This window comes from Mauremys mutica, chromosome 20 (assembly GCF_020497125.1).
Source record: "Mauremys mutica isolate MM-2020 ecotype Southern chromosome 20, ASM2049712v1, whole genome shotgun sequence".
NCBI lineage: Eukaryota > Metazoa > Chordata > Testudines > Geoemydidae > Mauremys > Mauremys mutica.
The window spans coordinates 7,846,237-8,134,594 of NC_059091.1; the positions used below are offsets into that span (position 1 = coordinate 7,846,237).

The 288,358-nt window shown below is 45.6% G+C and overlaps 6 protein-coding genes and 1 long non-coding RNA gene across 14 annotated transcripts in view; 5 read left to right on the forward strand and 2 right to left on the reverse strand.

Moving 5' to 3' along the window:
* Positions 1–3,439: 3,439 nt before the first annotated feature.
* HOXC8 (homeobox C8) lies at positions 3,440–7,799 on the forward strand. Its single transcript, XM_044995001.1, has 2 exons — positions 3,440–4,451; positions 6,190–7,799. The coding sequence occupies exons 1-2, from the start codon at positions 4,016–4,018 to the stop codon at positions 6,480–6,482; spliced, it is 729 nt and encodes a 242-aa protein (XP_044850936.1). The 5' UTR covers positions 3,440–4,015; the 3' UTR covers positions 6,483–7,799.
* A 5,081-nt stretch (positions 7,800–12,880) lies between these two features.
* Positions 12,881–146,942, forward strand: LOC123353676 (homeobox protein Hox-B1-like). Of its 6 annotated transcripts, none has more exons than XR_006574556.1 (4): positions 12,881–13,359; positions 41,239–41,270; positions 137,266–137,377; positions 143,462–143,577. XR_006574556.1 is itself a non-coding variant. In XM_044994997.1 (2 exons), exons 1-2 carry the CDS (start codon positions 139,288–139,290, stop codon positions 143,803–143,805), a joined length of 978 nt encoding a protein of 325 aa, XP_044850932.1. In that variant the 5' UTR covers positions 139,047–139,287; the 3' UTR covers positions 143,806–146,942. The 6 variants fall into 6 exon arrangements, 1 of the variants encoding a protein (XP_044850932.1); XR_006574553.1 differs by lacking the exons at positions 137,266–137,377; positions 143,462–143,577 and adding exons at positions 77,614–78,229; positions 79,012–80,039; XR_006574555.1 differs by lacking the exons at positions 12,881–13,359; positions 137,266–137,377; positions 143,462–143,577 and adding exons at positions 34,091–34,128; positions 77,617–78,229; positions 79,012–80,039.
* HOXC6 (homeobox C6) lies at positions 22,024–26,292 on the forward strand. 2 transcript variants are annotated; one of them, XM_044994999.1, is made up of 2 exons: positions 22,024–24,559; positions 25,298–26,292. In XM_044994999.1, exons 1-2 carry the CDS (start codon positions 24,160–24,162, stop codon positions 25,636–25,638), a joined length of 741 nt encoding a protein of 246 aa, XP_044850934.1. In that variant the 5' UTR covers positions 22,024–24,159; the 3' UTR covers positions 25,639–26,292. The 2 variants fall into 2 exon arrangements, with proteins under 2 accessions (XP_044850934.1, XP_044850935.1); XM_044995000.1 differs by having other exon boundaries at positions 25,322–26,292.
* On the forward strand, positions 28,262–31,454 carry HOXC5 (homeobox C5). Its single transcript, XM_044995002.1, has 2 exons — positions 28,262–29,389; positions 30,049–31,454. Exons 1-2 carry the CDS (start codon positions 28,933–28,935, stop codon positions 30,261–30,263), a joined length of 672 nt encoding a protein of 223 aa, XP_044850937.1. The 5' UTR covers positions 28,262–28,932; the 3' UTR covers positions 30,264–31,454.
* Positions 49,802–52,770, forward strand: HOXC4 (homeobox C4). The gene is made up of 2 exons (XM_044994995.1): positions 49,802–51,264; positions 51,736–52,770. Exons 1-2 carry the CDS (start codon positions 50,493–50,495, stop codon positions 52,083–52,085), a joined length of 1,122 nt encoding a protein of 373 aa, XP_044850930.1. The 5' UTR covers positions 49,802–50,492; the 3' UTR covers positions 52,086–52,770.
* On the reverse strand, positions 110,158–139,496 carry LOC123353682. Its single transcript, XR_006574558.1, has 3 exons — positions 138,973–139,496; positions 114,684–114,821; positions 110,158–112,574 (listed from the first exon to the last, which is right to left on the reverse strand). It is a non-coding gene; the product is annotated as an uncharacterized LOC123353682 (long non-coding RNA).
* A 132,758-nt stretch (positions 146,943–279,700) lies between the features above and the next one.
* The window catches only part of SMUG1 (single-strand-selective monofunctional uracil-DNA glycosylase 1), a 19,187-nt gene continuing 10,529 nt past the window's right edge, over positions 279,701–288,358 (reverse strand). For both annotated transcript variants that reach the window (XM_044995607.1, XM_044995608.1), the window contains exon 3: positions 279,701–281,788. In XM_044995607.1, coding sequence (XP_044851542.1) covers positions 281,261–281,788 — 528 coding nt within the window. In that variant the 3' untranslated portion in view covers positions 279,701–281,260. The remainder of the gene's footprint in view (positions 281,789–288,358) is intronic.

Sequence of the window (288,358 nt, forward strand, 5' to 3'; positions counted from 1 at the left end):
GTTGGGTGATAGTGGGGAATACTAACTGAGCAGGCATTGAAATGCTCTGCAACTGGAGACTCTTACCCTTTCGATAAGATAAAGAAAAGATGCAACGTGACTTTAAAAAAAGAGAGAGAGAGAGAGAGAGAAAAGCACATTTTCAAAACCTTGCGGTGAGTATTGCTGGTCATGAATGTAACAATAATACTCAAATGGAGGATCTTCCTTGGGCATATGGTTTGCCTCTCTGTGTATATATTTTCCTGCTTCGTTTAAAAATGGCCCTTTTGTAACGCACACAGAAAAGACAGGATACTACAGCTTTGAAAGCTGTCCATAGGTACATTTCCGCAGGGGGAAAAAAAAGCCAGTTTTACAACTCTGTTTGTGTCACTGCTATGTGTGCTGAATAGAATTGAACAAAACAGGACCACAGAACTGGCTAGACGTCTGGGTTTAATTGTTTTATGGTTTAAATAAGGTGGGTGCTTTTCTCTTTGAAACCGGATTATTGGAATGTTTTGTCTACAAACTACAAACAACAGACCCCCTTGGCTCAGGGGGGAAAAATACCACCCTAAATTAAAACTGATAAAAGCACTGAAGGTTGAAGGAGAGAGATGGTACGCGGCTGCGTTTGTTTGTCAGTGTGTATACACGTTGTGCTTTTTTATGAGTTCCTTAGCAGAAAAAAGAAGAAACAGAAATAATTTGTGCCAAAATACTACCCTCTTTTTTATGAAGAAACAATCACTATCTCGTTACATTGCTAAGGGGTCATATCAAGCTCTCTGGCAAATCAGTAATTCGTGTAATTATTGGTTATAAAAGGCCTTCTGATAAGCTCAGGATACCAATAGCCACTTCACGGTTTAGTCAATCATACCGTTTTCTTTGACTTTTTAAAAATAGATTTAATCTGATTTAGATGCTGAAAAAAACCCGCTTCTTTTCCTTTTTGACAGAGGGATTTTTCTCCCCCTCCCTCTCTCTCTCTCGCTCTAGCGTGGGTAAAGAAAACGCAAGATGGCGCTGTTGTCCAATATTAGAAGTCGTTTGGCCCATTAAGTTACAACGCATCCTATTACACCTTTAGGCCTCTAAAAGGTTGTAAGAAAAACAAATCAAAACAAATATGTATAAATTCCCTCACCTATGACTTTTAAATTAGCTTATAATGTGCATCGGAAAAGCAAACACATTAGAAGCTGTCAAGGTGGTAGCAAAGCTCTGATTCTTAGGTAAAATAGTCTTTCAATAAATAGATTTAAAAAAAATCAGTTAATTATATCTGATGAGACACAGAGCCCCTCAGTCCAGCATCAACTAGTAAATATATAAAATGCTTGTGGCGAAAGCTGTTTTGTTGAAGTCTTTTTCTTTATTAGAGCCAACACAAGTTACACTTTTTCAACAATACGTTTCTGGGGAAAAAAAATGAAGCCGTAAAAAAAATTTTTTTGGTAGTAAGATCAGAACATTAAAAATAACTCGCACCCATGACAAATACAATAACAAAAAATCGAATCCTACAATACAGACAAATGTATAAAGCTACATTCCGAAGCGTGGAGGCACACGCACACACACACAAACCACAAAAACTGTAGACAAAGAACAGCACTTTCCCTGGACCGTAAATGTCAAGATATTTTTAAGAAGATCTGAGAGTTGCACATAACTGATTTAATGAGAGTGTTTTTTGCATGGACCTTGAAGGTAAACATTTATTGTTAAGCCCTCATACGGCTCGATAAATAGTCTGCATTATTTAGTGTATCTTTAGATATCACACAAATGCACATTCGGCTAAAAATGCAGCTAATGTTTCAGTCACATAATTTAATTTCAAGAAGAGACTATCTGAATTCTCAGTCATTAAATATAAATCCACCGCCCTGTATAGAATGTTTAGTTATTGGGTATTTAAAAGTAGGGATTAGGTTGATCATATCCCTGTAAAATGGTTACATTGACTATTAGCTGCTAATTAAGGCGTTTATATCCCCAGGTGCTTATTTCCCCCTTTAAATTGTTTTTTGGGGTTTAATGAGACATAACATTTTCTCATGTAAAATTCGACATGCTAATTCTAACCCTGTTTATAATTATTTTTAATTTGTGGATAATATTTGCTCACCATACACGTATCTTTTCATTTCAGTCATAACCTACGACATGGTCGGAAAATTACTCTCCGTATATCTATATATGTATATTTGGGGAAAAAAATCCAATTTGTGAAGCTTTTTGAAAGAGAAAATACAATCATTTGTTTTATTTGGGGGACACCTAATAGACATAGGAATGGGTTGCTTTGTTTTCTCCCGCCTGAAAAGATATCTACTTAAAAAAAAGAATACACCTAAATGCCAGTCTCGCCAGATATTTTAACTAGTTCATGCCATTAAAATGAAGAATTGGAACCCTGGAAATATCTTCGTAAGTTTGGGTTAAAATGTATTTCACTCTTCCACACTTCAGAACAGTTGGTATTTCTTAGGTCTTTTCTGAAATTAATTAACGTGCATTTTCAGAAAGAACATAGAGGGGAAATTTGAAGCGATCGCTGGAAATATTTGAAGGGAAAACGCTGACAATTAATATCACTCCATAATTTATAGACGTGACTTTGATTTTTTTTTCACTTTTAAAAAGCTGCTGAACAGCACAGGAAGGATTAATTTGCAAACCCTTTTTTCCCTCAAAATTTTAAGAGGAAGACTACTAGCTTATCCTATATTTAATGGTCTGAGTTCCTTAATGCTATCATAAAATGAAGTGTCTCAAGTGAAAGGTTTCAATGAATGGTCATTTATCGAGGGGGAAATAGGTGCTTTAGCAGCATCTGCAAAATTAAAACATGGAAACAACTCTCTGTGATTCAGAAACATGTCGATTTTTAAAGGCAACCCTAACCACACACACACACAGAGACACACACACACAGACACCCATACAAAAAAGAGTTCATACTTTCTGTCCCATTTTTCCTCTCTTCCTTCAAAAGTAGCTTTCTTAAATGCATTGTTTACTTTATTTTCTTGAAATGGTGCTTTCCTGTTATTTTCAGCGGTGGGTTTTCAATGGTTGGTCCAAAAGGAAAAGGAAAAAAAAAATCCCAGACTCTTTATTTATTTATTTATTTATTTTTAAAAATAGGACAACAATAACCAACCAATCAAAGAAATTGTCTCCTATAGGGGCAGCTTCTCTTTTTTTGTTCTGTTTTGTTTGTTCCATTTCGATTTTTCAGCAACAAACAACCACAACAAAAATAGGAGGAAGGGATGCCAGGAGCTGAATAGGGTGCCGACTCATAACCCCACAGACGTAGTGTCGGAAGAGAAGAGGCGAAAACCTCGCTGTAAATACGTAACCAACACTCCGTTGGTTTCCTGTTTGTCTTTAAACCCCCATCAAAATATCGCCACGAAAATAATATTTCTATTGACACCGAATGGGTCTGGCTGGCGTTTCTTTTACCTGTTGAGGTTACCTAAATTGACCTCGCTGGCGCATGTATTTGCTGAGATAAGTGAAGAGGCTCGCTTGCAAAAAAGCACCTAAGGATATTAATGCGCACCTTTCATAACCCTCCTTCATTCATTAGATATGTTTTTTCCCCCTTCCCCTCTGAAGGCTGGTTTTTCCACGTACCCTTCACCCCCTTCAAGACCCCCCAAATCCTTGTCATTTTCTTTCTAGCCTGTCTTGGTGTAGAAGAGTGATGAGTACAAATCGCGTGTGAAAGCGCCACACCATCGGGATTTTGAGGAATTTGCCTATGGTGTTAAAGGGAAGGAGCAACTTACAGACAAACTGAGAAAGAGCTCTACCTACCGACAGATACAAGAGAAGTCAAGAGCATTAAGAGGCATAAAGCAGCCGTATACACACTCAGGCACTATGAAACGTCTTTGAGAGCTCATTAAAAAAAAAAAAGCCACTAAACTCAGGACTTTATACAGTCCAGGGAGAGCCTAGCACTAATCTCTTAGAATTAAAGACTTTTTTTTTTCATGCGAAAGTCATGAGTTCCTACTTTGTAAATCCTCTTTTTTCCAAGTACAAAGGCGGTGAATCGCTGGAACCAACTTACTACGACTGCAGATTTCCACAAAGTGTAAGCAGGAGCCATGCTCTGGTTTATGGTCCGGGCGCTACCGCTCCCAGCTTCCAACACCCTTCACACCATGTCCAAGAGTTTTTCCACCATGGAACCTCCAGCATCTCTAACTCTGGATACCAGCAAAACCCATGCGCCTTGGCGTGTCACGGAGACGCGTCTAAATTCTATGGATATGAAGCTCTACCAAGGCAGTCGCTTTATGGTGCCCAGCAAGAGGCGACCGTTGTACAATATCCTGACTGTAAATCGTCTTCCAACAGTAACTCTAGCGAGGGACAAGGCCATTTAAATCAAAATTCGTCTCCCAGTCTCATGTTCCCATGGATGAGACCACACGGTTAGGACATTTTTTTCTCTCCTCCTTTAACTGTTTTTCTTTTACTTTATATCTTTATCTATCTATATCTATATATGAAAAAAGATAGACATAGCTGTACAGTCTGAAAGAAATGAGCAGTTTTGTAATAATATTTCTTCTTCCTAGGAAGTCCTTTGAAAGCAAACAAGCCAGCAGTTACTAGAGAGACAGCAAGGTGATACTGTGCAAAGGTTTTAAATCACAATAAAGTAAAACTTGTTTTTTATTGCTTGCCTTGAGGATAGGCAATAAGATACAGCTCCCACGAGGTTATTTGCATGTTGATAATACACTGCTCTTTAAAATGTCATATAGCCTTTCTTAACCGCTTGGAGACTTAGGCTAAAATGTAGGAACTTGCATAAGGGAATTATTCATACTTTACATATGTATGTTTATATATATATGTAAAACATTAGACATATATATGTATATATGTAAAGTATTACTCTCTATCTATATCTATCTATACCCCTCTCTCTCTTTCTATATCTATATCTATATCTATATAAAAGTTAAACTTAAAGGAGAACTTAGTTCAGAGCTGGGTGGGGTGGAGGGAACATTCTACTGTCCTGGACAGGAAAAGATAAAGGGAGAAAGGAAAATGGACCTAACGGAACTTTGTTTGATGAAGTAAACTGCAACCATTCCTCATTTGCACAGAATCCTAAATACTTCAAAGTACAAGTTTCTCTCCCCGAGCCATTGTGTATAATGCTTGTTAATTCAAAACATATGAAGGTTAGACTATCGAGTGCTAATTTTAAAGGACAATCTAAGCAATAAAGTTTCCCCCAGCCCCCAAGAAGACCCACTTGCCTTGTAAATGCTTTCAGGCTTTGGCCCAGAAAAGGCTTAAATTAGGCATAAAGTGGGAAAACGTTATTTATCAAAGCTTTGATTTACAGGTAACCACATGTCATAATTTCGAGCTGTAAGATATTTTAGCAAATCTATGATTTTTTTTTCTCACCGAATAGGCACTATGCAGAAGGGAGTGTAAGGAGTCAGATTCAGATACATAAGCCCTTGTTCTGTTGTTGTTGTTGTTGTTGTAAATGTCTGTTTATGTAACTGTTTTCAGTACACTTCCTGTGTATGTATATACATATGTACATATCTCTATATGTGTATACACACACACCCACACACACCCACACACTCACACATTGATCATACAAACACACAAGGGAGAGAGGTAGCTTATCCAACAAAAATGCAGGTCCTCAGGGCTCAAAAATATTAGGAAGCTGTGAACATATATTTAGTGAGCTACATTTGCAAAAGGAAACCACAGTTAGACATTTTGCAGAAGAGGAGTGGGCTGGGAGAGGTTGGATTAGTAATAATAATATTTTTTAAAAACACAACTTGTTTCATTTGATTTAACACCACAGCTAAAATCCATCAAATATTAGGAAGCTGGGAGTATATATTTTGTGAATTACATTTGCAAAGGGAAGCAAGAGGTGGATATGTTGCAGAAGAAGGGTCTGGGGTGGGAGGGAGCATGATTAGGGTGCATTATTATTATTATTATTATTTATTAATAATAATAAAATAAATAGCTTGTTTTATTTCGGTTTAATACCACGAGGGGCTGCAGGCATAGAGAAGGGAAGACCACCAGTGTCTCTAGGAAAGATCAGGCAAGGAGTTAAAAAAAAAAAGCACGAGGAGAGAGCTAACAAGTTATGTTGTTTGTGTTCTATAGCTCCCGGAAGGCGCAGTGGCAGGCAGACTTACAGCCGGTATCAGACCCTGGAGCTAGAAAAAGAGTTCCTCTTCAACCCTTATTTGACACGGAAGCGGCGGATTGAGGTCTCTCACGCCCTGGGACTGACGGAGAGGCAAGTGAAGATATGGTTCCAGAACAGGAGAATGAAATGGAAAAAGGAAAACAACAAAGACAAGCTCCCGGGGGCCAGGGACGAAGAGAAAACCGAGGAAGAAGGGAATGAAGAAGAGGAAAAAGAAGAGGAGGAAAAAGAAGAAAGCAAGGACTGATTTCTCAGCTCCTTGAAGTCTCGTTTTATGGCAGATGATAAATCGAGATGTTTACGACGGTCATTTGCTTTTATAGAGTATAGAATGGAGAGCCTCACACAGCAGTAACTACCTGTCAAACAGTTGTAGCCTTTTTTATTGTCATAGAACAACTTCCCCTACTTTTTTTTCTATATATATATATATCTATATCTATAGCTGCATTTTTTGGTTTCATAAATATATAGTTGGCTTTACGACAACAGCAGGAGGGGGGAAAAAACCAACACAAACCAATCATTGAAGCAAATGCCACATCTCCAAACAGTAGATTTCCCCCCATACTCCCACTCCTATCTATCTAGATAGAGATATATAGATAGATATATAAATGTATGCATCTTATGTATTTGTTTTAATAGGTTTGAATAGTATTTCTTCTCCACCTTGGTTTTCCCCATTCATGATCCAAGGGGGAGTATGATATTGCTTTCTGCTAGTCTTAGCTTATTTTTAATATCTATATATCTATATATCTTCAGTGCTAATACCCAGTTATCATTTAACTTTTAGCTGCCTGTCTGAATTGGAAGATTGGTGGGTGACTATAGGTGACACCACACATATTAGCTATATATGAATATATCTGTATGTAGATCATACCTATACGCCTATGTCTCGGTAGGCCAGAACATGAAGGCTAAGAGCCTAACATTTCATGATTTATATAGGCACTGTTTACCATTTCACTGTGTGTGAGCACTCGAAATTCTTAATATACTACCTAAAGGGAAACCTGCAATAATAATCAAATCTATTATCAACAAGGGGCTTACAGATCCTAAATTTTACTTGGTCGGAATTTATTAAAGGAAAAGAGCGAGCGAGCTGCGTTTTGCCCTGATGCAAGCTACTAAGTAGCATAAAATAAAATGATAATAATAAAAAAACCTTGTTATGTACTTTTCACTACCTATAGAAGGAGTCATGCTTTCAAAGTATTTGTAATGCGGTTTTGTTGTATTTGTTGCTGCTTATTTTCTTGGAAAAAAAAAATCCCAACAACTGAAACTGCCTAGTTGAGAACGCACAGTATTGTATTATTTTATTGTGCTTATAAAGTAGCGTAGAACTAAATTGCACTGAATGTATAGTTATCTATTTGTCTTGACTTATCTGTTAATGCAACATGCTCGAAAAAAAGTCATTTGTTTTATGTAAAAGCATAGTTCTGCGTGTTCAAACTCTGAATGTAGCAATTTCTGCCAGAAGCCAATTTCTGGACACCGTGGATTTGTATTGTATACGTGAGACATTACGTAAATAAATAAATAATAATAATAAAAAAAGATTTTAAAAGGGCTGAGTTGCGTAAATTGTTATGCATTTATTTAAAACCACACACACACACACACACACACACACTCACACACACACACACACACACACACACACACAGAGTTAGGAGATGCCAATGAGTCCCAAGTATTATTTCATACATTCAAGTTACTGGTCCCCATGCTCGCACAGTTCAAAACCAAGAGCCATCTTTAAGTTGCAAGGAAATCAGGATGTCTGACTCTTGGCACAACTACAATAAATGTGGGTAATTAGACATGGTGAATAAGCCGAGGGGGGTGGGGGGGATAAAACCTGGTATTATCATTACCAATGCAGTATTGTTTACTGATATGTAGTCTTAGGGTTTTTTTTTTAAACTCCATTTTCAAGTTGCAAGCTTCCAGAAATATTCATTGTTAAAATTCTTCTCTTGGTATGAAACATGCCTACGCATGTCCACATTATCCTATAGTTCTTCCTTGGGGTGGATGGGGGTGGGGGAGGAGGAGAGAGAGAACAATGTATTAAAAGTAAATATCTTTATTTTACTTTCCTCAGTGGGAACTTCTACTGAAAGGTCTCAAAAGTGTAACATTCTGGTCTTCCATAGCTCTAAAGTGCAGCAAATCCTACACTCTTTCTTTCTTTGCTCAAAATGAGGTTACAATAACCCAGAAGATTCAGAATTTTTCATGTCATACGTATGTGCAATTTGCTACTTGCAAGCGATCGTTATAAAGCGATTGAGAGATTGGAAAGAGATTACGTATACATTAAAATGTGCTTTAACTACGTTGTAGAGATATTCACAAGCCATACTTGGACAATATGAGAATATAGTTAACATAACCCTTATAAGCATCTTACGAAGAAAATTGTCATGAAAGCAATGAATAGCTTTTTCAGATGCAAAATCAGAAATTCTTTTTATGAATAAATAAATAAATCCCAGTTATCTCTCTTGCACCTGAAGATGTCTAAGTGACACGACACTGAATCTCTTCCAATAAAACCTGAATGTGATGACTTCAGTTCTTCCCTTTGTAAAATAGGAATATCATAAATATGCCCCCCCACACCCCGTCATTTTGTTAAACCATGTATGCTGATCTCGAAAATGTTTCTTTTTTTTTCTTGTCTGCTGATAAATGGACTACATCATATAGGCGTAGTGGGTATAAAAGTGACGGGTTGTTTACAACGATAGTATAGATAAGAAAGCACAAGATTCCTAAGATACATCCTGATGTCCTGAACTATGTCTGGAGAAAAGACTGGGGTTTGGGACATTCTTAACCCAAAACACCAAGCTTAAAGGATTTAAATGCCTCAAATAATTGAAAATGTTGGACACTGCTCAGGAAGAGTATACCACGAGGAAGAACTAGTTTATAACATTAAATCTATACTGATATGTATAGCCAATACACCCCCACAACCCCACAATTCCCACACACCCCCAGACATAATGCATGTGCCTATGCAATATGACTATGTATAAGTGTAATTCTCGATTTCTAGTGCCGTTTATGTGTGTGTGCATATATAAATGCTCAACACACACACACACACAAGGCATAGGCATATGGAATATGAATGTGTGTCTGGTTCATTCTAGAAACCTAGTGCAGATTGTATGTCGTCCATGTATTCACGTTCAAAACACAAACACAAACAATGCACATGCATATGGAACATGGATGGGTGTATGTCTCATTCTAAAATTCTAATGCAGCTTGTATGTGTGCCTATTATTCATGTTCAAAACACAAACACAAAATATACGTGCATATACCATAAGAATGTGTCTGTGTATAATTCTAGAATTCTAGTGCAGGTTTGGGGGGAGGTAGAATAGGATTTTCTAGCTAGCTAGCTGTCTATCTAGCTATCTATCGAATTCTATCGAATTCTCAGTATACACTTCCTCCACTCCCGACTTCTAGAATTATACACAAGCACACGCACACTTTTATGTTAATGCACATTCTAGAGTGGACATAATATGTTCGTGAACCCATTTTCTCCATTAAAGTACTAAAAATAATATGGATCACTATAGACTTTTCCCTTTCGAATGTAGACACTTAAGGTAAACTGCTTTATTAGGCATAAAATAGACTGGTTTATTTTAACAGAGGTATAATCTTCAGGGTTATTCATCTGCCATTTACAACACCGTAGTTTTCTTCCGCTTGCTTCAGTAGAATGGATCTATGCTCCTCACACCTTCTATAGCAATGTTAAGGAGCCTTTGCAGATAGCAGCTTGTGCTATTACTAAACTTTTTTTTAAGGTCTTGACGAACTCATACTGTTCTTACAGAGGTTCAAAGAAGAATGATAACCTACCAAAGTGTTCTGTTTAAAATTTTAAAAAAGCTGTATGCGCAGTCTATCCATCATATTTAAATCCACATCTCTAAGTAGTTTTATATGAACGAATACCATATAGCGACACTCATCTATCAAAGGGTTAGGAGTTAAATTATTGAAACTACAAGTGAAGCAGTAACTTTTGGGGTAAATGTTTATGCTGTCTAGTCAACACAACAGAGTCGCATCTTCAGTTGACATCCGGTTATTTTTGTAATCACTCCACCATTTCAAGAGAAAAAGAGAAAAGACCATTTTATGGGGTAAAGTAATTTGAAAGAAGATACGCTGTTCACAAAGTGGCTTATTCAGAAACGATCATTGCTTCAGTATTACTGAAATTAGACTCATCTACCCGCCTGAAGTGAGAAATATCCTATTTCACGCTTTTTATTAGCCAATCAAATTTCCTTCGGATCTCCATTTGTGATTTGTGAAAAATGTAATTCCTTAAAAAACTGAGCTTGAGCATATTGCTCATTTTCCCTTAATTTATTATTCTAATCATAGCAGCAGCTACATGACAATGCAGCCATTAGGCTAAAAAATTCGTTTAGATTTTATACTCGAAATGGGCAAAGATTATATTTTAGAGGCAACGAATTTCTCGGGCATTTATTTTATTTTATTTGATATTTTTTGCACTACATGCAGATAGGCAGGAGGATGGGTTGAAAAAAAAGACGAGGATGAACACGGAAAGTTTGAAAAACAAAACTTGGAAAGAAATGAATCCTTCCACATTTTCTAGCTGCTATATTTCCCCCCCACACACACACACACTCCTTCCTAAATTTGATCCTCCTTTTACCTTTTCCAAGGAGTGTGAGGAGGGGGAATGATTTCGCGAATATTTAATTCAAGGAAAGAAGCGAGAGGCTATTTTCCCAGACAAGGTTGTTGGATAAAGGGAATGAGAATTAAATACTGAAGTCATGGGCCCTAATGTTTCAAGGGCGAGGGGAAACGTGTCGGACAGGTTACCCTCTGCCTTGCAGGGATAAAATTTCCTGTTCACTGTATGGATTCTATTCTCTGGTCTACTCGTCGGAAAATGAGGAGTCCATTGTGTTCTTAGAGCTGTTGTGGTGGTTGCTTCCCCCTCGTAACTTTTAACTACCTGTTATAAAATTTATTGGTGGTTTGTAAAGTGAATAAAGTAATTTCCCTTCCATCCGGTTGTATTACAACCTTTGTGTTGTTCGGATAGACAGACAGACAGACACACTTAGAAAAAAAAACACCAAGCAAACCAGAAGTACCTGCAGAATTGAACTCTGGAAATACGGGAGCATGGTATGAAAATGCATGGCAAATGACTGAATTCGGTTATTGCGACAAAGTTGTATTTTTCCTCCCAAAGCTTTCTGCCACTCCTGGCCCTGAAGCTAGGAGTTGGGATTGTAAAATGTTTCTACAAGGGGAGAGAGTGTAGCATTTAATCTAAACTAGCAGATCTGGTCTTTGCGGTTGTCTATTTGCAGACTTGTGGAGGTCTCCATAGGATCAAAGCAGGCCTGTACCCGACAAAAAAAAATCGCTCTGAGTCCAAATCAATATTTTCAAGTGTTTGCATAGGCCCCAACTAAAAACTCGAAGAAAAATAATATCGCCTGCTATTTAATTCCTGCCCATCCAATCGCTTGATTCAATGAAAGGACCAGAATCTGAAATGTTTCCTTGAGAACTTGTATTAGCTGAGATTTCCAATCACAGGCTGATTAAAAAAAAATCCCTCCATGGAACTGTAAAATTGGATCGGAAGCTGTTAATTTAAAAAAAATCACACCAACATTTAAGGTAAAAAATGTGGGAGTGTATGGGGAAATACCGCATCAGCTGCTCTCAAGTTTTGACTATTATTTGGAGAACTTCACTCGTTTCAAAATCTTAATATCCCAGGACAGGGTATGGAGTTTGGCTCATGCCAAAGAGCAACATTATAATTTAGAAAGCCAAAGGTGGGGTGAAGATAGCAAATTTGTCTTGAGTTTGCCAGGGAAAGTGGACACACCCTTTCCTAAGAATATTGTGTTGCAGAGAGATGTTACTACACGGTTTAATTCGGTTAGCTGGAGGAGCTTGCAGACACAATGGAGTGTTATTTAGCTTTTCCTACATCCTGAAAATTAACACGGTTTTATAATGTTTTTATTTGTAAACCCTCCAGTTCACCCCTTTTCGTTCCTGCCTCTTTAAAGTCCACCCTTCCTCCATGTTGATATCTCTAAGTAGCCCAATTAATTAGCGATAATACAAATAAAAAAAACATTATATTGTGAAGGCCATATCTCCCTGGTCAAACAAAAAAGGCTCCACATTAAGACAGGCACTAATGCTCAGAAATTAAAATCTAGTGCGGGCGCGCGCGCGTGTGTATATACGTATATAAATATATTTATTTATATATACTCAGTATTAATTTGCTTGCTTTAATTCGGAGGAGGGGTGAAGAGAGAAGAAAAAATTACTAATATTAAAAAAAAATAATTGTATAAACATGGCGACAGACGAGAGCATTTGCACTCGTCACAAAAATGCAACGCATTCCTGGTTGTTTGCAGAAAATTTACAGCTAAGCAATAAAAGTTTACGACTGAATCACAAGTTGGATTGGCCACAGGAAGTCATGTGGACTCCATCCATGAACGTGAACTTTTTATTGTGGTTTCTCTTATGACTCTTTCACAGTAGTCCTCCCTTTAACAGTCCAAGCAGTGCCAGGGATAGGATGGTATTTTTCCCCCACCTAATTATTAGCATTATTATTATTTTTTGAAAAAAAATCTAGATTTTTTTCCCCCTCCTTGGGGTTGGAATTGGTGGTTGCTTTGGGCATTTTGGGAATAATGAGTTTACTGCTGCGTCTTGTTGCCGCCTCCTGTTCTCCACCCCTAGGGGCAAAACGCAATACATTGCCTTTGGAGGATGCAATGATGAGGGGCACAAGGAGTTGTAAATACCTTTTTTTTTTAAGAGAAAAAAATAGATGCCTTCCTAAGCTTCCCCCCACCCCCTGTCCAACCAGAGAAGAATTATTTTGCTTTTGTTTTCCATCTTTTTTTTTTTTAAATCTTTCTGTGGAGCTGAGCTGCAGCGTCAGTGGAACAGAAAGAGAGAGAGAGAGAAAGAGAGAGAGAGAGAGAGAGAAAGAGTGGGAGAGGGGGAGACAGGCAACATTGGTAAGTGTTCCCTTATTGGCTAAAATGTGTAACTAATGATCCATAGCAATGGGTGTTAAAGATAATGATGCATCGTTTTGCGAGCGAGGGGTAGGCGAGGGGTGTAGCTTGGATATGATAGAATATGGTCAGGATCGGCAGAAATGTAGTTAATTCGGTGGGGAAAAAAAGGGTTTACGGGTGGTGATGTCACATCGGTGGGGAGCTGGTTTGCTGGAGACAGACAGAGATGCGTGCTGCAGTCTGCCTTTCCATTTACAATGGGGCAGTGTTAACAGGGGTGGTGCTGTGGTGGGGAAGGGGTGGGGGGGGGGGGAGAGACGTACTGAAAGGCCTAAGAAAAGCATCTGATCTACTGGTTAAACTAAAGGAGCCGAAAGGGCTCGGTTGGAACCTGGGGGCGGTGGGGGGGTGGGAAGAGAACAGAGAACCCGGAAGCGACATTTTCCATGGAAATAAAAAATAATCCCAGTCCCGAACTTTTAATAAGAGGCAATCATTGACTATCTAGCGCACATGCGCAGTGTAGGCAGCCAGCCGCATCCAGGAAGCGCCGAAGCAGGCTTTTTAGTGCCATTTTTAATGAGCAATTATGGGTTTGCTTCTATTTGTGTGCATCAGACACGGACTGGCTCGCCCAGCCCCCACGGGTTTCAACAAATGATTGAAATGGAGGGGGAGATGCCGCCTTCCCCCCTCAGAGCTTTTATTTTTTAAGAACTTTTTAAATTTCGAGATCGCCCTTTATTCACAAACTCCGCCTTCTGGTCTAAATAGTCTTTAAACATATGATTACGGTGATTACATTGTATTCTCTCGTCCCAGAAGGAACCATGTCAAATATTTTATTCCACCCTCTGTTTCTGTAGAGTAATAACTTTCTTCTGGGATATTTTCATATTGGTTTTTATGTTGTCATATTGTTATTATTACAACTTTGTTTAAAATGATGCTGATCTTTACATTTTATGCTGTCTTCAATTTCTCTCCTGCCTTCTAATTTCTCGAAATATTTTTTTGTTCAGATACAACATATGTAATTTAAATTACAATCTCTTTCCCTACACTTCCCCCCCCTCTTTCTCCTTCTGTCTCTCTCTCTCTCTTCATTTGTTCACTCGTTCCAGAGAGAACAATATATGTGATGGGTATTGGTTTAATTTAAGAATGTATGTAATGTATTAGCTTAATTTCCTCGAAAGTATATATCTCCTTTCTTTCCTGACATGACAGCCCCTCATGAAAAAAAAGCATCTCTAGATTTGTAGTAGAAATTCCTGTTGGTAAAAGTTACAGTACAAAACAATGTACCTAAATAACAACATGAAGTAAAAGATAAGCCAGACATTGTTGTGACTAAGGGTGGGATGGGGGAGGGGTGACAAAGACAATTCTTGCTTCCTGTCTCGTTATAAATTACTACTGTCCCCCTTCCCCATATTAATACAATATGTGGGAAAAGGCATCTAGAAAGGACTCTGCGTTGAAGTTGATTCGATCGATTCGTAAAACGTGCCACTAGTGAAGTATTTAGCATTTTCTGCCCTTAGATAAATAAATAAATAAATAAATAAATAGCCTCTTCTGTATTTCAGTCTTTCAGGAGACTGCGTAGGGGTTTATTATCTAACGTGATAAGTATTTTGGAAGTTACCAGGGGATGATTCTTAATTTTATTTCTATGTTTCTATGTGTGATATACATTGCAAAATTTAAAAAAATATAACATGTTTATATCCTACTGTCCTTCTAAAATCCATCTATCTATGCCTGCATTTTATTCTGAAAATTATCTTCTTCTTTTGGTCTGTTTAAACACCACCACTCCCGCCACCAAAATACTTTCGCTTTTGGGTAAGTGCAAAGAGGTATTTAAAAAAAAATACATGTTTCACAGAGACAATTTCTGCCGCATACGTTTCGGAGGCATTTTTTAAAATGAGGAATCAATTAGATTATACTGAATTAAGATTATTTTAAAAGTAAGAGATACAATTTTGTCTTCGGTTTGTTCACTGAAAACACGTTCTGTCAGCCCTTGACTGCAATCCGTATAGTCATAAAGACATTTTCTGAGCAAACAATGACTGTTTATTGGAACCAGCTCATTACAGAAATAGTATCTTTTAGGGGTTACAGTCTAAATACATCTGCATTCTTCTCTTGAGTTGTGGTTAATGGGACCAAAAATCTGTTCCCTTTCCTTCGATATATTATTGCAATAGTTGCATTTACTGTTTACAATAACCACTGTCAGCTCTCCTGGAATTGGGTATACAAAACAATTTTTGATGTATTGATTTTCTACTTAGGCTGACGGATTGTCATCGTTCATATACTAGCAATGCTGAGAAACATTTTAGTACGTATAGGAGGAATAATGTAATGATTTATATTCTCTGAGTTTTACAGACTAAAACAGAGGAAATAAATTGCTTCTTTTATCTATAGCATCACTACACAGGAGGGATTATAATAAAATCACCACGTGTTATTGACATATACTTGCAGAAAAATAACAGCTTTTCTACAGCTAGAGCTTGTATAAAAGTGCAGGATTCTACCACATTATTGAAATGTAAATTATGTTGCGGTAAATGTTCATATTTTATTATATTATAAATATATCAAATATGAGCATTTAGGTGCTATAATTAATACGAATATTTGGGACAACATAATTTATATTTTAATAGAAAGACGTCACATTCTTAACTATATGTGTGTATATTTTATCATAATTTTACCTAAGGATAAGATTATGATAAGTCTTATTTTTATATATTTTATTTTATATAATGGTAAATATATATAAAGACAAGATTATGAGCTACATATAAAGATTATGCTAAATGGGTGTGTATGTGTTTGTGTGTATTGTTATGCAACGCTACAATGCTAAAAATACGTTTTTATTATAACATTATAAACATACAAGTATAGTAATACTTGTAAAACAATTTACAAACTTTTGAAAATGGTAGCAATTGGAGGAAGTCAATGTACGACGAATCAATGTAGCCCACACGTTATCCAGAAACAGTATGTGATATAGAAATATATTATAAATTAACATTTGTGTTCAGTGTAAATCCTACCTGCGGTAATGTTAACTTCTATTTTCAATGGGGTTTGTATCTCGGTCATTACTACAGGAATAAATGTTATTTTTCACTATATTTATGTTCGAAATTCTGTCCAGCAAATGCTTTTGAGAAAGAAATACTTGAGGCTAGTCATTTAAGAGCTCTTTGCAGCAGACAAAAGTAAAGCTTTAGTGAATGTTGTGAGATAAAATAATTAGAGAAAAATTATATATATATAATGTAATATATATATTAAAATGCCTAATACCGGAGTATCAAGGAATTCCTGGTCTTATCGGAAGAAAGTTAGATCTCTTGTTACTAGCTCTACTTAAAAAAAAAAAAAAGAATAGAATAGAATCTCTTGCAGATTTCACTTTAATCCTATGAATTTAAGGTTTGATCACAGAAGGCCTTCCTACATTTAAACAGTTCCGAGCTTTGGGAAACAAAGTGATGCTAAACAATGTATCTCTGTAGATGATGTGTCCAGTTTACAGTTAATAAAATACAATAGCGCCAATACGTGTCTAGATAGAAATGTAGATCAATAGATGAAAGCTAATATGATTGCAAGATATATGATAAATATCTTTGTCACAGTTTATGTACAACCCGAGAAAGATCTTTAGACATCTCAGTGCGTATTCAGTTATCAATAGAACCCGGAAGAAAATAGCTGACAAGCAATAAACTCTAAGAGAAAGGTAAAGGGATGTTTAAAGTCATATGAATCTGAGATTACATACAGTGTTTCCAGTTTCTGGTTTTGTTTTTGTCTGTCGCATGTGGACACACCTTTCTGGAAAAGTATAACTAAGAATCTGATTCGGTTTGGTCAGATTTAAGAAGGTTGATTTCCAAGGGGCAAAAACCAACCCAAACCCACTGTATATTTCTAGCGTTGAAATAATATGCGTTTCCTAGATCTGTGTTGTACAATTGCTATTGTTTCCACAGGTAGAGAATTTCTTTCCTCCTTTCATTCTGAGCGAGTGTTTAAATATCTGCACGTTTTGTTTACTTGTTTTGTATACTGCCACCAAGTGACAGAAACTTGCAAACGAGCAATTTTGCAATTTGGTGCCTTTTTGTGGGGGTGGGGAGGTGGGGTGAGGTGGGGAGGAGTGGGCAAAATACCCTTACTTGACTACTTGCAAAATGCTGGACTACAATAAAGGCCGGATTTGCAAGGAAGTTTTAGTACCTTAAAAGAGCCAGCAATGTCTTCTCTCCCCACCTCCCTTGGAATGTCCATAAACGGCCCCCTATTAACGTACCAGGCTGAACAGTACTTCAAAAAGTTTGGCTTCTAAAACCTATTTGAAATTCCTCCGTTGCACTTTATACCCATTCACTAGAAGTTTTCTTTTTTCTTTCTTTTTAAAGCCCCTTTCGTTCCGTGTTACCGTGTTTTAAATCATTCCAATGTACGTGAACTCATAAAAATAGATAAGGCATGTCAACTTGGGAACGATATTTCCCCTCTTGAAAATATGAGTGTATTTAAGCAAATCCTGGAATATTAAATTGTAGCTCGATTAAAGACAATGTAAATGTATAAATTCAACAAAGTGCGTAGAGGTTGTCTCCAAATATATAGTTTAATTCTGCCTAAGTGATCGCCTCTGAAAAAGCATCATTAAGGCAACTAATATTGTTTCCTGAATTATTATTTTTTACTTGCGATCTCAGATTAAATTTCTGCTTTAGAATCTGCGAACAATAAAATACAAAGCTGCCTATAGTTAATGACAACAATTTTTCATTGTTGAGTTATCCTTCCAGAACGCAGTAAAATTGTATTCCTTTTATTTTTAATTTCTATTTAACAATAGATAGTTGTGTATCTATATCTATCTATAGATCTAGATATTCTTAATAATTTTAGCTAGTAACCATTGCCCCCGTCAACTCAGTGACGTCATAAATGCAGCTATCTTAAATGGAAAGAAAGAAAGAAAGAAAGAAAGAAGCCCACCAAAACATGATAGTAGGGGATATTTTCACTCAACCAGACAGAATAACCAAGCTAAACAATAGTTTTCTAAATGCACAGGGGTGTTAGGAGTTTGCAGTGGTACCTGGCTTTAACATGTAAGGCATGACATACATGCGATGCAGTCTGATGCACTCATTCGTCAAACTAAATAGTGGCTGAGAAATACATTTGCCTGGATCAAATGGAATATGAAACAATTGTCCGTACTTTTGTAAAGGAGATTATAAGGGATTTTTTTTTGCAATTACATAATGTAACACTCAATTATTTTACATTTATCAACACGTTGGGGTTTCCCCAGCACTGAGAATGTTTATTCATAAGTGCATTTAATTAGCAAACATTGGACGTAATATTACATTGAAAATTGGATTATATCCATGCATTACTCATCATTACATAGCATGTGAAGGTGCTGAAGCTAACTTTAGCAGCAACATTGTTACTTGGCAATTTAAGACAAAGAGAAGTTCCATTTCTGCGGAGAGGTTTCGATTCTGGTTTCTTTTGTTGGGGTGCGGGACCTCAATAAATCTGGTAAGGAAAAAAAATACATAAATCCACATATTAGAAGTAGTAGTTCAGGCATAATAACCATCTATTTCAGTTGCAATATGAATTCAAATGAATATAAACAAACGCTTAACAATGTTAGAAAGAACTTCAGACCTTGGTAGAAAAAAGGAATAAATTAAATAGTGAAATAGATTAATTTATCTTCTCTCTCTCCCCGCCCCCCCCCCACCACCTCACCCCCGCCATCTCCCAGTTTCCTGTTTATGAGATATGTGTTTTGACAGTTTCCAGAATTCTGTCTTCTTTTTTTCTGGAAATGCGTGCAGTGATTACAGAATGGCGGTTGTAAACTTGAGAAAACTGTGCTCCCACATTACCTTAGAACTATTATTTTTGAGTTTTGGAACTAAAGGTTAAATTTTGCACATGAAACTTTTTGTGTGTGGTGAGGATGAGGCGTCAGGCAGGATTTCTTTCTTTCTTTCTTTCAAAATAACAATACATTTAAACTTATTTCCATCAGCCACGCAACAAAATTAATAAAATGGCTGGTGCATAGCAATGAGTCTTCCTTCTAATTATACCAAACTTGGAATGCACTTTGTGGTAAATATAGTCTTTATAACCTGTCTTTAGAGATATTAGACACACTTGCATACAGGGCTGAAGAAATTGGGTTTATGTAATAATAATAATAATAATAATAATAATAATAATAATATAATATAAAGTCTTCTAGGAAAGAGGTGAAAATGAAAAAAGAGAGAGCTCTATTATGGCTAATTATTGCTCTGTGGGTCTTTGTCAAGAAGATGCCTTGAAGTGGCAAATAAACCTGCCAAATAGCCTACCTCTTTCAAAACTATCTGTCTGCGACATTGAAATAAAGTTTAAACAGTCCATCAAGCGCTGAATAGAAAGTATGCAGTAGAAGGATAGATTTCCTCTTCTATTTTAATCAGAAGCTACCAGACTCTTCGTCCTAGGGTTTAATTACTGCAATATAACTAAGGAAAGAAGCGACTCAAAACAATGCAAAACATTTCATGTTGGGAAATAGTGGCCCATGGCGCACATGTGCCAAGTAATCCTCAAACAGATTTTCTTTTGTATTTCTTTTTTATAAGAGCTATTTGCAATAAAAGCAATATTTGACTAGGAAAGCTCGTGCTATAAAAAAAGGGATAAAAAAATAATTAGAAGGCAAGAACTCACGTGCGCAATACATGCCAAGTTAAAAAAAGCCCGAGATAACATATATGAGGTGAGATCAGCTAAAATCGGGAAGATATTTAATGACATCACGTGTTTACATCTCCCAACTACTAAAATATTCAGCTCAGATATAAATACACACCACCACTCTCTTTATATAGTTTATATTATATATGTGTAAGTGTGTATATATGCGTACTGATACATTCATATTCTACATGTATATATAGGTGTGTATATGTAGAAAGAATTTCCAGTTTGACTCTAAACATTCGTTTTATATAATGTATATATAGTATATATAATGCATATACATACACATATACACATATATAATTAATATATATTCAAAATATAAACTCTTTGTGCTCTCTCTCTCTCTCACACACACACACACACACACACACGTGGGATTCTAATATGTGTGTTGAAAATATAAAAAATTTCTCTCTACTCCCACGTACAGAATGCTAAAAAGTATATTCATACTGCACAGGCACATCCAGTAAACCCTTCTGACCCATGTTAACTTTTGGTGCATGTTAAAAGCACCCAGACACAACCTGTGTTTATGAATAAGCACATTTCTACATCCAGGCAAGGCACTGGCTAACAGAGTGTGATTGCTTTTGACTACAATTGTATTATCAGCCTCAACTGGTCATTCGGACTGTACCAAACAACAAACTCATTTCCTCTTAAAACAAACAAACAGACGTCTGAATTTGCATTCAGGATCTAGGCAGAATAGGAACCGGACAGTAGCATTTTATTAAGGCTATAGGGTGTTGGGTGGGGGGGGACACGGGACGATCTGGGTTTGTTTCCTTTCAGTAATTAGTGGGGATAGGAAACACATGTGTTGGGATTGCATTTTTGAAGCCTTTTTCTAAATCAGTTCATCAATTCGCTAATTATAGCTGGGAGAGAGAAAAAAAAATCTCCCGATACATATTTTTTCTTTTTCCCCCTGTAAACATCAGAGGGGGAGGGGGTAAATGTGTGTGTGTGTGCGTGGGGGGAGATATGGTTTATGAGAAGTGGATGTTATTTCAGATTTCTGTGGGCTTTTTATTTTCTGGGAACAAAGAGCAACTGCTATTAAAGAACTACTCGAGGACTTGCGCATATTTCCACTGCTGTGTAGCAGTTTTAATAAAACATCTGTTCTTGCTTCTGCTGATGAGTTTACATAATTGTTTGCAGACCAATTTAACCAGAAATAGCCCTAGATATTTCCCTGTACATGTTTTCATGGGAGAAAATAATAAATACCTTTTGCTAGTGACATACCTTGATGAAATACTTTCGAGAAATCCCAATACTGGTTAAAATATAAATTGAATACAAATCTAGGGCATTCAAAATGCTAGACAGAGGAGTGCAATCAGTAGAACGTAATCTAATGATGCCTCGTTTACATTTGCAGGAGTTTTTCCTCCCAAGAAATCTGATTTTCAGGAGGGAGAGCATTCTATTTTAAGTTTCTTTACGGCAGCTGTTTACTGTTCACTATAAATCGACCAGACTTTTAAGCATTGCCCTCTGTGTAGAGAAGTAATAAAGCACTTAACTTTCTCCACTCCTAGTCGCACGGTTATCACACAGGTCTTTAGTACAAGAGCCCCGGAGCACCTATACAAAAATTAATCCCTCCAAGCCAAGACTTTCCCCCAAAACTTTAACAAGACTGCTCTTATTATACATGCATCTTTTTAGGTGAAAGAAGCCACATGAATCACACCCCTATAGGATCATATCTGTATATCTTCCAAGGATTCCTGCTACTTTCAATTTACACTCCAAGTACCTTTGGACCATAAGTAATACATAAGGTAAGGCAACATATCAAGAGGAGGCAAAAGATCTCCATTCATGCATGCATGCATTCATTCAGTTTATTGCACATTGCTCCAGTTTCATATCTGGAAGCAAATGCAATCGTTGGTTTCCAAAGTAACCATGGTTTCAAAGGAGATTGTTCCTACAGGACATATACATACATACCTCTATTCACAGTTATAATCTGTCTAACATATATGTTTCTGCAGACACATGCATCTGCATGTGTATGTGGCTGGGTGTGCAATGTGTCAACGCCAGGGGGATAGCATATGTAGCTTTTTTGTTCCGTTTTGTTTTGTTTCCATAAATCCCCACGTATAATGGCTGGAGAAGGGGAGACAAGAAACCAACCTAAACTTCGGGGTTTTTTTTGGAAAATACCAGTAAATCTTCACATTGGGCATAATTCGTATATCTGTACTAGGCTGGTCACAAGTTAAGCACTGTAGAGTGGAAGCCCAACTATGGTCAGCAACAAGGCACATGTGCTAAACAACCTGGTGTGTACTTCCAGCTATTTTCTTTTTTGGTTAGAAACTTTATTTTATTTTCCTAGTGACACTCAAGGGAAGCCGTAATGTTATAGAAGATGAATACACGAGCTTTTTTTTTTTCCAGTTGTAGTCTCGTTTATGGCTTTATTGCCCACCATTGATTACTTTGCTTTGTTACACAGAGGAAAAAGATAATAAAATCCTTTGGCATCCGGGTTCCTGTTATAGCTAGGGGGGGAATATAGCTTTCCCCCTCTTCCTTGTCAACTAAAATATTTTAGGGGAGACATCGCTAAAAAGGGATTAAGTATATTGAGTAATAGCAAGAAAACACCTTCAGATGTTCGAATTTTTACCCTGCAACTTTGAGCCTGCATCTCACCAGACCACTCTACACAAATCCTAAATTTAAAATAAAATGTGTACGTGAAGAAAAAGGCCAAGGGTTTCCTGGCATAATTGAATTTTTAAATAGCCAGCCACGAGAATGATGAATATACCTTGCAATATTTACAGATCAGCAGGTATGTTTTATATTTAAGGAGCAATTTATGGGACTGGATTGAAATTAAAATTAGATTAGCTGCCTTCATTTCAATTAGTCCTAGGTGCAATTCACCAAGAGAAGAGATAATATAATCCTTTTTAATCTAACTAAATATTTGCAAAGGAAGTTTCCTAAATCTGTTGTAAATATCCGAAACCATAAATTTCTGTAAACGTAAACACGAGGTGCTGTCCTCAACCAATACCTCAAAATGTACTTAAATTGCAAATAGGAAAAGTGTGAGTTTTGTTGTGGTTCCTGTTGAAAATGTAAATATATTCTAACAGTACCAACCATTGAAAATTGCAAGGGAAATATTCAGGACAGGACTGTCAAACTGCACTAAAAGAGAACATCTAACTTCCAGACTAACGTGAATTCGGAATGTTGTCTTTTTTACTGCAACTTCCTTCCAAATCCATAGTTCAGGAATGCTCTAAAAGCCACATTATCTGTTGAGCAGTCGCCATGTTTTTTTTTTCTTTTTGCTCCCTTTATGTGATATTTTCTCATAAAGAACACAACCACTTGATTCCATAATATTGACCAACGCTCCATGAGAAAACGAAGAAAGATGGATAATTTATGAATTAATAGTCTGTGGGCACTTGAGATGTATTACTTTGAATTCTGGGCTATTTTGTTATCAGATATCAGGAAACCATAAAAAATTCTCTGCTTCTAAAGCTCAGTGTTAACAAAAAAAAAATAAAAGGGAGCGAGCGAGAGAAAGTTAGATTTGGTTATGAAATTTCAAATTTAATTCAGATGTGTTTTTTCCCTAGGAGTACCCCCCTTCGAAATCTCCCCCCATGCACTTAATATTTTCTCTCCTTCTTCTAAGCCATCTCATATTTAGAATTTTCAAGACTTACTTTCAATGCAGACTTAGTTTCAACTGGGGAATCAACACAAGCAAAAGCAATTTTTCCCTTTCTTGACATCTAGCTTCCTATTGGCTCAAATCAGGTCAGCTGACTTTGTCATTTTGTCTGTCCTGGAGTAGAGCCTTCCCTATAACAATCTAGTTCAGACTACAAACTGGAGACAGAAATAAATATTAAAGAAATCATACACCCAGGTATAGAGGAAGATATGAATTCCTATTTTACAAACCCATCGTTATCTTGCCATCTAACCAGTGGCCAAGATGTGCTACCCAATGTAGCTCTCAATTCAACGGCTTATGACCCCGTCAGGCATTTTTCTACCTATGGAGCAGCCGTTGCTCAAAACCGGATTTACTCTTCTCCTTTTTATTCACCGCAAGATAATGTTGTGTTTAGTTCCAGCCGAGGACCATATGACTATGGATCTAATGCTTTTTACCAAGAAAAAGACATGCTTTCTAGCTGCAGGCAAAATTCTATGGGACACAATACACAGACTTCAATTGCACAGGATTTTACCAGTGACCAAAACAGGAACACTTCGCAAGAACAAAAAACTAGCATTCAAATATATCCATGGATGCAGCGCATGAACTCCCACAGTGGTAAGTTTTACAGCTTAGAGATATAAATTAAATAAACTGAACCATCTTTACGACCATCTCCCTAGCAGAACAGCCTCAGCTACTTTTATGGCCCCATAAAAACAATAATATAGCTCCTTCACAGTTGCCGCTACAGGCCTTTTATTTGTTAAGTTGTTGCAAGCAAATATGGCTTGTTATGCTCTTTCTAATTAAAAGACTTCGAGAATGTAAAATATCTATAATAAAGTGCAGTGAGCTCTGCTTTTGAGTTAAGTACAAAATATTACTTGGGTAAGATAAGTTTTAATGATAGGTGAGTAAGTACATTGTTTATTGGGACGGGGGGGATATGTAAAAAGGATCCCTCCCTGTGACAGATTTCTCCATGGGAATTTATGAAATTTGTGTTGCTAACACAAAAGAGGAAGTGTCTATTTCTAGTAATTAAGGCAACACCTAGTTTTCTTGTCTCCCTCTCTGTCTCTCTCTCTTTAGTTTTTGGGGCGAAATAATTAAAGCAAGACTCTCCAAAGCTTTGCAAGGAGTAGCATGCCTAGATTAGAAACCATTTGTGCTGCAGGGGCTGAGTGTGATAACTTGAATCTGGGTAAACAGGAGCTAAGAACTGGGGAAGGGGGGGGGTTGACAATAGGGATGTAGGATGGAGGGGGTTGAAGGGGAATCGATTTTGTGATTGCAGTGATCAAAATAGATATATCTCCACTAAGGTATATATGTATCACTAATTAGTTTTAGTTTGCTTTGTTTCTGAATCCCTAGGAGTCGGCTATGGAGCGGATCGTAGAAGGGGTCGCCAGATCTATTCCCGCTACCAGACCCTGGAACTGGAAAAGGAATTCCACTTCAATCGCTACTTGACAAGGCGGAGGAGGATTGAGATCGCCAATGCACTTTGCCTAACGGAGCGTCAGATCAAAATCTGGTTCCAGAACAGGAGGATGAAATGGAAAAAAGAAAGTAACTTGAGTTCCACTCTGTCTGGGGGAGGCGGCGCAGGCGCTGGGGCAGCTGCAGATAGCTTGGGTGCAAAGGAAGAGAAGCGAGAAGAGACAGAGGAGGAAAAGCAAAAGGAGTGAAAATTGACGGCTCAGCCCCTCATGCCCCCCCACTCCCCACCCTCACCCCTCTCCACATACACGCTATATTTATCACTGGCACAAGTTATATGTTTGGCTACATTAAAAAAAATTAAGAGCCAAACGTGGACATGAAAGACAGACTCCCCCCCCACACACACTCACCCCCCACTCCCCAATATTCAGTTCATAACTTGCTCCACTATCCCTTTTAGGTTTTGACTATAAACCCTCACTCAGCCCCCATCTTGCCTATTTATCTAACTTTGAACACAGTTTTCTTCCTAAAAAGAAACTGGCTTGCAGGAGGCAGAACACCCTGTAGTGTTGCCTAGTTGTGTTGGGATGATCCTTGTAAGATGGACTCTATGCAGTTGTTTTATTATTATTATCATCATCCAGAAAACGAGTTTCCCACCATGTTGAAAATAATCCCCTGAAATCTCTTTCCACGTAAATATAGCATTTTCAAGAGTAACCTAATTGTATTTAAACAATACCTGGGCTCATCATTGCAAACTGTGACAGTTTATGTGTGAATATTTTTAGCTGTATTTGTGGTATCTGTATTTATATTTATGTTTAGCACTGTAATGTTCAACAGTATAAAGTGAATGGAGGTCTATAGCAGTAGAAAAAAATATCTTGTGTTACACCCTCTCATGTATAAAGATCATGTCCAGAGGACTATTGTTGAGTATTTAATAAAACTGAATATTATTTTTAAAGTTTACAGACTGGCCTCTGAGATTGAATTGGAATCCCTGATGTTGATAACAGCCTGTTAGAAAGTTCACTTATTTTCTGTGTGTTTTTCCTAACAATCAAATTCCTTTATCCTTGCACACACACACACACACACACACACACACACACACACACACACACTCACACACAAACACACACCCCTCCCTCCTCCATACTTCTCTCATTCAAAAGTATTCCAAAAGGGGAAGTCTACATTTTGTTTTGTCTCCTTTATTTAGTCTTGTTACTGGATTGGGCATCACAAATCTGTGCCATACCTCTCGCTTCCTGATTTAAAAAAATGGATTTCCAAAGTTCAAATAGTATTTTTATTGCAATCCTCATCAGGCAAGTCACTGGTCACAGAATGTTTGTTGTTTCTATTCAATAAATAAACAAACACATGCATTTGAAATTGCTGATGAACCCCCACCTTTAAGCAATCACACACCTTCCCAGACTTACTTAAACCATTTTTATAGAAAAGCTGGCACTCAGTAGAGGGTAATTGACAATATCATACTATGAAATAAACAATGCTAGTATTACACTACGGTGTATTGCAGACTTATATAATACGTTTCGAAGGCTTGACCACAACTTATATTTTATATCCTCTGTCGTATACTCAGTACAAAGGCATTTACCAGTGGTACGAACATTCTGTATCTAACACATATGGTGGTACGTTAGGGGCATATCTTTCCTGGAAGCCCCACCATACTCTTAGAGTTTGTCTTAAACAACCAAGATTCGGTCGAATTCGGTTGAAATCAAAAGATCAGGGACGTTTTATAATCCCATGATTTGCTTATTTTCCACCTCCGCTTGTATACGTTACTTAAAACGGCATAAGAAAGGAGAGCAAAATATGCATTTACCAAACAATAGTCTTGCTACACAGTCAAGAAAACAGGAAGGTTAAAAAAAATGAAACAAACTGTTGTTTCCCTGGTCTGCATTTTAATAGAAAAATTAGAAGTGTATATATATGAACTGTCATAACATTTAAAGCAACAAACCTTGAAATAGATTTTAATGGTTGTCATTGTGTGTATATTACAACACGCAAGTATCCTAGTCTTAAGGCAGTCTAGCAAAAGGAATCATATTTTAATGCAATCATTTAACTAAATACCCTTGAAAGGAGATTTGATTTTCAGTAAGCATCAAGCACAGGTCTCCCTACTTCTTCAAGCAGTAAACTGCAGTGGTAAAGGTAATAGAAATTGTAAACTTTCTGTCATTACTGTAGATACATGACAGAAACAGCCCATGCTTAATACTTAAGAGCTTTCTTTTTCACATATACCGAAGATAAGGCATTGTACGTGTTTATTTCATTCACCTAAGCCATGAAATATTTATGGGGAGGTAACTTTATGGGATTCACTGGCACTGAACACATACACTGATATTAACACATAACAACGCACACAGAGATACAACAGAGCTAGAGTGAGTATATATATATATGATGTATGTATATATAATATGCAGCTATACATAGCAGATGTGAATATATATATTCACATCTGCTGTGTATAGCTGCATATTACAGGAGATTTAGATGATAAATCATATGTGCATTCATATGTACAATGTATACATATATGCAATATATACAATATATGTATACAGTATATATTATATATGTAATGTATTGTGTGTAATATATATATATATAACACAGTACATTACATATATTATATAATATATATGCGTGTGTATATATGTATGCACGAACTGATATATTATTCTAACAAAATAAAATATAGCGACTAACAGTTCACACTAACGCGTTTTGTGAATTAGAAATCCTAAAGCGTTTCGGTCTACAGTAAATACACAAACATATCTATAACAATACAGATGTGCATACACACACATATGAACCCCCTTCCCACCCAAACACAGCTATATGCGTGTGTTTCTCTAAAAGTGCATATAAACCATACGTTGCTATTATAGCCACATAATATGTGCGCACAAAGAAAATAAAGAGAGAACATATTCTGGCATGTATCTAAAGATATTTCGCACCACTGGCATTATCCCACACAAAGGCAAGAAAATATGTCCATGTCCGCTTCTGAATCTCTGTCAACATATAATTAGCCAAATCCTCCATTTCTTAAAAGGCAAAATACTTTTATATGTTGGCCACCCTACACCCAAGCCCAATGTATACACCGAGGGGGCATTGGAAGCCGTATTTTATGAAGCGTTGTACCACAAGCCTAGCACCAGGTGACGCTATAGTCTCGTTGTCTTGGTTTTTACTTGGGGCCTTTGGTTTGCTTTGCCAACATATCAGATACGTTTCACAGGCTTCCATCAATAACCTCCTGGGGTCATCAAGCCAAATTTATGACTGGCCAACACAGTCACGTGATTCTATTTAAACATGCCATATTTGGGCAGCGCACATAGAATAAAGAAAGAAGAATCTCCACCTATAAATTCTGCACTTTAGAGAACAAAAAACCCCCTGAACTTCAAAGGGCCACAAATCAAGCCTAATCAAAAGGGTGCAAAAAATCCGACATGAGTTCTTACGTAGCCAATTCGTTCTATAAGCAAAGTCAAAATGCTCCTGCCTATACCATGCAAAGTTATGGGAATTATGGATCTGTGTCTGAGGTTCAGTCATCCAGGTATTGCTACAGTGGGCTGGATCTAAGCATCACATTCCCATCCTCTGGTTCTTCCAACTCTCTGAACGGTTTGGACATGTCTTCAAGCCCTAGAATTAACCCCGACCGACCTTCCTGTACAGTCATGGGTTCTTCAGGGCACTCTCTAGCCAGAGACGACCAGACTCCTCTAAACCCAGGAATTTACAGTCAGAAGGCTGGTAACACGGCGTTGGAGGACAGATCTAAGAGCACTGGCGAGATCAAAGCGGAGCCGGTGCAAACTACACAACAAGGAACGCAACAACTGCAGCAGCAGCAACCACCACAAATATATCCGTGGATGACCAAACTACACATGAGCCATGGTAAACTTTCACTTCTTGATTTTGTTTCACAGGATTTGCCTTGGTTTTATAGGCCATACGGGGCAAATAATAAAAAAAACCTAAGGTCGTAAATTTTACGACTAAGGCATCAATTGCTCGTAAAACTGTCCACTAAAAGGCTTAGAGGCTATATACGCCCAAATTTATGACAGCATAATTGGATCATAGAAACAAAACGTGTATAAAAGGCAATATTCCAATTTTTTGGAGGGGGTTTTAAAAATACACACGTTCTTTTAGGCTTCTCTTTAAAAATATTAAATAAAAAAAACACATTAAAAAGTCATCCCGTCTATATAGACTTGGTTTTTCTCCTTCCACCCTCTCCAGGAGAGAAATCCAGCCCATGAAAATATATTCCCCTCTTTTGCACACTTTCTTAATGTTTAACAGGGAACAGGTTCTCTTCTGGGCAGTCTGCATACGTTTGATCTTTAAAGAAAACCCAAACAAACTTTAATCTGAAGGTGTTTATAACAAGAGAAGCTACATGGTGACCCTGGCCAAACCTTGATGTCCTAGGCAGATACAATTGTCCTGGGCATAGCCAAGGGGACTTATTTATATTCTGTTGTGTTATTATTTATTTTTGAAACATAATTGTTTTGGCTTTTCATGTGGTGTCTTTTATTTTCCAGAAACAGATGGCAAACGTTCCAGAACTAGCTATACTCGCTACCAAACTCTGGAACTAGAAAAAGAATTTCATTTCAACAGATACCTCACACGCCGGAGGCGCATTGAAATTGCCAACAACCTGTGCTTAAACGAAAGGCAAATCAAAATCTGGTTTCAGAACCGGAGAATGAAGTGGAAGAAAGATTCCAAATTGAAAAGCAAAGATTCTCTCTAAGGAGCAGGATGACTCTCTAAAGAGAGAGTCAGCAAATATTTACACGAGTTTTGTTGTAATCTACCTTCAGAAAACTTTTCTTTTTAGGGTGGGGAGGGGGTCGTATTGCTGAATGGACTGTGTTACATACCCTCACAAATCTATCAGACAAAGGAGTTATCTTATTAGTATGCAAAAACCTGCTCTTCGCTTCATGCAGAATTTAGTGTATAGCTCTTTAGATTGTTACTCAATGTTCTAACCTGTACGTTCTGGGGGGCGGGAGGGTCTTTAGTAATAACATTGCTCAAAAATAATCCGCAGAACTAATGGGTTATATTTTATCAATGCTATGATAATAATAGCCACAACAACAATAATAAGCTGCCTAAGGGAGAAAGAAACGCAAAGTAAGTTGTCTAAAGTCACAGAATCTTCCTGAACTGTCTGCTTAACCTTAATAGGAGAAGGGAAAATGCTGATATATTTTACTGTATGTAAATTAACCTCTGTGTCCTGGAGTTCTACGTAAAAGACCTGACATCTCCAGTTTTACTTTCGGAAGTCTAAAAGAGAAATGTTTACCTTGTATGTGGATTGGATATATCCACAGCTTATTTCCTAGATGCACTTGTCCTCAAACATGGCAAAAACTCTGAGACGAGTTGTTTGTGTTTGTTGGTTTGTTTTGTTCGGACTTAGAATTCATTATTTTTTATTATTTGCATATGAAAAGAAAGGAATGGACTATGAAATAATCGGCCTGAGCAATCATCCGAAATATCTGTGCAGAAGAGTAAAGCATGTGGGGGAAATGAATTATCTGGACCTAATATTATTGTGTATTTATTTGTTGCGTAATTAATGTAGATTTGCTAAATGCTAAAAATATATAAAAAGCAAAAATTTGTACATCTTTGTTTAAATGTAGTCCATTTTAATACTTGTTTTCAATAATGTACTCCGTATATTTATTGGTTGCAGTTTCATATGTGAAAGACCATGGAACTTATATTTTGTCATATTAAATAAACACTAAATAATACAAAACTTTGGCGTGCCAGCTGAGTTAACCCCTTTGTGCTGATTTTCCTTCTTAGAGCTGTTTTCAATCCGGCTTCTAGTTTGCTTAAAAATCTCTCTGGAGATAACAGGGGCAGAATGAGGGGTCCATTTCCTTACTATACACTTATGTACCTCGACCCAAAGAAGCTTTGAGTTATGTGTGCTTTTCAGTGAAGGGGGTCTTCTGATTGTAGAGTGCTAGACAGAACCAGCTCTGAACAAAGTGCAGCACTGCTGTTACTTCCAACATACAAATAATATGGCAGCTTTGGCTTCTTCGTCTAAACCAAATGAACTCCTTTTGGAGTCTATATTCATTTCCCCCAACTGACAGATAGCCTCTTCTGCCAGGAATCTAGTTTTCAAAGACTCCCCCAAACGTATAGTTCAGAGAAAATACCCTTCCCAAAACAGCCCAGTTTATACCTCGAAACACTCTTTCAAGAGATTGGGAAGCAACTTAAGAACACTCAGGCACAACTCTCATTGGTTTAAATGGGTGTGTTGCATGAGTTGGGGTCTGTACAGTGATATGTATGTACCGTACCTTTTAGTGGCTATAGGCCCTATCCTATTCCCATTGAAATCAATGGTAAAACTACCATTGACTGAAGTGGGAGCAGAATGAGGCCCATATTCGAATAGAGGTTCAGGGTGAAATTCTGGCTCCACTGAAAACCAATGGCAAAATTGCCATTGATTTCAGTGGGGCCAGGATTTCACCCGCAAGGTTTAAAGTGGAAGTTTAGGGTAGACTTTTTATTTTTAACCTGCTCTTTGTGAAAGTTACTTTGTCTTTAGGATGCCACAAGATCTGAGCACAACATGACATTTTCTTTGGTAATTAACAACTTATACAGAAAAACTCGATACTTTAAAACATGTATTTAGAACTACTGTTTTCCAACCCCGATTATTATTATTATTATAATTATTATTGTTTAACGTGATTGGCCTAATTTAGTATGCTTGACGTTTGTTTTATCTATCTATCTATCTATCTATCTATCTATCTATCTATCTATGCACACACACATGCATACAGACAGACAGATATATATATACACACATATACAAACACATGCATATATACAATTATGTGTGTATGTGTATATATATATATTAGTGTGTGTATACAAACATATATTTGTCTATTACTGTGTATACACACACACTATACGTATAGACAACACACACTACTAAGGTCATCCTTGATGTGTCTTGAGAGCTATTTACAGTAGAAACAAATGCTTGAAGAAGCCAATAGCTCCATAAAACTTTATAGCATTTCCTTTACACATTTCAAACAATGGAACAATTTCCTGAACCTGGAAACAAAAGTTTATTTTAGTGGCAGCCTGGAAGTCTTTAAAGGTACAATTAGTAGAGCGTGCTCGAATGTGGAGTGTCTATATGGCGTTCTTATTAAACATGGAGTTAGGACAGTACCTCTTCCTGTAGTTTTTATTTATTTATTAATTATTAGGCAAGTTACAAATATCAAACAATGCTTTCAGAAAGGTTGTGACATTTAATTTTTACTGTCATTTAACAGTCCATTGAAAATTCCTTTTATTTTTCTGGAAGAACTGTCATTTCCCCGTTCATTACAGTGAAATACTGCTAAGCAAATCAAAACTAGGTTTGTAAATTTCATTCTGCCTGAACCAGTTTTTGCTTAACGCTCTGGCCCTCTGACTATGTGGGCCTTGGGTAATTACAAATAGAATAATAGGGTCTTTTAACTATTCCTTTTAGGTTTTTATTTTCTACCCATGCTGTGTAAATCTATTGAGAAATTGCTCAAGCACAGAAAATCATTTGGCGTATACTGGTGGCTGTTCACTAAGTAGTTCTGTATCTAGTCTTATTCTCCTTTCTCTTAAACACTGTATTTGTTAAATCGTCAACAACATTTCCCCTTCCTCCTTGAGCGGTAAACTGTCAAGAAACAGTTAGACTTGACAGTTAAGGGTTAACAAAATCAGATCCATTTTTGCTATATCTAAGGGAGGAGTGGGTTTTGCTGGTTCTGTTTTGTTGTAGTTGCTTCTTTTTAAAACCCAACACATACAACTCCAAACTTTTTCATTGCCATAGTGCGAAGCAGCAGTGTAGTTATTTATGATTAATTAGGTTAATCCTGACTTTCCGGGGGGAGGGGGCATGAATTTATTTCAACCCCTTTTTTTCTTTAAAGAGTCATGTTCCAGGACTGATTCATTTTTGATTGTTGTTTTTGCTGCTTTCTTGAGAGGTTTTGTTTTTCCTGTCTGCCTCTCAATCCTTTCCCAAAGATCGCTGTAAAACCAAGAAGGAAATAAAAAATGACTTACCTTTCCCCTGTCATCCGTGTCAACCCAGTGTGAACTTAAAATGGCCTCAAAAAAACCCCCACAGACCAAAGTTCCATTTAAAAAAAAAATCTTGCATTATTATTACTATTAACATCGTCATTATTATTGAGCAAAGGGCTTTTAGTTTAACTGAGAACATGAGAACATTAGCAGAAATACTCATGGCTTCTATGTGAATTTAGTAGTTTAAAACTTTTGAAGGTTATTTATGTGGATGGCCCTAAGCAAAAGCCCTGAATGGCTCTCAGAGAACACGTGATGTCATTAAACTAAGTTTTATGGTTTGGGGGAGCTGACAAACCCACAATATATTTACATCATATATAATCTTAACTGTCCACCATCGCAGCTGCTAGAGCTGTTTAATGCTGGGACAGTGGGACAAGGCATTTAGTGTGGATTACGGCGTCTCAGACTGCTGTTAGTGAAGGTACATCTTACCAAATGGATCCCAAGCGATCTCAGTAAGTTAATTCTTCCCCCCTTCTCTCTCGCTTTCTGGGGGAAAAAAATCCATTGCACTCAGTGAGTCTTATTAAAATAGAGCGTTAAACTCTGATGGGCATGGAATTCTGTAGATACTGTGAGGGGGGAGGGCTTTGCTTCTTTTACTATATGACAAACTAGTGTGTATGTCGTTTTAAAGTAATATAGAAGGCGTATAAGGCGAGCAGCAGTGAGGAACCTTATCTAGAAGGAATATCAGACATCCCCCGTCTTTCCCCAGGGCTTGTGGAAATTAGATAAGGCCAGAAAGCTCCATATATTACTGGTTAAGCAGAGACATTTCTCCCCCCACCCCTGTCCTACCCCACTCTAGTTGTAGACAATAAAATACTTGAAGAAAGCGAAAGGTGGAGGATTGGGGGTTTTGATTCTCCTCCTCCCTTTGGTTTTAAAACTCTGATCAGATAGTTTCGGCTCCTGTTTGAGTTGTTGTTGTTGTTGTTGTTTTTAAATCTTTTTTTTTTAAAGGAACACAGTATAGAGTTTGCTTTTTAAAAAAAAAATGTTACTGGGTGGTGAAGTGCATGCGCATTGCTGTTGGGGGAGGTTGAGCTGGAAAGAGATCTGGAAGTCTGACTTCTGTACTCCTTTGATGCTGTTGGCAGGTGTGTAGAGGAAGGCATGAACTCAGAGCTATGCAGGGATTGGACCTAGGCCGAAGAATTTGTAAACTCCCTGTCGCAGATAAGGACTAAGGCTATAGAGACGTGGCATTTTTTCTTCTTCAGAAGAAGAATGATATGATCAGATTACACAAGGTGCCATTAATGCAATCCCTGTTTCTCTCTTTTTGTATTCCCCCCCCCCCCAACCAGGAGATGTTGCTCTTATTCCTCGTGTGTCCTTCGGTTAATGTAACGATATACCTCCAATGGATAGGTTTCAAACTCCAGCAATGCAGTCTCGAAATGGGGCAGGCCAGAGTCCAAACATCTGTTTGAGTGTAGAGAAATAGATTGGTGTTTGGGTGGTTTGCCTTCAATATTGTTTGCAACACACCTAGGCAATGGTAGTGTTGGGAATGTAGGGCCAAGCCTCATATCTGAAATCTAACCACAAAGACTATATTATATGCAAAGTTAGACATGTCATATTCAGTGAATGGCGGGGTGGGGGGGGGGAGAGGAGAATCAGGAAATGTAGCAGTGACTGGTAAATACGTAAGAATCCCTGCCTCGGTTACTGCTTGTGTTGTCTCAACTGTACTTCCAGAGAGCGTCTTGGTTTGTTTACATACCACGTTTCCCCCCCAGTTCATACAATTGGCTACCTAGCACTGAGTTCTCTGGATCTAAGAGTCAAGAGAAGTGTGTAATCCCAGAAATAACTGCTACTCGCCTTGTTTTATTGACGTCCAACTCGCGATCAAACGACCCTCGTGTTAAACAGCGAAGTGAAAAGAGGATTTCTCTAGTTCAAAGGAAAAGGAAGGAGGGGTGTGTGTGTGGGGGGGATCTGTCTGTGAAGGGGAAGGGGGTGTGTGTGTGTGAAGATATAAAATGTTTTGTTGCGCTTAAAACAGAGACGGTGCAAGGTGAAAGTATAGGGCCAGATATCCCAAGAGCTCAGCTCCCGTTTAGATGCCTAAATGTAGGAGCTGGACTTTCAGAAATGTTCAGCATCCGGTAGATCCCTTTGAGAACAATGGAGAATCACACTCACAAACACACACTTAAGAACAATCTGAGGAAAACCCATTATTCTTAATAGTTTCCTGGGAGCTGATCTCTGACCCAAAGAGCCCAATTCTGCATTCTTTGCACCTCGCAAGGAAACCAGTGGAGTTTTTGTGGAGTTGGGGAGAAAAGGAGGATCATTTCCAGTAAGTTTTAGAGTCTTTGTCCTCCAAACTTTCATGAAAAAGGTGTTCCTGGGGAAAATGAGGAGTTCCTCCACGCAAACAGCCTTCATTGTCATTAGTGATTTGAAAATCAGGACACTGTATCCTGGGAGGGTTGTAACCTCTGTCCCTTTACAGGAAAGCAAGCAGAATTGTGACCATAGGCCCCTGTGTATACATAGCCCAGACGCCTTCAAGTGGGTGCTGTTGGTGTTACTTATGGTCTTTATAAGATGCTTCCCAAGCCTTTGGCCTGAAATCCAGGCTCTGATCCCACCCATACAACTCAGCGACAACATCCCACCAGACTTCCAGGAGATTCAGGCCTAAATACTCGTTACCTAGTTATTTATGTCGCGTTTCAATAAACAGCAACACTTGCAGAGTCCCTCAGTAAGGTTCTCAATTAACTGAACGCAATGGAGCCATATTCTGTACCCTCTTCACACCAGAGTAAATGATGAATCTTTCCGGATTTGCAGTGTGCAGTGGCCAGAGCAGAATTCGACATCGTCCGGCTATTTGTACACGCTGTAGACCCGCCTTCAGATAGGTTATTCTTTGTACAGGCATAGGTGAAATCCTGACCCCACTAGAAAAATTCCTTTGACTTGAATGGAGCCAGGTGTGTGCTAAAATAAACCAAAGTGTAGTCCTTTAGTGAGCGGAAGTTCCCATTGAAGTATATGCTAATTTTGCCTGAACAAAGACCCCTGGGTGTAGAGTATTTAAGTTTGTCTATAAGTAGATACTATGTACATACATGCACCTATAAAGTACACCCTTCATGTGTATCCCGCATATAAAGTGTCATACAAGAGATATACACAGTGATATGGTGTCTGTATAGAGAGCCATACATAGTTATTAAATATAGAAGATACATTGGGCCTCATTCACCCTGGGTGTAAATTCATTAACGTCTGGATGTTACAACATGGGACTGATTGTTGTTGCAACCTTCTGGGATGATATACTAATTAATAATTAATAATTAATAAATGATTTGACCAAATTCTCCATTATGGACCAAAGAGCCCTGCACCCACAACTGGGGCCAGATTTTCCAAAATGTCTCCGAAGCCAGCAGCTCCCCAGTGTTCCCCTTACGGCTCTTTTCCCTAAAGAGCTTCTTGTCCAGCCATATGTGTCTACATCTGCCCCTCCCCCTCTTCGCTGTACTACTGGGTGAGTTCCTGGGCCCCTTAATGGTGCCACGAGTTCCTTCTGGTGCGAGATCTCTCTTCCGAGGCAGAAGGTGAGCTGGGTTTGGCCTGCTCTTTGCCACACAACTTGAGCAGTTGCGACACCGAGGAAATGAAAGGTACAGTTGGGGTGCCATCATTTCTAAGTGGGGTGGGGCAGGGGGAGGACCCAGAACACAGACAGGTTTTGCCCACCCGATCCTTAATTTCTTCCTCTCCAAACAACCCAGTAGATTGAGATCACTTCTGCTGTTCACACTGAACCGGGAGTAGCAGCATCGGGTTGGTGTGTCCCTGTTTTAAGTCTCGGCGCGGCGGAGTAGCCTCTTGGAAAGGGGATGGGGTGGGGGAAAGACAAGAAAAGGGACGCCCTGTTAGCAGAAATAAATCGCAACCGCTTCCCGAGCTTCCTTGCCCTTTGCGAAGCAAAATGCAGCCCCGCTGCAAGAGGAGCCCCTAGGCGCGGTAGTTCCTAGTTCCAGGCTCTCTGGGGCTCCGAGGCCCGGGTGGGCGCGTGGGTTCCATGCTGCAAAACGCTGAGTGAATGTGGATACCGGCAGGTGGCTTCGATGCAAATCTCGGCTCCAGCCCGCACGTGGGCTTCCAGAGGGTTTTTCTTGCCTGACCTCCGACTTGTTCCAGGTTTAATAACCATATAACAATGGGGGTGCTGGAGTGAATAGACTGTAGGGCGTTAAGTCTTAAACTAACTCAGGCTTCGTGAAAATGGAGATGCATTTACAAACATCCCCCAATTTCTCCATAGATAAAGGTTATTTTAATATTTAGTGTGGCCAATCCTACTTTGCCTGGGGAACACACCGCCATAACTCTGTGCCTGGACAGAAGCTTTAGCGTTTTGTATCGCAAAGCACATTTCTCTTATGAACGAAGGACCCAAGGTTTCAATGAATTAAGAAGTTTCTTCATAAGGAGACGTGGCACTTTTCAAAAACAGTCATTTTGGTCGTGATAGCAAAGAACAAGCCCTCTGGATTTCTTGACGCTCTTGTCTCTTCCCCAGCTCTGAGTTTCAGGGGGGGGGGGGAAACCTCGCTCCCACAAATAAACTGATACAATTGGTTTTCACCTGGAAATCCTATTCATAAAGACCATTATTTGTTTGTGCTTCAAGAACAAGATTGATCTGGCGCAAGAGTTACTAGTTCATTTCATCTTCTCCAATGGGGAAGTTCTTGCCATCTGAAATCGTCAACTTTTAATTTAGGTTTCTCCAGAGCTAAATATTTCTGAGACGTTATGATAAATGCAACGTTTGTGTGTGGCATCCCTATGACTCTTCTCTGTATTATTGTTTTTTCTTAATGTATATGTGGTTGGCTAACATTTCACCACGAGAAGATGGAAAGTTAGCTTGCAAGATTTGTGTACTTTTATGGCACCCAAAATAGCCCCAAGAACCCACCAGGCATGCGCAAAGTGGAGTCACGTGATCACTGCTCTCCAGGCAAGAGAAGGAGTTTGCACACACCCTAAGAAATATTAAAAAACAAACAAAAAGAATTAAATATCTTTTGATTAGCAGAAGCAAATGTGACATTCAGGCAAGTTTGTAACTATATCAGTCATCTCTCCTCCTCCTCCCAACAGGTGATACAATATTAGCAAGAGCTTGAAATTTTACCTAAGGTTGCACCGTTGTGGGAGGGTTTTTTTTTTATCGGAACATAAATACAGTCCAAGTTCTGCCACAGTATAGAGGATAAATCACAGGGCTCAACTATATTAATCTTTGTGCGTTGTCAGTTGGGATATTTGAGATTCAGAGGCATTCTCCTTAATTTGGAATTAAAATGGAGCTAAAACCTACTTCGCTGAAATTACTTTAGCTGCAAGATATTTACACGTAGCATTTTAAACTACCCCTTTTGGGAAAGGAAAGGATATTACTTTAAAATAACAGCGCTTCCTGGCATTTTAGTACCTTAAAATCGTACATTTCGTATTGGAAACATTTCTGTTAAAAGTGAACAAACTAAACACAGCAACAATAACCAAGAAAACAGAAAACCATGAGTTCGCAACTCCAAAATTGCAGCCACTGCGAGTCAATGTAATTGGGTTACATCCTATTATAACAGTGGGAATATTTCATTATCCCTTGTAAGAAACAACCAACATCTGTGCTCGCCCTAAACAAGACTTGCAATTGAGATAACCTCGTTCCATTTTTTTTAAAGGTAGGGTTATAACTTTCTTAGTCACCCTCAGAAGATTATACACGGAAAGGTTTGCAGTGGGCCGTTGCCAAAGATATGCTATATTCCAAAAGTAAACATTTATTCGGTCCTTTACAGCCACCATATTTGATGTGCCTTGTAAATAGGATGCCAAAGCGGAGAGAGAGTTGGGAGGTTTTACGTTAGGGACAGGATCTGATTATTTCCAGGGAATCCTTTGCAAGGCAAATTTAAGGAAAGACTATGTTCCAAGTGTCCTCTTTTCAATAAAGAATCGAAAGGTGCTTTAGTTTCAATGCTACACCCATAATGTAAAATAACCATTCAATGCATCTAAAAGCACGTTGCCGAGTATTGCCAAGGGTATAAAAAGTAAATATTTGTATTGAGTACAGGCTAGAATGCTCTGAGCTTTGTTATGGGTACTAGAGATTTAAGACGCTGCATGCCTGACACAGGAAGAAAGTTTTGGTGTGACTTGAAATATAGATATATTCTTTCAAGAGGGTCTTTCATTGTCTAACTCTTCCTTCGGTTATATGCTTCATGATTAAATTTTTTAAAAAATCAGTGTTGTAGCTGGTAAATTATTGTCATTTCCTCAGCAGATTTGGCTGCTTTGCTTTTGAGCTTAAATAACATTTTTTAAAAACTGTTTCCATTTCAGGATCAATAAAATAGCGAAATTCAAAATTTTGTTTGTCACCTTCGTACCTTATGAATTTAAAGTTTTTTTTTTAAAAAGGTTAATATTAAACACTCCTGTTTACAAGAAAAGCATTGTGCATATTAATTACCCGTGTGAGCGGAACCATAATGCCTTGGAACATAAGTTTAGTGTGGTGCTGAATCCAGAAAAATGGGCTAGCGAGAGGTGGCATGAAGAAATCAAAATATCCAGCTAAAGAAAGGTGCACTCCGAGGGTGAGATTCACTTTGTTTCAGCTCGCTGCTCTCTGATATTCTCCCAGTGGATTTTAAACATCAGCTCCCCTTTTTCCTCTCTCTTTTAAGAGTCACGGTGCAGAGATCGTCTGCCTATGCAGATTGTACTGATGGATTGATTTTATTGATTTAGTATCTGATTCTAAAAGAGCATTTCTGTCAAATGATATTTTGATCTGGGTTTTCCCGGTCAAGAGTTGAATTCCGAGTTATCGATTTTTTTTTAACTTGCGATTTCCCTTTCTCCTGGCAGATATGAATGTACTTTCCCTTATTACCCCTGCACGAATTGGAGATGCCTATCCGTTCACCATATCACTTCTTCATTTAGAAGGAGGAAGCCTTCCCCAGTGCGAATCCCCCCTCCCACTTTCGCTTCATTGTTCCACTGATCAAGATTGTTGATTACTATTTTTTTAAATTCCATATTTGTTTTCCTAGCCAAAGCAAAACGCGAGAGGATTTGAGGCAACAAGATAGTTTGATAGAAATGAAGACATATCATGTTATTCCCCCCACCCCTTAGAGTCTTTATTCTGTATCCTATTCATTTTCTCCTCTCCCTTAGTAGATATATCTATATAGACATTATATATATATAATCCTCTCTTGGCACTCAACAGATTTCTCTAATTCATGTCTCAACAACAAAATAATCACATGGGAAGAGAGAGCTGCTACTGTTGACCTTTCTATTTATTTCTGTCCGCGGCAGGATTAGAGTTTGCTTGAGTTTAGGTAACATGAACTGGAGTGTAATCTACAAGGAACTGTAGTCAACTTGCAAAGTGAGCATAGCTAGAGTTTATGGATGATCCTGTAGGGCATAGCCTGTATGTATCTTTCTTTAAAAAAATGAAACTTTCTTTTCTGTAGGTTTGGCCATGACAAAATGGAGAGAAACAGCAGTAAGTAATTCTTTCTTTCTTTCTTTCTTTCTTTCTTTCTTTCTTTCTTTCTTTCTTTCTTTCTTTCTTTCTTTCTTTCTTTCTTTCTTTCTTTCTAAAACAAAAACAAAATCAATGTCCTTGTTTTTGAGACTCACAAGCCGTGATTGCATATATTTTGTTTCATCTTTCACAAAAGGGATGGCTGACTAGACTTTTATTACAGGAGGCTTTTTTCCTGTCAGGAAGGGAGGGGGCGGGGGTTGTAAACGCAGGTAGGTGTCCGTTTTGATCTGTCGCTAATCACAGGAAGTGAGGGGGGTCTGTGTCTTTAAGGTTGTAAATTCCACAGATCTGCTTTTACTTACATTCTCAAAGGTACCTCCGAAAAGATTTTTTTTTTAAATAATTTCGTGCTATGGTCTGGAAATTGTTTATTGTGCCCAATATACCTCTGCACTGTTGTCGTTCAAAACAAAACAAAACAAAAATAGTTGTATCTTTTGCCTGGATCCCCAGCCTAATCTGAGGGAAGACATAGTGGAAATATTTGGAGCTGATTTTCTGCTAAGGCAATTAATAAGATCTAAAGACCCATTAGCACTGGAGATGAATGCATCAAGTAGCTTCCTAAAAGGGTCTTCAAACTTCCCTCCCCTTGTTAATAATATTTGCCCTAAACATATTGAATTTATTTTGCTTAAACATAGCCCGAAGAGAGGTCAACTGAGCGTCTCCTATGGGGGAGGACAGCTATCACTATTATTATTATTATTATTATTGTTATTATTATTCTGTTTCGTATATTCCACTAGGTTGATAGGCTTATGTAATTAAAGACAAGCTAGAGGTTGGTTGCTGTCTTTCCCTCCCCTTTTCCTTCTGTTTTATATTGTGTACTTTTGTGGCTGTGATGCATAATATCCAGCAGGAGAAAATCATACTTTACAAAAATGACTAAGATTTGTGAGCTAACTAGGCTTCGCAGTAATAAAAATAGAAACACACACACACAACGTCTTTCCTTGGAACTCCGAGAGCTGAAAGGTTAGGTACGTGCTTCAGTAGGCATATGGGCAGAGTAAGGCTTTGGGTATGCGTGCTTGATTGCTACATCTGATTAAATACATTTAAGCGAGAAATTAACAGATTATCAAAGAGATCCATTCTCGACACCCACCAAAAAAAAATGATCTGAGCCTATGTGTGTATGTAATCCGTGCTGAAGGCTAACTTCTTTCTCTACAGTAGCATTCAGTCAATCCCTCTCTCTCGCTCGCTCGCTCGCTTTTTCTCTCTCTCTCTCTCTCCCCGGTATGGTGAAAAGTGACCTCTTTCCATAAAATAGCATTCAGTCTCTCTCAGTGTGTGTATGTATGTGTGTATACACATTGTGCTGTTTTTATAAGACAACATTCAGTCAACGTACGTTGTAAATGAATGATCTAATAGACAGTCTCCAATTAAAAACAAAAAGCCCCCATTATTTTTCCTTTCCTGACACTTTGGGTCGGAATAAAACATTTGACTGTTGGAGGCGGGGGAGGATCTTTACCTATAGACACAATCTGACACTTTACATCTGTTTCTGCTTTCCTTGGGTACCTGTCTCTGTCGAAATTAATTCCCCATAATACGGTGGAGAACAGAAATATAAAGCTCTAAAAAAATAGTCCAGTCTCAAAGTTGCTGGGTCATGTGTAAGCGAAGAAGTGGAGTATGAACAAACCTATATTTTATGTTAGCTTCCTTCCATGCTGCACTGGCTGATGCACTATCCCTGAACTAATATCTAATTCCTCTTAACTTATTCCAAATGGATGCTTAAAATAAGATATTCGGATCTAGGGAGTCTGTTATTATTAGTATTCGCTGGCATTCTGTTCTGCCCTCATTTCATCCCACCTTCCACTTTTTCACCGAGCCAGCCCCAGCTGCTAAACTCTGGATGGGATCCAAACAATCTGTTGCCTTCACAGCCCCGTTGCAATCTCATGTGGGTGCATTTCTGGTACCCTAGGTGTTCACCTTTCCCTTTCCCCAGGTTTTGGTGTGAAAACCCTTTAGCCTTTCCAGGAATCGAACAATTATTCAATGCATCCGAGGCCAAACTGAACGAGCTTAACCATCTTTTTTTGCAATAAGGCAGCCGATTTCTTATCAGGTTTGAATTGATGCTAGAGGCCTGGTTCTGTATATCATTCTTGAGATTTCTCTTGTCCAACTACGCGGCTCCTTTTGCTTCTGTAGGCTTGACTAATGACTGCTGCAAACGACAATGCCTGCAGAATTCTAATCGCCAGGATGAGTCGGGCAACATTTACACTACTAAATTTATTTTAAAGTATTTTACAGCAATCCAAGTTTAGTTAAGTTCTGCCTGCTGCTCTGGAGGTGCAGCTACCACCCTCGGAATGACTCAAACTAATAAACGTTTTATTAAAAGGTTTTGATGGATTCACCTTTGGGATTAACTAAGATAATAGTTTATTACACAGTGAAAGATTAAACTGAAAGTACCCTAGTGAAAAAAATAAACATTATAGATAACAGAAAACTCCTCTTCAACCATTATAGTCCATTGTTGTCATTCTCCACTGCCCAATGAAAGTGTTTAAAAAAAATATCAAATACCTCATTTGGTAGCTGAAGGCAATTAGAAGGTTTCTCCAGAACTCCATGTGTCCTGTTCGCTCATTAGAATACATATGGTTCCGAGTTTATACTCTGTATATTTGTACAGAGTGCGGGTGATGGACAGAAAATCGAGATAGGTAGGAATATCCAAAGATAGGAATCTTATGCAGAAGCATAAACTAATCACACTAGATCATTTTTCTTCATCAGTCCTAAATAACTAATTCCAGTGCTTTATGGAACTGTTTTCATCACCTAAAACAACATTGATACACACAAACGTGTGTTTCTGTCCCTGTGTGTATATATGTGGGTGTGGGTGTGTATATATGTATGTGTAAAACATATACTCACATGCAGAGATATGAATAGATACACAAATACTTTAAAACAGTTTTAGATGTGGAATATGTAATATTTACACTTCAAAACATAATATATCTGATATATGGTTATAGTATACATATATATGTACAGTACACTGTGTATGTATGTACGTACACACACACACACACACACTGTATATATATATTTGTGTGTGTGTGTGTACGTACATACATACATATATATAGTACCACTACAATGTACTGTACATATATATACAGTGTATATATAATCCGTGTGTGTGTAAATCCTGTACATTTTGAATATAAAAGCTGTATTCATTAAACTGGCTAGGAGAATTGATATCTGTAAGGTTTTAATAACAGCTATTGATTCAAGCACTCACCAGTCTATAACCTATATTGAGGAAATCTTTGTACATCTAATCTAATTAGACACTCTATCACATATATGTATGGTAAGAGCAGTTTGGCCATTTGAAACCCAAGGCAGAAAGGGTGCTCTTTTGTTGCCCTTTGCTTAGAAAGTGTCCAGTGATTACTTCACATTCCCCAGAGAAAGCCAGCACAGAATTGATTTTAAATTGCAAAGGGTGTCAGTACCGACCAGAAGTGCCTGCAACCTGTGCTTCTTATTTCCCCATAGACGCAGCTTCAGAATGAGAATCACCCATCGGAGTTTTCTCTTTGCCATTTACACGCCCAACTGTTCTGTGGCGAATGTCACACGAAGTGTAGCCCCAGTTCAGCTGGATTATTTACTCTTGCGCCAGCTAGGAAGGGAATCCAGCGGAAAGAGAAGGCATTTAGCAGGCCGATCTGAGGGCAGGGAGGCTCTCTCAGCAACACTGAAAATGAAGGCACAGTAGGGTTTATCAGAGTCACCCTAAAGTTAGTTGCGGGTCAGGACAACGTAGCCAACACTTATATTGACCCTTCAACCTCATGAGAGGTTGGTATGACTTTCTATTCCCCTGCACGATTTAAAATAACTAATATTATGCTGTCTCAGTGGCTAAGCCCAAATCCTTTTTTTTTTCCCGGGCATCGGCTTTCAAAGTCCTTCTCAGGAGTTAGGTGCTATCTCAGAGAGAATCAAAACTATAGAAGTGCATTCTCTGTAATTATTAATATTATCACCCTGGGGGAGGATTTCAAGGCTAAATGGGTTAAGCTAGTAAGTGCCACTCAAGAAGAAGCTTTCTAGGATAATACAGAACAAGAGCTGTCTAAAGTTTGTATATATTTCCATAGCATACAATAACATCCACCTAACTTCCACTGAACAGTTCTCTCGGCAACTCCCCCCTCCCCCCCCATCCCCGTAGAAGACCAATGTTTTCTTTACAACTTAACCTATGGTTCAGCAGCATGAGATGAGTCATTACAGGTATTGTTTGTGTAGAAAAAGTCAAGGAGAAACCCTATAGCCTGTATATATGTCACTTAAAAGGATCCTCCATCAACGTTTTTTCTCCGTGCTGTAAAGGATAGAGCCGTCAGACTCAGAAAAGATTGTATTCCGAATTTATTGATTATAACTAAAATACATATTTTCAGCCTTTTAAATAGGGTTGAAGAGGCTAAAGGAGAAAACGGAAGTGATCAGTGGTAGTTATATGGACCATTACAGACAAGCAAATATGGTATAATAAATAAACAAAACTCTACCGATCGCAGGTTTATTAGTTAATTTCAAATCTTTTAAACAGTTATTCTTTAAGGACCATCTCTAACAGGTTTGGTTTGCTAGTTCTCAAAGCTGCAACACATATATTTTCTTTTCGAGCTAAATGAAATCACATGAGAAGTTATAAAGAATTGAGACATAACTCACGTACCCATCTTGGCTACTTTGATCTATTAAAAATATCTCTTAAAAAAAAAGTAAAAGCATGTTTCCTACCAAGCAGGAAGTTATTTTTAGGCTCCGTGTAGGTCAAGTCTTGAAGAGTTAATGAACTGAGGCTATAATAATAATAATAATAATAATAATAATAATAATAATACAGATTAAAATCTCCTCTCAGCTAAAAGGAGTTCTTCGCCAAAACCAGATTTTTAAGGGGGGCTTGGGGAAAGGTGATAGAAAGAAAACCAACAATTTCTCCAGCATAAAAATGAAACATCAAATTAGTTTGCCTCTGGGCTTCATTTTTCCCCTTCTACATTATAACTAGTTATTGAACTAGCTAGAAGATCTAAAGGCCATTTGTGAGGAGACAAATTTCAATGGAGTTCCCCCATCAATAACTCCTTGGCAGTGACCTATTGGATCAAGTCAAACAGTTGAGGTGAAATTCAGGTCACGCTGTCTAACCAATATTAAAATGCGCCCACTTTTTAAAAAGCCACTTTCAACGAGATTTGAAGAAAATTGAATTCCTGGGTGGGGTAGGAAGGGGGGGGGGAATAGAGAAAGAGAGAGAGATTGAGCAAACGGTTTGCATATTTTTTACAAACAAACAACAAGAATTCATCTTTAATATTTTAGAAAGAGGGGGTAAATATTTACATTATTACAGATTCGGAGACTAAAGAGACTAAAAAGAAAAATGTGAAGGCTAGTACTTCTCCTGACATGCTCTGGTTATTAAAATCGTTTTAGGCCGATTCATTACTTTTACTGACAACAGATTTAAGAAAAAATCAATTAAACATTTGCATATTTCTTTGCATAAATTAGACCTGTCTATTTGCATTATGAAGGAACAAAAAGAAAAGGTCTTTTTTGCACTTACTGCTTTCAAGTTGTTAGAAAAATTAAAATTTAATTAATTACATGTCATAGCATATGTCACAGAGAAACCAACTATTTTTTTCTGCAAGAAACTATCTGTCTTCCCCCCCCCAGCACGCACACTAACGTAACTTATTGTATAATAATCACCTTAAAATAAACCCTTAAATGCTTTGAAATAAAACTCTACTCAAAAATTTATTTCCTGCCTATGAATCTCAAGAAGAGATAGTTCATAGTGTGAGGTTTGTTGTTTTATTATTATTATTAAACACTGAATAACAAAACCCCAGTAGATAGGTACTTCATTTTTCTAGGATGCACAGATTGCTAATGGCTCGAGGTACAGGTTACCAAACGGTCAGTATGGTAATAGCTGAGACAATGAATCCGCAGGGACAATAGTCACTTATTTTTCTTCAGTACTGTCAGAAAGGCGCTTTGTACTCAAAAATGTTCTTGAAATGGGTAACCAGATCTATATTTTGCAACCTGATTCCTGGGTAGAGAAGGAAATAAAGACCAGAAATTATTTTTCCGAGGTGCTATATTTCTCTTGGCGTTGTCAGTCCAAAACTGTTTGTCGACATTGTTGGGTTGGCTGGAGAAATTGAGGCGAAAGAGAGAGGGGTGGGAGGGAAGGTTTATAGACAAAAGAGCCAGATTCTTGTACAACTATTCTTCACACGTCCTTGCAGACTTATTTTATGGCGGCAAAAAATCTGCCAAACACTTAAAGCAAAAGCCAGATCTAAAAACTCCACTAAAAAGAAAAGAAAAAGAAAAAATCAGACAAGTGAGGGGGGAAATATATTTGTGCACTGCTTAGATATAATGTGCATGCAACTGAAATAGAAGTGGGGATGAATTTAGATTGACAATGCAGGAGGGCCAGGCGCTTCTTGAAATAAAACCTTTTAAATATATATATATATATATTTGCAATTAAGTCCCAAAGCTATAAGAATAACAAATCATGGAAATAAAATTGCAGTTCTCCCTTGGCCATCTGGAACACTGAGCCAAAGCCTTTTTTAAGCCTTCGAACTGTAGGTCTGTAGCTCATTGATAGAAATTGGTTTGAGTGACCTTCACGCCTGGGATTTTTGAACTCTTTAGTTGTTGTTGTTGTTTATGATAACCACCAAATATGTTCTTAGATAACTACCTGTGGATATATTTTTTTAATGTCTCTCCTCTGTGGCTTACAGAGATTCATCCATTAAAAAGACATGCCTAAGTAAAATTACTTTATTAACTCTACATCTTTATTCAATATCCCCGCAGCCTTGGAAAAAAAGTTTTTTGCATCAATATGAACAATAAATGTCAAAATCCTGTCTGAGTCCAAGGTGCTTGGACAGCATGAGATATAGCTAGTGAAAAGCAATTTATTGGACAGATTTGAATCAATGTTTTGAATACCAGACTACATTTCCATTAATGTCTTTTGCATACTCTAGATTCTTCCCCCACCTTCCTTGCCACTTTTCTTTAGAGAGTTAGAATTCTACTCGCTTATATCAAGAGATGGAACATATCTAACTTTAATAAAGTAGGGCTCATCTTTGTCAAGCCACTGGGTAAGCAATTAGACAGGCCATGGGAAAAAAGCTGCCAATAAAACCAATAAATGCTAGATAATAAAAATAGCAAATGAGTTTCCACATGTAAAACATATATGGGACTGGGTCTTTGTGTGAGGTAGTACACGCAATCACAAATATGCAAAGCAAACCATATCTGTAAACATCTTAAGCAACATGCTGAGTGAGTGGCCTTTGCATGCTCTCCAACTTTCCTTCAGCCAGAGAGCATTATTCTGAAGTGCAATCCTTTCCCTCCCCATCCCTCAAACCTCAACACCACAAGTGCCAAATTATACAGTCGTCTATATGTACCCTGTAGAATCGAATTTGTGTGAATATTTGAGAGTCACAAATTCGTCTCTAGGGGAGTATATGGACGATGCCAGAGCCTTGTAAAGTTCTGCTTTCCTTTGATTCCCTTAATTGCAGCTGTTCTAATTAAATCCTCAAATACTGGTTATGTCATTTTAAAAGGTAGTTATTCAAGTGCAAAACAGCCTCCGCTTCTGCCAGGACAGCGTGGGGGTGGCTTGTTAAAGGTAGACTGGATAATAATGATGATTGGGGATGAGGATCATAATAATAATAAAATCACATTATTACTTTTCATATAAAGAAGAAACAGCAGAAGTCTCAGCCAACAGCACAAAAAGCCCCAACCATTTCATGTGACTGATTTATGGCGCTTTACAACCCCATAAAAAGCTGCAACAACGAGCCAAAAGCCTCCGACACCGCTGGCACGTTTAGTCTAATAAATAAAACATAAACAGTTAACTTTATGTGTCACTTTTATTGTTATCAAGTAAAATATGGCAATGCCCTGCAAGCTATGATTTTCAACTATAATTGTTATCAAGCAGTACAAGGGATTAATCCGACTCCCTCTGCCCCTCTGTTTAGTGCAAGCGATAGATAAAGCCCTTAATTGCAATAACTGCACTCTCCAAAATATTTACATCGATTTCCAGTTTCTGTGCTTGCACAGGGGGTCTATTTGTCCTGACATCTGGGAAAGGGAGCCATTTTTATATATGTTATCTCAACCTTACCTCCCGCCCTCTATTAAAGCAGCTAGTTAAATGGGTCTTTTCAATGGACGTTGCAAGGGAAACCAATTTCTGGCTGGATGTGGAGCTGTGAACCACATTTCTATCTATCTACCTATCTATCTATCATACATGTATGTTTATTTAAATGTATGTATGTATGTATGTTATATGGAGCTTTGGCAGACTGGAAAGGGCAGAGTTCTGAATGACGAAACCAAAGCATAATCACCCTGTAAAAAACCAGTAGGAATAAAAACACACAAGGAGTTTTACAAGTAAAGGATTGTTGTCACTCCAAAAGCATTCCTGCCTTCTGAGTGGGTGGCGAGACTGTGTAACTATGATCGTTAATACACAAATAGATCCTATCAGTTTCCAAGGAAATGAGATAGCTCTTAAGCAAAGGTTGGGAGCATTTAGAGAACTCTAAATTACGGAGCCACGATTTGCATATTCCCTTTTACCTCTCAGGTAACTTGGTTCCTTCCCTCCCCACCCCCCATTCAGTGATGTGTGTTTAACAATATCCCATTTCGGGTGGGGGAAACAATTTTACTAGCAAGGGCACTTCCACTGCCCTATGTTCCTTAGGGGTGCAAAGGGGGGGCAGTTTTGTAACCTAGCATGTCTTTAAAGTGAAAAATTCAACATATTCTGAGCATGTCTTCTCCTGTGCAGGGTAAAGTGATAGTTAATCTTCATAATTAAGACTTGTTCTGTTGTTGATCTGCAAGATCTGGGGGGAAGTTCTACCACGGAGAGATTTCTAAAATCCAGCCTGCGGCGGGGTTGGGGGTATTATGAGGAATATTCCCCACACGTTCCTTCACCCCTTTTACAAAAACCGGTAGGATTTTATTCTTTTATTTTTCCTTACACATATGTCTTTTTCGGCCGGGGGTGGGGGGAAGAAAAGGGGGTCGGTTGATCCTTCTCGCCATCCTGACCCCTTTGCTCCTAGTTCTGAGATCACACAAACAACAACAAACAACAACAACAATGCGCACACACACACACACATACACACACAAATTGGATACATTTTGAAAAAGCTTTTGGTTCCTTATCCGGGGACTAGGCTGGCTGGTGTGATTGGACAAGGGAGTCACATGGTGAAAGTAACTTTACGGGGTCGCCAGCTTGTAGGAGGGCTTTATGGAGCAGAAAAACGACAAAGCGAGAAAAATTATTTTCCACTCCAGAAATTAATGATCATGAGCTCCTATTTGATGGACTCTAACTACATCGATCCGAAATTTCCTCCATGCGAGGAATATTCGCAAAATAATTACATCCCAGACCACAGTCCGGAATATTACAGCCGGACAAGGGAGTCCAGCTTTCAGCATCATCACCAAGAATTGTACCCACCACCAAGACCAAACTACCCAGAGCGCCAATACAGCTGTGCCAATATTCAAGCTCCCGGCAACCCAGCCGCGCACCAAAGGGGACATGGGCAAACTCAAGGAGGCCACCACCTCTCAGAGAAACCGCAGCAGCTCTGTGAGCAGACTGCTCTTTCCAGTTCCTCCACCTCTCCTTCCCCAGCCCCTCCAGCCTGCAACCAGCCAAACCCTGAGCATCTTAACAGCACAGCTTCTAAGCAACCTATAGTCTATCCATGGATGAAAAAAATCCACGTCAGTACTGGTAGGCAACTTTTTTTTCCTCTCCGTCTGCTCTGTCTTCCTTCCTATTTTCACACCATGCTCTCGCTCGCTCTCGTTTTTCTTTTTTTTTTTTTTTTTATTTCCTTCCCTTCCATGAGAGTCTTTGGGTTAGCACAATTGAGCTGGATTTACGACTCGGAATGGGTAATTACACCCACCATAAATTTTATAGCCAAGCTAGTCTGGGCAGCCGTAGCCATGTGGTTCATTCTGTTATGTATGTGTGAAACTCCAAAGCTTTGTAAGGGGTGCATAAATAATTCAGTCTTTTTGAGCCAGGGAAACCCCTTCTTATTAGAATAGAAAGTCTTGGGCTGCCAGAAGTTCTTTATAACCCATTTAGCTGATTACTTTTTCCTGAGCCACTCTGGATTTCCTGTCTCTCTCCCCCTCTCCCTCTCTGTTCTGTCTGCTTCTCTCTCTCTATTCATGCTAATCTTTGCTTTTCCAGTGAATCCCAATTACAATGGAGGCGAGCCCAAACGATCCAGGACTGCGTATACAAGACAGCAGGTCTTGGAGTTGGAAAAGGAGTTTCACTATAACAGGTACCTGACAAGGCGAAGGCGCATCGAAATAGCCCACTCCTTGTGTCTCTCGGAAAGGCAGATCAAAATCTGGTTTCAGAACAGGCGGATGAAATGGAAAAAAGACCACAGGCTGCCCAATACCAAAGTCAGATCCTCGACTCCATCTAATTCATCGGCGGGCACCATTGCTGCTGGTAACGCTGCCCCCAGCGAGGAACTATCACCGGGTACATCTCAGGATCAGCGAGCAGAGGATATCACAAGGTTATAAACAATATCAAACACACACACACAAAATTGACTCTGATTATTTATAGAATCTAATATATATATATATTTTGGTTCTTTTCTTGTAGTTTTCCTGTGCGTATAAAAAACAATGAGGTCTTCTGTAAGACCATAGGCTTTAGATGCATGTAACATAGCATGAAGCCAGGTGACCGAGTACCTGCAGGTTTTTTTACGCCATTTCAGGGTTTTATTTATTTTTAAGGGGTAAGGAAGGGGGGGAGGGAGAGGTCAATGTTCTGTTAGATGAATTTAATGAACAAATAAGAATAATCAAAAAGAAAGAGAATGTAGGTATTTTGCCCTCTGCATTACAAATGCACAATGATCTACCGAGAATAAAATGGAGCATTGAAATTCTTTTGTATAAATGTGAAAAAAGCTAAAAAAAAAAAATCACGATTCAAAAGAAAAAAAATCACACAAACCAGATTGAGCCAGTAATTGGTTTAAATTTTGAGAAGCGGGAAAAAAAGAAAAGGGAAGGATAGTGACATATTAAAAAAAAAGAGCAAGGTTTAAACAAAGTCAGTAGCTAGTTTTTTTGTCGTGGTTATTTGTGTTTTTGGACTGATTTTACATGATCATTGTAAACTTGCAATAAAGAGTTTTAGTGTGTATGTGAAAGTCCCAGTGTTCAATAAACCAGTGAGTGTGAATTAGTTTTACTTTAATGTCTGGTGGCTTATTTTACTATCAACATTCCCCTTGCCCTAAAAAATATAATAATAATCCTGGGATTGTGGCATTAATTCCATGTGCAGGAGTTACTGCTTAAATTAAGTCTAAACAAACATAAAAATAACTCTGTATTCTAGATTTTATGACATCACAACTTGGTCAATGTGTTTCAATCTCAGATTCTCTTAGTCAAACATATACTGAGGGGGGGAAGGGGAGGAATCTTGTTTTGAGAAAGGAACAGTGATGTGTGTTTGGGTTAGAATATCACTCATCTGTCTCTGTTTTCCCCCTATCTAATATAAGGGTTTTCTGATTTTTTCTCTTTCTCTACACTTCTGTTGTTTTGTTGTTGTTGCAAGATTAGGTGAACTGGTTCATTCATAAAAGCCAATAGGTTTCTTCTAATCTTCTTCCAAAGATAGTAAAAGCTTTGGCAAAAAGGTATTCTTGCTCTTGGACTTTGAATAAATTATCCAAACGGAGAGTTACATGGATAGTTTAGCAAGAAATTTGTCCCCACAACTGAAGGTTTGTTTACTTTCCTGGAAGGATGAGATAACTGTAAGGAAGAGATGTGTGCAAATGGGGACGTTATATATAGCTGTTTTGTAGGCCCCAATCTTTTGCAACTTTGCAGCATGTTCCTTTCCAGAACTACTATCCCAGTCTGAAATAACACAGGGGTGCCAGATTTTCAGGTAGGCCTGTTTAAAGCCATTTATTCTTCAAGCATTTAACACTATCCCAATGCCTTGCATTAGGATAGTTGGCCAGGTGATTAGATCTCTTTAACCCACCCCAGAAGAGAGATTATCAAATCTGAATGAAGGGGATTAGGACAGGGGATCTTTCTGTTACCTTTATTTTTATTTTTATTTCATTTGTTTTTAATTTTTGTTGGTTATTGGCTCTCAAAAGCATGTATAGCCTTCCCTTAAACAAATAATGGTCTCAGAACCTATTGTGATAGCTGGTGAGAGAGATCCTGAAAGGGGAACATAGATTATGATTACTATTTATAATAGATCGTGTACATGTAAAGCTCATCAGTTCTTTACACTCCTGCTGAGTGACATTAATATAAGAGTGAGAATGGAGAAAAATGTTGCCATAGTAAATAGACATCAAGTCTATAGTTCTCTTTAAACATTTCCACCTCCAAGCAGAGGAATGTGTTATGAGTTGGTTGTAATTTTTTCTCTCCCTCTGATTCCTTGCCTGTAACAGACCATCTCACACACTTTACCAGTAAAAACAAACAAAAAAAACCATGGCATTTAAATTCTTTTTATATATAATAAAGTGAATTAGCTAGCTAATCTGTAACAAAGCATCCTCCAAAGGGAAAAAAAAAGAGCCTTTACTTGAGGTTAGAGACAGTCTTCGGACACATCCACCATGCATATACATTGTAAAGAAAACAAAGGCTGAAAGTCCTAACCTTGTAATAATGGTGCTGCTACAAAGTTGAACTGGCCAAGCAACGTGTGTGTGTGTTCATCAGTGGAAACCTACATGTGCTAGTTCTGCAGACTAAACTAAGGCTAGTGGGGGTGGGCTGGGTGGAAATATTTCTGTTTAAAGTTTGATCCACTTTTCCCCGCTTCCCTTTTTGCAAAGTGCATCATAACTTGATGAATTATAAGGGGGTGTTCTGAGAGGGCACTGACTCTGAATGCGATGAGACTTTTTTTGTTGTGTGTGTGTTCTCTCTCTGAGTGTCTGAGGAGGAAGCTAAGGAAACATTAATCACATTTTCAACTGTATAGTCTGCATATTCAGTCATTAAAAAAAAGAATCACATTTAGGTATAAGCCTTTGCGTTCTTGTACCTACGTTTCTGTTCCAGTTCTTTGCTCTGAGACTAACTTTACTTTTTCACCTCTTCTCTGCATTATGCTGAGTATTATTTAGCATCTTACTTAGCCTTTAGACTTGGCCATGACACAATTCCTGGCATGGAGGGAGATTATGAATGCATTATATAGCCAGGCAGCAGGGGGAAGGAAAAAAAATTAATGTTCCTAGCTACAAGCAGCCTGCACCATAGTCTCTTTTTAGCCTATTGACGCCTCCATGTTGGGAGCCTGAAAGATACTTTATTGAAGTTCGGGTAAATGGCAAAAATGGGTTCACTGAAAGGACAACTTTTCTATCCCATCAGCTTTATTCTAGCCAGGCAGCCTGACCTCCAAGCCCCCCTGACCCGGGTAGGTCTCGCAACGTGTACCTTCTGTGTCTCTCTACATAGATTTAGCGGCACCACTACTGTTTAGCGTCTTTGTAGATTTTACCATAGTAATGGGGGAGAGATGGGGCAGATTCAATGCGTGTTATCGCATTGTGTTGTCACCAAAATAATCCAAGAGAAAGGAAGAAGGGTGAAGTTACGGCCAAATCTCTCTTCTCACTTCCCGCCTTCCCATGGTTTATTTCCCAACTGGCTACTACCCTATGACCAGATCAAAGTAGCCAACGCCAAGTAAGTAGCTTTGCACTTTAAAAAAAAAACAAGTTTGCAAAGCGATGGTTAAAATCAGGAGGTAAATGCAATCGAGCGAGAAGGGAGACGATTTTTGTGGTAGAGGGGAAACAATAGTTTATTCTGGTTAGGAGTGCAAAATGGTCCAGATATACCATGGCACATACAGATCTGGCACACGGGGCTGCATTACCCCCCACTCCCCATCATCCAGTGTTCGAAGATCAGCTGCTCTTTAATTTCAGTGCACTATGTTCCAGATTTACCTCGGCACATATAGATTTGTCATCATGGGGGGGTATGTTCCCCCTCAAACTGTGTATTTCATTGTTCGGTGATTGGATATTCTCTCTACTTATATTACTGGGCTGTAAAAGTAGCATCAGCAACAAAAAAAATGTTTCTCGAGGATCAAATTAACATCTCAGGTCAGTTTATTTTAATTCATTTTCTTCTAGTCCAATTTGTTTGAAAATGACCCGCTTAATATATTTTTTTGTTTCCCCTCACAGCTAGATTTTTGAGGCTTAAGATTCTAACTTGAGTGAGAAGCAGTTTACAAGGCTTTAACGAGCTATAAAAAAAAGACGTTAGAAAGCCCTTGTACGCAGACCCTTGAAGGGACCTCTGTTAAATGTAGTTCGAGAAGCTGTGAAACTTAGTTTCCTGTATTGCCTGTTAAAAGCCAACAGCTCCAGAGATGTTTGGGGCGATAACTTCCCACAAACAAGGGCCTTCAGGCGTTAAGCTAAGTGCCTTCAGTTTTATGAAAACTTTTCCAGTATATAGATACACATGTTTCCTCCTTTTGCTCTAGGGCCAATCCACAGAAGTGTCATAGTTTAACTTCCAGGCTCTTCAGTTAACATAATATCCCAGGTCTTTATAGCCACTTGCGCCCTTTATCCCTCACATAGTTGGAAAATGTTCCTCTGCCCTGTTAATTGTAATTAAAAGACAAACATTCAGCCAGGCTTAAGTGAATGAGTTACGGGTTTGCAACCATAACTGACAGCACCTCGAACGTGTAACTTACATTTATTGTGGTCTCGTATATCATTACCCAGAGATATAGTTCTATGTACTTCCTAATCTGTCCTTATGATTTATTTTGATGGGCAAGGTACCAAACCAAACATTTTGGGACTTTAGTGAAAGACTAGTATTTCCTTCCAAACAGCCAGCAGCCGTTATGGTAATGGTATTAACAGTTTCTGGCAAATGCCACCCTTTTCGGGTTGTTTGTTTCATTGGCTATAGATTGTCTTCCTATGTGGAAAAGTATTTTCCCAACTCAGCAATAGATAGTTTTGAGTTGAGAGAGAGAGAGAGAGCGAGAGAGAGAGAGGTTGGTTTATTTCTACGTAGGGAGTTAAATATTGCTTTGTAAATTATTCACTTTTCCTAAATTAATTTTTTTTCTATTCCTAAATTTAAGTTTCCATTGCTACATAATCCATCATATGTATTGTATATTTCCCTAAACCATATAATTAATAGATAGATAGATAGATAGATAGATAGATAGATAGAAGGGGTGGGTGGGGATAGATAGATAGATAGATAGATACTTTGCTTTAAAACAAGAAATATTTTTTTAAAAACAATCTTTGTATTAAAATCTTTAGCTGTTTCTGGAGTTCCTTTTTCAGGGATATTTTGATCATTTTATTTTCTTCACTTTTTGTCTGGACTACGGATCTCACAGCTTCTTCTTTCCTCCTCTAAAGGATTTATTTGCTATTGTGGTGCTAAATGTTATACACTGTTCAGTAATATTTTGTCCTTTGTGTAACTCTTTCTGAGGATCAAACAAGCAACCTATAAGTAATTGCGGGGTAGGCAAGGAAAATAACTCTAAATATATAAATTTATAATGCAATGTATAAGTAATGTACATATGTTACTGAGTATGGAGAGAGATCGGTGTTATTAAAATTACTATTTCAAACTTTAGGGCTTTTTCATAAAGTTTAATTCTGATGCGCTCGCTGTGACAGCTGCCACTCACAATCAATTCTGTTTGGGTCTGTTTAGTCACTCATAAATATCTGTGTTATTACTTTTTCAGCTAAACAGTTTCATTTCTCTGGGACTCAGATGTTAACTCCCATCCATCCCCCTCATCCCCCTCTGAATGATTATTTATGCCTCATACTTATTGCTTCTCAGGAAAAGTGAAATTATTAAGGACAATATACCTCTGGAAAAAAATTACCCCAAAGATAGCCAACTTCTCTAGGAAATAGAGCAGAATATTTAACTAAAGTCGAGTTTCAAAGAAAGAGGAGTGCATAATAAATAGTCTCACAAGACCATAAAATACCAATTGTTACACAAGCAAAAGGGTATGCTCCAGCATGGGATAGAAGAATTAATTTGTTACAAGGTATCAAAAATATTTTAAGGTAAATCTTTCCCGATACTTCTCTTTTTAAAGGAAGTATGTTGTTTTAACCAACCCCTTCCCCACACCCAAGCTCACTCCTCCATAGAGTGCTTCCCTCTGCTTACTACTCGTGAACCTCACTGAATCACACCTTCATACATTTATTTTCAATTCATTAAATTATTATCAAGCAGAAACTTTAACAGGCTTAAAGGGCTTTGCAGCTTTTGAGTGCAAGTTTCCCTGGAGTAATAGCCTTGCAAATTAAAAGTTCACACGCAGAATTACATGTAAATGAATATACACCCAACCACATACACACGGAAAATTAAAAGTATATGCACACGCACACACATAAATACATACAGAAAGACATCCACCGGCATATATATGAATAATTAAAAGTAGGTGCTTACATACAAATATACATACACCCACGTGTTTATGCTCATGTGCGCCTTTTACATATACATTCATCTGCACAAAACCTCACACATATAGAAAAAGAATTAAGACACCCACACCCACACAGCCTGGAAGTTGGTTAACCTTCCGAAACGCTGCGAGACCCAAAAAGGAGAAGCAACCTGCTATCAGGGTTGTCCATGAAATTCTGGTTATTTTATTTGCAATGACTAGATACAGTTTGGCTTACTTCTGGGGCGTGCATGCAGCAAAACGTCTCTCTGGCTTCTCTGAAATCCCCCAAAACCAGTTCCCCTGAAGTACCTATAAATATTTAAAGAAGACCCAATAAAGTGTTTACTCGCAGGTTTGCTTTGCATTAGCTAGGTCATGACCCCAAGTTTGGACAGCAGGACAAAGGAGCTTTGACTAGGGTCTTGAAGTCTCGTGTTAGGGAACGGCATAATCCCAAAGTTATTGTTTGAACCAGCAGGTTAATTTACTTGTTTGGCAACAGCTCTGAAGTCTGGATGTATAACTTTATCTGCCCCATGTCTCTAGCCTCATCAAGGGCTACTTAGACTCCTCTCTTATTAAAGTATCTAGATTAGATGATTGTTAGAGGGTTACAATTTACTTCCCATTAGACTCCAATAAGTTTTTTTTAAAAAATGGGTCTAAACTTCATAATAACAAATAACCCCTTCAAAAATGTTGCTAAGGAAAATACCTTCTATACACTTTCCAGACTATGGAGGCCCTGGCAGGTAAAAAATTCGATCCCTCCACGCGCCATGTTTATTTCAATGCGTACATACAGCTATCCTAGTTTGTAGGATACTTTCAATCAATTGGGGGGCGGGGGCGGCTGAGGGGAAACAAACAAAACCCTTAAGTCAGAGGCAAACCCCCATTGACCTCGTGGACTCAAACTCACGTCCTAGGTGTCTCTGGTGCAGAGGATACACCGCACTAACTCATTTTAATTTAACAATTTCTTGGTGTGTGTGTGTGTGGGGGGGGGGGGGGAACAGTCTGGCTTGATCCTTGGACAGTTTCCCAACTGTAAGCATGTAAAATAAAGCCTATGAGACGATGTTAACTGTAGCTGGAGAATGATTTTGCCAGCACCCTGTTTGAAAGAGTGAACTAACCGTATTCTTATTCTTTTTTTTTTTTTTAAAAGCTTTGGTTTAGATTCTTTTCCTTCTTTAAAACCCAAAGAAACAGATGGCAGCGCTGAGTTTAAAGTTGTATAAACTTCACCCCGGTGCTCGAATGCCGTTTGCATGGGCCCCTGTGGGCAGCGAATGTATCAAGTTTGCTCTTGATAACAATATTTATATATGCAGTATACAGAACTGACCCTGGGTGTATATACAGCGAGATAGCTTTGTAAAAGGGGCATGAGCCTGAAATGGGCTACACGTTTTAGGACTTGGTTTTAAAGAGACCTGACTTCTTCGTGGGCATATTTAATAAGGGAAATGGCTTATTTAAAAAAAATGCTGATGATGTGAAGGAAAAAAGGCAAATGAGAAGCGAAACCCCATATTTGTTAAAAAAACAAAACAAAAACCCACACACAAAACCCCCAAACCTCTCAGGTAGTTTATTTCAGATTTTTTATTCTCTCTCTTTTCACAAAACTCGAGCTGCTTTCAGGGGAGAGAAACCTAGGCGGAAAAGTGGGAATAACATTGCTGTATGGGAAGAGAATGACCAGTGATTTGGATAGTAATGGCTTGACGCTACTGAGAGGCTTCTTTCCCTGCACGAGCTGCCTTTTTATGGTGACTGTTTTAATATCAAGTTTACAATATAAATCTTGGGTGGCATAAATCGACCGATACATACAAATGTAGTCGCCCCATGCTGGTCATCCTAACCTTTCCTTTCCTCTCCAAGGGTTTTCGGAGATTTAGAAAATGCTGGACTGGCTTTGCTGTTACTATCCGCGCCACTTGTGAAGAAATACAGTATTGCGAAGTGTTTATACTCCCCGGCGCGAAACATCAAGATCTGTATTTTTTTTAAATCTAAACAGTTCTCCTCTCTATCTGGAAACCATCTTTCTGGGTACGAAGAAACTTTTTTTCCCTAATATGGGTAGAAAAGTCTTAGAACCAGCAGCATAAAGGTTATTGTGAAGATAAACCTCCCATGTGAGTGTGTGCTTGTCAGAGTGTGTTTGTGTGCCTGCATGTCTATATGTCTGCTGTGTGTGTGTGTTTGTGTGTGCATGCCTTTGTGTGACTGTATGTCTGTGTGTGTGTTTTTGTGAGTGCCTCTGGGTGTTTAGGAGTGTTTGTGTGCCTGACTTTGTGTCTATGCTGTGTGCAGATGTCTGTCTCTATGTGGGTGTGTGTTTGGGAGTGTGCATGTGTGCGTGTTTGTATGTCTCTGACTTTGGGTGTGTGCTTGTGTTGGCACGTGTGTGTTCTGCGTTTGGAGAGTGTCACAGAACAGAGCCAAGGTTTGGCCTGACCATTGTAAAGAGGGGATTCCTTGAAAAGACTTCACATGGGTATCTGGCAGAGGCAAGCTGTAAATCCAACTGTTTTATAGCCCTGGCAGCAGATGTTTTAAAGCGCACTTTCCCCCCGTGGATTACTGTTTATCACAGAACTTCTAGGCCTGCAATCTATCGACCTTTTCTTCTCGGGGGTAGTGAGCGGGTTTGTTTGGGTTGTATTTGATTGCTGACCCCTTTATCAATTGGCTTCTTTTAAGATCTTTACCCTAAAACAGCCCCTCTTGGTCCCCGCGGATGGCGATTAACTATGGCAAGGGATTGCCTTCGTCTGTCCCCTGCTTTCCATATTTGCAAATTAAGTGCTCCTGTGATCCGATCAGACCTTCATTACGGGGGGGGAGAGGAGCGTTTTGAGGAGGGGGAAGGGGGTGGGTGCCTAAAGTCACATTAGTCTCCATGGGGCGAGCAAGCCTGGCTGACGTGTTATGAAACAGCTTGAACGTGCTGTGTCTATACCCTCCGTAACCCATCCATCCTCCTTTGGCTAGCCCTCTCTATTGTTGGAGGAGCTGGGATGGACTCCACCCTTGTAAATAGAATCCATGTGGCCAGAAGAATCCGAGGCGTTTTGCCTTGGGGGTTAATGGGGGAAGGTGGTGGATGTCTGATGCCTCTGTCCTGTCAATCCGGGGCTGGTAGGCATGGCAGAGAACCGCCTCTACTGTTCGCTCTTTCAAAGCGTTAGCATATGCCAGGGCTGTTTGGAGGCCAAGGCTCGGAGAGAGCCGAGGATCAGTAGGTTAAATTGTGTGTGTTGTGTGTGTGTGAGTGAGAGAGAGACGTTGTAGAGTAAAATTTAATCCCATTGTTTCTTATCACAAGGTTCCTTTGGAGGAGCTAGAAAAGGCCCCCACCAAGTAACCAACAAACAAAATAGTAACACTGTCCCATCGCGTCTGTGTCCTTGTAGCCTAGGGGGCTCTCCGGCTTAGCTGTATCCATCACCGCTTCTCTTTCATTCTGGTAACTGAGAGCGGTTTTCATAACGACTTGCAAGAGGGTTGTAACGAATGATGAGGGCTCAGCAGAGTCCTCCGGTGAACTGTGGGCAAGTGTCACTCTGCAAGCGGACACCCGCCGCAGCAAACGCGAGGCTCTGCGGTCCGACTGCAGTTCTCCAAGTTTGCGCCAGCCGCACGCGCTTATTATTTTTGGCTAATAAAAGAGCAAGACTGTTAGAAACAAATACCCAATGAATGTAAACAAGACACTCGTGGCCTCAGTCTCCATGACGATTCGAATCCGCAGCATCCAAACACACACCCTGCTCTCTCGGAGAGGTTTATATAGTTGGTGGGAGTGCTAACACCCTACGAGGCATACGGTATTTATCTTGGTTAACCCTGGTGCTGTTATTAACCTTGGTGCGTCCAAGGAATCTGAGGGACCCCCCCGCAATTAATCGACCTGGACAAGAACAGAGTTGGTTTAGATTTCACAGCTGATGTTTCTGCTCAAATACTTGGAAAGGGGTGAAAAAAAAGAAAAACAACAACCCGACCCCATAATAATGATAATAAAAGCTTCAAAATCTAGCTGGGTTTCTTCTATTTAGAAAACAAACACAAGCAACCGGCCCAGTGGTGGTTCAAGAGCAATGTGATTATACGCGTCCTATGAGGACTTTACTCTCATAAAGTTAACTTAAGACGGGCCACTTTCTTCCGAGGGGCAGCCAAGGAAAATGCGAGCCTAGAGAAATCTACGGTGGAATCACTTGAAATTGAAAATCTTCGGAGAAAAGGCGAAATGCCTGGCCATCTATATGGGCTAAAATACGCACAGAGAAGAACAGAAGAGACAATTGTTTTCCTATTAAAAGCTGCTGGATGCTCCAAAAAAAAAAGGGGGGGGCTGCATTCATTTATATGATTCAGTGCTGTTTAAATAATAATGTGGTCTTGGCAAAAAAAAAATGGACCCCATTGCCAATTTTCTCTTCTCACCCAGATAGAGCGAAATGATACTATCTCTGTATTTACAGTTCAATGGCTTGAATACTTAATTTAGTCTATTTTTCGGAACACTCCGTATACCCATAAATCTGCCAGGCTTTCTCTGTTACAATGCCATCAAATAAAGAGGACATTGACTTCCAAAGCAGCTACGGTCCAAATAACTAACAAAGATAATCTATAAAACTGATTTGGAAGGAAAGGGATGAGATGAGTTCCTTAAGTCTAATCACTCCGACACTATAAACAAATGGCTATAACCTTCGGAAATTAAGTTTGCTTTAATAACCTTTCATAAACAGACTTCTGTCTTGGTGGCTGCAGAAATTATCCTGGCTGGGCATTCCATGCCATACATCATACGATGGGGACTGGGGAGAGGTTTCCTGCACTCTGTAATTGTATTGGGGTCTGTTTCTGGGCCGAAAGCTTGGCTTTACTCAGGCAAGTAAAACCATGGAAGCCAAGGTTTTACTCTTCTTGTGAGGAATGTGGAGCAGGATTATCTATCTATACATGTGTGAAAGAAAGAAAGAAAGAAAGAAAGAAAGAAAGAAAGAAAGAAATTTCCCCATTCAGAAACAAGAAATTCCCTGGTATAGTGTGACTGTTTGTGAATAAAGAGTCATAGGTGGCTGTTACCTTACCCCTTTAAGGACATGATCTCAATCTATTGAGCACCAAAAGAGTAGCATGTAGCTTTTCCATGAGCAACTCCCTAGGAATTAGATCCAAGCAGCCAGATCCTGGATTCACCTATGTGCTGAAGTATACCAAACAAAGGGGTGCTTATTTCAAAGGCATGAACATGCATAATGGTCAGATGTTTCCCTTTAGCCCCTGTGTTTTTGTGTATGACTGTGGACGTATTGGAGGGGACTCTCAAAAGCTTGCATTATACAGAATTTAGTCTCTGGAGATAGAAAGAGCCCCTTCGATCTGGGGCCCTAGACAGTGGCTGTTCTGCTTAGGAGATAGCTTCATATTGGTCAGTGGTGATCTGTGAAATGGGTTTTTTTTTTTATTTTAATCCTGCCAGATCTGCCCTAACCCAAAGGTCGGAATTTAAACACGCCTTGAATGAGGGCCAGCTGAAGATGACGCTTGAATGTTGCAACTTCACTGCGGGCATTCTTCCAAAAATAATGTCTTCATCATCTCAGGTTTCAACAAGGCCTCTCTTCTCCCCCACCACACACTTAGATAGGAGAGGGTGGGGGTGGAGGGACTCTTCTCTCTGGAGGAGATGAGCACTGTCTTAGGAAGAGCCAGAGATGCGGTGGCGAGCTCTTCCCCAGTCCGGGGCTTTGTCTGGCTGAATACATTAAACAAGGGCACCCAGAGGTCATGCACTAGTGGAGCGAGCTCCATGTTTCCAAACAAGCCTGTTTCCACTGGTGTCAGAGCTCACTACTTCAGGATGAGGGAGGTGGGACTGAGGCTGCAGTACAGGCCTCTAAATGCAGCAAGGCGGTGGGGCTGCGGGGTGTGTGTGTGTGTGTGTGTGTGTAGATTTTGCCCTTCAGGTTTCAGGCTTGGCATCGAGTGGTAGGTCCTGTATGAAGGCAAATTTGCACTCCTGGCTTAGGCGACGACATCGCCATTGAAGTCAAAGGGAGGTTTCTAGGAATGGCTCAGGTTCAGGTGCTAGAATATTAAATTGAAATGGCTATTGGTATTTTCCTGTTCCATACAGAGCTTGCCTGGATGCTCCCCACCCCACAACCAGATAACTGTGTCCTCTTTGTTGCATGTAGAACCCTCTATTGCAAACTCTTACTGGGCAAAAGGTCATCTATGTACTGCAAAATCAGTGTCTAAATGCTGCTGTGCACACGTGTGGTTGTGTATGGTATGGGGTAGATAGGTGCCTGAGTGTGTTTGTGTATGGTCATGTGTGTGTTTTGGTACTTGTGTATGTTTTGTGCATAGAATATGTATTTGTGTATGGTGCGTACGTGTGTTGGTGTCTGTATGGGTGTTTGTATATGTTATGTATGTAAATTTTTGTGTATATGGTGTTTACGTTTGGTGTATGTCTGAGTGTGCCTGTGAGATATATATGTATATGGGTTTATGTATATATGTGGGGAGGTGTGTGTGTGTAAGAACATAAGAATGGCCATACCGGGTCAGACCAAAGGTCCATCTAGCCCAGTATCCTGTCTTCTGACAGCGGCCAATGCCATGTGCTTCAGAGGGAATGAACAGAAAAGGTAATTATCAAGTGATCCATCCCCTGTCACCCATTCCCAGCTTCTGGCAAATACAGGCTAAGGACACCAATAGCCATCAATGGACCTATCTTCCATGAATTTATCTAGTTCTTTTTTGAATCCTGTTATAGTTGTGGCCTTCACAACATCCTCTGGCAAAGAGTTCCATAGGTTGACTGTGTGTTGCATGAAGAGACACTTCCTTTTTTTGTTTTAAACCTGCTGCCTATTAATTTCATTTGGTGACTCCTAGTTCTTGTGTTATGAGAAGGAGTAAATAACACTTCCTTATTTACTCTCTCCACACCAGTCATGATTTTATAGACCTCTATCAGATCCCCCTTTAGTCGTCTCTTTTCCAAGCTGAAAAGTCCCAGCCTTATTAATCTCTCCTCATATGGGAGCTGTTCCATACCCTTAATCATTTTGTTGCCCTTTTGTGAACCTTTTCCAATTTTGAGATTCTGTTTTGAGATATATATTTGAGAGGTATATTTACTTATAGTCCATGGCTATGGATGTTTGCGCTGCTGTCTGCCAATGTTTTGAGTATGTGTGTGTATTTGTGTTCAATGTGCATGTGTAAACATATGTGTTTGTGTACAGTGTGCGTGTGAGTATGTGAATGTGTGTATTTGCTTATGATATATGTGTGCACGTTTGTGTGTGTGTGTGTTCATGAGTATGTGTGCATGGTGTAGATGTGTGTGTCTTATGGTATGAGTGTGAGAGAGAGAGTGTGTGTGTGTGTGTGTGTGTGTGTGTGTATGGTGTGCGAATGTATTTGTGTGGTGATGAGAGTTTGTGTATGGGTGTGTGTGGTAAGTTTAGGCAGGCAGTGTGGGAAGCAGGTAAAGAATTTTATCTCCATTTCAAGGTAATGTTTATCACTAAAGTTACCGTCTAACTATAAATTTCCATAAAGCTCCATTTCCAACCTACGCCTTTCCTATGGAATTTATGTCAAAAGAACCCTGAAAGCAAAACTACCTGTATGGGCTGACACACTGGCCAGACAGGGTGCGTCAGTTCTCTGTGCATGGGAGAAAAATAATTAACCCAAACCCTAATGAGATTGAACTAAACTGTAAAACTGTAGAAACGTCCAGATTACTGAGGACACCTTTGATCTCTGGGCCCTTTCACTGAAATTTACCATTAACCTCTTTGATGCACTTCTTCAAAGATGTGGAAATTTTGGGGTGAAACCCTGGAGCCATTGAAATCAATGGGAGTATTTTGCCATTGACTTCAATGGAGCCAGAATTCCCCCCACCCTATATTTTGCAGATGTTTGGGACCATTAGATTGAAAAGTACTTATGCAGCGGGTTTGATTAAGGAAAAAAGAAAGGCCACATTCCTCAGCTAATGTAAATCAACATAAATCCAGTGGAGCCATGCTGAGTTCCAGCGACTCCCATTCTGTATGGAAGACTTGGTTGTATAGAATTGGATTTATTTTACTTGAAGTTAAAAAAAATCCAGAATATTTTTGTTATGCGCCCCCCCTTCCGAAATTATTAAATGACCAGGCACCGCTTGTTTGCAGTGTTTTAGCCACGTTGGTCCCAGGATATGAGAGAGACAAGGTGGGGGAGGTAATATATTTTATTGGACCAACTTTTGTTGGTGAAAGAGATAAGCTTCTTCAGGCCCCGTGGAGCAAGACATCAGGCTCCGTGGAGCAAGACTTTCACCAACAGAAGTAGGTCCAGTAAAAGCTATTGCTTCACCCACCTTGTCTCGCTCAAAGCACCATTTGTCCGAGATATGGTATTCACTTCTGGAGGGGGCAGTTGTTTTTAATGTAGTCAGTATTTTCTGGACTCGTTTGGAAATCAGAAGGGAAGAGCAAGTGACTTGATTGAATTCATTGTGTTGAATGATGAAACAAAAGAAATAATCAGACATTTATTATGACTAATATTGTTGCCGGTGTTGTGCCAACAGTTCCAAACAGTTTACAGTCTCAATAACCCTGAGGATAGGAGGGGAAACTGAGGCACAAGGAGGTGGTCTCACCGGGCTGTTTTGCTGAACAGTGACTGCAAGATAGAACCCCAGATTTCTGTGAAAATAATGGCATTGGCCCCCTGGTTCAGCAAAACGCCGAGGCACTTGCTTAAGTCCCATTGATTTCAGTGCATTTAAGCACCTGGTCAGAAATAAGCACCAGCTTAAGTGTTTTACACCTGCTTCAGCGTAAACCCACACTTATGTTCTTTGTTTGATCAGCTCCTTAGAGAGCTAAGGCAGCAGGTAAGTGGCATTGCCTGGGCAAACACATTCCAGCTAGGCATGCCTAAAGCCAAAGTCAGCTCATGCCAAGAAAATATCCAGGATTCTCCTGGAAAGCAGAATACATTTTTAACTTTCATGTGACAGCATTTATTTATACACACACACACACACACACGCACACACACTCACGCCCCGATGCACCTACAGACTGTCTATGGAGCGTGAAAGACATACTAGGAAAATAGAAATACTAGGAGGTCGAGAATGCCTGCACTAGAAAGTTACACACCATAATAACTTAGCAAATGTAGCGTCCCCAGCCAAGCGTTGATCTCTTTAAGAGCTGGAGCCAAGGATGCAGTAAACTTAGATGATAAAAAATTAGTATGTAAAATAACAGAGTGAAATACAATTTCCCTGAATACCACTTTCCTTTCATTACCCTTTGACTGGCTGGGACTTTAAAAGCTGTACCCCAGCCATTTTCTTTAACTGCTTCATGATCCAGACCTAATGAATTTGCTTTGCTACCAATAAATCAGAATCAATGTTTTCTCTTCAATTTTGTATTCCTACTTTCTTGGAGAGAGTCACCAAAGAGTGCGACTGCCACAAGTTAGCAAAGTAACACGCTATTATTAGCAATCCGCAGACTTTATAATGTTACAGTGCACCATGGGTTTTGCAGCTGGAAGGGTTTGCAAATCACAGATTATATTAACTGTTTGCCGTGTCCTGTGAAATGTGGAGCACTGCAAGATTTTAAACTGTGCTGTATATATATGAAGCTGCTAAACAAACAACAGCGATTATTCCCCCCATGGGGACCATAGCAGAGGGGCCGCAGTGCCCTTTGATTAAAAGTAACTTCAGTGGAACAGAATATGGTGATCCTTAGACATTGCTTCCTGACATTTTCCTGCCTCCGTGGAATCTGATCAATACAGTATGTATGATGAGATTCGTGGATTTCCCACATCTGTTTCCATAGCTGTCCTAGAAACGCCATGGATGCTATAGATATGTGTTGGTGGTGGTGGTGTGTGTGTGAGAGAGAGAGAGAGAGAGAGAGATCTACTGGTTATTTCCCCCTCCAAAGACTAAGTGGGAAGGAACATGCAACATACCATATCAGAGAATGGCATTTGTAATTCTCCTTGTGTGTGGAAACCGAATTTGTTGAGTGTGCATTTTCCTTTCTTTTCTCTTCTGCCCCCGCCCCTTTTTTTTCTTTTTTTCCTTCTGTGCCAAAGCTGGTTACTGATGTCTCCTCTCCATGACTTCTTGCTGCTTGGCTCCCATTCAGATCCTGCACTGAAGGCATTTATCATTCTACATCACAAGGTGGCTCCGCGATTTAACTTCAGAGCCAGTTCTCTGGGGAATATTTAGGGCATATGTAGTGTGTTGGGGTGGGGGGACTAGCCACATTTTTATTTGTTATCTTTATGTAAAATACTTGTACAAAAACACCCCATGCCACTGTCTAACATAAACAAATTACTTTTATAGTCCCATGAAAACAACCCCCACAGGATCAGAATTTCCTGGGACACGGGGGGGAGGGGATTAAAACGAAGGTAATGCATCCAAAGAAAATACATTGTGCATTAGCTCAGATCTTTTTTATGGAAACACAACAATAACATTTTGTGACAGAGCAAGTTTGCTGGGAAAATAGGCCCATGAACAAATACAACAAAACTACCGTTTCTTGAATTTAAAAAATGATCTTTAATGAACACAAGCACATAAGAGGGGAGAAAGCCGGTTTCCATCAGCTCCAAAACTTTGATCAGTGGCGAGGGGCTGGGAAGGAGGAGATTTTTTTTTTTGCAGAACGTACGCTTCATTTCTTGCAAAGAATCCCCTCTGAAGAATTAGCAAGCTATGCAATTTTTTTAACCGTCCAAGATCCCAGTTCTCATGCCTATACATCCTTTACAAGGAGCATAACAATGACAAGATCTTTGGTTGTGGTGCAGGAATTTACTTTCCAAGTGCAAGGAACTAGAAGTGAAATTAACCAGGCTTTGAGCTGAGAATTCGGGATCACGTGAGCTGAAAGAGCACAGCCGAGTTCCATAAAGTGGTTTAGGGGAACAGACTCTCGTGCTCTGGTCCAGAGTCGTTCCCCCCCCCCCGCCCCCTCTCCCCCCGTAGTCCAGATCTTGAGAGGAGAGGGGAGACTTCCCTCCTCTGGATGCTCTGAAGCAAGAGACTCTACCTCTCTGGAAGTGTCCGGAGTGTAGAAAAGACTGTGAGGTATTTAAGGCACTCCAGACAATTGCTCATTCTGTAGTGAGTTATTACGCTGCTGAGCCAAAGGTCATTAGAAAGGATAAGGGCAGCCATAAAACCGGCACAACTAGCATGCTTTTCCTACAGAGATTATCATTATTGGCTTATTAATACACGATAATTTTGAATTATACACGGCAATAAATAGGAGAGGGTTGACTCGTGGCTTTAAATATTTTATGAATCTCAAAGCGAGCATTTTAAGCCACACCACGTGCCTCCGAATCATTAGAAGGACTCAACTTTCCTCTCTGGTCCAAGGTTTTTTTTTTTATTTTTTGTTTGCTTTGGTTTTGTTTTCTTCAAATAACAAAATAGAAGTGGTTTAAAGAGCAATCGAATGGAAGTTTGCAACATCTGAAGAGAGAAAGAAGTGCATTTAGGAAGCTCCAAAAGTAGCGTGTTTGGTCTTAAGCGGTTACCACTCCCTGACTGAAATCCTGAAATCAGATATTGTGATGCAAAAGAGGGAAAAAAAGAGAGAGAAATCACTCTATAGTTGCATTCAAAATGCAATTTGCAATACACTCGGTCATTCCAAAACTCGGAGGCGATTTCAGTGCTAAAGCTACCCTTTGATCACCCACTGGCTAGGAGGAACCAGACGAAAATAAATAGATGAGCTGTCCCCTCATTTCTTAACCCCAAGAACAGAAATTGTAGCGTGTGCCAACGCTAATCACATTTTAAAAGAAACACCCCCGTTCTATGATATTTTGCTAAGTTTTTCGATTCAATAATATCAGGGATCAGCTTTCTAATTTATATATTGCTTCCTGACATTTAAGAGCCCTGGTGATGAAATATACGTCCTCAAATGCCTCCCAGCACCATAACTCTGCCAAAACACAAAGTTCATTCAGGGGAAAACCAATAATAAGAACAATAACAGTAAGTAGGAACTTAAACAATATTTTAAATTCAAGCTCACATGCATCAATTCTTCAGTAACCCCCCCTCCCCACCTTTCACTGAAATATATTCACTGAGTAGAAAATAATATCCAGCCTGCCTTTTATGTGACACAAATAAACTTAACGGTCACGAAAATATGTTAGTAAAACTGTACCTAGGCACTCGACAGCGAAGGTAACATTCAGGCACGGATTGGCCTGCAGACATCAAGAAATACAGTGTCTGGCCAACAAAATCTTCAGTATGTTTAATGAATGATATGCTTAAATCACATAATTATAGGGGAAAGCGTATTTTTTAAACAATCTTGATTAAAATAGAATTATTTTTGCACAAATAAATCTGACACGGTTAACATACATATTTCCCCCCTCCCCCATCCTAACCTCATTTCCCCCAACCCAAAGTATTTGCGGCAACATTATTCTTCCAAGAGTAAATCTTCTTCTACAGATGAACAGTATATAGAGGTATCTTTCCTTTAAGTTTGTAATCTTCATTGTACACAACATACACACATACAGCACCCCGGAGCGAATCCTGCCCAGAGTTCATATATTTTAAAAATACACTCAAATAAAAAATTTTACCAGACTTTCTGGCCTTTCCTCTAGAACGCGATCATATACAAATACCTTTAGCACAGCAATCATAAATATTGTCGTCTTTCTAAAACAAGCATTTCCTCTTCTTCCACCATCTTCTTCCAAGCAATAAGCACTCTTTGCGCTGGCACAAGACTAATTTAATCACCAGAGTCGAATCCGAACCTAGGGGAGGAAATAATACAAAATTAGCTTCTTAGCTCAACTCATGGGATGCAGTAGCTTCATTGTTCCTTTGTTCGAGTTTGCATCAGCGCGAGCGGAACATCTCTTCCCCCCAAAACGAAACTTTCTTTTCCCACCCCCCTCTCTTGTGCTTGGGCTCTGAATCCAATCATTCTTCATCATCTTGCTGTAGGAGCTGGAACTCTGCTTAGCTTTGTATAGAGTCTTTTGTGCGTGTGTGTGTGTGTGTGTGTGTGTGTGTGTGTTCAGCCGCTGTCCTCTTGCCTGAGGCGTGGGCAAAGAAATAACACAAACACAGACACAACCCACAACACGAGCATTTTAGGAAAAGTTGCAGACTTGGGAGGAATCTCTCTCCCATAACCTGGGTTTTTAAAAAAGACTCCTTGATGTACTAAGTGATGCAGAGACTAGGGTGTTTTTTTCCCCTTCCTTCCCCCTCCTTGTTTACAGCTACAGAAGGCAAAAGAGTCATAAATCTTAGGGCAGCCTACAGAGACAAGTACATTTGTATGCATCGTTAGAACTAGCTAATACCTAAACCCATTAGCAGACCGTGTAGAGTTCGAGTTTCCGGTGTACATTAACTTACAGTTAAATTCTGGAGGAAAGGGCATTGTGAATTAACATAAACTATATCCATCATATAGTTTGTCATATTAGATTAGTCAACCATGGATTTGTGTGTGTGTGCGTGTTAAACTTTTTTTTTTTTTGAAGCTTTCCAGCGCTGTGTTAATTTCAGACAAGGGGCTGCCTTTTTTGCATAACTGCCATAAATCATATATCAGGATCTTTTTTAAAAAAGTACAAGCACCCCAATTACTGTGCATATTAAACAAGAAATCGCAGTGATGTGGGGGAGAGTGAAATCAAGAAATGTCAATGAGGAGATTGGACCAAGAAAAGAAAGATTATCTATCTATCTATCTATCTATCTATCCCCATACACCCCTTCTATCTATCTATCTATCTATCTATCTATCTATCTATCCTGGGCCAGCCTCTCTCTCTCTCTCTCTCTCTCTCTCTCTCTCTCTCTCTCTCTCTCTCTCTCAACAAGAAAGAAAATCCTTCATTAACAAGAAGGTGAGGTGGGATTCAGAAAAGAAATGGATCCTTTAAGGCAACACACACTGGAACCTAATGGTGGAAAGGGTCAAATTATGAGACCAACACACAAGCAAAACCGTATTTTGTATTTTTATTTTATGTTGGTAAATTCCTTTCACCATTAGTCGGTGGCTTCCATTGCACGCAAGGGACCTTTTTCCAGGAGATCCATTATGGTGCCTATTTCCTTCCAGTAATCAATGCTTTTGTGTCTTCATTCTACTTGCCCTGGCTCCCCATCTTTGCTCGCATGACGCTGGGTTTGTTCCCATATTGATGCTGACACCCCTCCCTTCCACCCCCACTGCACCATCATAATATGCACCACAGACATACTGCCACCCCCAGCTTTGCTTTGAAAAATCCCCTCTCGCTTCGCCTATATTCACAGATTCCCCCCTCCCTCTTTCTTCCTCCCTCTCTCGTCCTCACCGCCCCCCCCCACCCCACCCCCGGGTTTGGGTTGCACATAGATTATCTGAACTTTTGTTGTTCGCTTTTCCTCCTTCGCCCGTGAAAGCGTTAAAGGTAAGGGACTGGCACTCGCGTCCAACAGCAGGCTTTTGTAAGGATGATTTATTGCCTCAATCTTGGTTCACCCAGAGTTCACATGGATTTGCTGCTGCTGAGGGCTAAAAGATGGTCTCCCTTGACAAGTGTGACTATTGGAAATGCCTCTTTTCTCTCCCTCTCTCGCCCTCTCTCTCTGCTGGGCTTCCAAAGTGTAAAATGGTTTATAATTGAGAATGAGTTTTGCTTGTGTGTGTGTGTGTGCGTGCGCGCGCGCTTGCGTGCGTGTGTTATACACCACTATGAATATCATTGCAAAGCCAACACGATCTGCATGGGAAGTCTGCTACCTGTGATCGGGCACAGAACCCAATTTAAAAAAAAATAAGCGCACATATGTTTTTTTTTTAATGGGATCTGCGCCCAATCACAGGCAGCTGACTTCCCATGCAGCTCGTGTTGGCTTTGCAAGGATGTTCAGACAAAAGGCTCTTATTGCTTTTTGATGCACACACACACCCCGTAGAAGTTATGGCCTGGTGTCTGTGGGAGAATGAGATTTCCAAATCTTCTTTGTTGGGGTTGGGGGTGGGGGTGGGGGTTTGAGGAGGAATTGTTACTAATCTGGACTGCGATGGGGGTTAGTGCGGTTAATCTGGGTGTGCTTAGCCCGAGAGCCCTTGCATCTCCTTATTTCAGAGGAATTACTCAGTTACCAACAACAGCACATCCCCTCTTCTTCCTTCTCCCCTCCCCCCTCCCTCGGTTTAAAACAAGTAAAATAATTTATTAAATGCATCGAGGTCTTAAACTCCTGCAGACGCATCAACCATAGATTACACAACGTGACCTGCCTTCCAATGCTCCTGATCCCCCACAGACACCAAAAAAGAAAGGAGGGAACAAAGGGAGACCCAATCCCCTTCTATAAGGCCCCTCTTTCTAACCCCCCCACCCCTTTATATTTGCAGCGGAAACGTTATTTTTTCTATATCGAAATGTGTTTGTACTTTGAATATCCGCCTTCATTTGCCTGTAAAATAACCCTTGTGATAATGCTAATAAGATGCAAATTTTATAGAGCGCTAATCGCTTTTTCTTAATTTATGCTTCAAGGAAATGAGGGGCCTTATCTAAAAACGTTTAAATAGAGCCAGCCAGGTGCATGAGCTGTTTGCTATTTCTAACTATTCCCTTCATCTGTCTCTGTATATCTAGATGAGTATGGGTGCTCGTGTGGTGTGTGTATGCAGAGAAATTACATAGAGTATAGACTATATATATGTATGGTTCTATGTATCTGGATGTACAAGGGTGAATTTGGGTGTGTATATAGTTATACACTACATAGCGACTCTATATAGTATAGGTCATATATATTTATGTCTCTGTATCTAGATATATGTGAGTGATCTTGTGTGATTGTGTTTATTTATAATCATAGACTACATATAAAGAGATTATATATATAACATAGATTATGTATGTGTATGTCTATATATCTAGGTGTGTATGTGTAATTTTGTGTATGCTTTGTGTGTGCATATAATCACAGGCTATATACAGAGGTATGTATGGGGTAGAGACTGTATATATCTCTATATATCCAGATGTATATGCCTGGTTGTATGTATGTGTATAGTCAGAGACTGCAGAGAGGCTATATAGACACTATATATCATATATCTTCATTTTATTAAAAGCCATGTGGAAACTATTTTACGTGGTTGTACCTTTCTAAAACGTTTTTAGTGACTGGCTTAATCTTTCAAAGCTGTGGAAGAATCACTAGAAAGATGATGGAAATATTTTCAATGATATATACATGAATAACCCAGAGTAGGCTAACTTCTGTTTACTCATGCCATCAGTCCTATTCAGGTGAAGTTTTATTCCTGGAAAAAATAATGAAGCATTAACGCGATTTCAATATTTTTAATTTGCCTCACCTAAATCTTTAGCAAAGAGGTTGAATCTGGACTTGCACAGAAATTAATGTTCAGGGTTTATTTTTTAAATATTTGATGCTCAACTTGACTGTCTTCATCTGTTAAATGAATCCCTTACTTTGTCCCAAACCATAATTATATTCACTTCTGATAAATAATTCATGCCCATCTCTTACCTTTGCACTGCCTCGTCTTCAAAACAAGCCCAGATATGATTCTTGAAAAAACAGAGTTAAATGTAATTTAATAGAATCAAAACGGAATGTTTTTTTCTTAAAGTAGACATGTTTGAACCCGGGATTAAAAAAAGGGAACGTTTCTTTAACTATTATCCAGCCTGAGACGGTTTAGTTAAACCCATGGCAGTGCAAACACCAGAAATGCAAATATTCCTAATAATACATTTGTAAGGAATCCATAATGGTGGATACGTTGATGAGTTCCTTAAACTGTATAGCTAGTCTGGAGGTAGATAATTAAATAAACAAATCACAATAAAACGCATTAACTTAGTGTGTTTTAACTGATGGTGTCTGAAGAGAAAGACACAGAGTTGCTAGGTCAAATTCATCGCTGTATAACTCCAGTGACTTCAACAGATTTACACCCCAGGGCTCAAAGACTAAATTTAGCTCAGTGGCCTGTAAATCAGCCGGATTTAAATGAAACTTTAAGCAGCTAATGAAATATACCAGAAGCCGAGGACTCACAATGATATGCTGCAATGTAAATATGTTTTCAATAAACACAGGGTCTGTAAAAATCCGGGATCGTTTAGATAGGACTGGGATGTCTTTTGAATGGGTAATCTGAACTGCGCTCAGTACTCAGGCTATTCTCGCCGCGAATCCACCGCCCCCGCCTTGTCTCACCCCCTTTAAACACCCTCTCGGCTTTCCGCACCGCACACACTTGCCATTTCTAACGGGCCGACCTAGTTGATGTTGATTTAAGTTTTATTTATTTACTGGCGTTGAGGTTTGCCATCAGTTCGGCCGTGGCTCAGTCAAAAACCTAAGGGCTCATTACATCCCTTTCCCTAGCACGCTGGATACCTCGCAGCGCAATTTAAAATTGCGCGCAGGTGAGGGCTCCTAAGGCTTCATTCCCCAAAGGCCTGAGCGCTTTCGACTCCCCCTGACTGCCGTGGGAATTGAAACACGAGATCCTGCGCGGGTTCGAGCCCCGCTTCATCTAGGCCGGTATGTAAACAGGGGCCTGTTTCTGCCGGTGTATGTGAGGGCAGAATTTGGCCGCAGTTTTTACTTTGCGGGGTTTTTTTTTTTCGCGTATGGATTTCTATACAACACTCCCCCCGTATTTAAGATTGGAATCTATCTATCTATCTATCTATATCTATATCTATATCTATAGATAGATATATTCCAATCTTAAATACGGGGGGAGTGTAGATAGATAGATAGATATAGATAGATATAGATATATCTCACTGCTAATGCTGCTTTAGTACCTATATGCAGGCAGTGTCCATATATATATATATATATGCTAAAGCAGCATTAGCAGTGATGCACATCACATGCAAACAAACAGAGCAGGGCGACTTTCGTCTTGAACTTTTGCTGGGTGGAAAGAAGGAAAAGTTACACATCGGATACATTTCCCAGTCCACTTGGTGGTGGCTGGCGTACAAAACAACGACCAGAGTGAGATCGCTTTGTAAACAGGACAGCAATCCCACGTGCACTTTCCACTCAAACTGGGCATTAACATTTTCTCTCTGGGACATGAGAGAGAGAGAGAGAGATCTCTGATCGTTTGGAAGTCTTCCACCATACAAGGGAGAGAAAACCAGATCGTTATCCTGTTCCTTTCTGAAACAAGGGGGAAATTAAACTGGGACCGTTGAAAAGGAATATGACGGGTGTATGTTATGGAAAGTTTGCAGAACAGTGAAGTGTGTGTGAGTGAGAGAGAAGCTAGAACCCGCGTCCTTAGCAGCCCTAATCAACTTGCTTGTAATTGTATGTGGCATTTTAACTACAGCTTCTTCCCCCCGTCAGACAGAGATCGGACACGAAATGTCCGATCAACTTAAAACAAACAAGATTTGTGGGGGATTTCCAGTCATAAATAACCCAACAGTCGGAGTTTACCCTCCGGGCTGGTTTGTTGGTTTAGGGTGGTTGGTCTGTTCTAGGCACACCGGTAACGATGGAAGGGGTCGGTCGCTGGCTGGGGGTACATGTGCTTTAGCTGAGCAGCTCCTCCAAAGTTACTACGAAAGATGCCGCAAGGGCAGAGAAACCATGGCCCCGTTGGAGTCAATGGCCTCTTTAGCGCCAGGACTCTACCCGCGCTGCTGGACCACAACAGGGCATAGCCTGCCCTTTCCGGGACGGGGGCTTGCAGTTGAGGTTAGCACAGGAGGTGTCTTTGAAACGCCTTTAATGAGGCTCTGAGACAACAACGCTTATAATTATAATTATTCCTTGCAGTTGCTAATTTCGATTTATCTTCCAGGGCTCTTTTGTATGCCTGTCATTGCCCGTATAAGCTAATGGTTTTGCCAATAGTCCTTGCTTGTCTCTTCCCAAAGAAAATCGTTTGGTTTTAAACAAGAGCTCCCGACTGCAAAACTCACGGACTTTGCCCGAAAACGTCTGCGGTTAATTTCCATAAACTAGTAAAAATAAAGATGCGATTATGAACACACACATTGCACTGACCAGGGGCCAAGCGTTTCTTCAGCAAACGTTGCTATGTTTACATGAAACAAGCCATTACACCCAGCACGTGCATCAATAGCTTATTTCAAATAAAGACCGACGTTGCAACATGACTGCCTCCATCATGCAATGTAAGCACCGAAGATAATCTGTTGTGTGTTAAACAAGATTTAAGATCTGCTGTCCCCAGGGCAAGGCTATACACACACACACGCACACACAATCATGGAGGTGACCAGAAAGGTGCAAAGCCAGAGGATATCATTGTTTGGATCCTCAAGTTATTTTAAGTTGTTTTTTTTTAATTTAAATTAATTTTATGTTTTTATCAGCAGGTTTGGGTGCTTTATGCACAGGATGGCTGGTGAGAGATGTTCTTGAGTGACGTGGGTATGTTGGTTTAGAACGTTTGCTCTTGAGTTCTAACTCTGGTGGAATCTTCCTCAGAAGAAGCCTTTGGAGATCTGCCCATGGCTAGGATCCACTGAGTCCCTCTCCTGTGTTGAGTTAAAGATATCCAGTCCCCCTCCTTCCCCACCTCACCAACGAGAAGAAACCAGAGATGCAAAAAGCTGCCCAAGACCATAGACTTTTGGAGGCTGTCTTTCCTAAGGTCCCATTACCATGGGGTGTCAGTCAGCAGCCTCTCCCATCTCCAGAGGGACACCAGCCTCGCTACTGCCTGAAGCCAGAAACATCCATGACTTTTTCAACAAGCCAAAGACTTGCCTTGCAGGGCTTCAACAGGGCTCTGGGGCGCAAGGATGATCAGATCTCAGAACCAGCCCCCAAGGTTCCAGTGATCTCCTCCACCATTCCATGTGGCCTCCCAAAAAAGGCAGAAGCTTTCTGGACCAATGACCAATCCTAACCCTGATGATAGCAACAGAGCTCACCCCTAAACAAGGCACAACTCCAAAGCAAAAAAACCCAACCTACTTACAACAGGTATGTTCCATCTGATCCCAATAACACTTTCTTTTTACAATGCGTGCACTGTACAGACAATGGGTTTCTTAGCAACTCCAAATGAGTGGTCACCAGTAGCCCTTTGACAGAATTTTAAACAACTGTATAAATACTCATGACTTACTCCAGAAAATTTTACCCTGCATGGTTGATGTTGTTCTCACAAGGTTATGAAAACAATGCTCAGTGCTAGAAATGATTTTTAATCTAATAATCCTAAATTCTGCATACTTTATTGTCCTAATTTCTTGTGCACTAGCCATTGCATTTTGATGCAACTTTGTTCATTGAGGGACAAAGGAACAGATAGAGAGAAGGATGGATGGAGGAGACGGTAGGATGGATGGATGTGAAATTACCTAGGAAGACATATGAAGAGATATAGAGAAAGAGAGATATTATGTAAAATGACATGGATAGAAAGATAGATGTAAAGTTACCTAGACAGAGAGAGATTAAATTAGAAAGAAAGAAAGAAAGAAAGCCAGCACATATCACAACTCTTGGTAACAGCAGAACACTTTGAAATTGTCTGCACAGGTTCTATCCGAGGTTGTTAAAAATCCAGACTTTTAATTGAATTTGGATATTGTCTGTCCACCAATGGGACATTTCAAATGACTGCAACCAGTTTATCACTTGCAGTTATGTTACTGTCAACTGCTTCAAAGTTCAGATGTTGTGCGGGGTGTGGGATGGGGGGGGTGTGGGCTGCTGCAAGGGCAGGAGCAGATGAGATGGTGTGGCCTTTTATTTTCTAGGTCCCTGCTGAGGGCCGGCACGCTTTATACCAGTGTCCAGCTGGAGAAAGAATTCCATGTTATCAGGTATCCCTGCTGACAGCGGAGTGTCGGATTGGCTCAGCTGCTCAACCTCAAGCTCTGGTTCCAGATCTGAAGGATGAAGGACAACAGGAGGGAGGGAGCTGGGAGCCTGTCCCCTAGCAGAAGCCCCCCAGTGAGCTCCCAAATGGAAGGTGGGTAGGATGTGCCCAGGCGTAAGTCCTACAGCAAGGCCCAAGGAGATGTGTGGGTTGGCAGCCTGTCTCTGACAGCCCTTGTGCAGCTGCCCTGGAAGTTGGGTCCTCCTCTGTCTCTGCAAGGGAAGTGTCATTACGGATCCGCCCAGTCTGCAAAGGAGCCGGAGTGAGAAAATTACCTGGAAAACATGCCTGGGGCCAGCTCACTCTTCAGCTGCAGCTTCTCTATAAACTTGGACCACAGCTGTGCTGCTCAAATTCCCAGTCAGCGCTACCTTGGGGCCCTGCAACCCCCATCTCACCGAAACAGACTTAAACACACATCCTGCACCTCGGGGAAGTCCTCTGGAACCTGCAGTTCTTGTGCATCTCTGAGGGCTCTCTGCCATGGAAACCAAGCTACAGTCCTATGATGTCATTACAAAACAAAACAGAGAAAAACCTCTAAGTGTAACCAACAGTATCCTTTGATTTCCTCACCCCCTCTATTCCCAATTACCTCCTGCGTATTAAACTGTACAGCGAGCTGTGCATAAGGCAGCTAGGAACTGGTGTGTGCATGTGACCCAGCCAATAACAAGGCAAGTTCTGTGTGAGTTTATAACACACTCCGGGTATTTTATTAAAGTTGATTTTACTCAGCTGCTTACCAGTAACTTTGTCAGTTACAAAGGTGTCAATAGCCACCCTTTAAATAGCCTCACAGTCCAATTAAACTTCCCCCAAGAATCATAGAATATCAGGAGATCATCTAGTCCAACCCCTTGCTCAAAGCAGGACTAATCCCCACACAGTTTTTTTTTTTTTTTTTTTAAAAACCCTGTTCCTTTAATGGCCCCCTCAAGGATTGAATTCACAACCCTGACTTTAAGAGGCTAATGCTCAAACCACTGAGCTATCCCTTCCTAGACTAGGACAACATTTTTAGAAAAGCAACTAGTGATTTTATCTACCTCACTTTCTGGGGGGGCGTATCTTAAAAGGAGTCTGATTTTCAGAAAGTGTTGATCCTTCCTCCTCTGCAAATTAGGCCCCTTTAAGGTGCTTCAAATTAGGCACCCAGAGGTTTACTCATGAGGGTGGTTTTTCCCTTTAACCCTGCACATTCCCCCTACCTGGAAATAACGTAGCTGTGGCACTTCCACTGGGCTCTATCATCCTTTCAGCGGGTTATTGTTTGATAAGCAAATGTAGATGTGAACAGGTTTGAACCCACTCAAACTCTGACCCTGCAATAAGTTAGCTTCTCCCTGTAATTTACACATTTGTTTTTTTCTTTTTAAAAACGATCAATTGGCTCTCGGCGTATTTTACTGTATTGTTGTGGTATTCAAAATAAAGAGGCCTTTTAAAAACAGTGCTGGGCGGTTTTCTTGGCTCGGCTGGGTTGGTTTTCTCGAGGAACACTGCTCTGTTGTTCTTAAAATCACTTTGCCATCTTGTAGTTTACTAGGGGTTGGGCTTCACCCTTCTCTCACCCCCATTAATCACTGAGACAGCACTTACTTCAGTAGGCCCCCAGCCCTTTTCATCTCCCAGTTAGTATGCAGCTCCGGAACCCTGCCTGCTTGTGCACTTTCTTATAATGGCCCCTGCCTTCCCTAGAAACTCACCCATTCCTCTGAACGGGAAGGTTCTCCGCTCTGCTTTGCAGGCATTTGTAGAAAGGTACATTTTCATCTGAGATTTTCCAGCAGGGCACCGACAATGTGTTTCCTCTTTTAGCAAGAACAGCAGCGTGTAGATCCACTTTCAGCCCCGTAGAATTCAGGGCAGGAGCTGGACAAGGCGTGGGTCGCTTTTGTAAGTTGAAGTGTAAAGTCTTATTGGAATTGTTTGGCGACCTTGTGATCACACGGGCTCTGCCGTGCCTTAAAACAAAACAGGGTAACAACAACAGAGCCTGCCCAGCTTTACGGCTCCTGAAAACAGGCAGAGGATAACTTTGTGCACAAACATAAAAATGTAAAACACATTGCAGGCCGGTTATTCCCATGGCCTCAGGCAATTATGATAACGCAACTTTCAAGTGTATTTTATTGTATCTCGCCCCCCCCAAGATGAATTACCCAGCAACTAAATCTACATATTGTAATTAACTGATAAATATTTAATAATGGTTAGAACTTTATCCATTTGCTCTTTCCATCAACAAACTTTAGGAGGTAAACAGGCAAATTGAAGAAGACATTTTCTTGCATTAGAAATTTCAAAGCTTGACTCTCTCTGCAATTTTTTTTTTTAAGTAGAAGAGTCTCTGTTTGCAAAGGAAATGTTAATTTAAAGGAACCTGTTAGGAGAAAAAAATAGCTTTGATCTGAAATAACAGCAAGATCTTTGTCAATTGCAGAACAAAGGTTGGGTTGTGCAGAATTCTTTTCTTGCTTAGGAGAAGTGTATTATCTTGTGTGTGTGTGTATGTGCTTGTGTGAATGGGTTTGTGTGTGTAACGTGTCTGTATCTATGAACATGTGTGTATGTGTGGGTATCTATGAGCACAAGTTTATATGAGGATGCCTGTGTGTATGTGTTTGTATATGTGTGCATAAGCATACGTGTCTGTGTGAGCATGTGTGTGTGCAAGTGTGTATGTGGGTGTGTCTATGAGCTTAATCTGGCTTCCACTGAAGCCAAATGCAGAACTCCCATTGACTCCAACGGAAGCAGGAGCAGGCCTTGTGCTTTTAAACCATAAATAAGATTAGCTGGAGTTGCCTGATGCACAGAACTAACGGATTTCAAAATGCCTCATTTGTGGTGTCCCTAAGGAAATGAGCACTTGAAGGCCTTCCTGGAAGTGTGTCTCACCCATGCCACCAACCCAGCCCTGCAGGAAAATGGCTCTGCTATAAGCGAATTACAACCCCATCCCTGGAATTAAATCAAAACTCAAAGCTAACTCAATTGTACCTAGTATGGCAGAAAGGTCAAAAGGGTTTCTTGCTCCATTTACAATAATTAACGCAGACCAGCAACTTCTCCCCTCGCCGACCCACTAATGGGCAAAGCAACACCCGGAAACCGGGTTAGAGAAGGAGTGATGCCACCTCCAGCGCCAGCTTTGAGTCCAGCTTCTTCCACCTTTTTAACAGGAGGAGCCGTAGTAGGTTACAAATTTCTTGATCTTCAGCACTGGGCTAAAGCAGCTTATCGACCGGGGGGATTAATGCGGGGTAAAGGAAGGAGAATGCTCTTGTGAAAGGGTCTGTGTGTATTTGTATGTGTGTAGGAGAAGGGCTTTGTAAGACCATCTTTGTGTATGTGTGTGTAGAGAATAAAGTCCTCGTAAGACCATCTCTGTAGGATAAAGCCCTGGTAGGCTGTCAGTGTCTGTGGGTGTATTTATATTTGTGTATGATAAAGCCCTTGTAAAAGAGTCGGGGGTATTTGTGTGTGTGTGTTTAGATTAAAGCCCTAGGGTGACCAGACAGCAAGTTTGAAAAATCAGAACGGGGGCGGGGGGTAATAGGAGCCTATATAAGAAAAAGCCCCCAACATCGGGACCGTCCCTATAAAATCGGGACATCTGGTCACCCTATAAAGCCCTGTAAGAGAGTCTATGGCTGCTCTACACCCAATTTTTGCACTGAGGTAACTGGATCAGTAATGTATTGATAGGAACTGTGTGTAGACGAACCTGCAGGGTTTTTGTGTGTGTAGAGAGTTATAAAACCCGTATTGAAGACAGCTGGCCGGGGGGGTGCCCTCCCCAGTACTTTAACGTGGTGGTTGTGAGTATTAACGTTAGTTTTAATATTGCAGTAGCCTCTAGGAGTCCTAGTCCTGGATCAGGCCCCCATTGTGTCAGGCACCGTACATGAGAGGCGCCGACTCTATGGGTGCTCCGGGGCTCAAGTGCACATGTCAGCACCCACCAGCCACAGCGGTTCGGCGGGGCCCCAGGGCTGGCTGCCGATCAGCTGTTTGGCGGGCAGGGGGAGAGGGTTGGGGCAGAGGGAAGGGCAGGGGACAGTGGAAAGAGGAAGATGGGTGGATTGGAAAGGGGGGGGGTCTCAGGAGAGGGGGCGGAGGAGGCCGTGAAGAGGCAGAGAGAGGGCGGGGCCTTGGGGAAGAGTGGGGGTGGCGCACCCACTGGGGAAAAACAAAACCCAGCGCCTGTGCTGTACATTATTGATTTGCAACACTCCAGTAGCATCTAGGAAGCTAGTCATGTGCCAGGACTCCATGGCGCTAGGTGCTGGACAGAGAAGAAAAATCTGGTCCCCGCCCCCAAAGACTGTATCTGTCCTTTTCTGCCCAGGCAAATCGGTTCACTCATCACAAACCCCTTCATGATGAAATTTGCTTCCGGCCAGGCATGATATAAACCTTACCCAGAGCTCAGCGATTGAAGAATCTGTAGGGAAAGGCATGAGTTAAAGCAATAGCAGCGATAATGCCTCAGGGACCTCCCCCGTCCATCCCCAATTTCATCACAACATACACCTACTAGCCATCCCCCCCACCACTAAGATTTTTGGCCTCACCTCTTCACTTGCAACTACAGGGGAACTAAGGCCCAGATTCTCCAAGGCATTTAGGTGCCTACCTCTCAAGGGGAGAATCTGGGCCTCAGGCCCTGGCTCAAGTTAAGCTGTCAGCACCTGCTCAAGTCTCCTGGATTTCTGTGGAGTGACTCCCGTTTTTGCTCTGTGCTATCTGACAGCAGGTTTTGTTAATCTGGCAACACGGCGCGAGGCATGTAAATAGAGCTATTTGCTGGATATTATAATTCAAGAGTGGTCAGATTGTTCCTTTGTAAATGCTCTCATGCTACACGCCTGCACAAATGATACAGTCATCCGAGAATGAGCATCACTTAGGATAATATGCAGCGCAAGAGCAGGTCCATTTAGCATGTCGTGAAACCCCCTCGCTTTGTGGAGTGCTGCTGTGGCTCAGAGTTGGGCCGCGGGAGCTGTGCGAATGCTGATAAGAGCAATAAGAAAGAAATAAACAGACAGACAAGCATTTTATAAAGCCTCCTATTTATTAATGTGCGGTCCTCAGTTTCCAGTTAAAGACCTCACTCGGCAGTACTGTGCAGCCACTTCTGGGGAGCAGCCCCATGTGTCCGGCTTGCCACCTGCCAATGCAAGCACCCATAAGCAGAGTGAGGGCCTTGGAGTGGATTTCAATGTAGCATTCTAATTCTACTATTACTGTCATAAATCCATTTGTCAAATGCCCTGGGAGACTCCATGGCCGTCAGCCTTGTAATAGTTTTTATTGCCAGCCTAATCTTTACAGATCGAATTAAGACTGGGGGACTTTATCAGCGGAGCGAGCTAGGTGAAGGGTTATGTGAGTATTTCATTTGTTCTACTATCAAAGGTGCATAGGCCTCTACCCCTGTCTGCCGCCATCAGGGCAAAAAACGCCTATTACTGTGTAATCAAATAGCCTTCAAGAGGCTCGCTCAGTGGGCTGATGTTCTGAATAAAGTAAGATGAATGTGGCATCTTTCCCCCAGTCTGAAGAGCAGGGGCTATAGCCTTGCATCATGATATTAATTCCCTTATTAAATTAAATAACACTAAGGGTTGTGTTGCTTTCATTAAGCATTGTGGGCGAATGAGCTGTCCCTACAGTCGTTCTTTCTCTCTGCACCATCCTTGTAATGCCGCACTAATTAGCAACAGGCTGGCAGAATGTTCTGCTGCCTCCCTCTCCTGATTCTTAATCGCTTTGAGTAATAAATAGACTACTCAGGACATGAGGCGGGGAAGGTGGGTACCATCAGCTAAGAGATGGTTGATAAAAGAAAGAAACTACCGGCCTCGAGTAGCATAGGGTTTGGTTCGGTGCCCAATGAAGCCAGTGGAAGGACTGCCAATGACTTCAGTGGGCATCAGGTCAACCCCGTAGGCCCAATACAGGAAATCGCTTATGAGATCATAGAAACATAGGAATTGTCAGAATGGATCAGAGCCAAGGTCCGTCTAGTCCAGTATCCCATTTCTGAGAGCACCCAGCACTAGATGCCGCAGAGGAAGGTGTAAGATCTCTACTGTAGACAGATGGGTTTCACACATTCTTCATCCTGATCACTAACAGTTAGAGGCTAGTTTACACCCTGAAGCAGGAGGTTCACTATCCCTTCCAACATTTGTTTTCATTAATTATGGTAACTCTGGATATTCTTGCTAGCCATATAAATGTCCAATCCCTTTTCAAACCTTGCTAAATATTTGGCTTCAACAACTTCATGTGGCAGTGAGTTCCACAATCTAATCACACACTGTCAGTTTTTAGTGTCCCCATTTTTAATTTAATCAGATGGCCCCTTGTTCTTGTGCTTTGAGACAGGGAACAGAGAAGCTCCAGATCACCCTTCTCTAGACTGTTCATTATTTTATATACTTTTATCATGTCCCATCTTCTTTGTTTCCTTTTGAGTCCCACTCTTTTCCCTCTTTCTTCATATGAGATTTTTTTCCAGGCTCTGGGACATCCTCTTTGCTCTAAACTCCCTCCAATTCTGCAAGGTCAAATCCAGCGCTATTCAGCAATGCACATAAGTCCCAATTTGGAACAGCATCCCTATTCAAGAAAGATATGTAAGCACATGCTGAACTTTAAGCATGTACTTATGTCTAGGGCTGACTGAACATTTTCCACCAAAACTTCTTTTATGATGGAAAACTGGGTTTCCAACTACATTTTCATGGAAAGTCTCATTTTTCATGATTTTTTTTTGATTTTTCATCAGAAAATAAAAATATTTGTGTGTGTGTGTGTGCGTGTGTGTGTGAAATTCTTCAATTTTCACTAAATATTTTTGGTTTTTAGTTGCTGGAAACTAAAAAAATAAAATAAAATAGCTTTTGTTTTTTCAATCAGATATTGACATTTCCACTGGAAAATTTCAAAGAAAACTGGAAAAAAATGTTTTCACCCACATTTTCTGCAGTGGGGGTGGGGAATCCAGCCAGCTTCAAGGACGTCAATGGAAGGTGTAGATGCTCATCACCACTAAAAATCACGTCACATATGTAGGTGCTCAAACAGGGATAATTTGCTGAGTCTCAAGCACCCAAGTTTGAAAATCTGGGCCTCGGAGTTTGTCCCGATGGGCTAGTTGATAAAGTCAGGTGAGCAGCAACGGGCCCAGTCTTTGCAATGCAGCACTGAAAAGCTTTGGGTGAGATTCTCAAAGCTGGAGCTGGATACTCCCATTAACAAGTCACAAAGCTCTGGAAAAAGCTCAGCCTTTCGTTTATAAATGAAACAGCTGAATGCTATTTGGGTGGGGGCAAAATGTGCGTGTGCTTGGAGGGAGGGCGTGCCAAATTTTGCTCAAGCAATGGCCCATCTGAATTTTCCTCGGTGTTTATTCTTTCCTGTTAATAAGCAGCGGACACTGACAGAAACTCTGCGTCAGGAGCTGCGGTTATCTCTTTATCTGTTGCAAATCAGTCGCTCAGCAGCTTGTCACCGATGCTCCCTTCTTCACGCCAAGGGCGTGTAGGTGAGGAAAGACGAAGCCGACATTCCTGAAGGGGCTGCGGAGGGAGGTGTCTCGGCCCAGGAGCTGTGCAGTACCGCCAGGCAGCACAGGCCTCCTTATGACGGGCTCAGCCCGAAACAGAGCCAAAGAGCTGGGAACCGCAGCCGATGGGGTCCTGCATTCTTCAGCGGTTGCCTTTTGTTCTTAGACCAACTGCACACGCTGTGGGTTTGTTCTCCAAGGAGGCCAGGTCCTGCTCTAACTTACAGCTTGTCTACACGTGAAACTACAGTAGCACACCTGCCCAGCTTTTGCGCTTCAGTGCACACGTTACCTATGCCGACAGGAGGGGTTCTTCTGCTGACGTAAGTAATCCACCTCCCCAAGAGGGTGTGGCGAAGTTGACAGAAGAATTCTTCTGTCAACATAGCGTTGTCTACACAAGGACTTAGGTCAGCTTAACTACACTACTCATGGATGCGGATTTTTTCACATCCCTGAGCAACATAGTTATGCCAGCATAATTTACTAGTGTAGATGAGGCCTTAGACTCAGGTGTACATTCAGAGACCGTGTACTGGCATAGTATTCAAAGGTCAGAAAGGACCTCTGTGGTCACCTAGTCTGACCTCCTTCCCCAAAATAATTCCTGGAACAGATCTGCTAGAAAACCATCCAATCTTGATTTTAAAATAGTCAGTGATGGAGAATCCACCATGACCCTTGGGAAGTTGTCAATTACTCTCACCGCTAAAAATGTGTGCCTTATTTCCAGTCTGAATTTGTCTAGCTTCAATTCTAGCCATTGGATTGTGTTATACGTGTCAGGTCGGAGTGTGGAAACACCACACCTCCTAGTGACACAGCGATGACGGAAAACCCCCAGGGTAGGTGCAGCTAGGCCAACAGAAAAGTGCTTCTGTCAGCATAGCAAACATCATTTGGAGAGATGGCATTTCTCCTTCTTTCCGGTGTATGCTTCATCTGCACTAAGGGGCTTTGCTAGCATGGGCGGTGTAGGGTACATATAGCTTGAGTAACTCCTCTGGAATCAACAGTGTCACACTGGTTATTATTCCAATGTAAAGGGCCTGATTGGACTGTACACAATGGAAGGACTCCCACTGACATCAATAGGTCTGATTCTCCTTTACACTAAGGTCCCTTTACACTAAGGCCCTTGTTAGAGTGGTGTAAAAGTGTTTCAGTGTAAATGAGGATGAGGGTCCAATGAGCTTTGGATGAAGCCTTAAATAACAGCAGAATTTGGCCCAAAAACGTGAGTTCCATTATTGGGTTCTCTGTTGCCGTTCATCTTCCGCAGTCATTTTCACCAGTGCCAACAGAGTGTAAAACACAGCCCTTCTGCTCTGACTTTACACCCATTTTCCACTGGTGTAAATGTTGGCATGGGCCAGGATTGTCAAAGAAGCATCTGACTCTAAATGGGATTTCAGCATCTAATTCTCTGAGGCCCAATTGACAAGCCCAACCAGAAACTGCACAACAATGGTGAATAAGGCCCCACTGATGTCCAGCAGTATTCATGCTGCCCATTGAAGGGAAATAGTCGTCTGATGGTTTCTGGAGCTATTGATCCATGGAAAATTGGCTTTTCAATATGAAATATAAACATGGTCAGCTGCTAATGCTGGTCAGCATGTCCCATAAAGAGAAAGTTAGGGTAATAATAACAATATCTGTCAGCTAGCCCTTTTCATCTGTTGATCTCAAAGGGCTGTATCATTCACCCTGTTTTACAGATGGGGTAACTGAAGTGAGTTGCTAGGGTCATCCCATAGACCATGAGTCTACTGACTTATGAGGAGAGGCTGAGGGAACTGGGATTGTTTAGTCTGCAGAAGAGAAGAATGAGGGGAGATTTGATAGCTGCTTTCAACTATCTGAAAGGGGGTTCTGAAGAGGATGGATCTAGACTGTTCTCAGTGGTACCAGATGACAGAACAAGGAGTAATGGTCTCAAGTTGCAGTGCAGGAGGTTTAGGTTGGATATTAGGAAAAACTTTTTCACTAGGAGAGTGGTGAAGCACCGGAATGGGTTACCTAGGGAAGTGGTGGAATCTCCTTCCTTAGAGGTTTTTAAGGTCAGGCTCGACAAAGCCCTGGCTGGGATGATTTAGTTGGGGATTGGTCCTGCTTTGAGCAAGGGGCTGGACTAGATACCTCCTGAGGTCCCTTCCAACCCTGGTATTCTATGATTCTATGACCAGTGGCAGAGCTGGGCGCAGAACACAATACCAGTTCAATGCCTTATCCACTAGGACACAATACCACACTCTTTTCATATTATAAAAGAAACTTTGACAAACTATTTCTGGATGAGGGTGAAGAAACTTTCATCTCAGTTCCCTGTTGTTCTTGTCCTTGCACCATTTAAAATAGTGAGGAGATTGTGCAAATGCTAGTGAGCATGGGAGTATTTCACACATACTACACACAGGTGTAAATGACTTTGCAAGAGTCAGACCAATGGAAAATGTAATCCGATTTCGCTTAGAACTGGTCTGCAATAATGTTGCACTAGTGTAATGAAAGGTGTGATTTTAAACAAGTGCCACTTTGCATATGGAAACTTCAGTCCGTTTAGTTTTGTTCACAAAACTAAATGGCTATAACTAGTTTGGAACTGATATGATTGTCCACAAAGTGTTTAACTAATTCATTTGTAAAACCAATTTAAGACAAACGGGTGCAACTCCTGTCTATAGACAATCCATTAGTGGAATATTCATTGGTTCCATCTGTGGAACATCATCTTCATAGAAAAACAAGGTGTGTTTTCTACATTGAGTTAGGTCTGGTCTACACTTCAGCATAGCTACATCATTTAGGGGTGTGGTTTTTTTAAACCAAATTAGCTGAGTCAGTATAAACGTTTATATTGGCGTGTTTATGTTTCTCAAGCCTGGTCTACACTGAGAAGTTAGGCTGACAGAGCTATGAAAAATGTCTTGCCCTGTGCAATGTAGTTAGATCACTCTAACACCCACTGGAGACCCAGCTAGATCAACAGAAGAATTATTCCATCAAACTAGCTACCACCTCTCAAAGGAGTGGATTGACTACAGCAATGGAAAAACCCCATCCACTGTAGTGCTTCTAGTATAAACACAGGCTTAGGAACCAGTATTGGTGTAAGCTATACCAGCAGAAGTACTCTAATGCTACTATAAGTGGTGTCTACACTAGGTCCAGGTCTACACTAAAAATCAGCATAGCTGTGCCAGACAAGGGTGTGAAAAAACCACACCCTCTAAGCCAACACAACTATGGCAGCAAAACCCCAGTGTAGATGTAGCTAAGCCAATAGAAATGCACTCTATCAGCATAGCTAATGTTAGTCAGGGAGGTGGTTTTACTACACCAACAGAATAACTCTTATTGGCATAAGCTGTGTGTACACTAGGGGGCTCGCTGGTATAGCTATGCCACCAAAACTTTTCTAGAGTAGACAAGGCCTTAGCTATCCAACAAATCAAAGGTAGATTTTACCTTGGTGTAGCTAGTCCAAGTCAATCCTACACCCCTCCACGTGGGGTTTACTTGGCTTACCTACATCGAGTTCAAAATAACAGGGCCTTGTCTCCTTTAGGATTTTATAGTGAGACAGGTACGTCCATGTACTATCCTTCTTTGCAGTCAAGACATACTCTCCATTGCCAACATGCCACCAGCATGAGTTGTAACAACCCTGGGAGGTCTCCTAGAAGATACTTTGCAGAGAACTCCGTAAAAACATAAAAATGGCCATACTGGGTCAGACCAAAGGTACATCTAGCCCAGTATCCTGTCTACCGACAGTGGCCAATGCCAGGTGCTCCAGAGAGAATGAACCAGAACAGGGAATCACCCAAGTGATCCATCCCCTGTCACCATTCCCAGATTCTGGCAGAGGATAGGGACACCATCCCTTCCCATCCTGGCTAATAGTCAGTGATGGACCTATCCTCCATGAACTTATCTAGTTCTTTTTTGAAGACAAGATTAGATACAATGATTGGGAGAGGAACTGTCCAGTTATACTAAGAGCTGGACGACGCAGGAATTCTCTTCCACAACATCGGTGTGTCTTTGCTGGCCAATGGGCTATCAACATCATCCCCTGATCTCTAGGGAAGCAAAGGTACTTCTTTTCTTAAATGCCTGTATGAAGAATCTCTTTAATTTAGTAGGGAAAGGAATAATAAGAATCAACGGCAGGAAGTCGAAGTCAAACTAATTCAAATGACAAACAAGGCACCAATTTTTACCAGTGAGGGTGATTAACCACTGGAACAAACTCCCAAGGGAAGGGGTGGATTCTCCATTACTTGGTGTCTTCACATCGTGACTAGATGCCTTTCTGGAAGAGATGCTTTGCTCAAACACAAGTTACTGGGGTTATATAGAGGAATAACTAGATGAAATTCTCTGGCCTGTGTGACAGAGGAGATCAGACTGGATGATACTAATGAATGGTCCCTTCTTGCCTTCAACTCTGTTAATCTAGCAAAAGGCAGAGCTCCCCTTCACTGCAGGCTTAAGGATTTAGTTTAGAGGTATAGGGCTGCCCAGAGGATTCAGGGGGCCTGGGGTCTTCGGCGGCGGGGGGCCCTGCTTCGGCGGTAATTCGGTGGCGGGGGGTCCTTCCGTTCTGGGACCCGCCGCCGAAGTGCACCGAAGATCTGCGGCAGGGGGCCCCCATGGCCGAATTACCACTGAAGACCCGGGTCCCGCTTCGGTGGTAATTCCGCCACGGGGGGTCCTTCTGCCCCAGGGTGGAAGGACCCCCCGCCGCCGAATTGCCGACAATGACCTGAAGTGGAAGAAGCTCCAGGGGCCCGGGCCCCACGAGAGTTTTCCGGGGCCCCTGGAGCGAGTGAAGGACCCCGCTCCAGGGGCCCCGAAAAACTCTCGTGGGGGCCCCCCTGGGGCAAATTGCCCCACCAGCCCCCCCTCCCCCCCCGGGCGGTCCTGTAGAGGTAAATACAAGTGCAGACCAAAGCTTGGGGGCCTGACTTGGCTCTCAGTTTCACCAGTGTAATTCCAGAGCAACACACTTTGACACAGAGTTGAGTTTGGCCTTGCCACAACTGGAGGGTTGCCCCATATTCAGCTACCGTTGGCCAACAGCGGCATACATTCAGCAGCACAAGTGTAGCCTGCATTGTAAAAAACTAAATGGATATAACCAACCTGAAACAGCTATGAGTGTCAACAAAGGGGTTCACCAACTCATTTTTTAAACCAGTTTATGTGAAACCGGTACAACTCCTGTCTAGTGTAGTGTAGACAGGGTAAACTGCTATACGCCATGATTTCCACAGGTGCAGTTAACTCCGGTTTCTAGCAGTTGTAAACAGGGGGGCTGGAACAAAGTGTATAGTGGGGATGCTGGGAGCCATTGAACCAAACTGTAAACCCTGTATATGATGGAAACCACTTCATGCCAGGGAGTGCGGCAGCACCCTTAGTTCCAGCACTGATGGCTCTAAACTGCACTGGAGGAAATAGTAACTGCACCTGTCTACACTAGGGGGTTGCATTGGTGTAGCTACGCTAATGGCTGTAATCGGGGCAAATCCCCCAGTATAGAGAAGGCCACACTCCAGATTTACACTAGTGGAACAGAGTAGAATTTGGACCTACACACTCAGAAGAAATTGACCTCACTGCGCCGGGCACCGAACAGGGCTGCCCAGAGGATTCAGGGGGCCTGGGGCAAAGCAAGTTTGGGGACCCCTTCCATAAAAAAAAGTTGCAGTACTATAGAATACTATACCCTGTGCGGCCCGGGTGCCTGAGGCAAATTGCCCCACTTGCCCCCCCCCTCCCCGGGCAGCCCTGGCACCGAAAGGGGGAAATGCCTTCTGCAAATGTATCCCCAAAGTTTCTTTTCTTCCCTTTATTAATCACAGAAGGAAAGGCAGTTCCTTTCCCCTTCAGTAAATATAGCAGAGCCGTTAATTCTGTCTGCAGAGCCCTCAGCTCACTCAACTTTCTCTCTGTTTAGCTCCTGCCAGAAACAATAAATAGATGAGCTCAAATGTTCATTCACCATATCCTAATTCACCAGTCCATCCTTGTTGAACAAAGCACTTAAGCCCATGCATGATGTTAAGCATGTGCTTAAAGTTAAGGGTATGCTTGAGTGCTTTGTTAGATTGCAGTACTGACAACCTCAACCATGCAAAAATTTTGAGAGTGGCTTAAACATGAGATTTATTTTATAATAAATTGGAGGGTTCCTCTGGCTTAGGGCTTTTGAACATTTCGGGGCCTGGTTTTCAAGCTTTTCTCCACAACCAGGAGGGTGGGAAATTTTTCTGTTACAATTAAAGTAGTGATGCTCATATATTCGCCTGACTCCTGGAGCAGGGGCTATTAAAAAACACCCCAAAATATCACAAGACTCGTGAGAAAATCGCAAAAGATTGCAACTGGGGTGGATGCAAGCACATGCTGAAATACTTTGCAGAATTAGGGCACAAATCACTTAAATGGGACCAAGCTTGGGCCCTGTCTCCATAGAAATCCAATGACTTTGCTCTGTACTGATTTTATTGTCAATTGTGTGCATGACTCCCCTTCTGGGTTTGGGTGCCACCACAATACCTCGGACCAGCTCCCACCTCTCCTCCCCATATTTTGCAGATGCAGCTGATTCAAGTGCACTATGAAAAGGACTGGATTTCTGAATTAGATGTGACGCCTTATTGGCATTGTATATAATCCTGAGTTTTCCCCCAAATAAGAGCAAAGTATCAACAGTGCCTTCTGTTTCTAAATGTGCTGCTGCCATTGGCTGATGGACAGTTATTGAAGTAACCCAGCAGTGGGATTTTAAATGGTTATAATATGAACCGCTCTCAAGGTAACCATTACTATCTCTTAAAAACATTTTATTACTAGGGCAAATGTATGTTTTAGCAATGCTCAGATGGCTACTTAATGTCATGTTTATCCCAGGCCAGAAGCTCCTTGAAATAAATGAGAATTTAAGATCCAGTTTCTCTTTTTGTGTAATGGAGCTAAAGTTGTTTAAATCATCGGCTTCCTTATAAATGTTTCACTTTAAAAAGTCGGCCTATTCTTCTCCATTAAAAGTTCATTCATCACAAGTGGGGAAAGGGGAAACTGTGGCAAATATCTTTCGGGAAAGATTGATGGAGATGGAGAATGGTCTCTTTAAATCATGGCTCCACGCAGCGTTAGTCTCTAGTCCTGAGAATGGGGCAGCGTGCCGTCCCGATGCTGCAGAAGCAGATTGAGAAGGAGATTGTGACATCGGATACAACTATCCTGCAAATGAAGGGGTGATCCAAGGTATGCTCATGTTAGCTTTAATCTAGCTATTGCAAGTAACAAGAGCATTGAAGATGTGGTGGCATGGACTTCAGAGCAGGTTAGGTATATACTCAGGGTCCCTGGTGAGCTTATACTGGGGTGGCTAGCCCATGCAGAAGCTGTGCCATCACGTCTACACTACTCTTGTTACCTGCACTAGCTAGATTAAAGCGACTGCAGCTACGCCAAGCCATGCTACAACCACATACATTTCAGTGCAGACATACCCCTAGAGAGTCACACAACCCTAGTACCTGATTCCACCCCTACCTGCTCCAGTCACTATATCCCCTGCCCTGTGCCGAGTGGCAGTGCCCATCCCCTGACACACTGGTACGGCTGCTTCTGCTGGTACATGTGGAGGGCACAACGGGGGGCCTTTTCCCTCCACACCCAGAGGCACAGGAGAGCAGAGTAGTCCCAAAGCAGCTGCTCTCCTCCACCCCGTGCTGCTCCCACACAATGGGTAGCCAGCGTGGGAGATTTTACACCTCCTTACTCTACAGGGTGGCATGTGAGATGGGCCACCCGCCAGACCTACGTTTTCAAAAAAGATCAATTTATTATTTATTTCTTCAAATGTTTAAAATAAAATATAGATCTACTGGACTGTGGCTATCTCGTAGAAGTCACACGTGTATTAAAGTTCCATTTATAAGCAGTACATAAAGGGTTAACCGATGGGTCATAGCTATCTCAATCAATTGTTATACTGCCCAGGCTGTGTATAATTAGGCTTGGCAGAATTTTTTTTTTTAATATAATTTTGACAGATAATGTCAGTGTTTATTTTAAATCATTTTTTCCCAACTTTTATTGACTGAAATTTCAACAGTTGCCGGAAATTGTGAGGGGTGTCAGAAAGTAATTATTGAATGGTAGCACCGATGTAGAGATTCACGAAGTTAAAGCTTTATACCCACTACGGCACGTATATAAAGTCAATATCCTCAAATCAAACCTGAATACATCCTTAATTAGCACTTTTGCCTACCTGTACATTTCGATTATTAACTGTGAACATATTTTTTTCGTCAGTTTGTGTGTGTGTGTGTGTGTGTGTGTTGAAATCAATGTTTACCAACATTTACTGATAAAAATTGAATCCATCCAAGCCTACCGATAATCATGGCTAGTAAAGAGATCTATAGTACCTTCTACTGATGTGTTTATAACCATCAGTAATGCAAACTACTCCAGTCTGTAAATACATGTAATCAAATACTCATAGTCCACTACTGACTGCTGCGCCAGCCAGAGTGACTACAGTTGATGATGTCACACCAGACATCATGTAGTGAAGTTCCCAGATCAGGGTCAATCCTGGGAATCCATGAACCCATTGATTTCAATGGAGCTACAAACATTTACTCCTGCTGCAGATCTGCTCTTGGGGGTGAGATCCTGGCTCCATTGCAGTGAATGGGAAAACGCCCATTGACTAGAGTGGAGCTCAGAATTCAACCCATGTCCTATTGTGCTAGGCACTGTAAAAACATGTAACTAAGAGCTTACAGCCTTATGTAAACCGGTTGTAAATGGAACTTCAGTATAAAATGAAGAGGGAGGATGGTCTCCTGGGTCTGGATTGTGAAAAATGTCATGCTCTGTGCAACAGAGTTAGGTCGACCTAACCCCCACTGTCAATGCAGCCAGGTTGACAGAAGAAATATGATAATAGGGTGCTGTTCAATCTAGCAGAGAAAGGTTTAACATGATCCAATGGCTGGAAGTTGAAGCTAGACAAATTTTGACTGGGTGTAAATTTGTAACAATGACAGTAATTAACCACTGGAACAACTTACCAAGGGTAGTGGTGGATTCTCTGTCACTGATCATTTTAAAATAGGGATTGGATGTTTTTGTAAAAGATCTGCTCTAGGAATTCTTTTGGGGGAAATTCTATGGCCTGTGTTATACAGGAGATCAGGCTAGACGATCACAATAGTCCTGTCTGGCCTTGTAATATTTTAATCTATCTATGAAAAAATCAAATTCGTTAACAAAGCATATACACAGTCATACACACGCACCTTTTAAAGGATTCCCTCCTTCTAGCAACAGCCTTACTGTTTCTTCAGATGGTTCACGGTTGTTTTGTGTTATTTTTTTTGTTACATCTATGTATAAGTACAGGATGCAAAAAACATTCAAGTTGTTGTCTTATGACATGTGCTTTCGTATCAATTAACTTGTGCTTCCTTATGCAAAATAAATTTCATTTATAATAGCTCCACGTAAGATTTTCTTTGTGTGTTTGTGTCCTAACTCTAGGGGGTGGTAGCACTTGCATAGTTAAGGGTGAGATACAGCTGATATTTCTAAGCACCTGCTGATTTAGATTGTCTTCAGCGAACATAAGAACATGGGACTTCCCAGGCAGGACTGTACCTGAGGTCCGTCTAGCTCAGTATCTCACCTCTGACAGTGGTCATCACCAGATGCTGCAGAGAAAGGTGTGAGAACTTGGCAGTAGCATACATGGGATACTCTGTCACTCCCCTGAGGTCTCATCCTGGTCTCTGTGGGTATGTTTACACTGCAGTGTGAACCCAGGGCTAGTAGAATTCGAATTAGCAGATGCGGAGTTTGTTAACCTAGAGCAGCAGTTCTCAAACTGTGGGTCGGGACAGCAGAGTGGGTTGTGACCCCATTTTAATGGGGTTGCTCGGGCTGGCGTTAGACTTGCTGGGACTCAGGGCTGAAGCCAAAATCCAAGTCTCACCACCGGGGGCTGAAGCCCTCAAGCTTTGGCGCCCCCCAGGATGGCAGGGCTCGGGCTTTGGTCTCCCTTCCCGAGGTTATGCAGTAATTTTTGTTGTCAGAAGGGGGTCACGATGCAACGAAGTTTGAGAAACCCTGATCTAGAGCTTGAGCATCTATACTCATTTGTAACCCCAGGCTACGAATTGATGAACCCTGGGTCTCAACCTGGGGCTCCAGTGTCTATATTGCATTACGTGGGCCCAAGTCCAACCACCCAGACCCTAAGGCCACCAAGCGTCCTCCCAAAATGTGGCCTCTCTAGCCTTTTGTTCATGGTGCAGTGTGGGAAAACCTGATTCTCCACCAAACTTGACTGTCCAGAGGACAAAGAAAGTTGGCCCTTGGGATTGTGGGATGCTTTTGGCAGACTCCTGAAGCACAAGTCCAGTGGAGCGGTGTCTACACTACAAAGCAATAGGACTTGAACCCTGGGTCCTGGCTTGACTGAGGCTCAGACCCATCACCCCCATGGGTTCCTGGGACTCTGGTTCTGAGCCCTGATTAGCACAATTTGTGTCTAGATGGAAAGGGAGGGGAGGTTAGACTTGAGCCTGAGTTTGAACCCGGGTTTATATTGCAGTGTAGACATACCCTAAGCATCAGAGATTGGCTAAAACCCCAGAGCAGGAGGCTTAACATTCCTTCCCAAACTTTTATTATAATTAATTATGATAACACCAAGCGAGGACTCTACAAAAAACTGGTCTGTTTGTATCTCGTCCCTATTTTTCATAATGTTTAACAGAAATCATGGCAAAGCCGAGTATAAGCTGTCTTCACTGGCCTTAACCATGCAGAAAAGACATGTTCCTAAAACAGTGAAAGACCCAGAGACAGTGAAAAAGACTGGAGGCAATTATACACCCCTGTGTGAACGCTTCAATATCTTTCATTATATCCGTAAAATTAAAACACATGGAGCGAACATATAAAATTGGCTGGCTAATAACAGAAGTAAAAAGTTGTTAATCAGACACGTGACCCTATAAAATAAAGGGAATAATTGGAAAAGATATCTAATTTATCTATTGAATGCCTCTAACATGCTCTTTATCACTTAGATGGACAGAATATAATTGGTACGGTGAAAGCCATCAATCTTAGGAACTGGGCTTCCTGTACAGGGTACAACTATTACTGTCATATTATGACACCATAATATCAAGATCAATGACATTTTAAATGCACTCCAGTTATGGGCAATTGGTGACAATAAAAACAGTGACAAATTGATGAAACAAGCACCAAATGATCTGGTGTCTAAAATAAACCATAAATAATCTTCTTAAAAAATATGTTCACCGAATTCACAGTCACTGGGGGTTGGGGGTATCTGACTTCCCCAGCTGATCAATTTCCTCCAAGTGTATTTTCGAGGGCTGAATTATCCGATGGACTGCAATTTTCTTGAAGGGGAAATTTTCTGATTTGATTTAAGGGTCATTCCCATGCCACTTAATAATACTATCATTAGCATAATTGTGGCCGTAAGAAGGAATGGTATCATTTAAAAATGAAAGCCTCCAAGTTATTCTCTGGCTGAAAAGTCAACACAATTGCATGGTACACATAAAGCATTTTAGAAAAAATACAACATCCGGATAGCATTTTTTCCTGCTGTGTTATGTCCCTTAAATAATAATAATAATGATACTTAACTCTTGTATGGTGCTGTTCATCTGCAGATCTCAAAACACTTTGCAAAGGAGGTTAGTATCACGACCACAATTTTTACAAATGGCAAAACTGAGGCACAGAGAGAGGAAGTGACTTGCCCCAGGTCAGCCAGCAGGGAAGTGACAGACCTGGGAATAGAACCCAAGTCTCCTGAGTCCTAGCCCGGTGCCTAATTCATTGGACCAAAAGAGCTTGAGGCAGAGATTTTTCAAAGCCACCTATGGAAACCGGACACTCAACTCCATTAGGCAGCATTGAGGAGCTCAGTCTGAGTGATCTGTGGATGAGGAAGCATTGTCTCGTAGTTAGAGTAGGAGACTAATGAATTCTGGGTTCTCTCATGGACTCACTCTGGCAGGGCCGCCCAGAGGGGGGGGCAAGAGGGGCAATTTGCCCCAGGCCCCGGGTCCCGCAGGGGCCCCCATGAGTGTTTTTCGGGGCCCCTGGAGTGGGGTCCTTTACTCACTCCAGGGGGCCCGGAAAACTCTTCCTCTCCCGTCTTCGCCGGCGGAGGGGGGGGGGTGTTCCGCTCCGGGGCGGAAGGACTCCCCGCTGGTGAATTATCACCGAAGCGGGACCCGCCGCTGGGTCTTCGGCAGTAATTCGGCGGCGGGGGGCCCTTCCGTTCCGGGACCCGCCGCCGAAGTGCCCCGAAGACCCGCGGCGGGCCCGCTTCGGCGGTAATTCGGTGGCGGGGGCCCCCCCCCGCGGGTCTTCGGGGCACTTCGGCGGCGGGTCCCGGAACGGAAGGGTCCCCCGCCACCGAATTACTGCTGAAGCGGGGGCCCCCCGCCGTCGAAGACCCTGGGCCCCCGGAATCCTCTGGGCGGCCCTGCACTCTGGAGCAAATCACTTCCCCTCTCTAAGCCTCTCCAGCTGTAAAATCAGAACAATAATATGTGGCTGGCTTACAGGGGTGGGGTTCGTTGTTGGGGCTCCATTGCATGAATTACTGGGGAATGTTCTTTGGCTTGTGTTATGCAGAAGGTCAGACTAGTTCAGTGGTTCTCAACCCGGGGTACGTGTAACCCTGGGGGTACATCAACTCATCTAGATATTTGCCTAGTTTTACAACAGGCTACATAAAAAGTACCAGTGAAGTCAGTTCAGACTAAAATTTCACACAGACAATGACTTGTTTCTACTGCTCTATATACTGTATCAGCAGTTCTCAAACTGTGGGTGAGCTGATTTTAATGGAGAATCCAGGGGCAGCATTAGACTTGATGGGGCCCAGGGTCGCTGGGAGGGGCTGATGCAGAAGCCTGAGTTTTTAAGTGAGGTGAAATGGGGTACGCAAGACAAATCAGACTCTTGAAAGGGGCACAGTCATCTGGCAAGGTTGAGAACCACTGGACTAGATGACCACAATATTCCTTTCTGACCTTAAAAATCTACAGAATCTATGGGATCGGAATGTGACAAATTGAAGGTCTAGTTTTATTTATTTAATTTACTTATTCACTTGGATTTGGACAAGCCACAGTAAAAGAATATCAGAGTGTATAAGATTCTGGGGTCCCTTGCCAGCCCTTGAAAAATATATTAATAAACTGTCCCTTCAATTACCCTGATCAACCACATAACCTAGCAGATATACGCAGGTAAGAGCTAAGGACCTCCTCCTTCACAACTATCCATCCCCACCCAATACCTGTCCCTTCAAGAGCAATGGAGAAAAGGTCAACTTTGCAGCTGGCCCCAAAGGCTAACAAACATAAACCACTTCTAGCCACGAGCTCTCAGAATCTGAAGTCCTCTGAAGTTTCTCGGCCACTTGCATTAACGGCTGAGAGAGGAGAGAAAGCCGTTTATTATAGAAGGCACATAAGCAGCACACAATTTACGAACTTCTGCGAGTGAATAATACTTTACATTCCTCAAGGCCATTTGAACACCGCCTTATTGAATTGGGCTCGGAATAGCTCCCCCCGAAGTGCTTCCGAGCCCCCCTCTTATTCCATCTTCTTGATGAATATGAAATGGGAGTGAAAGTTGGGGATTGTGAAACTTTGACAGTTCCTTTATGATCCCGGAGTGCTTTTCTTCGAGGTGCTAATAGATTTTCTTTGGTACACATATTACGGCAATATAAAAAGGCAGGCTAACTGCTTCATTCTGGCTACTCACAGGCTGGTAATGAGGAAACATTTTCACAGGGAAAGAAAAAAAAAACCCATGACTGTTTCAATGTTTCAGTAAGAAGGACAGCAGTGACTCAGTCATCTGTGAATGAGCGTGGAGGGGCCTGAATTGCTTTTCTTTCAATATGGAGCAGGGACATGAAACTGATACGCTTTATCTTCATAACTTCCCAGCCTAAGACTTTTCTGCAGAGGGAAAAAGGGAGAGATTTTCTTTCCTGCTGTAATTTTAATCAGCAGGCAATGGGACTATAGAATCGCCTGTCACCATTTATAAAATATTGCCTGGTGGAACCTTTGAAAAAGGATTGTCTCGGGGTAACTTGGATTATCTACTCTGCGCACTGAAAGGCCCACATGTCTTATTTATTTAGATGTAAACTCATAAAGAGAGGCCGGTTCAAGGCTCAAAGGTAACATTTTCAAAAGTGTCTATGGGCAAGATTTTCAAAGGTATTTAGGTGCCTAAAGATGCAGCCAGGTGGCTACTGGAATTTTCTAAAGCACTAAAGCAACCTTACTCCCATTGATTTCCATGGGAGTTAGGCACCTAAATACCTTTAAAAATCTGGCCATAGGTGCTTAATCTGTTTAGGTGCTTTTGAAAATCCCACTAGACACCTAGCTGCATCTGTAGGCGAGCAAATACTCCTGAAAACCTGGCCTTAAATCCCTTAATAAACTTAGGGCAAGTCTGCACTACAAAATTAAATCAACCTAAATTACGTTGACATACAGCCACCTCAGTAATGAAATCACTTTTGCATGTCCACACCATGCTCTCTGTGTCGGCGGTATGCATCCTTACCGCGACTGCTTGCACTGATTTAACTGTCACTGTGGGGTATTGTGGGACAGCTTCTGAAAGGCAACAACAGTCGATGTAAGTGTCCACACTGACACTGCAATGACCTAACCCCTTTGACCTAAGTGCTACGCCTCTCGTGCAGCTGGAGTTATTCATTCGGTGTTGTGGGCCAGTTACATCAGTGGGAGCTATGTTTTAGTGTAGACACTTACAGAGTTAGGGTGACATGAACTGCCTTACGTTGACCTAACTCTGCAGTGCAGATCAGGCCTTAATCCCATTCTCAGAAGGAATTTTTAGGCATTTAGGAGCCTAAATCTCCTTGAAAGTTAATGGGATTTAGGCTCCTAAATCCTTAGGCCCTTTTGAAAATGATATCCCAAGTGCCCTAACAAATCATTAGCAATGCATACATACAATGACATCCCAGCAGCACCACAGAGATCAGTGCCACAACAAGGGCGAGGCTGCCTCGGGCGCACAAAGCAGAGGGGTGCAGCTCTACCGCGATCGGCAGCGCTTTGGCGGCAGCTCTACCGCCGCCAATTCTTCGGCGGCAATTCGGCGGCAGGTCCCTGAGTCCCTCATGGAGAGAAGGACCCGCCACTGAATTGCCACTGAAGAATGAATAAAGCGGCAGCGGCAATTCGGTGGTAAGTCCTTCCCTCCAACAGGGACTCAGGGACCCGCCATCGAATTGCTGCTGAAGAGCCTGGAGCCGGCCCTTGCCTCTTGCGCAAAAATTCCTTGTTACAGCTCTGACAGAGATCATCCCAGCAGGATCTCAGCCTCAGACATCCACAGAAATCTCACCTTCCCCTCACCCTCCCCTCACCCATCCATCATCAGTGTCTTTCTGCAATTTTTAAAGTGGTCTGGAAAAGTGTGTGTATGGGAGGGAACAGCTATCCTAATCTGGGATTAGCAGTTTCTGTAAAACAGCGATTTAAAATGAGCCCCTCAGCAACCTGGCTTGATTTTTAATGTTTTGTTTTTGCCAATTCCTCCCCTCTCTCCCTCCCACACCATTTTAGGCACTTTCTTTCTGGACAGAATACTACAACTGACTAAAGACTTCCGGATTTCTCCTGCTGTCTCGAAAACTGCCCATGATGTATCAGGTCTGACCTCGGTAGTACAGCTGGTAAAAAAAATCCATCACAACTTCTTTTCCACTGGAGAACTGGAGGTTTGGCTAAATGAAAATGTCCTCTGAAAGTGTCTCCTTTCCTCGAACAGTTTCGATTTTTCATTGGAAATCCCCAAGCCAAACATTTTTGGCCAAATACTAATTTTTTTTTCAGTTGTCAGAAGTTTTTGGCCAAAAATCGGAAAATATTTTGGCTAACTTTTTTTTTGACGAAAAGCCAACATTTTCTGTGGAACATGCCTCCCTCCCTCTTTTTCAGATGAGCTCTACTGACCAGTATTATAATCTGAGGGTTTAACTATTAGAACAAGCCACCAAAGGAAGGGGTGGATTCATCATTGATTTGAAGGCTTCAGATCAAGACTAAATGGAAGACAGGCTCTAGTCTTGGTGAAATTCTGTGGCTTGCGTTATACAGGGGTCAGGAATAGATTATTATAATCCTCTATACTTGGTCCTGCCTCAGTGCAGGGGGGATGGACTAACTACTCTTAAGATCCCTTCAAGCCCTACATTTGTATGATTCTATGAATCTATAATTGCATTTCATAGGCGCCGAGTTGCCAATTTTAGCAATTTTATGAGCCTTGTAACATTTGGCATTTTTCTAAGGGCTTGTCTACACTTGAAATGCAGGGCTTCCGCAGAGACACTATCTATGCCAACGGAAGGGGTTCTCCCATTGGCATAGGTAATTCACCTCCCTAAGAAGTGGCAGCTACGTTGATGGAAGACCTAGCGCTGTCTACACTGGGGTTAGGTTGACTTAGTGACTATGGATTTTTCCCACCCCTCAGTGGCATAGCTGGGTCAACATAACTTTTTAGTGTAGACCGGTCTAAAAGCCCCAACTCCTAAAGTCAGGTGATTACAAGAGACTCACAGCTTTCATTTAAAAAATAAAGTTTCTAGCCCATTTTTAAGCCAGTCACATGGTTTTTGACCATTTGCGTTTGGCAATACTATAGGTATCAACATCAGGACACTGTTGCATTGAAAACCCATGTCTGCTTCGGTGACTACTCTCAGACTGAAGCCTCTTTCGGCTATTGGGATGTCATTGGATATCTGTATTTATTTTTCCTGCAGGTGTACTTTTAAAAAATCAAACATGATTATTTAAAATCTCCTGCCTACTGTACTCCTTTCTCTGTCTTATTTTCTGTTATTTCACTGTCCTTATTGGTGTTTGCATAATACCACTACTACTACTACTACTAATAATAATAACAACCACAATAATACCTTGCTCTTACTTATTCATCTGTAAATTTCAAAGTGCTTTACAAAGGAGGTCAGTGTTATTATCTCCATTTTACAGATGGGTAAACTGAGGCACAGGGCAAGGACCTGACTAGCCCACGGTTACCCAGCAGGCCACTGAAAGAGCCACTCACTTGCACACATTATTAAGTTGCCATTATTTCCTCTTACAGTTTGATATCCTGTTTCAGATAGAAGCCACAGTTGGAGTCTTCTGAGGCAGATTTAAAATTGTAATCAATGGGAGTTAGGCATGTAGGTGATTTTGAAAATCTCACTAGGTGCCCATCTGTAACTCTAAGCACCTAAATTCCTTTAAAACTCTAGCCCCTAAATACCTTTGAAGTTCAACTGGGAATAGAATTGGTTGAAAATCTTCCAAAGAAAATTTGCATCATTAGAATTACTTTGATTAATTTGTTTTGTTTTCTCTACATTTTTTGTTTTGAAAAATGTTGATGAAAAAAACCTGAAATCTTTCATTTCAAAATAGTGTCCCCCCACCCACATTTTATCAGACTTTTGGATTGTTACCCAACTTTTTCAAGTTGGAAAACATCAAAGAAGTGTGAAAAATGAAGGGTTTCTTACATTATCCCACGTTTTTCACCATTCTTCCTCTTTTTCCAATAGAGAAAAAAAGGTGGATAAAAAATAGAGAAACCCCAAAAAGGAAAGAAAAAAATGAAAAACTGGAATTTTTCATTTGTCATAATCAGGACAAAATGAAACTTTTGTGTTTCATTTCTAAATGTTTCAAAGCAAACACAGACACATAAAAAGATTCATTTCAAAATGTTGTTTCAAAACAAAAAAGTCCACAGAAATCAAAATATGACCCAAAAATTTTAATGCAGAATTTTTCCTATAAAATTTCTTGCGGAATAAATTCTTATATGCAACCAGGTCTGGTTGGGAGTTAAGTGTCTAAATCCCTTGAGAATCCTGGGCAGGAGTTATATTCTAGCTAGTTTAACTATATTAGTCTTATTCATATAAAGGCTTGGAAGGATTCGATTTTTATGTTGATTTCACACAAACCATTTACACACCATTTAAATACATTTCACCATTTACACAAAAAATATTTGCGTCGCCAGTAACCAACAATTACAGATAGGAAAAGTAGGGAAAATTCTGCTTGAGAACTTATTAGAGTTTAATTTAAGGCTAAAATGTTGACCTATGAGGTTGACAGTTTGTATTTTCATGGTTATAAAGCGTTAACTTTGTCATTAAATAAATTGCTGTATGACCCCTTCTAATTTCGTACACCTGTGAACATTTAAAATGATAAAAAAAAATTAAAAAGCTTAAAATCCATAATTTTGCACAATTGTGAAAATTTAAATGGAAAAAATGCTTAAAAATAAACATTGATATTATTCGTAAAAATCATTTAAAAACAATCACAGTCTGCCAAACCTATTTATATAACAATAAATGGTTTTCTCTTTCTTCCTTTCTTCCTTTCTTTCTTATTCTATTTAAAAGTACAGGGGATGCCTCACAAAATAGATTCTGAGCTCTGTTCTCTCCAGTATTCTCAGCTGTTCTTCATTATGGGTCAAAATCTTAAAGTCATGCCTAAGTCATTCCGAATAAAACTTCCACTGACTTTCCATTTCCAGCAGGAATGGGTTATGAGACACGGGGACCTTAAACCTGTCACTGGTCGAGGATTGAATGCTGGCTATCCTGGGCCTGGAGCCAGTCCTATGCGGTGGGAGGATTCCACATTTTGGGGAAGGCAGGAAACATTTTCCTGACAGGTTGGGGGGTGGGGTGGGGGGGAGTTGTTAAAAAATGGCAGCTGTTTGAAACTGCTCAGAGGTTTGGAATGTTCCAAGTAGCCACACTGGAGATGGATTAGTAGACAAAATGCAAGTGAGCAAAGCCTTTAGGATTTATCCGCCAATCACTAGAACTCTCTAAACTGAGTCACTCAAGGGGGATAGCCTGACCTTAAAGACTAACTTCAATGCGGGTTGCAATGGAATAAAATATGGCCCTTTGAGTTGATTTTTCATGATTGCCATGTCATAGCTAGAGCTCCATCTGGCTGTCCATCACAAAAACATCATAGTGGGCCAGAAGATCCTCTATCCTCAGAGCCAGATTTAGGCACAGGCACCAAAGGCCCATGCCTCGGCTCCTGGAGTCTCACAATGAGATCAGAATCTCAGCTTTCCTTGGTGGAAGATAAAAGCAAGTTTCTAGCTTTCAGGGATGCAAAGAAAAGCTTGAAAAAAGAGCAAAATAGAACTTGCTGCCTGCCTGAGTCTGCAGACAGCCTGAAGCAATAGCTCTGTGAAGTGTGGACAGCCCCATTCATCTTAACTCTGAAACCTGCTGCCATCCCAAGGAGGACTGAGGCCACAGCATAGGGGTGGGCTACGGCATGGAGGTGTGATCGTGGGGCCTCATGAGAGATGTGCATAAGGCCTCAGGGAGTATGTATACACTGCAGCTGGGAGAGCCCGGCTATACAGACTCACATTAGCTTAGCTTGAGCTAGTGTGCTAAAAATAGCAGGGTGGCTATTGCAGCTCCAGTGGAGACTTGGGTTCCAGGGGGTTAGGTGAGCTTGAACTGCTGCCAAAGCCGCAATACCCACACTACTATTTTTATGCACTAGCATGAGTCTGTCTACCCGGGTTGGGAGGCACACTCCCAGCTGCAGTTTACGCGTACCAAGATTGTCTTAATCTGGCTTTGCTCAGCAGTTGTAAATCATCATCTTCACTGATGTTAATGGAGCTACACTGATTCACAGCAGCTGGGGATCCGTTGTATCCTCGTTAGCCTACATTAGTGTTACCCCTCTTTTGGGCCATGCTGTTAGCCAAAATTGTGAGTCTTGTGGGTTGTTTCTGTTAGGATGAGAAATTGACAATAGAGTCTGGTATTTCTTTGGTGCAATCTTCTTTAAATCCAATGACTAGCCACACAGTCCTACTTCCCTGAGCACAACAGGAATCCAACAACAGGAGACAGTTTCTTTGCTCAGAATTGCAAGCCTCTTTCTAGCTAGCACTCTGCCCAAAATGCTCTCTCTTTTGGCTTTCTCTCAGAATCATGCTACCAGTGCTTCCCTTTTTGTTTGCTTTTTGGCTTTCCTGCTGTCTTCTCTGTAGACCGCTTCTCTCTCACAGACACACAAAATCCCACCAAACAATACCCAACCCCTGCTTTTGCATTCAGATCCCAGGGGCAACCCCTCACCCCTGAGATCACAGGACTCAACTCCAATAATCCAGCCTTGCTGAGGTGCCTCCTATTGCTTCAATGATCACTAAACAAAGGGGGTATTTAATTGCTCCCTCATTTAGTCTGAATGGAAGGCAGCTATCATGCCCACTGGCTTGTGACTGATGTCCATAGATCAGAGACACTTCCTGGGAGCCGTCCAATTTCCTCCATAACTTTATAGTCCAATCAGTGACAAGGGGAATTGTTGCCAGGCCTTTCATAAAATTTGTTTCTACAGAATGGCATATATTCATCCCCAGTGCTTCCCCATTGAGTTTCATGGAGTTATACACCACAAATGATTCTGGATTTGCTGTTCTGGAGCTGGTGAGGTAGGAAGGAGGGAGTAGGCAACTGACATTTGGATGTTTAGACATTAAAGACAGAGATTTTCAGTGTTGGCTATGGGATTTAGATGCACATCTCCCATGTGCATCTCAATCCCTAATGGCAGCTTTGAAAACTGTAAATGGGGATGATGATGCTGACTGGAGCTGTCAGAGCATTTTCATTAAAACAGTTTTACACTGGAAAATGCTGTTTTGATTAACTTCGCGTAGAGGGAAAAGGAAAATTGTTTTGAAAATGTCAAAATGAATGAAACATTTCAATTTTTCATTTCAAAATGACTTTTTATTTAGAAATGGACTTTGTTGTATATTTAAAAACTCAAAACGGTTGAGGCTGAAATGCAACATTTTAGGTTCATCAAAACGGTTTTATTTATTTATAATTTTTTTTTGAAAATTTGCAGGGTGAAAATTTTTGAAATTCTGACTTTCCCTTCCATTTTTTGGGATTGAAAAAATAATTGAAATTCCGTGGGGCAGAACATCCATTTTACGACAAGCCCGAATACAGACGCTTTTTGCAACATGCTTTGAGAGCTACAGACGAAGAATGTTAGATAAGAGCTGTTATTTGTATAACCACGGGGTCAAACCATTGGAAGCCATCTAAATCAGTGTCTCTCATCTTTTCCCATTCTGCATCAAACACCCCTTTCCATTCCGGGATCACCCCAGGAACCCCTCCCATCTCTCTGAGATCTAGCCCTTCTCCTTCCTTCCTATTTAGCAATATGGGAAGGTCAATGAGGTTGCAAAATTCTCATCTAAATCATTCAGCTATTTCTCCCATGAAAACCCTACATGGAAGAAGAGCACATCAGAGACAAGGTGGGACTGACAGGTTATTTGGGCATTAGCCCAGCTCAATATTTTGAAGGTAGTGGCCCAGAGGGTAAGGGGAGCTGTGCAGTGTATGTTAAGTTTCCAAGGGAAAAAACCTCTGAGCTTCATGAGGAAGGACAATTCTGAAATGGTCCAACCTAGGGTACACTTCCACTGCAGCTGGAGATGTACACATACTGGTTTTGATCAACCCAGAGCACTTAAAAGCGCAGTGTAGCTGTGGCAGAAAAAGCTGGCCACCCGAGTACAATCCTATCCAAGATCCTAGGTATGTACTTCGGCGGATACCTAGGTGTCCATGCCACTGTGGTTCCACTGCTCTTTTTAACATGCTACCTCAAGCAAAGCTAGCACATGTATGTCTGCCTGAGCTGGACATTACGCCACCAGCTGCAGAATACATCTCGCCTTGCAGAACGTTTCGACTGTATCAAAACACTTTTTTCAAGTTTTCTATCAAAATGAACTTTTCCTGAACTCATCACGTTTCCACAAAAACATTTCCCTTTCAACCAATCGGCATTTTCCGATGGATAAATGTTCCGCTGGAAATTTTCCTAATGCGCTAATGACTACAGCCCCTTCTCCACATGAAGATGAGAAGGAGTGGAGAATGGGGGCATTCTTGGTGTCAGGTTGTCTGATGTGGCTTATGACTGTGCGTGCCAACCTCAGGGCAGACTGTCAAGGAGCAGGGCTTAAATCCCATATTGGTTGCATGTTCTGTAATTAGATTTCACCAACCAGCTAACGAGTGTGAATTGCAAAAGCGCTATAACAGTCTAACCTGGTCTATTCTGGTCTATCTTGCCACCCAGGCAACCCTGCCTTTGTGATAGATCGGGGGTTCTCAAACTGGGGGTCGGGACTCCTCAGGGGGTCATGAGGTTATTACATGGGGGGTCGCTAGCTGTCAGCCTCTACCCCAAACCCCTCTTTGCCTCCAGCATTTATAATGGTGTTAAAAATATAAAAAACATGATTTTAATTTATGGGGGGTGGTCACACTCAGAGGCTTGCTATGTGAAAGGGGTCACCAGTACAAAAGTTTGAGAACCACTGTGATAGATGGTCCCTTACTCCAAAAATCGCAGCAATATTCAGGTTACTCCCAGTTGCAAAGGACCAGTCACTTACTGAGAGTCAATTGTACCTCAGATCGCAAACCACAGACAACACTTGTAGCCAATCCTGTAACACTCGCTAAAGATTTATTAACCAAGAAAAAGAAATGAGAGTAATTCACAAAGTTAAAGCAGGTACACATACATACACAAATGAGATACAGTCTTACATTCTAAATGGTAATAGTAGTTGCTATAATCATAGAATATCAGGGTTGGAAGGGACCTCAAGAGGTCATCTAGTCCAACCCCCTGCTCAAAGCAGGACCAATTCCCAACTAAATCATCCCAGCCAGGGTTTTGTCAAGCCTGACCTTAAAAACCTCTAAGGAAGGAGATTCCACCACCTCCCTAGGTAACCCATTCCAGTGCTTCACCACCCTCCTAGTGAAAAAGTTTTTCCTAATATCCAACCTAAATCTCCCCCACTGCAACTTGAGACCGTTACTCCTTGCTCTGTCATCTGATACCACTGAGAACAGTCTAGATCCATCCTCTTTGGAACCCCCTTTCAGGTAGTTGAAAGCAGCTATCAAATCCCCCCTCATTCTTCTCTTCTGCAGACTAAACAATCCCAGTTCCCTCAGCCTCTCCTCATAAATCATGTGCTCCAGCCCCCTAATCGTTTTTGTTGCCCTCCGCTGGACTCTTTCCAATTTTTCCACATCCTTCTTGTAGTGTGGGGCCCAAAACTGGACACAGTCCTCCAGATGAGGCCTCACCAATGCTGAATAGAGGGGAACAATCACGTCCCTCGATCTGCTGGCAATGCTCCTGCTTATACAGCCTAAAATCCCATTAGCCTTCTTGGCAACGAGGACACACTGTTGACTCATATCCAGCTTCTTGTCCACTGTAACCCCTAGCTCCTTTTCTAATATGCAAGCACTGTCTGTCCTTTAGGGCTAACCCAAGCCCTACAGCTAGGGATCCCTTGCTTATGCTTAGAAATCTTCCCCTCTCTGAATTCCAAGCAGCACTGTGGTAATAACTCCTTTGCAGGGATTTTTAGGTCCTTCCCTCAGCATTCAAGCTGTGATGGGATGAGGGCTCGGTCTAGAATCCTCTTCATGGGTGTGCGGGGAGCAATCGACAAAGTCTTTTGTCCACTGATGTTCCATAGTGACTTGGCTGGTGTCTTTAGGCCTTCTTTTGTTGAGGAGAAGAGGACGCCTCTTGTGGTAAACTAACGTTTCACACTTGGTAATGTTTTCCTGACTGTGACAGTTGTAGCAAACACTTTTATAGTTACAGAGCAAACACTTAACTATTATCTTATAACATGAGGTACAGATATTATATGTAAGAGTAATACATGTAGCTTCCCACAAGCATTTCATAAAGTCTAAACACTAAACACATCCTTATAACTCTAATACCTCTTTGAACTATACTAGCACACTGGTGAGCCAGACTGGTTCCCAGCTCTGCATTTGTCAGTGTCCACTGAGGCCCAGGGGCCGTGGCATGAGCTGGCACCTGGTCTACCAGCATCACACTTGGTTCACCCATGCAGTAGCCAGTGAAAACTAAGCATACTGCACTGGGTATAGGGCTAGTGAAGTGTACTTCCTCCCTACACCCATTTAAAAGGCTTGTCTACATGGGGACATCCAGCAGGGAAATTAATCTGAATTAATTAAAGGTGTGAATTTGAAGTGGATTCGTTAACCCGCATTAAGGCCAAGCAACTTGCCACCAGACCTCAGGGCTGGCATCCATTAGCAGGAAATTGTGAACAGTTTCATTCAGAATTAAAGTGGCCGGAATTTCCTTTAATTTAATGCGCTTCCAAAGTGAATCATATTAAACTGAATTAAGCCCACTTTAATTCTGAATGAAGGTGTTCCCATAGGGCAGGTTAACTAATTGACTTCAAATGCCCACCTTTAGGTAAAGCGGATTAACTTTCCTAGATATCCCCTTGTTGACAAGCCCTTAGATCAGGAGTTAACTGGGAACTAGACCGTGATTCTGAGCGTATGTCTCCCCTGGAGCTGAACGGTGTAATTTCCAGCTGGGGGAGACATGCCCAGATTAGCACTGATCAGGGTCATCATAACCCTGGGAGTGGGCGTGCAAGAGAGGCTGGCTGTCTGAATACACGCTTAAGGCCTTGGACAGGATTATTCTTGGAGCAGTTAGCTTCTCCCCCCATTCATGCCGCCTAGCTACGCTCTCTTCTTTTAGCACTAGGTTGCTCAGAGCTTGTGCGGATATGTCTCCTCCAGCTGGAAATCACACCTCCAATGTAGGTATACCCGAGTCCCAGACTGGTTCCCAGCCTTCTCCTAGGGTAATACAGCCACTGGGCTAGCAGAATCCTGGGCCAAGAGGCATTCATGTAGTGATAGAAACCTTCAAAAGGGGCAGGTTGGTCCTGGTTGGCAGAGACTCTTTTGTTGGTTTGATTTGGATTTTAGTTTCTCTGGCAACTCCTCGCTGACATCTGGGATGACCGCCGGTAATGTACGATGCACAGCGAGAGAGAACACCCACTTAATTAAAATACAGGAGATATACTGCCTGGGACGCAGACACTAACAACTTCACGTGCAGCTGCATCTTATTTGAGGCATCTTTCATGCTTGTGATGATAGTAAACGGCTTTAATATTGAAATATGTGCCATTTACTAAACTCAACCCATCCCTGTACAAAAAATAAAACGACTCGTAGCTTGATGAAAGATACACAGAGTAAATACATTAATAGGAGGTAATTGAAAACTCATGGGCAATCTTTAAGCAATCATGCACTTGCATACGTCTGTATGTCTGGGAGCATCTCCTACTCTGTATGACATAGGGCTGCCTGGTACAATTTTACAAATCACAGGCCTGGTGTTTTATGGCGCGAGGTCTCCAACTGTATCAGCAGTGTCATATTTAGATTCTAATTATATTTCGAGATGCTTCAGTGGCTTCTCCTGCCGTGCAGCATCCACAAGGATCTGTTCTCCTCGCTGAACAAAGGGGGAAATTGTACAGAGGATCAAACCAATCTCAATGCACAAAGAAAGAGATTCATGGATTCCAAGGCCAGCAGGGAACATTGTGATCATCTGATCTGACCTCCTGTATAACACAGGCCATAGAACGTCCCCAAAATCATTCCTAGAGCAGATCTTTTAGAGAAACATCCAATGCAGAGACAATGGGGAATCAGGTGTCTGAAGGGAAAAAGATGTTTCATTTAGTTTTCCTTACTGGAACCTGAATATTACTATTATGTGATAATCTTTGGTACCCTAATTGTACAGATGATAAGAATTAAATTTCCCATTGGGTATTTTAGTGATTCCAGCTTCACTCTCCTGGCTTATATTACAACCAGTAACCCTGCAGAAATAGCGTCACACGTGGAAAGAGTTTATTTTCATTCTCTCACTCTATTTCTATCCCTCGTTCAGCAGAGTCTTGGCCATGGGTCTAGGAGTCACTAACTTTAATGCAACTTAAGAATTTGCCTTAGGTCACTGCAGAATCAAGGCCTATGTAACATTTTCAATAGCACCTAAGTGACTTAGGAGCCCAAGTCCCATTTTCAAAAGTGGCTTAGGCATTTGGGGCCCAGAACACCAAGGGTACTGAGGGACCTAACTGCCTTTGATTATTACAGGAGTTAGGCATCAAAATACTACCAGAGCCTTAGGAGCCTAAGTCTCACTGAAAATCATTCAGATTTTGGTGCCTCACAAGCCAGATTTAGAAAGGTATTTAGTCAGCTAAAGATGCAGACAGGCACCAGTGGAGCTAATAGGATTTAGGCGTCTAACCTGCTTAGGCAGTTTTGAAAATTTCACTAGACATCTATGTACATCTGTTAGCACCTTTGAAAATCTGGTCCTAAGTGCCTAAGTCACATTTGAAATTGGGTAACTGGCTTCTAAATCATTAAAGCGCTTTAGAAAATGTAATTGTGTGTGTGTGTGTGTGTGTGTGTGTGTGTGTAAGGCACTTTAGAAAATGTAATACTCTGTGTGTGTGTGTGTGTGTGTGTGTGTGTGTGTGTGTGTGTGTGTGTGTGTGTGTGTGTGGACTACATTACGTTTAGTTTTTTTCCTTCCATCCACTTTTTAAAAACTTTTCTTTTTTCATTAGGAAAACTGTTCCCAGTTACAAGAAGTGACGTTAATAAATAAAATAAATTATTTAGTATTAGTAATTGGTAATTTATTATTATTATTAACAACAACTTGCCTCCAAATGCCCTTCCGTCTAACCTAACTAGTGTGGGGGAAGAGGGACCGTGTGTGTTGTGGGCGTATTTAACTATTGATTTTAAACTTCTCAGGGCTTAAAGATCAATGGCACAATTTGGCCCAGGATTCTTAGAGAAGTCAAGTTCTCCCATATTGATCTTTAAGGATTAGGTAATCCTGTGGGGAACCAGGCATAAATTGAGAGATCACAGGTAATAATGCATTAACAAGCAATGGTGATTGCTCAGAATTCTTATAAGACTTTCCTAGATAAACTACCTACCATAAATACATTGATCCAGCCTTTCTACTTCCCAACACTATGGTTCTGTCTACACTAGATTTGTGTTCTTATGATTTCCCTCCACTAGTTAATACTACATTACAGTAGCACTGAGATCAGGGCCCCATTGTGCTGGAATTTCACAGACACATAACAGGACAGTCCCTGCCCCACAGAAATTTACAATCTAAACAGACAAGTCAGGCAAACAGTGCCAGGGTTGAAATGACTTGCTCAAGGTCACACAGAAGGTCGGGGCAGAGATGGGATTTGAACCCTCAGCTATTGTAAACCAATGTCCTACCTACCAGGCCACACTGCCTTATCAGTGTAGGTCTATGAGAGCACGAGTGTAGATGAGCTGTTGGCACGGTGTCTAAACCTGTTCAGAGCAGGTTTAGGTGACATGGTTGTTGACAGGCAGGTGCCTGACCCTCCGTTTCTGCAGTTTCTGCTGGAGCTGGAAAACTTATTGCAGACAAGGCTCAGGGGGTGCTGCCACTGGAGTTGGTCCAAACATTTCAGAATTTGGTTTTCCAAATCGGCATGAAAACAAATATTTGAAGTTTCCTGCAAACCAGAATTCCCCCCCGCCCCCCCACCAAAATTCAGCTGTGGAAAAAGTTTCTTTGGGAATTTTGAAATTTTATTTTATGAATTTTTTCATTTTTATTTTTTTAATTATTTTTACGTTATGTCATGCTATAATATGACATCATACAATAGTGGAGGGTTTATTTTATTTTAAGAAGATTAAAGCTGGCTGTTACTTAGTACTAACTGAAACCGCTTACCTGCTTTTCTAGATCAAAGTCTCTCCTTTCTCTGTTGGAAATTAAACAGCTTCCAATTTTTTTTTTCCTGTGGGAATTTTCATCAACATTGACACACATTTCAAAATGTTTCGATTGAGACGAAAATGGCAGGTTTGGCTGAAAAAAAAAATCATTGTGATGAAAATGGTCTGACCTGTTGCAGCGGCAATGCCAGCTGTCACATGGGATGATTGGCACGTCGTATTCGGAATGAAGTCGACCTTAACGGTCTAACTCTGTAGGGTGCTGAGCATCAGCTGAGATCTTCTGAGCTGCTTCAGCTTTCACTTCGCACCCCCGCCTCTTGTTGCTGTTGTTGTTGTACTGATTGAAAATTACTAGTCTACTTTTCACTCGGTAGGCCAGATTCTCAGGCTCCTTTTCAACCTCTTAGGTGAAATCCCCCTAAATCTTCTGCTAAGGATGCCACTGGAGTGGGACCCCCAACAGGTGTGAAGACAGCAGAAAGAGCCTGTTCCGATTTCTCCCTTCCACAGCCTTTGGCACAGGAGGCATATAAGGGGTGAGAAGGGAAAGTAGCCGAAGCACAAATTGCTCCAGCAATCCCCAGCTGATGCATGGTCCCTAGGAGACCAAAGGCAGCTGGCTCAGTAAGAGCAGAGCAGCCTCGAGGCTGCTGTAAATTGCTCTGAGGACAGGGATGGAGACAGTCATATGGAGTTCCTATTGGCTCCTCAGAGGTGTCTAAATGCCTTTGAGGATCTGGGCCTACGTACCTAAATCCCACTAAAATTCCCTTTTAAAAAGCCTAGACCCAACTCTAGACCCAGTAGGAACCATTTCTTTTTGCCAAAAAGCGATTTTTGACAGAAAATAGCTTTTGGCCCAAACCAAAAATTTTCATTTTAGTCCACATTTTCCATGTGTTTCAATGACAAGATGTTTAGATGAAAAACAATTAGACAGCATTAGTGTTTTTGATCAAAAACACATTTGGATCACATTTTCAGTATGTTTTCCAAGTTTTAAGTAAAAATTATAAATTTCAGAAAACTGAATATTTTTACCAAAAATGATTTTGACAACTGATTTTTTTCGCTGAAAACCTGAGAAATATTCTGAAGGGGAGGGGGAAGTAAATACATTTATTAAAAAAATTCCCATTAAAAGTATTTAGCAGGTGTCAGCCATCTCTATTAAGCACCCACCCACCCTCACTCACAGAGACATATAATTGGCAGTTTTCAACCAACCCTAATAAACACACACACACACACACACACACAAATTCTTCTCTTGGCTTAGTACTCTGGTCTGTGCTCTGTTTTCTATTATTCGCCTACAAGAGAGAATGAACTCAGAATCACCTAAAACAATTTCAAGGAGTGATTGTTTTCACCCTGCTTAGCTCTTCTCAGCTTTTGAAAGCCATGGGGCAGATTCTCTATAATCCTGCACCTTGTTCATTTATTTATACCAAAGCGAGCAGAGCAGGATTTCCACTGTTTTGCGTCTCCCAGTGCTATTCTTTGTAATCTGAACCTTGCCTAAGGATTCTGTCACCGATCTGGAATTTTAAACTGCCAGTTCATTTCTAAAAGCCCTGGCCGTAAATTTCATCCCCCCCATAAATTAGCACATTCATAAATTGTTATGTAGAAACAGGACATTTTTAGGTGTTACGGTCTCCATGCGGCTTGCTCGTATTTCATTTGGAGGGAATAATTGATGGAAACAGGGAAAGAAACAGGTGAGAAATGTCAACCCACCTAGGGTCAAAGGGCAACTGAAAGCTTACAAATTAAACTTTCACTGGCACATCCATCTTTGGAACAGAACTCGACAGAGTAAAAGGAAAAGAATGAGAGAGACTTGGGCATTTGGGGATTGAAAATGATTTCACTCCAGTTTTAGATCACAATAATTAACTTGGCTTCAGTGGAGCTTAATAGATGCATGGATTTTAAGATCAGAACGGACCATCAGTTCTGACCTCCTGTACCACACAAGCCATAGAATTCCACCCAGTTACTTACCCCTGTCTTCAGCCCAATAACTTGTGTATGATCCAAATAAACTCCTGGTTTACAGCTATGGGTGATCAGAATCAGACCCTGAATCAAATAACCCCCACTTTTGTTTTCCCCATGCCACTCCATGACCCACATCAAGGTCCACATTTTCATAAGAGACTTGCCCCACTACCATTGGAAATGCCTTTTTGGCTGCCTAACTTGAGACCCCCTTTTAAGGGACATCCTTTCTGAAAATCAGGCCCCTTTAAGGTGTCGCAGCCAAAAATGGAGGGACCCAAAATCACTAGATGCACCAATTTCTCAGTGAAAGTCAATGGACGGGAACTCCCATTCAGTAGGAATGCAACAGCTCACTGGAAAACTCCATGCCTAAAATCCCAATCTAACTTCAGAGAGAGAGAGAGATTATCCTCCTTTACACGGCACATCTGGTGAAGGGCTCTCTCAATCTTTCTTGCTGAAGCTGTTCCACTTTGTGTTAAACACGCAATGGGCAAGCAAGAGCACGAGAATGACTCTGTGGTCAGGACACTCATCCGTGAGGTGGGAAATCCCTTCTCCCCGACAGACAGACAAAGGAATTGAACTGGGCTCTCCTACATTCTGTATAATAACCCTAACCACTAGACTAACGGTTACAAGGCTGGTGGCTTCACCCATCCAGCCAATGTATGGGGAGTTAGGTTTGCTCTGCACACGCCTACCAGATCGAGTCCCACAAATGAGATCGGTGGTGGAAGGGCAACTAGAGTGACCAGATGTCACAATTTTATAGGCCAGTCACGATTTTTGTGTCTTTTTCTTATATAGACTCCTATTACCGCCCACCCCCAGTCCCAACTTTTCACACTTGCTGTCTGGTCACCCTAGGGGCAACACCCAGCTTCTCCTGATGTGAGCATCAGGCTGGGGTCTAGGCAAAGGATAAGTGTCTGGGTGCCTGCCTGAGGCACAGTGCGCATGTCCCAAGGCAGAAACTTATGTGCCTTGGGGGCTTTTACAGCAAGAGTTTAGGTGAGTTGAGGTGCCTACAGGGTTAGGTGGCAGCTGAGATGGGGTTTTGTGGATTGAAAATAGCACCTAAACCATGACTCCCACTCTAGTACTTTCTTCACTAGACCACGCTGCCTTCCCAGACAGGCCGTCACTATCAGTTTGGGCTTGAATTGAACCAATGACTGGAACTGAAAGATTTTATATGCCATAAACAATCTTCAGGGACAGCCAGTCCTCAATACATATTAAATTAGCAAAGCGATGCTTAAGTCAATCTTCTCTATATTTAAGGAAAATGCTCCAGCCTTTATTTTGCATCGCCTGAGTTTGCTTGGTTTGGAATTAGAGCCTTCACTTTATTTAAATGCCCTCTTGCATTTCATTTCTTTGTGGTTTCTTTTTATGCAAAACCTCTTGCGTGGTGCAATTTCCTGTCTCTGAGTTCTGTGGCTTCGTTCATCAAATGTATTTCTGCGGGATTGGGATGCATAGTCCAGGACAATCTTTTGCTGTATGTTCAACTGGGGATTCAGCCTCTTGAAGTAACGTTTGACTGATTATTGTAATAGGAAAATGTCACTGTGTTGTGTTTTCCAATAGACCATAGAATGCTGTGTCCTATGAACATCCCAGAATTTCTGCACTGAGGATTTCTTGTCCTGTATTCTAATGGCCTAAAACAAAACAAATTATGTATAGCTTGGTGTCTCTCAGCTAGTCATCTGTATATACTAGACCACTTTATACTGGAAAGAAAAGGGGGTGTGCCTGGTTTTCTTCCTTTTCCCAATTTTCCCGCTTAAAGTCCTGATCTAGCAAAACACTGAATCCTAAACATTAGTAGTACCATTGACTTCAATAGGATTACTCGTGTCAAAATTAAACGCAAGCTTAAGTTCTTTTTGATCTGCACTTGTCAACAAAAATATCATTTCTTGACTGCATCGTATTACAAGGTCTGGCATTTATTTTGGACTCTGGCCTACCTGCCTTCCATATAACCTTGTCATTATCTTACCAGTGGGCTAGAGCAGGACTCCTGGGTTCTCGCTCGGTTCTATCACTGACCTGTTGTGTGACCTAGTGCAAGTCAGTTAACCTCGCTGTAAAATGGGCTATAACTCTAGGTATCTACCTCATTGGGGGGTGGGGGGCAATTCTGAGGCTGGAACAGATTAATTGAAGTTTGGAAAGTGCTTTGAGATCTCATCTTTTTCTCTGATTAGTGTTATTGTTCCAACTCCTGAAGCCTTGACTCTGTTTCGTCTCGGTATTGACTCAAGCAAACTCCCACTGAATTCAAATGGAAGTTTGCCAAAGTAAGCAGTGAAGCAAACCCTTAGTCAGGACCTCAGGAAGTACTTTATGATTATCATGACTGCTATTTAAAGAGGAAGTGTGGGTGAGTAGCTCCCTTCCCCCAGCAGGGAACTGAAAAGATCTGGGTTCTATTCCCAGCTCCTCTAACTTGATGTGTGACCTTTGGCAAGTCCCAATTGTCTATTTAGACTGTTGGCTCTTTGGGGCACAGAATGTCTATGCAGCACTCAGCACACCGGGGCTCTGATCTCAACAGAGACCTGTAACTACTACCACTCTTCAGGTTAATAATTACTATTTGAATTTAGTGCCACAATGTGCATGGCTTTCTACAGAGCGGAAATCAAATATATACTGATGTTATTATTGTTTGGCCTTATAGGTTGCAGAGGTCTGTATATTTCAGTGGGGCCAATGCCAATTGTTCAAATCATGGCTTTGAAATCATGATATAGATTTAAACACACACACACACACTGGGGTCTTTTTATTTTGAGCCTTTGAGCTTGTGTTGCGTTTTTGAGCTTTTCTCTGCAACCACTAGGGCTAGCTATGGCCTTTTAAAATATAAAATCAAATTAAAAAACAATTAAAGCTGGGATTCTGACATATTCACATGAAGTTGAGTCTGGGGGAAAAAAAACACCCACCAAATATTACAAGGCTCTCAATGAAACCCAAAGAGTAGGCAACACCGATTTTATTATTTTTCAATCACATCCTGCAGAGAAGGAGGAAAGTACAAATACGTTTATGCTTTGCCAAGGCACATTCCTCGGAGCTGCTATGAACAATAAAATGCAGAGGGGGCTGTAAAAAAGATATCAGACGTACCTGATGGATCTCAGACTCTCTCATATTTTGTCATTCTAACTTTCGAACACAAAATAAATAAATAAAAAGGCAAATTGACGAAGTGCACCGAAGGGAGGGCAGATTGCAATGGATAGCTTTCGAAACACAAAGGGGATATTATGGCACTATGCAAAATGCATTACGGTGTGCCTTTTGGCCAGCCATACGCTTCATCTTCTTGTATAAATAATGGAAATTTATGGCAATTTCCCCCTCTCTCTGTGCTGTATTTTGTTGAAGGAGGCAGCGGCAAACCTGCCTCTTTGTACATCCTGGGGAACTCCAGGAATAGATACAGAAGGTGATTCAAAGTTTACTGACCTTCCTAAACACAAGAGAACATCGTTAGAGCTGGATCTTTCTTCCTTTGCATTCTTTCTATTTTCAGTGTTCAAAGAAAGAAATAAGAAAAATTCTTTTCCTGGATGTGGAAAACATCCCAGGGTCAATGTCTGGGCTTGTTCTACCAGTGACTTGGTTAAAAGCTACCCCCACCTAAAATAAACAGAAAACACTTTTCAAAAGCTTAGGGAAAGGTGCAAGATTTGGTGCTTGCATTTGCACACAGGATTCTGCTATGGCATTTTCCTAGTGTCTAGGAGAACGTTTTAAAAGGAAAAGGGGTTTGCCTGTAAACCAGAAAAACATGCATATGCAGGATTTACTTCTGAGATGGATTTCCAGCGTTTAATAAATAATAATAATAAATGTATAAAATGTCTCACCTATGTCCCTCCTTGTTCATTATTAATAGAAACGGGCTGAAGCCACAGCTCTTAAATCTGAATCTGGATGTCAAACACAAAGGCCTGCTCTACGCCGGTGGGGGGATCGATCTAAGTTACGCAACTTCAGCTACGTGAGTAACGTAACTGAAGTCGACATACTTAGATCTACTTACCGTGGTGTCTTCACTGCGGTAAGTCGACAGCTGACACACTCTCGTCGACTCTGCCTGCACCTCTCGCCCCGGTGGAGTACCGGAGTCGACAGGAGAATGCTCAGCAGTCGATTTATCACGTCTAGACTAGACGCGATAAATTGATCCCCGCTGGATGGACCGCTGCCCGTCGATTCAGTGGGTAATGTAGACAAGCCCTTCACGCCGTGTGTAGAGTACAGACACTGCATGCCCAGCTAACATAGCTAAACAGGTGGTGAAGGGGGCTTAGGGGAGTAGAGTACAGTAACTCCTCACTTAAAGTCATCCCGGTTAATGTTGTTTCATTGTTACGTTGCTGATCAATTAGGGAACATGCTCGTTTAAAGTTGTGCAATGCTCCCTTATAACGTCGTTTGGCAGCCGCCTGCTTTGTCCACTGCTTGCAGGAAGAGCAACCCATTGCAGCTAGCTGGTGGGGGCTTGGAACCAGGGTGGACCGGCAGCCCCCCATCAGCTCCCCACTCCCCTAAGTTCCCTGTGCTGCAGCTGCCCAGCAGGCTATCAATCGGCAGGTCAGCTGTCCCTCCCTCCACTGCCAGGGCCGGCTCCAGGCCCCAGCACGCCAAGCGCATGCTTGGGGCGGCATGCCGCAGGGGGCGCTCTGCCGGTCGCTGGGAGGGCGGCAGGCGGCTCCGGTGGACCTCCCGCAGGCATGCCTGCGGATGCTCCACCAGAGCCGCGGGACCAGCGGACCCTCCGCAGGCATGCCTGTGGGAGGTCTACCAGAGCTGCAGGACCAGCGACCGCCAGAGTGCCCCCCCGCGGCGTGCCACCGTGCTTGGGGCGGTGAAATTGCTAGAGCCGCCCCTGCCCACTGCCATATGCTGCTCCTGCCCTCTGCCTTGGAGCTGCTCCCAGAGACTCCTGCTTGTTGTGCAGGGGAAAAGGAGGGGCTAATGTCAGGGTGTCCCCTTCCCTCCTGCTCCTGCACCCCACTTACCCCTTCTCCATATAGAGCAGGGAGGGGACACGGACGGAGAGAGACAGAGACAGCTTGGGGCAGCAGCTGCTGTCTCAATTTCCTGATCCACTTAAAAAGACAATGCACTTAAGAGTGGGTCAGCTTACTTAAAGGGTCAGTGTGCATCTCTCTCTCTCTCCCACACACAAGGTGTGTGTCTGTCTCTGTCTGCTATGCTGTCTCCCCTCCCTCATGTTCGTGCTGCCTTGTGTGAGAGGCTACATTAACAACAATGTGTTAACCCTTGAGGGCTCAGCCGAGTGCTAGTTCATCATTTAGCAGTAAGGCATTCCCTGGGAAATATCCCACCCTCTTCCACCGTCTAACTTCACCACCTCAACCAAGCTTCACAATCATCATAGCTGTGAACAGTATTAAATTGTTTGTTTAAAACATATACTGTGTGTATATCTATATAATATATAGTTTTTTGTCTGGTGAAAATTTTTTCCCTGGAACCTAACCCCCCCGATTTACATTAATTCTTATGGGGAAATGGGATTCACTTAACATCGTTTCACTTAAAGATGCATTTTTCAGGAACAAAACTACAACGTTAAGCGAGGAGTTACTGTAGTGTGTTCTACATGCCTGACTCCCCCAGGGTAAGTACTCTACAGGCCCAAGCAGTCCTCGCACACCTACACTGCTGTTTTTATCAGTGTCATGTTCCGCTGCCTCCCCGCTGGGGAGCTTTACCCACTGCAGCCCCACTGCCAGAGCCTTTCCCTGCTGCTTTCCCCACTTCCGGAGCCTTTCATGGTGCTGTGTAGCTACACATGTAGTCCCTGTACTCTACACACGGTCATAAGCGTAGCCCTAGCCTACAGTTCAGAGACCTTTGGGCCTAGGGGTTTGATTTCAACCTATATCTAGATCCTGTGAATAACTCATAGTTTCATCATGTATAAGGCCAGAAGGGACCATTTGATTATCAAATCTGACCTCCTGTATATCGCAGGCCATTAAATATCACCCAGTTACCCCTATATTGAGCCCAATGACTTTAGGTAGACCAAAGCGTTTCAGTCCTCAGGATACTAAACTGGACTATGCCGTAGGCAGAGAACAGGAGGCGTCAATGTGCCACCAATGCTCAATGACCCTGACATGGTAGGGAATTGCTTAGGTCAGACATGCTCAGATGATGCCAGCAGGTGAACCGCACCCCATCCTGCAGAGAAAGATGGAAAAAAACAAATCCAGGGCACTTGCCAATCTGACCTGGGGGAGGGGGGATTCAGTGTCCTCAGTTTCCACTGAGCTCAATAGGGGCTGAGGGTGTTCAGATTCTCATAGGATGTCCTCAAGGATCTGGGGGTTATAGTGGATTGCAAACGGAATATGAGACAACAACATGATGCAAAAAAGACGAGTATCATTCTGAGGTGTATTAACAGGAGGGTCACGTGTAAGACACAGGAGATAATTGTCCCACTCTACTCAAGCTCCCAATGTGACACCATGGCCAAAAGAGCTAATGCGATCCTGGGCTGCATAAACAGGAGAATGCCAAGGAGGAGCAGAGAGGTTATTTGATATCTGTATTTGGAACTGGTGACGTGACTGCTGCTGGAATCCTCTGTCCCCTTCTGAGGACCACAATTCAAGAAGGAGAGGGTTCAGAGAAGAGTGACGAGAATGGTTAAAAGATTAGAAAACCTGCTTTAGGGATAGACTCCAGGAGCTCAATCTATTTAGCTTGAAAAAGTAAAGGTTAAGGGGTGACTTGACCACAGTCTGTAAGTACCTACATGGGGAACAAATATTTAATAATGGGCTCTTCAATCTAGCAGAGAAAGGTCTAACCCCATCCAATGGATGGAAGTTGAAGCTAGCAAATTCAGACTAGAAATAAGGCGTACATTTTTAATTGTGAGAGTAATAAACCATTGAAACAGTTTACCAAGGGTCATGGTGGGTTCTCCATCACCGACCATTTTAAAAACAAGATTGGATGTTTTTCTAAGAGATCTGCTCTAGGAATTTATTTTGGGGAAGTTCTATGGCCTGAGCCATACAGGAGGTCAGACTAGATGATCACAATCATTCCTTCTGGCCTTAAAATCTTTGAATCTGTGACTCTTGTGAGGCTTTGGATGGAGAATTAAGACCAGTTCTGGGCACCACACTTTAAGAAAGATGTGGACAAACTGGAAAGAGTCCAGAGGAGAGCAACAAAAATGCTAAAATGTTTAGAAAACCTGACCTATGAGGCAAAGTTTAAAAAACTGGGCATATTTAGTCTGGAAAAAAGAAGACTGAGGAGGAACCTGATAACAGTCTTTAAATACATTAAGGCCTCTTATAAAGAGGACGGTGATCAATTGTTCTCCATGTCCACTGAAGGTAGGACAAGAAGTAATGGGCTTCATTTGCAGCTATTAGGAAAAACTTTCTAATTATAAGGATGGTGAAGCTCTGGAATAGGCCACCAAGTAAGGTTGTGGAATCTCCACCATCGAAGGTGTTAAAGAACAGGTTGAACAAACACCTGTCAGGGATGGTCTAAGTTTACTTGGCCCTGCCTCAGCTCCAGAGGCTGGACTTAATGAACTCTCGAGGTCCCTTCCAGTCCTACATTTCTATGATTCTGTGATTATTTTGCAGGAGTGATTTGTTAACAGATTGGGCCCCATCGCGGTAAGTGCTGGACAAACATTTCAAGTATTATTATCTCACATAATGTTATCTAAGTTGGAGTTTTTTTTGTAATGTGGCCCACCAGATAAGGCAGTGTGCTAGGACTCAGAAGTCCCAGTGCCTGTCTAATGTGACCTTGGACAAGCCACCTTATTTCTCTGTGCTTTCATTTCCTCATCTGTAAAATTAGGGCTGGCGATACTTAGCTCCCCTGAGATCTACAGATGAAGAGCCCTTTCAAAGGACCCTGTTGTCGCTATTATTTCAATAACTGCACAAAATCTGGAATTTTCATTGTATGGGAAATTCTGAGAGTTTGACATTTAGTTTAGTCCCAAACTAGGATGAAAAGATGAAATCTCAAAATTTGTCAAGAAATGAAATATTCTGGAGGTATTTCCTTTTGACCTTATTGAAATGTTTCATTTCGATAAGGTCAAAATATTTCTTTTTTACTTTTACCATTTCCAGTATTATATTAATAGTAATATATCATAAACATCAAAATAGTAAAGTCAAAATGAAATAATCTGATCACTTTCTACTAAAAATTTCGTCATAATCGAAGCATTCCTGCAAAATGTTTCAATTACATCAACTCAGCATTTTCCCTTGGAAAACTGCTCCGTCAGAAAATTTTCAGCCAGCTGCAGGTATCAGTGCTCAACCTGCCAAAGGCAAAATGTGGAATGCACAGTGTGGCAAAGCCCAGGCACCCAAGAAGTGATTCACGAAAGACTTTGACCACACTGCAGTGCAATTCGCTCTTACTGTAATCTCAGTTTCAGGATTCTTCATTTCTATGGCCTGTGTTAGGCAAGAGGTCAGTCTAGATGCTCACAATGGTCCCATGGGAAATCTATGATGTCAATTTTTTTACCAATAGAAGGGAGATGACATCAGCAGGGAAGATTTATAACCTCAAAGTCAGCTGTGTGCTGCCCCTTTAAATGAAACTTTAGAAAGGCAAGATCCGAGCATTACAACTGACACACCTCCGCACCAATAATTACAGGAATCTGGATACATATTTTGTCACTGTATCAAGGCTAGGAATTTTAAAAGAACCTCAAGGTTTTTTCTATATGGGAAAGTTTTATCCATAAAAACTAAGGTGCATTGGTGATATAGTAAAACCATTGTAAACATTTTATGAACATTCTTGATTCAGTTTAAGAGTGGCTGATATTAAATCCACTGGGGATAGGTTAATGTTAAACTGAAATCAACCACTCCTAAACCAGAAGGGTAGTGTCCATGCAGCGGTCTGCACCAGTTTAACTCAATTAATTAAAAAAAATCAGGAAAATTAAACCAGTAAAATTTTCCCATGTAGACAAGGCCGAAAGGAGTTAGGTGCTGCACTCCCATGGACAAGTACAGCCTAAATATTTTTGTCCTTAATTAAGGCCAAGCTTCTCTGCCACTAGCAATTCCTGATTTTGTTTTGTTTTTTCGAGGCGGGGAAGTGGGGGGAGAGTCAACAGAGGATCCTGTAGCCCTTACACATTGAGCTAGTTCCTCAGCTGTTGGAAATCCGTGTGGCTCCACTGATGCTGATTTATGCTAGCTGAAGAGCTGGGGTAAATTTTCAAAGGCACCTAAAGGATTTAGGAGCCTAAATCATATTTTCAAAAGTGGCTTAGGCACTAAGCCTATGTCTTATTGGTAGTCAGTGAGATGTAGGCTGCTCCTAAGTCACATAGGTACTTGAAAATTTGACCCTCAATCACTTAGGGCAAAATTTTTAGGGGTGCCTAAGTCCCATTTTCAAAAGTGACTTAGAAGCCTAAGTCATTTAGGGCCAGATTTTTTAAGGCATGTAGGCTCTTAAATATGCAGGTCGGTGCCTAAAAACCTTTAATAAGTGCCTTAGGTCTTTTGAAAATTTTACCCCTGGCCTATGAACTCTGCAAGTTTTGCCTACATAAGATATGCAAGATTGGCTCCCAGTCCCACCCACCCCACAAGCTAAAGGCATCCTGGAGGGACTTCAGAGAAGAGAAACAAAAGATGATGAAAGGTCTGCCAAACATGGCCTTGCTAAGCGGGAAGGCTGAGTGAGAGAGCTGGGCTTGTTCAGACTGGCGCAAAGATAACAGAGCAGAGACATGATTGCTGACTGCAAATATGCAGAAGGTTGCCACAAAGAGGACAGCGACCAATTATTCTCATTAGTAAATGGGAAGAGAGCAAGGAGCGGGGCTTATGATGCAGCAGGGAAAAATTAAGCTAAACATTAGGAGAAAGTTTATCACTCTAAGAACAGTTAGGACAATGGAACATGCTGCCAAGAGCGGCTGGGGGGTTGCTTTTACTGGAGATGCTCGCGGCTAGAGACCCATTTGTTGAGGATGGCTTAGGAATAATGAAGTGATTCCTGTCACGATGGGATAAGCTGATCACTAAGGGGTCTTTTTCAACCCCAAATGGCTCAGCAGTTCTCTGTTCATGACTAAGAACTGCTTGCATGACTAAAGACTACAGGAGAGGTAGTGTGGCCTATGGGATAGAGGCACTGAGGTTTGATTCCTAGTTCTGCCTCGCGTATGACTTTGAGCAAATCAATTCTTGTCTCCATTCCCCTTCCCTTGTCTATTTAAACTACACTCTTCAGAGCTGGGACTCTCTCTTATTAGGTAGCCGACTGTCTCTTTGTTCTGTGTTAGCATGCCGGGGTCCTGACCCATGACTGAGGCACCTAAGTTCTACTGTAATACACCTAATAAATACTCCTGGGCTATTTAACAATGTCTAGCATGATGAGGTCCTGCTCCATGACTGGGGCTCCTATGCTACCATAGTATCCCTAATAAATAAAGCACAGCACCTAGAGCAGTGTGTTTCCGGTCCATGACTGCAATACAAATAAATAATAATAGAGCGGCCCTGATCTTAGCTGGGGAGTCTAGCTGTTATCACAGAACATATTAGGGTTGGAAGAGACCTCAGGAGGTCATCTAGTCCAATCCCCTGCTCAAAGCAGGACCAACACCAACTACATCATCCCAGGTTACTGTAATACATGCACAATGAGATCCTACTACTTTCCCTGCTGAAGAACTGAGGTTTGTAATGATGGGGTCTATGGTTTTCCATGCAGCTGGGCAGGGATAGAAATCAGACACAGACCCAAGCCACATCCAAATTCAAATTTCTCCAGTAATGACTTCCACAATTTTCTTTCAGTACAATCTCTATTGCTAACAGCAGGTTTGCATCGAGAGTACGTTGTGCCATTTAGATTGTCTGATACAGCACCAGGAACGATTGGGACTTTCAGGGACAACTGGGGCTGATCAAAAAATTTTCAGCTAAACAGATTTTTAATAAAAAAAACCAGAGTCTTGACTAAATTAATTTTTTTGGGAAAAGTGTTTGCTTTCTGCAGGAAGTTTTTGTTTTTCATCCAAAAAATGAATACACCAAAACTGAAATATTTCAATTTGGAAGTGCCTTGTGGGAAATGTTGTTTGGTTGCCTCAGGACCCCATTTTCCTCTGTGAGCTGGGTTCCTGGCCAAACTATGGCTCTCCTGAATCACCATGTCCAGGGTCTCCCATGATGCACTGCTTCACCTTTCCCAGAGGGGAGACTATGGTGTATCATGGGAGATGTAGTCTGACTAGGGAACTTAACCCCTAGAAGAGAATGAGACACTATTTCAGAACTGAAATATTTCAATTTTCAGCCTAAATATTTTGGCATTTGAAGTTCTGCTGAAAATCAGAATTTTCTACAGGAAAATGAAACGTCAGCAGCTCTACCCACAATAATCTTAGACTTTACATAGGGAGGCAGTGTTTCCTAGTAGATAAGAGTGCTGGGCTAGGGCTCAGAAAACACGGATTCTGTTCCTGTCTCTGCCACTGGCCTGGTGGGTGACCTTGGGCAAGTCACTTTCCCCTCTCTGTGCCTCAGTTTCCCTATATGTAAAATGGGAACAATGATACTGACCTCCTTTATGAACCACTTTGAGAGCTAATGATGCAAAGCGCTGTCTAAGAGGCAGGTATTATTATTATTAGAGAGTCCTTTAAAACACCATAGAGAGGAGCTGAACTCTGCTACAGTACAATGAATGTGCATAGAACGAAACTCCATTTCCAGGAGTAGAATAAAAGTCCCCAAACCATCTCAAGGCATTTGTAATATGTCCATTTCCATCTCGGTCACAGCAACGCCTCTGTTCCGAGGGAAGGGCTTTGCTATAAGACATTTCCACTTTAACTTGCTTTTATTTTCTTCTCACTCTGAACTACTAGCACACCCCAGTGACCATGAAACAGACAACCGGCTGGCTCGAGGCTCATAATATGGGAAACAAAGCAGTTAAGGGGTGGGAAGAAAGTGCTTGCCGAGGGGACTGCAACCAATCTAGACCATGAGAATGGTACCTCTATCTAACATACAGTTCCTAATGAGGACAGGAAGTGCTAACAATGTAAGCGGGAGTAAAGCTGAGATGACAATCCAGCACGCCAATTGGTGATGTTTCTTGCTCTAATCGCCCCCATAAAATGTATTTAAGCAGCCAGGCTGAGACTTTCTGATGTTTTATGTATTTATTATTGTTTCTGGCCTTACAACTCTTCTCTTAAAAGGGCCAGTCTCAGGTGAATGAAGCATATGCAGAGACAGGGAAAGGGGCTGCGGTGGGATTGTTGCATTAATTCATGCTTCCGTCGGGTGTTGTGCTGAAAGTTTCAAGTTGGACTCTAACTGTGCCGCCAAAGGAGAGCAGCTGGGTTTTCAAAGGTGCTAGGAGAGTTAGGGGCACCAATCTAAGCCCATTTAAAATTCCCAGTTGTTTGATTTGTTCACTCTGCTTCTGTGTACTACCCCTTGCTCCGCCCTGTGTCTCTCTTATCCATTTAGATAAGGGGCAGGAATAGGGTGACCAGATGCCCCGATTTTATAGGGACAGTCCCGATTTTTGGGCCTTTTTCTTATATAGGCTCCTATTACCCCCCACCTCCTGTCCCGATTTTTCACATTTGCTGTCTGGTCAACCTAGGCAGGAACTGTCTATTGCTTCATTCAGTGCCTAGCACAATGGTTAGTCCTTAGGCACTAATGCAATAAACACGACTAATAACCTTTCTAGTTTGGCTGCAAGTTATTATTTATACAAATGACTGATTTTCTTTCTTCCTCTCTGAACATATAATACACGTTGACATAGAATGATATACAATACAAAACCCCCACAACAAACCCTACGTTAAAAGAGCATCATTTTGATTGCAAAGTCAAGTGCTCCAAAGTTAGTAAATGTGAATTTTGCGGGACAAAGAAAAGGCTCTTCTGTAACCTGAGGGTTTCGCCTCTGGGAATTTCAAAGCCCTGCTGCAAACCATGGATACATCCTAGCTGAGCTTCTCCGTTATGCAACCTAAATATAGGGGTTGCTATCAGCTTCCCTTATAACGGTATAACTGAAAGGTGGAAGGATGGATACACCTCTCTCTCCCTACAGCAGTCCTATAACTCATATTTAATTAGACCCAGAGCATGATGTCTTTGTATTCGAGGTACCTATCCATGGTAAGGACAACCTGGACAACATGGAAGTGATGCTGGTGGGCGGGTGGGAGAACCCATCTAGAGGAGATGGTGGGTGTAATGTTTGCTCCTTGTAGGCAGGATGTAGTACCTTTTGCTCTTTGCGCAAGAATATGGAAAAAGCCACGTTGTTTTGGAATAAGCTTTGCTAAATATATACAAACGTGTACATATTTTACATGTGGCCTAGCTACTTGTGTGTGGTTGCCGTGATTGGTTTCTGGTGGCTACTAAAACACAGTGAGCACCTCTTGAGGGCTCACAAACTATCTAAAGGATAATAGCCTATTATTACACACTACAGATGGCTCGTCCATCTATCTATTGACCTGTACCACATCACTATGGTGTTTCTAAAGGTGCCTATCACTTTGGCATTTGTCTTTCGTTTCCTCCCCCTGCAGATTTTGGTAGATTCTTGTCATCCTGGCTTACAAAGTTATAGGCTAGATGGGGTGAACTCTCTGGCCTGTGTTATGCAGGAGAGTCAGGCTGGATGATCATAATGATCTCTTCTGCCTCCCTCCTGGACCAACAGCCTAGCAAATTTGGAGCCTTTTAATTCAGTCATTTCTGGGGGGTTGTTCATGTAAGGTGAAAGACTATTTTGTTGCACAATCCTGGAGCTCAGAAATAGCTGAGTAACTTCCCTCAAACTTCCATAATAATTTGCCTCTGGGCTGCGCTGATCCCTGGGAAATTTCTGCCCAAAGAGAAAATGTGTTTCCTCCAAGATGTGAGCATGTGGAAACAGAGGCCTGTGCTGCAAGTATCACCCAAACGAGAGCAGAGTTTGCTACCATGAAAGCTGGAGACCACACAGCAAGCTCTGCCGTCTGCTTGCTTACGTGTGGGTATGCTTAAAGCTTGGGTCAGCGTGAGCCTGAACCTTTTGGTCGTCACGTGCACCAGTACCGATGGAGCACAGAGCAGGCGCAACAGGCCACCAAAGAGCGCAGCCTGGTTGTCATTGACACTGTCTGCACTTGATGTCGTTCCGGCAGTGACTCATAGACTTAAGGTCAGAAGGGACCATTATGATCATCTAGTCTGACCTCCTGCACAATGCAGGCCACAGAATCTCACCCACCCACTCCTGTAACAAATCCTTAACTTATGTCTGAGTTAATGAAGTCCTCAAATCATGGTTTGAGGACTTCAAGGTGCAGACAATCCTCCAGCAAGTGACCCGTGCCCCATGCTGCAGAGGAAGGCAAAAAACCTCCAGAGCCTCTGGCAATCTTCCCTGGAGGAAAATTCCTTCTTGACCCCCAAATATGGCGATCAGTTAAACCCTGAGCATGTGGCCAAGACTCACCAGCCAGCACCCAGGAAAGAATTCTCTGTAGTAACTCAGATCCCACCCCATCTAACAGCCCATCAGTGCACATGGAAATGACACACACACTCACTGGAAGGCCCTTGCCCATGGCCAAAGTGGTGCAAAGTTCTGCACTGTTCTATAAAGGTTCTTAGTCTATAGGAAGACAGGACTGGAAGGGACCACCTGGGTCATCGAGTCCAGTCCCCATTACCAGAGACAACCTTGTCTTAGGACCCTACTCATAAACTTAGCAAGCTCCATCTTAAAACTAGTTAGGTTGTTTGCCCCCCATGACTCCGATGGGGAGGCTGGTCCAGCATCTCCCTCCTCTGATGATTAGAAACCTTCTCCTTTCTAGCCTAAATTTACCCCTGGCCAATTTATTCCCATTTGTTCTGGTGCCAATGCTGTCCTTTAGCTTCAAGAGGGCTTCTTGATCCCTGGCGTTTACCCCTCTGATGTCTTTATAGGTAGCAATGACATCTGCTCACACTCCTTTTTATTTGTATTTATTTATTTATGTATTTTGCTGGGATAACAAAGCCCAGCTCTTTTAGTCTCCTCTTGTAAGATCGGCTCTCCGTTCCCCTAGCAGCCCTTCGTTGCACCTGTCCCGACCTCCAGGCTGAATTCATCTTTCTTGAACATGGTTGACTAGAATTGCACACGGTATTCCAGATGAGGTCTTACTAGATGAGGCTTTGTAGAAGGGCATTAATACTTCCCTAGCTCTATTGGAAATACCTCACCAGATATACTCCAGGATAACATAGCTCAGTGGTTTGAGCACTGGCCTGCTAAACCCAGAGTTGTAAATTCAATCCTTGAGGGAGCCATTTAGGGAACTGGGGTAAAAATCTGTCTGGAAATTGGTCCTGCTTTCAGCAGGGGGTTGGACTAGATGACCTCCTGAGGTCCCTTCCAACCCTGATATTCTTTGATTGTTTCTAACATTTGCCTTTTATTTATTTTATTTTTAACACAGCCACATCCCATTGGTGGCTCACGGTCATTTTATGATCTTGCTCCTAGGCTATTTAACATTTTTAATAACGACCTGGAATAAAATAGAAAATCATCCCTGGCAAAGGTGGCAGATGACACAAAAATTGGGGGAGTGGTAAATAACGAAGAGGACAGGTCACTGAGACAGAGCGATCTGGATCGCTTGGTAAGCTGGGCACAAGCAACCAGGATGTGTTTTAATATGGCTAAATGTAAATGGCTACATCTGGAAACAAAGAATGTAAGTCACATTCGTATGCTGGGGCACTGTATTCTGGGAAGCAATGGCTCTGAAAAAGATTTGAGGGCCGTGGCAGATAATCAGCTGAACATGAGCTCCTAGCGTGATGCTGTAGCCAAAAGTGCTAATGCAATCTGTGGTGCAATCAGGGGAATCAGATAGGAGCAGGAAGGTTATTTTACCTCTATATTTGGGACTGGTACGACCGCTACTGTAATCCTGTGTCCAGTTCTGGTGTACACAATTCAAGAAAGATGTTGATAAATTGGAGAGAGTTCAGAGAAGAACCACGAGAATAATTAAAGGATTAGACAACATGCCTCACAGTGAGAGACTCAAAGGAGCTCAAACTATTTAGCTTAACAAAGAGAAGGTTAAGACGCGACTTGATTACAGTCCGTAAGTAGCTGCGTGAGGAACAAATATTTATTAATGGGCTCATCAATCTAGCAGAGGAGGGTATAGCGCCATCCAGTGGCTGGAAGTTGAAGCTAGACAAATTCCAACAGGAAATAAGGCATAAAGTTTAAACAGTGAGAGTAATTAATTAACCATTGGATCAAAATTAAGATTGGAAGTTTTTCTGAAAGATCTGCACTAGGAAGTTTTTTGGGGAAACTCTATGGCCTGTGCCACACAGGAAATCAGACAAGGTGATCACAATGGTCCCTCCTGGCCTTGGAATCTATGAATTTATGACTGATCATACCATGCTCAGCACCACAGTGTCTGATCACCTCATGGCCTTAGTGTAAGTGGAAGTCAGTTTTACAAACACTTTGCACTCGTGTAAATGGTGAGACATGGTGCAGGGCAATGCCAGATCAGGGCCTATCCCTCTGTCCACCCAGGTTTTCAGATTGGCATCCATTGCTGTTGCATCTGAGAATCTTTATCCATCCATTCATCCCCCTACTCATGCCTGTATCTCACATGTGTGATATATATAACAGAGGAGGCTATAAATAACCTATATTTTGTGTGTTTACACAAAAAGAGAGAGACTCCTACAATTTTTGTCTCCCTGTGCTAACTGTAAGCCATACCTATCCTTCCCAATCTATGCTGCCTCTTATATTGAAGTGGGAAGCTCAATTTACAGCAAAAATTGCATTTAGGGGAAATGACAGAAATCCTGAGTGATACTAAAAGTCTCCAGAAAGGCCAATTTTGTTTGGTGCAAACTCATTTACCCAGTGAGGGGGAAAAAATGAAGAGAACCTTGTCAGTTCCTCATTGCATTTTCCACCAGCCTCCTCTGACACCTCCATGCACCCACTAGACAATCAGAACATCATGTTGGACATTGCATATCTTCCTTCTTCCAATCCACTGGGGGACTGAAGACTTCTTCATGTTCCTCATTCTTCTTTCCGGCAGATCTCAAATTGGATTGTGCTATATACTTGGCGTTGTGGAGGCACCTTAATCAAAATTGAAGATGACATAAAAAACGATGGTTGAGGCACAAAATATGTATGTGTGTGCGCATGTGTATGTGTAGCGTTATGAATCACACCATGCAATGCTCTCTTTCAACTTTTGGACTGTGGCTTTTAAAGTTCTTAGTGTGAGACTTAACAGCCCCTTCTACTATTCCATGCACCATTCCATGCACAATCACTCTTTCTCTCATGCCTCACCTACGCTCCTGTAAAAATCGGCAACACCATCACATGATCCTCCTTCAAGTCCCTCTATAAAACTCACCTCCGCAGTGATGCATATAAAGACCTCACAATAAGGGTAGGCAGCTGGGGTGCTGCAACCACTATCTATTGTGCTGACCGTAATACCTTGGGATCCCCCTCAGTCTCATGTATCCACATGTTATTCCCCATCTTACCCTGGGCTTGTCTACAAAGGGGAAACTGCCCAGAATGGCTGTTTTGGAATAGCTGCCCATGTAAACCCTCTCTTCTGGAATGAAAGTGACTTTTATTCTGAAATAGAGAGTCCACCAGGAGAGGTATCCTGGAATAGATTATTCCATGGTATCCTACTCCGGTCAATTTCCCCCCAAAAAACAAGCTGTTAGGCCCCAATCCTGCAAACACTTCGGCCATGTCTACACCAGGAGGCCTTTCCTAGGCTAGGAATACCAGCATACGATATAGGCAAAGTGCTCCTAGTGGGGACGCAGCTATAACCAACAAGGCTGTGTTTTGTACACCATGAGTGTAACAAGCTCTACCAGAAAAGGCACAGCTTCATTAGGGGGTTCTGTTGGCACCATTATTGCCCTGGGGCCACTCCTCTTCATGCTCCTGACTGACAGAGCTATGTCAGCAGAAGTCTGTAGTGTAGATCCGGCCTGCACTGCCATGAGTAACCCCATTAAAACTACAGTACTCATGGTAGTAAGTTAAATACATGTGAAAGACCTGGTGTATGCTACAGAAGTTGTACCAGGATAACAGCATAGGAGAGGGGTGTGATTTTTTATGGGTATAGTTATACAGATATAAGCCCTTGTGTAGATGCAGTTGGAATCATAGAATATCAGGGTTGGAAGGGACCTCAGGATGTATCTAGTCCAACCCCCTGCTCAAAGCAGGACCAACACCCACTAAATCATCCCAGCCAGGGCTTTGTCAAGCCGGGCCTTAAAAACCTCTAAGGATGGAGATTCCACCACCTCCCTAGGTAACCCATTTATCTCAGTATAAAGCTACCATGATAGCTTATTTTGCCTCCCAAAACAGAATATAGCTTGTTCTGTCCACATTAGGAGGGGACGTGGTCTCTTTAACTCTACAAGCAGCCAAACTTGTACCTTATATCTGCAAACACTTAGGCTTGGGTTATGTCTACACTATGAGCGTTGTGGCACTGTAGTGCCGTAGCGTAGATGCTTCCTACTGTGACGGAATAGGTTTTTCCATCAATGCGGGGAATCCACCTCCCCGAGTGGTGGTAGCTCGCTCAGTGGAAGAATTCTTCCATTGACTTAGCAGCACTTATGTCAGAGGTTAGGTCAGTTTACCAACAGCGCTCAGGGGTGTGAATGTTTTTACACCTCTGAGCGATGTAGCTAGGATCGTCTAAATTTTAAGTGTGAACCACGGCTTAGTCTACACTTCAAACGTATACTGGTGTCATGTATATTGGTCAGAGGTGTGAAAAAAAAACCCAGACTCTCGGTGACATAGATATGCCAACAAACCATCAGTATTGGGCTTCTGTTGATATAGCTAATGTCATTCAGGGCGGCAGTGTGGGAAGAAAACCCTTTTTCTGTTGGTGTACATGGAGGGCTATGCTGGCAGAAGCTCTGTAGTGTAGATAGCCTTGCCCTCATGCTTAACTTCACTGCCATAGATAGTCCCCTTTGAAAGAACCAACCACAGTTAAGCATATGTTTGTAGGTTTGGGATTTTAGATTGCAAACTCTTCGGGGGAGGAGCCATCTTTTTTGTCAACTGTTTGTACAGCACCTAGCACAATGGGAGTCCTGATTTTTACAATGACTTATTAATGAAAACAGGAAATCTCATTAGAATCAGAAATGGAGGGGAAAACACCCACCACACATTTTTACTTTAAAAACAAAGCAGAATCCTACACATCATGCATCATGCACTCCCCCCCAACCCTCCTCTGCAGGGCCTTGACAAGTAACTGTTTTGCCTTGTAAATATTATCTTATATTGTGAATCATCAATAGTCTATGTTAATCCATTGTGGTTTCTTCCCTTCCCCCTCAATCACCACCCAACCCCATATAAAATATTGAGCTTAATATTAAAAAGCATTGCTACATGCGCTCTGTGTTCACAAGGGAAAGGCCCGTTTCCTCTACAGTTTCAGGAGAGATGGCGATTTTAAGCTTCTATTAATTTGGCAGCAAGTTTATATTTCATTGCAAAACTGCCCTTGTTTCTCTGGAAGCCAAGGACAACAGCGAACACCCCCAGCTTCTTAACGGCTGCCATCTTTAATATGTAACTGGCCAGGGATTAAGGTTGCAAAGGAAGGTCCCATTGAAAGTATTGGATAAAGATATTTCTTTCTTTCACAATACACCCCCCACTCCCTGCCATCCCATGTCTTTAGTTAGAGACAAACACAAACCTGGAATGTGGCTGCTCTTGGGATTATTAGAAATGTAAATATCTGGAATTCTCTGAAGAGTTTATGTCGATTGTGGACACTGGAAACTTGCTATTTCACTTTTCCTACACACACGCGCGCACACACACGCAATGAACATACACTGTTTATTTGCATTCGAGAAGGGCGGAGGCTGGAATTCAGGTTTCACTGAGCTTGCTAAACTCATAGTGGCCCGAAAATTTGATCATGATGAGCCACTGCGCAGGTAGATGGCAGATGTGGCTTGGCTCCCAATATAAAGTCCGCTCCTTGAAGAAATGAATGCTGCTACCTATTTGGATTGGCTGTGTCCAAAAAAAACATGGAGACCACATGTGAAATAGAGCAGGTGCATTGGCATGGAGTAGGCCTGGCTGAGTAACTTCTCTGATTCAATTAATACAGCCCTGGAGTGCTTCAGACAGAAGCCCATATAGACTCTTGTTTTATTCACATATACAAAGCCTCTTTCCCCACCTCCCCCTTCCCTTCCTAGGTGCCATCTGCATCCAGATTTCAGTTGACAAACAAGAGGAGAGTGCTGCTGAATGAATTAAAGGGACAGGACCTTGTAAATATTAATCAAAATGCTTTTTTTCTCTGTTTGGCTCTGCAGGAAGTAAGCAGATGGGGAATGGGACGGCCCTTTTACCCAGCTGAAGAGTGGGGATAACGTCCGCCTAATGAATTCCACCAGCAGAACATTTTTACATAAAATCAATAGCTGGGTACGAGGTTTAAATATTTATTAGTCCTTCAAGTGGTCAAAAAATGTCTAAAAGTGGGGGAAATGCACCCAAGTCTTTGCTAGTTTTGTGCAAATGTCCCAGATCTTGTGTACTGAAAGGGGGGTGGCTTAAAGATGGGACAAGGGCCCTCGGAGATTGGGAAAGAAGAATGAATGGAAGGATTGCATTCCATAATTAACAGTTGGAAATAAATTGGCTCACTTAAATTCTACTCAAGTTTCTAGTCATTCAGGTGTTTCACTAATTCACTGATGTCTTGTGTGGTTCTTTCCAACAGATAGTTTTGTAATAAATCATTACACACAGATTTTCCCATTGGGGGAAAAAGTGCATTTCATTTTGCACCCTGCCTTTGGTAAAAAAAAACAACAACCACCCCAAACCCTTGTTTAGAGAATGATTTCTTCAGAGAATTGTCTTCTCCATAACTAATAAGAAAGGCAGAACATGAGTACATTTTCAGCAAAAGTCTTATCTGTTAATTTAATATTAACAAAGTGAAATGAATTATTTTAATGCCAATTAACTTGTAGCTGTCCCTTATTAATAGTAATTTAGATTAATATTTCTTGGAAGCAGGAACATTGGGCTCAGTGTTACGTGCTTGGAATATCAACTGGAGAAGAAAACGCCACTTTGAGTCATGAGTTGAGCTCTTTCCTTTTTTTCCTCTTCATCTGGGCCCTTGTTTTTTCAGTCAAAACTCAAAAAGTACATCTTTTTAACGAGTGACTGTCTCTACAGGTTGCTAGCATAAAAAGACAAGAGGATCATATTAAAAAGGCTTAAAAACTATCCCATAAAAATTAGATTTCATGATTTCTCCAAAGCCTCCAGTTTCAGGGTCATTATATTGATATATAGATAGATAACCACCTTTAGAAGACTGCTAACAATCAAGAAGTGTAACATATTCTCTACATTCCTAGCATCTTCTTATTTCAATTAAAATAGGCCAATAGATCAAAATACAATTAAATTAAAACTATTCTACAGGATCCACCTTCCTATAAGGTCTGGCTGATGAAACTAGAGTATAATTAATAATAAATTTTCTTACCCACTTATTCTTCCAAAGGAGACTTAGCTTGGGAGAGAAGAAAGAAAACCCAGACATCTGAAATTAAATGTTATTGCTGCAGAAGGTGAAGAGGGGGGGATTAACCAAGGCAGTTGACCATGGCTTTAAGAGAAAGAAAGAAAGAAATTTTAGATTGAAAAGTTGCCTTATAGGTATCAGTAAAGCCATTTTGGGATTTCTATTAACTAGTGTCCACCTGATCTATATAGAAAGTTTGTTGCGTTTCATTACAAAACTCTCTCTCTCTCTCTCTCTCTCTCTCTCACACACACACACACACAAAAGCATGTTCATCCATTTTCATTGCAAAAGTAATTTCAAACTTCATCGGCTAAATGAAGATGAAACGGTGTATTATGGTTGGATCCAGGAGAAGGGGGGAGGGAAGAAGGGGAGGGAGGGATGCTCTATTTAAAAAAAAAACCACAACAACCCCACAGCAGGAAGATGCATGCAAGCGAACTTGGGAGTGTGAGAATAAAAAGGGATTTACCTTGAGCATCCCAGCAGATATTCCAGGAGGGTCTGGTGGGGTGGGCTGGGGTTGGGGGTTGGGATGAAGTCATGTCCATTTCTCGCAGCCCAGAGAGAGATCTGCTGGAGAAACTGTTTCCTATCATCCCTCTTGTGTGTTTGCCCAGAGAGAGACTGAAAGTTACAAATTGCTGCCATTAACTCATCAAACAGTCCCTCTCCCAGTGAACCTTGGCCATTGGCCAAGAGCCGGCCACGTGATCCCTCCTGCCAATGTATCGAATTTCAGCTGGCTTTTCCTCGGGCTCCTGGCCGGGGAAGTGCCCCATTTGACATGGTGCAAGGCGGCCCAGGGCGCGGGGCAAGGGGGCTAGCGCGGGCGGGGGCCGGGAGCATGAACTCTCCGCCAGAGCTGGGCTGGGGGGGAGAGAGCCGGGCTGGCTACGCAGGGACCTGCCCCGGGGAGCAGAGACTCCAGCGTTTGCAGCAGGGGCCGCGCAACCTCCGCGGTGCCGGGGAAGATCGCGGCGTGCCGGGAAGGGAGCTCCCAATTGCAGGGCCCCACCCGCCGCATATCCCCTCCCCGCCCGGCCAGGCCCATCCCTTCCCCGCTCCCTCTCGTTATCCCGCTGCTGGTCCCAGGCACCTTTACGCCCCCAGCCAGCCTCCAGGCGCCGCGTTCTCCCCAGGTTATAACTCATCCTGCTGCAGTCCCTACCCCCCCGGCTCTCCTGACCCCGACTTTCCTGGGGGGGGCCTGCCCCCCTCCTCCTCCGCCTACCCAGCTTGCCTTATTGGACCCCGCTCCGGGGGTCGGGGAGTGGATCGGTACCACGCCTGTAGCCAGGACCCCCCCAGCTGTAACTCTCTGGTGGTGCCAGAAGATAGAGGGGACCTCTCTCAGGATGTTTACGGTGACACGAAAACTTTTGAGTGGATGAGAGTCAAAAGGAACCTTCCCAGAACAGGTGAGTCTGAGATAGAGCCCAATGTATTGAACTGGGGGTGGCAGATCGCTTGGAGAGACCAAGTAATGTCACTAGGTAATAAAAGTGCAAGATATTCAGGTGTCTCCACCACCGCCACCTGTCTCTAAGCAGGTCTATTTGCCTTAAATTTTCTCTCCGTCATGATGTTTGTTATGATTACCTCCAAACTACAGTTGTTCTCCCGATCTGATCGTGACTTTCAGAACTTTTTTTTTTCAATTAAAATCGTCTTGTGTCTAAGATTACTGCTTTCTTTTTTAAAACAATCATTCAAGGGGAAACAAACTTTTATTTTTTAGAAAACACGAGTTAAGAGGAAGCTGACAAGTTTGTCTACCATTGGCCAGAATGGTCCCAAAATCAGTGTTTGATCTCATAGATAGATAGCTATAATCGTAAACATATATCAGATATGTATTTGATCTGTAATATATATACATATATAGTTTGAAATACATTTGACCATGGGGATTCGGAATGTGTGTTTTTGAATTGGGTTCTCGTTTCCTTGAAAAATGAACCGTTTTTCAATATTTTAAGATGAAATTAACAGGAATCTGCCTTTTGTCACGTTTTAATTTAGGCGCGACAATAACACCTGTAAAAGTAATTTAGCCCCAGATAAAAGAGATGAGACCGCCTCCTACTTTTGTATAATTTTAGCAGGTTGGTAATTAGCAAGTCTGATTTTTAGTTCTATGCGCTGGGAATTTAGCTTCAAAATTATTCTACAAAAAAAATCTGATCTTGATAACGCTCAGTGCATTGCAAAATTCAAAGGGTAGCAGTTATATTCGTTCAGATTACTCCCCAGAGGAAAGTACATGTATTATCTTTTTCAAACTGAGAGGCGGAAAAACTTTCTCCAAATATTAAGCCTTGTAATGAAACCATTTTCGGAACTCATCGATAAAATCAGGGTCTTAATAGATAATTAAAAGTTTCTTTTTTACTTCCAACTATATCTGGCTCCTTTCATCATAAATATCTTCCTAGAGATTTATCGCTGACATGTTGCTAAATATTGTATAACTTGAGGGATCTTTTTTTTTTTTAATTACAACTTTCTTTAAAATTACCATAGTAGAACCATCTATGCAAACAAATTCGCATTTGCTTCAACCTTTTTCCTGGAAAGTTTATTCCAAGCTTTTGCAAATTTCTGGGTGACTTTTTTTGTTGTTGTTTAAGCTAAATGTTGTTACACAGTATCTCTAACTGGCTGTGAAATGATGTATTTTCTCAAGTGGGAGGGGTGGGAAATGCACATTTCATCCCGGGTTTAACCTTGAAAAAGGCGATCGTTTGGGGTTTCGAAAGGAATTGATATTTTCAAAGGCAATCCAGAGGAACAACCCGAGATTTTAATGTTTTGGTTTTTTTTTAAATAATCAAACCGAGTTCACTGCCTCCAAGGGATTTCCTCCGCCGTTTGAGTTTAAAGTTCTTTTGACGGCAATAGACAGTGTGATTTTCCAGTTTCTTGGAGTCTGAGTGAAGGGGAACAGATTTTCCGCTTTGCAAACAGTGCACCAATTGATGTTTGCTTCTCTCCTGTAACTTTTCTGGTGTGGGTTTGAAGGCGGGTTTCGTGCAGTTCCCTCTGCTGATGATCTGGGTCTATAAACGGCTTCCATCTTCTTCCGAGCACAGGGGAAAAGTTCTTCAAATAACCAAGAAAGCGGCCGCGTGGGGTTAATATTTTTTTTTAAGGACCAGCTAAAAGCTTTCTCTTTGTTTCGTGCCTTGTCTCATTGTTTCACCTTCAAGAGGAGAAGGAGAGGAGTCGGTTAACTGTCATTCACCGAGAGCAAAAATATAACAAGCTGGGGAAAGTTCTTTTTATTTTGCGGATACTGGCCAGATAGATAGATAGATAGATAGATATCAAAGAACAAGGATGCATTTGAACATTTGCAAAACGAAGGAAAAAAGCAAATAAGAGGCAAATGGTTTCAGATGTTTTTAGTGGGTTTCACATACACTGAAAATATTTTTTTTAATGTATGCCCATTTTTTGAGCTAGATACAAAGGCGGCGGGGGGGGGGCTATTCTTTATGCTAAAGTGTGTGTGTGAGAGAGAAGGTGAAAATTAGAAAGACAGAAGGAGACACAAAGGAATGGAAGATTAGAGAGAGGGAGAGAGATTTGTTCTTTGATTCGAAAGTTAAGATGATGCTGACATGTAAACGCCAAAATTTAGACGTCAGACTCAACTCTGCAAAAACAGCTGATCTGCTAAATCTCTGACTCCGCGCTGCGAAAAACAGATGCAGATGATCTCCCAAAGTGCATCGCTTTAATAGCAGGGTTAAGAAAGCAAGCAAGCAAGCTGTAAATGGAGATGCGAACTTCGGCTGCGGCCTGGAGCACGAGACTGTATCCCCTCAGGGAGGGGGGGACCCCAGTGGGGCTCTAACAAGGCCGTTGGCCGCTCCAAGGGAAGAGTTGAAAGTGAAACTTCCTGGGGGTAAGTTATGGCACCAGGGAAGCGAATGGCTTGTAGGGACCGAAGCAGAGAGGGAATCTGCTGCACTCCCCCCCTTTCCCCCCCGTGAAACCTTCCTGATAGGCATTAGTGTCATTGCAAAGTGAAAAGAGCTGTTAAGGGTTATTCCGTCCCCCCGACACACACACGTGTTTCCCTCACTCTGAATGTTTCCGGGGAGAGAGAAACAGACAGACCCGGCCCCTTTCTACCCATCTCTGGCAAGGTTCCCATTATAACCACCTTTCCTTTCCACTTAACCCTTGGGCTCCCGCATCCTGCGCGTGTTCCGCCGCCGCCGGGACCATTGGGTCAGCCGGATGATCGCAACCTGAAAACCCCGTGTGTGAAAACCCCAGAACAGGGCATCGTACCGCAAGATGGGGGCGTAAAGTGCGCAGCTCGGACTCTTTATTCTCCGCGCCTTCCAAAATCCCAGGGCCGCCTGGTGCCTTTCTGGGAACTACAGAGCGCAAAGGACTGAAGCCCGCGAGAGTTTAATCTGTTTGCTACTTGTGTTTTAGATAATGAATCTATACAGAATGAATTGATATAGACACCTACACACGCACAATATTTTATAACACACACATCTATGTACACATATATGCATAATTCATATATATTCCAAAATATACGCGTATTACAATACATGTGCATTCTGCAAAATAATCCTGTATACATACATATCACTATTTTTCACTATCTATATTGCAAGAGGCATGTACATATATACCTATTGCTAAATACGCTCATACTGCAATAGATGTAGTGGAAAAAAGAGGCGCCTGTATCTGATTATTTTGCAGAATAAATGCAATTGGAGTATATTTTGCAACAGGGATCTATGCATATGATAAAGAAAGATAATGGAAAGTATGTGTGTGGGTGTTGGGGGATATTACTCATGAAAAAGGTGTGTTTTATTGGGGGGGTTAAGAAAGAAAGTTGGCTGGAAAGGGAGCCTCCTAGTTACTAACCTCATGTGTTTTAATAACCATCTCCCCCTCCCCCCCCCCTTTGTCTCCAGTGAAATCAGGGGACTGTGGCTTTGCTAGGGAGACAAACGCAGTCTCCCCCAGGACAAACTTCAGCACCAAGCAGCTGACCGAACTGGAGAAAGAATTCCACTTCAACAAGTACCTGACCCGGGCCAGGCGGGTTGAGATCGCCTGTGCCTTGCAGCTCAACGAAACCCAGGTGAAGATCTGGTTCCAGAACCGCAGGATGAAGCAGAAGAAGAGGGAGAGGGCGAGTTTCCCCGAGGGATCAGCTGGCTGCAATGGACCGGAGTCCTCCTCTGACAAATCAGACATCACCTCCCCAGCTACCTCTCCTAGCAGAAGCAACGAGGCTACCACGCCTCCAATCTGACCGAGGTTCTCGCTTTGTTAGTACGTCTGTTCTGATCTTGGGCAGAGAAACAGAAGAGAGACTTTCCCATCAGAAAAGATCCACTCAGCCCCCCGCATTCATCTTGCTGGGGAAGAGAGAAGGGTGCAGTGATCCTGGCAAACTTCGCAATGGACTTGGGGATGAAAGCACACACCAGAAACACGAGCAGAGACTTCCAGTCTCACCCCCATTACCACCACCCAGAGCACAGGTGTCAGCATCGTGCTGTTAAATCGGTGTCCTTCCAACAGATGCAGGTGTATATTAATGAATGCCGTGCTTAAAAAAAAAAGCCACTTTGCCCTCAAAATTCGTAGCGCAGAGGTGAATAGGTCAATTTTTTTCCCCCAGAACATGAACTTTTTACAAAAAATGCAGCCGACAAAAGGTTTTCACACACTCTCGATTCTTTGTGAGTAGTTGTGACTTTTTTTCCCCTAAAAGCTTCAATTAAATTTTTATTCACAATATATGTCTACTTTTTCCACAAAAAGTATCTACAACATCTTTAGTCACAAAAAGATTACGTTCATTTTTGCCACAAAAAGGCTCATTTTTCATGGAAGGGTTCAATGACCTTTTTTTGCTAGAAGTGTTGACAAATTTTATGTTGACACATTATTCCCCTCCAAAAAAGTTTTGACATGTGTTTTATTCACAATGAGTTTTGATGAAAATTTTTTCCACAAAAATTCTTGACAAAGTTGTTTTCGATGAATTATTTTCACGAAAAGTTTCACCCCCTTTTTTTTTTCACCAAATGGTTCGATGACGTGTTTTCCACAAAAAGTTCTGACAACAATGGGGGGGATGATTTTTATATTTTAGCTCTAATTCCAAATGTTCCTATTTCACTGAGCCCTTTTAGAAGGAACTAGAGCCATTATCTCCTGGGAGTAATTATTTTAGAGATATGTAATACAGTTACATACCATTTTGGTGAAACTTCTAGGGAGAATAATGCTCTTCAGAAGTATTTTTAAGACCAGGACATTTTTCCTGAACTCAGCATTCTGGCCACAGACAGCCATTCTGGCCAAGGCTGGTTATCACATTTTCTTGACTGCCATCTCTACTGTTGTGTCCACATATCTAAATGATACCCTAGTGGGTGAGTTAACCTTCCCTCTGGTGTGATACTAAAGGGGCAGCAAAAGCCTGATCTCAAGCCCACTGAAGTCAGCGGAAAGAATCTCGGGGTCTTTAATGGACTTCGGATCTAATCCATCTGAAACAAGTTATATGCAGTATAATCAGTGGGCTGACACAGATATTTGATCAAGCAAATATGATGTTTCCCCCATCTTTTAAATGTGCTTTCCTAGGCCAAATGCACCTTCAGCACAAATGGATAGGAGAGGAAATGTGAGTTCAAAACCAGGCTTAGAAATACAAGAGACATGGTAATTGTGCTATAAATAACCCCCCCAGTCAGTAAAAGCTTAGAAGTGTATTATTTATTTTCACATTTCTGAGGCTCTTCATTAACATTTAAATCTCCTAACAGCTGGGAAGAAACGCACTCTTCATATTAAAAGTGGATTTAATTTATAGCAAGGAGTAGTTGAGTGAAAGCAACAAAGCAAATATGAAAATCAGGGGGGGGTGTCACAGAACTTTGACAGGACAGTGGTGATGGGATGGAGAGACGGGAATGGTTGCCTTTTAAAACCTTAATAAAGGACTAAATGGAGGCCGACATTTTATCAAGAACAATCAATAATAAGTGTTATAATAACCTTAGGTAACGTTAGAGCCACTTATGCTGAGACAAAGTTTGCACACAGTGCCTCGCTTTGGAGAAATAATTGGTTAGTTTTCATCACCGTGTTTTTTTATTAATTATTATTACTATTAATGTTTTACTATCAAAATATATTTGAGAAATGCCTTTTGTGCATGGAGAATACTGGTTTATTTTCACTCAGATCATATATTACAAGAGGCTAACCCAATGAAAGGACTTAGGTGGCTTAAAAGGACATTTGATTAAAAAATATACACGGCATTCTTCAACAGCCACTGGATTTATACCAAATGTTCTGCTAACCAAACTTTCCCTCAGTCTTCCTTGCCACTCATCACTGAAAGGATTAATGGGGTGGTGGTGGGGTTTCAACACCTCTAAATAATATACCCGTCTGTGGAATTTCAGGCAGGACAATCCCCAGAAACTGTTGCCTTTTTAATCTTGAAATTTGCAGTTCACTCCATTTTGCTGGCAAAAAAAGAAAACACACATGAAACAATAGCTAGGAAACCAAATATGCTAATTTGCCACCAACGCTATTATTTTGTCTTTCCCTGTTGCAAAATTCTAATCACACTTTGGAAATGAGCTGTGAGTTGTTCACTAAAGTACTCATGTTGAATTAGGGTTGCTGCTGTGTTTTTTAAATGATTTTTCCTCGCACTGCCATGTAACTAAATTTTTATCTTCTTGCCTGTTTAAAAATTCTCCTAATTTGTTATTTTAAATTACTTCCTGTGGACAGAAAAAGGAAATTCAGACATTTTGGCGAAAACCGCAAAATGTCTAGAATCAACACAGGAAAGAAAGAAAACTTTTAATTTAAAATGTTTGGAGATTGCAAGGTGTCGTTATGACCGCAATCTAAAACTGGCACGTTGTCCTTTAAACCAAAGATGTATAGTGAATCCAGCTAAATTCATGGAACATGAGACTTCTTTTGACACTGGAGAATATTTAAAAGGCATGTGAAAATGAAGGGAGCTATTGCAAAATGTCTACCTCTTATTTGCCGGGACTATCAGAATGTATGCAGTGTTGTTGTAGCAGTGTCGGGCCCAGGTATTAGAGAGACAAGGTGGGTGAAGTAATTTTTTTTTTTTGGAGCAACTGCTGTTGGTGAGAGAGACACGCTTTTGAGCGACAGAGCTCTTCCTCTGCTTGTCTCTCTCGCCAGCAGAAGTTGGTCCAGTAAAAGATATTCCCTGACCCACCTTGTCCCTCAGGACTGTCGGAAGGAAGATATGGATTTATTTATTGATTTATTTATTTTCTTTCAATATGAAGTGGAATGTGTGTCGTGGTGGGGAAATGGACATGTGAAAGGATAACATTAAAATGGTCTTGGTTTGATTCTATTTGTGTTACCTTATTGCTGTTCTTTTTTTTATTTACTATCTATGTTAAGACGGCACCTCGGCTCCCGTGAGTTGGAATCTCTACGTTACGGTGTGACCGGGTGCATTACACACATATTGTAATAGACAGTTCCTGCCCCAAAGTCCTTGCAATATTGCATTGTGAATCTAACTTTCTCCCCTGCCTTGAAAATGGATTGCTCTGGAGCAAATTTGCTCCAAAGAAGCAAAACTCGTACAGCATTTTGGAAAACAAGTGGGGATCTGCAAAGATATCGTTCACATTTCAATAAAAAAATGGATGAAATTTCAAAATTAAAAATATATACACCAATCAGCTTGAAATAAAACCCCTGACCTCTTTTTGCTGTAAGTAAATAGATTGCAAGTGTGAGATATTTCATACCTGCTGTAGGGATAAATCCCTTGAGGCACGGACTGCGGCTTCCAAACTTCCAAATATGCACCACCTTCTTAAAATTGTTATGTGAATTGCTGGTACATCAAGCTTAGGACAGGAGAGGCGAGGAGAGGGATAACTCAGGGGCTTGAGCGTTGGCCTGCTAAACGTAGGGTTGTGAGTTCAATCCTTGAGGGGGCCATTTAGGAAGCTGGGGATTGGTTCTGCTTTGAGCAGGGGGTTGAACTAGATGACCTCCTGAGGTCCCTTCCAACCTGATATTCTATGCAGCACAAATGGTATAGGTACTACAGCTGGGGAACCCCTGGTCTAGACTCATAAATTCCAAGCCCAGAAGGGACCATTATGATCATCTCACCTGATTTCCTGCTCAGCACTCTCCAGAGAATTTCACCGAGTGATTCCTTCACTAAGCCCCATAACGTACATTTGAACCAACAGCTTGTGATTGATTGTCCACAATGTTCAGTCACATGGTTGTAGGTGAGGTCTTTAGGTGTACACAGGAGCGGCGCCAGGGTTTTTGGCACCCTAGGCGCAGGGCCGGCTCTACCCATTTCGCCACCGGTCCCACGGCTCCGGTGGACCTCCTGCAGAGGGTCCGCTGGTCCCAGGGCTCCGATGGACCTGCCGCAGGCGTGCCTGCAGATGCTCCACTGGAGCCGCAGGACCAGCGGACCCTCCGCAGGCACGCCTGTGGGAGGTCCACCGGAGCCGCCTGCCGCCCTCCCGGCAAAATGCCGCCCCCCCCCCAAATCCTGGCGCCCTAGGCAACTGCCTAGGTCACCTAAATGGAAGCGCCGGCCCTGGGTGTACATCACCTCTAACTTCTAGAATCCTAAGGGTACATCTACACTGCAGCTGGAAGTGCTAAAAATGCTAAAAATAGTAGTCTAGTCCGGGATGGCAAGAGCACTGGCACAGGCTAGTCACCAGAGTACCATCCCATCTGAGTCCCTAGGTCCATCCTTAGGAGGCTAGCCCTTGCTGCTGCACCTACACTGCTATTTTTAGTGTGCGGGCTTAATCAAAGCTAGCACATGTACATCTGCCCGAGCTGGAAGTTACAGATCCAGCTTCAGTGTACGTGTAAGCCCATGGCTCATGCTCATGTCTGCATAAAGCAGTGAAGTATTGGCAACCACAAGCCTGCCCACCCCATCACAAAATGGGCTTAAAAATCATGAGATTTAAAGCAATAATAATAAATTTGGGGGATCCCTTTAGTTCCCTTCTTGTTTCTGAGCCTTTTGGTGTCACATTTTCAGGCTTTTTTCCTGCAACCATGAGGCCAGAAACTTGCTATTTTCTAAAAATGATAGCTGAGAGGCTCACACAAATCCCATGATTCCAGGAGCTGGGGCTTTAAGAAAAACATCAAACTCATGATGAAATCACCAGATTTTGGCAACACTGTGCATGGGGTACAAGCAAGTTTGGGGAATCCCTTAATAAGAAGGTCCTTTGCTGAATCAATTTCTTTTGTCTTAGCATTATACACCCCAGACTGTGTCTACTGCATTTGGGCTTGTTAGAACATTTCATATTTTCTCTGTGTTGTACAGGCTTTATTCTAAAATTACAGCTGTCTTACAGAAAATCCATACAGGCCTACTCTTCCTTTCACCTCTGACCTTTTGACCTCTTCCTTGCCTGAGGACAGAGTTGACCCGGTCATTGACTAACCCTGAGTCAATAAGTCTGCCTTCATTAGCATAAAACATGAATCTAGTGGCAGCTTGACAAATTATAACTTCAAGCTAAAGATCTGCCAACTAGCTAACTCCTGTAACGACTATTTATCATTGGAAATGGTAAATCATAGGAATCTAGATGACTCAATTATTTGGGCAGAAAGAAAGAAAGAAAGAATTCTTCTTTGCGACAGGATGGTTAAAGACAAAGCCTTGCCCCAAAACATGAAAATGATCATGAAGCAAGGATGCTGTTCTCCCTCTTCCCAGATCTTTTTCTTTCTTTCTGTCTCTTTCTTTCCTCTGTGTCTGTCTCTTTCTTTTACTCATTCCCTCTTTGTCCTTCCATCTCATTTTTCTTTTTCTTTGTCATCCTCTCTTTGCATATCTCGCCTTCTCTTTGTCTCTTTCATCCTTTTCCGCTTTCTCTTTGTCTCTATTTCTCTTTTTATCTGTCTCTTTCTTTCTTTCTATTCATCATTCTCTCCTCTCCTCTCCTTTCTTTCTTTCCAGCTCCCATCCTCAGACACTCCCATTTTTCCAGCTTTTTCATCCTCCTCCTCACCAAATTTCTCCTTTTCCCCAGCGTGCCGCTTTGCTGATCCACTGCCCTAGCTGAGGAATGGACATAGAAGGGAGCAGAAGCTTTTTCCAGCCGGATTGGGGCCCACAGAGGGTCTAATCCATACCTCCAGGTATGAGCCAAGCTGCCTTTGCCGCTGTTGAAATTGATGTCAGCAGCATTCACTGATGTGGCATCCTGCAGCTCCTCCACGGTCCATGCAATCCTTGGTCACTGAGCTGAGGATAAAGCATTATCACCCATTGCACGCTCCAGAACAAGTCTCTTCTCCGGCTTTGTTCATTTTCCAAAGGGAACTAGAATTTTAACAAAACTGCAGGCTGGAGACAGAGGGGTCCACATAGGAGAACCAGTCTGATTCCTGCTTTGCTTTGTGCCTGGTCCCAGGCCTATTCTCTCTGGCAGGATGGTGTGCAGACAATAGGCCACAATCCTGGCCTAGCTCCTTGCGATGCTACTGACTTCAAGGGGGTTGTGGAAGGTCTAAAACCAGGAGGGAAAGACACACTCACCCAGAGAAGGGGTAAAGAGCAAGAAAGCATCTGACAGAAAAAAGCGTATAAGTGAAAAAGAGAAATCAAAGATCAAATCTTGTGTGGATTAAGCCAGGTTCAATTTCCTGCTCCGTGGGGATCAATTCTATTGTCCCGGGCGCTGGTGTAAATAGACAATAGCCCTCATTGACTCCACTGCAGTTATTCCAGTTTGACACCAGTACAAACCAGAGCAGAGTTTGCCTTCAAAAATTAAGGCTAATCTCGAAGGCTGATTGCAGAATTGTAAAATGCCTGATATTTCTCTCCCTTCTGCTGTTTCGATAAATATGTCCTTTAAACCAGCCTTGAAATAAACACCTGGCCCTAAAATTACCCATTAACTCCAGGGCAAATGGCTTGTCCTGACCTCAGAAACACTGGTTTCCAGTGGTGCACATTTCTCTATCATAACTCTCAATTTGGGGCCAGATTCTCAACAGCCATAGCTCGATTGAAGTCAATGGGGCCAGGTCCCCAGATGGTGTAAATCAATGTAGCTCCATTGGAAACAGATCCCCAGCTGGTGTAAATGGGTGGTAGCTCCACTGGAGTCAAAGGGGACAGATTCCCAGCTGGCAGAAATCAGCAGTAGCTCCATTGCAGTCAATGGAACGACATCGATTTGCACCAGCAAAGAATAAGGTCCTTTATTTCTCAGGCAGTTGTGCTGACAGACACAATCCCCTCCCAAATTCCCGAGCAAGAACATTTCACCCTCTAATTACATTTTATTGTTTCAAATGAAAAGAAAGGAAGGAAGAAAGAAAGAAAAAAGGCAAAGTTAACATGAAACACCACACGAGCACTCATTTAAAAATATACACTGCACTGAGATTTATGACTGAGGATGCTTCCTATAAATCAAGCCAGACTTTCTTTCCTCTGCACTATGCAGAAATGTAAACACCTGCATCTGATTATTTTTAGTTTAAACAGAAAAACAGGTGCAGACACCTCGGTTTTCAAAACAAAGAGAATAAGAAATTTAAATAGATACCCATGTAAGAATAGATGGTTGTGAATGTGTGTGTATGTGCACATGAGCCACTAATTTAAATATTATCAGTGACTATTACCATAAATACTCATATAGACTCAAAAGAAAAATTCTTATGTATATTTCCATTATTTATTATTATTTCTATTACCATAGTGCCTAGGAGCCTATCTATCTACCTAATCATTATAAAATATATAAGCTCAAATTTATCCCTGGTGAAATTCTGTGAAAGTCAAGGAAGTCTGAAGGATTATAGAGAGATAGACAGATGGGTGTGTATGGGGATAGATAGACAGACAGACAGATTTTACCTAAGTGTGCTGTGGGCATTAAAAGTAATTTTGCTATGCTCAGCTCAGGGTTGGTGGTGCTCAGTGCATTGCTGCATCGAGAGACTGGATCGCCATGGTGGTTAAGGAGTAAAAGTGAGACACAAGCTCAATCCCCAACTCTGCCAAAGACTTCCTCTCTGGCCTTGGGCAAATCATTTAATTGCTTCTGTACAACGGGGCTAATAGTATTTTCCTAACCTCACTCTGTGTGTGTGTGTGTAGATTAATATGCTAACGACTGTGAGGTCTCTAGATGTCATGGCAATGGGGCGCCGGATAAGTACCTGCGGGTTTGTCTGCACACCAAGGGCAGAGCCCCTGTAACTCTGCTGCTGTTACTCTGCAGTGTAGGTGCAAACTACAGCAGCGGAAGAGGTTTCCCTGTCGCTTTAGGATTCTTCAAGTGACCTACCTGTGTCTACATCAGTGGGTTAGTTCACCATAGCTGTGCCACTCGGGGGTGTCGATTTTTCACATCAACCTAGTTTTAAATGTTGAGTGGGCCTAGGACAGGGGGAGGGAGCGCTCAGTGGTTTGAGCATTGGCCTGCTAAACCCAGGGTGGTGAGTTCAATCCTTGAGGGGGCCATTTAGGGATCTGGGGCAAAAATCTGTCTCGGGATTGGTCCTGCTTTGAGCAGGGGGTTGGACTAGATGACCTACTGAGGTCCCTTCCAAGCCTGATATTCTATGATTCTAGGATAGATCCATTCATGAGCTCCAGGGCAGCTCCTCCCCCACCTCACATCCACCATGAGTAGGTGTTCAGCAGGGGGCAGGATCCAGGGCAAGGCATGCTCAGGAGAGGGGGCAGGAAGAGGCAGGGTGGGGCCTGGGGCAGAGCAGGGGTCAAGCACCCCCCAGCACATTCAAAAGTCAGCACCTCTGGAGCCACTTCTTTTTTTGGCCTCGCATCATTTCGTTATAAACTTGTGGGTCGAGCCTCTGCTGCTGTTGGCCTCGGAATACAACTGCTCTTCCCCAGCCGAAGGGTCCTTTCGCCCCCTACCCTTCCATCTGCTCACATCCCCCATCTCCATGGAAGAGCCTGAGATAGTCCTCTCCCACGAAGAGGCCATGTAGGTGTTGACTTAGCCCGAATCACCGCAGCATCTGAGCACCTCACACTCATTCGTGGATTTTACCCTCACAACGCCCTCCTAGGTGTCTCGTCCAAGGTCACAGAGGGAGCCCAGCTGATCTGGGAGTTGAAACTAGACGTTCTGAACTCCTGGTCCATGGTCCACACAATGATCTCATGCCTGGCTCAGCTATTCTATTCTGCACAGGGTCTTATACTGTGTTCATCACCGTAGCCTCTGACTTTCACGTCAGGCCCAAGGTCACGCACGACCTCGGCAGCGGAGCCAGGAACCAAGCCGAGATCTCCTCATGCCAGCGCCCTAGCCACCAGCCTTACAGCTCCTAGACGTCTGATCTCCACTGGCTTCCGCGAAACGACTCGTGATTTACACCAGCACAAGGGAGATGAGAATCAGGCCCGAAGTGCCCTCTCCGCGGGAGAGACGCCAAGCAAGTTGGCTTGCGTTCTCATTTTGTCTAAGTGTGTCAGCGGGGGCGGGCGGGGATAGCGAAAGGTCCTTGCTTCAGCGGATTGCGAGGAGGAGATCAATAGAAAGAGACAGATTGGAGACACATTTCTATCACTCTGTATTGCTGGCTCAGCACTCCTGCCAGGCCCAGGGAAGGCAGGTGCAGCCAACAGCCCCCTGCCTTTCCAATTCAAACAGGTTTCTAATCCCTCCACTGGAGGGTAAACAGCATTGAGTCACGCCTGGGATTAACCACACAAATATCTCTAATGTATTCAAATGCACTTCCTCAATACCACATTATAAACAGGGGTTACTAATGAGGAACAGCTAGGGCTATGGGGAATCATAATTACTTCATCCTGGGCTAAAAAGCAAGCGGCTTTTCCCTTTAAAGGATTTTTCTATCTTTCTTCCTTTCTTTCCATGCCAAGATCAGGGAATGGGAACATCTCAAGTAAACTAGGTAGCCAGGGGGTGGGGGTGAAAAAAGATGTTTTTTATTGTAAAAGATGACATTTTTATTGTCTCTCGTATTGTGCCATTTCCTTTTTTTATTATAATCCAGCTCCAGCTTTATTTTAGCTGGTAACAGAAGTGAAATTATTTTCCAAAGAGATCTCTCTTTTTTTTTTTTTTTTGCATAGCTACACTGCCTTTTTAAACACTCTATTAGAAAAATATTGCTTAGCAGCTGGGATGCAGGCGCAGAGAGGGGGATAGGCGTGAATCTGGGATGGGGCGGGAGGCAAGCAATAAAAAAATAAAAGGAACCCATCAAGATTAATTATCTAATTAACTGAAACATAAAAATATATATAGAGAGAAAAAACTGCCTTGCCAAAATTTGGTTGGGAAATTTGACACTCTTAGTTAGGGCTGTTGAAAACTGTGGACAACATTCTCGCTTCATTTGCCCCGGTGTAAATCAGGAGTAACTAGACTATAAACAGTGGGCCTGATTCTGGAGTAAATCTGGATTAATTTCCCAGTGTAAACCAGGAGTAACCCAAGTGGCGTCTGTGCAGCTGGTTCTGATTTCACACCAGCGTAAATCAGGATCAGCTCCATTGCCGTCAGTGGGGTTAATTCCCATATAATTTACACCAGTGTAAATCAAAAGTAACCCCACTGGGGTCAGTAGCACTGACTCGGATCTCACTTGCACCTGTGTAAATCAGCAGTAGCTCCACTGCAGCCAGTAGGACAAATTCCCCTTTTACACCGATGTAAATCAGGAGTAACTCCACTGGAGTTACTCGGCCTGATTGTGCTCTCACACCTATGTAAATCAGGAGTAACTATTGACATCAATTGAGTTATCTGGGCTTCAGTCTCATTTTGCCTCTTTGCACTATTTTGCCAGGAGTAACGGGGTTTTAAAGTGGAAAAATGTAACTAACACTCATTTAAAGGTTGTTTGCAGTGGCGGTGTAGCCGTGTCAGTCCCAGGGCATGAGAGAGACAAGGTGGGTGAGGTAACATCTTTTATTGGATCAATTTCTGTTGGTGAAAGAGACACGCTTTTGAGCTGCACAAGAGTTATTCAGGGCACTTCAAAGCCCCTTTACACGTCCAGAGTCACGCAAAGTGGCCTTCTTGTAAATGTCAATCAGGCGTAAAGTAAGAGGAGAATCTAGCTATGGGGTAGGCAACCTATGGCACGCGTGCCATAGGCGGCACGTGAACTGATTTTCAGTGGCACTCACACTGCCCAGGTCCTGGCCACTGGTCCGGGGCAACTCTGCATTTTAATTTAATTTTAAATGAAGCTTCTTAAACATTTTTAAAACCTTATTTACACTACATACAACAATAGTTGAGTTATATATTATAGACTTATAGAAAGAGACCTTTGAAAAATGTCAAAATGTATGACTGGTACGCGAAACCTTAAATTAGAGTGACTAAATGAAGACTCGGCACAGCACTTCTGAAAGGTGGCCGACCCCTGATCTAGCTCCTCGTTCTAAGGGCCAGATTGTGAACCTCTTGCGAGAACATGGTGATCTTTCCCGAGAAATCCTCGATTTGATTAACTTTCCCCCCTGGTTCCCCCTTTGAGAACTGCCCACCAGCAGATCCTGGGATTCTCCACTGTATTTGTTATTGACGCACTTCGTCAAGTTCCTGCCTGCGTTCGGGACTGTGTGCCAGTAAAATGGGGGTGAGACCTCTGTAGCAAGGGGGCGTGGCCTCCCTCAGAGACTGATGGCCATGCATTTCTACAACATCCCTCTTTTATATGTGTGCCGTGCTCAGTGGCAGATTAATGATTTTGCCGCCGTTAGGCTCTGAAATAATTGCCACCCCCGGCCCCATATAAGCTTGTTTTCGTTTTTTTACAAATTCATTTGAACTAAAATGAATCTAAATATCGTTAAAATAATTGAACATTTACAAGTTTTATTATAAATAAAATTACAAGTACAGCAGACCCTCGCTTGAACGCGCGTCTGTATAGCGCGATTTCGCTTATAGCGCGGGACCGCGCAGGGATCCAAAACCTTAGAACTGCTTAATTTCTTCCTTCCGGTCATATTATTAACGTTTAGGATTCTCACGAGTATGTTTACTAAATGGCGTCGCGCCGTCATTGGTGGTTTCAATACGCGCGATGATTGGTAGAATCACTGATGCCGCGAATACAAAAATGCAGCTATTATAAATTTGCCTCCCCTGCAAATTTGCCGCCCTAGGCCTAGGTTTTGTCGGCCTCGGCGATAATACGCCACTGGCTGTGCGGCTTAAAAGCCATTTTTGATTTGATCAACTCAAGGATGGTGGTGATAAACTCCTTTATGTCGCTTCTATGGGCCGGAAAGGCTTGGTCTGTACTATGAAGTTATGCCAGCCTAGCTATGTCGGCAAGAGGTGTGAAAACCTGCACGCAGCTCACAGCTACGCTGACGAAAACCACAGTGTGGACACAGCTATGCTGACAGAGGTTAATGTCATTTGAGGAGGTGTTTCTATGTTGGCAGAGCTTCTGTCAGCATCCGCTATGTCTGCACTGGAGTGCTATGCTAGCATAAGGTCTGTAGCGTAGTTTTGGCCAAAGCAGCTTCATCTTCCTATGTGGAAACTGGGGTGCTTTGGGGTTCACCCCGACCTGAATGGGGTTCATTTACCACCTGCCTTGCAACTGTGGATGCTAAAATGCTATGTTGTCATGACTCACAGCCCTGACCTCAACAGCCAGCATACAAATATGCAGGTCACCCCCTGGCTTCCACCATCCAGTCGCTCTTTGCAGGGGGACCTCGACAACCCTTCCAGCCCCAGTTGTCTCCTAAAAGAGTCTTTCTGCAGTGCTCAGCCCGCCCCCAGCACTGTAGCACTCACAACACCTTAAAGGAGCGGCGAACTTGTAAGGAGACAGTACACAGCAGCCTGTTACCTTAACTGGGGTTAACACACCCTTCCCATCAATCACAGCACTGACTGGGTTTATAGTAAAAGTAAAACACGTTTATTAACAAAGAGACATAGGATTAGGTGATCCCAAGTAGAAGAAATAGGAGTGGAAATGGTTACAAACAAAAGTGAAAATACGCTACTAAGCCTGAAACTCAACTTAACAAACTCAAGTCTTTTGTTCGATATTTCCTCACTATAGCCCTTCTTCCAGCATGCCTGGCTCGCCCTTATCCAGGATCCAATCACAGAACACAAAGCTTTTGGTTTTCTTTGTCTCAGCAAGTGAAGGGTAACTTCGGGATTCTCTCCCCCTCTCTTTTTAGTCCAATAAACCCTTGAAATGTATTCTTCTGCAGTGTATCCGCAGGTACAGTTCCTTTCCTCTGCTGGGTGTGAACGCCAAACTGTCTGGTGTAGACGCCCTGCTGGCTCCTCCCCAACTGTGCTTTTTTGGCAGTGCAAACGATCTTCCTGCAATCTCCATCACAAATGATTAGGCAACTGTCCCTGGCCACACCTCGCTTGAGGTGTCAGCTCCTTTCCTTTGTCTGGAAAAAGCTGTTCATCAGCTTCCCCATACGTGCCCGGTTTACACAAGCAAGATTTAGTCACGTATTTCCAGCACTTCTATACAATTTGTTGTAGGTTAACAGTCCATACGTCGTGCAAGAACATGGGCGACGACTCCATGGGTGCTCCGGGGCTGGAGCACCCACAGGGAAAAACTAGTGGGTGCTCTGCACTCACCGGCAGCCAAGCTCCCTGCCCCCCCACTCCACCTCCGCCTCCTCCCCTGAGTGTGCCGCGTCCCTGCTCCTCCACCTACCTCCCAGCGCTTGCCGCTGCCAAACAGCTGTAGCAAGTTCCAGGAGGGAAGGGGAGGGGAGCGCACTCAGGGGAGGAGGCAGGGAAAAGGCGGGGCCAGAGCAGGGATTTGGGGAAGGAGTCGGAATAGGGGCAGGACTTTGGGGAAGGGGTTGGAATGGGGGTAGGAGGGAGTGGGGCAGGGGTGGAGTTGGGGCGGGGCTGGGGGTAGAGGGGGGTTGAGCACCCACTGGCCCCAGTAGAAGTCGGCGCCTTTGTGCAAGCATATTAATGATTATGGAGTTATCCATTTCCAATGCCTTTTCGATAAATATCATGACAACAGTGTACGAGGTGCACTGAGTGTGTCAGGCCTGACAAGAGTGGCTGACACAGCTGTGAGCTACCAACAGGCCTCTGTATCCCAGACACTCCATGGTGCAGGGGCTGAAGAGGGTTTGGCCACAGAGCACACTGCACTCCAGCTAGTCTGGTTTCTGGATGGTTCCACGGGCACTGTGGAAACCAAAGCATCAGTTAGAGCAGCCTCTGGGGCTGCTCTGTCTTACACCAGAGGCCAAAGTGGTCTCAGGATCTCAGAGGATTGAAGCCAATGGGCCTGATTTAAGCTGCACTGGCACAATCAGAATCAAAGCCATAATCCTCAGGTCATGGGTAAAGAGTTTGGGGAGAGTATTTGCCACTTGCAATGAATGCCGTGCACGCTAGACACATAAATCACGTGAGGATGGGAACTGTCTATGATTCCTTGACTGTAGGCTGCATGTAACTAACCACACAACGCCACTCTCAAACACTGACTATTGCAACCAAAAATACCATATGGACTTTGCTATGGGTGAATATTTGAGCATTCAAGACAAACACTTGGGCTGAGATTCTGAAAGAGATATGGATGCCCAGCTCTTATTAACATGAACTGAAGTTCACATTCATGAATTCATCCTCATGAGAAACCCATGAGATACTATTATCCTCCTTTGGGAAACTGAGGCACGAAGCAGTGACACGAGTGGCCCAAGACCACACAGCAAGTCTGCACAAGTCAGGCTCCAAACTTAATCATGAGATTGGGTTAAAAATCATGACATTTTATTTAAAAATAATACAGGTCTCTTTGCCTTGAGACTTGAGTATGTACCGGGATCATGTTTTCAAGCTTGTCCCCGCACACATGAGGACGAGACATTTGTTTTTTTACGTGAAAGCTGAGATTCTCAGGTAATCACTCCAGAAGCTGGGGCTTTAAGAAAATGATCAGCTATTGTGAAACTCATGATAAAATGGTGAGAGCTGGCAACACAAGAGTTTCTGCCAGAGCTGGGAGCTGAATGCAGATTTTCTGCCCCATAATCATCAGGCTAAATGGCCTGTGACCAGATCATCAGGCTAAAGTTGATCTGGAAAAGAAATTTCAGTTCTGTGGGAAATTCTGATATTTTGAATTTGGGTTTAGTTCCAAACTCGAATGAAGAGCTGAACTGTCAACACTTCTTGTGGAATGAAGATTCTGAAAATGTTTGATTCCAGATCATTGAACCATTTCATTTCAATAATGACAAAATAATAAAAATCTATATAATAAGATTCCAGAATTATCAATTCCATGCGGCACTCTGAAGCCTAGAATGTCTGTTGAATCAGTGTGACGGCTGAGAGCTACATTTGTTCAGAAGATCACCAGATTCAATCATCACTGGGATTCACGGTCTGCTACTGTTGAATTTTAAGTTCTCAGCCATTTTTGGCTTTTTTACATGCACGAATTTACGAACTCTACCCAAGTGACAGCTACTAGCATAGTGTAAAATATTCAATAATAGTATATAACATATTAAATACAATATATAAATCTGTGATTCAAGTTATTACTTTAATACAATATTAAAGTTGAAACAACAGCGTCGACGTGAAATGATTTTATCGTATTGAATCAGAACTTTTTGACAGTATCGAAAATGTCATCAAAACAAGCACATTGCTGTTAAATGTTTCAAGTTCATCAAAGCTGCCTTGTTCAGTGGAAAAATATTCCGCTGAAAATTTTCAACCTGCTACGAGACCGTCCTTTCTCCGACAGCAGACCTCCTTCAAAATACATTATCTATAAACGGTTGGATCTCAGCGCGCTTTGCAAACATGAATTAATTTAGCCTCATAGACTTAAGGTCAGAAGGGACCATTATGATCATCTAGTCTGACCTCCTGCACAATGCAGGCCACAGAATCTCACCCACCCACTCCTGTAACAACCCCCTAACCTATGTCTGAGTTACTGAAGTCCTCAAATCGTGGTTTAAAGACCTCAAGGTGCAGAGAATCCTCCAGCAAGTGACCCTGTGAGGTTGTTCAGCATCACTGTCCGCACAGAGGCATGGAGTGTGTGTCTACACGAGCACTTGGAATCATGGTTGACTAGAGATTGGTTGACTCTATGTTCTGGCCAGTCACTAGAGGCCAGTCATCAGAGGTTAGGGTTGCCAATTTTTCTTGGACATATTCCTGGAGGTTTCATCCCAGGACATGGTCTTTAATTAAAGACTAATCTTTAATTCCTGGAGATTCGAGGACAATCCTGAAGGGTTGGCAACACTACCAGAGGCCAAGGACTCTCACAAGCAAGGTGGGTGGGACAGGGAAGGGAGTTTGTCAGAGCTGGAGGATATGAGGTGGTGAGAACCTGAGCTGGCAAGTGGAACAAACCCAGTTGCAACAAAGCAAGTGATAAAGCTTGCAGAGCCCAAGGCTATCACGGTGTAGCTCTCTGTCCCCCTCTAGTGGCCACCTTGCATAGATGGTTAGGCATCTGTAGCCATGGTTTAGCTAACAGAACAATCCAGAGAGATCCTGCTTCTGGTTCCAGAGTTCCCCAGTTCAAGCCCTCTCCATAGCCTCCCCAGGGGTGATGTTGCAGTAAGATGTGGGAACAGAAGTGGTTTTGTTGAAAGGAGGTGGGACCGGCAATGCTCTGGGCCTTCAGTCTTGGCTCAGGCCTGAGAGCTGGCGCTTCCCGATTAGACCCAGACAAAACTTTTATTTTTAATGAAAAATGCAGATTCAGCAGCACCAAACTGTTTCCCACCTTTCTCTTGGTTTTGCCAAATTGGTCATTTCGGGGGGGGGGGGGAAGAGAGAGTGGGAGGGATTCCCCTCCCTGCATTGAAACATTTCAACATGTTTGAAATGAAACATTTGCATTTGAGGTTTGAAATGACTTTGTTTCAAAATTTCCTTTAGTTTCATTGGGGGAAAAAAATGAAAAAATGCTTTTAAAAAGTCAAAATCGAAATAAAACATTTCATTGGACCTGATTGGGGGAAATTCACCTAAAATTTCGAACATTTTTATTTCCGGTCCAACTTTTGAGGTGTCAAAATTGCCAACAAACCCAAGAGCTGCATTCCTCACTTCTAATCCCAGCTCAGGAATTGACCTCCTGTGTCCCTCGGGCAAGTCACTCACCTCATTTTTAAAGAGGGATAGGAATATTTGCCTTGCAGAGGTGTTCTACTCCACTGACATCAGTGGCACCAGAGTAGTCAGGGATTTGGTGCACATAAAAGCCTTTGAAGATGGCAAATACTACATTGATCCCAATCCTGTGAGGTGTGGCGTAACCCCTGAGTGGTGCCGAATGTTGTTACTGATGCCAAATGGTGCTGATTTCCACCCTGGATATCCTCAGAGCCACACAGAATCTGGAAATATTATCGGCTGGCATTTTCAGACAGATCTCTGGGAGCTAGGTACCCAACCACTATTGACAGTCATAGGGTGAAATCCTGGCCCTATTTAAGTCAGTGGGAGTTTTGTAGTTGAATTCAATGGGGTTGGAATTTACTCACTGATTTTAAGGCCAGAAGGGAGCATTATGACACCCTGAGTAACACAGGCCGGAGAATTTTGCCCAGGGATTCTTGCATGAAACCTGTAACTAGAGCTGGGCGCAAAATGATTTTCACATCCCATGTAAGCATTTGAGATTTTTTTTAAATGTCCTGTTCCGCATGAGGACAAAACCAAGACCTTTTGCATGAAAAACCAGAGACAGAAAAGCTGCCGTTCCCAGAGAGTCAACTGCTTGGTAGTCAGGACAACTTATCTAGCAAGCAGAAGACCCAAGTTCAAATCCCTCCTCTGTCTGATTCAGAACTGGGCCTTGAACATAGCTCTCTGTGACGGGGCGCGACTCACCACTGTGGCACCTCCTGCTGGCTGTCCGGGGAATTAGCACTGCACCCTCTTCTGGTGGAGTCTCGCCTGCTGTCACCTCTGTTCCTGGACCCATGTCACTCCCAGGACCACAGCATCCTCTTCAGTGACTCTGGCCATGCCACACTCTGTGTTTCCCCCCCCTTCTAGGGGGACCTGCAGGCCACTGTCCGACCACTCCCTTCAATGGCAAACTGCAGTCCACTGTCTAGCCACTTCCTTCAGTGGCTCCAGCACCCTCTTTGCCCTTGCATCAAGGCCTCAGTCTGCAGATCCCTGCAGCCTACCAGGAGCTGCCTTTAGCTCTCTGGGTCTCTTCCTGCAGCACTGCTTGGTCCAGGGTGCTTGCTGCCCTCCGCCTGCAAGGCAGCCAGTTCTCCTCCCTTCTCTAGGTCCAAGGAGTGATTGAAACGCCTCTGTTCTGCAGCCCTTCTTATATGGGCCAACCAGGCCCTGATTGGCTGCTCCTATAAGCCCTTCTGTGATTGGCTGCCTCCTGCTTAGACTCCCTAGGGCTGCTTTTTACCCTTTTTCTGCCAGTGTGGGGCAGACGCCCCATCACACTCTCCTACATCTCAGCTGAATGTCCTAGTAACTGAAAATTCCAAGCAGGACCTGAGAAAGTTTAATCAAAACAGCCCCTTTCCTGTGGAAAAAAATTCAGTTTAGACAAAAAGTCATTTTGGTGGAAAATTCCCACCCAGTATTACCCATAACTTCTTGCTGAGCTATACCATAGCTTCTAGAGAGACCTCAGCCTGGATTTAAAGACTCCAGGTGGGAGAGAATCCACCATCTCCATTGGTCAGTTGTTAGGCCCCTGCCATTATAAGGATGTCTCCTGGCCATTTTCTCCCAGGACGTGCAAAATGCCTGGTGCTGGAAATGTAGCGGTAAGTGGTCACTACCCACGGATCCAGTGAGAAGGCAGGTTTTATGGATCAGTCAGGGAGGATCTACACTGCCTCAAGAGCTCAGAGGGCAGTTTCTCATGTCAGCGTGCTTGACTTCTACGTGCAAATATGTACACATTGAAATCCCTGCTCCCAGGGTTCTGCCATTTTTCTTTGGGAAAGAGAAATAGATTAAGCAGCTCACCTGTCACAGCCCAAATAGCCAGATCAAATCCCCCTAATGCCGCCTCAAATTTTTGTGGGTGTGTGTTTTGTTTTAAAAATCCGGCCCTCAATCATTCCCGAAAAGTGTTCTTCCCCACCAGCTAATCAATCCCACCCCTTAAAGGGACATCTGGCAGCCCCCACTCCTGAGCCCACAACTTTATAGCGTACATTCAAGGCGGTTTTGACTCATATTAAAGCAATGGGCTCTTTTTAATCTGTTGCTTCTATATGGAAATGGGATAATTAAAAGCACTTGTGCGGTGTATATCTTCCCCGCATACTTATCCATCCAGATGTTTCGCAGTTGTGCATTTCCTAAATATGCCATTCCGCCCTGTTTGACTCGGTATTATTAAATCATCTACACATTTTCAAGCAGCAGCCCGAGCTTAAAGTCTTTGCAAATTTCCACACATGGGGTCCCCGACTTTCAATGCCAAAGTCTCGATTCACTTAACAATTTATTTATCACGGTGCCATAAAAGCACCCTCCACATTTAAGCCTGCATGAAAGGGAGGCTGCATTGAGAACGTACCTCTCAGCAATTTGTTTAGAGGAGAAGTGAAGCATTGCATGTCACTCTGAGCTGGATCTTGGGTTCTTTGCAGACAACAGGAGTTTTGAGTGTGCAAAGGAGCCGGCGTCAAGGAGACTCGGGTTGACATTTGGGTGTGCAAGACCCAAGATCTTCTGAAGTGGGTGTCTAAAGGGATTAGTTTGGGGAGCAAAGCAGATGCTCATGTCAATTGGGAGCTGCCGGATCCTTGGTACATTTGAAAATCTGATGGGCCCAGGTGCCTGCATAAGGAGCTAGGGTTGAGATTTTCAAGGGTGATTAAGGGAGTGAGATGCCCAATCTTTCTGTGGGATAGTGGGATGCTTAAGGGAGCTAGGCATCTAATCACTTGACAATCCTACTGAGTGCCTATCTGCATCTTTAGGAACCTATAACCCTGTCCCTAAATAATTGAGGAGGATAAACCCCCTTAACCTTTGATCCATGACCCCCCTCGCCATAATATCTGACTGCCTTACAATCTTTTGACCATCCCCTGGGAGGCAGGGAAGCCAATTCCAGTGTACAGAGGGAAACTGAGGCACGCAGCAACTAAATAATTTGCCCAACATCACACAGGAAGACTGCAGCAGATCAGGGAAGCCAACCTAAGTCTCCCAAATGCTTGGGAGAAGTGTCTTAACCACTGGGTCATGCTTCCACTTTGCCAACTTTTTCCACTGGCCTTGTGATCCTAACTGGGTCCCGTAGGTGGTTTTGACCATTTCACCCTGGGAGTGCCGCCGACCATCTCAGCGTAGTAGTCTACATTTAAGCCACCTTTTTTGAAACTCTTGGCCTTGGTTTCCAGCTAAAGTGAAACGTAGATGGGTCATCGTGTTAAAAAAAAAAAAAGGAGCAGGGTGCAGGTAATATCTATGACATGATGATTTATCTTATACCCTGAAAAGATGGGCGTGAACCAGAATTCCAGATCCTGTATGTTAGTGCAATGCTCATCCAGTTCCTAGTTCTCCTGTTGCCACTGCGTTTGGCCCCCGGAAGCATCAAGTAAGGACTGCAAGATTTGGCCGGTTCATATTATTCATTATCTGGCCAGTGCACAGGGCTGTGTGAGTATATAACAAAACAGTCTCCCTCCCTGCTGAGTTTACACTTTGCCCGTGTAATTCTTCTGGAAACATCTCACCAAAATCTGCAAATAGTCCAGAAAAAGAGTGAAGTGAAGTAAGGCCCCATCCCGCAACGTCTTTGATGTCAGGTGGAGCCGCTCTAGGGTGACCAGATGTCCCTATTTTATAGAGACAGTCCCGATTTTGGGTCTTTTTCTTAGGCCTGGTCTACACTAGGACTTTAATTCGAATTTAGCAGCGGTAATTCGAACTAACCGCTCAACCGTCCACACCAGGAAGCCATTTAATTCGAACTAGAGGGCTCTTTAGTTCGAATTCGGTACTCCACCCCGACAGGTGGAGTAACGCTAAATTCGACATGGCTAGCTCGAATTAGGCTAGGTGTGGATGCAAATCGAACTTAGTAGCTCCGGGAGCTATCCCACAGTGCACCACTCTGTTGACGCTCTGGGCAGCAGTCGGAGCTTGGATTCTCTGACCAGCCACACAGGAAATGACCCGGGAAAATTTGAATTCATTTTCCTGTCTGGGCACTTTGAATCTGACGTCCTGGCTGGACATCGGGGCGAGCTCCGCAGCACCTGCAACGATGCAGAGCTCTCCAGCAGAGGAGTTCATGTTATCTGTGAATAGAAAGAGGGACCCAGCATAGACTGACTGGGAACTCTTGGATCTGATCGGTGTGTGGGGCGAGGAGTCTGTGCTTTCGGAGCTGCGCTCCATAACAGGGAATGCGAAGACCTACGAGAAGGTCTCCAAAGCCATGATACAGACAGAGGATACAGCCGGGATGCAACGCAGCGCCGCGTGAAAATCAAGGACCCCAGACAAGGCTACCAAAAAATCAAAGCGGCAAACGGACGCTACGGAGCCTGCCACCACTGCCCCACCAGTGACCGTGGACTCTGACGATGGGACAGTGTCGACGGCCAGTTCCTCGGTGATGTTCGCAGACGGGGAAGATGAGGAAGGGTTTGTGGAGGACGAGGCAGGCGAGAGCGCTTACAACGCTGGTTTCCCCGACAGCCAGGATCTATTCATCACCGTCACGGAGATCCCCCAACAACCCACCCCGGCCATTAACCCGGACCCTGAATCAGGGGACGGAGCAGTCGGAAAGTGCTTTAACCATGTTAACTTTTATTCTTAATATAACAGGAATCTTAACTGTGTGAAAAGGAGGTCTGTCTAGATATGGGGATAGAACAGAAATCATCCTTGGAGATCTCCACGAAGCTCTCCTTGCATTAATCGAAAAGCATCAGCAGGAGGTTCCTGGGGAGAGCTGCCTTATTGGGTGCTCCGTGGTAGCACAGTTTTCCGCGCAAGGCTTTCATGAGGTACTCAGAGAGCACTGCCTCCCCGAGCATGGCTGCATCGGGCCCTGGTTCGTGTTAGCTTTCACGCAGCATGCGCTCTCTATCTCCTTCAGTGACCCTCCTCAGGGTGATCTCACTCGGAGACTCCTGCATCTAATTAGGGTAATTACTGTAATTTTACGCCTGGTCCAAAGTATTTTTAAAAAATCTACGGACAGACGGCATAGCACAGACTCAGCACGCAGCTGCGTGACGAGCGTAACGGAAGCCAAAGAATATAATGGACGCTCATGGAGGGAGGGGGGAATGAGGACGCAAGGTATCCCACAGTTCCTGCTGTCTCCGAAAAGTATTTGCATTCTTGGATGAGCTCCAAATGCTTCTAGGGTCAAACACAGTGTCTGCGGTGGGTCAGGGCATAGTTCGGCAATTTGCGCACACACCCCACCCACCACCAGAAGTGAAAACAATCCTCTGTTGACTCTTTTACATGTCACCCTATCTTTACTGAATGCTGCAGATAGACGCGATGGTGTAGCACTCAACACCAACATCCTTGCTCCCCCCATGCTATGGATGGCTGATGGTACAAAAAGATGGGTATCCGTCCTCAACATCAGCCTATTGGCACATGGGGCAGTGCAAAAGGACTGGTAACCATGCATACTAGCATCTGTGAGGTTGATCAAGGGCGCCTGGCCCTAATTTTTCATGGTAGATGGTGCAGTATGGCTGTTAACCGTCCTCATCATTGCAACAGGGGGCTGAGCTCCATCAGCCCCCACCCTTCCTGTGTAAAGAAAAGATTGAATTGCCCCTGGACTAGCAGAGGGATGATGGGCTCCTTCATCCACAGTAATTAATGTCCTGCCTGGACTATCATTGCAGCTGGAGGCTTCCTTCCACTCATTTCTCACAAACAAGTCACTGTGTCTTATTCCTGCATTCTTTATTACTTCATCACACAAGTGGTGGGACAATGGTATGGTAGCCCAAGAAGGCTGTGGGAAGGCCGGAATGAACAGGTGGTGTTGTTGCAGGAGCACCCCCTTGTGAATAGCATACAGCTCCAAATTTATGCAGGATCGGACACAGAGCAGCTGTGCTCTCTGGTTCTATGATACAGTGGTTCTCTAGTACACTTGCCCATAATCTAGGCAGGACTGATTCTATTTTTAGATACCAAAAAGGAGGGATTGACTCAGGGAGTCAATCCCAATTTTTGCTTTTGCGCCCCTGGCTGCTCGGCCAGGGGCACTTATGACAGCACCAAATGGTGCAGTGCAAAAGGACAGGTAACCATGCCCATCTTATTACCATCTTATTACCAATTTATGGTATGGTAGATGGTACAATATGGCTGGTAACCATCTCAGCTGTCATGCAAAAGCAAAAGCATGCTGCTGTGTAGCGCTGCTGGCCCGCCTCTGTCAGCGGCATCTAGTACACATACGGTGACATACACAAAAGGCAAAACAGTGTCCATGGTTGCCACGCTATGGCATATGCCAGGGCAATTCTGGGAAAACGGGCTTGAAATGATTGTCTGCCGTTGCTTTCCCGGAGGAAGTAATGACTGGCGACATTTACCCAGAATCCACCGCGAAAATGATTTGTGCCCCAGCAGTTACAGGGGTCTCAACCCAGAATTCACAGACACAGGCTAGACTCAGTTAATTTTTCGCAAAAATGTATCTTTGCAAGGAATTCACTCCCTGTTTCCCATCTCACAGCTTCCACTGTCTCCAGACCTGCCACAGCATCCCCCTCGCAGAGGCTGGCAAAGATTAGGCGGCGAAAGAAAAAGACAAGGGACAAGATGTTCGAGGAATGTATGGGCTGCTACCTAGCAGAGGCGGACCAGCAGAGCCAGTGGAGGGAGACCGTCTCTCTGTGGCAGCGCTCACACAGCGAACGGGAGGAGAGGTGGCGTGAGGAAGAGAAGCAGGCAACTGAAACGCTGCTTGGACTAGTGAGGGAGCAAACGGACACGCTCAGGCGCCTTGTGGATGTTCTGCAGGACCGCAGGAGGACAGAGACACCCTGCAGTGTATCTGCAACCGCACTCCCCCGCCACAAAGTCCCATACCCCCCTCACCGAAAATAATCAGGAGGAGGGGCGGCCGGGGACGTGAATACTGTCACTGCACCACAGCACAGTGCTCAAGTACCCAAAAGCTCTCATACCGTACATTTGTCGAAGTCCTTCACTTCCAGACTCACAGTAGTCCCAATCCCAGTCCCATCCCCTAACTGTCTACTTAATTAATAAAAATGCTTTGCTGTTAATTACTGTTTCCGTTATGTTTTTTCAAAGAAGACTGTGTTTGAATGGGGGGCGTGGGGAAGGGGGTGGTTAATTGCATAGGACAGTCACCTTTCCCAGGGTACAGACACGGGGGCAGGATCAGCAGCGGGTCACACACACGGTGCAGTCAGTAGGCACCCTGGTCGGTATGGGAGGTGGTTTCCAGGATCTGTGTGGGCGGGGGAGATGTGACTTTGCAGCGGGGGAGGGCGGTTACAGATCTTATACAGGGGTCCTTGTCCTGGACCGCTGAGTCACGCAGCTGAGGAATCTGTATCCGTCCTCCTCCACCACAAGGTCACATATCCGCCCGCACACAGAATTCCATAAAGAGGGATGGCAGGCTCCGATGAAAGAAGCATTCCGGCACTGCGGACCGCTCTAGGAGCAGGAGCCTGTCATTCCTTGAGTTTAGAGGCGGTCTTTACATCACCGCACACCCTACCCAGCACAGTCTGCGTCCCAGTTTCAACCCTTTCACGAAAAGTCATGAATAAAGAAACCTTTGTTAAGTAATAACGGGACATGTATTTTATTTTTACACGTGTGCTGGAAGTGGGGGTAACGGGGTGAACGGGGTATGTAACCGAAGAGGAAAGTCAACAGTAACTGGGTAAAGAAACAGGGGCAGGTTCAGCTTCTCTGTAAAGAAACTGAACAGTCACAGGTCACGCTGCTTGCTGCTCGCTGGTATTTGAAGAGTTCCTTGTCGCTGTCCCAGGCGCCTGTATAGGGCTTCATGAGCAAGTGCATTAGCGGGCAGGCTGGGTCCCCGAGGATGACTATAGGCATCTGCACATCCACAACAGTTATTTCGTGGTCCGGGAAGAAACTACCTTCCTGCAGGCGTCTGAGCAGCCCACAGTTCCTGAAAACACACGCATCATGAACCTTGCCCAGCCACCCGACGTTGATGTTTGTAAAACGTCCCCTATGGCCCCCCAGTGCTTGCAGCACCATTGAAAAGTAGCCCAATTTCTCATCAGCTGACTGTGGAAGAGGTGGACGATAAAGTGCGAGGAGGAGAAAACGGCGATGATCGCAGCGGGCTCCGTGCTTGCAGTGCTGTGGCGTCCGCGCTGTCACTGACCAGAAAAGTGCACGAACAGATTGCCCGCAGGCCAGGGCCGGCTTTAGGCCAATTCAACCAATTCCCCCGAATCGGGCCCCGCGCCTAAGAGGGCCCCGCACCCAAGGCCTGCCAGTACGCTGTACCAGGGTGGCCCAGCTTCCCCAGGGGGCAATTTAAAGGGCCTGGGGCTCCCAGCAGGGACTGGAGCCTCAGGCCCTTTAAATTGCCACCAGAGCCCCACTGCTGGAGCCCTGGGGGCTGTTTAAAAAGTCTGGGGCTCCCCTTGCTTCTACTGCCCCAGCCCTTTAAATAGCCCCTGGAACCCCGCCACTTCCCCAGGGCTCCCGTGGCTATTTAAAGGGCCGGGGTGGTAGAAGCAGGGGAGCCCCAGGCCCTTTAAATAACCCCCAGAGTCCTGGGGTAGCGGGGGGCTCCAGCTGCCTCTGCTGCCCTGGTCCTTTAAATAGCCCCTGGAGCCCTGCCGCTTCCCCAGGGCTCCCATGGCTATTTAAAGGGCTGGGGCGGTGGAAGCAGGGGAGCCACAGGCCCTTTAAATATCGCCCGAGCCCCAGGCTGCGGCTGCTGCTGCTACCCTGATGGGGGAGGGAGGAGGAGGAGGCACTTACCGTACAGGGTGGGCTGTACCCCCTGTACCCACACCCCCTGCCTGCACCCAGCCCCTGCCTGCACCCAGCCCCGCTCTCCCTGCCCTGCCTGCAGCCAGCCCCTGCCCGCACCAGCCCCGCACCTCCTGCCCTGTCTCCAGACAACCCCTGCCACACGCCCCTGCCTGAAGCCAGCAAGTCCCGCACTCCTCTGTCTCCAGGCCTGCCAACACTTGCCGCACCCCCCTGCGGCCCTGCCTGAAGCCAGCCAGCCCACCCCACATCCCCCTGTCTCCAGCCAGCCCCACACCCCTTGCCCTGCTTGCAGCCAGACCCTAACTCCAGTCAGCCCCTGCCCTGCCTCCAGCCAGCCCCATGTCCACTGGTGCCCTGCAGTTCCCAGGGCAGTAACCCTGCACACCTGCTTCAATGACAGGGGCAGGGAACAGCTAGGACCCACACATGTGCACACCCTAGGGTGACCAGACAGCAAGTGTGAAAAATTGGAACAGGGGTGGGGGGTAGTAGGATCCTATATAAGAAAAAGACCCCCAAATCGGGACTGTCCCTATAAAATCTAGACATCTGGTCACCCTAGCACACCCCCAGGGCGTGGTGGGGACCCACACATGTGAAACAGAGCTCATTTCTAGTTCAGGCCCATCTTTTTAAAAAAGAACTTTAGGTAGGGTTAACGTACATCCGTATTTTCCTGGACATGTCCAGCTTTTTGCTTCTTAAATCGCCATCCGGGAGGAATTTTTAAAAATACGGACGTATGGTAACCCTATTGGTATAAAAAATACATACTGTGGCACATCCCTTAAAGCAGAACTTTTTACAAGGAACCGGTTGCTAAGAAATGAAAGGCTTTTTTTTACATTTTTTTTTTTTTAGTCATCCCTGCCGGGGCCCCGCCGAAAATGTTCGAATTGGGCCCCGCACTTCCTAAAGCCGGCCCTGCCGCAGGCGCTTTCAAGGAGGGAGGGAGGGAGGTTGTGATTGACGGTTCAATGACGACACTTACCCAAAACCACCCTCGACACATTTCTCCCCCCAGCAGGCATTGGGGGCTCTACCCAGCATTCCAATGGGCAGCGGGGACTGCGGGAACTGTGGGATAGCTTCCCACAGTGCACCGCTTCCAAAGTCGACGCTGGCCCCATGAATGTGGACTCAGAAATTCGAATTAGTGTATTTAGTATGGATACACAAATTCGACTTCATAAGGTCGAATCCACAAATTCGAACTAAGTTGATTCGAAATAGTCTTGTAGTGTAGACAAGGCCTTATATAGGCTCCTATTACCCCCCCCACCCCCATCCCGATTTTTCACACTTGCAGTCTGGTCATCCTAAGCCGCTCAGCACATTCCCGGAGGCAGCTAGGATGTCCCAGGATCGGACCCACAAAGCAGAAGGAAGCTGGGGCCGAGAGTGAGGGAGAACATCTGGGATATGTAAGGAACCTGAGAGACAGCTGGGTTTCTTTACTCGTGTCGTATAAAGTCCACGTTTTCCAGATCAGCTTTCCGCCCCTAAATCCTGAGCGTGCCATCTGCAGCGCCCCACCCTGAAGGGATCAGAGGGAAATGAAAAAGTTCCTTAAGCCCACCAGGCACAGATGTGCAGAGCCTGGGAGCTTTGAGACGAAGCACTTGCGTGAACTTGGATACTGTTTTACTGCTTCTATGGTGAGAAAAATCACCTCCTCCGTTCCACTGCACACTTCAATTTCCCTGGGTCTTAATCATTACATTTATGGTGCCCGTGTAAATACAAGGGAACAGCAATGGAAATCAAGCAAATCCTGCAAGGAGACATTTCTCCAGGGATTTACTATCAATTCTCTTCCTCCAAAACCTGTGAAAGATGCATGGGAGGGGAAAAAAGATTTAATTGAATACAAGGGCTGTTAACCCCAGTGCTCTGGCCGAATTCTAATTCCAGTAATTACATTCTGCCTGATTAAAATTTCCCCTTCATTTTCAATTGCTTTTGGTATCCCTCTTTGTTTCCTGTTATACCATGTTGTGTGGCGTTTCTGTGCATTGTTACATAGTTTCTGGGTTCTACCCCAGAGGCAGCTGCATTTCAGTGGCAAATGAAGTAGATGATGGCCAGAGATTCCTTGCTATCTGATGACTAGAAGCATTATAATAAGATCTAGTTCCTCTATACCACTTTGTGTCTGTAGATCTCAAAGCTCTTTACAAAGGAAAGCAGTATCATTAGCCCCATTTTACAGACAGGGTAACTGAGACACAGTGACATCCAACAAGCCAGGGACAGAGCTGGGATTAGAACCCAGGTCATCTTAGTGTGAGTGCAGAGCTCTACCCACTAGGCAACAATGCTCTCTTCAAAGCAACTGGACTGTATAGCACTTCCCTCCCTCACAGGGCTGTTGTGAGGCTGAATATGTTCAAGGTGCTCACATATAGCTGGGGGGGAAGGAGAGGGGTGGATCAGTGCCTTAGCTAATTTAAACCCCACCATTTTGTATGTATAGTTGGGATTGTTTCCCAGTGTACGTTGCTTTTCATTACCTTTCGGTTACCTCAAGAAAGAGATCTTGGAATCATTGTGGATAGTTCTTTGAAAACATCTGTTCAGTGTGCCTCAGGAATCCCAAAAGCTAACCGAATGCTTGGAACCATTAGGAAAGGGGTAGATAAGACAGTAAATATCATAATGCCACTATATAAATTCATGCTACGCCCACATCTTGAATATTTTGTGCAGATCTGGTCGCCCTCTCTGAAAAAATATATATTGGAATGGGAAAAGATACACAGAAGGGCAACAAAAATGATTAGAGGTATGGAACAGCTTGCATACGAGGAGAGATTAAAAAGACTGGGACTGTTCAGCTTGGAAAGAGACAAGTAAGGGAGGATATGACAGGGGTCTATACAATCATGACTGGCTTGGAGAAAGTGAAAAAGGAAGCATTATTTACATCTTCCCATAGCACAGAACGAGGAGAAATTATAGGGCAGCAGGTTTCAAACAAACAAAAGGAAGCACTTCTTCCCACAACGCACAGTCAACCTGTGGAACTCCTTGCCAGGGGATGTTGTGAAGGACAAAAGTGTAACTGGGTTCAAAAAAGAACCAGATAAGTTCCTGGAGGACAGGTCCATCAATGGCTATTAGCCAAGATGGGCAGGGACACAAACCCATGCTCTGAGTGCCCATAAACCTCTGACTGCCAGAAGCTGGGACTGGACAACGGGGAATGGATCATTCAATAATTGCCCTGTTCTGTTCATTCCGTCTGAAGCATCTGGCACCGGCCACTGTCGGAAGACAGGACACTGGGCTGGATGGACCATCGATCTAACTCAGCAGGGCCATGCTGATGTTCTGATAGGTAGTTCCATACACAGCTTTCTTAGTTCTAGGTGGTGGTGTTTGTTTCATTGGACATAGGAGAGAACTCCCAGCACCCCCACTTGGCTCTGGTAGGAGGATCAGAGAAGGGGATGCAGAATTTATATGGACAAATTCTGCTCTCATCATCCCCAGGCAAATCTGGAGTGATACCAGTTAAGTCAAATGGAGATAGCCCCTCACAAAGGCAATCAGAGTCAGCCCCTTATAGCTTATATATGCATCCTGCAACTTGAACACCACGGTACGAACATGTAATGGCCACTCTGTTAACGGCTACACGGGAACGGAAAGCTGGAGCTGCTCCAGCTTGAGCTAAAACTGCAGCCAGCAGGGTAGCTACTTGGGTAGCCTCTGTGGATCCCCCTTCCGGCCATTCATTAGGTAATAGCATTTCTGTTCCTTCTGCATAAGCTACAGGCCCACCCCCCAAACAGCACAGAGAGCCAGCAGCTCCTGACCAGGGGTAGGGTGACCAGATGTCCCGATTTTATAGGGACAGTCCTGATTTTTGGGTCTTTTTCTTATATAGGCTCCTATTACCCCCCACCCCCCTCCCCATTTTTCACATTTGCTGTCTGGTCACCCTATCCAGGGAATTCAGCCCTGGGGGTTGCCCATTCCTGGAGCTGCCTCAGGATTGCGGTGTAACACACCAGTAGACCTCACCCCCAGGCACCCTCCATTCCCGCTGACCTCATGGGAATTGGGGGAAGCTCTTTGTGCTCCTTGGACACAAAGGCCCCGTGAGAAATTTACAAGGGACTGCAGCGGGAGCAGGGCTTTACTGGGCCCGATCTTACGGGGTGCTGATGAGAGTGGGGAGAAATTTTTCAACCAAATATTTTATCCGGTAGAAAAGGCAGATTTGGAGACACTGAATTTGTGGCAATTTCACTGAATTTTCCACCGAGGGGTGAAAATACTAAAAAAGAAAAAGAAAAAAAAATGAGGAAGAAAGGGGAACATTTCAGTTTTTCAACTGGAAACGGCTTTTGGGGTAGAAAATTTCCGCTGATTTTATTGCAAATGAAATTTTAAAACATTTACAAAATTCTCTGCAGTGAAACGCAACGTTTCATTCCACCCGAAACACATTCCCCCACCACCACATTTTGATTCTCTGAACATTCAGTTTGACCTGAAATGAAATCCCCCCCCCCCCATTTTCCAGAATTGACAGGGAGCCAAAAAATCCATGATTTGCCCAACTCTAGTGCTCAGTGCCCTCAGCTCTCACTCGTGTCAATGGGCCCCATCCCCAGATGTGTGACCGGGGCGTGAATCAGGGGCTTTAGAGGGAAAAGAGCACAGCTGTGCAGCTCCAGCAAAGCGACCCAGTTCCACAGCGGGGAGCAGTAACAGATCTGCAGGGTCAGGCACAGGCACAGAGGGGTGACATGCAATGTACACAGCCCAGTGGGTGACACTAGGTGCTTGGGGACCGATCTGGCAAGGCGCTACGTGCCTCCCACAAGCTGCTAGCATAACCCAGTGGTGAGCGTGTGTTATAGAGCCGCTCTGGGCCAGTCCACGAGGGTTAGGCGTTATCACAGGCCCTACTTACAGAGCTTTGACTCACGCTGTCACCGTCCCTGCTTTTTAGCTCTGGGGTCCCCGTTCGATCCCCGCCGAGTCCTAACCCTCTGCGCTCCCACCCGGTTGAGTAGGAACTGGGATCAGTGGCAAAATCTTCATGCCAGGGTCCCAAAATGCTTTCTGCAGCTCTCACCAAGTCAGAGGGACTAGTGGAGGGCACTGAGCAGAATGAAATCAGGCCAATCTCATCTCCCTAATTGCTTCAAAGGTGCTCTTCACTTTATTGGCGCGCTGCCTAAGAGAGGCTGTTATGGGGGCACTCGACATTTCCTGAATGTCCCTCTCCAAAGGCCGAACACCTCTTTCAACAGCAATTTATTTGCATGACTTCCTCCCCAGCATAGATAAGGGGCTGCCTTGCAGCGGGGGAGAGGAAAAGGAGGAGGGGGAGGTGGTGTTGCATTTATGATCTGGTGGGAGGCAGATAAGAAACCTCTTGAGTGGCTGGGATGAAAGAAAGAGCAATTGATTTCCCCATCAAGTGTCTTCTTACATCGAATTCAAGTGGACCCTGCTGCAGGTAATAGAGAAAATTTGCTGAGCCTCCCAGAGCAACTAATCACTGAGAAAATGGAATAAAATTCAGGGCAGCAGCGTTTATCCTCTTAGCCTCACCCAGGGGATTTCTGGGGTCGTGACGAGAGCTGGGCAAAATTTTTCACACTAAACTTTTTGTGGTGAAAAATACAGATTCGGTAACTCCAAAATGTTTCAAGAATCCGTGACAATTTCACCAAATGGTTTCTTTTGGGAAATCAATATGTAAAAATATTTGGAAAGATTGGAGATGCCCAGTTTGGGGCATTTTCAAAAGGAAAAGTTTCAAGTTTTCAGTTTGGAAATGACTTTGAGTTTCAAAATGTCCTTTAATACCATTTTTTTTTAAAATGCAATATTTGTTTTAAAAAGCTCGAAATCCAATGTTTTGATTTTGTCAAAGCAAAACATTTTGTTCAACACAACATGACTTTTTTTTTTAAATTCAATGGAAATTTCAGAAATTCTGTCCAAACTGAACCAAAGCATTTTCAATCTTTCGAAATTGCCAATGAAGCAAAAAAAATCAATTTTCACCCAGCTCTAATCATGATCCTCCTCCCCTCGGTAGGGCATAAATATTCTCACCTTCATCTATAGCTAATTAGGAAGGGGTCCAGTTGGATGGGAGTAGGATCCCAGGATAGATAAGACTGGGTTTAGAACTCCTTGCCTAGACAATTTATACCAACATTTTTCCTCCCCCACTTCCTATATTTCAGTCAAGACCAGCCTCCCCAAACAGATAAGTGTTCAGTTTTTTTGGCTGAATTAGAACCTGTTATCTATGAACTGCAGTCTATGTACTTTTGGGTGTCCAATATTTATCACCTTAAACACAGACTCTGCTGTAGGCACCTAGTTCCCTTTGAGAACCTGGGCTTAAAAGATTTACAGGGACTTCTGGGCTACTGTGGTTTGTAACCAGTGCTTGTAGGGAGAGGTTACCCCAAAATATTGGCCCTTGGTTCCTGACACCCTGTAGACGGGCGGACTCATCCCTGCAGCGCCTCCTGCTGGTTGTCCTCGGGAATTAGCTCACTGCCAGCCAGGAGCGCCCTCAGCAGGCCAGTGATCTGCCTGTCCTCTTGGCCCCCGTGTCCCTTCTTGGACTCTGGTGCCCTTTTAACTGGGGTGCTGCCCCCCGGCAGTATCCCACCAACCTGTATATCCCCTCCCCAGGGAGCCCCCAACCTACTATCCCCACTTGGCCTCAGTTTTGGCTACAGCCCAGTCTCCATGTAGCCCCTGTTCACTGGGGCAGACTGCAGTATCAGCCACTCAGCGTAGGCAAAGGGGTTTGGACCTGCTGCCTTTGCCTACCCCTGGGCTGCCCCCTGCAACCGCAGTACCCAGTTGGCCTTACCCTAGGCCTGCAGCCTGGGGGGTTTCCAGGCCAGAGCTCCCCATGCCTTCCCCCAGCCCTGCTCCACCTTAAGTACCCAGGTACACTCCCTAGCAGCCAGGCCCTTCTCCCTCTAAAGGCAGAGAGAGACTGAGGGGGCTCCTGGCTCACTGCCTCTTATAGAGGCCAGCTGGACCTGATTGGGACCTGGCCACAGTTGATCCGATTTCCCCCAATCAGCCCAGGCTTCTTGCCCCAGCCACAGCCCTCTCCCGGGCTGTTTTAAGCCCTGAAGGGCAGGAGCGGGTAACCACCCCGCTAGGCACCCTTATTATGAAATATTTATATTAAAGCCTCCAATGAGATTAAGGCCCCATTGTGTCAGGTGCTCTACAAACACAGAAAAGAAATCATCCCTGGTCTGGAAGGATTTACAGTCTAATGTTTCATAGATTTTAAGGCCAGAGGGGACTTCAATGATCAGCAGGTCTGGCCTCAGTTTCCCCTCCTGCCATTTTTCTATTTAAACTCTTTGGGGGCAGGGTCCAATGTTTGTCTCTCACTCCATGTCTGTGCAGCATCTGGCCCAATGGAGCCCTCATTTTGATCAGGGCCTCTATCTGTTACTGTTCAGTCCTGCCAATTCTTGCCAATGGAGAACGAGTCTTGTGATATGTGGAGATTTGCTTAAAGCCCCAGGTCTGGGAGACACATGAGCATGGAGAATCTCAGCTTTCAGTTTGAAAGTTTCTAGCCCTCCTAGTTTCAGAAACAAGCTTGAAAACATGATCCCCAAGTGCTCAAAACACAGAAAGCGGATAAAAACAACCTGTTATTCTTGTTAAAAAAATCTCATGATTTTAAGACTTTTTTTTAACATGTGGAGTTGGCAATACTGAGTAGTAATAATGATGAATATTATCTAGCCCTTTCTTTAGATCTCAAACCACTGAGAACATAAGAAGGGCTATACTGGATCAGACTAAAAGTCCATCTAGCCCAGTATCCTGTCTTCCAACAGTGGCCAATGCCAGATGCCCCAGAGGGAATGAACAGAACAGGGAATCATCAAGTGATCCATCCCCTGGCGCCCATTCCCAGCTTCTGGCAAACAGAGGCTAGGGACACCATCCCTGCCCATCCTGGCTAATAGCCATTGATGGACTTATCCTCCATGAACATATCTAGTTCTTTTTTGAATCCTGTTATAGTCTTGGCCTGAACATCCTCTGGCAAGGAGTTCCACAAGTTAACTGTGGGTTGTGTGAAGAAATACTTCCTTTTCTTCATTTTAAACCCGCTGCCTATTAATTTAATTTGATGACCCCTAGTTCTTATGTCATGAAAAGAATAAATAACACTTCCTTATTTACTTTCTCCACACCAGTCATGATTTTATAGACCTCAATCATATCCCTCCCTTAGTCGTCTCTTTTCCAAGCTGAAAAGTCCCAATCTTATTAGTCTTACTTCATATGGAAGCTGTTCCATACCCCAAATAATTTTTGTTGCCCTTTTCTGTACTTTTCCAATTCCAATATATCTTTTTTGAGATGGGGCGAGCACATCTGCACGCAGTATTCAAGATGCGGGCGTACCATGGATTTATATAGAGGCAAAAATTATATTTTCTGTCTTATTATCTATCCTTTTCTCAACGATTCCCAACATTCTGTTCGCTTTTTTGACTGCCGCTGCATGTTGAGTGGACATTTTCAGAGAACTTTCCACACTGACTCCAAGATCTCTTTCTTGAGTGGTAACAGCTAATTGAGACCCCATCATTTTCCATGTATAGTTGGGATTATGTTTTCCAATGTGCATTATTTTGCATTTATCAACATTGAAGTTCAGCTCCCATTTTGTTGCCCAGTACAAAGGAGGTCCGTATCATTATCCCCATTTTACCGATGGGCAAACTGAGGCACAGAGCTGCCAAATGACTGGCCCAAGTTCACTCAGCAGGAAAAGTGGCAGAGCCAGGACTAGAACCCAGAACTGGAAAGAAACAAATAGACAAGTGGCTCACTGCAACCTTTGTCAAGCAGATATTTGATGTGATGTTAGTAAAATAACATTTAAACTATCCTAGGAAAGGTGCAAACCTTTCAGAGCTGGGAGTCCACTGACTGAGGCCAGGTGTTTTCCTTGCCTCTAACACAAGAAGGAGAGCGTGACAGTGAAAGTGACATTTACACCAGCCACGTCAGTTCATTTCTTTATGTTTAAATCCCCCACTGCCTTGGGATTAATCTACCTTTAAAATGTGTGTTGCAGCCCATAACGTTCACTGAGGACATTTCAAAGAGCACAAGGACTTCTGGGGCATCCGCCGCCTGAAGCTGCCGTTTATATGGTGCCGCTTTGCTCATTTGGCTTCTCCTTCTCAATCCAACTCCTCCCTCGCAGCGCTGAGAAATTATTTCAGCGGAGACCCTACAAAAAACGTTAGCTGTACCATTCGCTACATCAGGTGTGAAATACTCCTTGTTTGGTTCTTTATGATGCAGATAGAAGACCTGAAATGTTTTTGGTTTTTAAGGTTTTTTTTTTTAACCTTTTAAAGTCTTATTTTCCCTGCGTTAAGGGTCTACTGAGGAATTGTCTCAGACTCCGAGAGGCCTATCCTCAGGTCTCAGGCCTTTTACTAAGCAATGCGTGTAGGGGGAAGCAGACAATTCACACATTTATAACTTGTTAAGGTCAGGAGGGATCATTAGATGTCCTAGACTGACCTCCCGGACAGAGATTTTCACCCACTTACCCCTTCATTGAGCCCAATAACTTCTTTCCGGCTAAAGCATCTCTTCCAAAAAGGTCTCCAGTCTTGATCTGAAGCCATCAAGCGATGGAGAATCCATCACTTCCCTTGGGAGTTTGTTCAAATGGTCAGTCGCCCTCACTGCTAAAAAACGTGCTTCTTTCTAGTTGGAGGGTGTCCAGCTTTAGTTTCCAGCCATTCGTTCTTGTTATGCCTTTTTGTGCTAGATTAAAGAGCCCTATAGTACCTAGTAGTTTCTCCCTGTGGAAATACTTATGCACTGTAATTGGATTCTTTAACAACGACTTCCCTGCTTCCAAGAGTTTATCAGGTGTTCATTTTAAACCGGTGTTAATGAAAACAAAGGCACAGTTCTAAAATGCATGTGACTAAAAGGCCACTGCTGCACCTCTCACTCTGTAGTGATGGCATAATTCCTACAGGTCACCGGTCATCCATAGGGTGATGTACGGATAGGATGGAATTTTTGTTGGTAAATGTCAGTAAGCATTGATTTCATCATCCACACACCAATGAAAAATATTTCCATAGCGAATAATTGACATTTACAGATAGGCAATGTAAGAAAAATGCTGTGTGAGAACTTCTGGGGTCCCACCCTGATGTGCCTCAAACGTGTTGTAATGCTGGTGACAGAGGAGCTGGAGCAGGGGTAGCATTTAGGTAGCGTTAACTTTTTTAATTTCAACATCTACTGTCATTAAATAATGATTGTTGTCTCCCTTCCCCCCCCAAATTTTTTTCCCCCTACCACTATGAAAATTCACATAACTAAAAATGGGGGGGGGGAAATGCTTAAAAATAAACATTGATATTATCCATTGAAATTATATATATAAAAAAATTGCCAGTCCTGTGTACTGAGGACCATGTTGGAATTGCGAGTTATCACTTTAAGGGGGCAGCGGACAGTTCCCTGGTTCTGCTTGCAGGCTAGGGGGCTCTGGAGGAAAGCGTGAGAGCAGGGCTGCCGGGGGGGGCAAATGGGGCAATTTGCCCCGCAGGGGCCCCCACGAGAGTTTTTCAGGGACCCTGGAGCGGGGTCCTTCACTTGCTCTGGGAGCCCCAGAAAACTCTCGCGGGGCCCAGGGCCCTGGAGCTTCTTCCGCTCTGGGTCTTTGGTGACAATTTGGCGGCGAGGGGTCCTTCCGCTCCGGGACCCGCTGCCGAAGTGCCGGGTCTTTGGTGGCAATTCAGCGCGGGGACCCCCCGCTGCAGGTCTTCAGGGCACTTCGGCGGCAGGTCCCAGAGCAGAAGGACCCCCCGCCACTGAATTACCGCTGAAGCGGGGGCCCCCCGCCGCCAAAGACCCCAGGCCCCCTGAATCCTCTGAGCGGCCCCGCGTGAGAGTGGAATCGGTCATAGCGTCATTGCAGAGTTTAAGGCCAGAAAGGATTATCAGATCATCTAGTCTGACCTTCTGAATGTCACAGGCGGCCTGCACCACCCCGCACCCACACACTACAACCAGCAACAGAAATGAGACCCACAAACTATTACGTGCCATGAGCAGAAATGTGGAAAAATGTGCTAAAGACCCCTGCAATGTCAGGGAAATGATTAAATGGGATATACCCAGATAACTCCAGCAAGCGACCCGCAGCTGCAAAGGACGGCAAAAAAAACCCAAAACCTGAGGACCCTGCCAATCTGACCGGGGAGAAAATTCCTTCCTGACCTCCAATATGGTGATCAGGGTGGGGAATCTTTTTTCTATCAGGAACCACTGACCCACAGAAAAAATCAGTCACAAGCCACACACAGGGAGGGATTTGGGGTGCAGGAGGGGGCTCCAGGCTGGGGCGGGGGTAGGGGTGCAGATGAGGGTGCGGCGTCTGGGAGGGAGTTAGGGTGCCGGAAGGGGTTCTGACCTGGGGCTGTGTTTGGGGTGTGGGCTTCGGCAGAGCAGCGCTTACCTCAGGCGGCTCCCTGTCAGCGGTGCAGTGGGGCTAAGGCAGGCTTCCTGCCTGCCGGGGCTCCGCACTGTTCCCAGAAGCGGCCGGCATGTCCGGCCCCTAGGCAGAGGGGCCAGGGGATTCTGTGCGGTGCGCACTGCCCATGCTTGCAGGCGCCATCTCTGCAGCTCCCATTGGCAGCGATTCCCGGCCAATGGGAGCTGGGGAGCCAGCGCTGGGGGCGGGGGCAGCGTGCGGAGCTTCCCCGATCACCCCTGCTTCGAGGGGCCGCAGGAACATGCCGGTTGCTTCTGGGAGCTGCGTGGAGCCGACCGGACTTTTTAGACTTGGCATCCTCAGCTTCCCCCTGCAGCGGGGCGAGCCGACACTCACGGCTCTAGCCCCGCGGGGCGGCGCCGAGGCTCGCGGCTTCCGGCCAATGGCGTGGAGACTCGCTGTGGGCTGGATTAAATGAAGCAGCAGGCCGGATCCGGCCCATGGGCTGTAGGTGGGGTGACCAGCTGTCCCGATTTTATAGGGACAGTCCCGAAATTTGGGGCTGTGTCTTATATAGGCACCTATTACCCCCACCCCCGGTCCGATTTTTCACACTTCCTGCCTGGTCACCCTAGCTGTAGATTCCTCACTCCTGAGTTAGATCCTGAGAATGTGAACAAGAACCGGCCTGAGAGAGAGAATGCTCGGTGCCTCCTCAGAGCCCTGGCCCTCCCCCCGCCGTTTATCATCTCCGGCCCTGGCCATCCCTGATGCTTCAGAGGAACGAGATAAAAAAATCTCCCAGAATACAATGGGAGGGGCACGGAAATCCCTTCATGACCCCGGGGAAGAACTTTGATATAACTTAAGTTGCTCAGGGGTGTGGAAAAGCCACCCCATCTCACCCCGAGCGATGTAAGTCACAACGACCTAAGCGCCGGTGCGGACAGCGCTGTCGGTGGGAGATGCTTTGCAGGCTTTGCCGTGTGACTGCTCCCAGCAAGGCGAGGCTAATCTCGACTCGCACCCAGGTGCCCATCCACCCTGCCGTGAAGACACACCCAAAAAGGCCCCCCAAATCCACCGTTTCCCCTTCCCAAGCACCAGGCCACCCGGAAGCTGAGCTGGAGATAAAATGTGACACGAATAAAGGGCAGCAGGCTAGGCATGGGGCCCTCGAGATGAACACTCAGAGTGGGCCATTAACAACCTCTTGAGGGCAGCTCTCCATTAAACTGAAGAGTGCTCAGTTCACTCAAGTAACCGGCTTCCCCCCCAGCCTGGGAAACAGCTGGTGTTTGCGGAAGAGGCTGAGTAATGTAGGGACCAAACACTTCACAGTCCTACACACTGGTGGGCCAGGCTTGCTCCTGCAGAAACCAAGGGCAGTTTTGTCATCGCTGGCTTTGACAGGAGAAGGAGAAATCCCTAGGGAAGTGGAACAAAACTATCCCAGGGCGTATCTCTGTTGCAGAGCTGAACTAAGGCAAATCAGGGCCCGAGGTACAACCCATGGGGCCCCCATTCCTATGTTTTGGCCCTACCCTTGTGCCACAGCCCCACCCCTTGTAGGGGTAGCAACAGGTTTCAGAGCTAAGATGAATGAGCCAGTTCACGCCTCTTGAAGCTATTGTTTCAGGCTGTCTGCAAACTCTGGCAGGCATCGGTCACGGTCAGGTCATGTTTTCAAGCTTTTCTTTGCATCCATGAGAGCTAGAAATATACATATAAAAGCTGAGACACTATTCTCATATGTTTCCAAGAGCTATGGCCCGAGATATGGATCTACAGTGCCTCTGTCTTAATCCAGTCCTGCTTCATTGGCTTCACATGTCTAAATCACAGGGAGAAAGTGCGGTCTACTGCTAAGTTTGGGAAGCAGGTATCAAGACTGCCTTATTCTCACCTTGGTTCCACCATTGACTCAAGTTGCAACTTGGGGCAAACTCCTTCTCTTTGTGCCTCGGTTTCTCCATATGAAAAGGGAAATAGCATTTCCCTCCCTTCCAAGGATGTTGTGGTAGTGTTGAGAATTAAACAACAGTCCTGTGGGGAAGAGATTTCAAGCAGATTGTACGCTTTAGGGGGCAGGGACTGTCTCTCACTATTTGTCTGTACAGTGTCCAGGGGACGCTGATCGCAGTTGAGGCCTCTAGATGCTACCACAGTACAGATGGTTATGATTATTTTTATGTCAGATGGTGCTATTACACATAATCTCCCAAATTCTGTTTCTTAGCATGTGAGTGAGTTTTTAGCCTTGGAAGAAATGCATGTGTTCTTAGTTTTCAGTTGCATAAAGGTTCTGGGTCGAAGGAGCTGCACAAGCAGCAGGAGAATTTGCTCTTTGCTTTGGTGTTTGATTAGAGTCCATTCTTGAGGCAGAGTTGCTCCCTAGGAACCAGGCACTGGTGTTGGGCTGAGATTCCCAGAAGAAGAGATTATCCTGGCTGCTGTTTGACCATCTCTGTTCCAGGACTGGTCTGTGTGTATAAATAAACGTACACTTAGGATATATCGGGGCTCTATGTCACTGATTTCTCCTCCACTGGGAAGCCAACATGCAAAGCCTTGACACCAGATACCACTAGACAAAGGGGAACGGAGCATCAGTCTTAATCGATATTAACAATAATAATAGAGAATAAACCCAGCCTCCAAAGGAAGCAATCAGAAAAGGGCGAGACCCAAGGAGAAAACCCCAGCAGGAAAAGCGAGGCCTCAGCCCTGACAGCGTTATATTTCCATCTCCACCAAATCCCAGATGTTCCAGGACAGTTTACAGGATCAGCAATTTTGTGCAAAATAAACACGCTGCCGGCCACAAAGCACCAGGCTCAGCAGTTCTTGAGAGGAGCTTTGTTTGCTAAGGGCTGCTCTGCAAAGAGCATCCTGCGTGAGGGGATGTTCTCCGGGCTCAGGAAAAGAAGGGCTCCTCGTGAGTGGCTCTCAGGTGCCTGTTTGGGGGTTGTTTGTTGCTTTCCAGTTGATGCCCAGGCTGAGAAGAACAAGAGGGAGAAGGGAGGACACTGGGGCAGTTAATGGTGCTGCTAATGCATCTGTTCTCTTTATACCCCACAGGAGGACTTCCCACATTTCAGATCCTGATGAGCTTCTTCATGAAACTTGTGTACACCCCGCCCCCACCACTACAGGTGTCACTTTGCCCCTCCCCTCTAGTGGGGGGACTGGTGTTATGTTCATGGCCTACACAGAGAAATTAAAGCAACAACCTACAATTCCAACACAGTTTTCAAATGCACCACAGCTGGGCCACAGACAGAGGTGGAGGAGCCTGCTACCGCCTTGCGCTAACAGAGCCGAGTGTTTTAGCTCAGGACGGAGAAGCTCACGTGTTGAACCCTAGACAGCTCAGGTTCAATCGCTGATGATGATGACCCAGCCAGTGTTACAATTGTAGGAGCTCTGCTGCGGCTGGTTACCCTCTGTAGCATGGCAAGTATGATACATGGAACGGGGAAAGGTTTCAGGGGGTAACAAAAGGGCTTTTGAGTCCAAACTGCTCGCTCCCAAACTGGAGAGCCTCTGCCTGTAAACCTGGCCACCCAGCATGCTTAACCTAGATCTCTTTCCTACAACTCATCCCTGACTGCTGATGCAACACCCGCCCCTGGGACAGGCACGTAGGAGGGGCTAGTACCAAATCAGACCAGAAAGAGTGAGAATGCGCTGAGCCCATTGGCCGTAGTCTCCAGAGGGCTGAGCCGGGAGCTTTAAGTCACCTTTGCTATTCCAGAGCCAGGCAGCTCCTGCCACCCAAGTGTAAGTTAGAGCAGCTCCTGGGCTGCTTTAGCTCACACGCTGCTTCTGTGACCTCCGATGGTCCCCAGGGAGCAGAGAATAAGTGACCACCCTCCCAATCATAGAATCATAGAATCTCAGGGTTGGAAGGGACCTCAGGAGGTCATCTAGTCCAACCCCCTGCTCAAAGCAGGACCAAACCCAACTATACCAATCTGCCCCCTATACCAGAGGCTGGGAGAAGGACCAATGCTGTGCTAAAAATAGAAGTGTAGTTGCAATAGTGGCTAGCAGGATCGCAGGCAGGATCGTACCCAAGCCAGCTAGCCCCTCCTGCAGCTCCCGTCACCACGGCTACAGATCTGTTTTTAGCGGCCCAGCTCAATCAGAGCTAGCGTGGGGATGTCTACAGCGGATCTCCACCGCTCCTGTAGACATACCCTGAGAATCAGGCACAAGGCGGAGCCACTGCTGCCCATGGGACACCTGTTCTGAGGATAAATGGAGGCCTCCGCTCTGCAGGGCCGTCAATGAATGCGGCGCCTTCCTCGATGCTCTGAATTCACTTTTAAAAGGGGAAAGAGAAAACAAGAGCACAGATCCAGGAGGGAGAGACAAATCAAAATGACGCCCGTGCTCCGAAGCCCTAATAAATTACAATTGTAAGTTTCTCTGGAGACATAAAAAAGACTCCAGACTCAAATATAGATATATATAAAATACATATATTTATATATATAAAATCACCCTCCTCCAATGTCTTCAAGGGAAGAATTGTAAATTACCAGGCACATTTCACAGGGTTGGCAGACACCTAAAAATATAAGAGAAAGAGACACATTTGTTTCTAGCAAATGGATGGAGGGCTGCGTTTTCCCCTCCCCCGCCACCTTATTTAATAAAAAACGTAATAATAAGTCAATGGCATAAATACTGAAGATGACAGAGCTGTTAGTTTATAGTTACAAATAAAATAAGGAGATGAATGGAGATATATGGGGAGCTCTTTAGAATAAATATCTAGTCAGCTGCCTGGAACACGTTGGCTCTGTTTATTGGCAGTGTGCAAAAGAGAAATACGTGCATTTAGGGGTGTAGAGAAGAGCCAGAAGAATGACTGGAAAAGATGCTTTAAAATGAGACTTAAGGGGTCAATCTGACTAGTTTATGGAGAGGGAAGTTGAGCGACAACTGGATCCTGGTCTATAAGATTTGCCATTTGAGTCAATGGAAAACTTCCAGTCAGCTCGAATGGTACAGGATCAACACCTAAGGGCCTATATAATAATGATGATACTGAGCGCTTAAAAATGCTTTTCATCAGTAGTTCTCAAAGCACTTCCCAGTCCTTCTATCATGTTCATGTTTAAGACTCACCACACCGCTGTGAGGTAAGGAAGTATTTTCATCTCAATTTTACAGATGGGGAACGAAAGCACAGGGAAAAAAGTTAAGTGACTTGACCTAGGTCACATAGGAAGTCTGTGGCAGAGTAAAGAATTGAGCTGGGGTCATATAAATGCTAGGCCAGTGCTCTAACCACTGGAGTATCCTTCCTCCCTACAGCCAAAAAAAAAAAGAGGATATTAACCAATTGAAAAAAGTTAGACAAAAGTTACAAGAACAATTCTAAGAGCTGAAAATTTTCCATTGAAACTGTTTTTTTAACCGGAAATTATTACTTTCAGTTAAACAAACATTTTTGCAGAAAGCATCTGCTTCCCTAGAAATGTTTCCGTTCTGAACATCCACAAACTGAAAAAAAGTTTGGTTTTTCAGTGGGTTTTGCTCAAAATATTTTCAGCTTTGGACCAAAATTTGGGGGGGGGGTGTTCAGCAGTTTTCATTTGAAAATGTTCTGGTTTTGGCTGTCAAGAACCAAATAAAATTCATTTTGGGGGGTTTTGGCATTTGATGACAAGTCAACATTTTCCATGGAAAATTTCAATGAAAATGATTTTTTGTTCTGATCAGCTCTAGATATGAGATCTGGAAAACCTGCCTCACAGCGAGTTCATCCAAGAACAGGTTAAAAAGGTGACTTGACCACGGTCAATAAGTACTTATATAGGGAGAAGATTTCTTGATAGCAGAGGGCTCTTTAATTTAGCAGCCAAAGGGAAGGTGAGATCCAATAGCCGGAAGCTGAAGTGAGACAAATTCAGACTAGAAATAAGGTGCAATTTTTTTAAGGTAGGGTGATTAACCATGGGTACAATTTACCTAGGGATGCAGTAGAATCTCCATCTCTTGAAGTCTTTAAATCAGGACTGTCTCTAAAAGCTATGCTCATGCTCAACCAGAAATTATGGATTGATGCATGCATCACTAGTTGAAGCTCTGTGGCCTGTGTTAAGCAGGAGGTCAGACTAGCTGATCAGAGTGGTCCCTTCTGGCCTTAAATGTCTATGAATCAGACAAAGGGATAATCAGATCCAACAACTGAAAATCGAAACGGGACGAAATCAGACTTAGAAATAAGGTGCCATTTTTTAACAGGGAGAAGGATTAACCATCGGAACAACTTACCCAGGGATGTGATGGGTTTTCCATCATGCCGAATCTTTAAATCAAGATTGGATGTCGTTGTAAATGAAACACTCCAGTTCCAACCAGAAGTTATGGGCTTGATGCTGGGCTCAGCGGGTGAAATTCTATGCTCTGGGCTATGCAGGAGGGCGGAATAGATGACGGTAATGGTCCCTTCTGGCCTTAAAGTCTATGAATCTATATGGACTTTCCATCTCCAGGAAAACTACCATCAAAGTGCCCCTGCTACTCAGCTGTCCCGTAATCTAAATCCTGCATTAATGGCTTATCAAAGCATACCAATGTGCCTCAGATCAACTTACTGAAAGCAGTCGCTAGACGTTTCTTTAATCCCCTGGGTGTTGTAAAGTTGTCTGCACATTCCTCTTGGCGTGATTCAAACCCGCCATGCCCACTGGAGGCGGCACCTGGAATATGCCATTGCTTCATTAGGAGGGATATTCATCATTTCAGCTCCCACCCCAGGGGCCCAGTGCTGCAAGGAGCCAAGAACGGGTAGGTTCTGCCCTCAACGTGGCACGGAGCACGGGGAGACACGTCACGAGAGACAGTCCCTGCCCCAGGGAACTTGCAATCGAAATAGACAAGGCAGAAAAACAACAGGAGGGGAAATAATTTGCCGAAGGCCAGTGGCAGATCCAAAGAGAGAATCCAGGTGTCCTGAGTTTGAGTTTAGTGCAGCAAGCCACACTGCAAAGCACCGAGCTCTTCTTCCGGGGCGCTGGTTCTTGTTTAACGTTTATAGAGCAGAAATGCTTCAGGGCCACAGCTGGGGTGGGCCCGATGGGCTAGATGCTGTAAAACCTAATAAATGACAGTTCCTACCCTAAAGAATTTACAGCCTTAAGAGTTACTTCAGCTCCCATTGGTTTCACTGGGTTCTTGTCTACATCCTGTTCGAATTGAGGTAATAAACACAATGTTCACCGTGACCTGGTACGGACAGGCACTGTCATGGGTAGCACCAACGCGGCCTGGGCAGGTCACTTTAGGATGAAGGGGCTCAGCATGTCAGACTCAGATTATGGTGTGTAATGTTCATGCCCCAGGGGAGGGGAGGTGTCAGCCGTCACAGGGCTCAGCCCTGGAATCTCTGGATCAGAATGCATGAGCCGCTCCAGCCGGAGCTAAACAGTCAAGCCTATTCGAGGCTCATCAATCTCTAGTTAACTGTCTCCCAGCCACCACCAAAGGAGGACAGAGCACCGCACCAAGTGGGCATGATTTACGGGTGTGTAAGTACCTGGCCGGGAAGAAAACAGTGAGGACTAAGGAGCTCTCTAATCTAGTAGAGAAAGGCCTAACGAGAATCCACAGCTGGACACCAAAGCCAGACACATTCAGATTAGAAATAAGGAAATTAGCAGTGAGGGTGACTGACCACTGGAAAAACTCCCAAGGGAAATGGAGGATCCTCCATCACTTTTCGGCCTCAAATCTGGAGGAGATGCATTGGGTCCTTGGGCTCAGTGCTGGGGTAACTGGGTGAAATTCTCTGGCCTCTGCTACACAGAAGAGGCTCTACTGATCCCTTCTGGCCTTAACAGCTCTGAATCCCCCACTTCTCTGCAGCTTGTGTTAATCACTGAGCTCAGCTCAAAGGCAGCGTGGTGGCATTTCACACTCCCTTGGCGCTGGTGAAAATGACTAACAGAACAGGCAGCGTGAATTAGCTCCAACCAACCAGGCAGGATCCCACTTATTTAGTACGATCGTTTCAGCTGCAGGCCCCTCTCTGCTTGATGCTGCACAGACACAGAAGCAGACACAGCCCCCTGTTCTGGGGGGCTTACGAGCTAAGAAATCCGTCGTGTGTTTACTCCGGGAAATTCTTTACAGTCAAAACGGTGCCCCGAGGAGCCCCTGCTGTCTACCCTGAAGAAACAGATCATGTTAAAAATTCCCTGCACGGTGACTTTTCTTCCCAAGTATCAGCTGGGCCACTTCAGGCTGGGATCAGAGCAGTTTTCACAAGCTCAACAGAGTTAGGGTTGGCTCAGCTTTCAAAAAGTCACGACTGGGTCCCCTGTTATATTATTCCCAATAAAACAAAAGTGCTGGAAAAAATTGGAATCTCCCCAGTTTGGGCCTGCTCTGCAACTTTACAGGGGTCTCCCTGCTCCCCCATTTCCCCCTGTGCTCTGGTCCCCGACTCAGTACCCTCCATCATCACAGCCCCCTCCCCCTTCTCATTTTCCTCTGCCCTCCGTCATCACAGGACCTCCTCCTCTTTTCTTCTGAACCAGGCCTGGAAGAAGGCTGAGAAACGCAGACACCAGAGCCACCTCCCCAACCAGAGCCTTGAAAAATGAGGGAAAAGGTTCCATCAGCTTAGGCACCAGCTCTGGTTGCATCGGGTGTCCTGCCCGGCTCCTTGAAAAATGGCCTGACCGCGGATGGCTTCCAAGGGAGGCCTGACTTGCCAGGAAACTGTTTTCATCATTAGAAGACACCTCCTCCTTCCAGCGGGCGCCATTCCAGCCGGGGGTGTGATGGGGAGAAGCAGCAGAATGAAACGACACTTGTGTTCCCTCCGTCCTTTCCCAGCATCTGCAATTTCAATTGTGCAAGGGATGAAATTTACTCACTGGAGGAGGAAATCGGCACTCGCTATCCCTCCCAACAGACCTTGTCAGGCTTCGCTCTCTCTCTCTCTCTCTCTCTCTCTCTCTTTTTAATATAACCCGCAATGCTGATGCTCAGCAGAGCTGCAAAGAAAGGTCACCTGGCCTTTCTAAAGTGCATTTCTCCCCTTGTTAGGCAAAACAACAGCCTCTGAGCTGTGACCGGAGCACGTTGGGGAAGCTCGTAAAGGTAACTGTCCTTGTCTCTTTGGGAATGTCAGAAAAAGTTCAGCTGTTCTTGGGAGCAGATCAGTTCTTGATTGGTTCCAGTACAGGGGGGAAATGAAGCGCTGAGGCTCTCTGTTACTGAGGCAAAAGAAGAAATCTGCCAGGTCCGAGGTTTATAGTTTCCAAAACTAGGCTAACCACACAGGTGAGGCCTGGACAGAGGGGCAGTGTTGTCTAGTTGATAGCGCACCAGAGTGGGACTTAGGAGACAGGGTTCCATTCCTACCACTGGCCTGAGTGCTGGGTGACCTTGGGCAAGTGACTTCACCCAGCCGTGCCTCAGTTTCCCTATCTATACGATGGGGATAATGCTTCTGACCTCCTTTGTAAAGTGCTTTGAGATCTGCGGTTGAAAAGCATGATATAAGAGCTAGGTATTATTATTATTATCTACCTCTTACCTGTTTATACAACCCCCCTCACGTTAGCACCTGGCAGTGTTTAGCCCTGTGAGCAGGACATATTAGTCTCATTTTACAGAGAGGGAACCAGTGTTGGCAACTCTTGTGGTTTTATCACGTCTCACAATGTTTGTGCGATTTCTTAAATCCTGAGCTCCTGGAGTCATGTGAATACATCAGAATCTCAGCTCTCATTTAAAAAATAATGTTTCCAGCCCTCATGGTTGCAGAGAACAGCTGGAAAACATGACCCTGGAAAGGTGCAAAAGCCAGAAAGCAATGGGAAAAAAGCTCAGATGTATTATTTGTAAAACCTCATGATTTTTAAACCAAAATCATACTGAGGGACACAGGACAGATTAAATGACTCAGCCAAGGTCACCCAGGGAGTCAGTGGCCGAGCCAGGAACTGAACCCAGGTGTCAGCGCTCAAAGTGCACTAGGTCGCAGGCTTGGGAAATACAATTTCTAAGTTGTGAGCCAATGTGTGTGTGTGGTGGGGAGGGTGGACGTCCTCTGATTGGCTGCTTTCCCCACTTACCTGCCTCCTGGGGAAAAGCAGCCAGTCCAGAGCTGCTGCAGGAAGCAGGCGGAGCTCCCGATCTCCCGTCAGGAGCTAATACCACTCTTCCAAAGAGCTGAGCAGCTCAGGCCAATTCCACTGCCCGTTCCCCTCCTGTGAGTGATAGGACATCTCCTCTGCTTCCCCACAATATCCAGCCTGGGAAGGGGCAGAGGGGACCCCGCTGCAGTCTCCCAGCCTGGGAGAGGGAGTTGAAGAACCGCAGGAGTTGCAGTGACATGGGGACTGGGAGGATGGGATTGGTTTGGGGGCTGGGGGCAGTGGGCAGGGGAACAGGCAGATGTAGGAGTGATGATAGACACCCTGGCTGCTTTTTTTCAGGCCACTTTAAGCCCTTCCAGGTATCCCAAGTCCCAGTCCACCCTTTCTGCCCTGAGAGTCATGGAGAATTTCACCCCAACGTCATTGTCAGGAATCCAGACTGGGGTGATCCATCGCTAACCCGGTCCAGCAGCACCTATGATCTGAGCTGGGGCTCTTGGGTCTAGTGCCTAGCATGCGTGTGTTCCAGATGACCCCCTGCGACTGGCACTGGATTTATACCTGTGGGTCAAATTCTGCTCTCGCTCGTTCTGCCATAGCTGGGGTGTCTTCAGGGCAGTTGCTCATGATTTACGTCAGTGTAAGTCAGAGGAGGCTCGGGATCCCCTTTGTTTCTAATCTCATCAAAACAGCCCAAGGCCCAGAGACGTGGTCCCCCAGGTCAGGCTCAGGGTTAGAGTCAGGCTGATGTGGGCTCAGTGCAGGGGATTCTTGCTCTCCCCGTGTCCATGCTGTACCCACCGTGGGCTCAATTGTGCAAGGCGCACGAAGACCCATGGAGGGGGTGGCACTGAGCTTTATCGCCCCCTAGTGGAGCAGGGCTGCATCTAGAGTGCATGCTGTGCATTGTCCCTGAGGATCCATCTGGATGGTGCAACACACAACATGCCATAACACACTCCCTGAACCAGTGCTTGTGTGTGTGTGTGGGGGGGGGGGGCTAGGACCACATCTCCGCCCCCTCCCTGCCTCTTCCCAAGTGACAAGGGCCACCACTACTCACAGGAATGGTTATTGCGCAGGCTGTGTGGGGGAGGGAGACTTGCATGCTCTCACTCCTGGCGTACTTGGGCAGATCCCAATTTAGCTCTCTGGGGATAGAAGGGGGAATTTCATCCTCCTGTGGTGCCAGCTGGGTAGGACCTTTCATCAGCTCTAAATATACAAGAAGCCCTCCTGAGCCTTCCCTCTGGCGCCGCAGCGTGAGGTAACAGTGCAAGGGCAGATTGCAAGGTAATTAATTGGCCCAGAACTTTGGAGGGGGAGTTCAGTTGCAGAGGTGAACCTGGCTGGATAAACCATTTCTAGAGTGTTTGAACAGCTGCTTCAAGGATATAATTCACCAGGAGAATCCAACCTGGATCAGTTCTTATATGAAGGCACCGAGGCTGCAGCTTAGGATAAGCCCAAATTGCTGTCATTTTCACGGTCCCCTTGGCACTCATATCCCACCTCCCTACACATGACTGTTCCTTTCATCTTCCCTTCCCTGCAATGCTACTTGCCGCTCGAGGGCATGTGGAATCAAATTCTGCTCTCCGCTGACACCAGAGCCAACGGGAATTGAATCTGCCTGTGTGACAGCTGAATTTGGCCCTTTGCCTTTATAAGCACCGGAGCTGTGGCTGATGCTCTGCAACTACTTAGTAATAACGTAGCTGAGCAAATCATTTGCAAGGGCTAATTGAATGGAGTTCTGCCTCCTTCTTCCGTTCGTGAATTGTCTGGGAGCAGAGCCGAAAGTTCGGCGCTGATTCTTGGTCTGCGCCTGATTCTTGGCCTGGGCTGGACTGCAGGTTACGAAAGGTTAATGTTACAGCTGAAGATACACTTTGTGCTGTCCTTGAAGCAGTTGGTGGGTGGAACTATAACGTGTAATGCAAACAATCAATTAAACTAACATAACTAACTGATGCAGCACACATTTCAAATGGTATAGTCTCATATTCCCATTTCACCATTAGCTAAGGGCAGGGTGCATCGGGAGGAAGAGAAGTCATCCAGTCTCAGAAGAGAAGCAATCCCATATTTATTGTTATTACGGTAGTGCTTAGGAGCTCCAGCTAGGGACCAGGACCCTATAGCACTAGGTGCTTCACATTACTTATTAGGTGCATTACTGGAGCATCTAGGAGCCCCAGTCATGCACCCAGACCTATTGTGCTAGGCACTGTACATTATTTATTAGCAACAAAGAGTCCTGTGGCACCTTATAGACTAACAGATGTACTGGAGCATAAGCTTTCGTGGGTGAATACCCACTTCGTCAGACATTGGAGGTCACATGCGTCTGACGAAGTGGGTATTCACCCACGAAAGCTTATGCTCCAATACATCTGTTAGTCTATAACAGGGGTAGGCAACCTATGGCACGTGTGCCGAAGGCGGCACGCGAGCTGATTTTCAGTGGCACTCACACTGCCCGAGTTCTGGCCACCGGTCTGGGGCGGGTCTGCATTTTAATTTAATTTTAAATGAAGTTTCTTAAACATTTTAAAAACCTTATTTACTTTACATACAACAGTAGTTTAGTTTTATATTATAGACTTATAGAAAGAGACCTTCTAAAAATGTTAAAATGTATTACCTTAAATCAGAGTGAATAAATGAAGACTCGGCACACCACTTCTGAAAGGTTGCCGACCCCTCGTCTATAAGGTGCTACAGGACTCTTTGTTGCTTTTTACAGATCCAGACTAACACGGCTACCTGTCAGATATTATTTATTAGGTGTAATATGGTAGCACCCATGAGTCACAGTCATGCATCAGGACCAGGGCGGCTCCAGGCACCAGCGCTCCAAGCAAGTGCCTGGGGCGGCAAGCCGCGGGGGGCGCTCTGCCGTCGCCGTGAGGGGCGGCAGGCAGGCTACCTTCGGCGGCTTGCCTGTGGGAGGTCTGCTGGTCCCGCGGCTTCGGCAGACCTCCCGCAGGCACGGCTGCGGGAGGTCCGCTGAAGCAGCGGGACCAGCGGACCCTCCGCAGGCAAGCCACGGAACGCAGCCTGCCTGCCGTGCTTGGGGCAGCGAAATCCCTAGAGCCGCCCCTGATCAGGACCCCATTGTGCTAGTTTATTAGATGTATTACGGTAGCACCTAGGTGCTCCAGTCATGAACCAGGACCCCATTGCATTTATTAGGTGTATTATGGTTGTGTCCATGGAACCCTAAAGTGCTAGGCACTGTACACAGAACACAAAGATGGTCCCTGCCCCAAGCAACTTACAACCTAATGAGGTTTATACATTGTAATAAACCCAGCGTGAACCTGGAAATACAAACTGGGAACGTTGCCGTTCTGTTTACGGTTTGACATTTGCTTTTGGCAAATACTCCAGGTGAAAATGTTCTGTTTGAGACTATTCACCTGGAGAAGAACTCAAGAGGCCAAACGTTCACGGAAAGTGAACACAAAAGGTTTATGGGCTTGGCTGCAGAGAAATTTGCTTTACGTTGCCAACACATGGCCATGGCAAGTTTTTGCCAGCATTTTCTCAGCTCTGACAATAGTGTCCCAGGGCACGGATCACCTGATCCTCAGTGATTCTGAGCAGGTCATTCATGGTGTTAGTTCTTTCTACGGGATGGCAGCCATCACCGTACCCCCTGGCCAGAGCCAGAATCAGAAAGGCAGGTGCTCTGTCCAGGCTGAAGCCTCCAGAAGGAAGGGGATTTTAGGGGCACGCATTTCCTATTGCTATTCATAGACCCAAGCCCGTAACTGCTATGTCAAATGGCAACATGGTCTAATGGGTACTACATTGGGTTGGGCATCACAAGACGTGGGACGTGATTATTCCCCTCTAGTCGACATTGGTGAGGCCTCATCTGGAGGACTATGTCCAGTTTTGGGCCCCACACTACAAGAAGGATGTGGAAAAATTGGAAAGAGTCCAGCGGAGGGCAACAAAAATGATTAGGGGGCTGGAGCACATGACTTATGAGGAGAGGCTGAGGAAACTGGGATTGTTTAGTCTGCGGAAGAGAAGAATGGGGTGGGGGGATCTGATAGCTGCTTTCAACTACCTGAAAGGGGGTTCCAAAGAGAATTGATCTAGACTGTTCTCAGTGGTACCAGATGACAGAACAAGGAGTAATGGTCTCAAGTTGCAGTGGGGGAGGTTTAGGTTGGATATTAGGAAAAACTTTTTCACTAGGAGGGTGGTAAAGCACTGGAGTCGGTTACCTAGGGAGATGGTGGAATCTCCTTCCTTAGAGGTTTTTAAAGCCTGGCTTGACAAAGTCCTGGCTGGGATGATTTAGTTGGGAATTGGTCCTGCTTTGAGCAGGGGGTTGGACTAGATACCTCCTGAGGTCCCTTCCAACCCTGATGTTCTATGATTCTATGATTCTAAGACCTCAATGCTAGTCCTGCTTCTGCCAGCAATCTTGGGCAAGTTCCTGCAGTCGCGTTGGAATGATTTTTATAGTGGGGGTGCTGGAACCATTGAACAAAATGGAAACCCTTCACATGCCAGAAACCACTTCAAGTCAGGGGGTCCTACCATGTCCCTAGTTCCAGCACCCCTGCCTACCTGTTTCCACTCCTAACTATTCTCTGTGGATATTGTAAGCTCTTCAGGGAAAGGACTGTCTCTTACTACGGCTTGTGCAGCACCCAGCACAGTGGGTTTCTGATCTCAAGTTGTGGAAATGCAAATGACAGTAATAGCAAAAGCAAACTCAAGAGGCATCTATTTGCTCTGGCTGTGGCTAGCTTTTGCAAGGTGGAATATTTTCACACATTTGAAGGGTAAAGCAGAGAAAAGCAATTTGAGACAGCAGAAGAGGCAGAAGTATGGCCTACTGGATAAGGTGCAGGGCTGGGACTCAGGAGTCCTCGGTGCTGCCATTGGCCTCCTGGCTGACTTTGGGCAAATCCCCTTTCTGTGCCTCAGTTTTCCCATCTGGAAAATGGGGATAATAATACTGACCTCTTTTGTAAAGTGCTTTGAGAGCTAAAGATAAAAAGAGCTGTATAAGAACTAGATAGTATCATAAAACTGAGGGGGTTGTAACTCTGTCATTAGCTAGGGGTCCTGTAGGTAGGGGCCATACAAACTTCCCACACACAGATCTACCAGCGCTCTGCAGACTTGCCGTTGTTTGACTCCTGCTGCTCCCCAGCTCTCTGCCCGTGCACCTCATCGCAGACCACCTGCAGTTATCCCAGTTATGGGCCTCTCTGCCAACGCACCTCAGTCCTGATCCATAGTGCCCTCTGCTGGTCTAGTCTCCCATTCCCCACAACTGATTTCTCAATGGGTTTCAGTCCTACCTTGCTGTACCCCTGCTAGTCCGTTCCTGAGCTTCTCTACAATTTCTCCACTGCAGCAATGGCCTGGCTCACCTGTAATGCCCCATCGCTATTCCCGCTCCTGGATGTCTCTAAAGGAGAAGTGCCAACTGCTCAGTTGTGTTATGGACAAAGGGACACTAGGGTGAGATCTACCAAACACATCCTCATTTATGGGCCAAGGCTGGAATTTGCGAAGAGTTAGGAGGGGCCGGGGTCCAAATCCCACTGGATTCCAAAGGGAATTCTGCACCTAACTTCATTAGGCCCCCTTGCCACCCAGCCTAAGACAAAATTGGAACTCAGAATTCTTAGTGGGAAAAGAGCCAACATGCATTAGTGTATGATGCTCTATGGGTACGATGCTCCTTCTTGGTGCCACTGATCCTGAGCCCAAATCCTGGAGATACCTTGGCAGTGGTGGGTAAAATCTATGGCGGTTTTAACGTTGTTATTGAAACTTTATATTAAGGCAAAGTTACGATAAAATGTTACCATATGACTTCATATATGACTTATTACCTATTCAGGAGCAGGTTAATATTAAAAGCACCTGGCTAACAGCTCTGGCTGGCTGGAGAACCCATTACAAGGACAGTCCATACTTTACTATTCTACAATTCCATAGGAGAAGAAGTCACATTTTTCCAATAACGTGCCGTACAAAGTCTTGCTGCTAAGAAGACAAAAGAAATTAATTTGTAGTACTGTTTAACATGTAGATCCTTTACTGGAGCACTAAATAAGCAGGTGAAGGGATCTCTAGGAACCGGGCACTTTGTCATAAGATGAATCTCTAATAATTTCCTCCCAAACCCATAAAATCTAAGGATCCATGAATCCCCTGAAATTATCTATCTATCTATCTATCTATCTATCTATCTATCTATCTATCTATCTATCCCAATATGTACATACCTTTATTTATCTATCTATATAAGCAGATGGGAGGTAAAACACAGCCCCATGCTGCAGAACAGACTGGAGCTGTTTATTGCATTACACATACCAGGCCCCTGACCAGGCCTGGCTGCAGAGTTAATAGAAGCATCTGAGGATCTGACAGTCAACAGGAGGGATTAGGACCTGCCTTCGTGTGTCTCAACCACAGGAATTTGCATTCCATAAGGGCAGCGCCTCGGTCCCAGCCAAGAAAAACGGCGGACGTTGGTTTATTTTCGAGTGCAAGCCGGAGTGCCATGTTCACTTTGCATTAAAAGTCAGCCTTATTTAGTCTCCAGGAAATTAATGATTCCCGATTCCAAAAGGTCTCCAATATTTGAACAGTCATTTGGCGTCTTGACAGAGGCGCGCAGAAAGAGAGGTAGTCAAATATGACAATTGGCTTGAAATATGAAGGCATCTAGCCCTCGGTAATATATGGACTGCATTCCCTGTAAAAATTATTTATTAGGAACTTTTAGTTACTGAGTGGCACCGTGATTTAGTGCTCTCGGAACGATCGCTGCTTTTGCCTCTGGGACCCAGGGCTCTCATGCAACTTGCGAGGCTGAACTTAAACGATGCTAAAAAGTTACTGAGGCTGTCTCGGCTCACTTGAGGGTGGACCATAAAACTGTCATAACTGGCTTAAATCAAGGTTCCCTTTTGCTGCACTGGGAAAGAAGCAATGCAAAGGACAGTGGGTGAATGGGTGGGGGCTGGTCCCAACGTGGTGTTGGAAGATCCAGATTGTGATGGTCATTAGCCAGAGGCACTATGCCGGGACACCGGAACAGAGGGAGCCAGGAAGCCATGGCCGGATCAATTTTAAAAGTGGACTGATAGAAACCTTCCAGAGGAGTTCCTAGATTCATAAATTCTAAGGCCAGAAGGGACCATTGTGATCATCTAATCTGACCTATCGCACAGGTGATAGAACTTCCCCAAAATAATTCCTAGGGCAGACCTTTTATGAAGACATCCAATCTTGATTTAGAATTTGTAAGCGATGGAGTAAATTCACCATAACCCTCAGTAAATTGTTCCAGTGATTAAATATTCTCACCATTAAAAATGTACGACTTATTTCAAGTTTGAATTTGTCTAGCTTCAGCTTCCAGCCATTGGATCATGTTGTACCATTTCTCTGCTCGACTGAAGAGCCTATTATTAAATATTTGTTCCTCATGTAGGTACTTACAGACTATAATCGAAAATGTTAAGACTTTCTCTTTGTTAAGCTAAATAGATTGAGCTCTTTGAGTCTACCACTATAAGGCAGGTTTTCTAAACCTTTGCTCTTCTCGGAATCTTGTCCGTTTATCAACATCGTTTTTGAATCACGGGCACTGGACACAGAATTTCAGCACCAATTGCACCAGTGCCAAATACTAAGGTGAAATAACCTACTCATGATTCCCCTCTTTATATATCCCAGGATTGCAATAGGTCTTTTGGCCACAGCATCGCACTGGGACCTCATGTTCAGCTGGTATCAACCATGACCCCCAAATCTTTGTTGGAGTCACTGCTTCCCAGGATAGAGACCTCCATCCTGTAAGTATGACCTACGTTCTTTGTTCCCTGATGTACACATTTACATTTAGCTGTATTAAAATGCATATTTATTGTTTGCTTGCGCTCAGTTTACCAAGCCATCCAGATCACTCTGAATCAGTGACCTGTCCTCTTCATTATTTACCACTCCCCAATTTTTAGATCATCTTCAGCCATTATCAGTGATGAATTTATGTTTTCTTCCAGGTCATTGATATAGATGTTAAATAGCACAGGACTAAGAATTGAACCTTTAGGGTTCGCACTGGAAACAGAACCACATAACGACGATTCCCCATTTGAGACCTATCAAGTTTTAGTCCATTTAATGTGTGCCATGTTAATTTAATTTCAGAGATAGACTGGTCCTCTCCCATTTATACATGTGCAGACTGGGCCTAAAACACTATGGTTATGCTGAAACATGATGGTGGTGCCATCAGGTAAGTCTTGCAAACAAGGATGATCACAGGCTCATTAAAGTCAATGTCTGGGCAAAGAATTCTCTTTCAGGCTCAAAAGAAGCAGCAGACAAGCCCCTTTCCATAGAGCTGAAGAAATTGGTGGGCCTGCCCAAGGCACTAGCCTACATGGCAGGTCAGAGCTGAACCACACGTAGTGAGGGTTTTCCCTGGTTGCAGAAGCAGGAGCCAGGATATCAGTTGTAAGTTGTGTTTGGTGGAGGCAGGAAACTAAGAGCAGGACCTGTGAGCATGACCTTGAGAGGAAGCAGAGAGACAGAGTTTCCTGGGCACAGACCTTGGTGGCATGGCAGACTAGAGAATTTCTGAGCAAGGAAACTGCCTGCTGTTGAAAACAGGATTACATCTCCCATCATGCTCTACATTCTCCCCCATTGGAGAAGGAAGGTGGTGCTTCATGAGAGTCCTTGACTATGCAACATGGAAGACAGAGTCCAGCCAGGGAACCTAGTCTATAGATGAGAAGGAGAGCACAAAGCACCCAAACTATAACTCCCATGAGGCACCATTTCCAAATCAAAATTCTTCAGTTTTTTATCAAAATATTTTTGGTTTTTTTGTGGATTCAGTTCTTCAACAGAAAATCACTTTTTTTCCATGGAAAGTGAACACTTAAAAAAAAAGTAGCAGCAAATCCAATTTTCAATGAAAAACAATTTTGGCAGAAAATTTTCAACTAGCCTTCATTAATATTAATTTAAGGGGAAAAATAGAGGCTATCAAATCCATAGCAATTATTGGGTGGGTTTGTTTGCCATACTACAAGGATCTTTAATTAATGTAAATTGAGCCCTGATTCAGCTCTAGGCTGCACTGGTTAAAGCCATAGCAAGAAAGACTAAAGTCAGGACCCCAGATTCTTGTTTCCCGCAAGGTGGGAGGAATTTTAAAGCACCACCAATGTGTTTCTTGAAGTTATACAGTCTCTATGGTCTCTTCAGTCTCCCATCCATCCTTTTCTCCACTTGAGAAGTTCATACGACACTCAAAGACCTTGTGATGCAACTCTCTGTGTGACTCTACATCAAAAGCTTCTGCTCCACAAAATGGTTACCTTCCCTCCTCAAACAATTCTCTCCAACATGGCAGGTGCCTTTTCCCCACGGTGGGACCATTAATTGAACCCTATTTCCAATAGCCAGGAGAAGGAAATTTAAAGTCACCAAGAGTGATATTGTGGATCTGGTAGGAGCTGGAAGCTCTGATGAATTTCCCCTTTAACTGCAGACAATACAGCACAAATTATGTTGTATCGATAATATTTCATGAGATTCCCACTCCAGTGTCCAGGCCTCAGGAGACAGGGTTTGAGGTTGCCGTTTTCTGTATATTTAATGACCTTGTTACGGTAAAGATGCTGATTCATTAATGTTGGAACTAATTAAGCATCATAAATTTGTCAGTGATATTCTTGTTCGTGCCCTGTTGCAGCGAAGCCGGGAATGGTTTCATCATGAGTAGAGACAGGGGAGCAATGTAAAATATGAACTTTTTCAAAATCTCCCTTGAACTTTGAAGCCTTTTCAGAAGTTTGATAATGTCTCAGGATGGCCTGTTTGTATTTCAATGAAACCAGCACATTTCTCCGTACAGGCTCTTAAGTACAGCTGTGCAAATAATGGATTTTTCAGTTCATTGGTAGTTCTCAAAAACTGAGAAAAAAATTGTTTGGGGTCAAGCGAAAAATCATTTTTTTTTCCAAAATTTTCAGCGAATCAAAAAGCGTTTAATAAACCATTTTGGATCAAACAAAACATTTCATTCAAAATGAAATGTCCTGTTTTGATTTCAAGTGGTTTTTAAAAACATGTTTGCCTTTTAAAATAAATAAAATTGAGGGAATTGAAAAATCATAATGTTTTGACATTTTCAGTTTTTTTTTTCTTGGAGGGTGTGTTTTCAACATGAACAATCTGATGAATTTGCCAGACATTCCAGGGTCATCAAATCATCATATTTTACCAAAAAAAAGTTTAGTCCAAAAATTATCACCCAGAACTACTCTCAAGCTTTTCTTCTATGCAGTTCGGTTTATGGACTGGAATTTTCAACTGCACACACTGTTAGCCTAATTCTGCTTACACTGAAGTCAATGTCAAAAGTCTGTGAATACTAATAAGGAATTTGGTTTCAAAAACCCTCAAGTTCTCAGCTCTGAGCCTCAATCAATGTTTCTCCAAATGTACCTTACACTATTTTGACCCAGAAATCTTGTGAGACAAGGAAATTTCATGAGATTTCTAGGGTGTCTTGGTTCTAACCACATCAGAATTATTATTGTTATAATAATTTGTATTGTGGCAGACCTGGGAGCCCCACTCATGGCAGGGCTGCCCAGAGGATTCAGGGGGCCTGGGGTCTTTGGCGGCGGGGGGCTCCCACCGCCGAATTGCCACCGAAGACCCGGCACTTCGGTGGCGGGTCCCAGCAGGGCCGGCTTTAGGCCTATTCCACCAATTCCCCCGAATCGGACCCTGCGCCTAAGAGAGCCCCGCGCCCAGTGAGAATCCCTTCCCTGGCTAGAGGTGCCTTTTTAATTTTTACTCACTTGGAAGCGCTCCGGGTCTTCAGCAGCACTTCAGCGGTGGGTCCTTCGCTCACTCTGGGTCTTCAGCGGCACTTCGGCGGTGGGTCTTCAGTGCCACCGAACACCTGGAGCGAGTGAAGGACCCGCCGCCGAAGTGCTGCCAAAGACTCGGCGCACCACCCGGTGAGTACAAGCCCCATGTGTTTTTTTACATTTTTTTTAAGTCATCCCTGCCGGGGCCCTGCTGAAACTGTTCAAATTGGGCCCCGCACTTCCTAAAGCCGGCCATGGGTCCCGGGGTTGAAGGACCCCCTGCCGCCAAATTGCCACCAAAGACCCGGAGTGGAAGAAGCTCTGGGGCCTGTGCCCTGACTCATGGACCTGCACCCCATTGTGCTAGGTGCTGTACATTATTAGGGGTATTATGGTAGTGTCTAGGGGCTCCAGTCATGGACCAGCACCTCATTGTGCTAGGTGCTGTACATTATTTATTAAGTGTATTATGGTAGCATCTAGGTGCTCCAGTCATGGACCAGTGCTAGGTGCTGTACAAACACAGAACAAAAAGATAGTCCTTGTCCCAAAGAGTTTCCAATCTCAGCACTCCTGAGAGCAGATTTATTCTGTTTAACTGGTAAAAGAATCAGATTAGCGCTAGCCAGGAAATGGTTTTTTCCTGTCCTATGAACACTTCATGATTTCAGCACTTTTCCCATTCTGCAGTGGGATGAAACCGAGACCTTTGGAAATTTTTCACAAAAAGCAAGATAGATTGACTCAGAGCAAGGACCAGAACCTGGGATTTTTATTCCCTTCTGCTCTGAGGGGAGATGGGGGGGTTCTCTCTCATTCACACTTGTTGGAGCTGCTCCAGGGTGTGGACTGGAGAGACTAACTCTGCAGCCTGCTGGTTGGGGCATTCAGTTGGGATGTGGGACATGCCGAATGAAGCGCCTGCTCCTTAACCTCAGTCAGGTTAGAACCTGGGTCTTTCACATCACTTAGAAGACATTGGGCCATTAGCTCTTCCCACAGGGAGCTCTCTTTTGCTCAGTGGAAATTCCCTCCTGATCCACAGAACACCTTGCAGACAAAAGTTTCATCAAAGCCAAACTTTTCCTGAAAAAAGCTCTGTTCTGACAAATCAGCGTTTTCCCAACAAGAAACATATTGCCTCAAAAAATTCCCGACCAGCTGTAAATCAGATCCAAGATTTAAGCCAATTTTATCGTCAGTCTTTACCTGATGTTTGGAGCTTCTTGTACTTTAATTGAGCCTTCATGATCAGCTTCATCCTTGCAAAGATTATTATATTAAGCATAACTTAAATAGGCATCTCAAAGACATAGAATTAGGGGATTGGACTAGATGACCTCCTGAGGTCTCTTCCAACCCTGATATTCTATGATTCTAAGACAGAACTTACAGTCTAAGCCTGCAATCCTGAGAAGACTTGAGCACAAGCTTAACTTTGCAAACACAAGTAGCCCTGTTGACTTCCCGGGTACTACTTGTACGTTTAAAGTGTGTACATCTCTGTAGGATCAGGGCCTACACAGGCAAAATAGAGAGCGCACAAGGGAAGGGAATGAAATGCTGACACTAGCAGACCAGGTGCCAGCTCGTCTCGATGTGTCATCTGAACACTGATAAATATATAGCTGGAATCAATCAGGCCCACCTGTGTGTTAGTATGGTTAAAACAGGTATTAAAACTGCAGGAAAGTGTTTAGAATGCTTGTAAGTGCTGAATTACTTTCACTTATAGCATCTGGATCCCATATTATAAGATAATATTTGAGCATTTGCATTGTAAGCCTCTGTAAGTGTGTAAATCACCAGGCAGGGGCAGAGACATTAACTGGTGTGAATTGCTGGCCTCCAACAAAAGGGGTTATGTCTTGCCCATCCAGGAAGGCCCATCGACACCAGACGGACAAGTGTGGAACATTAAAGAGGACAAAAAACTTTGTTATTTACACTCCTCACCTCAGGAAGATGAGTCAGGCAAGTGAATTCCATCCATCCTCTGAATCTGCAGGTCAGAGCAGAAGGGAGGAAGGGAATAAAAATCCATAACAAGAAGGAACTGAATCTATGTGCTGCTTGGACTCAAGACCAGAGGTGGTGTGGGGGGGGGACGGACATGCAGGGTCAAGTGCTTCCCCCCCTCCGTCCCCCCCTAGATTGGCCTACTGGGGAGGAGAGGGAAAGGGGCTCTGTTCTCCCACTGCACCTGCCCGCCTGGCACTCTCGACCCCTGTCCCTGGCAGCCCAGCCCAGGTAGAGAGCGGAGGTGGCGGGACCAGTCGCTTCTCACGCCAGCCACTCTGGTTCACAGTCTGAGATCCTGCCTGGGGACACAGCGGCAGGCCGCCCCCCCGGGCCTGGCTGCCAGGGATAAGGGCCGAGTGAGATGAAGCTCCCTTCCCCGCCAGCACATTTCCGGCTCATTCGGCCCCTGTCTCTGGCAGCTGGGCCCAGGCAGGGAGCGGGCCGCCACCACCGCTATCCCAGCTGGGCTCTCTCTCAGGCAGCTGCTGCGCTGCACAGAGCAGCTAGCTGGAGCCACGTGAGAAGCGGCTCCCTCCCGCTACTCACCCAGGCCCAGCTGCCAGGGAGAGCGACTGAACATGCCGGGAGTGGGTGGCGCAGTGGGAGAAGGACAGGGCCTCCCTTACAGGTAATGTGGGACAGAGAGAGCATGGTGGCCCAGGGCTGGCACAGGGAGGGGTTACTGGGCAGAGGAGACGTGGGGCAGTCACGTATCCTCCCCTTTAGATTGTGCCCCCCAACTATGAGGAGGCACAAATTGTCTATGCTCAGTGGGACAAGGTTTTCTAGGCATAAGGAATTGAATCCTAGTGCTTAGCCTGGGTTAGCCATAAAGGACATATAGCGCTTGCTTACTAAAGAAGCTTCTATTTACCTTTTGAAACTTAAGACTGTAACTCATTTGTGTGTGGGTATGTTACCCTGCTTTAACTTCGTAAATAACACTCATGTTTCCTTTTCCTATTTAATACATCTTTAGATAGCTGATTATAGGACTGGCCACAAGTGTTGTCTTTGATGTGAGATCTAAAGAGCATCTGACCTGGAGTAAGCGACTGGCCTTTTGGGACTGGGCATAACTGGAATATTGCTGTGATTCTTTGTGACCATCTGTCACAAAGGCCGGCTTACTTGGGTGGCAAGACAGAGTAGAGTACCCAAGGGGGTACCCAAGGGGTACAGAGTACCCAAGGGGACTGTCTGTGAGTCTGTGAGTCCATCTGAAGGGTGTTATAGTGCCTGAGGAGTTCACACTTGATCATTGGTTGGTGAAATCTGAGTACAGTATAAAACTCACAGCCAATTTGGGGTTTGTGCCCTGGTTCGTAACAATCTGCCCTGAGGTTAGATTTCATGCTTTTGAGCCACTGCAGGACAGCTTGACAAACATACCTGCAAATGGTCAGATTGTATTGTTTAAGGCAGAGTTCTACATAAGCTAGCCCTCCTGGCAAGAGGAAAGGAAATTACCGTGATGGATATTAGAGAAACCATAGATAGATAGATAGATAGATCTATGGGGATAGATAGAAGGTGTCTGGGTTGAGGGAAGAGAGAGGATGTCTGAGGCTCTCGCACCTGTAACCTGTAGGGGGCACTGTTGTAAACTGTCTATATTTCATATATAAAATACTGTAACAAGACAGTAGTCACCTAGGATTTTATGGGTGTCACTATGATGCATCCCACGGCTGCTGAGATCTTCAGGGCAACAGAGGAATAGAATTCAGAAGCTCCCTCTGTTAAAGCACAGGCCCTTTCCACTTGGTCTAAAGAAGAATCATTATTGGCTGTTGGCAGCACAGGGTCTCTGACCTACAGTTCAGCAGTCTCCTGTCCAACCAGACGAGGGCGCTATTACACATAAACAATAGCCAGTGTATGATAGAACATTCTAATGATTGTAACCCTCTGGAGGAAGTCTCAGTTAAGTAGAGCCCAGCCTGAGATCAGGCTTCATTTTCTGTTCAGCTGCATCAGCCATGTTCCACACAAGGAATATTTGTTACTAGACGACACGCACAGCCCTTGAGGCATAGGATAATCTATCTGACAATGCTTCCCATTGTGTCTCCACGCCCTCTCCCTCCATCGCCTTAGCCCATTTGATTTCATCTAATGGTTGGCATATTTATTCCAAAAGGTGCTTAGCTGGAACTTAACCGTCTGCCTTCTCAGTCTCACTCCAGTTGGAAACGCAAACACTAATTGGGAATTATGCTCTCACGCTTCTGCATCTCCGGGCAAGTCAGATGAGTTACAAATGGCTGCTTTTCTTACCGGCATGAGATGATGCAAAGCAACTCCAAAGCCAAGCATTCAAACAGGGGGTCTTATTGATTAAAGCATGCAGCCAAGGCAGCGCTTTGCTTGATGGCTTTGGACAAGTGATTTGACCCCTCTAAGCCTCAGTTTCCCTATCCATAAATTAGGTATAATAATACCTAGCTCTGAAATAGCCCTTTTCCATAGATCTCAAAGTGCTTTACAATGGAGTCAGCATCATTATCCCCCTTTTACGAGTGGTGAAACTGAAGCGACTTGCTAAAATCGTCCAACAGAACAGTGGCAGAGCTAGGAAATGAACCAGGAACTGAGTCCTAGGCTACTGCTTTAACCACTAGGCTACACGGCATGGGAAATGTTGGTTTGGTTTTGGGGGTTTTTTCCCATTAAAAACGTTTTTATTTTTCAGAACATTTTCCTTCAAAAGAGTTCAGGTTTTCGGCAAAAAAATCGAACCCTCACATCTCCCCAAACGGAAAATGCTAAATAACCTTAGTTTTCAGCCAATTTTTTTGTTTGTTTTCATTAAAAACGCCATTTTTTTTCATAAAAATGTGTTCCACGTGAAAAATTCCAACCAACTCTGAGGATAACACTGATCTACCTCAGAGAGACATTGTGAGGTTTAATGAATGTGTATTTTGACCTTGCCTGCTGAATTCATTATCTAAGTGTAAAGTATTATATAAATAGAACAGGCTATTTGCTCATTCTTCATGTTTCCTAATGGAGGAACGGAACAGAACAGAACCTTCACCTACTGTTACGCTCTTGGAAGCTCCACCTTCGGATGCTCCCATACACTGTAGGCATCCTGCCATCACACCACCTGCGTTAGTATAGGTGTCTGCCGTTCTGTTTGGGACCCACGCATACCGCTTCTTCAGTTAGCCATTGGGGGTCACTACAGAGTTATGTCAGGGTCTCCTCTCTCCCAGAGGCAGGGTTGGATGCATCGGCTGGCCCGGGAAATTGAAACTCTGGGCCACGAGTAGGGTTGCCAACCCTCCAGGATTTCCCTAGTGTCTCCAGGAATTACAGATTAATCTTTAATTAAAGATTCTGTCACGTGATGAAATCTCCAGGAATACGTCCAACCAACATTGGCAACCCTAACCATGTGACATCCCATTAAAGGGTTAATTTAGCAAAGTTAGTTTCTCCAGGCAGTGTCCTGCCTTCAGGGTGTAATCATCCAATCACAGTTAGTTCTGATGATGTCACGCTTCCAACTTGCTGTTCCTTTGGCTGTGTGTGTTGTCACTTGACGTCCAGCTGGGGTGGAGTTTCTCTCTTATCAATAAACTCAGTGGGTTTTTTAAAATTATTTTAGATCACCTTTGTGGCTCTAAACACAGTGGCAGTCTTCTTGGGGTCTAAAAACTGACCCAGACATCTGTGCTTGGGGCCAGGCATATTATTCAGGGACATTAGAAGAAGGACACAAACATCCAGCTATTGTCCCACATTTTCAGTTTCAGTCCATCATCAAGATCCAGATTGGAGAGTTTCAGAGCTCTCAAGGGGGTGTGGTGGTGGGGTGGGACATAGGCAGCTCCAAGCTGCACAGCATTTGGCTGGGAGAAGGGGCCGTACCGGGAGCCATTAGACTCCAAAGGACACCTCGCCCTCATCATGTTTCACATGGCAAATCCTATGTTAAATTTCATTTAAAACCCATCTTTGCCTTAAATTTCAAAATAAACCTTCCCTACAATAATAATGATAAAGCAGGGAGCCACCGCTCTGGACAGCAGAGATTTTTCTTGTTGACACCGAGTTTCCGATTAATGGCAGTCAAACATAAATCCTTCTTCATAATTGCTGCACTTGGGCTCAGTTGCATACCTTAGCAAAATGGATTTCTCAAACACCCACCCCCACAACACATACACACACACACACACCTTATCTGAGAAGCTCTCCATCCCACCTCCAAAGAGAGCAGAGGGAAAGATGCAGAACAAAAGCATTTCCTGCTAAGCTGCATCCAGCCATCTGTATACTTCACAAACCACCACTCTCTTCTAGATCACTGGTTCAAATCCAGCCCAGGTCAACCAGTGACTGAAAGCTGTTACCCTTTGGGAAATCAGTAGGTATCTATCTACATGTCCCCCTCCCCAAAATTGACACCCTTTCTTAGCAGGGAGGACCCAGTGGGTCATAGTGAGTGAGCTCCATGCTTAGTAACAATACCTAACTCTTATCACGCATAGATCTCAAGATGCTTTACAGAGGCACATCATTATGCCCATTTTATAGATGGGGAAGCTGAAACATAGGGAGGGGCAGTAATTTGCCCAAGGTGACCCAGCAGGCCAGAGCCAGGAATAGAATATAGGTCTCCTGAGCCGTAATCTAGTGCTCTATCCACTGAGCCGCACTGTCTCTAAAAGGTGGTCACACCAGGTGAGAACGGAGGTATGTTAGCGGCAAAGGGAGGGAGCAATGTTATGCTACCCTCGCTTGCACTCTAGCTACTATCTATTTGAATTTCTAAGGTGTGTGCACATCTTGGAAGGGAGGTGCAGTGCTTAAAGCACTGATTTGAGAGACCCTAGCTCTGCCACAGACTGTCTGACCTTGGGCAATCACTTAGTTTCATGGAATCATAGAAGGTTAGGGTTGGAAGAGACCTCAGGAGGTCATCTAGTCCAATCCCCTGCTCAAAGCAGGACCAACCCCAACTAAATCATCCCAGCCAGGGCTTTGTCAAGCCTGGCATTAGAAACCTGTAAAGAAGGAGATTCCACCACCTCCCTAGGTAACCCATTCCAGTGCTTCACCACCCTCTGAGTGAAATAGTGTTTCCTAATATCCAACCTAGACCTCCCCCACTGCAACCTGAGATCATTGTTCCTTGTTCTGTCATCTGCTACTACTGAGAAGAGCCGAGCTCCGGTTTGACTCTGCCTTAGGGTTCCAGGTGTAAAATGGGGTTAACAGCACCTTCCTACCTCACAAGGGGGTCGTGAGGATAAATATGTTACTGTGGGGTACTCGGATGCTGTGGTAACAGTGAACATATAAAAGATGAAGATAGATCAGTACTGAACTAGCATGCTTGAGTCCAAACAGCTCTAAGTCAGACAGCTTTGGTAAGCACTAGACAAGCAACATGGTCTGGTAGCTGGGATGGAGGCATGCAAATCAGATTTGGTTTACTAATATTATGTGTATTATGGTAGTCGTTAGATGCTCTAGTCATGGATCAGGCCCCCATGAGCGCTATATAAACAAATAAAACCCCAAAGAGCTTACGATCTATGTAGAAACAAGAGTCAGGTGAATGCAACAAACAGACAGGGGATTCATAAGGAAACAATGAGACAGTGCTGGTCAGTGTGATAAGCAGCCATCTCAGCAAACCCCAGTTAGGTCCCATTATTAATATTCTGTGTGACAGCATTATATATTTGCTGGCTCAGGTGGCATCTTACATATGGGGAAGCTGGAGGTGAGTTTTGGAATGAGCCTGGGGATAGAGCTGAATTTGGGGGTGAATATGCCTGGGGGTAGAGAGGGTCTGAGTTTGGGTGTGAGCCACAGGGAAGGTTTGCAGCAAGTCTGGTGTCTGAGTTTCAGAGCTGAGTCTGGGATCAGCATGTACTTTGGAGTGGAAAGAATATAAAGTTCTACAGATCAGTCCCCAGTCGGGGCAAAACTCTGGTTTCTTTGAATTTCACATTGAGGTTTTGGTAAAATTTTCCTAAGTCTCTCTTTCAAAAGTGGCTCGGCCTCAGGTCCTTAGGAAATGTAAACTCCTAAATCACTTTCAAAAATGGGACTGAGCCGGAGATGGTTGGGAATTTTCCAACCCAATTTTTTTTGTCAAAAGATGCCAATTCGTCAAAAGCCAAATACTTAGTGGGAAAGGGATGAATCTCCAGATGTGAAAAAAAAATTGAGAATAAGTTACAAAATTGTCAAAATGAATTAAAAGTTCCAATTTTTTTGGTTGGAAACAAAGATTTGTTTTGAAATTTGGGTTAATTTCTATTAAAAAGAGGTCCTTTTAAAAAAAATGTCAACATTGAAATGGCACATTTTGAAATGAGCCAAATGAATTGTTTGAATGGACCCAATTTGCATTTTTTTTTCAAATATTCCTTTCCCACCTGGATCCAGACTTAAGCTCCTAAGTCACTTAGGGCAGGATTCACAATGACATTTAGGCACCTAACTCTCGATGCAAATCCCAGGGAAAGAGAGGCCAAAGCCACCCTCCTAAGGCCTGCATCACCCCTCCACCCAAGATGGCTGAGCTCTCTCAGCCCTTGACGCCCCTGGCTGTGCTCAGACGGCAGGGCTTGGTCCAGGTGCACGGATCCTCTGAGCAGCTGCTCATGCCATCCTCCTCTGTCCTCTGGATGCCACCCTGCCATTCTCAGGAAAGGAGTGGGGTGGAGGAGAGATGGGTGTCTCTGGAGCGGGTTGCCATAGCAACCGGGCCTAGCCTGCGCTGTGGACAAACAGCCGTTTTCAAGGACATGCCTCCCCCCATTGTCAGTCAGCTGGAGGGGAGGCTTTTGTAGCTGGTGCTTTCCCAGCAGCCCTTGCTGAATAGGTGCGAGTTCATGAACCTTCCCCGTCGGCTGGAGAAACAAACAAGTATCTGACCTTTGACCTTCTGTTGACGCTTCGGCAACATCCCGCCCCCGAACCCCTGCACCCCAAGATACAAAAATCAGGGGGTCCCTTTAGCCAGTTCTTTGGCGGTTTTCATTTGGACCGACCGTACTAGGGCCCTGAATCTGGTTTGAAAGTCTCCACAGTGAACCTGAGACGGATGCTTCAGATCAACAAAGAGAGTCTAATTCTTTTGTTCTCTCCCTGCTCGCTGAGACACGTACCAAGATTGGATCCCTTAAACAAATCAGGCACATAGACAAACTTTGCTCCATAAAGGAACCCAGGCAGGATTTGTGTTCCTTTGTTTTGTCGTCATTTATCACATTATTTTGTCCTTTTGTTTGTGTGTTTGTTTACACTCAGATCCAATGCCTGAAAGCAAAATGCGCTTTATGAAAAGAATTAAAAGAAGCAAATTTCCTTATAGACTCATAGACTTTAAGGTCAGAAGGGACCATTATGATCATCTAGTCTGACCTCCTGCACAATGCAGGCCACAGAATCTCACCCACCCACTCCTGTAACAAACCCCTAACCTATGTCTGTGTTATTGAAGTCCTCAAATCATGGTTTGAAGACTTCAAGGTGCAGAGAATCTTCCAGCAAGTGACCCGTGCCCCATGCTGCAGAGGAAGGCAAAAAACCTCCAGGGCCTCTGCCAATCTGCCCCGAAGGAAAATTCCTTCCTGACCCCAAATATGGCGATCAGTTAAACCCTGAGCATGTGGGCAAGACTCACCAGCCAGCACCCAGGAAAGAAATCTCTGTAGTAACTCAGATCCCACCCCATCTAACATCCCATCACAGATCACTGGGCATATTTACCTGCTAATAATCATGCATCATTCATCATGCATGCCCATTGGCTTGTTATTGTAGGGTTGCTCCGGAGAGCATGGCCCACTGGTTTGTTTATTGAAGGTTCGCTCGTGAGTGCAGGGCTATGGATTTTTTACACTTGCTATCTGGTCACCCTAGATCAGGAAGCTGATAGATGCCTTGGCAGGCTGCAGCTTGTCACCACACGCTTGGTTTTTCAGATCAACCAAGATGTGCTGGCTTACCTGCGATCTGCCCCAGAGATAAGGTGTGGTGGGGGAGGGTACCCACAAATAAATCCTCCTCTTTAAAGGGGCTGGGCTTGTCTCTCATGATGGCAAAGATGGACCTGTACTGAAATACGAGACTCAAATGTCGGCGCCATTCAGATCTGGCTCCGCAGTTGGCAGTTGCCAAAGCCCCGGATCCGAACTTTCAGGAGATCCAGTTCCAGATCCACACATCATAGTGTGGACCCAGGATGATCAATAACAAACCAAAGTGTGTGGCACAGCCCTCATTAGCAACCCTACAATAACAAACCAGATATGGGACCAGGCTGGTAGGTGGAGTGTAGCCAAAACCAGAACCATGTCTCATTAGAGAGGAAGGATGGGCCAGACCACTTAACCCAGGACTATGGCAACTCAGGTTCAACTCCCTGCTTTCCTATAGACCTCCTAGATGGTGCTGGGGTAGTCATGTGCTTCAGTGCCCCACCTCTAAAACAGGAATAACCGCATTCCCCCACCTTCCAGGCATGTTGTGAGAACCCAAATCTCCTGAGTCCCAGTCCAGTATGCTACCTACTAGGCCAAGCTTCCGGAAAAGGCTACAATAGGGGAGAGGGTATGTCCTATCGCCTCCCAGTTGGTGACAGCTCGCAACCTGAGGGGCTTAGTACCTAGTAGTATTTTGGGTTTATTTGCTGCTACTTTGGAGCTTGTTTGAAAATAAAGCCAGCCCAGAAGATAGGATCTAACTTTCTGCCCAGTAAATTTGCCCACCGGGCTACAAAACTGTTAGGCAAACTGTCGCCACACAGATAATATCAAGATTTGATGTCTTCTTGAAAAACGATGCTCTACCTTAACCAGAAATTATGGGCTTAACACAGGAGTCCCTGAGTGAAATTCTGTGCCCTGTGTTATGCAGGAGGTCAGACTAGCTGACCATAATGGCCCTTTCTGGCTTTAAAAATCTCTGCATCTAAACTTGCTCATGTTGAAGATAGGACCTGGATGGATCTTAACACAAGGCCAAAGAGTCACTCAGTGATCGGTAGATCTAGAATGAGTTAAAAGATAGATTTTGTCATGCAGCCTGCTGTTAACCTGTGGAACTCCAAGCCACAGGACGCCAGAGGCTGTGAATGACTAATGTAGCTAAGAACGCTAACGTGAACTTTGTACAATGCAGAACACTGTACAATAAATAATAATAATAAATAAGGGTAACCCAGCCACATGCTTCAGGGCATAAACTGACTCCCCAAGCTGAGGATCAGGGAGGATATTTTCCCCCTCATGTACTTTAGGGCATAAACTGTCTGGTGCATTAAGGATGTTTCAACAGGGTCAGTTCATATTGGTCATTGCCAAAGATGGGCTGCAAGTGATTCAACTGGGTATGGCAGGAGGTGGGATACCCATTAGCGTCACGAGGCAGGATCCTGGATCAGTGGAACAATCGTCTGGTTCCATATGGCAGATCCCACGTTCCTCTTGTGTTACCTTTTATCAGCAATGGACACAAATTCCATAAACCAGGGACCTGTCAGCTCAGCAAACAGTGAGCTGGGACTGTCTGCCAGGTCCCAGCACTCCCCCGGATTTCAGAGAGAGCCGGGCTACCCGGCAGTGCCCATTAAAACAGGTTCCTCCAGCTGAATATCGGCTGATCAGTGCTGGCGTGACAAGCAGAAGTAATTTATATTGGTTGCTAAAGACACAGGCAAATGTGTCCGTTATCAGCACCAGAAAACATTGTCTGTAAATAATGCAGCAGGAGAGAGCCCCTCGTTTATTTATTTGTTATGAGCCATTTGTTCAGCTTTTGCAGGGACCCAAGGATGAGATAGTGGAGAAGGGGAGCAGTCCTCAGAGGGGAGGGGAATCCAATGGTTAGAGCAGGAGGCTGGCCGTCAGGACTCCTGGGTTCTGTTCTCAGTTCTGGGAAGGGAGTGGGATCTAGTCGTTGTGGGTGGAGGACAGACTGGGAGTCCTGGGGTTTATTCCCAGTTCTGGTAGGGGAGTGGGATCTAGTAGTTGCAACAGGGGACTGGAGTCAGGATTTTACTGAGTCACTGTGTGAGTTTGGTTAAATTGCTTTTATTTGCCTCAGTTTCCCCTTTGCACCATGGGGATGATGACACTAAGTGACCTACTTCAGAGTAGGTTTGGGAGCCAGAATCCATTAAAGTTTGCAAAGAACTTTGATATCCTTTGCACTGAAGGACAGAAGATTATTATTTTACTGGCTCAGCCTGGATTTGTTTTGTGTTTTTGTTTCTCACATCAGAGCCAGCTAATTCCAGCTGCCAACAACCAGTCGCAGCCAAATAACCTCTCACATTTCTACAGCTCATTTCATCCCAATCCACTTTATACCCATGGGCATTCTTTCTCCATTGAAATTCAAATGCCTCTCCCGCCAACATGTTGAGAATAAGGAGACATTTCTAACCAAGGACACCTGGACAAACGCTTCTCTCACTGACACAGAGGATGGTTTCCTAAAGAACCAAGCCCATTAAATTCAATTTATCTTCTACTCTGAGAGGCCAAATCCTCACTGCTGGATTTGAACTTGTGTATCCAGGCCACACTGGCTGAGTGGTGGTTCCAGAACCTTGATGGGAGTTAGGTGCCTAAATATTGTTGGGGATCTGGGCCGAAGACTGTGGCTGAAAGTGTCCAAATTTCCACAGGGAGCATTGGGTTTGCACCAGGTATTAGTCAAATAACTTTGTAATTTATAAGATCTGAAGTGTGAGTTTCGTTGCTTCCCGTCCTGGGCTGGAGTGTCAGGGCAGGTGTGTAACCGCTTAGAAAACAGTAAGGATTTTGGGGGGGAAATTCGGGGGGGGGGGGTAATGAAAAAAATTGGGGAGAGGAGACTGAGGAAATGCAATTGTTTCCAAAAAAAACCACTCTGACCCAAAAGCCAACCCCACCCCCCAAACGCTATAACTGTTATTTTGTATGGTTTTTGTTCCAACATTTTCCGCTCCAAAATCTGCATTTGTTTTTCTGTTTTTCATCAAAGAACAAGCAAAGTTGAGAAAGAAATAAAATGTTCTGGGAACATTTTCATTTGGAAAAACATCATCTTGAGGCAAAAATGAATTTTCAAGTGAAAAGTTTCCACTGATCATATTTAACTTTCAGCCCAAATTCCACTGATCCCGTTTATCTTTTGGCTCAAAGAGCCACAGATATGTAGGGCTGGAGGGGACCTCAAGACATAGTCCACCCTCCCCACTCTGAGGCAGGATTAAGAATAGCTAGACTCATGGTCATCCTGCTACTACTACTACTAATAATAATTCCTACTCTTATATAGCACTTTTCATCACTAGATCTCAAAGCTCTTTACAAAAGAGGTCAGTCTCCTTATCCCCATTGTAGAGATGGGGAAACAGAGGCACGGAGCTGGTGACTGACTTGCCCAAGGTCACTCAGCAGACCAGTGGTCAAGCCGGTAACAGCCGTGTCTACGTTAGCTCCAGCAACAGAAGCATGTGTTTCGTCGAGCTAAATTACAACAGAAGCAGCGTGTTTACGATCCGCTTGGTAATTCTGTCTGTTGCCTGTGCCAGATGGGATCTTTGCAACATCCTCGGCTTTGAAATAGGGTGTGGGTAAGGTTTATTTATTTATTTATTTATTGGGAAGGCTGATGAGAGCATCTTGGAAGCCAGCGCTGATTTTAAATAATGTCCTTCTAAAGCAGCGGGAGTGTGAGAACTCTTAAGAGGTCTGGTGATATTTATACTGATGACACATACCTTGAACAATTTCCAAGAATCTTGGCTGCAATGATGAAGTCAGCGAGAAAGGAGAGAGAGAGAGAGAGAGAGAAAGGGAGGTCTTCTCTTTCTCACTCTCTTTTTTAACATTATAACAAAACGAGGAACAATTCATCAAGAGAAAGGAAGGGGGGAGGATACAAAATCCCAAAGAACATTAACCTACTTTGCAAATTCACAAATTTGTGTCAGCAATTCCTTCTCCCCTGAAATGGCCAAAAATGTCGAATTCTTGGCCTCCTCTGCACGGTGATGTCAAGGAGAGAAACTGAAGCACGATTGCGGTGGGAGAAATGGACAGGATCTGCAGAGGGAAAATGTCTGGCAGAAATGAAAGGGGCCAGCTCCTACTTCCAACTTCCACTGGTATCAAGTCAGTGGAGTACACCGCTGCTGCTCTCTCTTTGAACTGCCTAGAATAGCATCTGAGAAGCATAGGGCTGTCTTCTAGCCCATCCCCCAGGATTAAATAGTGAAATCAAATAGTGTAGTATCCCTTTACATAGTCTGTGAGCCCCCTAAGTGGTGCCCACTGCATTCTATGTTGTAGAACCAGCCAGAGCTGGTACATATGTAGCCAGGTCTTGCATTGATTAGGCAGGAGATAAGAGCTAGTGTGGGTCTTTATAGCCAAAGAGAATAGGCCTGGCCCCTAGGTGGTATAGAGGGAGGCAGCGTGATTTAGTGGTTAGTGCACAGACTGGCTGCTGTGGAGAGACAGTTCTAGTCCTGGCTCTGCTACTAGTCGCCTGGGTGACGTTGGGCTAGTTACTTGAAGGATAATAGCTATAACACACTTGGAGTCGGTCTGGTCGGTTCCTGTTATGGCTCGTTTGTGTTTAGTGAGCACACATGGTTATTTGGGGCCCAACGCTGCCTGTGTGGGTTCTTCAAAGCAACAGAAATAAGCTCCAGTGAGTGAGGGCTGATTCTGCTGTTTCAGTCAGGGGATAGCAGTGTGCGGCTGACTGGCGCACTGTAGTTTTACCACACACGCCATCTCCGTATAGGCCCTTTGGCTTAATTTGCACTTGTACCTTTAAATAATCTTTCCCCTTTCCATCTGAGGATCTCAAAGCACGCTGCAAACGTTGCAGCGGCATTTGAGCCTTCATTTCCCCGAGAAGCAGGTCAGGCTCATTATCCGCAGTGCTCAGGAGCTCGAGCGGGTCCACGACTGTGGGATGAACCGCCTCAAACCTCACCGCTTTCCTTTCAGAGTGCAGGGGGCTCTCGTTTGACCTTGCCTTCAGCAATGAACGCACACAGCGCAGCAGACGTGAATAAATAAAAAACAAATAAAACTCCCATCATGTTCCCCTTAGGGGGAAAGGAGAGAGTCACATGTGCTAAATGCTGGTCACGTCCTAGAAGTCTCCTCGTCTTGAGGGCTGCCGCCCTGATGAAGTCAGTCGAAGAAGCCCACCTGCGTAGAAAGATGTACAGAATGGGGAAACTGAGGCAGAAAGCAGGGAAGTGACTTGCCCCAGGCCCCCCACTGAGTCTGTGGCAGCAATGAGCATAGTTTCCCCCACCCCTCAAATCTAGCAGTCTCTGTTAGAAGAACAATGGCACTGTGGTGAAACTGGTCTATGACTCCAGAGACTTGTGGCTAGCTCCATAAAGGGATTTATGCGCCTAACTGCCACCTTAAGTGCCTAAGTCTAAAATGTCAATCCGCAAAATGGCTGCTCAGCTGCTACCCTAACCCTGTAGGCACCTACGTTTCTGCCACTCAAGTTCCTTTGATGCCTAATTTTCTAAAATTGGGCATGTGCGAAGATACCTAAGTCCTGGCCCACCAAGCAGCTTGGTACTTAAACCCTGGCAACGTGTCCCCCACCTACCTGGCAGGGCCAGATCTGGTAGGAATTCTCAGGGGCTGCCTAAGAACATGCCTACTGGATCGGGCCCCGCACCAACCCCAGCCAAGGAGGCGGTGCCACCTCTCATCCTTTAGCAACCTGTGATTGGAACGATCACTCAAAGAGACACACGTTCAAGTCCCCACGCCGTACACTTCAGTAGAGGGACTAGATAGAACCTAGCTCACCCACCTCCCATGGAAGTGGCCAAATCACTAGGTGATAGAGTGCTGTGGGGTCTGGGAATCTTCCTGCTGAAGCTTTTCCACAGGGGCGGCGCGTAATGGAGGCTGGAGGAGGTTAAGCCTCCTCAAACCTCACACCACTGGGGGGGCGGGGGAAGTGGCAGATTTGGGACCCCCAGAAAAATATCCCCCTTCCATTGCCCCAGGACTGTGGTGGGGACACAGAGCTTTTCCGGTCTCGGGGCCACGGGGGCGGGAGGCAGGGGATGGAGGGGCAGAATACTGGGGTGGCTGCGGGGGAAGGGGCAGAACAGTGGAGGTGCCTCCACTGAGGCTGAGAGCTCAACCCTAGCCAGGCCAAGCTCTCAGCCCTCCTTGCCCCTGTGGCAGTGACCGAGCTCTCAGCCTCCGGAGGCCTGAGAGCAGCAAGGTGAGGCGGGGCAGGGGGCTAGTCTCCCCAACGGGGAGCATCACCCGCTGCCCATGCTCTTCCACTTTGTATAAAACACTTCAATAGTCATGGGGCCAGAAAGCGTGTGAGAACGATTCTATTTCCCAGTGCTTAAGCGCACTCACCTGGGAAATCCAGTTTCCTGCCCTTGCGCCAGTAAATATCTTCTGTGTCTGCCCAGTGCTGAGCCTAGGCTGGTGTTACCGTATCACAATTAATAATAATTGTCTGGCTTCCCCCTTGACTTGAGCCACAGAACTGTCCTTCTTATCCCACGTAGGTCAGGGACACCCAAACTTTGTGACTCCAGAGGCCACTTTAATAATCTGCCGGGCGCCTGAAGGCTGCACCGAATGTGCTGCGCAGAAGGTTTTGAAATTAAAAAATAAATGCAAGCGAGAGGATTACCTGCTTGCCCTTGCGCTGCAGTTGATAGGTGAATAGAAATTGCTCATTAGATGAGTTCATCAGGAACACATTCACACACACCCCTGCTGCTGCTCAGCTTTGTCCTTCCTGAGAAGTTAGATGGGGGAGGACACTGCAGACTTAGGGTAAAGATTCGCTCCTGCACCAGAGCATTGGTCTAGGCAAGCGAAGACGAGATCGGAAGCTGTCGAGAAGCCATATGCACCTCCCTGATTCTCACCCCAGCCTCAGCGCAGCTTAGAGTTGCTGCTGGGCAACTCTAGTCTAAACTGCACCACTGGCTTAGGGTCAGTGTCTGCTTGTGACTTACCCCTGACACACACCCCTGCACTGGCTCACGTCTCAGCTGCAAGGCAGATCTGCCAGCAGGGAGCTCCCCTCTAACAGGAGGATTCTCTGCTGGGCATTTGGGGGCTCGATTGCTGCCCCTTTGTGCTGTCTGAACAGCCTTGAGCATCAGGTCCTCTGAGGCTGACGCTGTATTTATGCCTCCTCCACCCAGCAAGTGCAATGTTCCCTGAAATCAAGAGGAGCTTGGCCTGGGCATGGTCTGCAAGTCCAGGTCCTTGGAGCAGCTTTGGTGTCAGGAGAATCAATGGTTTTACAGCCAGCCACAAAGAATTTTACAGCCATAGCCTGCTCCGACTGGGCCTGATAAACCAAACAAACCTGGAAATGAATACAGGTAAAATGACTGGAAGGACACTAGGGTTTATATCCTCCATGCAGAATGGTTCACATCATAGCCTGGGATGGCCCAAACTCCTGCCTTTTGTCAGCTGGCTACAACGTTAAGATTATTCTATTTAACATTGAATCCATCTTCCCACTGAGACATAGAATCATAGAATCATAGAATATTAGGGTTGGAAGAGACCTCAGGAGGTCATCTAGTCCAACCCCCTGCTCAAAGCAGGACCAACACCAACTAAATCATCCCAGCCAGGGCTTTGTCAAGCCGGGCCTTAAAAACCCAAGGATGGAGATTCCACCACCTCCCCAGGTAACCCATTCCAGTGCTTCACCACCCTCCTAATATCCAACCTAGACCTCCCCCACTGCAACTTGAGACCATTGCTTCTTGTTCTGTCATCTACCACCACTTGAGAACAGCCAAGCTCCATCCTCTTTGGAACCCCCCTTCAGGTAGTTGAAGGCTGCTGCCAAATCCCCCCTTACTCTTCTCTTCTGCAGACTAAATAACCCCAGTTCCCTCAGCCTCGCCTCACATGTGTCATGTGCCCCAGCCCCCTAATCATTTTTGTTGCCCTCTGCTGGACTCCCTCCAATTTGCCCACATCCCTTGTGTAGAGGGGGGACCAAAACTGGACTCAGTACTCCAGGTGTGGCCTCACCAGTCCCAAATAGAGGGGAATAATTACTTCCCTCGATCTGCTGGCAATGCTCCTACTATTACAGCCCAATATGTCGTTGGCCTTCTTGGCAACAAGGGCACACTGCTGAGTCAGATCCAGCTTCTCGGCCACTGTAATTCCCAGGTCCTTTTCTGCAGAACTGTTGCTTAGCCAGTCGGTCCCGAGCCTGTAGTGGTGCATGGGATTTTTCATTCCTACGTGCAGGACTCTGCACTTGTCCTTGTTGAACTTCATCAGATTTCTTTTGGGTCAATCCTCCAATTTGTCTAGGTCACTCTGGGTCTATCCCTACCCTCCAGCATATCTATCTCTCCCCCCAGCTTAGTGTCATCTGCTGAACCCAAGGTCCTGAGAAGCTGGGATGAAAGATCCCGACGATACTTGTTGCAAACACAAAGATGTCCTGAACAAATCAAACATCTTGAGTAATAATTACTTTATGCCCTACACTACTGTGCAGAGTTCCTGTATGCTGCTAAGAAGTTGCTGCATTACACTCCAGAGGTGGCTGCATTTCACTGATAGGCATAGTCATACTATCTAGCACCTAGATAATACAGGGTTCTGTAAATATGAGAGAAAGATACACAGTTCTGTACTGTCAGTATCATCACCTGCACAGGGAGAAGAGATTTTGATAAAGATGTCTCCAAAATAACAGTTTAAAACTCCTGCAAAACTGAAATCAGAAACAGCACCAGCTCCAGCATAATAGGGGACCGGCAAACAAAGGGTTAACAGCCTCCAGTGCCTGGAAGTTGTAGTCGGCAAAGTTCGCAGAAGAAATAAAACATGGATTTTTAACAGTGAGGGTAATTAACCATTGTCCAAGATTAGGAGGGAAGTGGGGAAGTCTCCATTGCTTGGAGTTTTTAACTCAAGATAGCGGTTCTGGCTAAAAGACACATTCCAGTTCAACCCCAAACTGTTGAGCTCCATGCAGGACTCACTGAGGGAGACCCAGGGCCCGGGCTATGCAGGAGGTCAGACTCGATGATCATAATGGTCCCTTCTGGCCTTGGAACCTATGAATTACCCCTGTTTTAGAGATAGGGAAGGTAAGACACAGAGAGTTTAAGTGGCTTGCCTGGGATCATGCGGGTAAGTTAGTGACTCTTCTGGGAATGGATATCACATCTCTTGGCTCCCAGCTGCCCTGTTTTAAGCACCTTGGCAGGGACAATGCTACAGAAATATAAGACGCTGGTTATTATTCAGAGGCATCTTTGTTCGGTAAACGTACATGAGTGAAAAATAGGATGGAATTAAGCAATAATGACCCAAGCGCCCAGGTATTTCCTGGGAATTAATGGCCAGCTGGGAGGAACTGATGGCCCAAGGAGCTCACATGGACCATTAACTCCAGCCGGTCATTAGTCCCCAGGAAATACACTGTGCTGCACCGAGGTCGTCAGTGCTATCACAGGCTGGGAATAAAATAAATCTAAGCATGTTTTTATGGGCGCCGCAGTTTCATGAGGTACATACAGGGCCCGGCTGGGGAATTAATGCCCTGTGCATTAAGCAGACAGATCGCTCCCATCAACCCTCAGCCGTCCCAGCTGGTTACAATACAAATTAGCGAGACAATGACAATGACAGCGCAAGAGGCAGTGTTCTCACTGCGGGTCTGGCCCTGCAGCCAGAGCAAGACGGGGCAGGTTCGGGGGTGGGAGCGAGAGGAGGAGGAGGGGCTGGGAAGGAGCGGAGAATAGGTGATAATGAGAGATGGTGAGAGAAAGACAAAGGGGGGAGGGGACAGGTCTATCAGAGAGAAACTTGGTTCTTCATTGCCAAACCAAACCCTCAAACCAGATTAGCAGCACGGTCTAGAGGTTAGAAGTCGGGACAGGGAGTCCAGGACACCTGGGTTCTACCACTGGCTTTGGGCAAGTCCTATCCCCTCCTCTGCTCTGGCTGGCTTGCAATTGTAAGCTCTACAGGGCTGGGGACTGTCTGTCCGGCCCCAAGCTCAAAGGGCCTCTGATCTTGGCTGTGGTTTCTTGTGGCTACTGTAATAGCATAAGGACAGAATGGTCCTACTGGATCAGACCAAAGGTCCATCTAGCCCAGTTTCCTGTCTTCCGACAGTGGCCAGTGCCAGGTGCCCCAGAGGGAATGAACAGAACAGGTAACCATCAAGTGATCCATCCCCTGTCACCCATTCCCAGCTTCTGGCAAACAGGCTAGGGACACCATTCCTGCTCCTGGCTAATAGCCATTGATGGACCTATCCTCCATTAATTTATCTAGTTATTTTTTGAACCCTGTTATGGTCTTGGCCTTCACAACATCCTCTGGCGAGGAGTTCCACAGATTGACTGTGCATTGTGTGAAGAAATACTTTCTTTTATTTGTTTTAAACCTGCTGCCTAGTAATTTCATAGCAGTGACACTAATACAGAAGGGGAGCACTCTGTGCCGATGTTCTTGACGGCTCAAGGTGCACAGCAAAGGAGATGTGGGCCAAGAGGCAGGAAAATAACCGAGAGTGTGCGCACGCTGCAGTGCCAAGGCCAGCTCCCCAGCTGGTGTATATCAGTGCTCATTTACACCGGTCGAAGATCTGCCCCCTGCGTGCAGCAGATGGGGAGATTGGAAATCCAGCAGAATCAAGGACAGCCATCTCAGGGGACCCCAAGCCAGCTGTTTTGCTGAGCACCTGGGGTCCTGCTGCCTTTCTCTGTTCCAGACCCTTTGGCTGCCACCAGCAGTAACTGACTGGCACCTGGTCATTTGGCTGCATCTCCTGAGCCCTCTGAGCAGCACTAGATGCCAACTGCTTCCATTGGTTTCAGCATGAGGAGCAGGAACTCAGTATGTGTCTGAATGGGGGCTGTGCATGGTGTCCCTGCATTGCATCTCCAGGACCTGCTATCTATCAGGGATCTCTGTTGCTCGGCAGATCCCTGCTGTTCTGCTCCTTGGTTTCAGTATTGCACCTTAAGAGGCTGAGCAGGCTAGGTGGCTATGCCACCGGCTCAGTGTCCGACACAGGGCAAAGCAGCTCAAGCTAACTTGATCTAACTTGAGAACCCGGAGTCCTGCATCAAAATCCCACTCTAGGTGCCAAAATCAGCAGTCAGGTTTTCAGTTGTGGATTTGGAGAAGAGATGGGGACTCAGCACCATGCAGGATCAGGCCTTTTCCAATTTTTCCACTGTTATTCCATTTCCTTGGCCACCATGGCAGGCAATGGTGCTGTATGTCCGGGGCAGAAGCATGGCTGCTGGCATGATTTATTAGCCTCCCACTCCCCTCAGAGAAATAGACCTCCCCTGATCCCCACACCCAGGAAACATTTCATTTGTACTTTCCACACCAGACGAAGGTGGAAATGAAGAGGCTGGCCTTAGGCACAAGCAATTGGGCTGCACGGTATAAAAGACTATACACTTTAGCGGGAGATGAATGCATCGAGATAGAGGTATACAACATAACGAATGGTGCAGAGGAGCTCAGCTGGTTGCTCCTTTCGCATACTATGAGAACAAGGAAGGAATTCAGTGGAACTGAGGCCATACACTTCCAACTGCACAAAGGAATTACTTTGGCACATGATATATAATTGACCTGTGGAACTTACTGCCACATGATGTTGACTAGAGCTGGGCAAAAGTCTTCAACGGAAACTTTTTGTGGCAAAAAATAAATGCAGATTTGGTGACATTGAAACATTTTGGGGATTCATGTCAGTTTTGCCAAATTGTTTGTTTGGGGCGGGGGGGAAATCTGAACAAATTCCAAACATCTGCATTTTTTAGAACATAAGAATGGCCATACTGAGTTAGACCAAAGCTCCATTTAGCCCTGTATCCTATCTTCCGACAGTGGCCAATTCCAGGTGCACCAGAGGGAATGAACAGAACAGGTAATCATCAAGTGATCCGTCCCCTGTTGCCCGTTCCCAGCTTCTGGCAAACAGAGACTAGGGACACCATTCCTGCTGATCCTGGCTAATAGCCATTGATGGACCTATCCTCTATGAACTTATCTAGCTCTTTTTTGAACTCTGTTATAGTCTTGGCCTTCGCAACATCCCCATGCAAGGAGTTCCACGTGTTGACTATGCTGTGTGTATTTGGTTTGAAATGACTTTATTTCAAAATTTCCTTTAATTTAATTAAAAACAAAATCAAAACGATTTAAAAATGGTCAAAAGCAACCCCAAATTATTATTTTTTTAATGTTGCAGTTTGCCTAAAAATTCAAAAGTATTCAGTTTTGGTCCAATCAAAAACTTTTTTTTTTATTTTTACTTTTTGAAATTGCCAAGAAGCTGAAAAATGCACGATTCTTCCAGCTCTACTGTTGAGTTCAAGAGCTTCCAGAATTCAAAAAAGGATTTGATAGCTATCAACGGTAATAAGCAGCATAGTCTAGTGGGTAACACCCGAACATCATACCTGGGAGTTTTTGGTTCTGTTCCCAGTTTTGCAGCTGTGTGACCTTGGTAAGTCATGTTCCCTTGGTGTGCCTCAGTTTCCCCATGTGTAAAATGCAGATGATCTTTTGACATCTTCAAATCAAGACTGGATGCCTTTTTGGAAGGTGGGCTTCAGCCAAACACGAGTCAAATTAGATTATCTGATGGTCCCATCTGGCCGTGCACTTTGTGAAATGCTGACGTCCTTTACATCAACAAAACCTAGCTCATCCATAGATCTCAAAGTACCTTACAAAGAAGGGCAGTACTGTTATCCCCATTTTACAGATGGGTAAACTGAGGCATGGTGCAAAGCAGTCATTTGTCCAAAGCTGCATGGTGGATCAGTGGCAGAGCTAGGAATAGTCCCAGTCCAGTCCAGCACTCTATCCACTGGGCACACGGCCTTTTGTAAAGTACTTTGAAATCTACATATGAAATCTCTGTAGAAGAGCGAGGTATTAATACACTAGATACAAGCGTATTGATAGCAAGAGTAGCCCCAGTTATATTAGGGAAGATACAGTTTTATAAAAGGATAGAAAACCTGCTGCTTGAGAGCATGAGCCAATCATTAAGTGACAGGAGTAAGGAAGAAGTTATGGATAAGTTAGTTATCCTCTGAAACAGCTAGTACTGGCCACTGTCAGAGACTGGATTAGCTGGACCACTGGTGCGACCTGGCCCCCTGACTGCTACGTTCCTACTGAACGTGCCCACGGAGAGTCCTGTAGTGTCAGCAACTCCATGCTTCTGGGACTTCTCAGACACACACACACCGGATGTATCTTCATCTTTATTAATAGCAGAAATAGCTCCTAGAGGCACAACCACGATCCAGGGCCCTGCACAAGAGTGAGAGACAGCCCCTGCCCCAAAGAGCTTACAGTCTAAATAGACACGAGTGGGAGGAGAAACTGAGGCACTCACCACAGGTCAGTAGCAAAAGCAGGACTCAGGCAGCATTGTGGACCAGGCAATGCGGACGCTCAGTGTGATTCTACCTAAGGTATTTCCATGGTTCCCACTGCTCTAACGCAGGGAGCAGGGAGTGACTATATTCCCCATTTTACAGAGAGGGAATTAAGACACAGAGAGACTAGGGTAATTAGCCCAGAGGCTGATTGTAGCAGGGTAGAACACTGAAGCCAGATCTCTCGCAGCCCAGACGAAGCACACAAAACACCGGGCCCAGCCTCCTTCTCCAACGCCACTGAGCCCCATTCTTTCTCCGGGCTCGAGAAGCATTACGGCCAGCTGTAGCTCCAAAGCATGGGTGCCCGATGGTGCTCGCGCACTTCCCACGCCCCCCTCCGGCGTAATCCCCGCACCGTCTTCGCTCCAGAGAGACGAGGTTCAAGCAAACAACGCCATAAAAGAGACATTTGCTTTAATTCTCTCCGGAAGGGACAATTGAGCGCAGGCTGTTTGCAAGCTGTCGGCAGCTCTTTATTGCATTCGCTTGCGCTCTCGCAAAATGGGATCCGGGAGCGGATTGGCAGGGGTCAAAGGTCACGTGCCAGATTCCCACGCGCTGGACAGAAGAACAGATGTGGGAGACAGAAATTAAAGCCAGAGGTACAAAATTGAGCCCAGAACTAGTTAGGAATCAAAGGAAACGATGAGTCTTGCTCCAGGCCCCTATACCATATTTACAGCAGCAGTACCCAAGCACTTGCATATCGAGTTGAGTTTTACAAGAAATACGTAGAAATCAGAGGCTGATGGTGATTATTATAGGTATTACGGTAGCATCTAGCATCCCCCCACTGAGATCAAGACCCCAGTTGGGTGGCATCCATAGACCTTGAGAGAGAGACAGAACATGCCCTGGACAGTTTACAGTCTAAACAAAATGTGGCCCCACACTTAAAGTAGCAATGGCAAGTGGGGAATCAGGTCCTCCCAGAGAGACAGGGAAAGCAGCATGGGGCCTCCTTTCTGCCACCAGGACCAGCCAGGGGGCTCTCATGTACTTACCCCATCATCCAGGGTAGGGGGCTGCAGCCTTCTTCTCTTCTTGCACACAGAGTCCTCTGCTGGGGTGGGCTGGGTGGGGGCAGAGGTATCTGAGGGCAGAGGGGCTTGGAATTAACACACCACTGAGAAATGGATGCCCAGCTCACCCCATCAGAGCTATTGCTCCAGGCTCTCTGCAGACTCAGGCAGACGTCGTAGCACTCAGAGCAGTTCCTCCACTCAGAACACATGTTTCAGGGTCTCTGTAGACGCAGGCGGATGTTGGTGTGTCAGTTACACTAGGTTCGTATTTTCCAGCTTTTCTTTGCAACCACAAGGCCTAGAAATTTACTGTAAAAAATGAAAACATTCTGATTTAATCATATGATTTCAGAAGCTGGGTTCCTAATATGCTACCTATGCTTTAACCTAGCCCTGCAAGGTACGGTTATCTTTACCACCACGGCATCTATAACTGCTCAGATCCGAGTTAGATGACACACAGGGGTTAAATCACTGGCACTTTTTACCAGTGCTGAAATCACACACACAAAATAAGAGCAATAATCAGAGTGTGGACACTTGCTCTGGGCTCAGAGCCATCTCATCCTTTAGCAGACTGGGTTTTATCCAAGTTTTCCCTTGGATTTCAAGGACAGAGATTTCACTGAAGAGCAGCAGATTTAAAACAACAACTAATCAAAACCTTCCTGCTTCATGAGCGCGACTTACTACACTGAAATTCTGAGCACCATAGCTTATGGAGGGAGTGTAGTTAAACTGCCTTCCTTTGGGTTCAAGGAAGTGATTAAACAGGATGATCTTGTGCTGAAGAATCTAGCTTGGCACTCAGGAGATCTGGGTTCAAATGTCATCTCTACTTCAAACTGTGGGTGTGTCTACACTGCAAAGAAAAATCCCATGGTGCAGAGTCTAGGTCAATTGACTTGGATTTGTGGGGCTAGGGCTGTGGGGCAGAAAATATCAGTGTAGAGCGACATTCCTGCCCCAGCTTTGAAACCCCGTAAGGGGGAAAGCTCCAGGTTCCACCTTGAGCAGGAATGTCTACACTGCTATTTTTAGCCCCTCAGCCCGATCCCCATGAGCCTGGGTCAATTGATCCAGTTTTTTGCAGTGTAGACACCCCCACAGGGAGTTTGTAGTAGAGATGACATTTGAACCCAGATCTCCTGAGTTCCAGGCTAGATTCATTTCTGTACACATACCTTGTGTGACCTTGGCAAGTCCTTGTCCAGTTCTGGTGTCCTCACTTCAGAAAGAACGTCAACAAATTGGAAAGAGCTCAGAAAAGTGCTACCAGAATTATTTGAGGCCTAGAACCTCAAGAATTTCTCCAGGTCACTTGCCATAAGGTTGGGGGGTTATCTCACAAGAGTTTGGCAGGCTCTTCTAGGATTTGGAAAATTCAGATGCTTCCTCAGGTCCATCAAAACTGGGAATCTCTTGAGATAAGCTGATTTTGGTGAGATTTCAGGGACATGGAGTTGTAATTACCCTAGAAACACCTTTTCTCGTAGTTTTGGCTGAAAACACAAAACATAGGGGTATTCTAACAAACACAGCCTGGGGTTCATGTCCTGGCTGGAGTGAGCAGCACTGGAGACCTTTAGCAATTCAGCCTTCAACTGCAATAATGAAACACACTAAAAAAATCACCAGAACCATTGGGAAGAGTGAGTGAATGCAGCAGCTAAACCGAAAACCAGATAGAGGCCCAGACCAACGCCCCAGATCTATACGATCCCAATTTTCAGATCCGCATCTACGCTTTGCAACTGGACCCGTCTCGGTCATTGACTGAACAAAAATGCTGGATTAGATCCTGTCTGAATTCTGGGCAAATTTGGATTCAGATCCAGGACACTTCTCTACTGAAGCAAGAATAGATCAAAGGAAGAATACAGCCCCAGCTTAGAACTCAGTAGTAGAGATGATTCATAAAGAGGTGCAACCACCAGAAACCAAATGCATTTAGATATACAGACATTTTATATAATGATTAGGGGATTAGAGTAGAGGAATGGGGCAGTCGGGACTCCTGGATTTTTTTCTTCTGACTTGCAAGCTGCAGCTTCACCAGTCTGTGCCTCAGTTTCCCCATCTGTCAAACGGAGATAATAGTACTGACATTCCTGAAAAGGTAGCTGTGGGCTGGTGCATGGTGCTTTGGGATCTTCAGATATAAGCAGCTGCAGAAACACAAAGTGTTTTTATTTTGTGGCCGGTGGCCAGGGCCGCCCAGAAGATTCAGGGGGCCTGGGGCAAAGCAATTTCGGGGGCCCCTTCCATAAGAAAAAGTTGCAATACTATAGACTATGATATTCTCGTGGGGGCCCCTGCAGGGCCTGGGGCAAATTGCCCCACTTGCCTGCCCTTCCCCCGGGCAGCCCTGCCTGTGGCTCCTGAACTAATTAGCCAGTTTGGCTACAAACCATCCTTGGCAGGGTAATTTGCCTTCTTTATTGGATCATCCTTCTTCATTCTATACCATTTACTCCTGCTGAAAAAAATCCCTCGTGCTTAGCTCACTTGGACAGTGCAATGCCCATCAGTCCTTGAGAGTGGAAATAAGTGAATTAAAACCTGTCTAACTGATAGGTCTTAAAAAGTAATTGTAAACAGGAAATCATCATTCAGCAGGCGTGTTTCCAGTTGGGTCCTGCAGCTCTTGGGTCTACACTATTTAACGTTTTTATCAAGGAGCTTGAAGAAAGCAAAATCATCACTGATAAAGTGTGCGGATGACAAAAATTGGTAGAGTGGTAAATAATGAAGAGGACAGATCACTGATTCAGAGTAACCTGGATGGCTTGGTAAACTGGATGCAAGCAAAGAATATGCATTTTAATACAGCTAAATGTAAAAGTATACAGCAGGGAACAAAGAACGGAGGCCACACTTACAAGATGGGGGAGTCTATCCTGGGAAGCAAGAATGAAAAAGATTTGGGGGTCGTGGTGGCTAATCAGCTGAACATGAGCTCCCAAACACTGTGGCCCAAAGAGCTAATGTGATTTTGGGATGCGTAAACAGGAAATCTCCAGTAGGAGTAGAGAGGTTATTTTACCTCTGTATTTGGCTCTGGTGTAACTGCTGGTGGAATCCTGTGTTCAGTTTTGGTGACCACAGTTCCAGAAGGATGTTGATAAATGCAGAAGGCTCAGAGAAGAGCAGTGAGAATGATTGAAGGGTTAGAAAACATGTCATATAGTGAGAGATTCAAGGAGCTCAGTCTCTTGAGCTTAAAAAAGAAGAGGTTAAAGGATGACTGGGTTACAAATATTTAAAAATGGGCTCTTCAGCCTAGCAATGAAAAGTCTAACATAATCTGTGGCTGGAAGTTGAAGCTAGACAAATTCAGACTGGAAATAAGAGGAAAAATTTTGACAGACGGTAATTAGCCATTGCAACAATTTATCAAGGGTCATGGTGGATTCTCCATCACTGACAATTTTTATAGACTGGATGTTTTTTTCTAAAAGATCTGCTCCAAGAATTCTGTTGGAGGAGTTCTCTGGCCGGTGTTAGACAGCAGCTCAGACTAGATGATCATGGTGATTCCTTCTGGCCTTGGAATCTCACCTTCTGTCTTTTATTTTTTGTAATCTTCTTGTCTTTAAAGGGACTTCAATAACAGCAGTGGCTACAGCTGCTGGAAATGTTTGGAACAAAGGTTTTTTCATTGAGAAATGGCCTTTTTTAAAAGTGAGACAAAGTGGGTCAGATAATCTCTTTTATTGGACCCACTTCTGTTGGTGAGAGAGACAAGTTTTTGAGCTGCCCAGTCCTTGTCTACCTCACCAATAGACGTTGTTCCAATAAAAATAAATTACCTCACACACCTTGTCTCGCTAATATCCTGGGACCATCACCCCATACTTCTCTAAAAGGTGATATTTTCACACAAAAATTGTTCCTGTTGAATTTTTGTGTTTTTTTTTCCTGAAAATTGGCCTTTGGGATTTTTTTTTTAACTATCAAAAACGTTATCAAAATTTTTCACTGAATGAAAAATGGGGTTTTCGTTCATTGACAATTTCCCCCAACATTTCAGTAAGGTTTTTGATTTAAAAAAAAATTGGTGGTGGGGGGAATTGTGAATTTTTTTTTAAAGTGTCTACATTGAACACTTCAAAATGAAAGCAACCGCACCATTTTTGCAAAACTAGGTTTTCATTTTCCAGCCAGTTCTAGTGGGACCCCAGTTCTGAACTGTAGTGTAGCAATCTGAGCGTAGAACCCAGCCCCACAGCTATGCAAAATCCACGTGTGTGTGTGTGCGCGCATGCGGGAAAGGCTGCTTTACAGTATCCAGACTTCACTCTGGGGACTGTGGCGTGATGGATGCGTGCCTCGCGTGTCTCCCTCTTGTATACCGATGTGAACCAGGGCGCCTCCGCTTTAACTGCTACTGTCTCTTCAGGAAATATGGATGGGGCTCCATAGCGTCTCAGAGCAGCGCTCCACGGCAGAACGCATGCTGCCCGGGGGAAGTGCGCCAAACATGTTAACGACGGGCCTGGGAAACGATGTTTGGAGTTAGATCAGCACCCAAGTGCTGGGTTTGGAACAGGCTCTGATCCATCTGACAGCGATGGGCATGAGCCACGGAGTTCGGTTCTGGATCCTCCCAGGGTGCTAGTATATTAAAATGCAGCATGGTTTAGTGGGTAGGTGTAGGGCTCAGGAGAGGTAAATTCTGATCCCAGCTCTATCCCATTTCCCCTCTCTGTGCTCCAGTTTCCATTCCTGCTCTTGCCTATTTAGAGCGTACGCTCTTTGGGGGCAGGACCACTCTCCTATTATGTGCTTGTACAATGCCTAACACAATGGGGTCACCCCAGTTTTGGTTGAGGTCTACAGACGCCCAGGCACTCCACTGGTCCCCCTCTGATCCAGCCGGGGCCTGCAGAGCTTTAGCTCGAGCTGCAGCAGCTCGTGCATTTAGCCATGGACGTCCATGGGTCAGTCCCTGGGTGCCAGCCGAGAGGCATGTTAGCAATAGCACGTAGCTTAGCTTTGCCTTGAGCCGAAACTTGGTCAAGAGTCTCTAAACTGGTCAATTAAATCGGTGGGCTAATTTTCAGAAATGCTGAGTGGGAGCTGCTGGGGACTCGGCCCTTCTGAAAGTCCAGCCACTTATGCAGGTGCCTAACAGGAAACAAGCAGCCTAACCTTATGCAGCCATTTCTACACCTCCAATTCACAGCTGAAGGCCAGAAGGGGCCTTTCAGTCACCTCGTGTGACCTACCGTATGGCGACAGCCCTTGGATTTCCCCCACTTGCCCCTGCATTGAAGATTGGGGAACTATCCCAGCAGCTGGCACAGCCAGGGTGGGATTTGAACTCTGACTCTTTGACAGCCTCACCTGGGCGCTCAGCGCTGCAGCGGAAAGCTGCCCCACAGGGCTGCGGCTCAAGAGCAAAGATTTAAGGCTGGACTCCTCAAAGTCCCCCCTGGGACTCCTAAGACACTCCCATGCTTTCAGAAAGCCGGGGGTCTGAAGCTGCATTTCCCGGGGTGAGGGGGGGCTTCCTGCCGGGGAGGGTGGGTACAGCTCCCACAGTTCACCCGTGCAGAAACCAGCGCTCACCTGTGCAGAAACCAGCACTCATCTGGGCTTTGCCTGTGCGGCCACCATCGGTGCTCACCTGCGTTGCCTCTGTGCGTGCCTGGCTCTCACCTGCCCTGCATCCGGGTTTCCATCTGGGCACCCATAAGCACTTTATCAGACACTTCATCCTTTTCCAGTCAGTTCATAGATCAGAGGCTGTTATTACTCATATGAGTGAAACAGAAATAACATGCTTGGCTCCAAGCCACCCAGATCTAAGAGCTTACAATGTATGCACTGGGAGGCACTGGTTTCATTCTCCTGCAAAGACCCCTGACCACCTCCTCACCTCTCCTCCCCAAATGGCCTAATTCCACCATCACATCAAGATCTCCATTCTTTTCCTTCTGCACATCCCACATACCCCCTTTGCCCTGAGGCCTTCCTGCCCCCACCCCACTTTCAAACCTCACTTGTCTCTAATGCACAGGGCTGTAATCCCCCCGGGGAGGAAGCCCCCCCACCATACACTAGCAAGGCTCTGGGTTCCCATCCCAGCCTGGTTCCCCATCTCTGCATGGACCCAATGTGGCATGAGCCCCTCACCCCCCTGCAGCATCTTGAGTGGCACTCAGCAAAGGAGTGTCCGGTGGTCCAGGCGCCATTATCTCTGGGATAGCAATGCTGGCAGCATGATCAGCAGCATTGTTGGCCCGGGGCGGGGGAGGAGGAGGAGGAGGAGGAGAGATTTTTATACCTCCAGGGTCAGATGCTGCACAGCAATTATACTGTGGAGCCTGGGCTGGGGGAGGGAGGGGCATCTGGAACGCAGCGCTGCCTCGAAACAGGTATCAGGCAGGCCATCCATCATAGGGCGGGTGGCAGATGCTTCAAAAATAACAGGGGAGGGGGGAGCAGGGTGTCCAGATCACATGATCATTCTGGGCCAACAGGAGGAGGGTTGGTAGGGGGGAGAGCTGATAGGCTGCTGGCTGAGTGGTACTGGGAGGATGCTGGGATGACCTGGAGGTGACCTTGTTCTCCTCCCCCCCCCCCCACACTACATGCACAGCTGCAGGGCATTCTTCCCAGCTGCCTGTCTTTTCCCTTCCACCACTCACTCCATCAGCCTGCTCTGTTCTATTCCACTCCTCTCCTGAGCTCATCTCCGGAACAGCTTAGCTAGATCCTCTTTTCACACACCAAGGAGGCCTCCACGCAGGCCAAAGGGGGGAGCAGGGTATGGTCAGGGCCCTGATTCTGGCCAGTGAGCCCACTCCCCTGGGGCGGCTCCCCTGGGGCGGATCCATATTCGGCGGTGCCAGACGCTGCTGCCACCGGCAGTTCCTGCTGGGTGGCATGTAGAGGGTGGGGAGGAATCCGGGAAGTCTGTCTCTGTCCATCCCCATACACCCCCTTTCTCTCTCCGTACACCCCCACCTATCAGTCTATCCATCCACCCCCCGACACATCTAGCTAGCCAAGTTTTTATCCCGTTCGTAACTCCATCCAGTCACAGGGTTGATACATCTGTCACGAGGGTGGGGGAGTCAGGGCCCTGCACCGCCCACTTCCTGAGATTCACCGTGACTCTCAGCCGGCCAGTAAAACAGAAGGTTTATTAGACGACAGGAACGCAGTCCAAAACAGAGCTTGTAGGTACAGAAAACAGGACCCCTCAGTCAGGTCCATCTTGGGGGTTAGGGAGCCCAGACCCTGGTTCTGGGCCTCACTCTGTTTCCCCAGATAGCTCCAAACTGAAACTCCCTCCAGCCTCTCCTCTGGCCTTTGTCCCTTTCCCAGGCAAGGAGGCCACCTGATCTCTTTGTTCTCCAACACCTTCAGCTGGCACCTTGCAGGGGCCCCCACAAGAATATAGAGGCTTTCCCCTTATGGAAGGGGCCCCCGAAATTGCTTTGCCCCAGGCCTCTGGGTGGCCCTGATTGTTTGTCTGGATCACCACTCAGTGGGTCTGAGGTCACCAGCCTCCTTATACCCTGGAATCAAGACCCAGACTTCAGGGGAGAGGCGGTTAAGGTAGATATTGTGGTTTCTAAACAACTCAGGTGCTCCCTCGGTTCTGTTTCAAGGAGAGCAGCTTGTCGAGATGCCATAGAGACTGTAGGCCCAATTCACTGTGGCTCTGTCTATGTACCTAACCCCTAGGAGCAGTCTGTTCACCTCTGGATAGAGGAGGAGGCAGAGGTGAAAGTAAGCCCGTACAAGCCAGTGCGGCGTACTGGTAAGAGCCAGTATGCCGTGCCGGACTGCACCAGCTTTCACTGCGGGGATTTAAAGGGCTCTGCGCTCCCCGCCGCAGCTGGCAGTCAGCCCAGAGCCCTTTAAACCCCACACCTGCGGCTCCGGCGGCTGGGCTGGGGCCGGATTTAAAGGGCTCTGGGCTGCCGCAGCTGCGGTCATCCCAGAGCCCTTTAAACCCCCCGCCCACGGCTCCGGTGGCTGGGCTGGGGCCGGATTTAAAGGGCTCTGGGTTGCCACGGCGGCGGTCATCCCAGAGCCCTTTAAACCCCCCGCCCACGGCTCCAGCGGCCGGGCTGGGGAGGGATTTAAAGGGCTCTGGGCTGCCACGGCGGCGGTCATCCCAGAGCCCTTTAAACCCCCCGCCCACGGCTCCGGCGGCCAGACTGGGGCCAGATTTAAAGGGCTCTGGGCTGCCACGGCAGCGGTCAGCCCTGAGCCCTTTAAACCCTCCGCCCGCGGCTCCGGCGGCCAGACTGGGGCCAGATTTAAAGGGCTCTGGGCTGCCACGGCAGCGGTCAGCCCTGAGCCCTTTAAACCCTCCGCCCGCGGCTCCGGCGGCCAGACTGGGGCCGGATTTAAAGGGCTCTGGGCTGCCATGGCGGCGGTCAGCCCAGAGCCCTTTAAACCCCCCGCCCACGGCTCCGGCGGCCAGACTGGGGAGGGATTTAAAGGGCTCTGGGCTGCCACGGCTGCAATCAGCCCAGAGCCCTTTAAACCCCCCGCCCACGGCTCCGGCGGCCAGACTGGGGAGGGATTTAAAGGGCTCTGGGCTGCCACGGCTGCAATCAGCCCAGAGCCCTTTAAACCCCCACCACAGCTGAGATTTAAAGGGCTCAGAGCTCCCCGCCGCTGCAGGCAGCCCAGAGCCCTTTGAATCCCGGCCGCGTCTCCAGTGGCTGGGCTGGGGCCAGGATTTAAAGGGCTTGGAGCTCCCCTCAGCGGCAGGAGCTCTTGGCCCTTTAAATACCTGCCCCAGCCCCACAAAGCTCAGGGTTCCCCGCGGCAGCCGGAGCCCTGGGCCCTTTAATTTGCCCCTGAGCTCTGGGGGCCTCCCAGCTACCTCTGCAGCTGGGAGGCCCTGGCTGATTTAAAGGCAATGGGTCTCCCAGCCACAGCTGGTGCCCCAGGGCCTTTAAATCTTGAGGGCACGCCCCTTCTGGACAAGGTCCCGCCCCTTCCGGGTGAGGCCACGCCCCTTCAGGACTCTGGCAGTACCGGTAAGTCCTGTAAATTACTTTCACCCCTGGGAGGAGGCGTGTCTGAAGACAGATTAATAATTCTTCACCATTCTTTCTCCCAAACCAGCACGCTGAGCTGCTGCAAGCAGGTATGCTCCACCCCAGAAGTAGCTGCAGCAGTGAGTGAACTGGATCTAGTTCAGAGACTGTTAAGTGCTTGGATAGGAAAGGTGTAGGGTGACCAGACAGCAAATGTGAAAAATCAGGACACGGGGTGGGGGCGGTAATAGGAGCCTATGTAAGAAAAAGACCCCAAAATCAGGACTGTCCCTATAAAATCAGGACATCTGGTCACCCTAGAAAGGTGCAATATCATATGTAGTAAGTTGTCTCCCATTTAGCGTATCATCCCTCAAGGGTATATTGGCTACTAACTGACTTCACCACCTGTGCAACTGTAATTCACAAAAATGTTGTTACTGTTCTCGGATGAGTAACTATATTTTATTTTTGTGACAGGTTTGGGGGGGTTTCTGGGATGGTGTTTGTCACTTTCACCTAGAGTGGGCTGAATTTTTTTTCAAACTTTGATGACGCCGTTCAGCTCAAACTCAGATCTTGATGCAAACACTAAAATACATTTCCATTATTTTTTTTCTCTGTGTTTTGACCCGCTTCGAAGCTGGCTTCAGTTTCTTGAGCTCTGAAAAATGTCATGGAGAGTTCCAAAAATTTTAAAACGTTCACAAAATCTGTGACTCTTTTTGCCCCACCAACCCTACTTTTATCCAGAGGTCCACAAAAGTCTAATTAGGGCAAAACATTCAAGACTAGCTTGCTGATTTTGGAAGGTGGGGGGGAGGGTTAGCTGCTGGGGACAAGTTGGGGCTGATTTTCACAAGCTCAGAGCACCCCACAATTCCAAAACTGGAAGGAAGCATCTTTAAAAGCAATAAAAAGAAATATGTTTTTTTCACACCATGAAGTTAATCCGTGAATTCATCACCATAAATTAAGTATCAGGAGATAGCCATGTTAGTCTGTATCCACAGAAACGAGGAGTCCGGAGGCACCTTAAAGACTAACAGATTTATTTGGGCATAAGCTTTTGGGGGTAAAAAACCCCACTTCTTCAGATTATCAGCATAGGTTATCAGGAAGAGCTTAGCAGGATTAAAAAAAAAAAAAAAAAAAAGACCGGACCTTTATATGGAGATTGAAAATATCCAGAATTACAATAATAAGGATTGGTTTTTAGGTATGAATTCATTCGAGTGGGGCAACATTTTGGGTTGAATCATTTATTAACCCAAAAAAATTCAGTTTCAGGGTAACCGCAACTATTCACAAATGTGGGTCAAATTGGACAAATAGTTTTTCGACTGAATCAAAATGGTTCATTTCTAGATTTTCAAAACAAAAGGTTGTCATTTTGTTTCAAAATTTAGCTAGCTTTTTTTAAAACAAACTTTTCAAAAAGGTAAAAACTGCCCAAGATATAACAAAACAAAACGGAAAAAATTCATTTTGGGTCACACAGAACGTTTCATTCGACCTATGATGGGGTGTCCACCCCACACAAGACCTAGAGGTGAAGTTAGGGAGTAGGGTGACCAGATGTCCCGATTCTATAGGGACAGTCCTGATTTGTGGGTCTTTTCCTTATATAGGCTCCTATTACCCCCCACCCCCTGTCCTGATTTTTCAGATTTGCTGTCTGGTCACCCTACCAGGGAGCAGGAAGCTAAGTGAAAGCAGGCTCAGCTGGGCAGGAACTATAAAGCCAGGTAGCTGCAACAGAAGGGGGCTGCTGCTGGGAAAGAGACGTCATTTCCTGGGAATAGGGTGGAGTGTTTGAAGGCTGCAGAGATGTGCTGGGAGGAGGGTTTGGAACTGGTACCCCCGGAGAAAGGAAGGGAACCGGGATGGTAGGAAGGAGCAGTGAGGGTGAAAAGAGTAAAGCTGGGTTGAGGGTCCCTGGACTGGAAGCAGGAGCAGATGGCAGGCCTGGGTTCCCCTCCCAGCCACGGATACGGCAGTGAATGGGAAGACTGCCTGGGTCACTGTGGGAGTGACAGAGACGTGAGGGACTCTACCCTGGAAGGGGGAACACTGCGTGACCTAGCCAGAGCGCTGAGTCACCAAAAGGACACTGCAGTTCCTGGAGAGAGAGGGGCTGCAGACCAGCGAGAGAGTGGGAGTGACCGTGTACAAACCGCAGAAGGGACGTCTGCCTGGAGAGCTAAGCCCCAGAGTGACCAGGAGGAGGCGCCGGAGCAGCAGTGGGTGTTGCACCCCATGACACAATCCAAAACATTATTTTTTGGTTTGTGTTTTGGTTAGTAAAGCTGAAAAATGTCAGTTTCAGTTTAACCCAAAATGTGGGGTTTTTTCCCCCAGGTTCTTTCGTTTAGCCACTGAACCGAAAACATCAGTTCTTCGCTCAGCTCTAAAATTAGCTAACATTTCGAAAAACATTTCGACCCACAAAAGGAAACTTTTCATTTTGAATATGCCAAAATGGGATGTTTCAACCATTTCAAAAATTTGCCAAATCAGGAGATTCAGCAAAACTGATCCTTTTCCGTGAACCAGGGGCAGGTCAATAAATCATCCTCCCGGTAGGAATACCAGGGGCAAACAACCTAAGTCGTTTCAAAATCAGTGGCAAGACATGATATTTTGAGTAAGGAATGCAATTCTCCCCTTCCATGCACGGCGTGACATTGCGCATACGGAGCATGCAAGGTCATGCTGTGCGGAGACCACCATTTTGTGGAAGAAAATGGCACCTTCCATGCAGCATGACCTCACACATATGGTGCATGCGCACAAAGTGATGCTGTGCAAAGGACACCATTCTACAAAATAGCATCCTCCCTGTGCGTTCAGGGGCAAGATGAAGTTGTCCCATGGGCACAGCTGCTCAAGAAGTCATGGTCAAGCCTTTCAGGGGTTGTAGGTGCGGACTCACCCCTGCAGCGCCTCCTGCTGGCGACTTCTGGGAATTAGCTCATTCCAGCTCCGAGCACCCTCTGCAAGCCAGTGATCCACCTGTCCTCTGGCCCCCCCCTGGACCGCAGTGCCCCTTTAACTGGGGTGCTGCTACCTGGCAGTACCCCACCAGTTCTGGGTCTCCCCCTCCCAGGGGAACCCCCACCCACTATCCCCACTTCGCCTCAGTCTTGGCTACTGCCAGTCATCACTTAGCCCCCATTCACTGGGGCAGACTGCAGTGTATCAGCCACTCATCACAGGCAAAGGGGCTTGGACCTGCTGCCTCTGCCTACCCGTGTGGGCTGCCCCTTTGCAACCTCAGTACCCAGTTGGCCTTACCCTAGGCCTGCAGCCTGGGGTGGGGGGATTCCAGGCCAGAGCTCCCCAGCTCCTCTTGCCTTCCCCCAGCCCTGCTCCACCTTAGGTACCCAGATATGCTCCCTAGCAGCCAGGCCCTCTAAAGGCAGAGAGTGAGACTGCTTCAGCCCATGAGTCCCTTTATAGGGCCAGCTGAGTCTGTTTGGGGCATGGCCACAGCTGCGGCTGTTTCCCCACTCAGCCTGAGCTGTTCTCCCAGCCTGCCAGCCTTCTCCCAGGGCTGGTTCCAACCCTGCCAGGGCTGGAGCGGGTCATCACCCTGCTACAGGGATATGCAAAGCCACTGTTGAAGATTTAGCTTGAGAAATTTAGGAAGGGGATTGATTATGACAGGGTGAGGGACTGGATCCACTGACCCAGGAGCTCCTTTTTCGTTCCTATGGATTTGCATTTTCTGACCAAAAGAGTTTAATCGGTTCATTCCTGACCAGCTGTGCTCAGCACCCAGCAGCTCCCATCCCAATACAAGAAGCCCCGTTTTTAGGGTGCTGAGCTGGTTGAAAACCCAGTCTTGTGTTCCCCTGGCTTGGATGGATGCACAGCAGCATCCCTTAAAAACAAGCCCCGGCGGGATCTAAAGCCTCACACCCCAAAATTGAAGCCCCCGAAGGCAGAGGCTGCTTTGGGCTGCATCCTCCCCGATGCTTGTCCGGCGATTTTGCTGGGATAGTAAGAAAAATTGGGAACTGGATCTGAAAGGGGGATTTCTCCCCAAGTGTCTCCTTCCTCCAGGGGTCGGAACCTTTGGGATCTTTGAAATCCAGATGTGACTGGGGATTGGGCAGCTCCAGTCAGCCTATGGTCAGCAAGTGCGAGGAAGATGGAGAGCAAGGAGCCAGCCTGGGACCCCTCCTTCTCCTCTGCTCCCTTCCTTCCCCAACCCTTTCCTCCCGGACACATACATCATCCGTATTGGCATGTTTGACAAACGCACAGACACCTTCGCCCGCTGCCCTTTTAGCAGGGCTGGCTGGGGTTGTTGATGAGGTTAGCGTGTCAATAAGTGCAGCGTCCTCTGAATGCCACCTTGCAATGCAGCAGCCAGCCTGGTGACAACATAATTACTCAGGGATGCCAGCTTGCAAAATTCCAGAGGCTTTTCCACCACCCATCTGGCTGAGTGAGCCCAGAACAGGGTCCATTCTGATATGGGGCTCGATTAACAAAGAACTAAAGAAGAGTAACATCATTAATGCCAATCAACATGGGCATTGAATCTATTTATGGACAATAGTTCCTGTCAGACTACTTGATATCTTTTTTTTTATGAAATTACAAGTTTGATTGACAAAGGTAATAGTGTTGGCATCATTTGCTTAGACCTCTATAAGGGTTTGACTTGGTGCTGATTAAAAAACTAGAATGACATAAAATTAACATGGCAGACAGTAAATGGATTAAAAACTGGCTAACTGATAGGTCTCCAAACATAACTGTAAATGAGGAATCATCATCGAGCAGGTCTGTTTCCAGAGGGATCCTGGCGGGGTTGGTTCTTGGCCGTACACTATTTAACATGTTTATGGAAGAAAATGTCAAATCGTCACTGATAAAGTTTAAGGAGGATACAAAATTTGGAGAAGTGCTAAATAATGAAGACAGCTCTAGAAGATCTAGATCACTTGGTAAACTGGTCACAAGTGAAGAATATGTGTTTTAATACGGCTAAATGTAAATGTGTACATCTGGGAACAAAGAACCATTGACTCTAAAGAACGTTAGGCCATACTTACAGGATGGGGGACTCTATCCTGGGAAGCAGTGACTCCAAAAAAGATTTGGGGGTCACGGTGGATATCAGCTGAACATGAGGTCCCAGTGCAATGCTGTGGCCAAAAGACTGATAGCAATCCTGGGATACATAAAGAGGAGTAAGACTAGACCAAATACACCTCTGTATTTATCACTGGTTCAACTGCTGCTGGAATATTGTGACCAGTTCTGGTGCCCACAATTCAAGAAGGATGTTGGTAAATTGGAGAGGGTTCAGTGAAGAGCCACAAGAATGATTAATGGATTAGAAAACATGCCTTATAGTGACAGACTCAGAGCTCAATCTGTGTAACTTAATAAAGAGACGGTTAAGGGGTGACTTGATAACAGTCTATAAGTACCTACATGGGGAACAAATATTTAATAACAGGCTCTTCAGCCTAACAGAGAAGTGGAAGCTGAACAAATTCAGACTGGAAATAAATTTTTAACGATGAGAGTAATTAATCACTGGAACAACTTACCAAAGGTCATGGTGGATTCTCCATCACTGACAAGAGTCAATGTTTTTCTGAAAGATCTGCTCTAGGAATTCTTTTGGGGCAGTTCTATGGCCTGTGTCATACATGAGATCAGACTAGGTGATGACAATGGTCCCTTGTGACCTTGGAATCTATGAATGAGACCTCCATTTGGGACTGAAGATATTTAAAACAGTCACTAGAGGTTGATTAGCCTGTTTACCAGCAGTCCACTTGCAGTCATGCTGCCGGGGGGTGGGGGGTCTTGCATAGTCACCAACTCTTTAGCTAAAGATGGAAGTAACATGTTTTTCAGGACTTCTTAAACTTAACCCAAATCTCCTGGGTTCCAGCCCAGTGCCTTAACCGCAAACCTGTCCTTCTTCCCTAACTAGCAAAGCTCCATTCCATGAGCACAAGGCATCTGCCTTAGCTTGAGCAGCAACAAAGCTACTTGCTGAATCAAGCAGAAATGACAGTGAAATATTCAAACATCTCAGCCCCCCAATAATCAGAGGTGATGCATTGGGGGGGGGAGCTTATGGGGTCATGTGCCCTCCCCCCACACACACAGATTTGCTGCTTGTCTTGTACTGAGCATGCTGTCCTGGACTGAGCATGCTCAATAACACTGTTGAAGCTGGCTGCCCTCTCTCTGCCCTCTCCCCCCACTATCAGCAGGCACAGGTCGTCTCTGCTGACAATACAACCTGCTCCCCCCAGAATGCCCATCCCAGCTGCACTGCTGTGGGATTTAGAATCAATGGGTCCCCGTGACCCATTACCATTTCAGGGATGACCTTGACTTTGACAAGGTGACTCACAGAACCTCAAATGGTCCCAGAACAATTTCAAGAGCTTCCCACATCACAGTGATGGAGATGTTTGGGGGAGCAGGATGGGTGTCCTGACAATATCAGTGCAGTCCCGCTGACATCAGGGCATATGGTACTTGACACCTGGGTGCCTCGTACCATGCTCTGTTCTAACAACCCCACAGAGCTTCTTCTAAAGCTAGATTCAGAGATTCTAAGGCCTGAAGGTACCACTGTGGTCACCTAGTCTGACCTCATGCATCACATAGGCCATAGAACTTCCCTGAATTAATTCCTGTTTGAACTAAAGCAGATCATAGAATCATAGAATATCAGGGTTAGAAGGGATCTCAAGTCGTCATCTAGTCCAACCCCCTGCTCAAAGCAGGACCAATCCCCAACTAAATCATCCCAGCCAGGGCTTTGTCAAGCCTGACCTTAAAAACCTCTAAGGCAGGAGATTCCACCACCTCCCTAGGTAACCCATTCCAGTGCTTCACCACCCTCCTAGTGAAAAAGTTTTTCCTAATATCCAACCTAAACCTCCCTTACTGCAGCTTGAGACCGTTACTCCTTGTTCTGTCATCTGGTACCACTAAGAACAATCTAGATCCATCCTCTTTGGAACCCCCTTTCAGGTAGTTGAAAGCAGCTATCAAATCCCCCCTCACTCTTCTCTTCTGCAGACTAAACAATCCCAGTTTCCTCAGCCTCTCCTCATAAGTCATGTGCTCCAGCCCCCTAATCATTTTTGTTGCCCTCCGCTGGACTCTTTCCAATTTTTCCACATCCTTCTTGTAGTGTGGGGCCCAAAACTGGACACAGTACTCCAGATGAGGCCTCACCAATGCTGAATAGAGGGGAATTACCATGTCCCTCGATCTGCTGGAAATGCCCCTACTTATACAGCCCAAAATGCCGCTAGCCTTCTTGGCAACAAGGACACACTGTTGACTCATATCCAGCTTCTTGTCCACTGTAACCCCTAGCTCCTTTTCTGCAGAACTGCTGCCTAACCACTCGGTCCCTAGTCTGTAGCAGTGCATGGGATTTTTCCGTCCTAAGTACAGGACTCTGCACTTGTCCTTGTTGAACCTCATCAGGTTTCTTTTGGCCCAATCCTCCAATTTGTCTAGGTCCCTCTGTATCCTATCCCTACCCTCCAGCGTATCTACCACTCCTCCCAGTTTAGTGTCATCTGCAAACCTGCTGAGGGTGCAAGTCCACGCCATCCTCCAGATCGTTAATGAAGATATTGAACAAAACCAGCCCCAGGACCGACCCTTGAGGCACTCCACTTGATACCGGCTGCCAGCTAGACACGGAGCCATTGATCACTACCCATTGAGCCCGACGATCTAGCCAGCTTTCTATCCACCTTATAGTCCATTCATCCACCCCATACTTCTTTAACTTGCCGTCAAGAATACTCTGGGAGACCGTATCAAAAGCTTTGATATAGTCAAGGAATAACACATCCACTGCTTTCCCCTCATCCACAGAGCCAGTTATCTCCTCATAGAAGGCAATTAGGTTAGTCAGGCATGACTTGCCCTTGGTGAATCCATGCTGACTGTTCCTGATCACTTTCCTCTCCTCTAAGTGCATCAGAATTGATTCCTTGAGGACCTGCTCCATGATTTTTCCAGGGACTGAGGTGAGACTGACTGGCCTGTAGTTCCCCGGATCCTCTTTCTTCCCTTTTAAAAAGATGGGCACTACATTAGCCTTTTTCCAGTCATCCGGGACCTCCCCCAATTGCCATGAGTTTTCAAAGATAATCTAGACCCCCTTCCCAGTGTAACCCGCCAATGAACGTGTGTGACATGCAGCCCACTGTTTGCCTACGCTCCAGGAGACGTGAGTCTGTTATTGCTTTTAGCTAGTGAGCCCAGCTATTTTGCTCGAGCTGGAGGGGCTCATGCATTTAGCTCTGAAGGCCCCAGGTTCCAGCTTCTCTTTCAGCCAAATTGTGCTATTCCTGCTACAACACCTCTGTGATGCTGGGAAACCAGGTGCCAGCTTATGCCAAGGTCCCCAGGGCTCAGTGGAACACTGACAAATACACAGCTGGAATCAGTCTGGCTCACCTGTGCGTCAGTATTGTCATAACAGGTATTAGAATGATAAAAATATGCTTAGTGTTTAGACTGTATTGAATGCTTGTGAGTTGCTGCCTGCATTAATCTCACTTATAGCATCTGTAGCCTATATTGTAAGGTAATATTTAAGGGTTTGTATTATAAGCCTCCGTGACTGTGTAAATCACCAGCCAGGAGAGAGACATTCATTAGAGTGAGGTGCTGCACTCCAACAGAAGGTGTCATGTCCTGGCCAACAAGGAAGGCCCATCGACACCAGATGAACTATTGTGGAAGATTAAAGAGGACAAAAGACCACCCTGAAAGATGAGTCATGCAAGTGAATTCCTCCCATCGTCTGAGTTAGCAGCTCAAAGCGCAAGAGGGGAAGGGAATAAAAAGCCCTAACAAGAAAAAAACTTTGGATCTTCATGCTGCTTGAACTCTGGGAGGTGAGATTTCTAGACATAAGCAAGGGATCCCCAGTGCTTAGTCAGGGTTATCCCTAAAAGATATATAGAACTTTTTATAAAATGCTAATGATAGATGCTTCTATTACCTTTTCAACCTGAAAATTGCAACTCATATGTTTACCTGCTTTAACCTTGTAAATAACTCTCTTGTTCCCTTCTCCTATTTAATACATGTTTAGATAGTTGATTATAGGCTTGGCTACAAGCGTCTTTGGCGTGAGGCCTAAAGTCCAACTGACCTGAGGTAAGTGACTGGTTCTTTGGGCCTGGGGAGTAACCTGAATATTGCTCTGATACTTGGTGTAAGGGACCATCTATCACAAAGGCCGGCTTGCCTGGGTGGCAAGATAGGCAGGAGTGCCCCAGGGGACTCCATGTGAAGGCAGTTACAGCAGTTTATACATGATCATTGGTTGATGAAGTCTAAGTATAGAACTCATAGCCAATTTGGCGGGGGTTGCCCGGCCTCCTAACTGTGGGCCCTGAGGTTGATACTCATTCACAAATCACTCCAGACAGTTTGACAGTATCTGCTCAGCAACGCAGGCTCCCAGGAGCACATCAGACCCACCCTGGTCTCTCTCTGCTGGCTCCTTGGACATTAGAATCAGGTTCAAAGTCTTGGTCCTTATCTTCAAGGCTCTCAATGGCCTGGGCCCAGCATATTGGTGAACGGTCCCGGATGGAGATCCTGGTCGGCAACTCCACGTCTCAAGTACCCTATCACTTTCTAAAGGGACCTTGTCTGTGCAGGAGACAGAACTTTCTCGAGGGCTGGTCCCCAACTGTGGTGTGAACTCCTGCCCAAGAACTAAGGACCAGCCTCAGCTTCCATGCCACCTGCTTTCTCTGATATCAACACAGAGCAGTTATACCTAGAGAACAAAACCCTACCAAAACAAGCCTCTCCACCGCCCACACAACGCTCCCCCTGGTGGAGAGAGAGATTGAATCACATGGGACAAACGACCGTCACGTAGCTAGTCGCTGGTATTGCTTCTAGAATTTTTCCAGGCAAGATCTAGAGTAACCTAGGTGTCTGGTTCTAGATCAGCCACACGCTGAGTGGGCCCTAGGCTAGTCTAGTGTGCACCCACATGCCTAATCTAGAACCCATGCAGTAAAACTAATTGAGAACTCTCACAAGATAATGATATAGGTCCCATGTGCAGGAATGGCCTGGAATCTGCATGAGACTGTTCTAGGGCATGCACCAAGAAGTGATCCAGAACTCACATGTAAGACCTACCTAGAACTCCTATATACACAGGACTAATCTGCCCGGACACTGGTGTAGAACATGACCAAGAGACTACTCTAGAACTTGTTAGAACATCAGCCCTAGTTGCCTGTTCTGAGGGGTTACTTCCTGGGAGGAGAATGGGAAGGGAGACTCGTTGGGAAAAAATCCTGATGACAAAAAGTTGGCGCTCCCCATTTCTGCCCAGTCTCCTTCCCCCCTCCCCCAAAATCGCCTCCCTTGTGGAGCATGTTGCTGTGTTATTTACAGAAGCAGGTGATAAATCCACTGTGATTCTCCGAGCGTGCGGCTATAAATAACCACACACACCATTAAACCCAGCGATCACACTGAGCCATTTCCAAAGCAAGATGAAGTACAGCAGCCACGTGAAGAACAGAACTAGCTATCTCACCACCCCTCCTCCCCGCATAGCCCCCTGCATGGACCTGGTGAGCAGCAAGGAGACAGGGCTCTATCTCATCCATAACCCCACTGCCACCCATTTAGCCAGCCCCCTGGGATGGCAATTGCTAAACACCTGGGGAGATGCACGTGCAGCAGTGGGACCACCTGGGAAAATGTGTCAGCAAAGATGTAGACAAGGGCGATCCAGTGGATATAGTGTATTTGAACCTTTGCAAAGCCTTTGACAAGGTCCCTCACCAAAAGCTCTTAAGCAAAGTAGGCAGGTGTGGGATAAGGGGGAAGGTCCTCTCATGGATCAGTAACTGGTCAAAAGACAGGAAACAAAGGGTAGGAACAATGAACAGTTTTCACAGTGGAGAGAGTTAAATAGCCAGGTCGCCCAAGGATCTGGGACCAGTGCTGGTCAACATACTCATAAATGGGCTAGAAAATGGGGCAAACTGTGAGGGGGAGAGGGATAGCTCGGTGGTTTGAGCATTGGCCTGCTAAACCCAGGGTTGTGAGTTCAATCCTTGAGGGGGCAATTTGGGGATTGGCCCTGCTTCCTGAGGTTCCTTCCAACCCTGATATTCTACGACTCCAGATAGTTAGGGCCAAAGCAGATGGTGAAGAGTTAGAAAGGGATCTCACATGACTGGGCAACAAAATGGCTAATGAAATTCAATGTGGATAAATGCAAAGTAAGGCACATGGGAAAACATAATCCCAACTATATATACAAAATGAGATCCTACAGTTATTGCAGCTAATTCTCTGAAAACATCTGCTCAATGTGCAGCAACAGTCAAAAAAGCCAACAGAACGCTAGGAACCATTAGGAAAGGGCTAGATAATGTCACTCTATAAATCTCTGGTGTGCCCTCACCTTGAATACTGCTGCCGTTCTGGTCACCCCCTCTCAAAAGAGATATATTAGAACTGGAAAAAGTACAGAGAAATGCAACAAAAATGATTAGGGGTGTGGAACAGCTTCCATATGAGGAGAGATTAAAAAGACTGGGCCTGTTCATTTTAGAAAAGAAACAGCTATAGGGGGCTACGATAGAAGTCTATAAAATAATAAATGGTGTGGGAAAAGTGACTAGGGAAGTGTTATTTACCCTTTCACATAACACAAGGACCAGGGCTCACCCAACAAAATTATTAGGCAGCAGGTTTAAAACAAACAAAAGGAAGTACTTCTTCACACAACGCATAGACAACCTGTAGAACTCGTTGCCAGGGAAAGTTGTGAAGGCCAAAAGTATAATTGGGTTCTAAAAAGAACTAGATACGTTCCTGGAGGACAGGTCCATCAATGGCTATTAGCTGAGATGGTCAGGGATGCAACCCCGTGTTCTAGTGTCCCTGATCCTCTGACTGCCAGAAGCTGGGAAAGGGCAACAGAGGATGGATCATTCGATAATTTCCCTGTTCTGTTCATTGCCTTTGAAGCACCTGGCATTGGCCACTGTTGGAAGACAGGATACTGGGCTAGATGGACCACTGGTCTGACCCAGTACGGTCGTTCTTATGTGTTCTGTGCTGTCCCCTCCAGCACCATGCGACCCAGAACTGCCAGAGAATTATACGATCCCCGCTTGGCTGGAGAAAAGGTTAAGCAGCTGGCTGTGCATCCCCAACATTGTCCACGTGGCCCCAGCACCATCTGCCTGTCTGCAGCACCGTCTGTGGCTCACCGGTGACGTCTGTCCATCCCTAGCACTGTCCATGTGTTCAGGGCCGCCAAGAGCGGGTTCAGGCCCCACTGGAAAAAAAATTTCAGGCCCCCCAGCAAGGGCGGCCCGGGCCAGGGAAGCCAGGCCCACTGCCGGGCCCCAGTAATTTGTACCAACTTCCCCCCACTGCATGTGTTGCCTATGCACCTGCAGCACCGTCTGGGCGTCCTCAGTACCGTCTGTCTGTGGCACTGTCAGTGCATCTCTAGTGCTGTCTGTGGGTCCCCAGCGCCGCCTGTCCATCCCCAGTGCCATCTGCGTGTCCCTGCGCCAGCTGTCCACCCTCGGCGCAGTCTCACCATGTTGTTCGTTTGTTTGGCTGAAGGCAGAGGGGGTGGGGGTGGAGGGGCTCTCTAGACCCCTTCTCTCAGTGTCCCTATTTGCTGATTACTCTTTTATCCCTTCACCGTGGTGAGATCAGGAACGCGCCAGCCGGCACAAGAAGGGCTAGCGTACGGGAAGCGTCCTCGGTTCTACGTGGATTATGTCCAGAACCTGATTCACTGCACCCCCTGCTGTTCTAATCCTGGGTTCCCTATGGAGAGAGCTATGCCCCTCAATCCTGAGCCCCAGTTCCCCTGCTGTTCCAGCCCCGGGTCCCCTGACCCTGATTGCAGCTGGGGCCTCGAAATGGTACTGGAATAAGAACTGGTCTCTAAAGGTAGCTTTGGAAAACTCACAGAGGATTGGGCCCTGGGGGAGTACTGGAGAGGGAGGGAGGAGGGGTTGTTGGCAGGTGGAAGGACCCCCTATCCCCTGTGCAGCTGGGAATTCTCCCCATGTGGCACAGCGCCCCCCAGGGGAGAGTGCCCCCAGCATGGCCTGAGCAGCCTTGGAGGACACCGTGATAAATGTGCTGCCTCCAATACCAGAGTGGCCATGCAGGAGTCCCTGAGAAGACCCAGGGAGAGGCAGGCTTCACAGGTCCAAGGCTTGTGCTCTAGTGCGGGACAGGAGAGGAGGCCTGGGGCAGGGAGGGGAGTTCCAGCAGGAGGAGCGTGTGGAGGAAGGGCTGGAGAGGACGCAAAGGGATCGAACCCAGGAGTCCTGACTCCCTGCTCAACCCACTCAACCCCACTGCCATCCCTGAGTCATGGAGTTTAAGGCCAGAAGGGGACTCTCAGATCATCTAGACTGACCTCCTGTATATCTCAGGCCACCGACACCACCCAGCACCCAACGACACTAAATGAGACCAAAGCATCACAAGCTCATGCAGTGGCTGAGAACAGGAAGGACCGAGATGCACCGTGCCCCTGCAGTGTAAGGAAATGATTACGTGAGAGACACCCCCATAATCCTGTCCCAATGTGCCATGTCCAGCTGGGGCCAGCCCTGAGGCTGCAGAGGAAGGAGATCTACCCAGCAGTCAGGACTCCATGTTCCCTCTGCTCTAACCACTAGATATCCCACTCCCCTTCCCGAGCAGGGCATAGAAACAAGGAATCCAGAAACCCAGTTTCCTGCTCTAACCACTAGAGGCCATTCCCTCCCTGAGCTGGGAATAGAACCCAGGAGTCCTGACTCAGTCTATTTCCATCCAGACCATTGGCAAACAGCAGGCAGCCCTGGTTCTGTCCTAGGACTGGTGACACAGTGACTACTCCCCATAAGAGGGGTGAGCAGAGCGGTGGCAAAACAGCCAGAAGACATGCCGTGATTTAGGTGAGCCAAGTCCCAAGAGGGCTGCGAGGAACCTCAAGGGGACCGAAGCAAGTTAGGACTGGAAGGGACCTGCTGGGTCATCGAATCCAGTCCCTTTTTATTGCAGGCAACCCCATCTTAGAACCCCAATCAGAAATGTGGCAAGCTCCATCTCAGAATCAGTCCCCCCGCCCCCTTGATGGCCAGAAGCCATCTCATTTCCAGCCTCAGTTTACTCCTAGTCTGTTGTCCATGTGCCAACACTGTCCTTAGGCTGCAATAGCTCTTCTCCCTCCCCGGTGTTCATCCCCCCACCCCCGCTGTATTTAGAGAGAGCAGTGAGACCCCTCTCAGGCTGCCTTTGGCCAGGCTAACCACGCCAAGCTCCAGAGCCAGGGGAATGGGGAAGACGCTGGCCGGTGGAGCTCAGAGCTGAGCCACGCAAAGCCACGCCCATCAAGAAGGAATCATGGAGCCCCTTACAGGGTTCTAAATTGGCTGCATTATCTCAGGCCAGGGACTCGGGGGTCCACTGCGGGCAGCTCGATGGATGCCTCTGCTCCACGCTGAGATCTAGAAAGCAAAGGAAATGTTAGGAGGCATCAGGACAGGGGTGGAGGATAATGGCAAAAGGAGGATAAGCCTATGAATCAGTGCCATGGCATCATGGCCTCTTGTGGACACCGTGTGCAGCCTTGGTCACCCAGTCTCCAAAAGGAGCTTGCAGAACTAGAAGGGTGGTCAGAGGAGGGTGATGAGAATGATCAAAGGCCTCGCAAATCTCTCTCGTGACAGGAGCTTGACAAGCGTGGGCCTGTAACCTTAGCAAGGATATGAGTAAGAGGGGCCAGGACAACCGTCTGTAAAACTATAGGGCGTTCATGAGAAGAGAGATCAGGAGTTTGTGTTTTTCCCATCTCAGATTTAAAGGAGACATCCAGGGAAACCGAAACGTGGCAACTTCAAAAAGCGATCTAAGGACAATTGTATTTTCACACCAGATGGAGTTAGCCTGTGGAACTCACAGCCACTTGATGTTCCTGAGGCCAAGAGTTGAGCTAGGCGTCAAAGGGGGACGGGCTGTTTCTGTGGCTAACAAGAATATCCCAAATTGGAATTGCCAATGTTACAAAGAGCCTTGGAAGGGACTGGGAGGTGCTTGGGGGCCCTTACAGTTTCCTCTGACGCAGCCGGTACCAGTCACTGTCCAAGACGGGCTACTGGAGCAGAGGCAGAAGTGGACATTCAGAGAACTCCCTACAGTTTTGACTGGATTTTGATGGGCTCCAATCTGCTCCCTCACAGTCTCTTTGCTTCAACTTCATCCCACACCTGCCCTCCCTCCCTTTCTCTTCCCCGGCCCCTGACACCCCGTTTCCCTCCCTTCCTTTTTCATTTAGCTGAGTCCCCGCCCACCCCATCTAAATAAACCGTGGAGCTAACATGCCATTTCCTGCCATATTGTTCACCCTGCTGGTATGTTCTACGCCTTCCCCCATTGGGTGGCCCCATAAAAATCCTGATAGCAGAACCCTAAGTACAGCACCTAGCGCAATGGGGCCCCGATCCCCTTGGCACTAGCGTCATAACCATGATTTAATAATAATAACAGGTGGCGCTCAGGTGTGATCCAGTCTCTCTGGTGAATCTGAGGCTCTAATCCAGGCCTGAGTCTCAGGGAAAATTTCCAGCTCTCCTGGAGGGGTCGGCACCTGGAGAGTTAATGGGGAATGCATGGCTAATGGGGGACCTGAGTTATGGTGATGAGTGATGGACGGGAGCCAGCGAGTGAACGGTCCTGAGATGGAAATCTCCTCTGATACCCCAGCTAATAGATGCAGTCGTAGCGCAGAGTGACTTAGCAGCACTAAAGAGGGCATCCTTCAAGCTACATGGCACACTGGAGACATCACCTGCAGCGGCCCCGCCAGAGACGTGCCTGGGACTTGCTCTCCCCCATGACTCACAGCCATCAATATCATCCCCATGCTAATGCCGTGCGCTGCCATCCTCCCCGGCCTACAGCCACTGCAATGCGGCCACCTCTGGGCCGGGGGAGGCACAGCAGAACAGCCATGGGGAAGGGGAATCCAGTGGCTTTCTTTGAATCATCAGTGATCCCAATACAGAGCAGAGGGCTCCACACACGTGGCCCAGTGACGGGACAAAAGGTCCTTTGCTTTGGTTCAGTGGTCGGGACGTTAGCTTTGGTCTTAAGAGGCCTTGGTTCTGTTTCCACTTCTGCTGGTGACCTTGGGCAAGTCACTGGCTCCGTGCCTCAGTTTCCCCTCCCACCTTTGACCTGCTCAGATTGCAGGCTCTCATAGGGCAGGGAGCGTGTGGCTAGTTCTAGAGCTAGAAACCTCAGCCCCAAAAACTGTTCCTGCATTTCTTGTCTCTGTGTTCATCAGGGCCCATTGCTGTGACATTTGCATCGACCCCACAAGGTATTTCAGGACCATCATGGATGCTGGGGTGGCCCCATAAAAATCCTGATAGCAGAACCCTAAGTATCTAGGCAGCAGCACCCTAGGGCATCCAGCCCTATTGTCCAGAAGTGGCAGGGGGCTGTATTCACCCCATCCTCTGTTGGCTGGAACTGCTCAGGTCATAGACTCTACACTGCCAGCACTGAAGAGGGATTCTCCTTTGGCTCAGGGACCTGGGCTTTTGTAGCAGGATGACCTGGGTTGGAGCCCGCCATGAAGGCCCCAGATTCAGGAGGATTGGAAGCTCCCTGCAAATGTGGGGAGTGAAGGCATAGGAAGGGGAGTGAAGGGAGGTACAGAGAATCGGCAGGGGACAGCTGGCTCAAGGTGAGGCAGGAAGGTCCTGGAGTTCCTACCTGCTCCTGGACCCTTTCCAGCCTCTCCAGGCCGACTCTCATCTCCCCACCCCCCACTAGGGCAGAGCCCTGCAGGAGCACCAGACCACCCCGGGCCCCTGGTTCCACTACCCCTGCCCAGGTTTGCTTCAATGTACGAAGAGGAGACTGGGTCCTGCCATCTGACGTCTCCGAACCCTGCGCATCACTCTCCGCTATGCAAGGTCAACCAAGGAGCATCTGCTCATCCTTTTATCTCTAACATCGACCCAGACCTGGGCCCCTGTTGCGCCAGGTGCTGCAGAGGCCGAGCAAGAGACAGCCCCTGCCCCAAGGGACTCACAGTCTGAACAGACAAAGGAAAGAGGGGAAACTGAGGCACAGAGCGGGAACGTAACTTTCTCAAGGTCACCCAGTAAGTCAGGGGCAGACATGGGAAGAGGGCCCAGGTGTCCTGATTCCCCAGTCCACTGGTCTATCTGCTAGACCTGCCTGGAACCGGTTTTGCCACAGACTCCACGGTACCCGAGGCCTTGCCGCATACGGGTCCCACAGTCCCAGCTCTTTGCACCCCTGATTTCTGGATCAGTGTTTATTTAACGCTTGGGACCCTCTGCAGCCCTTGGCTCGCAGGGGGCTGCGTGTCCCTAGTCAGCATGCCTGGAAGGGAGGGGGGACCCTGGAGCAGGCCCATCAATACCCCAGCCCGCTGCCACGGCGATTACTGTGCCATGGCAGCTCATTCCGTCGCCTGTCTGCGGCTGTGATGCAGGGCCGGCCACTTGAGAGGGGATTTATGGCAGCAAAGGGAGCAGGGAGTAAATCCCCGACCCGTCGAGGTAAATCATTGCGGGTGACGCACCGGAATGAGGCTGCTGACGGGGGACGGGAGGGGCTGGTGTGTTGGGACCAGGCCACTGAAGGGTTTTACATGCTCATCCATCAATCCACAAGGGGCGGGGCACAAATCCAGGGAGACGGGGAGCACTGGGAGTTGTGGGGAGGGGAATTGAGGGGTGCATAAAGGGGTCTCCCTGTCTGGCTGTTGGGGCGGGGGGGGGGAGATGCATAGGGGTGGGGATCTGGGCTGGTCCAAATGGAGAATGTCCATTTCACAGGAAAGTTCAACATTCCACCATGTGATTTCGGTCTGAAACAGAAAATATTTCGCCAATTTCCCGTGAAACGGACACTCCGGGAAAACTCCCTGGTGGGGGCGGGGGTGGAACATTTCGAAATCCTGCCTATATGATTCCCTCCCCCCCTCCCCGCTCTCGCTTTGAAGTTTCGTCCCCCGGCGGGAATGTGGGTCGAAACTGATACAATTTCGTGAGAAATTGTGGTTTTGTCAAAACGACCTTTGCTGGCGCAAAGTCGTTCCCCTGAAAGTTTCCAACCAGCTCCGGTGGGGGCAACTGTGGGCCCGACCCTGCAGTCCAGCCCCGCCGGCACCCAATGCTGCTCTGCAGAGATCGACCTGCGGCATTGGGCCGTCCTGGGGACTAAAGATTGCACAGTCCCCTCCAACTCTGCTGAGGATTGGGCCTGGCGGGGAGAGCTATTATTATTAATTATGAATATATCCTAATAAAGGAATAATCAAGCAATTAAAGGCTGTGGAGTCCTAAATAACAGCGATGGTGGAGAATGAATCGCAATAAGGGAACAAAGCTATACAATAATATCACCAAACATGCCTGAAAGAATCTTATCTACTTGCCTTCCTCCAAAAAATGATTCTTGTTGTTATATTACAGTAGGAACTTGAGGATGCAATGGAGATCAGGGGCCCCATTCTGCCAGGCACTGCACAGATACAGAGCAGGAGGCAGTCCCTACTCTGCAGAGCTCAGAGTCTGAAGAGACACAGGGGGGAAACTGAGGCACCGAGCGGCAAAGCGATTTGACCAAGGCCACGCACTGGCAGCGCCGGAAAAAGAATCCAGGTGTCCTAGCCCGCAGGCCAGGCATTTTTCCTCACTAAGCTGCTTGCACTGCAATAAAAATATCCCCTGAATACTCCTCGGAAAAAAAAAACACTTTAATTTAGTCTCTGACCAGCTGTAAATGTTGCTCCTGATCGGTCAGCACTCCTCGCCCCCACAGCCCACTCCCCTAAATAGCTGGGGACTAGCACTTGTTCCCAGGTCTCCCCTGCTGAGCCAGTCCCATGTGGGTCTCAGTGAAAGAAAACAGAGCCCCGTGCTGAACAGCTTGAGTGCCGGTGCTCTGTGCTGTGGCCGGAGTGAAACTGATCTGGCTGCACAGAGAGAGACAGGCCCCTTGCAAAGGAAAAACTAATCTAGTCCTGGGGCTTCTCTGCCCCAAAGAGTATAAATAAACCAGCCCGGGGGAAACCGAGATCTTGCCCTGTGCCCCCCGCCTCAGCCAGTGCCTTTGGAGTAGAACATGCTCCCCGCCCCGGCTCTACCAGCTGCATGGATGTTGTGCTAGCAGAGCCTTAATATCCAGCAGTGTAAATCTGCCAACTGGGGTGTAAAATAACACAGCCCTGCAAGATGAGAGGCGACTGTTGGCGCTGCGGGAGGCTGAGCCATCCTCTCCCCCAGCGCCTGGCAGTGTTAGTGGGGGTCTGAGTGGGACATTCCCCCCCCTCCTCCACAATCTGCTCCCCAGCTCAAAGCTTCCAATAATGACCCTCCTCTTCCTGGATTTCCCAGTGGCTTGTTCTGTAAGGAACTGAGTAGTGTGGGTGCACCGCTGCCCTCTGCTGGATGGAACCAGCTCTGTTCAGCTATGTGCCCTAGGCCCTGCAGTGCAGTGCGCTGATGGGGATTCACCCTTAGCTCCGGTGTCAGGGGGCCTGGGCTTTGGGAGAAGGAGGATCTAGCTTCTCTCCTTGCTGCTGAGAAGTTCTGAGTGGCTGCAAATTTGTTATAGTGTCACTAGGTCTCAGGGGCAATCGCTGGTCTAGTGTACTCCACGGGGTGGGGAATGGGGTGCAGAGAAGCCAGGTCCTTTCTGAATCAGAGATAGGCAGGGAGATCATGATAAAGCTGGTGCCATCCCCACCCTCACACACAGTCAAGAGCCACCCCTGCTGGGCTCAAGCTCATTGGGAAACTGTGCCTCTGTGTTAGGCCCAGTTCAGCTCCTGCCCATCACCCAGCCTTGTGCCTTTAGCCAGAGATCGTCTTTCAAAGCCCAGGCTCCCAGAGCCAAGGGAGAACGGGTCGTAGACGGTCATGCCTAATGGTTGGAGTCCAAATGCCAGAGCCCAAGGTCAAGGCAGAGTCTGGGCCAGGGATCAGAGCCAAATGTGAAAGCCAAAGTCAGGGTGTGAATGCCAGAGCCCAGGGTCGAGACAGAGTCGGAATCAGGACCCAGGGCCGAGGGTCAGAACCGGATTCTGTGGAGTCAGGGAAGGCGGCAGCAGGGCTGGTTCCAAGGCAGACGCTAGCACATGGCTGGATGCAGAGCAGGGTCAAGATGGGGCAGGGCTTGGAGCAGGGTGAGCACAGAGAGAGAGAGAGAATCCCCAGGCATGTCCACTGAGCAGCCACTGATCCCCTGCCGCTGCTGGGCGGCAGAGCAATCCCCCTGGCCTTAACCTGTCAGGCGGTTGTGCTGTGGCCCAGCTGCGCTCACTGCCTGCCTGACGACTGGGCAGGCGCAGCTGCAGGCTCTCATTCCTCACAGACCTCCCATCAGCACGTGGGCAGTACAGGGCCTATGGCACACAGCTGAGCAGCGCCAATTCCAAGCAGCAGAGGGCAGCAGCCCACCCACCTTGGCGGATGTCTACACTGCAGCTGGGAGCGACAGCCCGGATAGGTAGACTTGTGCTAGCGCCGCACACGCGAGCGCACTAAAAATAGCAGTGTGGCTGATGCATGTCATGGAGTCCCTGGGCGCTGCTCTGGAACTGCTCCCCACAAAGCCAGTCAGGACCTCGGGGAGCCTCCTCTCCCTTGGAGCAGACTGGTTCAGGGTAAGAAGCTCACACGGCTTCACCTCCTGGGTCTGACCTTGGAGCATTCAGCATCCTCTGCCCCTCCGTGCGCTTCCCCCAGCGAGTCCACCCCAGCGGGGTCCTGGGAAGCCACAGGGTCCTGCACCCCCACTTTGCAGTCAGACGTGACTCTCAGCCAGCCAGTAACACAGAGGTTTATTCGATGACAGGAACAGGGTCTAAAACAGAGCTTGTAGGTACCGCGAACCGGATCCCTTGGCCTGGTCCATGGGTGGGGAGCAGTGAGCCAGACCCCCACGTCTGCACTTCACTCCTCGTCCCCAGCCAGCTCCAGACTGAAACCCCCTCCAGCCCCTCCTCTCTGTTCAGCCCCTTTCCCGGGCCAGGAGGTCACCTGACCTCTTTGTCTCCAACACCTTCAGTTGGCACCTTGCAGAGGAGGGGCCCAGGCCATCAGTTGCCAGGAGACAGAGTGCCAGGCATTTCGGTGCTCTGACCCCTTCCCCTGCAGCAATCACACACCCTTCTCCCACCACCTAGATATTAAGAACTGCAGAGGGGACACTGAGGCACCAACACAATATTCAGAGAAAACATTAAGAACATTCCCAGTTCGTCACAATGCAGCATGGGGCGGCGGCTCGGGCTGGCCACCTGAGCTTGGACCCGGGGGCTAGGTGGGCTTGGACTCGGGTGGCCAGCCCCAGCCGCAGCATCCACATGGATACACCTGCCAGTGGCTGTGTAGAGGGACCCTAACACCAGGGAGGAGTCGAATGAGCCCCAGCTCAACAACTCAGAGCATGTCTCCCTGGTATAAATGGCAGGGGCTGTTACCCTGGGACAGAAGGGTGCATGCTTTCAGTATAAAAGCGGCTCGTTTCAGGTGCATTAACCTTGTTCCTAATTGACTTCGGCCTTGTCTCCAGGGCAACGTCGCATGTGAACCGAAACTGATCTCCATTAAACGGGAGCCACGTTCCCGTGATGCAGACAAGACCTTGGCTGAAACCAGCCTGCTTTAAACCAAATTAAGAATGTCTATACTGCAGTCAGCATCGGTTTTAATTCACGCCATAGGTCCTACGGGTGCCCTGGCCCACTGCTTCCAACACCAGCTCCCAGAATGGACCCGCTAAGAAACGCTGCCCCCATTACGTTTACCCTGATGTGCGTCTGTCCCTTTCCCTCCCTGTTTGCAGCTAAACCCATCCAGCTTCCTAATGAGACAGGTTTTTCTCTGCGCCAGGCAGGGCTTAAATTCAGCTGGAGCTGTCCGGAGAGGAGCGCCGGTAAATATTTCCCCTTGACTCCAGCTTGATGCTGTTGGTTCTCAGTTGGAGGTGCACGGCCCTCTGGGGGGGCCACGAGCTGGCTTTGGGGGTGTCCATGGGGCCCTGCAGCTGAAGCCCAGAGCCCTGAGCCCCGGTGCAACCCGTGGGGCTGAAGCTCTGAACCCCAGTGCGCCCTGCAGGGCTGAAGCCCCAGGACCCCCACCCCACAGCTGAAGCCTGGTGCCTCAAATGGGGAGGGACGTGGAAGGCCCCGGGAAATATTCTATGAGAATTTAAGCCCCAGCACCAGGCTGCTAATTAGCTCAACGATCCTTGCAGACATTTGTCTGCAGCTTATAAACAGGTGCTTTTGCCCTGCCGCCCCCATCTCAGGGAGTCAGTGCGAATCTCTGCCAACTTTGTCCCCAGTGAGACTTGACAGAGCAGACCCTGGCTGCGGGGGTGGACGGATGCAGGGCACATAGTCCTCGCATGTGCCATGCTGCCAGGTATCCTGGTAACAATAACAATGCTCTGCCCATCTCTAGGGTCTGGCACTCAAGGATCTCAAAGCACCATCCAACCTAGGGACCCTGGATCCTGGTCTCACTGAAGGCGGGGGAGGCTTTGCCATGGCTCTCAGCCCTTGTAGGCTGGAATTGCGGACAAATAGTTTATTTGCCAAGAAATGCAGTTGGCAACGATTCATGAATCTGTGTCTAGTTCCCTGAACTGCTTCGACCAGACTGAAAAAGTCCAAGTGTTTCAATAATGTCAAAACAAAATGTTTCAGTTTGCAGGTGGTTTGACAAAAGCAAAAGAAAGGAGGAGATTGTGACGGATTCGGTCACAGAGACCCCCTTGGGACTGTCACCTGATATGCTGAGATTCTGAGCCCATTTTCTCTGCCAGTTTGGGCCTCCAGAACCCTGCCTTGTTGAGCCAGACATGCCAGTCTGCTGCAACACAGACCCAGGATCTGAACCACGCACCCAAAAGGTGCAGACTTAACTGAAAACAGCTTAGCAAGTTCTCCTGTCTCCAGCACCCAGACATCCAATTCCCAATGGGATCCAAACCCCAAATAAATCTGTTTTACTCTGTATACAGGGTAAACTCATAAATTGTCCACCCTCTATAACTCTGATAGAGAGCTATGCACAGCTGTTTGATCCCCCGGGTATTAATCACTTACTCTGGGTTAATTAATAAACAAAAGTGATTTTATTAAGTGTAAAAAGTAGGATTTAAGTGGTTCCAAGTAATAACAGACAGAACAAAGTAAGTCACCAAGCAAAAGCGTACAAGTCTCAGCCTAATACATTTAAGAAACTGAATACAGGTAAATCTCACCCTCAGAGATGGTCCAATAAGCTTCTTTCACAGACTAGACTCCTTCTTAGTTTGGGCCCAACCCTTTCCCCTGGTACAGGCCTTGTTAGTTCCAGCTCAGGTGGTAACAAAGGGGATTTCTCATGATTGCCACAGCCTTTGTTCTGTTCCACCCCCTTTTATAGCTTTGGCACAAGGCGGGAATCCTTTGTCTCTCTCTGGGCTCCCACCCTTCCTTCTAAATGGAAACGCAAAAGGTTTAAGATGGATTCCAGGACCAGGTGACATGTCACTGTAAAACCTCGTTCTCCATTCTTTCAGGGTTGGCCTGCACGTACCTAGGAAGGTTTGCGAGTAAACAGAGCCATTTACAACCAATTGCCCTGGTTAATGGGAGCCATCAAGATTCCAAGCCATTATTAATGGCCCACACTTTGCATGGTTACAATAGGACTTTAGAGTAATACTTCATATTTCTAGCTTCAGACACAAGAATGATACATTCGTGCAAATAGGATGAATACCCTCAGTAGATTATAAGCTTTGCAGTGATACCTTACAAGAGACCTTTTGCATAAGGCATATTCCAGTTACATTATATTTACGCTCCTAAGCATATTTCCATAAACATATGGAGTGCAACATCACAGCAGTGATCCACCCCAGAGCTTGAGCTGCTTCCTTTATACGCTTCAGCTAGCGGTGAGGGCACTCAGCTGGGACCTAGGAAATCCCAGTTCAATTCCCCTCTCTGCCTGCTGCATAGGAGGGATTTGCATGTGGGTCTCCCACCTTGCAGGAGACTGCCTGGACTATGGGATACTCCACAGTAGGAATCTCTCTTCTTGCAGCTGTTCTGCTTTTTATAACTAATTGAAGAGTCAAGGAACCACAGACTTGATCTTGGGCATCTCATAGCCCTAGCGAGTACCCGGACTACCAAGCTATAGAGGCTTTAATGACAAACCATTGTCATCATGAACGACTAGGAGTTTCCGCTATGAATGACAATGGACTATCCCATATAACCCCAGTAGCCAGGGTCTGCTCCTGAGGAGGGTGCGGTGAGTGAAGTGGGTGTGGAAGGGGGTGAAGGGTAAGGGTAAGTGAATGTGTTTTGAAGCCACAATGGGGCGCTTAGAGTTTGCAATACAAGATTCAGCGTATCAGATCTGGGTCCAATTTACCCAAACCCCACAATATTGGATGGGATCATCGCTGGTCATCTTTCAAGTCTGGTGTGTGATGAGTGTGCACAGATAGATTGGTGAGAATGGAAATAGAAAGCAGAAAGAACAAATGGACGATTTTAGAAAAGAATCCAATATGCCAGCTTTTCCAAAGTAATTAGCAAAGCACCAGATGATCTTCAAAGTTACCCCCCCACCACCACCAAAAAACCAACAACAACGGTGGACGATAAAAGCTGTCACGTTCCCTCGCTGAGAAATTGCTGCCGGAATCGCTGAGGTGCACAAAACCCAGTGCCGGCAGAGGATCACACTTTGCTAGCTCACAATTTTCATCATCGTTGGATGTTCACTGGATTGTTATGCATTTAAATGTTATTTAATTGGATTGCAGAGTAGCTGCAGGCCAGAGCGCAAGCCGTAAAGTTGATAGCCACTAACTGGTAATCGAAATTCCCAAATAGCAGCGCATCCTGTCTGATTGGGGACATTTTTCTTCCCAGCAAGTGAATTTTTCTTTTCTTTAAGTCACGAGTTCTTAAGGGTTTTTTTTCTTCCCCTTTTTAATGCTGTCTCTCTTGGTCTTAAACTCCCTCCACACACAAAGATGCAACACACATTCACACAAAGAAAAATACACAACTCTCAGCTAGAATACACAACACACTCTCAGAGATGCACAACAGACATTCATACAGAAAACGACACAACTCTCACACACAGAATACACAACGTACGCTCAGAGAGCCACACAACATGCACAAGCACAGAAACGCACGACACTCACAGACACACACACACACACACACACGCAGGCACTCCCACCTGCAGTGTAACTCACACAGCTGCATACACAGACCCAGCAAACCATCCTCCTACTCCCCACTGTGTCTCACTGGAGAGGGAGGCTGTTTGGGCAGATAAAGCCACGGCCTATGAGGTGCTGGGATTCAGCCCCGAGTGACCCTTTTAAGACATCAGACAGCTGCCCTCATGCTCTGTCCCCGGGCTGCTGGATGGACTCACAGACACCAGCAGGCAGGAGACCTTTACAAACCCTGTTCCCCACCTCAGGAGTTAGGGGGAGCATAAAGTGAGCCCCCAGGGGCTGGCAGGGTCACTGCAACAGGGGGGAGGATACAGCTGATCCCCAAAGATGCCCTGCATGCTACAGGGACTTGGTCCCCAGGGCCTGCCAGATGGGGTCACCCAGCTACCCTGTCCTGACGCCAACCCAGGGGGAGAAGTCGACTTACACTCCCATCTGCTGATCAACTCATGCCCACCGATTGCCTCTCCTTGGGCTGACCCTGGAGGGACCCCGTCCTCTGGCTTTAGCAGAGTGTCAGCGTGTTCTCTGCTTCAGAACTCTGTTCTGGACCGAAACAGCCCACGTCTGTCCAACTTTCAAGTATGCTGCACAGAGCGTCCCTTTGCTCAGCGCGCTGCAGCGCAGGCATTGATGGGATCAGACCTGCCAGGGGTGGGAGGTCTGCCTGCCACAGGGGGAGCAGGTTTGGTAGGTGTGGGGCTAGCTGCAAATGGAACTTGTCCCTCGTGTCAGTGTGAGACCCAGAGAGGGACACACCCCGAGAGATGATCTGCAATCTGCCTGGATCTATAGGAGGAAGATGGATGGATCCTGGTAAGCTAAGGCCTGCATCTGAGCTGCTTACTGTTGTCAACGTCTGTTTTCTCTGTAATGCTTTTGTTCTGATTAAATAGTACTTTGGGTCAGGAAGGCTGGTCGCTGGTTAACCCTGTCAGTGCCCCTGAGAGAACAGGACGGCAGGTGCTTAAATGAAGTCAGACCCGCTGAGAGGATCACAGTGAATTGCAGCCTAAATTCCTGGTTTAGAAAGAGAGTCAATGGACTCTGCCCTGAGAAAGGTGGTCACTAGAGACCTGACACCTAAGTGGGTGCCTTCAGCAAGGGCATGAGGGGGTCAGAGGAGCAGTTACCTCAGGAACTAGTGGGCATCTAGGCCAGCAGGTTGACATTTTTCCATCGAAACAAAATTTTTTGAAAGAAAACCCAATGATTTAGTTGGGTTTGGTCCTGCTTTGAGCAGGGGGTTGGACTAGATGACCTCCTGAGGTCCCTTCCAACCCTGAGATTCTATGATTCTAAAGAAAGAAAGAAAGAAAGAAAAGGGGGGGACAACAGTTTTATGGGAAATTTTCATATTTGATGAAATTTTCTAAAAAAACAGAAATTGAAAAAAAAAATTTTTTTTTTACTGAAAACACTAATTTTTACCCAAACCCAAAATTTTACCAAAAATCAACATATTTTGACTGAAAACTGAACTGGTCTTCCTGAAAATGGTGTGCAAGAACCAAATATATTTACCAAAAGCTGATTGGGTTGTTTTTTTTTTAACCTAAAACAGTTCAGAATCCAAAAACGGTTTCAGGTTTCATTTTTTCGATGAAAAACTTTCATGAGAATTTTCAGCTCAAACAAAATGTTTTGAACCCCGCCATGACAATTAATGCTTTTTGCAACAGCTCTAGCATCTAGGACGTCAGATCAGCAGCTTGTGATATGGTTACATCCATTCAAATAATAAAACTGATGGCACCAGTCATTTGACTCAGACACCGTAATGTGGCATCTCTTCTAAATGGAATCCAAAAGGTTGGATTTGACTTGACCAATAAAGCCCTACATGATTTGGGGTGGGTCACTGCTGTGATGTTGCACTCCATATGTTTATGCTTAGGAGTAAATATAATGTAGCTGGAATCCCCCTCTCTCCCTAAGCCATACCGCTGCAGGTAAGATCAGCACAAATCCTTCAAGTTTCTCCTTCGATAGAGGGGGATACTGGGATGGACTTTGGAACTCTCCCCCACTTGATCCTGGATTTTTTAACCTCCAGGCATGTGTGTAGCCCATCGTCTTCCTCTAGCTGGTGAGGAGAGGGGGTGGAGGCTCCAGGCACCAGCGCTCCAAGTGTGTGCCGGGGGCGGCAAGCCGCGGGAGGCGCCCTGCCGGTCGGTGCAAGGGCGGCAGTCAGGCTGCCTTCGTCGGCGCGCCTGCGGGAGGTCCGCCAGTCCCGCGGATTAGGCGGCAATTCAGCGGCGGGTCCGCCGAAGCCGCAGGACCAGGGACCTCCTGCAGGCAAGCTGCCGAAGGCAGCCTGCCTGCTGTGCTTGGGGCAGCAAAAAAGCTAGAGCCACCCCTGAGGAGAGGGGGCGGAGGCAATATTTTTGGCTTTATATTTATCTATTTTAAGGAGCCCAGAGCAAAGGATAAATTTGAATCCATAAATAAATACAGACTTGGTGACTTCAGTGGCTGGGAATTTCCTACCCTGAAAGGGGATTGTCATTAAATGACTCTGAATCCCTGTTTAAAAAAAGACACCTACAGCAAGAGGGGGTGGATGAATTTGAAAAGACAATTCACCTAACCTGGACAATTTCAATGGGCACTGATGCTGAGCCGTCCCAATTAGTTTGTGCTGAGAACTCCCATCAAAGGGGTCCCTGGTCGGCGTTAATCGGGTCGGCCCAACTTCCCCCAACCTGGCCTCCCTGCCTGAGCAGGGACGGGAGTGTAGTGCTTCACAGGCAATCCCAATTGTGAGCATTAATCACTTTACAACTCGTAGTGCATGGAGCAAAATTACCTTCTGCAAGAAAACAATTTCCCCTGACAAACTGTAGCTTGCGATGAGCAGGCCCTGCTGTTACATTCCAGTGACCTGACGCGGGGATCTAATTATTCTCCAAAATTGGGAGGTGATGCTTAAAAACAATAATTGGTCTAGTCCGTAAATTTGGAGGCTAAAATATCTCCACTCAGAGACCGGGAATGAGCACCCACTCCTCCACTCCACTAACAAGCCCGGCAGACGTGTGAACTAGTTGTAGGAGTGGTGGAACGGTGGCAAACGGGGACTGGCTGGTTCGCAGGGCGATTGGGCTAGGGGGCTGTTCACCCCAGGAGCATCAGAGCAGATCCGCTGGAGGTTATTGGTGGTATCATATGGCTCTCGAGTGGCCTGTGTGAAATAAGTTGGGTGGGTCTCAGCCCAGTTCCTAGGGGCATCGGGGTCCAGCCGCACAATCCGCCCCCGCCGATCTCCCAGCAGTGGGGCGAGGAGCGGTGCCCTTCGAGGGCAATATGCTGCGGGCGATTTGTACACGCGGCAGATATTAGTCGTGTTACAGAAGCACCAAGCTCAGGGCCCACTGTGCTAGGGGCTGTACAAACATAGTGAAGCCCAGTGCCTGCCCCAAATGACGGTTTAAACAGACACAGGGTGGGAAAGAGACCCAGAGAGGGGAAGGAACTTGCCCTAGGTCACCCAACAGCCCAGGGGCAGGAATATCACCCCCATTTCCCGAACGCCAGTCTAGGGCCCCAGTCGTTGGGCCGCACTGCTGAGGGAGAGGGAGCGAGAGGTGAGCTAAGGAACTTGGACTCCTCTCATAGAATCTCAGGGTTGGAAGGGACCTCAGGAGGTATCCAGTCCAACCCCCTGCTCAAAGCAGGACCAACCCCAACTAAATCATCTCCTTAAAGCAGGGCCACCCAGAGGATTCAGGGGGCCTGGGTCTTCGGCAGCACTGAAGTGCCCCCGCCATGCTGCCAAAGACCTGGACTGCCACCAGGCCAGGGCTCGCAGGGCCCCTGTGGGGCCTGGGGCAAATTGCCCCACTTGCCCCCCCCCATTTAAGGCAGGGTCTTAAAGAGAGCCCCTGAGTCCAGATCAGGGGATGCTCTGTATGCATATGGGAGGGAAGCAAGGTAATAATTGGAGATATACCAATCTCCTAGAGCTGGAAGGGACCTTGAAAGGTCATTGAGTCCAGCCCCCTGCCTTCACTAGCAGGACCAATTTTTGCCCCAGATCCCTAAGTGGCCCCCTCAAGGATGGAGCTCACAACCCTGGGTTTAGCAGGCCAATGCTCAAACCACTGAGCTATCCCTCCCCCTAAGCATGCACCATCCCTGCCTGGGCTGGTTTCACTGTGTGGCTAAAGGGATGGGGGTCCCCTGGGCTGGCCCTCCCACGGGCCTCCCCCACTGCATTCTGATCACAGGAGAACTGCCGCCAGCTGACACCGGCCAGAAAGCTCGCGCTTCTCGGCGCTGCAACAGCTCTCGGGCTCGGAAGAGCCTCAGAGGCAGAGAAACAGGGTGGTGTGCGAGTTTCCCTCCAGGATCCGAAGCGAGGGCACCGCTCGGTAAGCACCGCGCCAGCTCCAATCGGCAGACGGAAGCGCCGGCGCTAACGATCCAATCCAAGCTGCTCCCATTAATGAGTATGTAAATTTCATGCGGCGGAGAGAGACGTTTTGTTCCTCCGGCTCTGGGGAAAGCATCCTGCCTTGGTGGCATAACCATTAATGTGAAGTCTGTCGCCTCGAGAGGAACAGAAGGACGCGGAAGGGGGAAACAACACAGGCAATTTGTGGTGGCGCGAGAGAGAGAAGTGGCAGCCAAGCCCCGAAGAAGCTGGCCTCCAGCCACGATCCCTGTAAACAGCGTCGGCATCCGGACAGGAGCGATCCCAGCTGAAATGATCCACGGAGCAGAGGCTGCAAAACTGATGTAGCACGGGTGCCGTAGGTCAAATCTTAGGGTGCTGGGCATACCCCGTATTATTCACATGACAGCAGCCAACCAAACAGGGCCGGTGCAAGGATGTTTCACGCCCTAGGCAAAACTTCCACCTTGCGCCCTCCCCCCCCGTGCCCCCACCCTGAGGCGCCCCCCCCCCAGCGGCAGCTCCCGCCCTCTGCCCTGAGGCACCCCTCACCCTGCCCCAGCTCACCCCTGCTCCGTGCACGAGCACCCCAAGCATGCTGTGGCCGCTTCACTTCTCCTGCCTCCCAGGCTTGCGGCGCCTAAGCTGATTGGCGCCGCAAGCCTGGGAGGCGGGAGAAGTGAAGCAGTGACGGCGTGCTCGGGGAGGAGGCAGGGCAGGGGTGAGCTGGGGCGGGGAGTTCCCCTGCGTGCCGCCCTCCCTCTTACTTGCTGCAGGCGGCCCTCCCTGCACTCTCCTGCCCCAGCTCCCTCTGCCTAAATGCCGGCGGCGACCGGGGCGGCTGAAGAACCGGCTGCCGCGGTCGCTGCTGAAGAAAATGGCACCCCTCAATGCCAGCGCCCTAGGCGACCGCCTAGGTCGCCTAAATGGTTGCACCAGCCCTGCAACCAAGCCTGCTCTGGGGCCCGTTGTGCCAGGCGCTGCAGTCAGAGCATCAGACAAGGCCTGTTCTGAAGAGCTTACAGTCTCCATAGACAAGGCAGAAAGCAACTTGCCCAAGGTCAACCCCCGAGGTTAGCAACAGAACCAAGATACGCTGATTCCCAGGCCGGGTGCAGCTGGAACGGGAGGAAATGATTTTCTCCTTTAGCAGATTAGGCCCAGAGCCTCAAATGTCTTTAGGCACCTAACTACCGTTGATTTCAGTGGGAATTTGGCCCCTTAATACATTTGATGATCCAGGCCAGTGGTCCCCATGGCACCTGCCGGGGCATCTATGGGCGCCCGCCTACCGACAAGGGAGCGCCCCGCCGCCGAGGAGCGCAGCCGCCGGACAAGCAGCCGCCGAACTGCTGCCGAGAAGCAGCCACGTCAAGAGGCGTCACCGCCGAAATGCTGCTGCTTCTCAGCGGCGATGCTTCTTGGCATTGGCGCTTCTCGGCGGCATTTCGGCAGCTGCTTGTCCGGCGCCCGTGCTCCTCGGCGGCATTTCGGCGGCTGGTCGTCCGGCGCCCGCCACACTGAAAGGTTGGGGACCACTGATCTAGGCCTTAAAGCACTTACTAAACAATTCTTCGTTTTAGCTGCAAAAAAGAAATTGCCCTTTGGGCCACATTCCTTAATCTGGGACTCGGAACCTGCCTCCGTCGGGCTGTTATGCTCCTTGAACAGGCTTCTGCTGGATTTTCATTTCCAAGGCCCAAACCAAAACCTTACCTCAGACCGAGCCCAACCTTTAAGCAGCTGGTTCAAAATTCTGAATTTTGCAAAAGTTTGCCTGGCATTTACCATCGGCTCAAGCAACCCCCTGGAGCCGGGCATCACCTCTGGAGTGAGGGACGCCTGAAAAGAATGTGTGTGTTTCCGCTGCAGGGTGCTAACTGCTGCCATCAAGCAGGTCTTTGTCCTCTAGACTGTCCCAGACCTGGTTAATGCCCATGGGTGTGCTAAACACCCTTCATTCTGGCTAATTAGCAGAAGGGGCCATTTTGGCTGTTGCTTTGCTGACCAGGAGGCCTTTTCAGGACATTCGGGTGCTAATTTGATGACATTCGTTGTGCTTATGCATGTAACAGGGGAGACCATGAGCAGGAAGGAAACTGCCAAACTGCGACAGTGACACGGTGCAAACTGGTGGACATATCACGGACAATTGTCCAATCTATGCTCATCCTGGAGGTGTCGCAGCCATTCACATGGCTACCCTCTTTGCTCTGGACTGGGTAAGAGACCTAAAGATCCACCTGTAGTCACACCATTGCTTTTACTGTTTCACTATTGCCATAGCAAAGAAGAAGACTGGCAGAAGCAGTTAAGCTCCATGTATGTAGTGATAGCTGGAAACAATAGAAGCTACTGCCCAAAGCATAGGGCTGCCTGGCAAGGCCTGATCAGAAGCTAAATGGGCTGAGAGAGGTTCCCTGGTTGCAAATGCAGGGGCTGAGGGGCTGTGTGGCCAGCTGTGTGGGAGAGAGGCAGGAAGCGGAGAAAGCCAACAGAAATGGAGAGAAGCCGTCGTGAGCCTGGCCCTGACAGACAGCAGAAGGACAGAGCTCCTTGGAGCACAGGACTGCCTGGAGAGGCAGGCTTGGGGATTTCTGAGCAAGCCAACTGCCTGCTGCTGTTTGTTCCTGCTGCGTTTCAGGCCCAGGACTCTGTCTCCCAATCAGCGCTCCGGTGGCTTCCACCCCCTCTCCCCACCTGTCTAGTCCTTTCAGAGTCGCGTCTCAAATTTCCGGTTAATGTCACAGGAGAGCAGAGGCTGAGAGGTGGCAGGGAGGAGGTAATGACCTCAAACAGTGGAGAGAGAAATCCTTATCCGTGCAGACAAGAAGGGGAAGGGGAGTGCAGGGGCGGAGGGAATAGGACAGGCTGAGGCTTAAGCCTCTCTCCCTCCACCAGGATCTGGCTCTGTTTTTTAGGGGCTTTTTGATCAACACTGACAATCCCCCCCAAATAGGGCCATACCTCCCCGATGCAGGGACCGGTACCACCAGTCTCGGCGCTGGCAGCAGACAAAATGCAAAGGAAGCAGCCAAGCTTAAGGAGTCGTAATGCACCCGCTGGGTGATCCATCATCTGGCGTCATGACTAGCCTGTTAAATGCCTCCTGTGAGGGTGGGGCACTTCTGCCATAGGGGAGGAGATGGTCCTCTGGCTCTGTGTGTGTGTGCGTGCGTGTGTGCGTGCGCGCGCGCGCACATCTGCAGGACGCAGTGTAACATGTGAAAGCACCACAAGAATAATCCTCCGCATTCCCTCTCAGTAATTCTCTGTATCCACCTCCACTCACCCCTCGAGGCCAGAGGTAGGGACTGGAGGAGTAACCCCATTCTGCAGATGGGGCAGCTGTGGCAGAGACAGGGAAAGGCTCGGAACTGGAGTTTCAAATAGTCGAGGCAGCTGACTGGCCTAGAGGGGTAGGATGGTCTAACGGTTGGGGGCCCAAGTAGAGGAAAGACCTGGGTTCGAGTCTCCTCCTAGGATGCAAAGTTGCCCTGGAACTTTGCGTACAACCACACAGCAAAAAAAAAAAAAAAGTGCAGTAGTGAGTCTAAAAACAGCAGTTGTAGACACTTGGGCTGTGAGACCAGAGCTGCATTCCAGCCCAAGCAGGAATGTCTCTGTGGCTATTTTTAGCCCTGCAGCACAGAGGTGGGCAAACTACGACCCACGGGACCGTCCTGCCCAGCCCTTGAGCTCCCGGCCAGGGAGGCTAGTCCTCAGCTCGCCGTGCCACCAGTGCTCTGGGCAGCAGGGCTGCAAGCTCCAGCTGGGCAGCATGGCTGCCAGTCCTGATGCTCTGAGCAGCATGGTAAGGGGGCAGGGGGGGGTTGGATAAGGGGCAGGGAGTCCTGGGAGGGCAGTCAGGGGACAGGGAGCAGGGGGTGGTTGGATCAGCGAGGGAATCCAAGGGGGGCCTGTCAGAGGGTGGGGGGGTGGATAGGGGTCAGGGCAGTCAGGGGACAAGAAGCAGGGGGGGTTGGATGGGTCAGGGGTTCTGTGGGGGGTAGGAAGTGGGAGGGGGCAGATAGGGGGCAGGGGCCAGGCTGTTTGGGGAGGCACAACCTTCCCTACCCAGCCCTCCATACAGTTTTGAAACCCCGATGGGGCCCTCAGGCCAAAAAGTTTGCCCACCCCTGCTGTAGCATGAGCCTGAGTCAGTTGACCCAGGCGCTAAGTCTCACTGCCGAAGGGGCTACTTTGCGGTGTAGACGTAACCTTTGGGTATCCCTACGCTGCACGCTAAACCTGGCCTCTGACTCTGGCTGGAGCCCAAGCCCCCTGCCCATCCACACCCAAACCACTCTGATTCAGCTCAGCAAGCACCCAGGAGTTAGGACCCTGCTGGGGTGGGGTGGGGTGTGGGGGGCAGGGAGGAATCAGAGTCACAAGCCGGATCCCACATGTCCGGCTTTACAGTGTAGACACACCCTTAGGCCCAGAGCCTGGTGGGCATTTAGCCATCTAACTCCTACGGAAATGATTGAATCAACGGGCATTAGGCAGTTCACTATCTTTGAGTTTCTGGGCCTCAGATCCCGTCTGTAACTGGGATAAGCGTGTGGCCCTGCAGCACAGCGGTGCTATGAGGGCGGCAGCTCCAGGCACCGGCGCTCCAAGTTCATGCCTGGGGCAGCAAGCCACGGGGGGCGGCCTGCCGGTCGCCATGAGAGCGGCAGACAGGGAGCCTTTGGTGGCATGCCTGCAGGAGGTCCGCCGGTCCCGCGGATTCGGCGGCAATTTGGCAGCAGGTATGCCGAATCCGCGGGACCGGCGGACCTCCCGCAGGCGTGCCACCGAAGGCAGCCTGCCTGCCATGCTTGAGGCGGCAAAAAAGCTAGAGCCACCCCTGGCTATGAGGCTGGACGATTGAGTTGCCCAAATGCTATGGTGATGGGGGACCAGAGTTTCAATGGGATCAGGGCTCCTAACGCCCACAGGCTTCTTTGGGAAATCTCACCCCATGTGGCCTATTATTTGGGGGACCCCTGATTTCAGACACCCCAGAGTGACTGAGCCCCTCTTTGCAGGCCCCAGTGACTTTGTTTGGTAGACTGTGGGGGTCTCAACATCTCTGGAAATTGGGGGCCTTTGTGCAGCAGGCAGGATGCCCCCAAAGTCGAAGAGATGAAGCCATACGTGGCTTTCAGAGATTTTTAAGGCTACCGGGCCCGTTCTGCTCATGTAGGCCAGGGGTTCTCAGCCTGGGGGTCCAAGTCCCTGTCCTTATGGCTCGGTGGCTGGTGGTCCCAGAACTATTTTATGCTGGAAGATGGGAAAAGGCTGAGAAGCCCTGATCTAGCCTGAACTCTCGCCTAACAGGCCAGAGACCGGATAGATTCATGGCATGTAAAGCCAGAAGGGATCATTAGCTCATTTAGCCTGACCTGTATAACACAGGACATTAAACCACCCTCTTACCCAAGAGCTTGTGTCTGGCTAAAGCAGCTTTTCCAATCTAGATCTGAAGCCATCAAGAGACAGAGAAGCCACCACTTCCCTTCGTGCCCATGGTTGATCCGCCTCACTGATAAACGTGTCTAATTTGACTTGGTCTGGCTTCAACTTCCAGCCGTTGGTGCTTGTTCGGCTGTTCTCCACTAGCTCAAAGAGCCCTTCAGTATCTGGTGGCTTCTCCCCATGAAGGTCCTTCACGCCGTCATCAAGTGACTTTGCGATCTTCTTTTGACAGATCGTGCTCCTGAAATCTCGCCCAGCTGCAGGCCACCCAGCAAGTCAGAACAGACCCCAGCCCTGCACTCTGACCACTAGCCAGTATTCCCCCGTGACTGTCTGCTTATTTGTACCTGGGTATATGGGGGTGCTGTGTGCATGCTACCTGTGTGTATGGACCTGTACCACGTGTGATTAGACCACGCATCTGGTTACACGGTTGTCATGAACTTGCAAGAATACTGTGTGTACCCTTCCACACACCTCAGCACCCGCATCCTCACCAACATCCCCACCCCCAATCCCTGCCCCCCTGCCACTTCCTGCACGTGCCCCTCTGCTCACTATACTGTGCTACCCCATATGCACCGAGGGAGAGGGCAGCTCCGTGCCTCTGCACAGGAGCAGAGTGAATGAGCGGGAGGAGGGAGCCATCCTCTGCCATGGCCCAGACAGGGAACTGTTCGGCTCAGAGCGAGCAGCCGGGCCGGGGGATCCATCATCGGGCCAATGGCTCCGTGGTGCCAACTGCCTAACCCTGGGAGCAATGGAGAGGGCAGGCAAACAAGCTCGGCCTGCAGGATGGACCAGCTGCAATTGGTACCGGTGACAGAGGGGACTGGCTGGGTCATGAATGAGGAGGGATCAGGAAAAAGAGCACAGGACCTTTCTGTTCTAGGAAGCCCTGGTTCTGATCCGGCCCCAGGGGGGACTGGCTGGCTCATAGGGTGTTGGGGAAAGAAACTTGGGGCATTTTCCCTGTAGGGACCACTGGTTTTGATCCAGCTCTAGGGGGAACTGGCTGGCTCAGGGGTCACAAAGTGAGGTATGACTGAGGCCTTTCCCCTCTAGGGGTGCTTGCTCCAATCTGGGGGGGGACTGGCTGGCTGCGAGGGGGTTACGAGAATGGGAGATGGGCCTTTGTTCTACAGGAGGCACCAGTTCCGATCCAGGTCCAAGTCAGGGAATGGGATACAGGGCTTCTGTCTCGAGGGCGCCGCCTCAGAGCTGGGCTCAGGTCACTGGGCTTAGATGGCCGGAGGGAGCTGGGTATAAGAAATGGAGCCTTTTCCTTCTACAGCACTGGTTAAAAGCTAGCCCTAGGTCGGGGGGACCACTGGCTGGGGGCATTAGGGACTAGGATACAAGGCCTTTCACCTCCGGGGCAGCAATACATGCCTGGCCTCAATTGGTGGTTCTCATGTGATGAGTTTGCTGGGTCTCAGTCCTCACACAGACAGATGACCGTGTCCCACAACCCCCCAGCACAATGGGCTCACAGGGGAGGCTAGGACGGACTGACCCCAGAGGCTCACCCTTACACCTAGAGGAGTCCGAGGCTCAATGATGGATGAGGTGGTCGGGTGATAACATGGTACTGCCCAGGCTCTGCCTGCTGTGTGGGCGGCAGATGCACCCTCCAGCATCACCGTGCCCCAGTACCCCCAGGTGTGCAGAATATGCTCTGAAAGAGCCATGCACGTGGCCCCACTGCTGACTCGCAAAAAAACATGGGGCTTGGCAAACATGAGGTTAAATGAGCTTCTTTGGGGTTTTCTCCCCTTCCATACTATGCCCACAAACGCAAGGCACTGGCAGGGCCAGCTTGTGTCAGGCAGAGCCCTGGGTATCGCTGCATGGGCTTCCCTGGCACGGCCAATACAATGCCGCTGTCAGACAATTGCACCCTATTACATGTTGCATTGGGAGCAAACATCTGCAGCGTGGACAGAGTGAGAGCCTACCCTCAACCTCCTCCACTTCAGGGCGAGCTTCCAGACTGCCAGAGCCCGCCCAGCTCATCACACTGGTAGCCTGCCTCGGGCGAGCTGGGAAGATTTGCACCAAAGGTGACTCATGCTCTTGCTGTCAGGGAGGTTCATTTGTTTCCAGCCATCTCAATTCTGGCTGTATTTGTTTAGCTGATGAATAGGGTTGTTAGCGTTAAACAGACTTCCAGCTCCGCAGTTAAGTGGGTGGCATTGTAATAAAATATTGAGAACATTTGCTCTCGGCAGCTGCGTTCTTGCCTGGATCCCATTTCAGACACGGCAGCCCTCAACAGCAGATTATGTGCAAACAGCAAATGTGCGCATGCACCTTTGATCCCGGCACCTGAACTGCCCAGGCGCTAGCTGCCCTGTCCAGGGAGTGGAGACGGAGGTGAGGGAGCACAAAGAAAGGAGGATTGGGTCATCCTGCACAAATGCCTCCGCATGGAACGCTCAGTGGAGTAAATTCCATGCGTCCCGGTGCAAAGCTATCGAAGGACAGGGCTCTACACAAACTGGCACCCATGCAGTTAAACCAGGGCAAATGTGGACAGTCCCGTTGCGGCTTAAGAGAAATCGAATTAAGCCTGGCATCGTCCCTGAGCCGGGTGGTACAGCGGATGAGGGGAGCCTGCTGGTCAGTGTTCTGTTGGGGAAGAAATCAATGACACGGAGAGTGGGTTTTTTCTCAGTGTAATGTGCTTAGTTGCACGATATGCACCAGTCTGGGAACAGAGGTTGCTCCGAGTGGCAGGCAGCCAATCCCCTCTGCTCGGCAGCTCCACCCAAACGCCAATGCCCACTTCCCAGGGAGCAGCTCCACCCCAGCAATTGCATCTAGTTAGGCTGGGTCAGCCGATGCGCCAGCAGCTGCCTGCAACTTGCAACAGCAGCCCCTAAAAGAACTGTGCATCGCAGAACAACAAGGCGGCATGTCTTCCAAGACTGAACATCGCTCCCATGTGAAGGAAAAAGAACTGGCAAGACTGCGCAACAGTGCCACCTGGTGACTCCTGTCATAACAGTGGGTTAAACCAAAATAAGAATGTGTACACCACCTTCGGGGTGAGTTTAACATCACACCTTAAGTTAAACACATGTAACTCTGCCTGTAGAGAAACGCCTGCCCCGAGGCTCTAACTCAACCCACTTAGCAGATGCTTCAGTACAATTTGTCTTGTCTTGACTTGAGTTTTAGGTCTTAATTAGATGGAGTCAGCTCCCAGGCTTGCAGCTCCCCCATCCCAACTTCACATCCTAGGCAAGGCAAGGCCGCAGCATATGCGAGCGCAGCGTAGCCGGGTGCCTGCGTGAGTTTAACCTTCTTATGCCGGCACAGTCCAAAGCTCGGGCATCAACAGCCTTGCAGCACCAGCTCTACGCACACATCCCGCTGCAGGGGAAAAGGAGGCCTGGGTGCAACCTCAGCTCACCCCCCTCGTGTATTTCCATTATGATACAGTCTCTAACTACATGATCCCATAGGTATTTTTTCCACAGGACCCCAGCCTCACGCCATGCACAGGTTGGATCACCCCAAGGGCCTGCGATCCACTTTCTGTCTGATCCCACATGCATAATCAGCCTGTGTTTGCAACCTCACAGCCTGCCAGCAAGGGGCAGGGACAGGGACGGAGTGAGTGAGTGAGATTCGCCCCATTTTAGCAGGGGCGGTGGGTTCGTTTTAAGAGGCTCACATAGTTCCACGTGCTCCTCATCTCTGGGTCATCGGGTCACCCCTCCAACAGCGCTTTGTCACTAGATTACACTGTAAGGATATTAAGCGAGCACAAGGCGAGCAGCCTCATTAGATGTGGGAAAGCAGCTGGTCAGCTTGGGGTCAGTTCCCAGCAGTGCAGGTAACCTTATCGCAACCCTCCAGGCGCTAAAAGGCCACACACTGAACTGAGCTATTCTTTAATAGTATGAAAGTACCACCTACCGGTCCCATCGCACCAGGTGCTGCACAGACACAGAGCGAGAGACGGTCCTTGCCCCGAAGAGCTCACAGTCTGAACAGACAAATGGCTGGAAGGGAAACTGAGGCACCAAACCGGGGAGGAACTTACCCAAGGTCACACCCAGGAATAGAACCAATGTGCCCTGAGGTCCAATCTGGTGCCCTATCCACAGGCCACAGCGGGAGGTAGCTTAACAGGGAAGCTTCCTCTACCACTGCAAGTGGCTAGCGAGGGGGTGTGAGACTCCCAGAATGGGACACGGCTCTGTTCAGCAAGACATGTCCGTCCCAAGTCCCCCACTCCCCTCTGAGCAAAAGCCCCATGTTTGATTTGACACCACAGGCGGTGCAGAGAAGCAGCCGACATCCCACAAGTTATGTGAATCCTTAAGCGTCTGCGCCAGCAGATCCCGGGCTGCGAATTAAGTTAGCAGGAGAGTGCAGATTGCTTTTGTCCACTCCGCTTCGGGCCATCCATCACCGGGCCTTGACAGCACTTAAAGGTCCAGAGACAGAGGCGCAGCGGCACTTAGCACTGAGTTATTTGCAACATTACAGCTTGGAAAATGTTATTAAGTGGAGAGATGTTTATACTCCTGGATTGGAATAAACCTTCGATCTTCGCCGCAGCCGGCTCATGTGCAGCTCGCAGCTAATCCTTCAAAGGCAACGGGTGGGGTGAGGCGTGGAGGGCACCTTTCTCCAGAAAATTATACTTTCCCTCTTCCCCGGCATACACACAGGTCAAGGAAGTAGAGGATACAAATTTCCCCAGCGGAGATCTTTCATGTATTGCACACTGACTTTGGAGAAATGACGGAGGGGAACCTGAGGGCAAGGAACTGTCTCTGCTTCTTTTAAAAGGAGACTTGGAATGGGAAATGAAACTGGACTTTGCCCCTATAAAGGACTGAATGCGTTTCCCCCATATACACAGACATCCACCTCTGCTGACTATCTCCAGATGTCCAGTGTGATCATTCCTGGAGGACTTGGAGAGGTGAATTGGGAGCTTTCTGAATGACATCTTTAACAGAGACCTCCTTTCTCCCAAACACCCCTTGGGTGTTTGAGCTAAATAAGTCTGGACAAAACCAAACAAAAAAAAGTAAAGGTGCATTCAAAAAAGCAAAATTGCTTCCCCTCCCAATCAATTAAGGTTTCATGTGCATGGCACGTCTGGAGTCACACAGCTCCCCAGCCTGCCACAGAGACTTCCGGCAGGAACAGGAGTACATGCAGGAACTGACTTGTTAATGTAATAATAAGCAGGGAATAAGATATTTTAAAATAAAGGCCTGCGTCGTCTGCCAAAATGAGGGGGGGCACCACCCTATTTTTCCCTCCTGTCAGATCACTTTTAAGGGCATCAAATCCACCCTTCCTGCTTAGCACCCCAGCAAAGTCTACAAAACCGGCCCCAGGACCGACCCCAAGCAGAGTGCCCCAGGGGTCAATCCTGGGGCTGGTTTTGTTCAACATCTTCATTAATGATCTGGATGATGGGATGGATTGCACCCTCAGCAAGTTCACAGATGATACTAAGCTGGGGGGAGAGGTAGAAACGCTGGAGGGTAGGGATAGTCCCAGAGTGACCTAGACAAATTGGAGGATTGGGCGAAAAGAAATCTGATGAGGTTCAACAAGGACAAGGGCAGACTCCTGCACTTCGGACGGAAGAATCCCATGCACTGCTACAGGCTGGGGACTGACTGGCTAAGCAGCAGTTCTGCAGAAAAGGACCTGGGGATTACAGTGGATGAGAAGCTGGATATGAGTCAGCAGTGTGCCCTTGTTGTCAAGAAGGCTAACGGCATTTTGGGCTGTATTAGTAGGAGCATTGCCACCAGATCGAGGGACATGATCATTCCCTTCTATTCAGCACTGGTGAGGCCACATCTGGAGTCTTGCATCCAGTTTTTGGCACCCCACTAGAGAAAGGATGTGGACAAATTGGAAAGAGTCCAGTGAAGGGCAACAAAAATGATTAGGGGGCTGGGGCACATGACTTACGAGGCAAGGCTGAGGGAACTGGGATTGTTTAGTCTGCAGAAGAGAAGAGTGAAGGGGGATTTGATAGCAGCCTTCAACTACCTGAAAGGGGGTTCCAAAGAGGATGGAGCTCGGCTGTTCTCAGTGGTGGCAGGTGACAGAACAAGGAGCAATGGTCTCAGGTTGCAGTGGGGGAGGTCTAGGTTGGATATTAGGAGAAAATATTTCCCTAGAAGGGTGTTGAAGCACTGGAATGGGTTACCTAGGGAGGTGATGGAATCTCCATCTTAAGAGGTTTTTAAGGCCTGGCTTGACAAAGCCCTGGCTGGGATGATTTAGTTGGGGTTGGTCCTGCTTTGAGCAGGGGGTTGGACTAGATACCTCCTGAGGTCCCTTCCAACCCTGACCTTCTATGATTCTATGAAGTCAAGGGGAATTTTGCCATAGAAAGGATTGAAAAAAGAACTTTTTAGGCTGGAATCCCCAATTCCTATTAAATTTGGGAAATTCAGCTCCATCTACAGTACTTGGCCCCCCATTACCATAACATCTGAGCACCTCACAATCTTCAATGCATTTATCCTCACACACACCCCTTTGAGGCATAGCAGTGCTATTACTCCTATTGCACAGATGGGGAAACTGAGGCACAAAGAGATTAAGTGACTAGCTCAAGCTCACACAGGGAGTCTGTGGCAGAGCACTGAATCTAGCTCTTCCATGTACCAGGCTAGCACCATAATCATTGAGACATCCTTCCATGAAAGAGTTTTTCTATCCTCTACTGAGTTTTGACCATTTCTGCCTTAAGAATTAGCCCTGCAGGGAGTTGGCTGTTTTTGTTTTTTGCCAATTTCACATTTTAGTACGCTTCGCTTTTACCCTGAGTTTTTTCTTTTTATTAATTTTATTTCCTCTCTAAAAAACCACCAACAAAAACAGAAGCAGCCCAGAACACAAACTCTGTGTCTCAAAAATCTTTGATGTACGGACTCCAGATTAGCACACATTTAGTCTCGCTCTCAGCCAGCCTGCAAACCCAGCTACACATGGCTGCATCTGGGAATGCTAAGATGATGGCCACCCTCTTGGCCAATGCATCAGGGATTGAATCAGGGACCCCCCCAAGCCAACAGCGTAAGCCACTACAGCTTGAGCCATCTCTACAGGGGACGGGGCTGTAACAACTCACATCCGCTGTGCATCAGCACAGAGAAGACGTTGTAACACACACTCACCAGTGGGTTACAACGACACCCAAGACCTAGGATTGGCAGACAGGTGCCAAACTGGATTTGGCATCCAGTCAATGATCAGCACGTGTCTGGCGCTGGACGTCAGGCCATGACCACCACATTCTGGGCTGGGCTGGTGAGGTCAAAATAGGGTGCTGGACAGGTGGGACACTCTGTAGCAGTCTGGCATACCCATATTCACCACTGTGATATGATTACATGTTTGGTACAAAGTCTGTCTTGTGAGGTATCATTTAAAGAGTCTTGAGCCACTGAACATTACGACCCTGTTGAACTGTATGTACTATCACTGTATGGGAAGTTATGAAGTATCGCTCTACGTTTGATACTGATGTGACGGGTTGGATCACAGAAAACCCCTTGGGAACTGCCAACTGATGTGCTGAGACTACCTCTGAGCCAGTTTTCTCTGGCAGCTTGGGACTCCAGTGCCCTGCCTGGTTTGAGCCAGACACGCTAGCCTGCTACAAACACAGACCCAGGTCTGAACAACGTCCCCCAAAAGCTGCAGGCTTGACTGAAAACAGTTTAAGAAGTGTTCCTGTCTCTAACGCTCAGATGCCCAGCTCCCAATGGGGTCCAAACCCCAAATAAATCCGTTTTACCCTGTATAAAGCTTATACAGGGTAAACTCAAACTGTTCACCCTCTGTAACACTGATAGAGAGATATGCACAGCTGTTTCCCCCTCCCCCCCCAGGTATTAATACATACTCAGGATTAATTAATAAGTAAACAGTGATTTTATTACACGTAAAAAGTAGGATTTAAGTCAGTGGTCCCCAACCTTTTTCGTCTGGCAGGCACCAGACGAAGGACCGTGGCGGCGGTCGAGCATCCGCCGAAATGTCGCCAAAATTCAGCAGCATTTGGCGGATACTCGGCCGCCAGCCAGTACGCGAGTGCATTTAGATCCCCCCGCAGGCGCCCCGTTGGGGACCCCTGATTTAAGTGGTTCCAAGTAATAACATAGAACAAAGTGAATTACCAAGCAAAATAAAATAAAACACGCCAGTCTAAGCCTAATACCGTAGGAAAGTGATTACAGATGAAACCTCACCCTCAGAGATGTTCCAGTAAGATTCTTTTACAGACTAACCTCCTTCTAGTCTGGGTCCAGCAATCACTCACACCCCTGCAGTTACTGTCCTTTGTTCCAGTTTCTTTCAGGTATCCTTGGGGGTGGAGAGGCTATCTCTTGAGCCAGCTGAAGACAAAATGGAGGGATCTCCCAGGGGCTTAAATAGACTCTCCCTTGTGGGTGGAGCCCCCCTCCTCTCTCCTATGAAGAATCCACCTGCAAGCTGGAGTTTTGGAGTCACATGGGCAATTCACATGTCCATGCATGACTCAGAACTTTACAGGTGGCATGTTCACATGCTACCTTGAACGTCCCCAGATAGACTTCTTATGTGGATTAGAGTCTTCCAAGGTCCATTGTCCGTTAAGTGTTTCTTGATTGGGCACTTAACTTGCAAATTCCTTTCTTAAGAAGCTGACCAAATGCCTTACTAAGGCTACTTAAAATCAGACATGTACAGAGCCAATATTCATAACTTCGAACACAAAAATGCTACATGCATACAAATAGGATGAATATATTCAGTAGATCATAACCTTTGCAGAGATATGTTACGTGACATATGTAGCATAAAACATATTCCAGTTATGTCACATATACATTTATAAACATATTTCCATAAAGCATTATGGGGTGCGACGTCACAACTGAGATACGTGGTAAATGGGAATCGCCCACCGCCGGCCTTTCAGTGGCAACAAAGGAACAGCCAACAAGACAGATTTACATCAGGACCAGCCAGACATGTGTTGATGGCCCATCAAGAAGAATTCACGCTCTAAGACTCCTCAGAGAGGTCACATATGCAATGGAAGCTGCCTAACCCCCATGTCACAGCAAGGATCTTTCTAGCACCTGGAAGAAAGTATTCAAAAAAAGGGACAGTGACATCATCACTTGTCCTCTCTCCTCTCCTGAAGGCAACAAGAATGCTGGGAAGACAAAGGCTTTGAACTGAGGAGATTGGTCCCAGGCTGAGAGAGCGATTCGGCCTGTGTATTAAGGACTGTAACCTACCAGCAACATTCAGAGGGGTGAGAAAAGCTGTTTGATGTAAATCTTTGTCTGTTCAAGTTAGAAGTTAGATTGCAAGTCTGTTCTTATTTTTTATGTAACTAACTTTGACCTCTGTGCCTAACACTGATAGTCACTTAAGTTTATTAACTACAGGAAGATAGATTTTACTTTAATGTTTTATCTTTAGCAATGAGTTTGTCTAAAGTGCTTGGGGAATCTACTCAGATTACAAAGGCTGGTGCATGTCCCCTATCCTTTGACGAAGGGGCAAACTAATTAATGAGCTTGCACGGTTCAAGAATAGGTCTTGAGGAGTGTAAGACGGTATATTTCTGGGGGCTTGGGAGATGTGCTGGTGTTTCCCTCTGCATAGTTCAGGAGTGGCTTGGAGACCATTCAGGCAACTTAGCTGGGTGTGTCTCTGCATGCTGGTGCTGAATGATAACAGCCCCTGGGGGGGGCGGGGGTTGGCAAAACATGCTTAAGGAGGCACAGCGATCCCACAGTTCCAGGTCGTACCCCAGGGATCCCGTCACAACAGGACACCAAGGGAGGGGATCTGGGCTGGTGTAAATTGGTCAGCACTCCAAGCTGCCTCCTGATGTCAAACACCAGCTCATCTCAGTGTTAAGGGGGCCGAGCAGCATGGGAACCAAACTGGTTTCTAACAAGCCGGGGGTGGAAGGATCTGACTTGCCCTTCCAACCAGGACTGGGCCCAGCCACAGAGAGGTGGCAGAACTGACGACAGGCCTGAATCAAACCCCCAGCTCGTGAGGATCTGAAGGCTGCAGTCCCTGTCTCCATCAGACACCAGTTGAGAGCAGGATCCGAGGCCGCTCCTCTGCAGCCCTCTATGGGGGATGTAGATGGTGGGTAACAAGACTCCAGGTGAGGGTATGGGGAGGTAGTGTGGGTGCAGGAAGCCCCAGCCTTCAGGACGGGGCTCCTGTTATCCGCTAGTCAGTGGCTACGGCAACAGAAATTGGCCAGGAGCATCGGCCACAAATGAGACCCAGGGAGTGTCTCCAGCGGGGAGGTGCCCTCCCTGCCCCAGGCTCAGCCCGTCAACAGGGGCAAGACACGCAGCTCCTCCAGCCTGGCCTTGGCAATGGCCTCCCAGCCCCTGTTGGCCTGAGGGTTGCGAGGCGAGGGGTGCATCAAGCCTTCCACCCGCACCTGGAGGCCAGCCGAGGCCAGGGCCTTGCGGGCCCGCTGCTCGGCGAAGCGGCCCACGCCGATCACCATGGCAACACTGAGCAGGCGCACGGCCTGGGCCAGCCCGTCGTCGCAGACCTGCAGCAGGCGCTCGCGCTGGGCGGCCGGCAGGTCGGCCGGCGTCAGGTTCTTGCCGCTCTGGCTCATGAAGAGCAGCGGGCAGTGGTTGTGGACGAAGCAGCGGCGGAAGAAGGCCTCAGGGCCAGGGCACAGCGAGCGGAAGAGGCCCCAGAAGCGGGCACCGCTCACCTCCGTCTGGGGGCACTCCAGCCCCAGGACCGGTCTCTTGGGGTGCTCCTGGGCCGGCTTAGACACCTGCCCACGGATCTGCAGCCACTCCCGGACGTGACGCACCTCCCCAAAGGGCACCTGTGGGGGAACAAGAGCAGGGTCAGAGAGGAGCCTGACCAGCAAGACCCCACCTCCTCCATCAGGGGGAGCCATGGAGCCGGAGCCACAGCCATTGATAGGCTAAAGCCAAGAGCATCAGGGAAGCCAAAGGAGGCAGACACCATGGGAGGCAGTGTTGCCTAGTGGATAAAGCATCACATTAGGAGAGTTGGGTGCTGGCCCTGGCTCTGCCATTGGCCTGCTGGATGACCTAGGGCAAAATGCTTTGTGCCTCAGTTTCCCCTCCCACCCTTTGTCTACTCAGAGTGCAAGCTCTTTGGGGCAGGGCTCTCTCCCAGTCTATGCAGTGGCCAGCACGCTGGGATGGTTGGGTTCCTATTCTGTATCCAGGCCTCTGGCCACTGCTGCTATACAAACATTGTATACAAACAACCCTTATTTTATTCTAGTCCTGGGAACTGAACGCAGGAGTCCTGGCTCCCATCTCCCACCCCTGCTCTAACCACTGGACCCCAGTCCCCTCTGAGAGCTGGAAACTGAACACAGGAGGCCCCCCCTTTTACCCACCTGGACAGAAAAAGCAGAGACAACCAAGCCTCCTCCTGCAACCCTCTGCCCCAGCAAACAGCCGTGTATGAAGATCTGCATGGCCCCATCCCAGGAGCCATCCCTGCCAGGCCTGAGCAAGTAGCCAGAGCTCTTCTCGGGCTCTTCTCTGCCGCACCCCCGCACCCCCATTCTGCAGCCAGGCAGAGGAAGGAAGCACTCCCTGGTAGGAAGTGGCCTCATCTCTAACAGGCTGGGATTCGGATCCCGCTGTACCACGGCCACAGAGAATTGATGCCTCCGCAGAAGGGGCAGGGGGCAGACGTTGCTTCACCCTTCCCCATCCTAACACAGACACAGGCTAATGCCTCGGACTGACCGGGTGCCCCACTTGCCAGAGAGCCCCTCCCAGAGCAGGACTGGGGAATGGACACTTGGTACAGTGACCCCACTCCCAATAAGGAGGTAACAGGAGTCAATCCCAAAGAGCAGGATTTATCTCTCCCCACTGAACCCCAATCTCCTGGTAGCCCACTGCCATCCCCCACCCCACACACACACACACCGGGGGCACCCTCCCCCAGGGCCACCCCCCAAAATAATAATGCAGGCTGTTTGCTGACAGGCCAGATGGGGCCGCTCATGTGGGAGACAGAAAAGGAGAGAGTGAGACTCACACACAGCTCTACCGATGCCCCTCAGTCCCGACCCACAGCCCCCTGCTACCCCAGCTCTGGGCACACACACACACACACACACACACACACACACACACACACACACACACACACACACACACACACACACACACCCTGCCAGTGCCCCTCAGTCCCAAACTGCAGCCCCCTGCTACCCCAGCTCTGGGCTCCCCCACCCCCGACACTCTGCTGGTGCCCCTCAATCCCAACCCGCAGCCTCCTGCTATTCCAGCCTTGGGCTCCCACCTCAGTTCTGCCAACGCCCCTCAATCCTCACCTGCAGCCCCCTGCCTCCCTCTGTGCCAGTCCTCAAGAAGAAGCTCCTAAGGTGAGACTCCCAGGCAGCTGCAAGCAAACACGTCACCTGGGGCCAGAAACAAGCTGGACCCTTTGCAGCTGGAAGGCTAATGACGTGGGGCGTGGAGGGGCTGTGCCGGCCCCTGGGGAGTGCCATCGGGATACAGAGCATTCCACCACTGTGACCCGGCCAGGTGCGGCTTCAGTCCAGGTTCCCAGGAGGAGGCAGCTCGGCCGCCCAAGTGATACAGCCCCGGGAGCCGCACTCCAGATCCTGGCGGGTTCATTTGCAGCTGCTCAGGCCGATGGGAGTTGTGAGGAGGGGCAGCGGATCTGTAGCCATTGGTCCTCTAAAAATCCACCGCCAGGGGTGTCCATCCCAGCTGGTCCCCCTTACCAGCAGCCTCGGCAGAGATGCCCCCCACCCCCGTCTGCATCATATCCCCCACAGCAATACACTCGCCCAAAAGGAACCCACATGCGCTCTGCTGGATGGGACCTGGCGGGGAGAAGCTGCCTTGGGACCGTTGGGACTGAGCACCCAGCTCCCTGCAGGGAGCATCAGCACCAGACCAACAGGGCAGGAACCAGGAGTGCTGGGAGGAGAGAGACTTGCAGGCAGAGATCAGAGGGGAAACGGGGAACTGTTACCATATTGGAGCCATGGTGCTTCCCCTGCCCGAACTGAGGGGTGACACGCCAGGCCGTGAGGGACAGCGGTCAGCGCGGACCCAGCTGCAGAGAAGAGAGACTGGGCTTTGTTAACAGAGCAGCGTGGGGTGGAGAGTGTGAGAGGAGACACAAGAGGCTGTGATTTCCCCATTGCTGGTCTCTGCCGGTGCAGGTCTCCGTAGAGGGTCCTGGTTATTTTCTCCCTAATGAGAATTTCGTGGCCGCCAGCCAGCCAGCTCTGGGGGCTGGAGTGCACAGACCAGAGAGCAGCGGAGCAAGCTACGCACACGGACTCAGCATTCGTGGGCTGCAGCTTCCGTCCACCTGTGGCCGAAGGGCAGTTAAAGCCCAGTTCAACCTTTGCCTCTGCTGAGATGGGCAAGGAAGCGGCCAGTCAGCACCCACTAGCATGGTGCAAGAGGTGGTGCAGCCACCTCGGCCCTCAGTCCATTTCACACTGGCCGCCAGGCCAGACCTGCACCCTGGAGGTCAGAGGCTGCATTCAGCCCATTGCCATCTGGTCACCCGCGAGGGGCATGGTGGCTCTACTCCCTGACACACACACACCCCATGGGATGGAGGTTATTTGGAAAGGGGGCAGAGAAGGAGCACAAAGGCTGGAAGCATCTACGTTAGGTGTGGGAAGGGGAAGGAGGAGGCTGGGGCAGAGAGTATGGGATCTGAGCTCTGACTCAGCCCCCAGGGGAGGCCCGGAGCTACCAACTGCCAGATCTTCAAGCACGTGGCATGTCAGGAGCTGAACTCTTTGGAGGATTTGGGTAGAAGCCTCACACTGGGAGCTGCAGATCTGGTCCTGGCATGGTAGGAAAAACAAAACCTTCCTGACCCCTACAAACCAGCCTGCTCCCTGGAGCATGAGAGTTGCTATCTATCTCAGGCACTTTTACAGCCCCCATCACCACAGCCTCTGCGCACCTCACAATTTCAGATGTATTTACCCACACAGCCCCTGGTAGGGCTATTATCCGCATCTGGGCAACTGAGGCAGTGAGGCTAAGGGACTTGGCCAAGCTCACCCAGGGAAGTCTGTAGCAAAAGAAGGATTTGACCCCACGTCTCCTGCATCCTAGGCTGGTGCCCTAACCACGATGCCATGCTTCTTGACCCCCAAAGTGCACACAGATGCCTTGTTAAAAGGAGGCTTTTCCTGAGAGCCGGACAGGGGAAGGCACACCGGGGAGGGGTTCGCATGGCAGAGGGATTGGAAGGGAAGAAGAGAGAGTCATGGGAAGATGCCCAGATGTGGTTTCTTGAGGCAGAAGGGGTTTGGGAAAGCTGGGAACGAGGGCTGAGAGCGACTGAGACGGAGGCGTCACGAGGGGGTGGAAGAATCCTAACCCAAAGCCCCCAACACTCACCCCAATGGCTGCAGACTCCCAACCCTGCTGGCCCCCAGAAAGGAGCCCTGAGCTAGGAGACCACGGCGGCCGAACGAAGCCGCCTCCTGTGTTATTAGCTCCCTGCACAGAAGTTGAATTGATACAAAACACCAGGGGGGTCCCACCCCTCCCCCAGTGCCAGGGTCCTGCCGCGGCAGCCCTCACGGTCCTGGCCCTGCGCTGCCCTGATCTGTAATCATATTTCAGGAGAAGCCAATCTCGCCCTCTGCAGCCCCCGGTCCCCACAAAACACCCCCCCCCCCCGCATCTATCGATCGCCCCTGGGTCTAATGTCAAGATAAAGCCTCCCCTCACCCCTGCTCGCCAGATCTGCCAATTAGCAGCTGGATAAATGCAGCTTGGCGGGAGCCACCCCCCACCCTCCGACCCCCCAATATAAATTAAAGCGCATTATTGAATGATTTGTTTAGCTGATCCTTTGACCTCTGACCCCAGGACCAGGGGCTGTCAGAGGGGATCAGTGATGGAGCAGCTGTCAGGCACCGGGAGGGGAGAAGGGGCTTGGGGGAAGGGGTCTCCGTCTTGCTCTCCCATCCCCTCTGCTCTCCCACTTTCTGGCCCTCTGCAAATGGATTCAACTATGGGTGAGTGGGGAGGAAGCAGTCACAGGGCAGCCTCCCACCTCTGCCAGTCACTTGGATAAACTGGCCAGCCCTCTAGTCCAGTGCCCACTGAGATCCTGAGTGCGGTACAGGCAGGATCAGGTCCTCGAGCTGGGACTGGGAAGGAGCTGGCTGGACAGACACCTGAGTGACAGCAGGGCTAAGGAGTTACCCATGATCCTCCTGTGATGTGGTTTTCCTGGTCAAACTCCATTATTTTTGTTACCTTAAAATCCCTCCCTGCAGCTTCGTATGGACAGAGAGTCCTTCTTCACTTCCTTTCCTAAAGTGCTGCCGTTAAACAGCTGCTGCATCCCACCCCAGAGGTGGCTGCATCTGGACCAGAGACGGACTTGTTGTTCTGTTTGTACAGCACCTAGCACAATGGGGTGCTGATCCATGACCGGGGCTCCTAGATCAGAGGTTTTCAAACTGGGGGGTGCACCCCCTTAGGAGGGTGTTGAGGAATGTTTGGGGGCGCGGGGGAACGAGTGGCCGTGCAGGGGAGGGGGCCTCAGGGAGGGAGCGATACCTCCAACCCCTGACTCACCTCAGCGGGCCACCCAGCCTATGGCTCAGTGTCAACGCCTCCATGCCCAGTGCTGTCTCCGCCCCCAGAGACCATTGCAGGCCCCTTCCCCCACCCTGAAAGCCCCGGGGGGAGGGGTCGCAACCAAAAATTTTAATTCAAAGGTGGGGCTCCACTCAAAAAGTTTGAAAATTGGTGTCCTAGGTGCTACCACAATACTCGTAAATAATAAAATAATAGTAATAATAGTAATTTCAGTGCTGGGTGAAGTGTAAACAGCTGCTGTGTCCCACCCCAGAGGTGGCTGCATTCACAAACTAAACAAACTGCAAGACTAAACCACGGTAACAAATCACAGCCAGGCAGGAAACTCAGTCTATCCAGAGTACTTACATAGTACCATTACCACTGTATCTGAGCGCCCCAAAACTCCCTTGTGAGGCAGAGCTATCATCCCCATGGTAAAGACGGGGGAAACTGAGGCACTGAGCAGCTAGGAGACTCCCCCAAAGTCTCACACGAAGGCTGCGGCCAAGCAGGAGCTTGAACCACAGTCTCCCAAGTGCGAGGGTAGGGTCCGAATCACCGGACCCTCCGTCTTCTCACTGAGTAAAAGGAGACTCTCCATTAGTAGTACAGAGCCTATGACACACAGTAGAGCAGTTCTGGTTCCATACAGTAGAGGGCAGCAATCACACACACGTGTGCGCATGCGCTAGCGCTTTGCAATATCCTCGCAAGCCCTGGACTCTGACACCAGCTTTCCACTCTGCTTCCTGGCATGGCATCAAAGGAGGAGTGGATCTACATGGCCCCCGTCCAGTCAAACGTTAGAGGAGGCGGCAGGGAACACTGGTCCCACCTGCGCACAGGGAACCAGGATGTTAGAGCCTGCTACACAAGCAGCACTTGAGGAAGCTGCAGCTCCTTGGGCAGATGAGCGTTAACGGCGGGAGATCCTGCTGCAGCGCAGGCGCCTAATTACTCCCCGAATTAATGCCATTAATATTAACCAGCTGCCTTGTATCAACCAACCAGCTCGCGGCTCCCAGCTGCAGCCACTGAACAGAGCACACTCCCAGGGGGTACATCATCAAAATGTGTCATGGTCCAAAGGGTAGGGTACTGGACCAGGACACCTGGGTTCTATTCCCAGCTCTGCCATGTGCCCGTGGGCAAGTTTCCCCTCCTGCTCTTTATGTATGTAGATTGTGAGTTCCATGGAGCAGGGACGGCCTCCCATTATGTGTACGTGCAGCACCGGGCGCACAACCAGATCTTGGGTGGGGCTTCTATGCTCTGCTATAATGCCCACACTAACGTTATTTGACTTCACGGAGCTACGGCCGATTGACACTCGCTGGGGTCTGGCCCCATCGATTTCCATGGAGCTATGGCTGATTGACACTCGCTGGGGTCTGGCCCCACTGATTTCCATGGAGCTATGGCTGATTGACACTCGCTGGGGATCTGGCCCATTGGTGCAAACGTGCAAGGTCTCACCACTGCCCCCACCCCCGGCAATCACCACACACTGGCTGTGGTCTCACAGGCACTTCCAATGCACCCACCGTGCAACTCAAGACATGTCCCAATCCTGCCCCGGCCCCCAAGATTCCAGTTCGAATGTGGGGAGACTGGTCTTACCTAAAGCCTTAAACGGCTCTAGGGCCCATAACAACCCAGATGAGATCCTGGGCCCACTGAAAACAACGGCCAAATGCCCAATGGGGCCGAGACGCTGCCCACAGTCGCTGCTCCAATCCCCACCTCCCCTGTTCGCCCCCCTTGCCCAGGTGCCCCCGTGGGACGGGCTGCCTTAC

Coding starts and splice junctions, on each gene's coding strand:
- LOC123353676 (XM_044994997.1), top strand. CDS start 139,288: ATGGTGCAAGGCGGCCCAGGGCGCGGGGCAAGGGGGCTAGCGCGGGCG. Junction 139,922..143,461: donor AAGGAACCTTCCCAGAACAG/GTGAGTCTGAGA, acceptor CTTTGTCTCCAG/TGAAATCAGGGGACTGTGGC.
- HOXC4 (XM_044994995.1), top strand. CDS start 50,493: ATGTCTTTTTCGGCCGGGGGTGGGGGGAAGAAAAGGGGGTCGGTTGAT. Junction 51,265..51,735: donor AAAAATCCACGTCAGTACTG/GTAGGCAACTTT, acceptor TTGCTTTTCCAG/TGAATCCCAATTACAATGGA.
- HOXC6 (XM_044994999.1), top strand. CDS start 24,160: ATGAATTCCTATTTTACAAACCCATCGTTATCTTGCCATCTAACCAGT. Junction 24,560..25,297: donor GCGCATGAACTCCCACAGTG/GTAAGTTTTACA, acceptor AATTAGTTTTAG/TTTGCTTTGTTTCTGAATCC.
- HOXC8 (XM_044995001.1), top strand. CDS start 4,016: ATGAGTTCCTACTTTGTAAATCCTCTTTTTTCCAAGTACAAAGGCGGT. Junction 4,452..6,189: donor CCCATGGATGAGACCACACG/GTTAGGACATTT, acceptor TGTGTTCTATAG/CTCCCGGAAGGCGCAGTGGC.
- HOXC5 (XM_044995002.1), top strand. CDS start 28,933: ATGAGTTCTTACGTAGCCAATTCGTTCTATAAGCAAAGTCAAAATGCT. Junction 29,390..30,048: donor CAAACTACACATGAGCCATG/GTAAACTTTCAC, acceptor TTTATTTTCCAG/AAACAGATGGCAAACGTTCC.